At 40.9% G+C, this 278,279-nt stretch overlaps 3 protein-coding genes across 3 annotated transcripts in view; 2 read left to right on the top strand and 1 right to left on the bottom strand.

Moving 5' to 3' along the window:
• The first annotated feature begins 80,171 nt into the window (after positions 1-80,171).
• otud4 (OTU deubiquitinase 4) lies at positions 80,172-183,873 on the top strand. The gene is made up of 20 exons (XM_039750205.1): positions 80,172-80,676; positions 80,899-80,982; positions 90,074-90,124; positions 101,349-101,395; positions 112,371-112,443; positions 126,351-126,432; positions 141,611-141,764; positions 144,132-144,198; positions 148,741-148,858; positions 148,950-149,014; positions 151,382-151,482; positions 152,364-152,491; positions 156,978-157,128; positions 161,639-161,795; positions 162,122-162,248; positions 163,183-163,256; positions 166,758-166,914; positions 174,101-174,364; positions 175,855-175,895; positions 181,481-183,873. Exons 1-20 carry the CDS (start codon positions 80,533-80,535, stop codon positions 182,810-182,812), a joined length of 3,417 nt encoding a protein of 1,138 aa, XP_039606139.1. The 5' UTR covers positions 80,172-80,532; the 3' UTR covers positions 182,813-183,873.
• Positions 183,874-196,897: 13,024 nt separating this feature from the next.
• smarca5 (SWI/SNF related, matrix associated, actin dependent regulator of chromatin, subfamily a, member 5) lies at positions 196,898-256,642 on the top strand. Its single transcript, XM_039750204.1, has 24 exons — positions 196,898-197,242; positions 213,304-213,402; positions 213,902-214,068; positions 215,235-215,335; positions 217,698-217,798; positions 220,663-220,842; positions 221,098-221,253; positions 223,564-223,695; positions 223,825-223,893; positions 223,990-224,099; positions 225,884-226,110; positions 232,544-232,665; positions 233,232-233,384; positions 235,198-235,330; positions 236,638-236,786; positions 236,920-237,039; positions 237,179-237,289; positions 237,368-237,481; positions 243,063-243,185; positions 243,307-243,439; positions 248,787-248,905; positions 251,117-251,329; positions 256,026-256,133; positions 256,342-256,642. Exons 1-24 carry the CDS (start codon positions 197,171-197,173, stop codon positions 256,405-256,407), a joined length of 3,078 nt encoding a protein of 1,025 aa, XP_039606138.1. The 5' UTR covers positions 196,898-197,170; the 3' UTR covers positions 256,408-256,642.
• A 16,311-nt stretch (positions 256,643-272,953) lies between these two features.
• Positions 272,954-278,279, bottom strand: part of frem3 (Fras1 related extracellular matrix 3) — a 205,632-nt gene continuing 200,306 nt past the window's right edge. Inside the window, exons 23-24 of the mRNA XM_039750203.1 lie at positions 274,605-274,751; positions 272,954-273,565 (exon numbers count right to left, since the gene is read on the bottom strand). Of these exons, the coding sequence (XP_039606137.1) occupies positions 273,023-273,565; positions 274,605-274,751 (690 nt within the window). The 3' untranslated portion in view covers positions 272,954-273,022. The remainder of the gene's footprint in view (positions 273,566-274,604; positions 274,752-278,279) is intronic.

Raw genomic sequence — 278,279 nt, 5'->3', positions numbered from 1 at the left:
ATCGTGAGTGCTGCAACATAGAGTTCATAAATGTATACATGCCGAAATATCGGGGTCATGTCGTTAAGAATTAAACAGGCGTAATATTTCACCTGGGGAGGCTGTGTTAACTAGGGCAGAGAGAGAGAGAGGGGGCCCGGCTTTCGTGATAGACCACCTCAGAGGTAAAGTGACAGTAGCGGCATATATAGATAGACTCCCTGAGTACATTTGTAGGACCACTATAGTAATACGATATTGTTAGGACCACATTTTGCTCTCCACACAGCCTCAGTTCTACGCGGCCTGGATCCCGCAAGATGTGGGGAAAAAGTCCTTTGAGATTCTAGTCCATGTTGACACGATTGCATCACACGATTTCTGCAGGTTTGTCGAGCACACATTCACGGCTGCGAATAACCCGTCCCACCACCAGGTGAGTTGCCTAGGGCGGCACAATTTGATATTTTTTAAAGCAATGCAAACAGAGATACCCCCCAGAGTGCAGTGTGATGGAAAAAATGGAAGATGTCAGGAGTATTGTGTGATGGAAGAATATAGGCGAAGGTTAAAGTTTAGATTTGTAAAACAAATGTCTGTGTGGATTTCCAAACCTAATTATGTCATATCATCTACTGTGAAACCGTACTTCTAAAAAAAATTTTTTATTATTATGCTGTCTTAAGGAATTGTTCTGTTCTGTGTATTGTATTGTATTGACCCCCTACTTTTGACACCCACTGCACGCCCAACCTACCTGGAAAGGGGTCTGTCTTTGAACTGCCTTTCCCGAGGTTTCTTCCATTTTTCCCTACAAGGTTTTTATTGGGAGTTTTTCCTTGTCTTCTCAGAGAGTCAAGGCTGGGGTGCTGTCAAAAGGCAGGGCCTGTTAAAGCCCATTGCGGCACTTCCTGTGTGATTTTGGGCTATACAAAAATAAACTGTATTGTAAACTGTAAACTGTATTTTCTCCGGGTGCTCCGGTTTCCTCCCACAGTCCAAAGGCATGCAGGTTAGGTGCTTTGGCGATCCTAAATTGTCCCTAGTGTGTGCTTGATGTGTGTGTGTGTGTGCGCCCTGCAGTGGGCTGGCACCTTGCCCAGGGTTTGTTCCTGCCTTGTGCCCTGTGTTGCTGGGATTGGCTCCAGCACACCCCCATGACCCTGTGTTAGGATATAGCAGGTTGGATAATGGATGGAGGGATGGATGGCTGGTAAGACCAGCAATGATGTGTGGAGCAGAGACATGGGCAGTAAAGAGAGCACAGGAGAAGATGATTGATGTGTAGAAATGAGAATGTTGAGATGGATGTGCGGAGTTACAAAACAGGACAGAATAAGAAATGAGACCATCAGAGGTACAACAAAGTGGGAGAGCTGATAGCGCGTTGCTGCACCCACCACACGACAAACCACCTGGATTGGGACTCGAGTGCAGCGGGTGACATCTCAGCACCACACTGGAACAGTGTGAGGTTTTTAAGTGGGAGAGACATCTAAGAGAGTACAGGAAAGTAGGATGAATTAGAACTATAAATACTGTATGTCATGTCAATTTTAAACCTGCTTAATCCAGACAAGGGTTGTGTGTGGGGGGCTTGATCCCGTCCCAGCTAGCATAGGGCACAAGACAGGAACAAACCCAGAACAGGCACCAGACTATCGCACGGTGAATACACAGATGCACACACTACGGCCAATTTAGTGTTGACAGTTCACTAACCTGCATGTCTTTGGACAGTGAGAGGAAACTGGAGCACCCGGAGGAAACCCACGCAAACACACATAGAACCAGCAGACTCCCCACACAGGAAAAACCCAGGATGTGAACGCTTGTCTCCTTACTGCAAGGAAGCAGCAATACCACTGTGCTGCACAGAATTATAAATATGTGATAAGTAATAATAACTAAATAAATTACTTAATGCTTGAGTGTTTAGAATAGGGCATCATGTAGTTCTAGACTCTTTCCTTATTCAACATTAGAACAGTTTAGATGAGAAAAGGCCATTCTTCCCAACAAATCTTGCCAGTCCTATCCACTTACAGTAATTCTTCCAAGATAACATCAAGTTAAGTGTTGAAGGTCCCTGAATTCTTATCGTGCTACCATGCTACTCAGTAGCAAGTTGATAATATGAGTGTGGACTGTGGGAAAAAGCTCCCACTCAGTCTCTCTGAATTGGACTTCAGGCAGTGGTCAGGTTTACCTGGTTGAAGAACTGAGAACAGGCCTTTGTTGTGATGGCTAATGTCACAGATAAAAACCTAGGAAATACGGCATAAACTCCAATAATCTAATTAAAATCACTATTTTAGAGGAACAATGTATTAAAACTATAAAAACAGATCACAGATTAAACAAAAAATATACACAGAGCGCTAATAATAATAATTTAGTTCCTATTCCAAATAACAATAACGCACATAGTACTCATCTCTGCACCTCCGAAACATTAAATATGGCACTATTAAATGTCAGAGCTTTAACTAACAAAACGTTTTTTATCAACGATCTTATTAGTGATAAAAATAGATCTTATTGCACTAAATGAAACGTGGCTGAATTCAGATGCCGCGTCAGTTTTAATCGAATCTGTGCCTCCGGATTACAGTTTTACTCATGCAAATTGCCAGGGAAAAAGGGGGGGCGGATTGGCTAACATTTACTCGAGCCGATTAAAATGTAAAGATGTCAGTTTTGGTAAGTTCAAGTCCTTTGAGTATCTCGCCGTTGTTATTCATGGAGATTCTCAAGTTCTAATACTATCCGTGTATAGACCTCCTAAATATAACGCGTCGTTTTTTGAGGAATTCTCTGACTTAATGTCAATTTTAATTACTAACTATGACACACTCCTAATAGTTGGCGACTTTAATTTTCATATAGATAATCAGTGTGATCTAAAAGTAAAAGAATTTATGAACCTCCTGGATTCTTTTGATTTGAGACAACTCATAAATCAGCCTACACATAAAGCAGGTCATACATTAGACTTAGTGATTACTAAAGGACTGAAAGTTGATATAAAACAGATCATTGATATTGGTCTATCAGACCATTTTCTTCTACTTTTAATATAGAAATAATGATAAAAACACTCATGAGAAGCATATTGTTAAAAACGCTTCTTTGATTCGCAGCAGCTTTAAAACTTACAAACATTTTAAGCAATCAGTCCGTTTATAGTGCCAGCTATAATAGCGAGGACAATGTAAATAGTAAGGTGGAAAGATTTAATTCTAAAGTGAGAGCTGCTGTTGACATAGTTGCACCTGAAAAGACAGTGAAAAAATCTTCTAGCATTGGTATACCATGGAAGACCCAAAGAGTGTCTGATTTAAAGAGAACATGCCGTAGAGCTGAGCGTCAATGGAGGAAGACTAAACTTACTATCCACCACGAAATATTAAAAGTCAAAATAACAGAATACAATAACACTGTCCGTCTTGAGAGACGCTGCTATTTCTCAAGATTATAAATAACAATGCTAGTAATCCTAGAGTCTTATTTTCAACAATTGATCGCCTACTAAACCCAGGTAGCTCAAAGGAATGCCTCCTAAGTGCTTCCAGTGAAACCTGTGAGGCTGTCGCTGTATTTTCAATCAAAAATTAATGATATTAGAAATAACATAGTATATCTCCCCAACACTAAGGATCCCCTAAACCCCAACATCCTGTTATAAACAAATTAAACTCTTTCACTAGGATAGATTTACCTGATTTACAAAAATAATATCTCAATTAAAACCCTCCACCTGCGTCCTTGACCCGATACCAACAAGGTTTTTCAAAGAAGTATCAGGCGTGCTAATTGATAATGTTCTTGACATAGTAAATTCGTCACTAGATACTGGGGTCTTCCCAGACTGTCTTAAGACTGCTGTAGTTAAACCCCTACTTAAGAAACATAATCTTGACCCTCGCTCTTGAAAATTTTAGACCCATCTCTAACCTGCCCTTCTTAAGTAAAGTTCTAGAGAAGGCAGTCATTATGCAGTTAAATGACCACCTAAATAAACATGCTATTCTTGATAAATTTCAGTCAGGTTTTAGAACAAATCACAGCACAGAAACTGCACTCGTTAAAGTAGTAAATGACTTGGGTAAATGCAGACAGAGGCCATTTATCTGTTCTCATCCTCTTAGATCTGAGTGCTGCATTTGACACCATTGATCACAACATTCTTAGAAATCGCCTTAGTCAATGGGTGGGCCTCTCTGGCAGTGTCTTAAATTGGTTTGAATCCTACCTGACAGGGAGAAAATATTTTGTTAGTTGTGGGAATTACAACTCAAGACACATGATATCCAATATGGTGTTCCACAAGGCTCTATCCTGGGTCCGCTGTTATTCTCAATCTACATGCTTCCGTTAGGTCAGATTATCTCAGGGCACAACGTGAGCTACCACAGCTATGCTGATGACACACAGCTGTACTTATCAATAGCACCTGATGACCCGATTCTATTGATTCACTAACACAATGTCTGACTAGTATCTCAGAATGGATGAATAGTAATTTTCTCAAGTTAAATAAAGAGAAAACTGAAATTTTAGTGATCAGCAATAATGGATACAATGAGGCTATTAGAAATAAACTGGATACATTAGGATTAAAAGTCAAGACGGAGGTAAAAAGCTTAGGGGTGATTGTTGACTGTAATCTGAATTTTAAATCACATATTAATCAGATCACTAGGACAGCATTTTATCACTTAAAAAACATAAGTAAAGTTACACCTCTTTTATCACTGAAAGATGCTGAGAAATTAGTTCACGTTTGTTTTCAGTCGACTAGATTACTGTAATGCACTCCTCTCAGGACTACCCAAAAAGATATAAATCGTTTGCAACTAGTGCAGAATGCAGCTGCTAGAATCCTAACTAGGAAAAGAAAATCAGAACACATTACTCCAGTTTTGATGTCACTACACTGGTTACCTGTGTCATTCAGGATTGACTTTAAAATTCTGCTTATGGTTTATAAAGCCTTAAATAATCTGCTCCATCTTATATATCGGAATGTCTGACACCTTATATTCCAAATCGTAACCTCAGATCCTCAAATGAGTGTCTCCTTAGAATTCCAAGAACAAAACTTAAAAGAAGTGGTGAGGCGGGCTGCCTTCTGCACCTCAAATCTGGAATAGCCTGCCAATAGGAATTCGCCATTCGATGTTAATGTTGATTTATTTTTTATAATTGTGTCTTTCATTTTTCTATTCTTTAATATGTAAAGCACTTTGAGCTACTGTTTGTATGAAAATGTACTATAGAAATAAATGTTGTTGTTGTTGTTTCTTTGCCCTGTTCTGACATCTCTTGATGTAGATGTCCTGGAAGTTAAGGAATGCACGCCCAGTGCTGCGCTCAGCTGACCATGCCACTGTTTCCAGAGCCTTGTGGTCCTAGCAGGGGTGTCGCACTCCAGGCCTGGAGGGCCGCAGTGGCTACAGGTTTTCATTCTAACCCTTATCCTAATCAGTGAGTAGTTTTCACTGCTAATTAACTCCTGTTCCCTTCTTTTCAATAGCCCTGCTTTTAAGGATTTGGTACTCTGAATGTATTCCTTTCTTCGTTAAATGACAGCCAAACAGAAATAAGATGTGAAATGAGCCAACAGGTGATCAGCTAAACTGGGATTTCACTCTAACCAATTTCTTAATGAGAAGCTGATTTTTGCTGTTAATTAAACTCATTATTTAATTCCACAGCTTGTTGCTGCTCTCGTTCTACCATAGCAGACATTTCCAAATCTGTTTTTTATAAGAATACCGTCAAAATGTTTTGGTGACCTGAGAGATCAACCTTACTGAGACCACCTAAATCTTTCTTTATTTTCAGATATTGTGTGATGGGCACAGGAGAGCTGGTTATATGGTGTCTTGTTTGATGCCTCATTATTGTTTGGCTACTAATTAAGGAAAAAGCAACAACTAACAACTAACTAATACAAGCGGCTGAAATTAGTTTTCTCTGCAGGGTGTCTGGGCTTTCCCTTAAAGATAGGGTGAGAAGCTCAGTCATCCAGGAGGGGTTCAGAGTAGAGCCGCTGCTCCTCCGCATTGAGAGGAGTCAGATGAGGTGGCTCGAGCATCTGATCAGGATGCCTCCTGGATGCCTCCCTGGTGAGGTGTTCCGGGCATGTCCAACTGAGAGGAGGCCCCGGGGAAGACCCAGGACACGCTGGAGGGACTATGTCTCCCGGCTGGCCTGAGAACGCCTTGGGATTCTCCCAGAAGAGCTGGAAGAATTGGCTGGGGAGAGGGAAGTCTGGGCCTCTCTGCTTAAGCTGCTGCCCCCGCGACCCGACCCCGCATAAGCGGAAGAGGATGGATGGATGGATGGATGGCAACAACTAAGGGGCCTGAGTCAAGTTAATTAAAATGAAGGCAAAAGAAGTTAATTAGCAGTAAAAATGGCTCCCTTATGAAGAAGATGGTTAGAATGAAAACATGCAGCCACTGCGGCCCTCAAGGACCGGAGTTCGACACCTGTGTCCTAATGTGTGCTGTTTCCAAAGCAAGCAGTTATACTTCCTGTCAGAATACTTTTGATAGTGGATGTATAGAAGCCGTTTAGTATCTTGGAGGGCACCCTGAAATCCTTCAGATGCCTGAGGTGATAAACACGTTGCCATGTCTTCTTCACCAAGGTGTCGGTGTGCTTGAACCAGACTAGATCCTCCTTGATGTAGGCACTGAGGTATTTGTTCTTTCCATTTGTTTAATATATACAATAAATGATTTGAACAGGAATATAGATGACAAGCTGGTTAAGTTTGCAGGTGATACCAAGTCAGGTGGTCTTGGAAATAATTTAGAATCCATTGAGTCATCCCTGATGGACAAAGGGCAGCAAACAGGCTTGGGCAGACACAATATAATACAATACAATTTATTTTTGAATAGATAGATAGATACTTTTAAGCATTCTTCACTGAGGGCAGGCGCAGAGTGCTGTTCTATCATCTATGGCAGATGGAATTTAAAGTAAGTAAATGTAAAGTATTATACATGAGAAGTAAAAATGTTAGATTTGAATACACAATCGGAGTTCTGAAAATTGAAAGAATATCTTTAGGAGTTGTAGTGGACTCGTGACTATTAACTGCTAGGTCCCAGAATTTGGTGATAAGCTTACAGGGGTTTGTTATGTTAAATGCAGAACTACAGTCGATATATAACATTCACACATAATTCCCTTTCTTGTTGTCCAGGTGGGCCAGCTCTGCATGAAGGATTAAGGTGATGGCGTCCTCTGTTGATCTACTGGAGTGATATGAAGACCGTAATGATTCCAGTTCTTTTGGCAGAGAAGAGCACATGTGATTTTTTTTATTAATTTTATTGTAATCATTCCATACAAATCAATCCATTTTTTACAAAAAGTAGGATTGAGAACAAATCGACTCACACCCCTGAGAGAAAGAGCATGGCCAACGGAGTAAAACTTACAGTAAGCCTTGTAAACGTACCTAAATTAATGAGTTTGATAAGCCAATAGAGGTGAATGGAGAAGAAAAAGAAGTGTAGAAATAATTGCTTCCTCGGTGCTTTAAGAGCTTATTCTAAAATATTACTGACTAGAAAAATACTCACGCTTCGCAGCGGCGAAGTACTGCCTTAAAATTTTTATTAAGAAGAACAGTAAACCTTTTCAAACTGAGGGAAAATGTACTAATAATTATTTGTTAAGGATCTGTTTGTATACCACATTGTGAGTTTGGCCCTCCAGTTGTAATATGACCAAGCTGTGCGCTGAGCTTACTCTTGAGCATGTAACGTACAGTTGGCCATGTGAACAGTAATCTTGTTTCAAATCTCACAGCTTGGATTGCTGCTGTCATAATCGGTTTGAGTTTCATGGTTTGTTTCAATTACGACAGTATTTGTAGGACTTGTTGTGTTGAAGTGACATTCGGCATCTGTCAAGCGTTGTAAGCACACAACTGGTTTCATCGATAACTTCACATCCAGCTTTTGAGAGTTTAAACATTCATAAACATCAAAGTGTCCACTACTCAAATCGTCACCTGTGAGTCTAAGATGTTTAAGAGGCATTGGCGGTTGTCGGAAGGTGTAAAATATTTGGCCATTTCAGTACACTTGAAAGCGACAACCGAACAATTCAGCGGCAGCCATCAACTCACATGCAGATCCATAGGTGAAGGGCTTAAGCATTTCACTCTTCTAGTGCTCCTGTGTAGTCTAATTGTCTCCTGTACCGTCATCAGTCCACACCTTGAACCTGTCCCAGTCATTCAATACATAAGACACAATGGATATCAAGAGTGAGCCTGATATGGCCGTGCAATATGTAACACAGAGAATGGAAAAGGCAGGTGCCATCTCCGGGCATGGAAACCACTTGGTAAGTGACAGTTCTTTGATCGATGGCGATCACCTCGATAGACATGGTAATGGGGGTACGGTTGGAACGATAAAGGAAATGGGTACCTGAACAATGTAAAGTAAGTCTAAAATAGCTACACAATAACTATAATCGTAATAAACGAACAATAAAACAGCGGAGAAGCCGTGGATTAAATAAAAAAAGCCGGCAGTTATCAGCAGGGAGACGTGAATCCTGTGACGAAGCAAGGAAGGGAATTAAGAGACTGGAGCGACGGACGGCCTTATATTGGCAGGCAGCCAACAACGTGGGAGGCGTTGGGATGGGGGACCCAACGCCGCCTCACACGGCAACCGAGCTATAGGCTATGGCCGTATATATGTACGTAAGTAGGATTCAGTTAGCGTTGGGAACCCGCGTACCAAATTTCTTGAAGATGGGCCCATAAGTAACAAAGACCGTTGGAAAGTTCAATATGGTGGCCGACAGTGGCGTCATACCACCGAAATAAGTACGTACATCGGTTTTGGTTAGCGCAGGGAAGCCGCCTACCGAATTTCGTGAAGATAGAGCCATAAATAAGAAAGTTTAACATGGCGGACTTTGTCGACCGTTCTGACTGTTACATGTAGAATTTCGAAATGAAACCTGCTTAACTTTTGTAAGTAAGCTGTAAGGAATGAGCCTGCCATATTTCAGCCTTCTACCTACACGGGAAGTTGGAGAATTAGTGATGAGTGAGTGAGTCAGTCAGTCAGTCAGTCAGTGAGGGCTTTGCCTTTTATTAGTATAGATTAGATCCTGCCATGTTTTGAAAAAAAATCTGTACTGATCCTCTAACTGAGTATTTGATTTTTTTCCAGTTTCAAATCGTATAACACATCTCTTTCCCACTGACTTAAAAGAGGAGAGTTAGGATTCTTCCAGTTTAGCAAAATAAGTCTGAGTGCCAAAAGTGTAGTGAATGCAATCACAGTTTGTTTGTCCTTCTTCACTGGAAGACACAGCTGTTAATGGGATTGTGAGTCCAAGGCTGTTTGAAAGGTAGTTAAAAATTTTGGTCCAGAATGATGTTATTTTGGTGCAAGCCCAGTGAGGCTGGGACTTGATTGCAGCATTCGCAGGGTGGATCCTGCCCTGGAAACATTTTGGAGAGTTTTAGTCGAGACAGATGTACTTGATATATAATTTTGAGTTGTATAATTGTATGCTTTGCGCATATGGAGCTCGAGTGAATTCTCCGCATTGCTACTTTCCACTCCTTTTCTGATATATTGATTAAGAGATCTTTTTCCCAGTGTCCAGCACATGTGATTTTTGACTAGCTTCACAAAACACTTCCTTGCTATAGGTATTACTGCAACAGGACGATTCTCATTCAGGCAGGTGTGATTTCTTACCATACCATTTTCTAAGTCCATTAAATCAGTGATGTCACTATGGCCATGCAGGGGGTGTGGACCACACCAGGTGACACCATCAGAGGAAGTGACATCAAGATGACTGCCCATGAAAGTTTTGTGCAGTGTTTCAACTGCCCATGCTGTTATTTTCATTGTAGGTGATCCACTACAACAAGTATTTGATGGGGGGGCACAACAATGACAGGTTGGACTGGTCTCACAACACAGAGGAACTATATAAGGATTCATTTGTTTTATAAAAAAAAAAATGATAATTTTGAATTGTGATTTTGACCAGGGCGGCACGGTGGCGCAGTGGTAGCGCTGCTGCCTCGCAGTTAGGAGACCCGGGTTCGCTTCCCGGGTCCTCCCTGCGTGGAGTTTGCATGTTCTCCCCGTGTCTCTGTGGGTTTCCTCCGGGTGCTCCGGTTTCCTCCCACAGTCCAAAGACATGCAGGTTAGGTGGATTGGCGATTCTAAATTGGCCCTAGTGTGTGCTTGGTGTGTGGGTGTGTTTGTGTGTGTCCTGCAGTGGGTTGGCACCCTGCCCAGGATTGGTCCCTGCCTTGTGCCCTGTGTTGGCTGGGATTGGCTCCAGCAGACCCCCATGACCCTGTATTCGGATTCAGCGGGTTGGAAAATGGATGGATGGATTTTGACCATTATATTGTCGTTATTCTGACAGCGCTATTGTTGAATCATATTGCTAGGATCATTACAGAATGGGTGTGTCCTCAGAGGTTGTGGCCTGTCAATCATGACGCGGCAGGATAAAATGTCATCCAGGGGTATACTTCCCCATCTGACTACATGGATTCCAAAACCTTTTTCCAAATATGTTCTTTGTTTTGTTCTTCCGGTTGTTGAACTCTCTGCACTCCTTCTGGCTTCAATTTTGTCTTGCAGTTCTTGGCTTAGGTTGTGTCACGCATGTGCATCTATGCATCTCTTCACAGGCTCTGTTAAAGTACGTAATGACCTACTGGACCAGGACGGGGGTGTTGCTTCTCTCCCTACAGTGCAGAGAAACCACCCACTGAGAGCACCTGATTCTGGCCTATGAGGACACTTGACCCCACCCCTCCTACACCTGGACAATAAAGCGGCCAGATTCCCGAAAGGAGGCAACATTTGACCGAACAAAGCTGCCGCTTAGTCAGAACTCTGATCCTGATTAACTTCACGTCATCTTGCTGAGAGCCCCAAAGCCAGGGCTAGTTTAACCCCCTCGCCAGGCATTGTTTTGTTTGCTTCTTTTTTGACATAATGGGACAACCTGGTTTGCGCCACAATGACAGACAACCTGTCATTCCTTCATGCAGTCACAGTTGCTTATAGTTGCCCTCCTTGTTCTGCCCCTCGCTACTTTTTTTTGACTACTTCTACCCTCTGAGGTCTTGTGCCTGCTGGGCATAACACTGTATGGCACCAACACCCATGCCACAGTCGAAATTGCATATTTTCCTCATCCTGATGTGTGATATGAACATTAACTGAAGCTTGTGTCTGCAGGAGTTTATGCATTGTGCTGCTGCCTTGTGATTGGCTGATTAGGTAATTGCATGAATACACAGGTGTACAGGTGTTCCTAATAATTTGCTCAGTGAGTGGAGATAGATAGATAGATAGATAGATAGATAGATAGATAGATAGATAGATAGATAGATAAGTAGCACTTTATTTTTTTCCCAGGGGGAAATGTGGCCTTTTAAAGAAGCTCAAAAAAAAATAAATATTGCATGAAGTGCCAAATAGATTTGTGCTTTTTACATTGCTCTTTTAGGTAGCGCGCTCTCCTTAAAAGGACCACTGGCTGTGACTGCACTAGTTGTAATTCTTAGGCAATTTGCCTTTTCTTTTAGGATCACCTGCAGCTGGTACTGAAGTTGTTTATTTGCAATGTCATCTTCATTCTGTTGGTAACGCCCTGTGGTGTGCTGGCGCCCTGCCCAGGGTTTGTTTCCTGCCTTGTGCCCTGTGTTGGCTGGGATTGGCTCCAGCAGACCACCGTGACCCTGTAATTAGTATATAGCAGGTTGGATAATTGATGGATGGATTCTGTTGGTGAATCATTTCCTGGCCGATCCAACTTTTTAGTGCCATTACATGGCCCTTCCTTTGACGTTGCTGTACCCTGCAACCATTTCCAACTACATGAGGTGGCACACAAGCTCTTAGAAATAGCGCAGTGGTCATCGTTTTTCTTGTGGTCATGTGGCTGGTGACAAAGGTACATCACCAGGGATCTAGAGCACTTCATTGTTAGGTGGTGCAGTAGGGATTTTGAGTACTGCGTTATCATGTGGTGCAGCAGAGGTGTCCAACACTACACTTCGGTGCGGTTACCTGGAGATTGTAAGTGAGCAGGCAGACCTTCTTGTTTGGAGCTGTAGATGTAGCAGTCTTGGTTGTATTCCTCCATTAAATGGCTGCTTCACACAGTGTTCCAGGTCCTGACTTCTGCTTTGAAATTCTCTCTCAATGCCTACTGTCTAAGGCATCTATGATCTGCCTCGTTCTTTTACCTGTGCAGTTTTACCACCAGCCCTACTTCACACTGCTCACTTGGGGTCAGTATCACCTATTTCCCCAGCTCTATGAGCGTGAAGCACTCAAACTAAAGGACTTTAACAAATGAAGAAGCAGTGGTCAAGCTGCAGAGGAACCCATCTCTTCCAACATCAAGACTTTCCAGTACCTCCTCAGAAGAGCTCAGCAAGTCCATCGGATGTCTCCAATGCACTTGGCACTTAGTTAAATCAGACCGCAGGTCTTATCTTATCCTCGTTCTACTCATGACACTGATGTAGCCACAGTGCAAAGTGCCAGATGGATTATTTGGGTAGCTCACTGTCCTTAAAAGACCTACTCATTGTGGTTACACCAGTTGGCATTCCTATGCATCTTCGTAGGCTTGCTGTTTGTCACCTGCTACCCGTTCCAATCCAGGTGGTTTGTCATGTGGTGGGCATGGCGACGTGCTATCAGTGCATGCTCCCAACCTCTCTCCCTATGAAGCTGCTCATTTCCATGATGGAATACCAGCTCATTCTGTTGACTCATTCCATGCTGATCCATCTTGGCAGTGCCATTTCAGTATTATTAGATTACTAGCAAAATACTCGTGCTTCACAGTGGCGAAGTACTGCCTTAAAATTTTTATTAAGAAGAAAAGTAAACCTTATTAAACTAAGGGAAAATATACCAATAATACCTGAGATGGGAGTAGATTCACACCTTGTGGCATGGATTGTGGACTATCTTACAGACAGACCTCAGTATGTGCGTCTCAGGAACTGCAGGTCTGACATTGTGTGCAGCAATACAGGGGCGCCGCAGGAGACTGTACTTTCTCCGGTCCTGTTCAATTTATATACATCAGACTTCCAATATGACTCGGAGTCCTGCCACGTACAAAAGTTCGCTGATGACACTGCTATCGTGGGCTGCATCAGGAGTGGGCAGGAGGAGGAGTACAGGAAGCTAATCAAAGACTTTGTTAAATGGTGCGACTCAAACCACTTACATCTTAACACCAGCAAAACCAAGGAGCTGGTGGTGGATTTTAGGAGGCCCAGGCCCCTCATGGACCCTGTGATCATCAGAGGTGACTGTGCAGAGGGTGCAGACCTAGAAATAACTGGGAGTACAGCTGGATGACAAATTGGACTGGACTGCCAATACTGATGCTCTATGTAAGAAAGGTCAGAGCCGACTATACTTTCTGAGAAGGTTGGCATCCTTCAAAATCTGCAGTAAGATGCTGCAGATGTTCTACCAGACAGTTGTGGCGAGTGCCCTCTTCTACGCGGTGGTGTGCTGGGGTGGCAGCATAAAGATGAAAGACGCCTCACGCCTGGACAAACTTGTTAAGAAGGCAGGCTCTATTGTAGGATTAAAGTTGGACAGTTTAACATCTGTGGCATAGCGACGGGCACTAAGCAAACTCCTGTCAATCATGAAGAATCCACTGCATCCACTTAACAGGATCATCTCCAGGCAGAGGAGTAGCTTCAGTGACAGACTTTTGTCACCGTCCTGCTCCACTGACAGACTGAGGAGATCGTTCCTCCCCCACACTATGCGACTCTTCAATTCCACCGGAGTAAATCACGAACATTAATTTTATTTTAATTCTTTTCATTTTTATTACTATTTAATTTAATATTGTTTCTTTGTATCAGTATACTGCTGCTGGATTATGTGAATTTCCCCTTGGGATTAATAAAGTATCTATCTATCTATCTATCTATCTATCTATCTATCTATCTATCTATCTATCTAATTATCTGTTAAGGATCTCTTTGTATACCACATTGTGAGTTCGGCCCTCCAGTTGTAATCTGACCAAGCTGTGCGCTGAGCTTACTCTTGAGCATGTAACGTACAGTCGGCCATGTGAACAGTAATCTTGTCTCAAATCTCACAGCTTGGATTGCTGCTGTCATAATCGGTTTGAGTTTCATGGTTTGTTTCAATTACGACAGTATTTGTAGGACTTGTGTTGAAGAGACATTCGGCATCTGTCAAGCGTTGTAAGTATACGACCAGTTTCATCGATAAAATCACATCCAGCTTTTGAGAGTTTAAATATTCATAAACATCAAAGTGTCCACTACTGAAATCGTCACCTGTCAATCTAAGATGTTTAAGAGGCATTGGTGGTTGTCGAAAGGTGTAAAATATTTGGCCATTTCGGTACAATTGAAAGCAACAACCGAACAATTTACCGGCAGCCATCAACTCACATGCAGATCCACAGGTGAAGGGCTTAAGCATTTCACTCTTCTAGTGCTCCTGTGTAGTCTAATTATCTCCTGTACCGTCATCAGTCCACACCTTGAACCTGTCCCAGTCATTCAATACATAAGACACAATGTTCCTCCAGATATCAAGAGTGAGCCTGATATGGCCGTGCAATATGTAACACAGAGAATGGAAAAGATACTTAACCACTCGGTAAGTGACAGTTCTTTGATCGATGGTGATCACCTTGATAGACATGTTAATGGGGGTATGTTTGGAACGATAAAGGAAATGGGTACCTGAACAATGTAAAGTAAGTCTAAAATAGCTACACAATAACTATAATCGTAATAAACGAACAATAAAACAGCGGAGAAGCCGTGGATTAAATAAAAAGGCTGCAGTTATCAGCAGGGAGACGTGATTCCCATGGCAAAGCAAGCATGGAAGAGAATGTAGAGACCGGAGCGACGGACGGCCTTATATTGGCAGGCAGCCAACAACGTGGGAGGCGTTGGGATGGGGAACCCAACGCCGCCTCACACGGTGACTGAGCTGCAGGCAATGGACGTAAATATGTACATAAGTAGGATTCAGTTAGCGTTGGGAACCTGCGTACCAAATTTCTTGAAGATGTGCCCATAAGTAACAAAGACTGTTGAAAAGTTCAATATGGCGGCCGACAGTGGCATCATACTACCGAAATAAGTATCAAATTTCAGCCTTCTACCTACACGGGAATTTGGAGAATTAGTGACGTTGAAAAATTCAATATGGCGGCTAACAGTGGCATCATACCACCGAAATAAGTACGTACATTGGTTTCGGTTAGCGCAGGGAAGCTGCCTACCACATTTCGTGAAGATGGGGCCATAAATAAGAAAGTTCAACATGGCGGACATTCTTGTCTGTTTTGACCGTTACTCGTAGAATTTAGAAATGAAACCTGCTTAACTTTTGCAAGAAAGCTGTAAGGAATGAGCCTGCCAAATTTCAGCCTTCTACCTACACGGGAAGTTGGAGAATTAGTGACGTTTAGAAAATTCTACATTGCGGCCGACAGTGGCGTCATACCTTCGAAATAAGTACGTACATCTGTTTTGATTAGCGCAGGGAAGCCGCCTACCAAATTTTGTGAAGATGGGGTCAGCCTTCTACCTACACTGGAAGTTTGAAAATTAGTGACGTTGGAAAGTTCAATATGGCGGCCGACAGTGACGTCATACCATCGAAATAAGTATGTACATTGGTTTCAGTTGGCTCAGGGAAGCCGCCTACCAAATTTCGTGAAGATGGGGCCATAAATAAGAAAGGTCAACATGGCGGACGTTGTTGACTGTTATCGACCTTTATGACCATTACGTGTAGAATTTCGAAATGAAACCTGCTTAACTTTTGTAAGTAAGCTGTAAGGAATGAGCCTGCCAAATTTCAGCCTTCTACCTACACGGGAAGTTGGAGAATTAGTGACGAGTGAGTGAGTGAGTGAGTGAGTCAGTGAGGGCTTTGCCTTTTATTAGTATAGATTAGCTGTGTAAGCCTGTGCTGTAAAAAGCCCGGGCTCCTAGAAACTATTAAAATGCAGAGTCAGCGGTTTGGTTTAGCGGAAGTGCTTACCCCCCTTGTCTATTGGCGTGTAAGCAAGCTTGTCTCCGATTCGCTATCTTGGGGCTGTCTTGCCGGTTCATTGAGCTTCATGCTGTAGCCTTCTTCTTCCAACTCATTAACTTGGGGCCGCCTTGCTGGTTCTTTGAGTTTCATTGCTGTAGCCTCGCACTTCTGGGCTAGACAGACAGACACACACATTTCCATAAGTAGACATTTATATATACAGTAAGATACTGTATTGTTTTGCGCCGTCCCACACCATAACCTATTATCTATGTGGGAGGAGCGAAAGCTTTAGATTCATAAAAAATTTCAATCTCCGGTTTTTGACAGATTTCGATACCTTAGGGTCCTCTGATACCGAAAACATCGATATCTCAATAATGGGTGTGTGTCTGTCTGTGTATCACAATTTATTGAGGACGGTTCAGAATTAAAATGGCTCGATGAAGAAATACCAAACTCGAAACATAAGCCTGTTGTGAGATGGTGCTAAGTAGTTTTTGAGCCAAATCGTGCAAGAGAAAGAGGCGCTCTAGAGAAACCCTCAAATATCGTAATTCTGCAATTAATTACAAATTCTTCTCATTAATTGCCATCGTAATGACCTGTTTTATGATTGGAAAGATCAGCATCAGAGCAGTAAATAGTTACTGAAATGTTATAGAATAGTTTGGATAACTTGGTTCTTAGGGCACAAAGCCTACTGATGCTCACGTTCCAAATTTTTATGCCCAAGAGGAAATTAAAATTTTACAGAAGCTCCAAAAATAAAATATGATAAAAACAAACAACAGCCCCCTCCAAACATGCATAAAACTTCTGGCTTAGATTAGATAACAAAGAACTGCTACTGTCAATACAGGCTTATAGCACCTTGAAGTCAAAGCTACTCGAATTTTAGCACAGGTCTTATATTTAAAGGCATTACATTTTGAATAGTACAGTGTCCAGGAAAGGAACACGACTAATCAGCCTTGACTCTATCTTTGAAGTCACCACCTTTAAGAATGATTCATCATAAAGACATTGGCACAGATGGGAATCATTACTGTTGCTGGCAGTGAAATGGACAAATTCAGTCCGCAATTCAATGTCCGGATGACACGTTTAGTTTTAATTATACTGTGCTCCCTTTTTCATCACTGCACATTCACAAAAATCTCCAGTCCTTCTCTTGCTTTTTCTGCTCAGTCTGATGAAATCTGTCCAGCATTAAAACAGCGTCTGAAATAAGAGGTGTAAGTCTGTTGTTATATTATATAATATACTAGCTGTGCTCCATGGCCCCGCACGCGTATTAGTGAAAAATGACAGTGAGGAGGGCCCTGCCCAGCTCCCCACTCCTGACATCACACTTACCCCTCGGCCTGTCTTGGATTAGCGCGAACACATCGCTCCTGCAAACGAACTATGATACTTAGTGCGATGAGAGAAGTCGCAAAATCAACTGGAATGTTCAAGCAGACTATAGAAAAAATCCCGATCATAATCCATTAAGTAGTTTTCTTGTTTGCTAGCTAAGCGGAGGTAAGGTACATGCCCCGAGGCTTGGCACGTGAGTGAGGAGGGCCATGCCCCATTCGCCTCATCTCGCTGCATGTCTCTCAGATTCACGTAAATAAATCGAAACCACAAGCGAACTATGATACATAGTGTGATGAGAGAAGTCACAAAATTAACCGGAATGTTCAAGCAAATTATGGAAAAAAACCCGATCTAAATCCATTAAGTAGTTCTCTCGTGAAAAGCGGACAGACAGAGGCGTTGGATTTTATATATTGGGACAGATGGGGGCGCTGTCGTCCCCTTGAACCCTCAGACAATACGTCAGACACCAGATAAAAGTCTAAATATTGACTTTAGTTAATCAAATAAGTGCACAAAGCACCCTCCTCTCCACAATACTCAGAAATAAACAATAATCCACAATAATACAATTCCTCCACTCTCCCAGACGTGTTGCCACCCTGCCACCCAGCTCAGCTCAACGTCTGGAATCTCCCATAGTCCTTTAATAGTCCGTGACCCAGAAGTGCTTCTGAACCTGCAGTCCATGTGACTTCCTAGCACTTCCGGGTCAGATTAAAACTCCTCTTCTTCAATCCCTTTGTCCATGTGACTAGGACGCACTTCCGGGTTGTAGGCAAAATACTCGCTGCTCCTCCCTGCAGCGCCTTCTAGTGGCTCCTGTGGTATCTAGCAGGGCTGTGGATAAAAACTCCATTGTCTATAATTCCCTGCTGGCATTTGGGGCACCTCCATGCTGCAGGGCGGGCACCACCTGGCGGCCTGGGGTTACTGGCCGGGATGACTGGCCAGCCATATTACACAATACAGTGGTGTGAAAAACTATTTGCCCCCTTCCTGATTTCTTATTCTTTTGCATGTTTGTCACACAAAATGTTTCTGATCATCAAACACATTTAACCATTAGTCAAATATAACACAAGTAAACACAAAATGCAGTTTTTAAATGATGGTTTTTATTATTTAGGGAGAAAAAATCCAAACCTACATGGCCCTGTGTGAAAAGTAATTGCCCCTGAGCCTAATAACTGGTTGGGCCACCCTTAGCAGCAATAACTGCAATCAAGCGTTTGCGATAACTTGCAATGAGTCTTTTACGGCGCTCTGGAGGAATTTTGGCCCACTCATCTTTGCAGAATTGTTGTAATTCAGCTTTATTTGAGGGTTTTCTAGCATGAACCGCCTTTTTAAGGTTATGCCAAAGCATCTCAATTGGATTCAGGTCAGGACTTTGACTAGGCCACTCCAAAGTCTACATTTTGTTTTTCTTCAGCCATTCAGAGGTGGATTTGCTGGTGTGTTTTGGGTCATTGTCCTGTTGCAGCACCCAAGATCGCTTCAGCTTGAGTTGTGAACAGATGGCGGACATTCTCCTTCAGGATTTTTGGTAGACAGTAGAATTCATGGTTCCATCTATCACAGCAAGCCTTCCAGGTCCTGAAGCAGCAAACCAACCCCAGACCATCACACTACCACCACCATATTTTACTGTTGGTATGATGTTCTTTTCTGAAATGCTGTGTGCCTTTTACGCCAGATGTAACGGGACATTTGCCTTCCAAAAAGTTCAACTTTGGTCTCATCAGTCCACAAGGTATTTTCTCAAAATTCTTGGCAATCATTGAGATGTTTCTTAGCAAAATTGAGACGAGCCCTAATGTTCTTTTTGCTTAACAGTGGTTTGCGTCTTGGAAATCTGCCATGCAGGCCATTTTTGCCCAGTCTCTTTCTTATGGTGGAGTCGTGAACACTGACCTTAATTGAGGCAAGTGAGGCCTGCAGTTCTTTAGACGTTGTCCTGGGGTCTTTTGTGACCTCTCGGATGAGTCGTCTCTGCACTCTTGGGGTAATTTTGGTCGGCCGGCCACTCCTGGGAAGGTTCACCACTGTTCCATGTTTTTGTCATTTGTGGATAATGGCTCTCACTGTGGTTCACTGGAGTCCCAAAGCTTTAGAAATGGCTTTATAACCTTTACCAGACTGATAGATCTCAATGACTTCTGTTCTCATTTGTTCCTGAATTTCTTTGGATCTTGGCATGATGTCTAGCTTTTGAGGTGCTTTTGGTCTACTTCTCTGTGTCAGGCAGCTCCTATTGAAGTGATTTCTTGATTGAAACAGGTATGGCAGTAATCAGGCCTGGGGGTGGCTACGGAAATTGAACTCAGGTGTGATACACCACAGTTAGGTGATTTTTTAACAAGGGGCAATTACTTTTTCACACAGGGCCATGTAGGTTTGGATTTTTTTTTCTCCCTAAATAATAAAAACCATCGTTTAAAAACTGCATTTTGTGTTTACTTGTGTTATATTTGACTAATGGTTAAATGTGTTTGATGATCAGAAACATTTTGTGTGACAAACATGCAAAAGAATAAGAAATCAGGAAGGGGGCAAATAGTTTTTCACACCACTGTATATAGAGATATGACTGCTGACAGAAGTAGCAGGATGAATTCTGAAGTGTACAGGGTGCTATACTGTCTGCTCAGATTCAGACGCTTCACAGTACAAATGGACAATGAGCCACAGCATACTGGGACAGTGCTTTACAAGGCAGAGTAGTCGAATATTCTTCAATCGCCAAGTCATTCAACTGACCTCAACTCAACTAGACATGCTGTTCACTTGCTGAATACAAAACTGAAGCAGAAAGTCCAATGAACAAAGACAGCGGGCAGTAAAGGCCTGGCAAAGCATCAGCAGGGTTGGAACCCCAATACTGGAGATGGCCGTGGGTTCAGACTTCAAGCAGTCATTAACTGAAAAGGACTTACAACCAAATATTAACAATGATCGTTATATTTATGATTATTTTAGTTTGCCCAAGGGGCGGCACGGTGGTGCAGTGGGTAGCGCTGCTGCCTCGCAGTTAGGAGACTGGGTTCGTTTCCCGGGTCCTCCATGTGTGGAGTTTGCATGTTCTCCCCGTGTCTGCGTCGGTTTCCTCCAGGTACTCCAGTTTCCTCCCACAGTCCAAAAACATGCAGGTTAGGTGCATTGGCGATTGTCCCTAATGTGTGCTTGGTGTGTGTGTGTGTGCCCTGCGGTGTGCTGGTGCCCTGCCCGGGGCTTGTTTCCTGCCTTGCATACTGTGTTGGCTGGGATTGGCTCCAGCCGACCCCCGTGACCCTGTAGTTGGGATATAGCGGGTTGGATAATGGATGGATGGATGGATGGATAGTTTGTCCAAATACTTTTGAGCCACTGTAAATGGTGGTGGGGGGCGCATGTATAAAAATGTCTGTCATTTCTAAGCAGCTTGTATAATATTTTTGTTAAACCCCTTGAATGAAAACCGAATGTCTACACTTGAAAAACATCTTGATTGCTTTGTTTCAGATCCATTGTGGTGGCACACAGAGCCACAATTATGAAACTTGTGCCACTGCTCAAATACGTCCTGACCCGACTGTACAGCCTGCCTTCCAAAAGTCCTCAGACGCCTTCACATTTTGTTGTGTTGCAGGTGTCTGCTAAAATCATTTAAAGTCATCCCCACATCAAGCAACACTTTATACCCCAGAATGACGAAGTGAAAACAGGTGTAAGAACAAAGCAAAGACAGTGAGAAGGTTTTTGGCAACCATGCATTGGCAAAACCCGTATGACTGGAGTCTCAAGAACAGAGAAATAAAATGCGGGTACGGCATTAAGTGGAGTCTTTTAGGACAGGAGTCTCGATGCAACTATTAAAGATGGCGGATCTTCCGGTTAATACTGTTTCCAACAGGAAAAGGTGGGTTCACGTGGATGGATACTGGAAGTGACATCATGGTGGGAAAGAAAGAGAAAGCGCTGCCGTACGGTAGCAACACTTGGAGTGGTGGGAAATGACCCTGCACTCTGACCCCCAAAGATATGCAAAAAGACAATTTCCCCTCTGGGATTTACAAAGTATATCAAAATGAAAAAAAAAATCAAATTACACTCACCAGAGAGCTTAATCTGTCACCTGTGCACACACGTATGACACAGGATTTTAGAAACTGTTGCAAATTCCTAAAACATTAAAAATATCCCACTGATGCAAAGTATTCAGTCGCTTTCCTCAGTACTCTGTTGAAGTCGTTTTGACAGCCTGGAGTCTTCTTGGATTTAACACAACAAGCTTTACACACCTGCACTTGGGGATTTGCTGCCATTCTTCTCTGCAGATCCCCTCAGGCTCTATGAGAATGAATGGAGACCATCAGTGGACAGAGAATGTTTCATGGCTCTCCAGTGATGTTTGATTAAATTTAACTCTGGGCTCTGGCTGGAGTCTAGGAGTCCAGAAGATGTCTTACCCAGACGGGAGGCCCCAAATAAATGGACCAGACATGAACTTTATACCTTCACTGGCCACAACAGAAGAAACCAGAGGAGGACTGTCCCTGGGGGATGTTTATTCCCCCCAAGATGGTAGCATGTCACGATACACTGCATTAAATCAGTACACACTAGTAGTTCATAGCCGGATGGCACTCATGGTGCCCCGAAACATAAATAAATCACAAAAGTATTTTGAAATCAAAGTCACCAATATTTATTGCAAGAAAAATTCTATTTCAGTATTTGTTGGTGAGATAAAGAAAAAAAAATGCAAGAAAAAAAGATCTCATGAAGAAGTGAACAATCCATAAAAATAATACGCAACAATCAAGCAAAACAAAAATAGTCGTATCTAACAAACCTGAGAAATTTGAGAAATTATTGACAACATTCATGCAAGTTGCTACAGGCAAGAGCTCATAAAATGTACACAGTCCAAAGGTGTCAAAAAATAAATAGTAAAAAGAAAAAGGTTGAATAATTGATCCAAGGGCAGCCAAAATCTCTCACCCCTGTGCTGAAGCTCTCCCAAAATCTAGGAGACACCCTGGCTTAAAAAGACTGAGAAAATACCTGCTGCAGATGTTCTATCAGACAGTTGTGACGAGTGCCGTCTTTTATGTGATGGTGTGCTAGGGAGGCAGCATAAAGAAGAGGGACACCTCACGCCTGGACAAACTGGTGAGGAAGGCAGGCTCTATTGTAGGCACTGAGCTGGACAGTTTGACTTCCTATATCATACACATACTTTTCAAATCTATCTATCTATCTATCTATCTATCTATCTATCTATCTATCTATCTATCTATCTATCTATCTATCTATCATATAGTGCCTTTTATTTATCTATCTATCTATCTATCTATCTATCTATCTATCTATCTATCTATCTATCTATCTATCTATCTATCATATAGTGCCTTTTATCTATCTATCTATCTATCTATCTATCTATCTATCTATCTATCTATCTATCTATCTATCTATCATATAGTGCCTTTTATTTATCTATCTGTCTATCTATCTATCTATCTATCTATCTATCTATCTATCTATCTATCATATAGTGCCTTTTATCTATCTATCTATCTATCTATCTATCTATCTATCTATCTATCTATCTATCTATCTATCTATCTATCTATCATATAGTGCCTTTTATTTATCTATCTATCTATCTATCTATCTATCTATCTATCTATCTATCTATCTATCATATAGTGCCTTTTATCTATCTATCTATCTATCTATCTATCTATCTATCTATCTATCTATCTATCTATCATATAGTGCCTTTTATCTATCTATCTATCTATCTATCTATCTATCTATCTATCTATCTATCATATAGTGCCTTTTATCTATCTATCTATCTATCTATCTATCTATCTATCTATCTATCTATCTATCATATAGTGCCTTTTATCTATCTATCTATCTATCTATCTATCTATCTATCTATCTATCTATCTATCTATCTATCTATCTTTAAGACAGCCAACGGCATGGTGGTGGGGGGGAGAAACTTTGCAATACGCACAATAGCGACACCTATCCTCCTCACTGACCCTCTTGAGCTAATAGCATGGAGGCCTTTGAAACATTTCATACCTACTCACCTTAGGATAATGGGCTCATACCATTCTGATAGAGAAGGGGGGTCCACCCTCTTATCCTCACCTTGTTACTACATAGAAATTATCTTCCCTACATTTCACACATCCCCAGGGATTATTTTTAAACTGTTATGCAACAGGCCTTTAATGACCTCTTCGGCACGGCCATCAGCAGTGTGTCTGTTTGCAGAGAGAGCATCGACCTCATCGAGAGGTTTACTTACATTGGTAGTGACAGTCATGTCTCTGGTGACTCTTCCTATGAAGTCAGTAGACGGATTGGGAGAGCATGGGGGTCATGAGGTCACGGGAAAGGGGTGTGTGGCGCTCCCAATATCTCTGCAAAAGGACGAAGGTCCAAGTCTTTAGAGTCCTGGTGCTTCCTGTCTTGCTATATGGTTGCGAGACATGGACGCTGTCCAGTAACCTGAGATGAAGACTGCACTCCTTTAGTACTGTGTCTCTCCAGAAAATCCTTGGGTACTGCTGGTTTTGAATTTGTGTTGGTCATGGAGTCCCGAATGAGGCACATTACCTGCATTGTGAGGGAGTGTCAGTTACAGCACTACAGCCATGTGGTGCATTTCCCCGAGGGTCGTCCAGCTCGTGAGATTCTCATTGTTGGGGACCTGAGTGGCTGGACCAGGCCAAGGGGATGCCCATGTAACACCTGGCTGCGGCAGATAGAGGGTCATTTCTGGAAGGTGGGACTGGACCACGTGTCTGCCTGGGAGGTTGCCAACCGGGATCCTGAGTTGTTTCCTTGTGTAATGGGTGCGGTGATGCACTGTACCAGTGCATGCTCCCCAACTTGACTTGACTTGACTTACACAACAAAACATAAACTTAACAAACAAGTACGGTAAAACTACTACCAGCCTCGCACTGTGACTGCTTTCCCATTTCGTTATTCATGACTGTGGCGAAATCAGCTGCCTGCTGGCTTTTAGCAGCATAAAGGGAGTACGTAGGCACACGTGCGCAGAATGAAAACGTCAACTGATTGTTAAGGAGTAACGTTTGACGTTTTTGAGGGAGAGATCAGAGCTACGTGTGTTTTAGAGGGTAGCTGAGATATCACGGCCACCTGCTCTTCTCCCCACGCGGGGGACGCCCTCTCGTCAGAGCTGAACACAATGGTGATGTTTGACGTGCACTGACCTTCCGCTTGGCCAGAAATACCTCACCAACTTTTTCCATTTTTTGGCAAAGAGATCACAGCTACATTCTCACCCCTGATAGCAAAACCAAAAATATCGAATATCAAGAGTCCCGCGGATATGAAAGCTATCAATATCAGTTCTTCTCAATACAAATTCTTACATTGATTTTTAAAGTTTGCCCTGTTTCAGGACAACGGGTTTCAGATACGCGGGTATCTAACTAGTCATCAATAAACACCAGAGACTGACTTCAATTAGCAGCCATGCAAGATCAGGCCATAACCAGCCTCCACCATGTTCCACAGATGATGTGGTATTCATCGGATCATGAGCCGTTTCTTCTCTTCTCTATCCATCATTCTGTATTTATTGATCTTAATTTCATTTGCCCAAAGAAAATTGATCCAGAACTGGACAGGCTTTTAAAAAATATTTTTTGGCAAAGTCTTCCTATGCTTGGGGTGTACCAGTGGTTTGCACTTTGTGGTGAACCATCTGTCTTTACTTTCGTGTAGTCTTCTCCTGACTGTAGACTTGTCGACCTACTAGAGAAGAATGTCATGAAGGGGGTCTTCTGCGATCGTCCAGCACAGTTGTCTTCTGTGGTTGTCCAGGCCTTCTGGTGTTGCTGAACTCACCAGTGTGTTCCTTCTCTTTAAGAACCTACCAAATGGTTGACTTGACCACTCCTGGTGTTTCTGTTATCTTTCTGATGGTTTTTTCAGTTTTCTCTGCCTGTTTTCACTCGCATGGACAGCTCTTTGGACCTCATATTGAAAGTTCACAGTGACAGCGTCCACATGCAAATTCCACACTTGGAATCAACTGCAGACCATCTTCCAGCTTAATGGCATAATGATGGACTTGTGCACACCTGGTTATGGAACACCTTGACGGTCAAATGTCCAAATAATCCTGAGCCCCTGAAAATGGAAAGACCATGTTTAAAAATGGCTGTCATTCCTAAGCGGCTCATGCAATGTTTTTGGAAAACCCCTAAAATTAAAGCAGAAAGTCTAAATTTCAATTACATCTTGATGGCTTTGTTTCAAATACAGTGGGATGCAAAAGTTTGGGCTACCTTGTTAATAGTCATTATTTTCCTGTATAAATTGTTGGTTGTTATGATAAAAAATGTCAGTTAAATATATCATACAGGAGACACATACAGTGAGATTTGAGAAGTGAAATGAAGTTTATTGGATTTACAGAAAGTGTGCAATAATTGTTCAAACAAAATCAGGCAGGTGCATAAATTTGGGCACCACAAAAAAGAAATGAAATCAATATTTAGTAGATCCGCCTTTTGCAGAAATTCCAGCCTCTAAACGCTTCCTGTAGGTTCCAATGAGAGTCTGGATTGTGGTTGAAGGTATTTTGGACCATTCCTCTTTACAAAACATCTCGAGTTCATTCAGGTTTGATGGCTTCCGAGCATGGACAGCTCTCTTTAACTCACACCACAGATTTTCAATTCTATTCAGGTCTGGGGACTGAGATGGCCATTCCAGAACGTTGTACTTGTTCCTCTGCATGAATGCCTTAGTGGATTTTGAGCAGTGTTTGGTCGTTGTCTTGTTGAAAGATCCAGCCCCGGCGCAGCTTCAGCTTTGTCACTGATTCCTGGACATTGGTCTCCAGAATCTGCTGATACTGAGTGGAATCCATGCGTCCCTCAACTTTGACAAGATTCCCAGTCCCTGCACTGGCCACACAGCCCCACAGCATGATGGAACCACCACCATATTTGACTGTAGGTAGCAGGTGTTTTTCTTGGAATGCTGTGTTCTTTTTCCTCCATGCATAACGCCCCTTGTTATGCCCAAATAACTCCATTTTAGTTTCATCAGTCCACAGCACCTTATTCCAAAATGAAGCTGGCTTGTCCAAATGTGCTTGAGCAGACCTCAAGCGGCTCTGTTTGTGCTTCCTCTTCATCACTCTCGCATACAGCATCTCCTTGTGTAAAGTGCGCCGAATGGTTGAACGATGCACAGTGACTCCATCTGCTGCAAGATGATGTTGTAGGTCTTTGGTGCTGGTCTGTGGGTTGACTCTGACTGTTCTCACCATTCGTCGCTTCTGTCTGTCCGAAATCTTTCTTGGTCTGCCACTTCGAGCCTTAACTTGAACTGAGCCTGTGGTCTTCCATTTCCTCAATATGTTCCTAACTGTGGAAACAGACAGCTTCAATCTCTGGGACAGCTTTCTGTATCCTTCCCCTAAACCATGATGGTGAACAGTCTTTGTCTTCAGGTCATTTGAGAGTTGTTTTGTGACCCCCATGTTGCTACTCTTCAGAGAAAATGAAAGGAGGAGGGAAACTTACAATGGACCCCCTTAAATACTCGGATTCACCTGTGTATGTAGGTCAGGGGTCACTGAGCTTACCAAGCCAATTGGAGTTCCAATAATTAGTTCTAAAAGTTTGGGAATCAATAAAATGACAACGGTGCCCAAATTTATGCACCTGCCTGATTTTGTTTGAACAATTATTGCACACTTTCTGTAAATCCAATAAACTTCATTTCACTTCTCAAATATCACTGTGTGTGTCTCCTATATGATATATTTAACTGACATTTTTTATCGTAACAACCAAACGATTTATACAGGAAAATAATGACTATTAACAAGGTTGCCCAAACTTTTGCATCCCACTGTATATTGTGCTGGCGTACAGAGCCAAAATTATGACAATTGTGTGACTGTCCAAATACTTATGGACCCAAGTGTATATCTGTGAGGGTACAGTCTGCCAGTCTGCCTTACAACTCCACAGTCATGGATTTGAATCCCAGCCTGTGTTGAGGTTTCATGCTCTCTCTTTTAGCCTGGCAAATGTCATTCCATTATATAAAAAGGGTGACCGGGCAGATCCAAGCAACTATAGACAAGTAAGCTTAACATGCATCACAGGGAAATTAATGGAAGGAATTATTAAGAATAAGAATGAGCAACACATGGCAAGGACAGGAGTTATTAGGAGCAGTCAGTGTGGGGTCAGATAAGGGAGGTCGTGTTTTACTAACAGGCTGAAATTCTATGAGGAGGCAACAAAAGGATACGATCAGAGTGGAGCAGATGATGTTATTTATCAGGACTTTCAGAAAGCATCTGATGAGGTGCCGCATGAGAGGGTGGGCATCAAACTAAAAGAAGTGGGAGTTCAGGGTGTGGTGTGTTGATGGGTGGAGAACTGGCTTAGACACAGGAAGTAGAGGGTGATGGTGTGAGGAACCTAATCAGAATGGGTTGACTTTAAGAGTGGTGGCCAGCAGGGGCAGTGCTGGGGCTGCTGCTATTTTTAATATATAGAAATGATTTAGATGGGACTGCGGTGGGCTGGTGCCCTGCCCGGGTTTGTTTCCTGCCTTGCGCCCCATGTTGGCTGGGATTGGCTCCAGCAGACCCCCGTGACCCTGTAATTAGGATATAGCGGGTTGGTTAATGGATGGATGGATTTAGATAGGAATATAAAGAACAAGCTGGTTAAGTTTGCAGATGATACCAAGTTAGGTGGATTGGCAGATAATTTGGAATCCGTTATATCATCACAGAGGGACTTGGACAGCAGACAGGCTTGGACAGATTTGTGTCAGATGAAATTCATTGTCAGTAAATGTAAAGAATTACACATAGGAGGTAAAAATGTGAGGTTTGAATACACAATGGGTTGTCGGAAAATCGAGAGTCCACCTCATGAGAAGGATTTAGGATTCATAGTGGACTCTAAGCTATTGACTTCCAGACAGAGTTCAGAAGTCATTGAGAAGACTAACAGAATGTCAGGTTATATAGCGCCTTAATATGTGAAGTACAAGTCACAGGAGGTTCTTCTGAAGCTTTATAACACACTGGTGAGGCCTCATCTGGAGTCATGGGTGCAGTTTAGGTCTACAAAAAGGACATAACAGCACAAGAGAAGGTCCAGAGAAGAGCATCTCGGCTGATTCAGGGCTACAGGGGATGAGTTATGAGGAAAGATTAAAAGAGCTGAGCCTTTACAGTTTAAGAAAATGGAGATTAAGAGGAAACATGACTGAAGTGTTTAAAATTATGAAGGGAATTAGTCCAGTGGATCGAGACGGTGACTTTAAAATGAGATCATCAAGAACACGGGGACACAGTTGAAAACTTGTGAAGGGGAAATTTCACACAAACATTAGGAAGTTTTTCTTTACACAAAGAACGATAGACACTTGGAATAAGCGACCAAGTAGTGTGGTGGACAGTAAGACTTTATGGACTTTCAAAAATTGTTTTTTTGGAAGAAATATGGTTAGGTCCATAAATATTTAGACAGAGACAACTTTTTTTTTAATTTTGGTTCTGTACATCACCACAATGAATTTTAAATGAAACAACTCAGATGACGTTGAAGTGCAGACTTTCAGCTTTAATTCAGTGGGTTGAACAAAACGATTGCATGAAAATGTGAGGCAACTAAAGCATTTTATTAACACAATCCCTTCATTTCAGGGGCTAAAAAGTAATTGGACAAATTAAATAACTGGTAATCAAATGTTCATTTCTAATACTTGGTTGAAAACCCTTTGCTGGCAATGCCAGCCTGAAGTCTTGAACTCCTGGGCATCACCAGATGCTGGGTCTCCTCCTTTTTGATGCTCTGCCAGGCCTTTACTTTCAGTTGCTGTTTGTTTGTGGGCCTTTCTGTCCGAAGTTTAGTCTTCAACAAGTGAACTGCCTGCTCAGTTGGGTGAAGATCAGGTGACTGACTTGGCCATTCCAGAATTTTCCACTTCTTTGCTTTAATAAACTCCTGGGTTGCTTTGGCTGTATGTTTTGGGTCATTGTCCATCTGTATCATGAATCAATTTGACGTCATTTAGCTGATTTGAGCAGACAGTATGTCTCTGAACACCTCAGAATTCATTCGGCTGCTTCTGTCCTGTGTCACCTCATCAATAAACACGAGTGTCCCAGTGCCACTGCCAGCCATCACACTGCCTGACTCCACCGTGTTTTACAGACTTTAGATAATGAGCTGCTCCACGCCTTCTCCATACTTTTCTCTTGCCATCATTCTGGTGGAGGTTGATCTTGGTTTCATCTGCCCAAAGAATGTTTTTCCAGAACTCTGCTGGCTTTTTTAGATGTTCTTTAGCAAAGTCCAATCTAGCCTTTCTATTCTTGAGGCTTATGAGTGACTGGCACCTTGCAGTGCACCCTCTGGATTTCCTTTCATGCCGTCTTCTCTTTATGGTAGACTTGGATATCGATACGCCGACCAAGCCCTGGAGAGTGTTGTTCACTTGGTGGGCTGTTGTGAAGGGGTTTCTCTTCACCATGGAAATGATTCTGTGATCATCCACCGCTGTTGTCTTCCGTGGACGTCCAGGTCTTTTTGCGTTGCTGAGTTCACCAGTGCTGGCTTTCTTTCTCACGATGTACCAAACTGTAGATTTTGCCACTCGTAATATTGTAGCAATTTCTTGGATGGGTTTTTCTGTTTTCGCAGCTTAATGGATGGCTTCTGTCACCTGCATGGAGAGCTCCTTTGACCGCATGTTGTCCGTTCACAGCAAAATCTTCCACATGCGAGCACCACACCTCAGATCAACTCCAGGCCTTTTATCTGCTGAATTGATAAGACGTGACGACGGACTTGAACACACCTGCCATGAAATAGCCTTGGAGTCAATCGTCTAATTACTTTTGAGCCCCTGAAATGAAGGGATTGCGTTCAAAAAATGCTTTAGTTGCCTCACATTTTTATGTCATCGTTTTGTTCAACCCACTGAATTAAAGCTGAAAGTCTGCACTTCAACGTCATCTGAGTTGTTTCATTTCAAATTCATTGTGCTGATGTACAGAACCAAAATGAGAAAACAGTGATCTCTGTCCAAATATTTATGGACCTCACTGTAAGGGGACAGGACTGGCGAGCTTTGTTAGACTGAATGGCCTGTTCTCGTCCAGAATGTTCTCATTTTCTGAAAGCACTGGAGTTCAAGGCGGAATGCCATCCTGGACAGTGGAGCGCTTAACAAATTTCAAATGTTATCTGCTGTTGCAGTTTTCACCGCATGTCTCCTAACATGCGTCCCCCCTAACTTGCCATACGACTCTTGAGGTTTTCTGCGTTACCACTGTAAGGTAGCAGCAGTTGCTAACCACCACACTACTATGCCACCCAGCAAATCGTTTTTGATTAGAGAGATTTTTCCAAAAGCTGAAAGCGTACAAACATCTTGGACCAGGCCACATTAGTGGAAATCATTTTCATTGCAAAAAGCACAACTTCTTTATTTTTTTTTAATCTCTTTTCAAGTCTTCCCTCGAACAGCAGAAGACTCCAAAGCTGTTATAACTGGGAAGTGTAATTCCTTTCGCCAAAAATAAACAGCCGAAGACGTTGTATGACATCAGACTGGAGGCGTTCAGATGATTGTAAATGAAATAATTAGAAAAACCTGTAAAGAAGAGGCTTATAAAGAGGCAGAGTGCTTATTATATCCATTTACCAGTCGGGGCTCTCGAGGGTATTGTGACTTGGATTCAGTTTTAGGCCGCTGTCTTGGTGGGCGTTCACCTCACATTCACTTTCTGTTTGTAGACGTCTTCTCTGCTCTTCTGGATGGCACAGCGGTGCTGCCAACGCACGCGTCTATCAGACGTGGCTACTGTTGCTGTGGAGTTTGCTTGTTCTCCCCACATCAATGTGAGGTTTTCTTTCCAAGTTATGAAGTTTAACATTAAAGGAGTATCCCACCAAAAATCCACCTTAATAAAAGGGTAGGTGTCTGTGTATCGCGGCACGGTGGCGCAGTGGTAGCGCTGCTGCCTCGCAGTTAGGAGACCCGGGTTCGCTTCCCGGGTCCTCCCTGCGTGGAGTTTGCATGTTCTCCCCGTGTCTGCGTGGGTTTCCTCCCACAGTCCAAAGACATGCAGGTTAGGTGGATTGCCGATTCTAAATTGGCCCGTGTGTGTGCTTGGTGTGTTTGTGTGTGTCCTGCGGTGGGTTGGCACCCTGCCCAGGATTGGTTCCTGCCTTGTGCCCTGTGCTGGCTGGGATTGGCTCCAGCAGACCCCCGTGACCCTGTGTTCGGATTCAGCGGGTTAGAAAATGGATGGATGGATGTCTGTGTATCTGTGCGTCCTTCCAGTTGCTATTTCTCTGTCACTATATAAATAAAATGTATTATTATTATTATTAACAGACGGGGCATCAAAGACGTTTGTAGTAATAAAATGCATTGCACTTGTCATTCCTCCAGATGGCGCATTAAAACTGCTCTTACGAATCCCATACCAAATGGCATTAAAAGAAGGGTATGCATAAAAAGGTAAGTGTCTGTGTGTCTCTGTATCTGTGTGTCCCCCTGGTTGCTATGTCTCTGTCATTCCAACAGATGGCACATCACAAACATTTGTAGTAATAAAATGCATTGCATTTATCATTCTAACAGATGGTGCAACACAACAACAACAACAACTTTTATTTATATAGCACATTTTCATACAAACAGTAGCTCAAAGTGCTTTACATATTAAAGAATAGAAAAATGAAAGACACAATTATAAAATAAAATAAATCAACATTAATTAACATCGAATAAGAGTAAGGTTCAATGGCCAGGGGGGACAGAAAAAACAAAAAAACTCCAGACGGCTGGAGAAAAAATACAACCATGTGTAGCAATGCTTTACGAATCCCATACCAAATGGCATATAACAGTGACATATGCATGGCATTTGTCATTCCAACAGACGGCACATCACAAACATTAAAACTGCTCTTACAAATCCCATACCAAATGGCATATAACAGTGACATACAGTACAGGCCAAAAGTTCGGACACACCTCCTCATTCAATGTGTTTTCTTTATTTTCATGACCATTTACAGCACTCCATCACTCTCCTTCTTGGTCAAATAGCCCTTACACAGCCTGGAGGTGTCCTGTTGAAAAATAAATGATCGTCCAACTAACCTGACTTCTGCACAACACAACTGCTGGTCCCAACCCCATTGATAAAGAAGGAAATTCCACTAAATAACCCTGATAAGGCACACCTGTGACGTGAAAACCATTTCAGGTGACTACCTGTTGAAGCTCATCGAGAGAATGCCAAGAGTGTGCACAGCAGTAATCAGAGCAAAGGGTGGCTATTTTGAAGAAACTAGAATATAAAACATGTTTTCAGTTATTTCACCTTTTTTGTTAAGTACATAACTCCACATGTGTTCATTCATAGTTTTGATGCCTTCAGTGAGAATCTACCAATGTAAATGGTCATGAAAATAAAGAAAACACATTGAATGAGGAGGTGTGTCCAAACTTTAGGCCTGTACTGTATGCATTGCATTTGTCATTCCAACAGATGGCGCAACACAAGCATTTACAGCAATGCTTTGAGAATCCCATACCAAATGGCATCTAAAAGAGACTTGCATGGCATTTGTCATTCCAACGGATGGCACATCACAAACATTAAAACTGCTCTTACAAATCCCATACCAAATGGCATATAACAGTGACATATGCATTGCATTTGTCATTCCAACAGATAGTACATGACAAACATTTGTAATAATAAAATGCATTGCATTTGTCACTCTAACAGATGGTACAACACAAGCATTTACAGCAATGCTTTGAGAATCCCAAACTAAAATGGCAGTGACCCAGAGCGGACTGGGAGGTCTCATCGTCTGGAATCCCTACAGATTTTATTTTTTTCTCCAGCTGTCTGGAGTTTTTTTTTTTTGTTTTTTCTGTCCCCCCCTGGCCATTGGACCTTACTTTTATTCTATGTTAATTAATGTTGACTTATTTTTTTTTCTTACTGTGTCTTTTATTTTTCTATTCTTCATTATGTAAAGCACTTTGAGCTACTGTTTGTATGAAAATGTGCTCTAGAAATAAATGTTGTTGTTGTTGTTGTTATCTAACAGAGACATGCATGGCATTTGTCATTCCAACAGATGGCGCAACACAAGCATTTGCAGCAATGCATTTTATTACTACAAATGTTTGTGATTGAGACAATGAACTGAATATTACCATTCCCTGTCCTTCCATGATACTGGCGTCCCAGCCAGGTAGGGATGCCAAATCAACCCCAGCTGGGACACTGGTCCCAGTGTGTCGTCCTTCACAGTGCCTGTCTGGTTGCTGTGTGTCTGTCACTCCAACAGATGGTGCATCAAAAACATTTGCAGTAATAAAATGCATTGCATTAGTCATTCCACTGGATGGCGCATCGTAGACATTAACACTGGTTTTACAAATCCCATGCCAAATGGCATATAACAGGGATATATGCATGACAGGATAAGTGCCTGTGTTTCCATGCATCTGTGTGTCCAATCAATTGCTATGTCTCTGTCATTCCAACAGATGATGCATGAAAAACATTTCTATTGTTAAAATGGATTGCATTTGTCATTCCAACAGATGGTCAGACTCAGAGCAAGGAGATCAGAATTCCAAAGGCACAAGTACAGCACAAAACACAATTAAACTCACCAATGCCAGACACATTCAAAATGAACCCTTGGAGTTACAGGGCAGTTCCTGGCAGTAATCGGCATGTAGCCCCGACTCTTGGGGAAACCACCCACAAAACAGTAATAGCACATTTTATTCACATATAAATATATATATATATATATATATATATATATATATATATATATATATATATATATATATATATATATATATATATCCATCTTTCCATCCATTATCCAACCCGCTATATCCTAACACAGGGTCACGGGGGTCTGCTGGAGCCAATCCCAGCCAACACAGGGCGCAAGGCAGAAACAAATCTCCAGGCAAGGCACCACCCCACCGCAGGACACACACACACACGCCAAGCACACACTAGGGACAATTTTAGGATCGCTGATCCACCTAACCTGCATGTCTTTGGACTTTGGGAGGAAACCCACGCAGACACGGGGAGAACATGCAAACTCCATGCATGGAGGACCTGGGAAGCGAACCCGGGTCTCCTAACTGCCACTGCACCACAATGCCACCCCTTGCATAAGGTATCCTGGTTAAATGATCATCACTTTATTTGAAACTCTTGACTGTGGGTCTGCACTTGGCCCTGGAGTCTGGGGCTCTGGACATCCCCTAGTGATCACAGCTTCAATTTGTGGTTCACAAATGAGAAATTTGACTTCTTCATCTTCAAATGTGATAGGGGGGTACAAACAATTTTTAGGGAGGTAGAAAATGATCTGTTATTCTGTGCAATGTGCTGCACCATCAGCAGATGTCGCTGTTGCTCTTTTCCTGTCTCACACACTGTAGCTACTTTGGCACATGCTGTAAGAAGAACCTGAAGACCAATAAGATGGCAGAGCTAGCCTGCACCTCCAATTAAGATTGGGGACCACTGCTTTACATGGCCACATAACTGGGTTACTTGTGGAGAAATCTGCGTGCGTTAATCTGGTTTCTCAAAGACCGATATTCTGCTTTCTGTAACGGCACTCTTGAACGGGGCTTCAGTAAATAAAGTGCACATAAACGCACTCATTGTGTTAAAAAAGTGTTTTGAAGACCCTCCTGTTTGACAAATTTCTGTCTAACTGATATTCTCTGTCAGGCTTTGTAACCCTGGCATTTGTAACTCGCTCATATTTTGTTCCAAGCTCTTCACTTGTGGTGATCTATTTTCATCACCTTGTCCTGTCACACTTGTTTCCCCCAGACAGATGTTTGTTCCCATTATGGTGACCTCTCTTGTTGAGTTGCTTTGGAAAAACAGCATCTGCTAAGCAAATCAATGGGAATGTAAAATGTTGGTCGACTGCTTAAGTGCAGTGAGGAGGTGAGGAGGACAAGAACTTCATGGGAAGGAGGAAGTCCAGAAGATACCTGAAGGTTTGATCCTGGAGAGCTCGCCTGCTTTATGTCCCTTCATTCTAGTCGATTGAGCGCATTACATTGACACTTGATGAGAAGATTTTCTTTTGGACTGGAGCAATCTGTAGGAGGCGCTCTTGTACAAATGTTAGCCAAAATGACAAAAAAGATGCGCTAGGTGACGGCAGCTTTCACCATCCTGACTGCGTTCAGATAAAATGCATTGGACTTTAGTTCCCATCCTGCCTTTATAAGGTGAAAAAGGGGGCGGTCTCTTAATAGTGATGGACGGATGGCCCTGCCTCTTGGGGATCCGCCCATAAAATACAAGAAACATAAGAGAACTGTAAGACGCGCGCATAGATACTACTGCTTCTTCGTCTTTGTCCTCTTCTTCTTCCTCCTCTTCTTTAGCTATTGCCATTTTTGTATGGGGTCGCTGTTTCTGACTAGACATCTCAAGTACTGATCAAGTACATAACAGTAACAGATAATGTATATTTAAAATAATAAATGAACTGAACAAGTAAGGAGTGATAACAAAAAAAGAAGCACTTTAAACATGAGCCAAGGAAGGCACCATGACTGAGACTTGACAATTCCAGTGTAGAAAAGGTTGACAACTACAAAAACATTCAGAGAAAAAAAAAAAATTGCAAAATCAACTCCACGGGATCACATTCAAATAAACTGCACTGGACTTCAGTTTCCAGCCTGCCTCTATAGCAGGGGGTCTCCAACACGTCGCTCTTGTGACACCGGTAGCTCACCACCCCTTTCCAAGTAGCTCGCCAGGGGGTTGATGAATCCTACATAAATTTGAGAACTTGATTAGTCAAAATAGGGGCGGACGATCTTTCCAAAAAAAATCATATCACGATCCTTTTAACACAAAATCACGACCCACAATCTGAATTGCAATCTCTCTTTGCAATGTGGCAGACACTTAAGAGAATATCCGAACTCAGATTCATGAAGACCTAAGTACAGTAATCCTTCGCCATATCGCGCTTAGACTTTCGCGGCTTCACTCTATCACGGATTTTAAATGTAAGCACATCTAAATATATATCACGGATTTTTCGCTGGTTCGCGGATTTCTGCGGACAATGTGTCTTTTAATTTATGCTACACGCTTCCTCAGTTTGTTTGCCCAGTTGATTTCATACAAGGGATGCTATTGGCAGATGGCTGAGAAGCTACCCAATCAGAGCACGTATTACGTATTAACTAAAACTCCTCAATGCTATAAGATATGCTTCCTGCGCGGTGCTCGATTGTTTGTTTGTCTCTGCCTCTCTCTCACCCTCTCTGACATTCTCTGCGCCTGACGGAGGGGCTGTGAGCAGAGGTGCTGTTTGCCTAGTGGATACGGAGGCGCCTCTAAGAAATGCCGGCCGCTTTATCGCTGTTCTTCCAAAAGCACACTTATTGATTTTTTGATTGTTTGCTTTAATCTCTCTCTCTCTCTCTCTCTCTCTCTCTCTCTCTCTCTCTCTCTGACGTTCTCTGCGCCTGACGGAGGAGATGTGAGCAGAGGGGCTGTTTGCTTAAAAGACACTGACGCTCCTCTGAAAAATGCCGCTTTATTGCGGTGCATTGGAATACTTAAAAGCACACGTATTGATTTTTTGATTGTTTGCTTTTATTTGCGAGCGCTCTCTCAATCTCTCTGAAATTCTCTGCTCCTGAAGAGAAGAAGATATATTTGCATTCTTTTAATTGTGAGAAAGAACTGTCATCTCTGTCTTGTCATGGAGCACAGTTTAAACTTTTGACTAAAGGGTGTTATTTCATGTCTAGAGGGCTCTAATAATGTTAACAGTGTGGGAGAGTTTATAAGGGCTTAAAATATATAAAAATAACCATACAAACATATGGTTTCTACTTCACGGATTTTCACCTATCGCGGGAGGGTCTGGAACGCAACCCCCGCGATCGAGGAGGGATTACTGTAACACTTTATTTTAAATATCAAACAAAGTTGAATTCAATTGTTCTCTCATTCGCTAGCTAAGCGGAGTTAAGGCAGACGCCCCGAAGCTGGTGAGTGAGTGAGGAAGGCCCCGCCCCCCTCGGCCCGCTGCGTGTTTCTCAAATAAATTGGTACAGCAAGCGAACTCTGATACATAATGAAATGGATAGATAGATAGATAGATAGATAGATAGATACTTTATTAATCCCAAGGGGAAATTCACATAATCCAGCAGCAGTATACTGATACAAAGAAACAATATTAAATTAAATAGTAATAAAAATGAAAAGAATTAAAATAAAATTAATGTTCGCATTTACTCCCCCGGGTGGAATTGAAGAGTCGCATAGTGTGGGGGAGGAACGATCTCCTCAGTCTGTCAGTGGAGCAGGACGGTGACAAAAGTCTGTCACTGAAGCTACTACCCTAAGTCGCAAAGTCAATCAGTATATTCAATCAAATTCTAGAAAAAAACCCGATCTAAATCTGTTAAGTAGTTCTCTCGTGAAAAGCGGACAGACATACAGACAGATCGGCATTGGTATTTATATATTATACTAGGCTGACCCGCCTTTTAAGCCGACCAACTTTTAAGTTGACCACTTCTTAAGGCAATTCAATATGTAGATCAATTTGATATTTTATACAAACTCATTCATTTGGTTATATTGCATTTGAGCGGCATTACTTTAATACTCGTAGTTTCTGTTATTTTTGTGATGAAATTGAAACTTTTTTCTATATTGAGGTCGCCCTTTTGAACCCCCCTGATATTTACTACGCGGTGATGCATTTGTACTCCATCAACATTAATTATTTCCAGAGACATCATTTTGTCTATTTTTCCAGCGTATCGCGCACAAAAGCAAGGGAACGATGGGAGCACCAGAACTCTGCTCACATCATGTCGCTTTGTACCGCAAGCTGCAAGTAGTAAGTCTGTGATAAGCGGAATACCGCTACGCTTTCCATGCACGGGACGGAAGGACAATCCCGACCGCTTTTATGTAGTAAGAAAGAAGAAGAAGATATCGCACAGTCGGGAGTAGAAAATCATCTTTTACCTGTAAAAAAAACGAAACTACAAATCCCAGCGTGCATTGCAAAATGTTGGGGCGTGTGTGAAACTCCACACCTGCGTAGCACTCACGGGACGGAAGGACAATCCCGACCGCTTTTATATAGTAAGATATTAGCAAGCCTTCAAAATAATGTGCAGTTAAAGTCTCAACAGCATTTCTGGAGCTCAGTAGAGCCAGATAACTAGAAGAATCTTCACCAAGCAGCTCTGAAAATGTCTGCTTTGTTTGGGTCTCCATACCTCTGTGAGTCTGACGTGAATGTCATGAAATCAAAGTTCAGAACAAGACTGACAGACGAACATTGAAATGACTCCAGAAGAGAGAACCTGAGTGGCTCCACTCCACCATACACCTCAGTGCCAGTCATCTGACTAACTAAAAAACACATCACACATGTGACTGGACCTGTGAATAAAATGACACAGTGATATGTGACAAAATGACAAATGAAGAAGGAATATCTGTTATGCCCAGCTGGGACGCCTGCCCACTATATTCAGGGGAAGCAGCCCTGGACACTGCGATACCTCCCCCTGGACACTAGATGGCCGGCCTTCTGGGTTGGAGTGGTGCCTCGGTTTCTCACAGGGCTCCATGGGAATTGAAGTTGGGTACAGCCCTGTTGGGTCCTGCCAGGGGGCGCTGTGTTTGGAACTCCTGAGCCCGTGTGGGCAGCAGGCTCATCATACCCAGAACTGCAGCCGGATCTCGGTGATCAAGCACCTGGAGCACTTCTGGGTGAAATATAAGAGGAGCCGGCGACCACCACACAGTGGCCAGAGTCGGGTGGAAGGAGGACAAGGTTGCCTGGGAGGAGTGGTGGTGCCAGAGAGGAAGGAGAAGTGCTTTAGTGTTTCATTGTGTGCTGTTATCTGGGACTGTGTATTGTCTGTGGGACACGGGGAAGACGTGCGGCCACAGGTGAAGAAAATGAAGAGTTTATTATTTCACACGTGCCTCCAATGTCCAGTCTGTGTCCAGTCGGGTGATAGATAGCGCCTATCTTACACCGTGTACTTGGAATTGCATTGTTTTATTTTGACAGCATTCACGTTTTAATTCAATAGTCTGAGATACACTAGAAAATGCATACAGACGTACAAAATGCACTTGCAGGTGAACTCAATATTTGTGATGTTTTAATGCAAAATGTGAGTTGTGGACACCAACATTTTGTAAATGTTCAGGCAAAACAAGCGTATTCAGTTGAAATAAGCTATGAGAATAAATGTTATGAAACATGAGGAGCTCTCGGCCATTTTCATTTTGTAAAAGGAGCTCTCAGGGGAAAAAAAGGTTGGAGACCCCCTGTTCTGTAGGGTTCACAGGGGGAGGTCCCTTAACAGTGATGGACAGGTGACCCCGCCTCTCAGGGATCCACCCACAAAAGACAAGGAACACAAGAGAATTGCCAGACTCACAGAGATATTACATAATAACTAAATAGAGTGAAATGAACAAAGAATACATACTGAAAAAAACGAAATGAACAAAAGAATTTTATAAAAAATAATAAATGATAATGAAAAAGAAGAAGATAAAAAGAAGCACTTGATCTGGGGAGGGTTGACCATAAGTTGCATTTATTAAATCCTAATTACTTCCACAGCAAGGTCACAGGACTCGGGGGCCAAAACCAGCAGCAGGGGACGCAGGTCCGCACCTTGGGGTCCAGTCTGGCTCAGTAGACACCCCTGTGCTCTGTGTGTGACACTGTACTGTGTATGTGTGACAGTAATGTCCCTACAGTATATAAACCTGTTAATGTATTTTTTTCCTTTAAGGATGACTTTTTTTTCCATTTCATAATGAATGCACGAACGATAACATACTCGACACTGGCATAATAAAAGTAATAATAATACATTTTCTTTATGTAGCGCCTTTCCCTGGCATCCCCAAGCTGCTTCCACATGAGATGAGCTAAGGCACCGTGAATGGCGTCCCCTTCCTCTTCAGCTCTCTCATGTTGTCATCCCACTTGATTTCGCTTCTCGTGGCTGCTGATGAAGTGCTTCAATCTCGTATTACGTTCCGGTGCACTCGAGATCTTGAGTTTCTAGATGTCCCCCTCTGGCATTTGCCCTTCAGAGCTGCAGCGTTGTATGAACAAGGTCTCATTGTTATTGACTTGGCAGAAACGCGTTACTGAATCCCTCACACGTCAGTAAATTGTTCCGGGCGTCTCTTTTGGGAAGAAAAGTGAGAAGGGTTATATTATGATGACATACTGTAACCACACGCCACAAATCAAGCTAAAAATAGCAGACGTCATCTTAGGGTCATCCTCGTCATAATAATACATTCGGCCCGAGTGCTTATGTTACGGAAAGAGCAACCCCAAACTTGGTGCTTTAGTGGGGGATTTGGGCCAAGGTTTGGGATGGAGTGTTAGGGTTCAGCCCGGGATATTGCTGATTATTATTCATTTGCTAGTCGTGTTGTTTTCAGTTGAGTGTTTCAGGTGATCGACGGGCTGATCGGAGTGGCGTCCGCACGTTGTACCGCTCAGTCGTGGTGAAGAAAGAGCAGAGCTGAAAGGCAAAGCTCTCAATTTCCAGGCCGATCGACGTCCCTGCCTTGGTGGTCACACAACATCCAAATCAAGCAACATCCTAATTCACAGAACACCGAGCGGCCCACACTTGTATGTGTTTACGGTAACATTACTTGTGTTTCGGATGACTGGATAACTGACGAGTATTATGTGGCACAAGTAATCGACTATGGCCACCAGCTTTGGGTAACGACTGAGAGAATGAAACCGCGGGTACAACCGCTGGGCTCAGCCTTTGAGACAGGGTGAGGAGCGCAGACATTGACCAGGAGCTCAGATTAGAACCACTGCTCCTCCACATGGAAAGGAGCCAGCTGAGATAGTGCAGGCAGCGTCTCATCAGGAATCCCCCTGCACTACCTTTACTGGTTTGTGTGGTTCCTCATGGAGCCATTGCTTGACAAAGAGCCATTTCATCCTGGGTTGGTTCTTTGGGTTTTGAAAAGGTCCCTAATGTACAGTGGGTTACCTTGCAGGATAACGAAGATCAAGAAACCTGAGAACAGTCTGGACGAGAAGAGGCCGTTGAGCCCAACAAAGCTCAACAGTCCTAATCCACTTCATTCCTTCAAAATAACATCAAGTCAGGTTTCGAAGGTCACTAAAGTCCTACAGTCCACCACATTACATGGTCACTTATTTCAGGCGCCTGCGGTTCTCTGTGGTGTAGCAATGCTACTAGAAGTTAGAACTGCATCTTCCAGCAGTCCTTGCATGGGCTGTTGGGGTCAAAGGTGGCCAGAGGGGTTTAAAAGGAGGGCAGGTGTCAGGAAGACAAAAAGAGTGTTTGTTGTTGTTGTACGTTGTGTGTTTCATTTATCTGTTGGACTGCCTGCCGTTAATTCAGCCATATTTAATCATTGCTTTCCTGGATTGTATTCGTCTGTTGGGCTCTGGATCGTCTGTCTACCTGTTGTAAGATATGGCCGGCCATGTACCCCGGCCAATACCCCCAAGCCACCAGGTGCAGCCCTCCTTGCAGCATGGAGGTCCCCAGAAGACCAGCAGGGCATCACGGACAATGGAGTTTTTATGCACCGCCCTGCTGGATGCCATGGGGGCCACGAGAGGGAGCTGCAGGGAGGACCGAAGAGTTCTTCGTGCCCTATGACCCGGAAGTTCGTCATAGGAAGAGCGACGGCTTCCGGGGTGAGAAAAGCATTGTTTACCCTGACCCGGAAGGAATAAGGACTTGTGGACTGTTGGATTGGGAACACTTCCGGGTCGGGGGATATAAAAGGACTGTGGGAGCTCCCAGACGGCGAGCTGAGTTGGGAGGCAGGGTGGCTAAGCATCTGGGAGTGGAGGATTGTGATTTATTGGTTTATTGTATTGTTTATTGAAGAATAGTGGAGTGGTGGTGCTTTGTGCACAATTATTATTATAATAAATAATTATTGGACTTTTTATCTGGTGTCTGACGTGTGGTCTGAGGGTACAAGGGTGCGAGGAAAACCCTAAACTGTCAAACTGTGTACTGAGGACTGTGTTTGGATTCATTGACTATCCAAGAAAAGGAGCGCTCCTGAACCATCCATTCGTCTTCATCCTTTCAGCAACGACCGGTAGGACTTCCCCTTCAACATACAGATCGCTGGACTCAAATCGCGTCACCTCTCATTTCATCCGGTTTGGTTTATTCATGGACTTTGCTGTGTGGTGTCTGTATTTACACGTTAAATGTAATATCGCCGAAAGGGTCAGGGGTGGTATTATTGGTTGCATTCAGTTCATTTAATTTCATTATATTCTTTATTGTTTAATGTTCACAGCGTGCTTTATTTGGTCTCTGTAGCGAGTGTGGGTGGGTCGATCCAAGGCTGGGGTTGTCCCTGGGATTTCCTCCACTAAAATAAAGAAATCGCCGTCACATTGACGGTGTGAGTCTTAGCGGCGCTTGACCGCTACAGTGGGAAGAAAAACATCCTAATGTTTGTGCAAAATTTCCCCTTCACAAGTTTCCAACTGTATCCCTGTGATCTCGATGAACTCATTTTCAAATCCACTGGACTAATTCCCTTCATCATGTTAAACACTTCACTCAGGTCTCCTCTTCATCTCCTGTAAAGGCTCAGCTCTTTTCATCTTTCCTCATAACTCATCCACTGTAACCCCTGGAATCAGCCGAGTTGCTCTTCTCTGAACCTTCTCCAGTGCTGTTATGTCCTTTTTTTGGAGACCTAAACTGCCCACCGTACTCCAGATGAGGCCTCACCAGTGTGTTATAAAGCTTGAGCAGAACCTCCTGTGACTTGAACTCCACACATCAAGGCGCTATATAACCTGACGTTCTGTTAGCCTTCTTAATGGCTTGTCTGGCAGTTGATAGTGTCAAGTCCACTACAACTCCTAACTTCTTCTCATAAGGTGGACTTTTGATTTTCAGACCTGCCATTGTGTGTTCAGACCTCACATTTTTACTTCCTATGTGTAATTCTTTACATTTAATTAAATTCCATTTTTTTCTGTTTACACTGTAAAGGCTCAGCTCTTTTAATCTTTCCTCATAACTCATCCCCTGTAGTCCTGAACTCAGCCTTATTGCTCTTCTCTGGACCTTCTCTTTTGCTGCTATGTCTTTATGGAGACCATAACTGCCCACCGTACTCCAGATGAGGCCTCACCAGTGTGTTATAAAGCTTGAGCAGAACCTCCTGTGACTTGAACTCCTCACATCAAGGCGCTATATAACCTGACAGTCTGCTAGTGTTCTTAATGGCTTCTAAACACTGTCTGGCAGTTATTAATGTTAAGTCCACTATGACTCCTAAGTCCTTCTCATAAGGTGGATTTTCGATTTTCAGACCCCACATTGTGTTTTCAAACCTAACATCTTTACTTCATTTATGTAATTCTGACATTAAATATCATCTGCCTCAGATCTTCCCAAGCCTTTCTGATGTCCAAGTCCCTTTGTGATGATTCAATGGATTCTCGATGATCTGCCAATCCACCCAGTGTGGTATCATCTGCAATCTTCACCAGCTTGTTACTTATTGTGGAATAAAGGACAAAATACTCATAAAGGTTTGGGGTGTTTAGCCCCGCATACTGCAACAAAAAAGGTCAGACAGTTGCCACAAATCATTAGACAAAAAAGGAATGGATGGACGGACATTTTAAAGAGCCAGACCGGAAATTAAGAACGTGGAATGCTGGGAAGGCGTGGTGGTCGATGGGTAGCAGACGTCATCAGTGGGGGACCAGAGGAGAGAAAGGGACCCGGAAGTGTCATTTTCTTGGATGTCCGGGTAGGATTATGCCGCCGGTGCTTCGTCTTTTCTACAGAGAGAGAGAGAGGTTAGTACCCTGCCATTGTCCCCTGGCACGACTTGTCGCCATGCGCTTCGGGTCCTTAAGCTGCTCCCCATGCACTCGTGCATGACATTATATTCCCATCTAAATCATTTCTATAGATCAGAAATAGCAACGTTCCCAGTACTGCCCCCTGCTGGTCACCACTCTTAATATCGGCCAATTCTGATGAGGTTCCTCACACCGCCACCCTCTGCTTCCACTTCTTTCAGTTTGATGCCAAACCTCTTACATGACACCTTATTAAATAGCCTTCTTGTCAGGCTAGTTATGAAATTCCCTGGAACAGGAAAGGGTGGGGCTTCTTGCAGAAGAGGAAGTGACATCATTGTTCATCGAGAACTTCGGTCTTTGAAATCAGAAGGCAAAATAAATCGTCAAAACTCAAATGGCAAGATTAATTAGCCTGGGTTAGGTTCCATGCGTTTGGTGGGTGGTCCACCTGCCAATTTCTGCCATGAACTGGCCCCCCAGCTCTATATAACTGGTGGGTCTCCCATAGTTTGTGGCAGGTCACTTTGACCCCGCTAGAGCGGCGATGAGCTGTTTTTGTGTTTTTGCTTTGTGATTTTTTTGGATTTTCTTTTGTACTTATTGCTCTGTCTTTTGACCTCTCTTTCGGTTCTCTATTGGGACTTTTTGTTTTTTGGATTTGCCTTTTGTGCTCTTTCGAGGTTCACAGTATTTTTCTTATGACGAATACATTGTGGTACATGGCCGGCCGTTCATCCCGACCAATACCCCCAGGCTGCCAGATGGAGCCCTCCTTGCAGCATAGAGGTGCCCCGAATGCCAGCAGGGAATTATGGACAATGGACTTTTAATGCACAGCCCTGCTGGATACCATGGGGGCCACCAGGAGTCGCTGCAGGGAAGCCCAGAGACTATTTGCCTTACGCCCAGGAGGTACGTCAGAGTCACGTGGACAAAGGGAACGATGTGCTTCCTGGGTGAAGAAAAAGAAGGATTTTTATCTGAGCCGGAAGTGTTCCAGGTCATATGGACAGAGAGGGTGAAACGCTTCGGGGTCAAGGAGTATAAAGGACTGTGGGAGATCCCAGACGGACGAGCTGAGTTGGGAGGCAGGGTGGCTAAGCGTCTGGGAGTTTGTGAGGATTGTTATTGTTTATTTGATTATTAGAGAATTGTGGAGAGGAGCGTGCTTTGTGCACATTATTATTATAATAAATAATTATTTGGACTTTTTATCTGGTGTCTGGGGCGGCACGGTGGCGCAGTGGTAGCGCTGCTGCCTCGCAGTTAGGAGACCCGGGTTCGCTTCCCCTGTCCTCCCTGCGTGGAGTTTGCATGTTCTCCCCGTGTCTGCATGGGTTTCCTCCGGGCGCTCCGGTTTCCTCCCACAGTCCAAAGACATGCAGGTTAGGTGGATTGGCGACTCTAAATTGGCCCTAGTGTGTGCTGGGTGTGTTTGTGTGTGTCCTGCGGTGGGTTGGCACCCTGCCCAGGATTGGTTCCTGCCTTGTGCCCTGTGTTGGCTGGGATTGGCTCCAGCAGACCCCCGTGACCCTGTATTCGGATTCAGCGGGTTAGAAAATGGATGGATGGATCTGGTGTCTGACGAGTGGTCTGAGGGTACAAGGGTGCGAACAAGCCCTAATCTGTCACAACATCTTTTAATATTTAAAGATTCTTTCTTTATTACCAGCCAGGTTTGAAAGTTTCCCCCTCTGGTTGACATTTTTGGGATTAAATGCTTTGAAAATCTTTAGTGCCTGGAACTCCTTGTTCAAGACAACCAGAAACCAAAATTAGCAAAAAAGGAGAAGCAACTTAAAATAGGAAACTATCCAAAATCATGGATAAATTTGGATGTACTTCCAAGAGTTACACTGATGACATCCTTGTTCCGATACATTCTGGGAGACAATGCCATCAAAATGGCTGACACAAGGTCCATAAAATGGTGACTATCATCGAAAAATAAAATGCTGCCAAAAAAGATGTGAAATAAAAGTAGACTTTTCCATGAAGATCCAAAACTAGAAAATTAAATTCCCTGGAAATGATACCAAGAACAACACCTCAGGGGAAGTTCAGGAAGAATTCATAAAAAAAGCTCAAATCCATCCATCCATCCATTATCCAACCCACTATATCCTAACTACAGGGTCACGGGGGTCTGCTAGAACCAATCCCAGCCAACACAGGGCACAAGGCAGGAAACAAACCCTGGCCAGGGTGCCAGCCCACTGCAGGGCACACATACACACACACACCAAGCACACACTAGGGACAATTTAGAATCACTAATGCACCTCAAATCGTAACCGCAAAAAGGTCGACATTGCAGGCCTTGCGTCGTCCAAGATTGTGGATCCTTCAAAGCCTTTCTGAGGATGTGTGTTACAATCAGAATTTTGGGTAATGACTTTTACTTTACATTTATGGGATTTAGAGTTTGGCTTGTATGACTACCAATCACTTTGTTCATCTACATACACTTCCTGGTCCTTTCCCATAATAATTCAACTCTATTTTTAAACGTCTGCACTTTCATGCTCTCTCAGAACACTTGGGGTCAGCGGTAACACCATCTGCCAACTCCATGAGCCGACCCGGGATCATGCCTGAGACTCGCCAGCATCGAGTTTTAGAGGTCAAGGAATTTAATAGTCTGGTGGTCTGTTTTTTTGATTTAGGACATTTCAGAAGATATTAATTTTCAGATACGTCTTCCTGTGGCATTGTTTTTCATTTCGGCAGAGCCGTAGTTTGGTGTTTTTAAAGACGAAATTAACCTGGGTGTTGCTAGGCAAGACACCTGGGAGTGTGCGATACATAATAATAATAATAATAATAAATTTTATTTATATTGCACTTCATATTTTAGAAATCTCAAAGTGCTACAGAGTAAAAACAAAATTGATAAAACAAGAAAATCTATGTATGCTTTAACAAAAAATCTTTCTAAAAAGATGAGTTTTTAGATTCCATTTAAAAACATCAGTCGACTGAGGGGCTCTCACACTGTAAAAAATACTGCGTTAAAATTACTTAAAAAAAATAAGGCAACAAATTACAAGCAATATTTTTGAGTAGATTTAATATACTGCACTATTGAGTAAACTTAATTTAATAATTAACTCAAATTTACCTAAAATAAATGAGTTGGATTAAATATAAGTAGTGGCAAAAATGGTTTCATTTTACTCTGATTTTCATTTGAATTAAAGTACTCAAAAAAAGTGAGTATGCAACGCTGGACAGTAAAGACTTAACATAAATCCATATATCTGTATTTATTTGAACATACAGAGAGTCACAACAACGGAGTTATATTTTCAAAGGAAAATTAAATCAAATGTCTGAGGATAATTTTTACTGAATTACTAACATTCAAATGTCAATGAAAATTGTCTTTTCTTTTTTTAAACTTTCTTCAAAAAGTATATCTCAATCAAATAATGTCCCAGGAATGAGTGGTAAACGGGAAGGAGACAGAGAGTGAGAGCGTGAAATCCTGCAGCAGACACCGCTCTTTAAACGCTTCCTACATTTACGCCAACAAGTCCTCTTAAATGAATGGCCGCCTTTTCACTACTTTTCAGTAAGCGATAGCGAAAATCCTAAAATAAAATAGGAAATAGGAAATCAAACATCACTAAATAAATCAGTGTTAAAAATTAACCAGAAAATACACGGCCTATGTAGAACACTAATTAAATAAGAGGTCAAATAATACCGTGACGGTTAGGCAAACGTCTTTACATGTTGTTTACAGGTCGTAGTTTAGGACAAACGCCATATCGTTCTCAAACTTATCTCAAATTGTCATTTTCTTTTTCTGTGTAAAATAAAAGTTTTAAACGATAAAAAAAAACATATGAACATACGTAACTATCCGAGAAATGCGCTTGCTTTTTAAAGCAAACCAACGAGGTAAGTTGTTAGAAAGACGCTACCTTGCCCGCCATGTTTCCCACATGAAGGGAAAGTTCTCGTGAAAACAACAAATGCTTACATCTGTAACTATATGAGATGAAATACTAGTTATTCATTACGGAATTAATATGCTTTATACTTACACATTCGTAGTAAAATATCTCTTATGGATAAGCGTTACAGCTGAATGTGTTGTTGTAAAGACCAAGAAATCAATGTAATGACACGGCACTTCCTCTAACATTTCAATGTGAGAGGAAGTGCCCTGTCATTAAATTTAACTTAACTTAAATGTGTTCAATTCACAGTATATTTTTTTTACATAGAATAAGTTATAAAAAATGTTTACATTTTAAGAAAAATAATAAGTTAACATTATTCTTAATTTTTTTATTGAATTAGAATTAAAATAATCAAGAAAAAGGGTAAAACCCATTTTTATTAATTAAGGTAATGATTATTTTGTGTATAGTTAGCTATTTTTTATTATTATTTTTCACACATGCAAGATTTATTTTTTACAGTGCAGGAAGTCAGGGAGGGCGTTCCACAGTCTCGGCGCCACAGATGACAAAGCCCCGTCACCCATACTGCGAAGCTTGGTTCTAGGGACTTGGAGAGTGTTAGTGTGTACAGAGCGGAGGGCGCGTGAGGAGGTATGAGGGGTAAGGAGTTCCTGTAAGTCAAGGGGGGCATGTCCATAGATGCACTGATGGGTGAGGTGAACGACCTTGAACTCATTTCTGAGTGGGACAGGGAGCCAGTGAAGGGTTTTCAGGATTGGGGTGATATGGTCATGCTTTCGCACCCTCATCAGGATCCTGGCAGCGCAATTCTGAATATACTGGAGTCTCTGAATACTCTTGCCGGGAATCCCGATGAGAAGCGCATTACAGTAATCCAACCTGGAGGAGACAAAGGCATGGACGAGCTTCTCTGCATCTTCCGGGGTGAGAGTTGGTCGGAGTTTAGCGATATTCTTGAGGTGGTAGAAGGAAGACTTACAGAGGTGTTTGATGTGGGCGTCAAAGGTGAGTCGAGGGTCCATTTTAACACCCAGATTGGTGGCAGATGTGGAAAGGGGAATGTTTTGGCCAGCGAAAGTGATACTGGTGATGGTAGAAGAGCGGAGATGGTGTGATGTGCCAACTAAGATGGCTTCTGTTTTGGATCTGTTAAGCTGAAGAAAATTGAGCCTCATCCACGCCTCTATCTCCTCCAGGCAGGTAGTCAATGTAGATATTGGAAGAGGAGCAGAAGAGGAGGTGGGGGTAGTCCTGAGGTAAAGCTGAGTGTCATCAGCATAGCAGTGAAAAGATAAACCATGTCTGCTAATGACATTTCCAAGGGGGAGCATGTAGATGGTAAAAAGGATGGGGCCTAGCACAGAACCCTGTGGGACACCACAGGTGACGTTGTGGGTATGAGATTTTGCGCTGCCCAGGGCGACGTGCTCAGTTCTACCGGTCATTGTGAACATTTCCAGAGAGTCCAATGGTGTATTTCAGGCGGTGAAGGAGAATGTTGTGGTCTATTGTGTCAAAAGCAGCTGTCAGGTCAAGGAGGATGAGTAAAGAAGAGGAACCCGTATCTGCTGTCATCAGAAGATCATTGGTGACCCTGACCAGGGCTGTTTCGGTGCTATGGCCAGGGCGGAAACCAGACTGAAATTTTTCAAACAGATTATTCAGTTTGAGGTGGTCATGAAGTTGAATTGCAACTATTTTTTCCAGAACTTTAGAGAGAAATGGAAGATTGGAGATGGGCCTATAATTGGAGAGAACTTCAGAATCCAGGGTGGGTTTTTTCAGTTGGGACTGATGACAGCAGTTTTTAGTGAAGAAGGAATATGGCCAGCCAAAAGGGATTGGTTTATGATCCTGGTGATAAGTGGAGAGACGGCAGAGACTTAATTATAACGGTGTGTAAGTGTCATGGAGGATAGATGACCATCCCAACTGGGATGGAGATTAAGTTCTTGCCTGGTCAGGATGCCATTATGAAAGGACTGCTCTATAATCTTTATCTCGGTTGGTATTGAACTGTAATAAATGGACTGGATACCGGGGAGCAATTCATACCTCCATACAGGTGGTGGCAGTGTTCCTCAAGGCTGCTCTCAATAAGGGCACCTGAAGTATTGCATGGGAATTGGAGTGCAGGAAAGTACAGCACTGTTGGGGTCCTTGGGTGCCACCAGAGGTTGCTGCTGGCAGGGGACAATACTGGTTTCCGTGTGACCCAGAAGTGCTCCAGACGTGCAGTATGGTGACACAGGAAGCAGTCCCAGGTCTTGCTTGAAAAGCAAAGGAAGGGGGAAAGAAATAAATCTCATTTGTAATTTTGGTATTGATATTTTAATAATAATAATAATAATAATAATAATAATAATAATAATAATTCTTTACACTTATATAGCTTCTTTTCTCATTACTCAAATTACTTTTCACAGGGAGTGGGGAGCAACTTCAACCCCCCTAATGTGTAGCACCCACCTGAATGATGTGATGGCCGCCATTTTTGCGCCACACATGAGCTGTTAGGTGGTGAAGTTGGTGAGTGACACAGATAGCCATTTAGGGACAGGGGATGATTAGGGGGTGTGGTGAGCAATTTAGCCTGTACATTGGGAAACACTCAACTGCCCAGGGATCTTTAATGACCACAGAATAGTCAGGACCTCGGTTTTATATCACATCCAAAGGACGGCGTCATTTTTACTGTACATTGTCCCTGTCACTACACAGGGACATTTGCATCCACACTCAGGCCACAGGATAAGTGACCCTGCTTGCCTCACCAACACCTCTTCCAAGGTGGTTTTTTGCCCGGTGATTATTGGAAAAGTGAGGTCGACAAACAAATATCTTTTATTTGAACCTCAAATTGTGTTGGATAATATTGTGTCTGAGCGTAGGTGCTCAGTGGTGCCCCCTTGTGGTTACAGGTGGTAATAAAGGGCAGTGCCATATATTCCTCTTCCTCGCCTGAGTTTATGAGTAATTCAAAACTTAAAACTCTAGCATCATCGTTGTTGAAGATCTCACTGGCTACGAATTGTTTTCGTTTCTTCAGCTTTGATGGACGTCTTAACATTTTGGTTTAGTCCAACATGAAATATTCTGGACTAGCCAACCCGCGGCGTACCATACGCCGCATAATCAGGCCGGTTTTTTAATGATTTTTAAGCACAGGGAGAAAATTAACATTTGAAAAATCGGTAATGTAATAAATCAGCAAGAAAAGCAACATTGTAACAACGCACGGAACGAACCAACACACAATCGTCCGTGACTGAAAACTGGCGGACCACCATCGCTCATGTGCGCACCTCCAACTCGTCACTTGAGTCGTTGTCGTCTTTACACAGTCCAGATGCACCTGTGACTCGCGTAGACTTTCCGTGTTCCTGCAGGAGCATCTAAGAAGACGCACGTTTGTCGCGGATGCGAATTGCTGTATGTAGCGTGTAAAACAGTTTGTTATGGTGCACGCGGTCGTGCGTCGTAACCGAAAACTCGGTTTTTAAAAAGACTGCTTACTTCTTGGAGTCGGTGGGCGTGATTCCTTCCTGCGTGCGCCGTAGGTGTCTTACTTGTCGGCGGCTTAGGGAATCCACGCCCCTTCCGGCATGTTTTCCATGGGTGTCTTGCCTTAGTGAATTATATACAGTATATAGATTTCGACCTTCTCACAGCCCCTCTCATTTTACGATTTTGCTCCTGTCTTGGCCTTTGCTGATTTGATTCTCATCTTCCCGTTTTCTGCTATTATGTTCCATCTCCTGATTCCATCCTACTTAAATCTTCTGCCATCCTGTTAAAGTCATTACAATGTCATTGGAGTATCGGAAGAAAAGGCTGGCACCATGCACTTCTTGGACATCCATGTTTGCAGATAAATCAGTGAAGTTCCTTGTGGTGTCATCATTACTGTTCAGGTGAACAATTTCAGTAAAAAGACTTCTAGTTTCTGGCTTTACATTCCAGGTAATGTTTTGGAGTTTGACAAAAGATCGGATAGACGTTCTGAGAATGACTTGTTTTGGTAAGGATTCTTGGCATTTCTTCTCCTGGTCACCCCAGTCCTTTTATTTGTAATCCATACCTTGCATTCAGCATAATAAACAGCTGTCTTGATTGTTCTTTTTATTCAAGATGATTCACCATGGAGGCTGCTCTAACACCCTTTTTTGTCCATGGCCTGCTCACTCCTACCCTTACCTTCCTTTCTAATCACACAGGCCAGTATTCCTCCTACCCAGGTGAGCCCTTAAGTTTACTCAACAGCAAAACTTCAATGTCTTCCATCCCTAAAGAACTTCCTGGTTAATGTGAGTATCGTGAACCAGGGGTCCCAAAGTACATAAGTCCAGACCACTACACCATTACGATCCACTGAAAGCTGTTCCGTTTCTCCTTCCTCACCGACTTTAATGCTTTTCAGTTTTCTCCACTTGTTTATGGACCACACAACAAAACGGGACCCTGGACTTGCTGTATGCCAGCGGTAAAGAGGTACCTAGCCCTGTTGCTTTGCCACTTTCAGGCCGATCGGACGATAACTTGGAGTGGAGTGGTGACTCTGAGGCTGAGGATCTGCACCTCTATCCGTTCAAATCCTCATTACTGCCAAAACAGATCCTACTCTGCTGGGCCGTTGCGCAAAGCTCCAGGGGCGCTGAGCAATGGCTGACCCTGCCCTCTGACCCCAAGGGGTATATGAAAACTAACAAATTCCTAATACAGTGGAACCTCGGGTCACAAACATCTCTGAACACGTACAAATCGGGTTACAACCAAAAAGTTTGCCAAACTTTTGCATTTGTTCACGACCACACACTCGGGTGACGAACAAGCCAGTTTCCCTTCCGGTTTGTACACGCCGATGGTTTCCGCACGTGTTCAGTCTCTCCTTCTACATGGTTCTCGGTCAGGTGTGCGTGCATTCGCTGTGAACTCTTTGTGCTCTACGGTATTTTGTGTGCTTTTGCATTAATTTTGTAATTAACCATGGCCTCTAAGCAAGTGAAGAGTGGTAGTGTTGGTGAGAAGAAAGGGTTCGAAGAAAACTGAAATCGAGTTAAAGAAAGAAATTATTGAAAAGTATGAGCGTGGCGTTCGTGTTACTGATCCTGCCACTGAGTACAAGAAGTCAAAATCTATGATATTAAAGCAGAAAGAGGCCATTGTGACAGATAGGGGGCGCTCTTGTCCCCTTGAACCCTCAGACCACACGTCAGACACCAGATAAAAATCCAAGAAATTAATTTAATAATTACACAAAGCACCTCCACTATACACAATAAACAATCAATAATACAATCAAATACAATAATCCTCCACTCCCAGACGCCTTGTCACCCTTCCTCCTAACTCAGCTCGCCTGCTGGGATCTCCCACAGTCCTTTTATAATTCATGACCCGGAAGTGCTTCTATCCCTCAGTCCATGTGATTTCCCAGCACTTCCGGGTCAGATGAAAACTCCTTTTCTTCAGCCCGGAAGTACGTCTCAGTCACAGGGATAGAGGAAATGACGTACTTCCGGGCTATACGGAAAATACAAGTCCTTGAGCCTCCCTGCAGCGTTCCCTGGCGGCCCCAACGGTATCCAGCAGGGCTGTGAATTAAAAACTCCAAGGTCCACGATGCCCTGCTGGAATTCGGGGCACCTCCATGTTTCAGGGAGGGCGCCATCTGGCGGCTTGGGGGTATTGGCCGGGATAAACTGCAGGCCATATACCAAGCTATTAAAGCAGCTGATGTTGCAAAAGGAGTTACAGTGTTAACCAAGCAGAGGCCTCAAGTGCTGGAAGAGGTGGAAAAACTGTTGCTAGTGTGGCGGAAGGTGAAGCAACTTGCAGGGGACAGCGTAAGTGAGCCGATCATATCGAGAAAGCCAGGAGAATTCAGGGCAATTTGCTGCAAAACTATCCTTCTACGAGTGGCTAGTTCGTCCTCCTCACTTCCGTCATGCCAGAACTTGACTCGTGCAAGGTTAGTTTTCTAGGTTGTTGAGGGTTAGTTTTTGTATAAATTAAGGATTTTTCAAATGTTTTTTTCCCATTAAAAAAAAGTGTTTACAGCGATCGGTTCGTAAGGCTGTTGCGTTAACTCTTGCAGTGTTATTTTTCTCTGTTCAAGGTTTGTCTCCGTGTTATTCAATGTTTTTACATTTAGTTTACTATTACACTGTGCATTCTATGGTATAATTAACTATTTTTGTGCTTAAAAATCTTTAAAAATATACTTATATACAGCTCATACGGTCTGGAACGGATTAATTGTATTTACATACGATCCTAAGGGGGGAATTAGTTGGTGTCACGACCAAATCGGGTTGCAACCAGAGTTTTGGAATGAATTACGGTCGTGACCCGAGGTCCCACTGTACAAGAATTTGTACAAGGCGAAAATAAAGAACAAAAGATTTGGTACGGCTCATACCTGCGTATAAACCCATTGACCAGAGGTCGACAGCCACCACCAGGACCGTGTGGGTCTGAAGAGGCTCTGTGGGATGCCTTTGAAAACACTGACTGGAACGTGCATTGTGAGTCACATGGCTCAGCCACTGTGTCACAGACTACATCAAGTTTTATGTGGATAACTCAGACCCTACAAAGACAGTGTGCTGTTTTCCCAACAACAAACCATAGATGACAAAAAGAACTGAAGGGCCTGCTGAATCTGAAGAAGAGAGCCCTCATGTCTGGAGATAAAGCGGGTGTAGTCAGAGCTGAAGAAGCAGCTCTGAGAGGGGAAATCCCACTACAGAGACAAACCTGAGCACATGTCACAAAAAAAAACCATGAAGGAAGTGTGGAATGGGATAAGGACAATCACTGGCTACAAACAGGCTGTTAAACGTGCAGAGGAAGGGAACAAGAGCAGAGCTCATGATCTGAAGATGTTTGAGGCTTGACTCATTCTTGTCAGTTCAGTCCTCGATCAACACTGTTAGCCACTGTAAGAAAACTGAGAAAGTCCCAGGATTCCAACTGCCAGCTGCACCCTGCACAACCTGCAAAGACATCACACCCTGTGGTCTCCAGTCCCCCTCGACTCCCTGGACTGTGTGTATCTGTTGATCAAGTGAGCAGAGAGCTTCGAAAACTCTGCATAGATAAGGCTTCAGGGCCAGATGGAATTAGCCCCAGGGTGCTGAAAACATGTGCTAGCAAGCTCTGTGGGGTCCTACAGCACCTGTTCTCCATTTCCATCAATCTGCAAGAAGGTGCCACATCCTGTGGGGTCCCAGTGCCAAAGAAAGGACATTCCTGTGATCCCAAGGACATTCGATCAGTTGCTCTCGCATCATGAAGACCTTTGAGAGGCTGGTCCTAAAACAGCCGTCATCCCCTGGTTTTAGAACATCTGGACAGTTTACCTATCAGGCCCATATTAAATATAATATAATCCATCCATCCATTATCCAACCCGCTATATCCCAACTACAGGGTCACGGGGGTCTGCTGGAGCCAATCCCAGCCCACCGCAGATATAATATAATATAAATTATTATTATTAATAATTATTATTGTTAATTAAAATAATTATGAATATTTAGATTAGCTTACACTACCTGACCTTAGGCTGTATTCTTATTGCTGTATTTTCAGTTCCATAGATACTGTATATGTATATGTGTAGTGTATGTGTACATACTTAGGTGTTTAGAAAGGCACCTTGAAATAAAATGTATTATTATTATTATATATGCGTAGAGGATGCTCTGATCTCCATGCTCAACAGAGCCTATTCCCGCTTGGACAAAGCCAAAATAAAATAAAATAAAATAAATTGGACTAGCGGGTTGGATAATAGAGGGATGGATGGATGAATGGATGGGATAAAATGTATTATTATTATTATATACATGTAGAGGATGCTCTGAGAGTCTACTGTATTATTATTATCCATCCATCCATCCATTATCCAACCTTATCCTAACTACAGGGTCACAGGGGTCTGCTGGAGCCAATCCCAGCCAACACAGGGCACAAGGCAGGAAACAAACTCCGGGCAGAGCACACACACACACCCACACACACGGGACAATTTAGAATCACCAATGCACCTAACCTGCATGTCTTTGGACGGAAACCCACGCAGACACGGGGAGAACATGCAAACTCCACGCAGGGAGGACCCGGGAAGCGAACCCAGGTCTCCTAACTGCGAGGCAGCAGCGATACCCACTGTGCCACCGGGCTACCTGTATTATTATTATTATTATTATTACTAGGAGGCTTCGCCCCCGATCACTTCACATGCCAATCCTAACCCCTCAGCCCTCTCCCCACCCCGGCCTACTCACTTTGCGTCTCTGCCGCTCGTGTTGTGAAGAAGGGGGCTGAATGCACCCCAGGGAGATACAGTGGCTCCTCCGAAATCCCCTCTTAAACGGCAATAACATGCAAAACAAATACATTTTTTTTTTACCTCCTCTTTGCTCGATCAGCTGCTGGCTTGTTGCTGCTGCCATGCCACGTGATCTGCATCTCTTGCGGTGCTTCGAACATTTAAAAGCCTGTGCAGCAGCTGTCCTTTTGTCTCACTGCCTTGTCTCTCTTCTCCACCAGACATCCTCTGCTCCTGTTGGGGGTCCTGCTCCCTTATGAAGAGGAAGATTTTCTATTCTTTTAATTGAGAGACGGAACTGTCCCCTCCTGGCAACGCGAATTAGACGATCAACATGTCTCCGACTTAAAGTTTCAATCTGAACAATATATTCGATCTCTTTTCACTGTTCCGTTATTGCACGGAGTAATAATTAGCGCTAATGCAATCTTTGCTATCATTCTTTTGTGACTTTCGTATTTTCGTACTTCCATTATCTCTAACCTGCTCTGCATGTGTATCGCGCCAACGTTTTTGAATTCTTTATGACGTTCTACTTTGTCATCTACTCTTTGTCTTTTATTTGTTGGCCTCGGTGTGGTTAAATCTCTTGGCACAAAGTCTTGTCTCGCGGGACGCGAAAGTGTCTTGTCTGAGAAAGTCACATCTCGTCTCTCTGACCAGGTCTCGTCTCGTCCCAAATTTTTTTTATATAATAGATTATTATTATTATCTTGCAAACCCACCCCACTGTGTTGCCTAGACAGGTTAAAGTAGGTCTTCTGTTCAGGGGTCACCCAGATCAGCATAATTTGGTGCTCTGATCACCGAGTATCACAGGTAAATGGACCCAAGAATGAGAATATCCAGTAGGGGGCGCCACTAAGCTGAGAACTGCATAGTAGTGCCATGGGGTAGCCAGAAGGGTCAGCGTCAGTGGGGCTCCCAGAAGAGTCGGTGATGGCTGGGTGTGGAAGGAGCCGTGACAGTACAGAGGGACTCACCGACAGAACAGAAGAGGAAAGCAGAACATGTTAGAGGAGTGAAAACAGAGAGTGAGAGAGGAGTGTAGAAACAGGTTGAGGGTGATAGCCCATGAAAGTCGCCTTCGTGGGCACCCACAGGGAACTGTGACCCCCTCATACACCTCCTCAGAGCAGGTTATTTCAGGCCAGCGGACTGTCACGATTACGTTTGGGTGCGGCGCAGAGCGTACGGTTCAGGAGGAGCGTTTTCTACTGATCAAGAACATATGGCGTAGCTTTTCTAATTTATGCAAACTCACATTTTTTTTTTCCTGGCTCCCATTTAGAAAGCGAATGAAAACAATTCAGCCTATTTGTGAGATCGACACAGACAGAGTGATTAATAACATATTTCACATTCCTGACAGAACAGCTGAAAGGAAAGAGCAGGACGTGTGTGATCCAACTAGGGGAGACTTCACTTCACTTCTGGTATTTTAGAAGGGGACTTTTTGGATTTCCAGGAAGCCATACTTGTTTGTTTTTTTTTTTTTTTTATCGCTGTTCATTCTGAAATGGTGAGTACAAAGTTCAGATCCCACCGTTGCCTCAAGTGATTAACTGTCGAGATGTCCAGCCAGCCTGACGTGGCCTGGTTTGGCCTGTCTTGGCACCTGAGCCTGAATTGGTGGTGATGAATTCAGCTTTAATTTAACCATTTTGACCCCCTGCCCTATTTTTTTAAGTCAAGTCAAGTTGGGGAGCATGCACTGGTACAGTGCATTGCCGTACCCACTACACGTCGAAACAGCTCGGGATCCTGGTTGGCAACCCCCGAGGCAGACACACGGTCCAGTCCTACCCCCTGGAAATGACCCTCTATCTGCCGCAACCAGGTGTTACGTGGGCGACCCCTTGGCCTGGTCCTGCCACTCGGGTCCCCAACAATGAGATAGATACAGTGGTGTGAAAAACTATTTGCCCCCTTCCTGATTTCTTATTCTTTTGCATGTTTGTCACACAAAATGTTTCTGATCATCAAACACATTTAACCATTAGTCAAATATAACACAAGTAAACACAAAATGCAGTTTTTAAATGATGGTTTTTATTATTTAGTTTGAAAAAAAAAATCCAAACCTACATGGCCCTGTGTGAAAAAGTAATTGCCCCCTGAGCCTAATAACTGGTTGGGCCATCCTTAGCAGCAATAACTGCAATCAAGCGTTTGCGATAACTTGCAATGAGTCTTTTACGGCGCTCTGGAGGAATTTTGGCCCACTCATCTTTGCAGAATTGTTGTAATTCAGCTTTATTTGAGGGTTTTCTAGCATGAACCGCCTTTTTAAGGTCATGCCATAGCATCTCAATTGGATTCAGGTCAGGACTTTGACTAGGCCACTCCAAAGTCTTCATTTTGTTTTTCTTCAGCCATTCAGAGGTGGATTTGCTGGTGTGTTTTGGGTCATTGTCCTGTTGCAGCACCCAAGATCGCTTCAGCTTGAGTTGACGAACAGATGGCCGGACATTCTCCTTCAGGATTTTTGGTAGACAGTAGAATTCATGGTTCCATCTATCACAGCAAGCCTTCCAGGTCCTGAAGCAGCAAAACAACCCCAGACCATCACACTACCACCACCATATTTTACTGTTGGTATGATGTTCTTTTTCTGAAATGCTGTGCTCCTTTTACGCCAGATGTAACGGGACATTTGCCTTCCAAAAAGTTCAACTTTTGTCTCATCAGTCCACAAGGTATTTTCCCAAAAGTCTTGGCAATCATTGAGATGTTTCTTAGCAAAATTGAGACGAGCCCTAATGTTCTTTTTGCTTAACAGTGGTTTGCGTCTTGGAAATCTGCCATGCAGGCCGTTTTTGCCCAGTCTCTTGCTTATGGTGGAGTCGTGAACACTGACCTTAATTGAGGCAAGCGAGGCCTGCAGTTCTTTAGACGTTGTCCTGGGGTCTTTGTGACCTCTCGGATGAGTTGTCTCTGCGCTCTTGGGGTAATTTTGGTCGGCCGGCCACTCCTGGGAAGGTTCACCACTGTTCCATGTTTTTGCCATTTGTGGATAATGGCTCTCACTGTGGTTTGCTGGAGTCCCAAAGCTTTAGAAATGGCTTTATAACCTTTACCAGACTGATAGATCTCAATGACTTCTGTTCTCATTTGTTCCTGAATTTCTTTGGATCTTGGCATGATGTCTAGCTTTTGAGGTGCTTTTGGTCTACTTCTCTGTGTCAGGCAGCTCCTATTGAAGTGATGTCTTGATTGAAACAGGTGTGGCAGTAATCAGGCCTGGGGGTGGCTACAGAAATTGAACTCAGGTGTGATACACCACAGTTAGGTGATTTTTGAACAAGGGGGCAATTACTTTTTCACACAGGGCCATGTAGGTTTGGATTTTTTTTCTCCCTAAATAATAAAAACCATCATTTAAAAACTGCATTTTGTGTTTACTTGTGTTATATTTGACTAATGGTTAAATGTGTTTGATGATCAGAAACATTTTGTGTGACAAACATGCAAAAGAATAAGAAATCAGGAAGGGGGCAAATAGTTTTTCACACCACTGTAGATGTGAAAGGCACTATATGATAGATAGATAGATAGATAGATAGATAGATAGATAGATAGATAGATAGATAGATAGATAGATAGATACTTTATTAATCCCAAGGGGAATGAGGATCTTACCAGCCGGATCACCCTCGGGGAAACGTGCCACATCGCTGTAGTGCCGTAACTGCCGCTCCCTCACAATGCAGGTCATGTGCCTCATTCGGGACTCCATGAGCAACACAAAGTCAAACCAACAGTACCCAAAGATTTTCTGGACAGTCACAGTACTAATGGAGTCCAGTCTTCTTCTCAGGTCACTGGATAGCGTCCATGTCTTGCAACCATATAGTAAGACAGGAAGCACCAGGACTCTAAAGACTTGGACCTTCGTCCTTTTGCAGAGATATTGGGAGCGCCACACACCCCTTTCCAGTGACCTCATGACCCCCCAATGCCCTCCCAATCCGTCTACTGACTTCATAGGAAGAGTCACCAGAGACGTTAATGTCACTAATGAGGTCAGTAAACCTCTCAATGAGGTCGACACTCTCTCCTCAAACAGACACACTGCTGATGGCCGTGTCCAAGAGGTCATTAAAGGCCTGGCTCTTGATTTTTATCAGGACACTCACAAGCCCAGACACTCAGACTCCTCACTCAGTCTCTTGAGCGCCCCGATCAGAGCCTCCATTGACTCCATGAAGATCACAGCATCGTCAGCAAAGTCAAGATCTGTGAATCTTTCTTCACCAACAGATGCCCCCTACAGCCGCTGGACCCCACGACCCTGCCCAACACCCAGTCCATACAAGTATTGAACAGAGTAGGAGCAGAACACACCCCATAATCAACTGGGAAAAACGCAGAGGTCCTGCCTCCACTCTGCACAGCACTCACAGTACCAGTGTACAGGCCGGCCATGATATCCAGCAACCTCGAGGGGATCCCACGAACCCTCAAAATGTCCCACAGGGCAGCTCGATCAACTGAGTCGAATGCTTTGTGAAAATCGACAAAGGCTGCAAAGAAACTCTGCCGATATTCGCATTTGCGCTCCATGAGAATTCTCAGTGTCAGGATGCGGTCGATGGTAGACTTCTTAGGCGTAAAACCAGACTGTTCCAGTCGCTGGTAGGTGAGCAAGTGCTCACAGATCCTGTTGAGGACAACCCTAACGAGGACCTTACCCAGCAGCGTTATCCCCCTGTAGTTGCTGCAATCCTGGTGATCACCTTTTTTTTTTATTTAATACAGAGTGTCCATAAAGTCAATATAAGTATATGTGATTGAATTTGAATTGAATTTGTAAAAAGGATTAAAAAGCTTGATGTATCTAGCTTTTTTTTTTTTGTCTTTAGAAGTTTTGTTTTTGCCGTATTTGGGGAACTGAAAATCCACAGGAGTCTGTTGAACATGAAAGAGAATCTCCGAAAGTTAATGTGTGGTGTGCTTTGAGTCGTAAGGCCATTCTTTTGTGAAGGGCGTGTTGTTAATGGTGATAGCTAGTCAGAAATGCTGCGATATGGCTTTATTCCTCAACTTGAAAGTCAAAGTGAACTTTATTGTCATCTCAACGATACACAAGTATACAGATAGACGAAATTGTAAAGCTCAGGCTCCACAGTGTAACAACATGGCGTGCAAATAATAAATTAAAAATAGAGCTAAAATTAATTTAAAATTAAAACACAAACAAGACAAGACATTGTGCAAAGACAAGACAAAGAAGTAGCAGCAATATTGACGTGTAGTCAGCAATATGAACATCGATGCAATGTATGGTATTTGCAATCTAGATACATAAATATAGTCAATAAATATGTAATATATCCATCCTTCCATTTTCTAACCCGCTGAATCTGAATACAGGGTCATGGGGGTCTGCTGAAGCCAATCCCAGCCAACACAGGGCAGGAACCAATCATGGGCAGGGTGCCAACCCACCACAGGACACACACAAACACACCAAGGCCAATTTAGAATCGCCAATCCACCTAACCTGCATGTCTTTGGATTGTGGGAGGAAACCCACGCAAACACGGGGAGAACATGCAAACTCCACGCAGGGAGGACCCGGGAAGCGAACCGAGGTCTCCTAACTGCGAGGCAGCAGCACTACCACTGCGCCACCGTGCCACCCTATGTAATATATATAAATAAATAATAGATATAGATGATACAGAAATGATCAGTGTATGATAATAGTTGACATGTGTAAACAATGACAGGTCAGAATGTTTCACAGCAGAAGGATATCAAGAATGTCAAAATCCGTAAAGGTCAGTATGAGATCTTCAGTTCTTCTCTCCATGCACACTCGTCTTTGCAGGACAGTGGCCTGCATGTATAAAAGTTCTGTTTTCAGAGGTGGCTGTGGCCGTCTGGAAGGTCCCAGGGGGCAGCCTGGTGTTAAGGAGTCTGACAGCTTGGGGGTAAAAACTCTCCTGCACCCTGGCAGATCTGGCACTGATGCTGCAGTGTCTTCTCTTGAAAAGTCCATGTGAGGGGTGTAAGGGAGTCCCGCTCAATGCTGCAGGCCTTGCGGACACTGTGTTTGTAAAATAAGTCCTGTAGTGAAGGGAGAGACACCTCAATAATATTCTCTGCTGTCTTCACTATCCTTTGCAGACGCTTATGGTGCAGATATGTTGCAGTTGCCATACCAGGCAGTGATGCAGCTGGTCAGGACGCTCTCCATGGTGCCTCTGTAGAACATGGTGAGGATGGAAGGGGGAAGACTTGCTCGCTTCAGCTGCCTCAGGAAGTGTAGTCTCTGCTGGGCTTTCTTGATTAGTGATGAGGTGTTATGCATCCACGTAATTTCCTCAGTTATGTGCACACAAGGAACTTGGTACTCCTAACAGTCTCCACATCTAAACCATTGATGCTGAGTGGGATGTGGGCAGGATGTGATTTTCTGAAGTCCACGATTATCTCTTTTGTCTTGTCGACATTGAGAGATAGATTGTTGTCTTCACACCATGCAGACAGCCGTTCCACCTCATCTCTGTATGCTGCTTCATCATCCCTACTTATCAGTCCCAGCACCGTTGTATCATCTGCAGACTTGATGATGTGGTTGGTGTTGTTCGTGGCTGTGCAGTCGTGAGTCGGCAGGGTGAAGAGCAGTGGACTAAGCACACAGCCCTGCGGCGCTCCAGTGCTCAGTGTGATGATGCTGGAAGTGTTGCAGCCCATCCGAACTGCCTGGGGCCTCTCTGTCAAGAAGTCCAGGATACAATTGAAGAGGGAGGTGTTCGGGCCCAACCTGCTCAGTCTTACAGCCAGCTTTTGAGGGATGGTTGTGTTGAAGGCAGCGCTAAAGTCTATGAATAGCATCCTGACATATGTGTCTTTTTTATCCAGATGTGTCAGGGAGAGGTGAAGGGCAGAGCATATGGCATCCTCAGTTGACCTGTTCGAGCGGAATGCAAACTGAACAGGGTCAAGGGAGGCAGAGAGATTAGTCTTTATGTGTGACATGACTAACCTTTCGAAACACTTCATGATGATTGGCGTGAGTGCAACTGGTCGGTAGTCATTCAGGCATGCCACTGATGACTTCTTTGGCACTGGTATGACGGTGGTCGACTTGAAGCATGCTGGGACTGACGACTGGCTCAGAGATGTGTTAGAGATGTCTGTGAGGACACCAGCCAGTTGACTGACACATTCTTTGAGCACATGGCCAGGTATGTTGTCAGGTCCTTCAGCCTTCCGTGGATTAACTCTGGATAGAGTCCTCGTCACGTCAGTTATGGAGAGACAGAGTACCTGGTCAGTGGAGGGAGGTGTTGCTTTTCTCGCAGGCTTTTTGTTCTGTGACTCAAACAGTGCGAAGAAGTTGTTCAGCTCATCTGGAAAGGAGGCAATTACGACTGATAGAGAATACAGCGTTTCAACAAGATGGTGTCTCCTTGTCACGTTGTTTTGCATGTTAGACAGTTTCTACATGATGTGAACGAATGAGACTCAACACACTGGAAAGGTTTGGGGCAGCCACCTGTATATCGTCCCTGGCTGCAAAAGGTTTCAAGATAACAAGGAGTTGTTGTTCGGTTGAGTTCCAGGATTGAAGTGAACTGGTTTGGAAAGATGAAAGTTTTATATGCTGTGAACTGGAAGTGATGTCATTTGACCGGAACAGGAACGGACATCAGTCTGGGCACCAGAACAGGAAGTGACATCAGTCTGGGTGCCAGAACAGGAAGTGACATCAGTCTGGGTGCCGTGACGTTAAATCAGGCAGGTTTTCTCGTATTTGGTCTGTAGAGATACCCCCTGGCCTGGCGGGTAATTACCTCCACTTGGTCCACTCGGCTTGCGCCTAGTCGCACGTGGGTGACAATGAGAAATTCCCTAACAGATGGATTGGAAGAGGTGGAACATTTTCTTGGCCTCCAGATTTGACTCAATTGGATTTCTTTTTATGGGGACATGATGGTTATTCAACCAAACCTCGATCTTTTGAAGACTTGCAAGCGAGGATAACTGATGTGATTGCTGGTTTTACTGAGGACTACAGAATCGTATTGCCCATTCCATTGTATTAGTAATGATGGTGGACATGTTGAAAATGAACAAGAACAATAATAAATGTAAGTGTTTCTTCTTTCTAATCCTTTTTACAGATTCTTTCTATCACATATACTTACAAAGTTACAACTATTTTTAATTGCCCACGCACTTTATGGACACCCTGTACATTTATATCCATTTCACATACAGTTGACCCTCAGTATCCATGGGGGAATTGGTTCCACTGCGGTGGGCTGGCACCCTGCCCAGGGTTTGTTTCCTGCCTTGCACCCAGTGTTGGCCGGGATTGGCTCCAGCAGACCCCTGTGACCCGGTAGTCAGGATATAGCAGGATAGATAATGGATTGTGGCAGCCGGCTGGCATCCATGCCCAGCCGGGATGCCCCTACACACTATATTCAGGGGGAGCAGCCCTGGACAGTGCAATACCTCCCCCTGGACGCTAGATGGCCTCCCCCCTGGGCTGGAGTATTGCCTCCGTTCCCCACAGGGCTCCCTGGGAATTGGAGTTGGGTGCAGCCCTGTTGGGTCCCGCAGGTGCCGCCAGGGGGTGCTGTTGCCCGTGTGGGCAACCGATTCGTCTCACCCGGAAGTGCCGCCGGAACTCGGTGATCAAACACCTGGAGCACTTCCAGGTGAACTATAAAAGGAGCCAGCAACCACCACTCAGCGGCCAGAGTCGGGTGGAGGAGGACAAGGTTTCTGGTAAGGAGTGGTGGTACCAAGGAGAAGAAAGTGCTTGTGCTTTACTGGTGTTAATAGTGCTTGGGACTGTGTATTGCCTGTGGGGTTCACGGGGAAGACGTGCCCCACAGGTTAAGAAAAATAAAAGTCTTTTTATATTACACGTGCCTCCCGTGTCCAATCTGTGTTGGGTCAGGCGCTATATAGCGGCCATCTTACAGATGGATGGATGGATGAATTGATTCCAGGACACCCCAGGTGGATACCAAAATCTAAAGATGCTCAAGTCTCTTGAATAAAATGACATGATGCAGTGTTTCCCAATCTTTGTGGTGTTTCAAAATGCCAGTTTATTTGTGACCCATTTTGTCTCCTCCATGAATTTAGCGCGATCGTCTGAACAGGGAGAGCATAGTGGTCCGCCCTTGGTGAATCAAGCACAATCGTCACTGCGTGATCACTTGAAACTCAGAGCATTAGATGAATCAAACATGACCGTCAAGGCTCTTCCTCCTGGGTGAATTGAGCATGAGTGGGGGGGATTAGAGAGGTCCCGCAGGTTCAGCTTCAATTGATAGATAGATAGATAGATAGATAGATAGATAGATAGATAGATAGATAGATAGAAAGGCACTCTATAATAGATAGATAGATAGATAGATAGATAGATAGATAGATAGATAGATAGATAGATAGATAGATGTGAAAGGCACTATATAATAGATAGATAGATAGATAGATAGATAGATAGATAGATAGATAGATAGATAGATAGATAGATGTGAAAGGCACTATATAATAGATAGATAGATAGATAGATAGATAGATAGATAGATAGATAGATAGATAGATATGAAAGGCACTCTATAATAGATAGATAGATAGATAGATAGATAGATAGATAGATAGATAGAAAGATAGATAGATGTGAAAGGCACTATATAATAGATAGATAGATAGATAGATAGATAGATAGATAGATAGATAGATAGATAGATGTGAAAGGCACTATATAATAGATATATAGATAGATAGATAGATAGATAGATAGATAGATAGATAGATAGATAGATAGATAGATATGAAAGGCACTATATAATAGATAGATAGATAGATAGATAGATAGATAGATAGATAGATGTGAAAGGCACTATATAATAGATAGATAGATAGATAGATAGATAGATAGATAGATAGATAGATAGATACTTTATTAATCGCAAGGGGAAATTCACAATCAATCGCCTGTATGAATTGAGCACAGTCATCAGAATGGTGAGGTGGGGGTGGGTTTTGTCCAGGATCAGCCGTAGCCCATTTATCTACTCTTCATTATACAGTGGCAAGAAAAAGTATGTGCACCCTTTGGAATGACCTCATTTTCTGTATTACATGGTTATAAATAATTAATAAAAAAAATCTATGTTTGTGTGTGTCCTGTGGTGGGTTGGCACCCTGCCTATGATTGGTTCCTGCCTTGTGCCCTGTGTTGGCTGGGATTGGCTCCAGCAGACCCCCGTGACCCTGTATTCGGATTCAGCGGGTTAGAAAATGGATGGATGGATATATTACATATTTATTGACTATATTTATGTATCTAGATTGCAAATACCATACATTGCATCGATGTTCATATTGCTGACTACACGTCAATATTGCTGCTACTTCTTTGTCTTGTCTTTGCACAATGTCTTGTCTTGTTTGTGTTTTAATTTTAAATTAATTTTAATTCTATTTTTAATTTATTATTTGCACGCCATGTTGTTACACTGTGGAGCCTGAGCTTTACAATTTCGTCTATCTGTATACTTGTATATCGTTGAGATGACAATAAAGTTCACTTTGACTTTCAAGTTGAGGAATAAAGCCATATCGCAGCATTTCTGACTAGCTATCACCATTAACAACACGCCCTTCACAAAAGAATGGCCTTACGACTCAAAGCACACCACACATTAACTTTCGGAGATTCTCTTTCATGTTCAACAGACTCCTGTGGATTTTCAGTTCCCCAAATACGGCAAAAACAAAACTTCTAAAGACAAAAAAAAAAAAGCTAGATACATCAAGCTTTTTAATCCTTTTTACAAATTCAATTCAAATTCAATCACATATACTTATATTGACTTTATGGACACTCTGTATTAAATAAAAAAAAAAGGTGATCACCAGGATTGCAGCAACTACAGGGGGATAACGCTGCTGGGTAAGGTCCTCGTTAGGGTTGTCCTCAACAGGATCTGTGAGCACTTGCTCACCTACCAGCGACTGGAACAGTCTGGTTTTACGCCTAAGAAGTCTACCATCGACCGCATCCTGACACTGAGAATTCTCATGGAGCGCAAATGCGAATATCGGCAGAGTTTCTTTGCAGCCTTTGTCGATTTTCACAAAGCATTCGACTCAGTTGATCGAGCTGCCCTGTGGGACATTTTGAGGGTTCGTGGGATCCCCTCGAGGTTGCTGGATATCATGGCCGGCCTGTACACTGGTACTGTGAGTGCTGTGCAGAGTGGAGGCAGGACCTCTGCGTTTTTCCCAGTTGATTATGGGGTGTGTTCTGCTCCTACTCTGTTCAATACTTGTATGGACTGGGTGTTGGGCAGGGTCGTGGGGTCCAGCGGCTGTAGGGGGCATCTGTTGGTGAAGAAAGATTCACAGATCTTGACTTTGCTGACGATGCTGTGATCTTCACGGAGTCAATGGAGGCTCTGATCGGGGCGCTCAAGAGACTGAGTGAGGAGTCTGAGTGTCTGGGCTTGTGAGTGTCCTGATAAAAATCAAGAGCCAGGCCTTTAATGACCTCTTGGACACGGCCATCAGCAGTGTGTCTGTTTGAGGGGAGAGTGTCGGCCTCATTGAGAGGTTTACTGACCTCATTAGTGACATTAACGTCTCTGGTGACTCTTCCTATGAAGTCAGTAGATGGATTGGGAGGGCATTGGGGGGTCATGAGGTCACTGGAAAGGGGTGTGTGGTGCTCCCAATATCTCTGCAAAAGGACAAAGGTCCAAGTCTTTAGAGTCCTGGTGCTTCCTGTCTTACTATATATATGGTTGCGAGACATGGACGCTATCCAGTGATCTGAGACGAAGACTGGACTCCATTGGTACTGTGACTGTCCAGAAAATTCTTGGGTACTGTTGGTTTGACTTTGTGTTGCTCATGGAGTCCCGAATGAGGCGCATTACTTACTTTGTGAGGGAGCGCCAGTTACGGCACTATGGCCATGTGGCACGTTTCCCCGAGGGTGATCCGGCTGGTAAGATCCTCATTCCCCTTGGGATTAATAAAGTATCTATCTATCTATCTATCTATCTATCTATCTATCTATCATATAGTGCCTTTCACATCTAACAATCTATCTATAAAATTGGTCGTTAAACATGATATAAGTCACACATACAGACAAACCCAACGCCCTTAACCTAATAACTGACAAACAGTTACAAACAGTCCACACACCCGGCGACACTTATCACATAGACCACAACAACACGTCTCACAAAGATCACCGATCTCGAACCGTGACCCCCAACAACAAGTAGCAGAATGCACAACAACTCCTTCTGTGTGGTCCCAGTGCCAAAGAAGGGACATTTGTGTGATCCCAAGGACATCAGATCAGTTGCTCTTGCATCATGAAGACCTTTGAGAGGCTGGTCCTAAAACAGCCTCCGAGCCCTGGTTTCAGAATATCTGGACAGTTTGCCTATCAGGCCCATATTTAATATATTATAAATTATTGTTAAATATAATTATTGCTATATATGTATTACTATTATTAATATTATAAAAAAAAACAATGAATGATAATGAAAGATGAACAAAGACGACAAAATGAAGCAATTCAAACTCAAGTCAGAGTACAACAGTTGTAATGCTAGGAGACCTAAAGATGTGTGTTGTCTGAGTCTGTCAAGCTGTTAGTGAGACGTTCCCAGTGTCGCCGGTTGCGCTTTGTACCCCAGGGCCCTCAGATCCAAGCAGCGAGTCCCACTTCCCCAAATAGCACTGCTGGATTTGAGCCAACACTGCCAGGCCCATGTGTGAATTTGTTGGAGATCGGGTGATCTGAGAGTCCTCACATGCTCACAGTGTCTATATAATCAACCGCAGGACGGGATGTGAAGCCAAATAATAATAATAGTACAACAAAACACATGGGTGCACATATGATATTGATTTGCGTGGATTCACACTGCAGCCGACGGGAGACGGCGTTTGATTCTGGAGCCGCATTAAATCTCTTCAGCATAAACAAGGAGCGTTCCATCAGATGAGGAGCGTGATGAAAGGGTCCCCAGCGTAATAAGTCACACATGCATATGTAATATTAACAGTTAGAATAATAAACAGCCCGTCTGTCTGTCTTTTGTACTGCAGATCCAAGATTTGGGAATGTGCAGGATTGAAGCTTTACTCTTAGAAGAGTGTCAGGGACCCCAAACATCAGCTGTGCCCTTGGCCTTTGGGTATCCTGAGGGGACACTAAATGCTTCTTCACAGAGTGCCACTCACTCTGGTGCCCTTGGCATGAGGATTAATGTTTTTCACCTATCCATTGGTATTTGGAACATTGTTTATGGAGGCCAAGGAATCCACTGGAGTGTTGTTTTTATTTCAATGTGTCCTTAAAGATTTAAATCGTGAAACGTGTGGCGGTGCCATCTCTGTCATTCTTTTGTTGTGCCATAGCCGCGTAAGGTCAACCAGAAGTGTGCTGCATGTAACATCACTGGTTAAATTTGGCACATCTGCATGAGTGTATATTATTTTTCTACGTTATATGTTTGTATTTGTTTATTTACTTAAAGAGCTTCTGTAAAAAGCCAAATCTATCTATCTATCTATTATATAGTGCCTTCCATATCTATCTATTGCCACAGGCGGCTGGGGGTGGAGCCTAGCCAGGACTCCCGAGGGGACCAGAGGAGGGCTGGTGCCTCCTCCCGACCACGAGGGGGCGACCATCCTGGTTTTGTTGGTGGCCTCAGGTAGAGAGATTGGAAGCCCAACCCTGTAGGGGCCAGGCAGCGCCCCGGTGTCTGAAGAACCCTGGAGCCCAGCACTTCCGCCACACCAGGAAGTGCTGGGGAAAGACAGGGGACACCCGGAGGGCTTCCGGGTGCGCAGCCGGCACTTCCGCCACACTGGGGCTTGTCCGCGGAGGAATGCCGGGAAGCAGCTGGAGCCCATCTGGAGTTTAATAAAAGGGGCCGCCTCCCTGCATTCCCTTTCACATCTATCTATCTATCTATTATATAGCGCCTTTCACATCTATCTATCTATCTATCTATCTATCTATCTATCTATCTATCATATAGAACCTTTAATATCTATCTATCTATCTATCTATCTATCTATCTATCTATCTATCTATCTATCTATCTATCTATCATATAGAACCTTTAATATCTATCTATCTATTATATAGCGCCTTTAATATCTATCTATCTATCTATCTATCTATCTATCTATCTATCTATCTATCTATCTATCTATCTATCTATCATATAGAACCTTTAATATCTATCTATCTATCTATTATATAGCGCCTTTAATATCTATCTATCTATCTATCATATAGTGCCTTTCACTCTATATCTATCTATCTATCTATCTATCATATAGTGCCTTTCACATCTATCTATCTATCTATCTATTATAGTGCCTTTCATGTCTATCTATCTATCTATATATCTATCTATCTATCTAGATATTACATAGCGCCTTTCACATTATGATGGTGTGGCAGAAGTGCCGCATGAGCACCCGGAAGCACTCTGGGTGTCCCTGGTAATACTTCACCAGGTGTGGCGGAATTGCTGACATCCAGGGCTTCACAGTCTCCTGGGCACACCCTGGCAGTGACCACGGGCCCATATAGGGTTGAGCTTCCATGCTCAGTTCCCGTGGCTCCCATACAAACCAGGGCGGCTGCCCTCTCGTGGTCCAGGGGAGGCACAGTCCCTCTCCCGATCCTTCTAGGCGTCCCGGCTGGGCACAGATCCCAGCCGCCCGCCACAGTAAAAATGTATCTATTTATATGTACAGTATATACACTCACCAGCCACTTAACTAGGTAGAGCTCTTCAACTGCTTGTTAACGCACATATCTAATCAGCCAGCCACACAGCAGCAACTCAGTGCATTTCGGCCTTTAGACGTTGTCAAGATGATCTGCTGAAGTTCAAACTGAACATCAGATTAGAGAAGAAAGGGGACTGAAGGGACTTTAAATGTCACATGGTTGTTGGTGACAGATGGGCTCCTCTGAGTATTTCAGAAACTGCTGATCTGCTGGGATTTTCACCCACAACCATCTCCAGGGTTTACAGAGAGTGGTCTGAAAAAGGGAAAATATCAGTGAGCGGCAGTTCAATGGGCCAGAGATCAGAGGAGAATGGCCAGACTGGTCTGAGCGGATAGAAAGGTGACAATAACTCAAATAAGCACTCGTTACAATCGAGGTGTGCAGAAGAGCAGCTCTGAACACACAACATGTCAAACCTTGAAGCAGGTGGGATACAGCACCAGGAGAGCACAGTGGGTGACACTCCTGTCAGCTAAGAACAGGCCACTAAGGTGACAAGTCACATAGGCTCACCAAAAGTGGACATTAAAAGATGGAAAAAACGTCACCTGGTCTGACAAGTCTTGATTTCTGCTATGACATTGTATCAATGGTTCAGGCTGGTGCTGGTGCTGTAATGGTGTGGGGGATATTTTCTTGCACACTTTGTGCCCCTTAGTACCAACTGCCACGGCCTATCTGAGTGTTGTTGCTGACCACGTCCATCCCTTTATGACCTCAGTGTCCCCATCTTCTGATGGCTCCTTCCAGCAGGATAACGTGCCATGTCACAAAGCTCAGGTCATCTCATACTGGTTTCTTGAACATCACATTGAGTTCACTGGACTCAAATGGCCTCCACAGTCGCCAGTCATCAATCCAGTAGAGCGCATCTGGGATGCGGTGGAACGGGAGATTCGCACCTTGTTGAATTATGAAGGATTATGGCAGTTCTGAAAGCAAAAAGGGGTCCATGTGTACCTAATAAAGTAACTGGTGAGTGTATCTGTGTGTGTATACATACAGTTTGTCAGTTTTCATATTTTCACATTTCATTTTAGTGTCTAATTGAGGTCATAAGTGGAAATCCACGTAATAAGAATTAACTGACCTGAAGTGCATTGAGCTTGATGTGCAATATTACAACGTGTAAGGTAGCACGGTGGCACAGTGGTTCGTGTTGCTGCCTCACAGCAGGTGCCGCCAGTGTGGAGTCTGCGTGTTCTCCTTATGTCCTGGCGGGTGGTCTCCTGGTCCTTGGGGCTTTTCCTCCCACTCCTCAGACTATCTGATGACTACTGTGGCGTAGTGGTTAAGGCTTTACACTTCAAACCCTGAGGCTGTGAATTTAAGTCCCACTATTGAGACTGTGTGATCCTGAGCAAGTCGCTTCACCTGCCTGGGCTCTAATTGGGAACACACAAACAATAGTATCTGACATGTTGTAAGTCACCATGAATAAAGGTGTCAGTCAAAAAATAAGTAATCATAATCAATAATAATGAGCTCACATTGGCCCAGTGTGTGGCTGTGCATGTGAGTGATGCCCTGCGGTCTCGTCCACAGCCGTTTCCTGCCTTGTGCCCAATGCTGCTGGGATCGGCTCCCAACCCTGCCACCTTGAGTTGGATGCAGCATGTCTGAGATGATGCCCACCTTCTATTCACCCTCCCAAGTCTTATCAAAACGAGTCCTTAGCGACAGACTGGCCTATCTCCAAATAGAAGCACACGTTTTTAGAAGCTTCTCATAATGAACGCCATCTCTCCGTGTGTGCAGATCGGTTAAGAGACTCGTGCATGTCAGTTATTAAATCAGTGCGCTATAAACGATGGAGGATGGGGTTGGGGGCTTACACTGAATACTAAGAAAATAAAGCAGGTTAGGTTTGAGTATCCGACCCTCTACCATAAAGCGAGCCCGCCGGCTTAGTGCTGTAAACACGGGGCCGCAGCTGCTCCCCGTCCATATCGCCTCGTTAATAATATATCAGGGTGAAGCATTTGTCATATAAATAGCTGCCTGCAAAGCTATTTATGTCTTTGGGTAAAGTGGCAATAAAAGAAATCAATAAACACTCAAGCAAGACGGAATTCTAAAGAACGGGAATGTAAATCGGAGAAAGCCTGGAGCGCCATCTCATGGCTATTTAACGTAATAGCACATTAGGGATTTGCATGGGCTGTGCTGGAAACTTTCAAAAATAGCGGCGACTGCTCAGGGCTTCAGGTCTCTTTGACTGTGGGGAGTTTGCATGTTCTCTCCATATTTACATAGTTTGGTTTTTTTCCCACGTCCTCAAAGACCTGCTTGTCTGTATGAGTGGAGGTTCAAACTTGGACTCTTGTGAGCGTGGGTGAGTCCGTGAGTGAGATAAATAAATACAAATACTGTAGACAAGACATGCACTATACAACAGAAAGGTAGACAGGCATAAAAGACACTACATTTCAAATAGACAGGCATGAGATGTACTATATAACAAATAGTTATGAAAGGTAATATGAAAGGCACTGTATAGCAAAAGCATAGATAGAGGTGCAAGACAGTATATAAAAATTAGGTAAGAAATGCACTATTTAAAAGAAAGGCACTATATAATAGAAATACATAAGTAGAGATGCAAGGTTGTATATATTAAATAGGTAAGGAATACATTTGGTAATACATGGGCATTAAAGGCACTATATAAGAAATGCATAGGTAGAGATTCAAGGCAGTATATAATAAATAGGTAAGAAATGCTCTAGGTAATAGATATGCATGAAAGGCGCTATATAACAAATGCATAGGTAGCAGTCCAAGGCATGTTTGGAGTATTGTACTGTTGTTGCCATTATGGATGCAATGACAAGTTTAGCAAAATGACTCCTTTTATTGGTTAACTAAACAGATTACAACATGCAAGCTTTCGAGGCAACTCGGGCACCTTATTCAGGTATGATATAATCATTATAATCAATATAAGAGATCAATGTGAAATAAATATCTAGATGTACTTATTCAGATAGATATGAATGGCACTATATAATAGATAGATAGATAGATAGATAGATAGATAGATAATGTGAAAGGCACTATACAATAGATAGATAGATAGATAGATAGATAGATAGATAGATAGATAGATAGATAGATAGATAATGTGAAAGGCACTATACAATAGATAGATAGATAGATAGATAGATAGATAGATAGATAGAAAGGCACTATACAATACATAGATAGATAGATAGATAGATAGATAGATAGATAGATAGATAGATAATGTGAAAGGCACTATACAATAGATAGATAGATAGATAGATAGATAGATAGATAGATAGATAGATAGAAAGGCACTATACGATAGATAGATAGATAGATAGATAGATAGATAGATAGATAGATAGATAATGTGAAAGGCACTATACAATAGGTAGATAGATAGATAGATAGATAGATAGATAGATAGATAGATAGATAGATAGATAGATAGATAGATAGATAGATATGAAAGGCACTATATAATAAATAGATAGCTGTACAGTATAAAGATAGATTTAAAATACAATCCATCTCAAAATGTAGAAAACTGTGAATGTAAAGGGAGAATGGAAATATAATAATAATAATAATTCTTTGCTATGTTTTTCTGTCTTAAAGGTAACGCGTGTGTCCTAACTAAACCCACCCCTTTATGAATATTTCCCAGAATGACGTGTGTCTCAGCCTGATTGGTGACAATGCTACCTCTGCCCCACACGTCCTGTGACACCACACTGGATTAAACAGGTTTGATAATATGCTGTATACAGAAGGCCAGGGACTTGGCACAGATTGATTATCTTGTGCTGTGTTTGCTTGGCAATGGTGGCACGAGAAAGAGGCTTCTGTTGTATCGGCCCAAGTTGGAAATGTGAAGACCTACAATTGAATCTATCTGAGTAGCTGAACATTCACATGTGATTTGACACTAAATGACCAAGGTTTGCGGACACCTGAGCATCACACCTATAGGGTCTTTCTAAAACCATGGCCATTAATATGTGGTTGCCCATCGCCACACTTTTGCAGGTATGACAATTTCCTGGCTTTCCACAAGATTTTGGTGTGGGACAGTGGGAAGTGGTACTCATTTGTGGGGTCAGATACTCAGAGAATTTAAACTGTTTAGTCTCAAACAGAGGAAGCCTGATGAGGACCTAATCCAAGTCTTCAAAATTCTCAGGATTGATTGATAAGGTGGATCCAGCAGAATTCTGTCAACTGAATGGTAAATCACGTACTCGAGGATGCCAGTGGAATTTAAGGGGAAATGCATTTAGGAGTGAAGCCAGGAAGCACTTCTGTATAAAAAGAGTTGTGGGAATCTGGAACAAACTACCAAGACATAGAGTTGAAGAAGAAATCTTGAGAACTTTTAAGAAGAATTAAGACGAGACATTGGGACAGTTTAGCTATCAGCTAAGCAAATGAATGACAAATGGACTGAATGGTCGCCTTTCGTTTGTCAAAGTTCTTATGTTCTGATGTTGTATGAGAAGCCACACCTTATTATTATTTACTTATTTATTTAGCAGACGCCTTTATCCAAGGCGACTTACAGAGCTAGTTACAAGGATGAAGGTGCAAGTATCAAAGCAACAGAAAACAAGATAAAGAAAGCGAGCCGAGGAGTCAAAAAATACCTACTCCAATGTTACACCTACAACTAGACTAAGACACATGTCAGGGTCCTAAACTCTGTCAGTACAAGAGCAGCCACCCTGTAGATTGATAAAATATATAAAGAAGGGGTGAGTTTTCAAAAGACCCCTAAACATGATTAAACTGGGCGCAGTACAAATACATCAGGCACTCGTAGATATTGAGGATGCTCTGATCTCCGTGCTCCACGTTGTCTACTCCTACTTGGACAAGGCACCCACCACAGTCAGGCTCATATTCTTTGATTATTCCAGTGCCTTTAACAACAACAACATTTATTTCTATAGCACAAAAAATGTAGCTCAAAGTGCTTTACGTAATAAAATGAATAGGAAAATAAAAGACACACTAAGAAAATAAGATAAGTCAACATTAATTAACATCGAAGAAGAGTGAGGTCCGATGGCCAGGGAGGACAGAAAAAACAAAAAAAAACTCCAGACGGCTGGAGAAAAAAAAAAAAATCTGCAGGGGCTCCAGGCCATGAGACCACCCAGTCCCCTCTGGGCATTCTACCTCACATAAATGAAACAGTCCTCTTTGGATTTAGGGTTCTCACGGAAGGACTTGATGATGGACTTTAATACCATTCTGTCTTATCGACTGGGAGAAAAGCTCAAGTATTTGAATCTTGATGCCCCCACAACCTCCTCTGATCATGGACCACCTGACCAACAGATAGCAATTAGTGAGGCTGAGGGAACGTGTGTCAGAAATGGTGGTGTGTAATACTGGAGCACCTCAGGGAACTGTCCTGTCTCCCTTCCTGTTCACCATCCATGCAACACCAGCGTTTGCTGTCTACAGATATTTTCAGATGACTTGTCCGTTGTAGGCTGCATTAATAATGGAGATGACTCGGGTTGGAGGAAAGGTTGTGGAGGTCTTGTGGTGCAGAGACAACAACAACTCCACATCAGCAAGACAAAGTAGCTGGTGGTGGACTTCTGACGTGCCAAGGAACCTTTGAGACCCTTCACCATCCAGGGGGAGGACATGTAAGTGGTGCAGAGCTACAAGTGCCAGCAAACTGGACTGGTCTGACAACACCAGAAGGGCAGAGAGCAGACTGGACTTGCTAAGGAGACTCGGGGCTTTTCATGTGTGCAGCAAGCTGTTGGAAATCTTCTATCAGTCCATAGTAGGCAGTGTGGTGGCTCTACGCTGCAGTCTGCTGGGGAAGCAACTCAAGCTCATAGGACGAACCCTGGACCCACTGGAAGAGAGAGAGAGAGAGGTTAGGAGAAGGCACTGATACAGCGCATTGGCACACCCACCACACGACAAACCAACTCAGGATCCAGATTAGGACCCGAGTGCAGCCATGCAACGGGTGATACCTCAGCACCACACTAGTCCACTGGAAGCTGTTGTAGAAAAGAGAATAGTGGCAAAAGTTGATGCTCCAGGAGGCGCTCTCTTGCTTCACTTTTAGCCACAGACTCATTCCATCCATCCATCCATTTTCCAACCCACTGAATCTGAACACAGGGTCATGGGGGTCTGCTGGAGCCAATCCCAGCCAACACAGGGCACAAGGCAGGAACCAATCCTGGGCAGGGTGCCAACCCACCACAGGACACACACTAGGGCCAATTTAGAATCACCAGTCCACCTAACCTGCATGTCTGTGGACTGTGGGAGTAAACCCACGCAGACACGGGGAGAACATGCACACTCCATGCAGGGAGGACCCGGGAAGTGAACCCGGGTCTCCTAACTGCGAGGCAGCAGCGCTACCACTGCGCCACCGTGCCACCCCAAACTCATTCCACCAGAAGCAATTCTGGGAGTCTTTTCTGCCCACTGCATTTCAATGCTTCCTCCCGGGACTCGTTAAATATATTTTGAAATGAAATATCAGAGAGGATGTATACAAAGATAAGACCAACTTCACCATCCCTATTACATCAGATTCTCCTACCACATTAAATGCAATGGGCAGTGACAAGTTCACTAATGGCCATCACTATGGGCCATCTGAAGACTGAGTAAGGAGACAACTGAGGAAGTGACACACAGGAAAAGCTATGGGCCCAGATAAAAGGCCTGTGCTGACCAACTTTGAGGTGTCACCTCTTCCGTGTGTCCCTAAGACTTCAGAAAGTGCTGCTGCTGTGGAGAACATCCTGTATTGTTCCTTTTCCAAAGAAGGCAGGCGCCTCTTCACCTAATCACTACAGATCAGTGGTACTTAACATCTCATACCATGTAGACCTTCTGAGAGGTTGATCTTGGACTACAGTATATGAGTCCTCTTGTGGTAGACCACCTGGACCCACTGCAGTTTGCCTAACAGACAAAAACTAGAGTGGAAAATGCAATTATCTGTCTGCTCCACAAGGCTGGACAAAGCTGGCCACACTGTGAGGATTCTGGTTTTTGATTTCTCCAGCACCTTCAATACCATCCAGCCATTCCTGTTAAGGGGTCAACTCAGAAATATGCAGGTGGATAAACCTGTGGGGTCCTGGATGATGGTCTATCTGTCAGGCAGACTGTAGTTTGTGAGCCTCAAGAACTGTGTGAGCAACACTGGAGGACCACCATGAACAGTCTTGGCTGCTTTTCTCTTCATTCTGTAGACCTCTGACTATAAATATATGTAACATCAGGTCAGGTCACTTGCAGAAGATCTCTGATGATTCTGCACTTATGGGGTGTATTGATAAGAGGGATGAGGTAGAGGAGAGGAGTCAGGAGGAGAACTTTGTTTCTTGGTGGAAAGAAAATTGTCGGCAACTTCACATCAGCACAACCAAGAAACTGCTTATTAACTATCAATGCACCAAAGAGCCTCAATGTCCAGTCACCACCCATGTTGTGAATGTACAGATGGTGCACTGCTACAAGTAGTTAGGGGTCCACATCAATGACAGGTTGGACTGGTCTCACAACACAGAGGAACCATAAGAAAGGACAGAACAGGCTCTTCTTGCTTAGGAGACCTCATTCCTTTAATGTGGAAAGTGACATCCTTCACATCTTCAGCAACTCAATGGTGACCAATGTGATTGTCTATGCTGTGGTGTGCTGGGCTGGTAACATGAGAGGTCCACTGAATTAACAAGCTAATTAAAAGGGAAGGCTCCGTTTCAGGACCCCCAGATGTTGTAACAAAGGAGAGAATTACAACAAAACTGAGTGCCATTATGAACAATGCTGCACATCCTCTCTCTGACACAACTGCACTGAGGACTTTCAAAAAACGAATTATTTAGCTGAAGTGTGTCAAGTAACGCTACGGGGGCTCCTTTATACCAACAGCAATACGTCCATACAGCACCTCACTGGGACTGCCAAGTCAAACGTTTTTCTTTCTCTTTAGCTTTTTCCTTTTTAGCTATGCTGGTATTCAGACCACAGTGTTTGTGTCTGTATCTAGTTATTTATCGGTTTATTTAAAGAGCTTCTGTAAAAAGCCAACTTTCTCCCAGGGGACAAAAGTTTAATGCACCTATCTGGTATTTTTATTATTCTTTTAAAAAATGTTTTACTCTTCATCTACAACGTTTTGCCTATTTTTTTAAAATTTTATCCTAAACCTAAAAGAACGGACGGCCACGCGTCACTTGTTCTTTTATTGTGGTGGATGTGCGCTTATTTGTCAAGGTGATCACGTACCATTTTTTACAGAAAATAATTTTATAATGGAGACTTGACCTTTCCTATCCATTAAATTAATAATATTTTAAACGAAACCCAACCGCTTAAAAAATGGGATCCGTTTTGCCCAGTGTTATTATTCTAAACCGTTTGTCACCTTTTCGAACACACCCAGCCAAATGATCTTTCACCGCGCAACTGATTGTTCTGAGCGGACGTAAATTTCCTTCGCTCATGGGAAGTGTAGTTTTTTTCACCCAAGATAACTTTCCTGTTTCCGTGCCGCGCAAAGCACGTGGTTCGGAAGCCTACATCGCCCGGCATGCACCGCGGCAGTAATGCTCCGCGAGTGAAAGTGTTGTCAAAACTGTAAACGAAAATAAAGTCCCAAATCGGAGAAAAGCGGACCACTTGGTGCGCCGGGGTTCAGAGTCTTACACAGGATGTACGCTGTCGAGTAAGCGACTTTCCACAAGCCTTCAGGACGCAAACTTTTTAGTTGTAATCTATTTTATTTACTAATGTTACGTCGAAAATGAAACTCTCCGTCGTCATGATTTCCTGGAACGCTTGTGCCGCTTTGCTTCAAGCTTAGTACGGACGAGAAGCATTGAATTCGCTGCTTAAGAAGCGAAGGGCGCAAAGTAGAAGGCGACGCAAAATGGACGGACGACTGGAAGCGGGAGTCGGTGGAGAGGGCGCAAAATCCGAAAAGTTGATGGATGAATACTTGAAGAGCCAGGGCTTATATCGCAAGGAGACGGCCAAGGATGGATCCTGTCTATTCAGAGCGGTGGCCGAGCAGGTAAGCGGAGGGGATTCTCCCCAAAATGGAGAGAGGAGGAGGAAAAGAAGTCATTCTGTGGTGGGTGGAATGTAAGCGTTTAGTCTGCGTGAATCGCTCACAAATGGCGCTGGGGGGGTGGGGGTGCCTTAGTGGTGGTTATAGCAGACTTTTTTCATACATCAATCCTGCAAGTCCTCGGGGTTTACATTAATTAAGTTTAATCTGCATTTCTCTTCTTAGGTTCTTTATTGTCAGTCTCGCCATCTCTTTGTCAGACGTACCTGTGCAGGTTACCTGCTGAGCAACAAAGACAAGTATGAGGCGGTAAGTCGGACGACTTTCACAAATTGTTAGTGTTCTCCATGGATTAAAGCTCCTTTTTAAAAATGGTAAAGATATCAACGGGGGCTGCAGGGGGAGCAAAAGCTGGGCCATAGAAAGCTAATTAAAACTGTAAAGACCTGAGCTTTTTGAAATTGTTGTAATGTTCTTTATAATTTGATATATTAAGTGTTTGATCACGCTTGTATAAAGGCAGCTGAAATGATCTACTGCTTTCATAAGTATGTATTTTCATTTTTATAGATCTCATAAATATTTAAGTGGATATAGAATGCCCCTTCAAGTTTTATAGAGAGGACTTGAGAAATCTGTTGATGATGATAAAAGGAAGAGTTAGGTATATTTCAAGTCGATCATTGTATATAGGGATTTACCTCAAACATCTGTTCCAAAGTGAGCAATATTTTTAAATTAAAAAATTTCTCATCTGTTCTTGATGCTCGCAATGGATCTGATGGGTACACGCAACCATAGGTAAATGAAAAAGCCCTAAAACCTACCAAATAAAGGTTCAGCATCCCTTACCCGAACTGCCTGGGGCCAGATGATTTTCCAGATATTTTTGGATTTTGGAATATTGTCGAGAGGTTTACTTACCTCAGCAGTGACATTCATGTCTCTGGTGACTCTTCCTATGAAGTCAGTAGATGGATTGGGAGAGCTTGGGGTGGGTTGGGGGGGTTTATGAGGTCGCTGGAAAGGAGTGTGTGGCGCTCCCCATATCTCTGCAAAAGGACGAAAGTACAAGTCTTTAGACTCCTGGTGCTTCCCCTCTTGCTATATGGTTGTGAGACATGGATGCTATCCAGTGACCTGAAATGAAGACTGGACTCCTTCATGTTTGTCTCTCTTCAGAGAATCCTTAGGTATTAGGTATGTGTTGCTCATGGAGTCCCGGATGAGGCACATTACCTGCATTGTGCGGGAGTGTCAGTTTCGCCACTGTGGCCATGTGTCACGATTCCCAGAGGGTGATCCGGCTCGCAGGATCCTCTTTGTCGAGGACCAGAGTGGCTGGACCAGGCCAAGGGGACACTCGCGTAACACCTGGCAGCGGCAGGTATAGGGTCATTTCTGGATGGTGGGACTGGGCTGCATGCCTGCCTGTTGCCAACCAGGATCCCAAGCTGTTTTGTCGTGTGGTGGGTGCGGCAACGCTCTGTACCAGTACCTGCTCCTCAAACTGACCTGACCTGGAATATCTGCATTTACTTAATGAAATATCTTGGGATGGGGCCCAAGTCTAAACACGTATAGGGTTGTGCAGCATACTGGTACTAGAAAATTACCAAAAAACGCACAGTTTAAAACGGTGTGGTACCATCATTTCTGGATTTTCGTTACACACCATCTTTCTTCTCCAACCATATGTGTTTGTCCACCACCCCTCCTTTCCTTCGGCTCTCACTATTTCTCCATTCTGTAGAGTTCACAGAATGAAACTACTTACTTTGACATGCTTGGGACTTCATAGGGTGGGGCCCCCCAAAATCCAAATTTCTTCGATGTGATTTGGATTGCACAGGCTGATGGTGCAGCTCACTAGGGAGGTGAGCAAGTGTGTGCTGTACCAGGGAGGCCGGAGTAAGAAGGATGAGCTGCTGGGGTTTGGAGTTATCCACTCTTGGCTTCAGAACCGTTCTAGTACTCGTATTGAGATCCTAATGCTGGTATTGACACTAAGGTGAAGCGTTTAGTAACAATCCAACACTAGTTCCATATATACCTTATGCACATAGCTTTACTATCTTTGTGTCCAGTAGTGTCTGCAGAATACCTGTATCATCTATTAAACAACGGCAGGCTTTCAGTCTTCCACCTGCGATGCTGTGTTTTGATTAAAAACTGTTACTGCACACACAAAATAAGTAAAAAGCACAGTGAGCAATGCGCGTATGTTTGGTAGCGATGATGGTTGATAACACACTTGCACTAACAGAACGTCTGAGCCTATGCTCTGTGTGCGACACAGCACTTTTGAACTGCTGCACAGGTGTTATCACACAGCAGTTTGGAAGTGTTGTGCAGCTGCTATCTCGCCTTCCAGTCTTTGGTAATGCAACCCCCGGCTCCTAAAACCCCACTGGGTTCCTCCACCTCCTTCTTGTCGTTCGTGTTGTGGTGCCATCATGCCACTTAAAATTCAAAATGGGACGGAAGAAATCGGTTGTAAAATGGTAAGTACCAGCTTAGGTCAGGTGTGGAATTTTCCACTTATGGTGTCATGTCTGCGCTCAAAAACCTTTTGATTTTGGAGCATTTCGGAGTAGGGAAGCTCACCCATCATCATTAAAGCCAAAAATGTTATTGACTATTAAGAAATGTCTTCAGATTACACACTGTAAACAAGGCGCTATATAGCGCCCGACCCGGCACAGAATACGCAGAGGCACGTGTTCACACTCACAGGTATTTATTTTGTTGCTCTTCAGCTGTGGGCACACGTCTTCCCCGTCCCAAGCACCAAACCAACACAAACCCACACTTTCCTGCTCCACCACTCCTCCCAGGCAACCTCGTCCTCTTCCTCCCGATTCTGGCCTCGATTGCTGGGAGGCAGGCCCTTTTAAACCCCACCGGAAGTGATCCAGGTGCCTGACCAGCTGGTCTTAATTGCACCTCCGGGTGGGGCTGATAAACCGTCCAGTGTGGTGGCTGGCTCTCTGCAGCACCCCCTAGCGGCCACCCCATCTCCCAACCGGGCTGCTGTGGTGGACTCCATGTCCCATGGAGCCACGGGGGAGATTGAGGAGGAATCCACTGCCAGGGAGAGTGCCCCCAAGCACCCTGGGGGAGGTATTGCAAAGCCCATGATGGCTCCCCCTGGACGTATGCATCAGAGGCGTCCCGGCTGGGCATGGGACCCGGCTGTCCGTCACAACACTTATTGCAAAGTCGCATATGTATGTTGTTTTAAGATGGACTAAAAAGCAAAACATGTTGTTGGTTTGAGTCATTTTCAAAAGAAGACTGTGCACTTTAATCCGCTGCTTGTCTTGTTCCACGGCATCGTTAAGGTTTAGGATGTGGATTCACCTTGGAAAGTCCTCGCCAAGTGTGGTTATTATTAACACTGAATGTTGATGCCTAGATGAGAATTACTCTCTGTGTTCTGTAGACAACTAGGGACCATAACTGAAAAAGTCACACTCTTTACAATCTCTTATTCTTTCATTATTTCGGCAACCGCTTCTACCATGCAGCAACATGCATTCCTCTCTCACTCTGCCCACGTGAGGTCAGAGGCAAACCATATGCCACTCTTTTTCCTGGTGGCTACTAATCAGACGCACAATCTCGGTTGACATTTTTATAGTAAACCTGCAAGCTGTTCTGGTAATTTGTCATGTAAGGTACAGCTAAAAGAGCCCCCAAACAAGGTGATTATTTACTGGCTCGGCAAGTGCTGTGTCTTTGGTCTTCATACTCTCCCATCGCCATTGCCACTGCTCACGGAGCTCAGTTTGTCCTGGCTTTTCCAGGCAGTGCAGAGTTACCATTCTTGCCACATACAGCCAGGGTTGGCATGAATTTCACATGTTCTCCCTGTGTATTTACGGGTTGATTGCTATTGGTGAGTATCAGTGAGTTTATTCAATCGATAACCTGTCATCAGTCCTGTTCTTTTCATATCCTCAGTAAGAGTGACTCATTGTGCATTAAAAAAGTCAGTAACGGGATTGTGGCTTGATATACTGTAGATATCAATGGAGATATAGATAGAGGGAGAGATTAAAAAAAAAATAAGAAGAGATTAAGAAGGGGTGGGGAAACCTACATTTATCAATGCTTTATTATTATTTATACTACAATAGAGAGAAAGTAGTTTAACTTAGCAAAGGTAACATACAAAACTAACATGCACCAATGGTAACAATTGTTTTATTAATGTATTTACACTTACAAGGCCAACTCATTTGCTTTAGTATAAGCATTGTTTCATTTTGATGATATAATTAACTGCTTTTCTGTGATTTGGCTAGACATGGCTACTGATACCTATAGAATTAGCATTGTTTGTGGTTCCATTTAAAGTTGAAGCAGTTTGTTTGCAGGTGGTGTCTGGGTAACCATTTAAGTAAAGATGTGCAGTACGTATTTCTCTCTTTATATGTTAATTTGTCATAATTTCGGTCATTTTTTCAAATCATGGTTCATATAGTATATGTCACTGGCTTCTCTTCAGTCAGTTGGCACTATCTTTAGAGTCCCCCATGACATGAATTTATGCCAGAGCCCCACACTTAGTGTTGAAAGCACACCAGTTTTAGCTAGTCAGTCTGAAGGAGAATTTCAAGTGACGATTTAAGTGATTAATTTGGCTTCTTACTGCAAGAATGTTTCTTCTTCACTTCATCTGTTTGAGCCACGCTACACAAACAGTAGAGAGCAAAAAATAAATAAATTTAAAACAAGATACTTTAAATACATAAGGCATTACAGGAAAAAATAGTGCAATACTCTAAAGAGTCAGTGTATAATCTTATATTATAAGCTATACAAGTAACGGCGTACTACACGATAACGTGCAGTGATTACACTAGACTTGACCATTTATACTCTTTCACTGTACGTTTACCATTCGTTTGCTCAGAGGTTGATGCGCTTGCTGTTTCCTGAGCAGCTCTTCTTTTCTCCACCCAAGCGGCCCGCTGCTTCTGATTAAGTTAATTGTTGTGTTGCAATTAAGTCTTCAATTCAATCTGCCTCAAGAATGATTAAAGATATGAAGAGGTAGGGGAAGTGACCGCGAAGGTGGTAGGGAATGAGAGCGGCGCCCATACACATGTGCTGCACGGCCGCCCTGCTACACGCTGCAGAGAGTTGATTCTACAATAAAATAAAATAAAAATAAAAAGAGTAATAAAAATCATCACCCCAAAAGCAGATGGTAGACGTCACGTAGTATATGTGTACTAAATTTCAAGTCAGTAGCTACAGGTGATTTTTAAAATCCTGGACAGAGAAACGAACAGCCACGGTAGCGTATTATATAAGAAGATAGTTTGCAAGTAAATGTCTGTCTGTTATGTTTTGCAAGAATTTTTCCTACAGTTCCCCTAAATTTTAAAATTTGTATTCATGAGTTAGCTGTCTGTTCTTTAATTCCATAATTACAAGGGTTAAACATAGAAATTGATCTTGGACATATAATATTGGTTAACTGTTAATACTAAAAATTAATTGTATAGTCTAACACAAAATCCAGGTGGACTCAGACAGTGGGAAGTGCTCTTGTCAGCCAGGAAACTATACCTTTACTAGCGAAAATGGCAGCGTGGTGAGAAAGTAAATCAAGTCCTGTTTGCTACCTGTGATGACTGTTTAAGAATCGAATCATGCTGTCACGATACATGAACTTTTTTATTCAGTACCAATACCAGTGAAATTTTACAATACTCGGCACCTGTTTGATATGGCAAAAACAGAAATTCATTCAGTGACTTTTTTTTATTAAAGGTACCTCTATTATTTAAATAAATAATATTGTGTATTTTTCTGTAATCGTCATAATATAATACGCTACCATGGCTGTCTGTTTGTGTGTCCAGGATTTTAAAACGCAAACCGTTTGACCCATTGACCTGAAATGTGGTACACATATGCTATGTGACGTCTACTATCCGCTTTCAGGGTGATGATTGACTTCCAAGGTTATTCCTCTTTTTATTTTTATTTTATTTTATTGTAGAATCAACTTTCGGCATCGGCCAGCAGGCACATGCATACGGGCGCCGTTCTCATCCCTACCACCTTCGTCGTCACTTCCCCTACCTCTTCATATTTTAAATCATTCTTGAGGCAGATTGAAGACTTAAGTGTCAGCTTAAGTGAAAAATTAAAGAAAACGTACTAAGGAACAAACACTAACTTAATCAGTTTTAATGAAAAAGATGGCGACGGAAGAAGAGAAGAAGCGGCTGCTAAGGTGGAGAAAAAGAGCTGCTCAGGAAGCAGCAAGCGCATCAACCTCTGAGCAAACGAATGTTAAACATACAGAGAAAGAGGATGAAATCTATGAATGCTCAAGTCAAGGGTATTCAGTGCATGTTATCATGCAGTGCGCCATTACGGGTCCAATATAAAAAATGTGTAGAAATGTTAACAGTAACAACAGTTTTAAAAATATTGGCATATCTGTTAAGTAGTTACCCAACTCTCATTTATGTGAACTACTACTGGCATTCATTAACATTAGAATCCAATGCAGGGCCTGAATTTTAATGCGTGATAGATATGGGAATTCCCCCAATATAACAAGAAGTTGGGGTATTTCAGATTAGGTTTTATAAAGAATGATATCTTTGCCAGGTACTAGATTATCTTTCCATGTGCACATTCTAAATTTATTCTCTGAAGTTTTCTTCCCAAAAATACTGCTTAAAATCAGTACTAACAGTGAAATGTAAAACATTTTTATATCTGTTCTGTTGATTCAGGGAATTCCAAGATTCCAAGACATTTTCACTAAAGGAAATTCTTCAAAGCCGTTTTTCTAATGGCATGCTTTTAAAAATCTGGTTTATCAGAGAGTCACTCTTAGTTTTACAATATTTGCTGTTAAGAAATGTTTGCAACATTAGCTGGTTTAAAAAAAAAAAACCTTACTAAAGAGTAATTTTTAATGGATGAGTCAAATGAATTCAAATTTCAAATGTCTCAAACTTTTGATGCTTTACTGTCCAGGCCTGTCCCTCCTTTTATATATATATATATATATATATATATATATATATATATATATATAAAATTTGCCGAAACTTTGGCTTCCTGTGCTAAATCAGTCTGACCTTTTTTACATGAATGTGTTATTTCAGTATTTCAGGGCTGCTTTTCTTGTTCCGTTATATAAACGATTGGACTTTGTTATTATTTAGCTTGTGTACTGATCCTCACATTTTAGGGTTCATAGATGGAACTTTTTTGTCCACAGGAGGCTATTTTGTCTTTTTGCAGAAGCTCTTTAACACTAGAATTACCTGAGCCTACAAAAAAACTCGTAAATCCGTTCCACCTTAAATCGCTTCTTAAAACCGTTCTCACCTCTCTGCCAGCGTCTTTGTTAATCTAAATATGCTGATAAAAGAAAAGCTGCAAGTAGCCGGCTATTCCATCCCCCCGCTGACTTAGAACGTGCACAAACTTCTCCCAGCTCATGCCTTGATTGATTTTCTAGGAGTGAAGTGGAGTTTTACAGTGGAAATAATAGATCGTTTTTTGGAACACACGCATTTCATGTGTGTTCCGTTTCTACAGTAATCTGTGTACACACATTGCTAAAACAGAAACTTTTTTATATTCTAGTAGTAGATGACAAAATGTAGGCATAAACTATATAATGTATGAAGCCTGAAGTATCAAAGAAATACTTTCACAGAAGGTACAAATCTAACACAATTGCGCTTTTTTTCAAAAATATAACTGCAGAAACAAAAAGCCCTTAACATGCGACATTGACACCTGTTTATTATGACTGCCTCCGTGGCGCAATAGAATCAGCTGCTGACTGGTAATCAAAAGCTCATGAGTTCGATCCTGCACCACTCCGTTTTGAGAAGTAAACTGCTCTTAGTCTTACTATTTTAGAATAAAAACATACATTTGATTTCAGTCTGTAACAGCCAGTGTAATTTATGATACTTGTAAAGGTTAGCATTGATTTTTTTTTTTTTTAGTCAGTTTTATTATCTCGGCCGCGTTCACAAGCCTAAACACAACCCACCCCCGCATCTGACACTGCTGTTTTCACATAGACGCGCTGTAACAGAGGTAAACTCGGCTCCCTTCTACATCTAGAATGCACATACCATTGCTTGCATACTAAAGTGTCAGCAGGGACTTTTCGTGGCATTACACACATTTTTGAGCATGCCCTCTGCACACTACTTGTGACTTTAGGCTTTAGGAAGTAATTAAATAAATAAAGGTAAATCGTGTCATAAAATAATTTCTTCAAAACGTCACATATTTGTCTCTTTCTTTTTTTAAATGTGCGTTGATCACCGTCAGCATGTTGTAGCACACAGCATCTGGCCACCTGCATGTTCTTTCGTGCACTGAATAAGAGACAAATATACAGTCTGACTGAGAGAATCAGACTGAAAAAAAGCAAACATTTAGAAATGCCATACTTTTACAGCTGATTGGATGCTGTTCGTTTTCAAATAATATTGCATTTGTGCGATGATGTTTTCACATATATTGTCTCTTTCTTTCAGGTGTGTAATAGAAACCACAGCATAGAGAGAAATGCATATATATCTGACTTTGTAAGATTATGTAAAAGAAAGCTACAACTAAAATTCTCTGGAAAAGTCCTCAATTGTGACATGGCCTTTATTAGCACTGTGAACCTTTACATAATAAATTTTGTTGAATTGTGGCGCAGTGGTAGCACTGCTGCCTCGCAGTTAGGTGACCAGGTTCACTTCCTGGGTCCTCCCTAAGTAGAGTTTGCATGTTTTCCCCGTGTCTGCGTGGTTTCTGTCCAAAGACATGTGGGTTAGGTGCATTGACGATTCTAAATTGTCCCTAGTGTGTGCTTGGTGTGTGTGTGTTCCCAGCGGTGGGCTGGCACCCTGCCCAGGGTTTGTTTCCTGCTTTGCGCCCTGTGTTGGCTGGGGATTATGTCCAGCAGACCCTCGTGACCCTGTAGTTAGGATATAGTGGGTTGGATAATGGATGGATGGATGAAGTTTAGTCAGTTTCATTTTTACTAGGACTTAATGTCACATTAATGAAGATGTTCATTATTCTGAACTTTTATAAACCGCTTTAGATTCAATTTACATTTCTTTGTCCCATTTGCTTATGGGTAGTTTTCCAGGGAGTTAGCAGCGGCCATATTGTTTGCCAATTCAGTGTCTCTGTAGTCATCATGGGAAATGTTGGAAATTGAGTATGGGATTGACAACTTTATGAAGGGCCTCTTGGAATTTTTGTAAAGAAGGGTGCACACAGGGCTCTTTTGTGTGTTTTATGGCTTTTGTTTTTACATCTTATCTCTGTAATAAACAATACCCCTGTTTTGGATTGTCTCCTTCAATTTCCACTCTTTTGTGTTTTTATATAGTTCATTGAAGGTGCATATGATGACTATCTGAAACGAGTGGAGAATCCTCAGGTATGTAATACTTAATTGTCACGTTTACCTATTTCTTAATTCTTTAACAAATCTAGCAGTCGAGGACATTACAACTACATGCAACATTGATTTTTTTTCTGTATATTTTAGAACCCTGAACTAGACTATTATTTGGCTGATATCATAAATGTAATTCAAATGTGCTTTTTAAAATTACAGTAATTACAATTTTATATGCAGTGTCACTTCTCCAGAAAATAAATGCATGTTTTTATGGTACAAATGTGAAGGAAATCTCTTCTTCTTTACAAAACCATTTTCTAAAGTCTCTAAAGAGGGGGGTTTGGAGTTCCCTTAATCCCCTACTTCCATTCTGAACTTATAAAATGTGGCATATGTTTTTTAATGGACAGGCTTACATGTTTCCATCAAGTGGATTGGATTATGATGTTACAGTCAGGTGTTGATCATGGGGTTCTACCTTCAGCAAGAGATCATCACAGACAGACCTTACTCATCATTAGGAATTTCTTTCCACTTAGTTGTTCTGTTCAATTTTTAGTAAGAGGGGGTCTAAGATTACATTAATTATGAGTGCGAGTTTAATGCTGTTAGCTTTTGCACTGGGCCCACCCAGATAGGCTGGGTATTGAACGTTTGATCATTTTGTGTGCAGATTGATATTTACGGCTGGAACTAAAACAGATCAGTCTGTAGCTATTCTCCGAGAGCTGCATTCTCTTTTGGGTTTCATAACAGTCAATTCATTTAGCTAGAGATGCTTTGAAGCATTTAATTGTTTCCATTATTGGCCTGCTAGTTTCTCTGGTTTTACTTGTATTTGTGTCCTAATTTATTCTCATACATGACATTAGAGCTGTGCGATATGACCAAAATCTTATATCCCGATATTTCATTTCATATCCCGATATCACGATATAGTACATTTTCTTTGTATTCAGTGAATAGTTTATATAATCACCACTCCTTTTTTTTCATTTAAATTAAAAAAATCAAAAATGAGAAGTACTCAACTTGTAATTATTTCTGTTCTTTTATTTAGAACATTTGAGCAAATGTTTGACTTAGAATGTAAACATAAAATGTTAATGTATCAAATATAACACACTTTTCAAAAACAAATTACTAAAGGCCCAATATAAAATACTGCTATATAAAATGCCTGACATAATCAAAATGTGAACTGTAGCAGCAATAACTCTCACAACATATATTAAATATAAAAGGATCAAAGCACTAACAACTAAACTATATAAGGCCAATAAACCCTTTAAACAAAATAAATACAAGTCTAACATTAACTGTCAAAACCAAATGTAAACATTGTACTTCAAACTGTAGCAGCAATAAGGCTTACGACAAAAATATATTAAATATAATATTTTTTAGGCTACATTCTAGTAAAATGTTAATTTGCACATCGTAGTGTGGCAAATCTCCATTAACGAGTTACAGCTGATCGTCCCGTGCGTGGGACTGGACGGCGCTAACGTGTTGATGCCGTCCAGCCCCAAGCACGGGGCGATCCGCGGTAACTCGGTAACGGAGATTTGCCGTGGTGATGCAGTTGTGGCGTAAACGTAATGTAGCATTCTGTTCTTTATTGTAGAGTTCTGTTCTGCAGTTTGTGTTCTGTGATTTACATCCCTCTCAGTTATTTATTCTGTTGTCCCTGTTATTTCTGATGGACTGTAATAGTGTGGAAGGTAAAGGAGGTTCCGGAGGGATGGGGGGGGGAAGTGCTGTGAAAAAGGAGGAGTGGACGACGATCTTGTCGCCCCTAGCTAAGAGAGTTTGTTTTTGGATTGCTGTCTGTTCGGCGTGGTTGTGGCCAACAGCAACCATTTTTTTTGTTTGTGTTTAATAAAGAGGGAACTAACCAAGTGACCGTCTCGGATCGTCATTACGTCTGGAAGACGCTACAGTAATTTTAACAAGATTAACGCTGACAGCAAACGCTGCAGGCAAAATTATGCCTTAAGCAAATTGTTTTGGTAGCAATTAATCTTCCAAGCTTTTAACATGCTCGTTTAAATAGTACCTTTACAACTGTAATATCCTACGTGACCTGCCTCTCAGTTGTAAACTCTCTGCATGCTCGCTCACGTGCTTTTGCGGAGGTGGTAGAAGAGGTTTGTCGTGTTGGAGTCTGTGGTAGCGATCGGTTTGCAGCATAATTTGCACAGTACCGTTTTCTGGTCCGTGTCAGACTCTTCAAATCCAAACCATCTCCATACTACAGAGGTAGCCCCTCGTTTAGGAACAAGGTCCTTCTGTGTGGAGCTACCTGGTGTTGCCTCGTCTTCATCAGCCATGCTAGTGTGTCTGCATCCACGTGGTGGCCATCAAAACAATGAAAAAAATATTGCCGTAAACAGTTTATTTTGCGACACCACGAAACAAACGATAGCGTAATGTGCAGCGATAGACGTTTTCATATTGTCATCCGATATATATCGTTATATCGAACAGCCCTACATGACATTGTATTTGGTATCCCCTGACCACACAATTAAATATGCTATCTCTTTGGTAAAATAACAGAAAGACATATCAGCCACTAATAATTGCAATTAAAAATTTGGTGTGCTTCTGTCTATATTATTAATGTAAATAGTTTGTGGATTATAATCATTGTGGTAGATCTAAGTAGATACTGAATACATCAGATTTTTTTTTTTAAACACCTTGCACCCATTTATTCATTAAAAACAGATGAGTTTAAAGACTGTTTTGTTCATATATATTCAACAAATGTTTTTAAGTCTTATGATTTCTTTATTAGGATTGCAGTTATAATATTAATGTTTACGTCAATATGGCATTACTGACACAAGTGTCATGTGGACTGTGATTGCATTTCCAAATAGAAATTTCTTGGGTGGATATGTAACAAAAACGTATTTTTCCATTAGATATGTTTGCAATTTTTTTTTTTATTTTAATTTTTGATTAAAAAAAATAAACAAAAAGGGATATAAAGTAGATTGCATACACGCCTGGTATATCCTTCACATCCATACATCAACTGCTGTTGGCAAAACTAAGTGCACAATGTGGACTAAGTTTGAAATGGTTTTATTTACCCTTAAGTTTCTCTGGGCGCTTACATAAATTGCAAGCACAATCATATGGAAAATTAATCGTATTCTTTCATACAGCCCTCTATTAATGCCCGTATAGCAGCAGCTCTCAAAGCCATGTTAAATTTTAAAATGCTGAGAAGGACCACACAACCCTGAATGAATTGATGACTGCCGAAAAGCAGCTCTCTTCTATGTAATGCTAGACAACATGTGTGTTGCATATCCCTCTTCTTCATTTTGAAAATTGTGAGGAAGCTTAAACTTATTTTTTTAGACACGAACCACAGTGTAATTCTCGGTGTTTTCTCTGACTCTTGGCCTTGAGTCACTATCCAGCTAAACCCTGGACTCTTTATGAAGAAAGATAGCTAGTCAACCCCAGTAATTTGGGCAATATGTTAGAATATAGAAACAAAATGTCCAATGTGTATTACTAAATAAAATTTATATTATACTTAACATTTTTAATTACATCATCGTAGCGTGTTGAACATTTAGAATTAAAAACTAGCTGTGCCACCCCTGTAAGATAGGTAGATAGAAATCTTAAGTACTGTAGTCAACATAGCCCTTAGTGTCATCACTCAGTGTATATTTCTCAGTTTATATGCCATTTAGGAAGAGCAGTGTTAATATTTGTGATGAACCATCTATTGGAGAACTGCAGTGTGTGTTATTACTTGAAATGTTTGCAATGTGCCATCTTTTTGAATGGTAGAGACAAATCAACCGGTCAGACACTAGTCTCGCTGAAGCCAGATGTATAATGTACGTCTGGAGACGACCATTAGTAAGTTTTGCTTAAACTGTGTGGGAACAATTCGATAACCCACTGAGTTTTAAATTTCTTAACCAGTCCAATGCCTCGTGAAGGCGGTGCTCGGTATAGGGTCAGCGATGTTGAAGTTCAAAGAGCAATGGTGCTCTCGTTAACCTGGTGTAACAGACAACCAGCTTCTGTTTACTATGAACTGTCCACAGTCGAAAAAAAAAAGCGTGTTTTTTGTGGGCAGACAGCACATTGCACGTTGTAAAAATAAACCTACTGTGATGCAAGGGAAAAACCTTTCTGTAGCATCAAATTATAATTGGCTGTTTGATTGCATCCATGGACAACGGCCAACGTGAACAATACGTTGGCGCAGGTGCTGTGTATGCTTTTTGTTGTTCAGCGTTGTAACGATAATGTAGCAGTCGATGTAAACCTGAAGGAAATGGCAGCTGTATTCATATATATATATATATATATATATATATATATATATATATATATATATATATATATATATATATATATATATATATGAAAGCCCTCACTGTCTCATCACTACTTCGCCCACTTTCCATATAGGTGGGAAGCTGAAATTTATATTTATTATACTTACAAAAGTTAGGTATGTTTCATGTCCTATTGCAACACCCAAGGGGGGAAACTGGTGTACCCTCTTAAGCTGTATATACAGATAGGGGAAACCCGTCCTCACTATTTCTGCGACTTCCAATATACGTAGGAAGCCCAAATTTCCCATTCTTTCTTTACACTGTACTTACAAACGTTAAGTATGTTTCATTTCGTGCTGTGTCCTCTTAACGAACTTTCCAGAATAACATCTTCTTTTTGGTGGTTCTCACCATTATGCTTTAAGGAATTTTCGGAACTGACCTCTCCTTTTGATGGTTTCATTCCTTATTTCCGTTAACAGACTATTTGTTTCAGGGCAGAGGTGCACAAGGGTCTCCCCCTCCCCCCCCCTCCTTTTTCCCCACAGCCGCCTTCCATGCACCTACCACGTGGTTGGCTCCCTGCAGATCTACATTAACGACATCCCGCACTCATGTGCCTCCTCACTCGCTTCCTTACTTTCCTCAGCTGTTTGTCGTGCTCACTGCTCCACCCGCTCTTTACTCCACCACTTCAAGCCTGTTATTGCTTCACATCTTCCTGCTGGTGACTCCTGCCTTTTTGTTTACCCTACCGCTTCAAGGCTGTGATTGTTGGGCTTCCTTACTTGCTCACGTACGTCTTCCTGGTGCTGACTTCTGCTTTTCATTCCCTGCTTCACCGCTTGTTGCCTTCCTTTGTACTTTCTTTTTCAACGGGTGCAAGTTTACCCCGAATAACACGTCTATTTTGGTGATTACCGTTGATCACAATTTCACCGACCCGTACCCGGTGGTTTCTATGCCCCGAGATTGCACCTGCCTCTTACTATTTACAAAGAGATCCTTACATCCTATAAATGTGCATTTCTCATACACAACATTTACAAACATAAATTAAACTCTTTACAATCATCAATTCACTGTCAATACTAAAATGACCCTACGACAATTACATTGACAATCATGTTACGTTGTTTTTAAAATGTTTCCTTTTCTTTTTCATAACTTCTTTAACACACTACTTTTCTGCTGCGAAGCGCAGGTATTTTGCTAGTGTAATTGCAAACTGCAAAATATGCATTTGAAGTAAACGGTGTGTTACACTCCATCAGAGGGTTGCTGTTACGAGAGTTGGTAACGAAATCCACAGGAGATGTGGATTTCAATACTTGAAGCGCCCGATAATGACACCAGAGGCTACACAACATCCACCTTCTGACTGCCTGTCTAAATGAATAACTAAAGACATTTGACATTAGTCTAATTGGAAATGCAAATATACCCTGACTAAATAACTGCAGAGTTTTAACATATTGTATATCCATAGATCACAATGCTTTTATAAACTCAATTTACTGCTGTTATGCCATATAGTGATTAAAATGACAGAAAGATATCCTAGCAGATAGAGGCACTTCTACACAGTCCAGTAGCTGCAGTGGTCTATAAATGTCTGTCTGTCTGTCTGTCTTCTCAGTTGTAGAGCTCACTGCATCATGCAAATTAATTACTAAGCTTCAGTTTCCTTGTGCTACTGAGCTCCTGAATGGATAACCGCAATTTTATCCTTTCCTCTTGGCATCAAGTCTTTTGTTCAGTATCTCCTGCTCTTTCCCTGAAACCCTGTCGGCAGTTTAAAAACACACAGACTGGAGAAAATGGGGGCTGGTGTTTTAGCAAGAAGCCTCTACAGGTGTAGGCTTTGCAGTGTAGAATTTCTCTGCTGACTACACAGGCACTTATCCTTTTTTACTAAATTAAACAATTCACTCTTGGAAATGTTTGTTGAGGCAGAATAATATTTTCAGCCTTTTACTTTCTTGATGTCAGCATCAGCTTTGAAAGTGATAAGCTAGACTTTACAGGTAGTTATTAGGCTTGTTGCTGTGCACGTTTATGGCATAGTGGTACTATTTTTATGAAGCAGAGCAATTGGTAAGGAGTAAAACCATTTCAAACAAACTGAAAAGCTAGCACTTTTGCACACATTTTGCATTTTTTAAACCCCCATATTAATCAAAATAATTTGCCCGCTAATCAGTTAGCAAAATAGTGGTAGTTGCAACTAAATTCATCAAAGCAGATGGGAAGCCTGATTGGTAACTTTAGAACATGTTTGCTGCTATTGGAAGTGCCATAGCATGTTGAATTGTATCCACTTTCTGTTTTTTTGCAACAGTTCCTTAAAGTACACTGCTTTTGTGAATATAAGCCCTTTCTTTTAAACATATAACTAGCTTTAATGAGTTGTTGATTTCATAGTAAAAATGTGAAACTTGAAGAAATATAATACCGTAGATCCCGGAATATAAGCCGCCTCGGTATATTAGCCAACCCCCTTCTCTACCTACTAAATTACATGTATTTGCCGATGACTGGTATTTAAGCCGACCCCCTTCTCCAAGCAAAATTTTCTAAATTTCCTTAAAAGTGTCTCTTCAGGTATATTTATCATGTTTATCGGCGAGAATTTGAGTCTGCCGGCATTTTTGATGGAAACCAGGAAGTGATTGCGGAGAAGTTTTGGTAAAATTAAACCTTTGTGTTGAAACTACAGCATATACGCAAATATGGTACATCGGCGGGTGGATTTCCGGAGACTCGTTATAAATTTGATTAACCTAAATACGCAATACAGTGGACCCTTGACTTACGAACTTAATTCGTTTGCGAAGGCTAACCCATAATGCGTTCCAAACCTCCCACTGCAACACTTACTTAACCTTTTCATAATAAAAAAGGGTTGTATAATGTGCATAATTTACCAAAACGGCAATAATTTTTCTAATGTGCTAACCAAAAAGTTATAAAAAGTGCCTAGCCTACCAGAAGTAGGCTAGATTAAGCTAGGAGCATGGCGGCGCATGGTCGCAGCTCAGGGCTCTCCTTTTCAGTGCAGTTTTTTGTTGTTTTTGTACTTTTTTTTTTTCCCTCATTTGTGCACGATCGGTCTGGCGAACATCCGCTACACCCGTCAGAACCTTATAGACATTGGTGTCCAGAGCCAGACATCTGTTTCGAGTGTTTTTCATCACACGCACAACATCCCAGACAACATAGCGAGACCAGCGGGCTCTCCGTGGATTGTTGTCGGGTCTAGGAGATGACACAGACGGAGGAGGGAAAGAAAGCAGAAGCGGGGCCGCAGATCCGGCATTACGTTAAGGCTAAAAAAACAATCATGCAAGCCCTATACAGAACTTTTTTTCTGCACTGAAGGAGCTGCTTTTAATCTCATTGTAGATGTGTATAGTGACAATAAAAGGCATTCTATTCTAGAAACAACAATTTCATACTGTACTCGCCATTTAATTTGACATCTTTGGGCTGCAGGAAGGGAGGAGAATGAAACGGAAGGTGGTTATTGTTTAGAAGGAGCCTCCTTATGCAAATCCTTTTCTTTGTAAAATTGTCGAGATGGTGGATTTCGACATGCTGTACATATTAGCGAGATAGGTCACACGAACAGCACTCTCATATTTCCACACAATTTCTGTATGTGTGTGTGTATATATATATATGTGTATATATATATATATATGTGTATATATATATATGTGTGTGTGTGTGTGTGTGTATATATATATATATATATATATATATATATATATATATATATAAATCACTGCAATGACCGAAATTACATCAACAAACACGTGTATCTGGGCTCCGACTGACGCTAATAACCCTCTCGGTTGTTTGTTTACAATCGCGCAAGCAGATACACGTGACCACATCCGGGTCGTAACGCAAGATGTTGGTCGTAAATCAAAACAAAAATTTTTATTTTAAACTTCCCGATAATTTATTATAAATTTTATTAATAAAATTAACAACTAAAACACTTTTTTGAAAAAATTCTTTATTTAATTTAAAGTACCGGCATGCAAAGTTACTTCTTCATCTGAAAGATGGCTCTGTGGTTTCGTCATTATTTACTTTCGTATTCATCGGCAAAACTGGCATTGTGCTGGAAATCTTGAATCTGAAACGATACTCGTTGTATAAACCGACCCCCAAACTCCAACCCAAAAATCTAGGACGAAATTCTCGGCTTATATAACGGGATCTACTGTAGATTTTTTTTACAAACATTCAAGCAATAGTACTGTGATTTACAGAAATGCACTATAGGAAAAAAAGGTATTGGTAAAGACATCAAAACCTAAACATCCATGCTGTTAACTTGGCTCAGCAGAACATGACCATTTTTGTGGAGGTACAGTATGCTTTGGTATTCTTGTACTTCTCATCCTGTCACTGTTCACAGGTAGCCACTTGCCTAGGTTGTCCTCCCAGTTTGTCAGCTGGTGAGACTTGGGACCAAATCTTGGTGAAGTGAAATTATGTTCCCATACTGGTTGCATTTTTCCCATTAAAGTTGTCTCATTCTGGAAATTCTAACACATGATCACAGAAGTACAGTAATCCCTCCTTGATTGCGTTCCAGAACACCCCGCGATAGATGAAAATCCGTGAAGTAGAAACCATATGTTTTTATGGTTATTTTTATATATTTTAAGCTCTTATAAACTCTCCCACACTGTTAACATTATTAGAGCCCTCTAGACATGAAATAACACCCTTTAGTCAAAAGTTTAATCTGTGCTCCATGACAAGACAGAGATGGCAGTTCTTTCTCACAATTAAAAGAATGCAAATATATCTTCTCTTAAAAGGAATGCGTGTCAGGAGCAAAGAATGTCAGAGAGTGCTTTTGGGCTTTTAAGTATGCCGAAGCACTGCGACAAAGCAGCATTTTTTAGAGCGTCCATATCCTCTAGGCAAACAGCCTCTCTGCTCACACCCCCTCCGTCGGGCGCAGAGAGTGTCAGAGAGACAGAGAAAAGCATACAATCAAGCACCTCGCGGGAAGCATATCGTATATCATTGAGGTGTTTTAGTTAATACATAATACATGCTCTGATTGGGTAGCTTCTAAACCGTCCGCCAATAGCGTCCCTTGTATGAAATCAATTGGGCAAACAAACTGAGGAAGCTTGTACCATAAATTAAAAGACACATTGTCTGCAAAAATCCGTGAACCAGCGAGAAATCCGTGATATATATTTAGATATGCTTACATTTAAAATCCGCGATGGAGTGAAGCTGTGAAAATCGAAGCGCGATATAGCGAGGGATCACTGTATTTCCTAAAAAAAGGTCAGAGGTTGTACATAAGGTGAAATTCTCCGTTTGACTGCTGAACATTGCACAGGATCTTCATGGATTTTTACAATTAAACCTTCATATAAGCAAAAATAAAAGTCTTTGAAGGCACCATTCTATTTTTACAAAGTACCGTATATAAATTTGAATGATACATCAGCAGAGCTACAACATGTAGCATTGAATACACATGCATTTGATTTATGGTATTTTTTTTTTTTTTAAATTAAAGTGAACCTGTCATGAACACTGTGGACAGCATTAACTTTTTTTAATAATAATAATAATAATAATTTATATAGTGCCTTTCCTATCAACAAGCTTATTATCTTTATAACTCCTTTCTTTTAGTGGACTTGCAGCTCCTTTGGATATGTGTATGTGTTTTATCACACCTAGAAATAAAGAACAAAGCCACTATGTTGCTCATATTTTAGTTTCTACTAGTTGCTTTTTAAAGTCAGTGTTGAATTTTTTTTTGGTTAGTTTGCCTGCATTTGTCTGCTCTATTTTTATGAATTGAAAGGAATACCAGTTTGGACTCTTCTTGAGGATCTCCTTTAAATAAATGTTCCAAAGTCTCCCTGCAAAATACAAATGATTTCATATACAGTATATAAGAAAAACTTTCTTAACTCAGTAGATTTATTGGAGAGCTGCACATGAATTCTTTGTTTGTCTTGGGGACACTCGACTAGACAAAGACATTCCTGAGTTTATAAAGGCATAGATAATATAATGAAGAGTTAATCATGCAAGACACTCTGGAAAAGTAAGAAACTTGAAAGAAAACAATTTAACAAATTATCAGACCTTCACCCTGTTTTAGATGATAAAGGCAGTGGTCCTTTGTTTTATAATAACTACATGTGTAAAAATCAATATTTATAGTGTGTGTGTGTGTGTGTGTGTGTGTACAAGGGCTGATTGAAAAGTAATAAGGCTGATTTTTTTTTTGATTTTTTATTCAGAATCAGATGACTATACAGGCTTGGAACATTTTTCTTTTTCAAAGTAGCATCCTTCACATTGAATTCATTTAAAAAAAATAAAAATGTTTCAAAGACAATTAACAAACTGTTTTTGCAACATCACTTTTAGTAATACGGCTGTGGAGTTTTTCACTTCATCATCTGAGGAGAACTTCTTTTCATGCAGTTGTTTTTCCAGTATTTTTTTTCATTACCGCTCTTCCGAAGCTTAACACAAAATTGTCTCACAGGAATGGTTTCTTCATCCGCTGTGATGACATATATGAGGTGCTTTCAAAATGCTGAAGAATGCGGTGGTCCCACTGCAGCGTCACACATGTCAGCAGTTCCATGCCTACCTCCATAAAAGAGAAGCGGGAACAGTCTCATTACGTTTCAGTCAGCCATTTTATATTTGTATATAAATATGTATGTGTGCGTATGTATTTATATGTGTATATGTATATGTGTGTGTTGATAGAGATATATATATAGATGTAGATATATATATAAAATAGGATGCTTAAAATTTCTTTTCATAACTCTATAGTAGTCTGATGTCATTTTTTCTGTATTTAATTGATCAATTGATTTTGTGTTTAATGTTTTAACTGTTTTTCTTATTTCACTCAGTATTGGGGTGGAGAAGTGGAAATAAGTGCACTATCCCAGATCTACAAGTAAGAATTTTTACCATTAATAGACATATTATGTTTCTTGGGAGTTGTGTCATCTTTTTTTTTTATTTCCTTTTGCATATGGTGAGAGTCTTATCATTTAGTCTTTCAATCTTGTGTTGCAGACCATGATTGTTTTAGGATTTGAACCCAAGACTTTTTTTGTCTGTTAGTTGACTGTTCAGTTTTATATTAAGTTTGGTTTATGTGCAGTACTTTTAGTGCCAGTGAAATGTTTTAAAATATTGTACAAGGTTATGAATGCAGCTACAAAATATTTCTTAGAATAACATTGAAAAGAAACACTGTTAGAATTTGGCCCAGCATATTAATATGAGAGAGAGAAGTCAATTGAGGTGGTACTACTATCACTGTTAAGACAGTTGCACCCACAACCAGGTTTAAATTAAACGGATGACAATGAATAAATGAGCTTATAACTAGAATGCTGACATTGATATTTCAAGTTGAAGTCCTTTAAAGCAATAATGTGTGCTAAACGTAATTTTTTAGAGATTAATTCTTAACAGGGGCTTATCCATCTATGACCTTGTTGAACTCTTTTCTGTGTTCCTGTATGTTAATTTATGTAGCTTTTGCAGAAACAGTACAAACTTCAGTTATAACATCACAAAGCAGGAGCTCTACTTGGTCATTATTCTAAATGAACAAACGAAGATCCCTAGGCTAATATATCATTTATTTGTGGCTTTAAAGCTACTTTAGAGTTTTAAGATGAAGCCATATAATATATTTATATATATATATATATATATATATATATATATATATATATATATATATATATATATATATATATATATATATATATATATATATATATATATATATATATAGGAACAGTCTATATTAAATGGCAAGGGACCTTGTATGTGGCTGTAATATGTGTCACTGTATTGTGTGCCTTTAATTTTCTCTCTCAGTAATATTGTAAAATGCCTGTCATTTTGTCTGACAAGTAATACAGTGGAGCCTCGGTTCATGACCATAATTCGTTCCAAAACTCTGGTTGTAACCCGATTTGGTCGTGAACTGAAGTAATTTCCCTCATAGGATTCTATGTAAATACAATTAATTCGTTCCAGACCGTATCAGCTGTATGTAAATCTATATATTTTCTTTAAAGTTTTTAAGCACAAATATAATTAATTATACCATTGACTGTACAGCGTAATAGTAAACTAAATGTAAAAACATTGAATAACACTGAGAAAACCTTGAACAACAGAGAAAACTAACACTGCAAGAGTTCGCACTACAGTAATCCCTCGCTATATCGCGCTTCGACTTTCGCAGCTTCACTCTATCACGGATTTTAAATGTAAGCATATCTAAATATATATCACAGATTTTTCGCTGGTTCGTGGATTTCTGCGGACAATGGGTCTTTCAATTTATGGTACATGCTTCCTCAGTTTGTTTGCCCAGTTGATTGCATACAAGGGACGCTATTGGCGGATGGCTTAGAAGCTACCCAATCAGAGCATGTATTACATATTAACTAAAAATCCTCAATGCTATAAGATATGCATCCCGCGGAGCTCGATTGTTTGCTTGTCTCTGCCTCTCTCTCACCCTCTCTGACATTCTCTGCGCCTGACGTAGGGGCTGTGAGCAGAGGTGCTGTTTGCACAGAAGCTGTTTGCCTAGTAGATACGGACGCACCTCTAAGAAATGCCGCTTTATCGAGGTTCTTCCAAAAGCACACTTATTGATTTTTTGATTGTTTGCTTTAATCTCGAGCTCTCTATCTCTCTGACGTTCTCTGCGCCAGTAGATGTGAGCAGAGGGGCTGTTTGCACAGAGGATGTTTGCTTAGAAGATACTGACGCTCCTCTAAAAAATGCCGCTTTATTGCGGTGCTTCGGTAAACTTAAAAGCACACGTATTGATTTTTTGATTGTTTGCTTTTCTTTGCGAGCCGCTCTGTCTCTCTCTCTCTCTGAAATTCTCTGCTCCTGAAGAGAAGATATGTTTGCATTATTTTAATTGTGAGAAAGAACTGTCATCTCTGTTTTGTCATGGAGCACAGTTTAAACTTTTGACTAAAGGGTTTTATTTCATGTCTAGAGGGCTCTAATAATGTTAACAGTGTGGGAGAGTTTATAAGGGCTTAAAATACAGTATATAAAAATAATTATACAAACATATGGTTTCTACTTCGCGGATTTTCATCTATCGCGGGGGGTTCTGGAACGCAACCCCCGCGATCGAGGAGGGATTACTGTATAGCCTTACTACCCGCTCGCTAAAAACACTTTTTTTTTTATGAGTTTTAAGCACAGGGATAAAAAATGAACAACTGAAAAATCCATAATTTAATAACAACCAAGAAAAGTAAAGTAACATTGCAACAATGCACGCTTGCGCCTGTGTCTGTCTCGCGCATGCCTGTGTGTCTGTGTCTGTCTCGTGTTTGCCTGTGTGTGTGTGTGTTTGTGTCTGTCTCACGATGGGAATGTTGGTGCTTCATGATTATGAACTTTAAGTGAATTAAGTGATACCACAATTCATTGAAGTGTCCTGGCAGTCAGTCAGGATAAGCAGTAGTGAAAGTAAAAGATGTAGAAAATAAATATGGTAAGTAAGGGCATAAAAAACAACACTAGAAAGAAGCATCCCTTTTTAGAGAAAGATAGTCATTAGAGGAAATTAAAATGCCTTTTGAATGTTAATTTATAAATGTATTTCTGGGGAACTGTTACATGTTAGCTCTCCTGACTCGCAAGCAAATATGCCATTTTTCCAACCAGCTCCACAGAATGTCAATTTCTTTGGGCTAGGGTTGTGTACATCCTGTCTAGGAGGGCCTGGTGGCTGCTGGCATTTTTGAAGCCAATTTGAGGCTTAAAAGTTACTTTAAGCCTGTGGTGGAACCTCTTGCCTAGTTTTAGTACTTGTTTATTTGACCCTGTTGTTAAAGGAACTTGCCATAAGGCATTTTTAGCTCTCTGTTCTTTTTGAGATAATAAGGCTGTTCATTGTTTTTATATTTAATGGATCACTAATTTGCTAAAAGTTGGGTGACTTTGGGTGAGCGGTGCTAATGCTGTCTCTTGCATCATTGTGGAGTAGCCCGAAAGGGGCTACTTTTATAGACACCTTTCAGAAAAAGTTACTTAACAGACTAAATACAGAAGTGATGTCACCAGCATGACAGATTTGTTTTGAGTGTTACAAGACCCATAGAGCAAACACATTAATGTAGGATTTAGGGTAAGCTAGCAGTTTATTTATTTACCCAAGTTTGGCTTCCGATTATCTTACTGACAGCCAGTGCAAGTGCTTCATGGCACAGTTTGCTCATTTTGGATTTAAACTAAAAAAAAATCACATTTTCCATGCTAGGACAGTTGTATGATCTTGTTTGTGGGCAGTTATGTCACCACTAACATCTCATATTAATGCATCTTGTGGTTTCTTTGATTTATTTGCTTATTTCATTTGGGAGAAAACAAGTAAACTTTGTTTAAATAGAGACAGCATTTTTCATCTATGTCAAAATCCCTATGTTTATAGACCTGTGGATGCTTTAGAATGTCAGCTTTTCACAACTTCTGTCTTTGATGTTCTGGTGGAAATGTAGACTTGCACCTCTACAGTGTGTACAGTATATTCATTTAAGCATGTGATTAAGTCACTAAGTAGCCTGGACATAGGCCTGTGCCACTAGAAAGCTTGTCAGCTTACTGTAGTAACATTCCCATTATCCATGGAAAAATCTGTCTTACCAGCAGTTTTTGTTTTAGAGGAATGAATCAAATCACTCTTTATTAGTAAAATATAAGCCAACTGTTATATCAATCCATTCATTTTCAGTAGCGATTCAAATGTTAATTTTTAAAAATGAGCCATAGTATAACGAATACACGTCATGATCATTCCAACGCTAAACCTAATGCCTCCAATAGTTGAGTGATAGCTTTAGCATTAAAGAAAGTGTAATCGGAGTAAGAAACTTTAAAATATACAAATGAGCTCTAAGGCTCAATTCATCAGATGCTTCAGTTTTAAAGCCCCATATTGGGCTTGTTGTTTGTAAATTCTAACCATTCTTATGTTATAGATGAATGATTCATTTTGCAAATGATATTAGAAACACTTTCGGGTAAAAATGAAACATTTGTCACTTATCACAAGAATAAATAAGCCCTTTGTTACAACACATAAATATGAATGTCAAACTTACCATTTTTATTATTAAAATTCATGCCCTTGTGTATCACTGATTTTGAAAAATACCATTTGCATTATTAATTGTAATTTTAATTTTTGATTAATTCTTAAATACAATTTTTGCATTGACAGTGTAATAAATTAATGTGTGAATATCTGAAAGGTCAGAAATGGATATTAATAAAAAAAATGAAATTATCTTAGAATTGTGATGTGTATCTGTCTGTAATAACTATTGATGATTTCATAAATTCTGAATAATTGAGCAGCAGAGTTTGTTTTACATTTTTATTACTAAACTAGGGGGTTTATGCCCTGCTTGCTTCGCTTGCAAATCCCCCCCAGCCTGTGCTACACACTAGCCAATTCACATCTCTGCCGCTCGCGTTGTGAAGAGGGGGGCTGAATGCACCCCAAGGAGATGTGGTTGCTCTTCCGAAACCCCCTCTTAAACGGTGATACAATGGGAAACACATGCAATTGGCCCCCACCCAACCACCACCACCACCATCTCCCTCTTTGCATTTTGCTTGGCACTTTGAACATTTAAAAGGCTGTACAGCAGCTGTCCTACTCTTTGTCTTTTATTTCCGGCCCAGGACGTGGTTAAATCTCTTGGCACAAATTCTTGTCTCGCAGAACCTGAGTTCTTGATAGTTTTTAGTTTATAATTTAAAAACTGAATAAGAATCTGAAAATATAACATCATCACATTCTTCTTCTTCTTTTGGCAGCTACTGTTATGGGGTTGCCACAGCGGATCAGCTTCTTCCATATCTTTCTGTCCTCTGCATCTTGTTCTGTTGCACCCATCGCCTGCATGTCCTCTCTCACCACATCCATAAACCTTCGCTTAGGCCTTCCTCTTTTTCTCTTCCCTGGCAGCTCTATCCTAAGCACCCTTCTCCCAATATACCTAGCATCTCTCCTCTGCACATGTCCAAACCAACGCGATTTTGTCTCCCAACCGTCCAACTTGAGCTGACCCTCTGATGTCCTCATTTCTAATCCTGTCCATCCTCGTCACACCTAATGCAAATCTTAGCATCTTTAACTCTGCCACCTCCAGCTCTGTCTCCTGCTTTCTGGTCAGTGCCACCGTCTCAAACCCATATAACATAGCTGCTCTCACTACCGTCCTGTAGACCTTCCCGTTTACTCTCGCTGATACTTGTCTGTCACAAATTACTCCTGACACTCTTCTCCACCCACTCCACCCTGCCTGCACTCTCTTTTTCACTTCTCTTCCACATTCCCCTTTACTCTGTACTGTTGATCCCAAGAATTTAAACTCATCCACCTTCGCCAACTCTACTCCCTGTATCCTCGCCATTCCAATGACCTCCCTCTCATTCACACACATGCATTCTGTCTTGGTGATCTTACTGACCTTCATTCCTCTCCTCTCTTCCTCATATCTCCACCTCTCCAGGGTCGTCTTCAACCTGCTCCCTACTCTCCCTACAGATCACAATGTCATCAGCAAATATCACAGTCCACGGGGACTCCTGTCTAATCTCGTCTGTCAACCTGTCCATCACCATTTCAAATAAGAAAGGGCTTAGAGCCGATCCCTGATGTAAGCCCACCTCTGTCACTCGTACCTCAGACCTCACCATGGTCACCATTTCCCTCGTACATATACTGTATAACTCTTACGTACTTCTCTGTCACTTCCGACTTCCTCATATAATACCACAGCTCCTCTCAGTCACCCTGTCATTTGCTTTCTCCAGGTCCACAAAGATGCAATGCAACTCCTTCTGGCCTTCTCTAAACTTCTCCATGAACATCCTCAGAGCAAACATTGCATCTGTGGTGCTCTTTCTTGGCATGAAACCATATTGTTGCTCACTAATCATCACCTCTTAACCAAGCTTCCACTACTCTTTCCCATAACTTCATGCTGTGGCTCATCAATTTTATCCCCCTGTTGTTACTGCAGTCCTGCACATCCCCCTTATTCTTAAATATCGGCACCAGTACACTTCTTCTCCACTCCTCAGGCATCCTCTCACTTTCCAAGATTCCATTCAGCAATCTGGTTAAAAACTCCACTGCAATGTCTCCTAAACGCCTCCATGCTTCCAAAGGTATGTCGTCTGGACAAACGGCCTTTCCATTCTTCATCCTCTCGATAGCTGTCCTTACTTCCTCCTTGCTAATCCATTGCACTTTCTGATTCATTATCTCCACATCATCCAACCTATTCTCTCTCTCGTTCTCTTCATTCATCGGCCTCTCAGAGTACTCTTTCCATCTGCTCAACACACTCTCCTTGCTTGTGAATATGTTTCCATCTTTATCCTTTACCACCCTAACCTGCTGCACATCTTTCCCAGCTCGGTCCCTCTGTAGCCCACCAGTCCTTTTTTCCCTCCTTAGTGTCCAACGTCTCATACAACTCCTCATATGCCTTTTCTTTAGCCTTTGCCACCTCTCTCTTCACCTTGTGCCTTATCTCCTTGTACTCTTGTATGCTTTCTGCATCTCTCTGACTATCCCACTTCTTCTTTGCCATCCTCTTCCTCTGTATACTCTCCTGTATTTCCTCTTTCCACCACCAGGTTTTCTTTTCCTCCTTCCTCTGTCCAGATGTCACGCCAAGCACCCTTCTTGCTGTAACCCTTACTACATCTTCTGTAGTTTCCCAGCTGTCTGGTAACTTTTCACTGCCACCCAGTGCCTGTCTCACCTCCCTAATCTCAGTCTTACTTTTTCAACTTCCACCATTTGATCCTTGGCTCTGCCCTCACTCTCTTCCTCTTCTTGATCTCCAACGTCATCCTACAGACCACCATCCTTTGCTACTTAACTGCACTTTTCCCTGCCACCACTTTGCAGTCTTCAGTCTCCTTCAGATTGACTCTTATGCATAGGATGTAATCTACCTGTGTGCGTCTTCAGGGCACACACCCACAGCCACACACCAAGCACATACTTGGGACAATTTAGAATCGGCAAAGCACCTAACCTGCATGCCTTTGGACCATGGGAGGAAACCGGAGTACCCGGAGGAAACCCACGCAGACATGGGGAGAAAATGCAAACTCCACACAGGGAGGACCCAGGTCTCCTTACTGCGAGGCAGCAGCCATACCCACTGCACCACTGTGCCATCGCTCAACTGATCCGGCATGGAAATTTGTATTGTTGTTCGCATATTGATTTGGCAAATTTTACACTGGATGCCCTTCCTGACGTAACCCTCCCCATTTATCCAGGCTTGTGACTGGCACGTATAAACACACTGGTTTGTGCATCCCCTGTGGCTGGGTTATAACAACATCACATTAAAGTTTGAAAAGAATGATACCGAACATATATGTAGGTTTTAAAATAAGCCTTATTTGAAGCTTGACAAAAAATGTGACATAAGTCACATAAAATCGTTGCACTGTTAGGCTTAGGATTTTATATATACAGTAGAGTCTTGCGTATCCGACATTCTGTATTATCTGACATCCCACCGCAACAAGAACTGCAAGTTGCGAGCGTAGTCTATTTTTTTGTTCCTCCTGACTCTACCGCAGCTAATTACAGTGGAACCTTCGTTTGTAAGCATAATTCATTCTAGAAATGTACTTGCAGTCCAAAGCACTGGTACTGTATATCAAAGTGAATTTCCCCATAAAAAATAAAGGAAACTTGGATGATTCATTCCACAACCCAAAACTATTCATATAAAAATGATTAATACAAAATATAAAGTAAAAATACATAAAACAAATGAATCTGCACTTTACCTTTTAAAAGAATCATGGCTGGTGTGAGTGAGTTTCTAAACTCTTGTGGGATTCCACCCAACAGGACGACACCCGGAAGAGTGTCCCAAAGCTATCGCAGTCTCCCAGCGCTGTAGTAGTTCGCCGTAAAAGCGAATCCGAAAAGATCGCAGACATGCTATAAGCATCTGCCATTGATGGGTGATACAAGGAACATTATAAATGCACAGGGCACAGGATTACTTGCCTGACTGCTGTGTCTGTATAGGAGAATGGCAGATCCCGCTACAATAAATAACAGCGCTGTTGCTGTTTCAAGCTGAATAAAGCTGGTGTTACTAAAGTACTGAGACTCAGCTTCGTTTTTTCAGGTGCAAAACGGGGACTCGCACGTCACAGCACAAACACACACACACACGCAGTCACAATGCTGTAGTAAACAGTATACGCTCGTACGGATGTTGACTATATGAGTGACGGAGTTAAGGCTCTAGAAACAGCAATTAAATACATTGAGCAACAAGAAGAAGCTACAGGAATCGACATAATGATGCTGCAAAGATGGCGAGACTTGGCAGCGATGATGCGACACTCGTCGGGAAAGCAGACTACGATCAAAAATGTCTTTAAATCATCACAGGACTGAACTTTTTAAGTACAGTACATACTGTATTTAACTTCAGACAATTCTGTAACTAAGTTAATTTTTTCAGTTAATTTTTTCTGTTTTGTTGTAAAACATGATTACTGTATTAGGTTCGTAATGTGTAAAATTATAACACAGTTTGACATTTTATAGGCTTTTTCTTAACACCTCCCTTTAATCCGACATTTTCACTAATCCGATGTTCTGCTGGCCCGTTTATGTCAGATTAGCAAGACTCTACTGTATAATTATAAATTTTATTATTGTAACAATTCTCTATATAAACACCGGACTCGACACAGATGGGCACGGGAGGCATGTGTAACATAAACAGACTTTTATTGTTCTTCACCTGTGGGGTACGTCTTCCCCTTAATCCCCTCAGGCACAACATAGTCCCAAGCACAAATATACCAAATAACACATCACACTCCTCTCTTTCGGCACCATCACTCCTCCTGTAAGCTTTGTCCTCCTTCTTCTGATTCTGGCCAATGAGTGGTGGTGGCTGGCTCCTTTTATTAGGCGTCCAGGTGTGGCAAAACTAGTGCCCAAAAGGGGCTAGCAGCTCCTGCTGCAGTACCCCCTGGATGGGTCTGCGGAACCCAACAGGGCTGCACCAAACTCCAACTCCCATGAAGCTTTGCGGGAGTCGGAGGCACCACTGCAACCCAGGGAGGCTGCCATATAGTGTCCAGGAGAGATATTGGATTTCCCATGCTTGCTCCCCTGGACCATATGCTGCATATGCCCCAGCCATCCATCACATTGTGTGTGTGTTTGTGTACTTAAGAACGGGGCCGCAACTGTGACTCATGTGCCTCAGTAACTGCCGCTCCGTCCTGTTCGGCCTAGTGATGCTACAAATGGTAGCTGGGGGGGTTTGATTTCGCTGCTTGCACACTGTAGTGTCCCTCGTGCGGCTCCCAGGGGGATGCAGTGACTCGTGGTCCATTGTCACCAGGGCCACATCTATCGCTCGTGTGCAGGACAGAGGCTTGATGGACTGGTTCGCTGCCCGCCCACTACGCCGCCGCAGCTACTACTTCTGGCTGGAAACAGGTTGGATGGAGCGGAGGGGGGCGTTTCACTGCCCGCCCACCACACACGGCTGCCCCGTTCGTTCCTTTTTTGTCCTGTGCCAGCCATTTAGTTGGTTTTCAGAGGTGCTGGATATGCATTGCAAGTCTGCAAGGATCCTTTTAGCGTTCAGAAGAAAGGGGCTTAATTTTTCCCGAATTGATTGTGCCAAATCTTAGAAACACTGTTTGATGCTGTGCGCAAGTAGCAAAAGAGAACGCAAGATCATTTACTAAAAACTGCTTTCTGATTGTTTTGTTTGTTTTACACGTTATTGACGCATTTTATTTGAGCGACATGCAAGTTCCTAAGGTTGTTTCCTTGCATTTTTCTATTTAGAAAGTTGCTAACCTTTAGTTTAATAGTTCCTGTCGTTGTCAGATAGCGGGCACCAGCAGGTCTTCATTTGTCATTTGTTTATTACTGGTATGCCCATCAGCAAGGTTCATTTCTTCGGAGCTGCGAGACGCATGGAAAATATGGCAAAATTCATCCATCCAGTCAGCCAGTTTGTAAACCTGCTTATCCTGATGAGCATTGCAGGGATTGAAGCCGTAGCTTACCCCATCAATTGCAGATGATTTCATAATAAGATATCAATGGCTTAGGGCTAGGGTTGTGCTTTAATCAACATAACTTTACATTGTACTGAAAAATGCTTACATGATTAATGTACTGAACAGTTTTAGTATGTGCTTTACAATAAACCAATTCAGTAGAGCACATTCAGTAAAGAGAGAAAATAGGTAAAAGAATATATAAGTAAATGTGTTCAATAACTGTTGTTAAAAGTGAGGCTAAAGAGTTAGCCCAACTGTTTATTTTGTTGACTTCCAAATTTTATTAAAATGCATTCATTGCAGATAATTAAACTTTATATTTTAATTCACTCGAACGGCACTTTATATGATATGTAACATATAATTGTTCAAATGCATTTGATGTCATCTTTGACACTGTTATACAATGGAATTATTTGAATCAAGGCCTAGTGCAGGGTTTACAAAGAAATTGGGAAGTGCTTGCCCTGGGAGTTGTAAGGAATGTTGCTGCATGTGTGTGTGTATTAAGCTTAAGAATGTTTTTTGTTTCCTGTTTTACACTTTCTTATTTTCTACAGTAAAAAAAAATTATGTAAATCTTTAAGGCATTGTTGACATCCCTACTCTGTTTGCCAGCAATATCCAACATATCTGAGGGCATATACAAGTAGTGCAAATATTTGTAATTTCAGTGTGTAGATATAGTAACTCAGAACATAATTGTGAGAACAACGTCAGACTCTTGTATGTTTGTGATTTTTTTTTTTTTCTTTCTTTTGTCATTACAGGCATGACTTTATTATTTTCCAAGAGCCAGGAAAGCCACCAGTAAATGTGACTGAAAATGACTTCCCCAATAAGGTAATTATTCTCATAATATAGAACACAGGAAGATTTACATTAGTTCATAAACTTAAGTGTTTGCTTTGCTTCTGCATTCATTTGGCAGAAAGTGTGAGATTTATTAATTTGTTGGTCAATTATGTTAATCTGTAGGATAATCTGTAATTTAATTTAGTTTCTATCAAACTCTATAAAATTTGATACGTCACTCAAATGATTTCCGGGGACCTCATGCATTTTGTGTGTGTGTGTGTGTGTACAGTCATGTAAAAAAGTACACCTTCTTATAGTTCTGTGGTTTTACATATTGGGACATAATAAAAAAACATCTGGACCTTACCAGGTACTAAAATTGTTTAAATCTAACCTCAGGTGCAAAACATACACCAGATTCCACTGTGTCATTATTTATTTAACAAAAACGAAGCCAAAATGGAGAGGCTCTGTGAGAAAAGCTTAAGTACACGGCATGATTCAATAACTTGTAGAACTACTTTTAGCAGCAATAACTTGAAGTAATTGTTTTTTGTCTGGCTTTATCAGTCTCTCACATCATGGTAGAGGAATTCTGGCCCACTTTTCTTTACAACACTGATTCGATTCATTGAGGTTTGAGTGCATTCATTTATGCACAGCTCACTTAAGGTCCCACTGCAGCATTTCAATTGGGTTGAGGTCTGGACTTTGACTGAGTCATTGTGTCACCTTGATTCTTTTCTTTATCAGCCATTCTGTTATAGTTTTGCTGGTGTGCTTGGGATCATTGTCCTGTTTCATGACACAGATTCGGTCAATTGCAAAAACAACATTTATTTATATAGCACATTTTCATACAAGAAAATGTAGCTCAAAGTGCTTTACAAAATGAAGAATAGAAAAATAGAAGACACAGTAAAAAATAGAAATAAGTCAACATTAATTAACATAGAATAAGTAAGGTCCAATGGCCAGGGTGGACAGAAAAAACAAAACAAAAAAAAAACTCCAGACGGCCGGAGAAAAAAATAAAATCTGCAGGGATTCCAGACCAAGAGACCGCCCAGTCCCCTCTGGGCAATCTACCTAACATAAATCAAACAGTCCTCTTTGGATTTAGGGTTCTCATGGAAGGACTTGATGATGATGATGGTCACGTAGACTTCTGGCTTTCAGTCCATCAATGCTGGAGCATCGTGATGCTTTGAGTAGGTGGTGGTGGTGCAGGCCGCCACCACAAAGAAACCAGAAAAAGAAACAGAAGAGAGAGTAGGGGTCAGTACGGATTTTAGAGCCACTATGAGTAGTTATTATGATGAATTGAACATACAGAGTATCAGGATTAAGTTAAAGTGAAGTTAGGAGAGAGCCATGTTAAAGTAATGACACAGTTTCGGTCAGGCTTTAGCTGTCGAACAGATGGCCTCCTCTTTGACTCTAGAATACTTCGGTATATAGAGGAGTTCATGGTTGACTCAATAACTGCATGATGCCCAGGTTCTGTGGTTGCAAAACAAGCCTAAATCATCAGGCCTCCACCACCATGCTTGACAGTTGTCATGAGGTGTTTTTGCTGATACCCTGTGTTTGGTTTTTGCCAATCTTGGTACTGTGGCCAAACATCTGCACTTTGGTCTCATGTGCCCAAAGAACATTAGTCTTATTGGTTGTTCAGATGCAATTTTGCAAGCCTAAGATGTGCTGCCTTGTTCTTTTTAGGGCGAAGAGTCTTTCTCTTGGCATCCTTTCCAAACAAGCCACACTTGTTCAATCTTTTTCTAATTATACTTGTCATGAACTTTAACATACTAACTGAGGCCTGTAGTGTCTGAGATGTGGCTCTTGTAATTTCTCTGAGCATTGCACACAGTCTTGGGGTGAATTTGCTAGGATGGCCACTCCTCGGAAAGTTGGTAGTTGTCTTGAATGTTTTCCACTTGTGAGTAATCTTTGTCACTGTAGAATAATGGGCTTCATATTGTTTGGAAATGGCCTTATAACCCTTCCCAGATTGATGGGCAGCAATAATTGTTTCTCTAAGATCATTGCTGATGTCTTTCCTCTTGGCATTGTGTTTACACACACCTGAATGCTCCAGACCAGCAAACTGCCAAACCTGATGATCAATTAATGAAATGCGTTTCATTAGCAGCACCTGGCTGCTACTTACTCTCTTAATTCCTATGGAAGCAGTAAGGGTGTACTTAATTTTTTAGTTTTTGTTAAATAATCACGCAGTGTAATATGTCATGTGGTGCTGCTCATCTGAGGTTGAATTTACCTAATTTTAAGATCTGCTAAGGACAAAATTATTTTGTATTCTGTCCTGACTTGTAAAACATTAGAATTAAAAGAAGGTATATTTCTATATTTTTATGTATTTATTTATTTAAAGAGGTTGTATAAAAAGCCAAATTTCCCCTGGGAACAAATAACATTATATCTTAACTAGTTAGCTAAATAGTTATGAATAAAGAATCGCAAAAACTTTTTAATGACTTTGATAGGAATGTTCTGATTGATCAACTGCCTTTTAGAATTGGATGATTTTCACTAAAAAAAAAAAGTAATCTGTGAAAAGACTGATCACCAAAACTGATATTTTCAGCACCTGCTTTTCTACGCTTTATGGTAATTAAGTTGCAGTCCAAAGTAATATAGTAGTTGAGGCAGTGCACCTCTTTTTTTATTTTTTCACCCCAGCAAACTTCCTGCAGTGTAAACAAACAGCAGCACGTGAAGACTTGTTTTATCAGTGAACATTACTTTGTTACAGAAAGTGGAGTAATAATAAAATAAAAAAAACATTAATCGAAGATATAGTTCTAGGCAAACTGACAAACGGCAAGAAAAACTCCTTTAAGGAATTCAGACCTTTATTTTATCTTTTAAATTAAAACGGACAATGCTTAAGTTTTGATAGCGAGCTTGTTTAAAATGCAGAAGCTTACACTTTTAATTGTAAAAAGAAAAGATAAAAACAAATGCGAAACTGAGGCTTAGTAAACAAATCAGCTTTTTTTTTTTTTATAAAGATCTGTACTGTGTTTATTATCTGTTGCTGTTTGTCATGCAACATAAGTTTTGGTAAGAAACAAGTACTACATAATTAAAATGGCAATTCATATTTTATAATTACAGCTCAAGAATTGTGAAGTGAGTAGCTGATACGCTGAAGGATAAAACATCTCTAAATATAGTTAATGTATATTTTAACAGCAAAATGCTGTAGTACAATTAATTAGTGCTTGCATATTTACATTTAACCAGTGTTTAATTACCAATATCAAATATATATGTGATAAGTAATAAGGCGCTATATTGGCGCCTGACCAAACACAAACTGGACACGGAGGCACTCGTAAAATAAACAAACTATTTATTTTCTTTCCCTGTGGGCACACGTCTTCCCTAAGTCCCACAGGCAGTACACAGTCCCAAGCACAGCACACAAAGTGTAACAAAGCAAAACACTCTTTTTCTTCCGCCACCACTACTCCCAGGCAACCTTGTCCTTCTCCTCCCAATTCTGGCTCTTAGAGTGGTGGTAGCTGGGCCCTTTTATAATCCACCCATCGTCAAGTTCTGGCCACACTTCCGGGTGTGGCAAATATGCTGCCCATATGGGCTTGGGTGTCCCAGCTGCAGCACCCCCTGGCCGTGCCTGTGGGACGCAACAGGGCTGTACTACCCAACTCCAATTCCAGTGGATCCCTGCGGGAAAACAAGGCGCCTCTCCAACCCAGGGGCGTGGCCATCTAGCGTCCAGGGGGAGGCATTGGACAGTCCATGGGTCATAGACCCCAGCCATACGCCTGCATGTGTGTGTATATGTATGTATGTATATGTGTGTTTATATGTGTTTATGTATATATATGTATATATGTATATATATGTATATATGTATATATGTATATATATATGTGTATATATGTATATATATATATATATGTATATATATATATATATATATATATATACAGTATATATATATATATATATATATATATATATATATATATATATATGTAACTATAGGTTAACACAGAAAAACAGATCACCAATTCAAGCTTTATGAATAATCGATTCGCCATCAATAATTGTTTTGGTAAAGCCATCCTCCTTCCATTTTATAATTTTTCCTCCACTAGCCATGACTAAATGAACGGTAAAAAAGTAAGAGCAAAGCGAGGGTGACTTATTTAGGCAGGCATATATATGACAGCAACACTCATGACAATGTCAATCATGTTACGTTATTATTAAAATGTTTCCTTTTCTTTTTCATTACTTCTTTAACACACTACTTCTCCGCTGCGAGGGGCGGGTATTTTGCTATATATATATAATATATGAATGACCTCCAAAGAGCGCTGAGACTTTTGATATCATGAACGTGTCTGCAAAAACTGTGGTCTCCTCCCCTGCAAAAGTCGAGCAGCCAGCGTGCGTGCATAGCTGTGCCAGCCTTTGAGACGCTGACTGCGCTTCTGCCTTAAGTCAAAGTGAGCACTTTAATTTTTTCATCCTCCCCGCGCTATAGCCCAGACAAGTGCAAACACGGGACCCCTTTTCTACACCACGGCAAAATAATATTAAGGCGATTCACACTTTCTTTTGCATGTATACGATTATGAGGTTCTCACCCCGGATTATGAAGACACGCACACGAGTAGAGGACTGACAGTGCCATCACAGCCGATTAATGGCGAGGACGTCTCACCAGTCTACACAAGACCCACCGCGACTGTTCTCAAAAGGCGATCATAACGTCAGCGAACACATCTCTATACTATATAAAAGAAAAGGCAACTTTCCTTTCTTTACACCTTTTTTCCTTTTATCCCAAACCAAAGCCTTTCTCTCTTAACACTGCAGAGGACACAAAACTAATTTTCTTTAAATGCCGGTAAGGCACATTACCAGAGGCACAAATTTGAACGTTCACATAGAAAATGTAATTTCTATACCACAGCCGTCGTGTAGCGCCTTTCAAAAGTAATCTACTACCGAGAGATGATCCATATATATTTTAGCTGCTGTTAGTTACTTACCTGTTGTGTTACACAGTCTTTAAAATGTAGTTTACCCGCAACCACTCCAGTAGTGCTCAATGTACCTGTACTTCTTAAAACGTTAATGTTTTACTGTTTAATAACTTATAGACTATATTTTATTATTTCTCCCTTGCACTCAGTGACCAAAGCTATACACACACATATAAAAGCTATACACACAAGTATATATATGTATGTATATGTGTATGTATATGTGTGTGTGTGTGTGTGTGTGTGTGTGTGTGTGTGTGTGTGTGTATATATATATATATATATATATATATATGACAGAAGCAATCCAAGCTGTGAGAAAACAGTAAAAAGGAGGCGTGTCAGACGTCGTGGTACATTTTCTGATGCAGCTAGACGAAAAAAACTTCGTGATGCTGCCGCCAAATACACAAAACAATTACTTTGACAATCATGTTATATTATTTTTAAAATGTTTCCTTTTCTTTTTCGTACCTTCTTTAACACACTACTTCTCTGCTGCGAAGCGCGGGTATTCTGCTAGTATATATATATATATATATATGTGTATGTATGTATATGTATATGTATGTATGTATATGTATGTATATATATATATGTATGTATATATATATATATGTATGTATATATATTATATATATATATGTATATATGTATATATATGTATATGTATATGTATGTATATATATGTATATGTATATAAATATGTATATAAATATGTATATATATATATATATATAAATATGTATATATATATATAATATATATATATATATACATACAGTATATATAATATACACACACACTAATAAAAGGCAAAGCCCTCACCTATCACTAATTCTCCAACTTCCCGTGTGGGTGGAAGGCTGAAATTTGGCAGGCTCATTCCTTACAGCCTACTTACAAAAGTTAAGCACGTTTCATTTCGAAATTCTACACATAATGGTCGACAACGTCCGCCATGTTGAACTTTCTTATTTATGGCCCTATCTTCACGAAATTTGGTAGGCAGCTTCCCTGCGCTAACTGAAACCGATGTACGTACTTTTTTCGGTGGTATGACGCCACTGTCGGCCGCCATATTGAATTTTACAAACGTCACTAATTCTTCAGCTTCCCGTGTAGGTAGAAGGCTGAAATTTCGCAGGCTCATTTCTTAGGCTTACTTACAAAAGTTAAGCAGGTTTCATTTTGAAATTCTACGCATAACGGTCATAATGGTCAACAACGTCCGCCATGTTGAACTTTCTTATTCATGGCCCCATCTTCACGAAATATATATATATATATATATATATATATATATATATATATATATATATATATATATATATATATATATATATATATATATATATATATATATATATATATACACACACTCACATTATATCTATAGCAAAATACCCACGCTTCGCAGCGGCAAAGTACTGCCTTAAAAGTTTTATTAAGAAGAAAATTAAACCTTTTTAAACCGAGGGAAAATATACCAATAATTATTTGTTAAGGATCTCTTTGTATACCACATTGTGAGTTCGGCCCTCCGGTTGTAACATGACCAAGCTGTGTGCTGAGCTTACTCTTGAGCATGTAACGTACAGTTGGCCATGTGAACAGTAATCTTGTTTCAAATCTCACAGCTTGGATTGCTGCTGTCATAATCGGTTTGAGTTTCATGGTTTGTTTCAAATACGGCAGTATTTGTAGGACTTGTGCTGAAGTGACATTCGGCATCTGTCAAGCGTTGTAAGTGTACAACCGGTTTCATCGATAACTTCACATCCAGCTTTGGAGAGTTTAAACATTCATAAACATCAAAGTGTCCACTACTGAAATCGTCACCTGTCAATCTAAGATGTTTAAGAGTCATTGGCGGTTGTCCAAAGGTGTAAAATATTTGGCCATTTCGGTACACTTGAAAGCGACAACCGAACAATTCAGCGGCAGCCATCAACTCACATGCAGATCCATAGGTGAAGGGCTTAAGCATTTCACTCTTCTAGTGCTCCTGTGTAGTCTAATTATCTCCTGTATCGTCATCAGTCCACAACTTGAACCTGTCTCAGTCATTCAATACATAAGACACAATGTGAACCTGATATGGCCGTCCAATATGTAACGCAGAGAATGGAAAAGGTAAATGTCATCTCCGGGCATGGAAACCACTCAGTAAGTGACAGTTCTTTGATCGATGGTGATCACCTCGATAGACATGTTAATGGGGTTACGGTTGGAACTGTAAAGGAAATGGGTACCTGAACAATGTAAAGCAAGTCTAAAGTACTTACACAATAACTCTAATCGTAATAAACGAACAATAAAACAGCGGAGAAGCCGTGGATTAAATAAAAAGGCTGTAGTTATCAGCAGGGAGACGTGAATCCCGTGGCAAAGCAAGCAAGGAAGGGAATGAAGAAACTGGAGCGACGGACGGCCTTATATAGGCAGGCAGCCAACAACATGGGAGGCGTTGGGATGGGGAACCCAACGCCGCCTCACACGGTGACTGAGCTGCAGGCTATGGACATATATATGTATTAAGTAGGATTCAGTTAGCGTTGGGAACCCGTGTACCAAATTTCTTGAAGATGAGCCCATAAGTAACAAAGACTGTTGAAAAGTTCAATATGGCGGCTGACAATGGCATCATACCACCGAAATAAGTACGTACATTGGTTTTGGTTAGCGCAGGGAAGCCGCCTACCAAATTTCGTGAAGATGGGATCAGCCTTCTACCTACACGGGAAGTTGGAAAATTAGTGACGTTGGAAAGTTCAATATGGCGGCTGACAGTGGCGTCATACCATCGAAATAAGAACGTACATCGGTTTCAGTTCGTGCAGGGAAGCCGCCTACCAAATTTTGTGAAGATGGGGCCATAAATAAGAAAGTTCAACATGGCGGACGTTGTCGACCGTTATGACCGTTGTGTAGAATTTCGAAATGAAACGTGCTTAACTTTTGTAAGTAAGCTGTAAGGAATGAGCCTGCCAAATTTCAGCCTTCCACCCACACGGGAAGTTGGAGAATTAGTGATGAGTGAGGGCTTTGCCTTTTATTAATATAGATATGTGTGTGTGTGTGTGTATATATATATATATATATATATATATATATATATATATATATATATATATATATATATATATATATATATATATATATATATATATATATATATATATATATATATATATATATATATATATATATATATATATATATATATATATATATATTAATACACACACACACACACAGGAAAAAATTAGACAATATGACAGATGTAATTATGAGAATTATGGATACCTGTTAACATTTTATTAGTTAAAGTGTGTATTTTAAGGAAATTTCGTTTAATATGATTATTTTATGGTCATTGAACAAAAGCCTACAGAATTTCATTTTGTTAATAAAAAAAAATGAGCAGTTAACATCTGTGGTCTATAGTTTGATTATAAAAATACACGCAGGAGCATAGTGTAAGAAGTTTTTTAAAGGGATAAAGAAAAAAAATCAATATCGGAATTGGCCAATTAAGTAACATGAAAATTGATAATCAGTATCGGCTTTAAAACCCAGAGAGAACTCAGAAAAAAAGAGCCCTTGCTGCACTGCAACATGCACTGAAAATGCAGAAGTTCACAGAGATGATGTGCCACAGTTCAGGAGCCCCTTGAATACTTCCTGGATAATGACTAAGGATCTACAGACTTCTCTTGCACTTGTTAGTACCAGTGCAGTGTTTCCCCTTGAGAAAATTTTATTAGTCATTGGTTGGTTGCTTAGATTGATGTTAGGGTCAATAGTAGCAATACATATTCAGATAATGTGAAGTATATCTTTTTACATCAAAAGGGTATGCATACAAATTTTAAATATTATATTATCCATAAATGTAATGGACACATTTTTTTAATTGACTCTATTCTAGCTTGTTGTAATAAGTAAGAGGTCAGAGCAGCTCTCTTTAAATTATCACTCTGTTGATGGATGATGTATTGTTATTGCCTAAGGACAGTGTTAGATTTATGTCTTGAAAGTGCTAAAAAAAATCTTACCATTCTTTTCTAGCCGAAGCTGTCATTTTAGGTGAATCACAGTGTGAAACTTTAAGATTATTTCTTGAGTTTTCAAACTGATTCCATGTCTTGTATTGCACCACACGTTGTACAAAGTGAGCATCATTTTGTGGCCTTTTTATGTAAGGGATACTGGAATAAGCACAGAGCAAAAGCGCACACACACACTCAAACCCACCTTTACACAAGCTGGTTATGTTGAACCTCTTTTGAAAGTTTGTATTGATATAATAAATTAATTCGGTTCACTTCATGTTCTCATGATGTAATGTCTTTACCCACTCCTTGGAGTCTTGCTGCCTATTAATTACTGAATGTCTCATTGAAATTATTGGGAAAACGTACCTACTAATTCAGTAGTACTGGAAACACTGTAAGGTTCATGGATCAAACCTAAAAAAAACTGTGAAAATGAGTGGCATGATACCAAGGATGTAACTGCTGCTCCCCAAAAAAACATTCTTTCAAGGCAACCACAGACTTCTGCACAATCCAAAATGTTTCTGCTAATGCCAGTAGACCAGTGTAACAGAGTTTACAGTATTTCCCACAGAATTCCAGCAAAACAATCCAGACGTTGATGCATCTGTGCCTCAGGCTTAAGTGTTTCTTGTGTTTGGCAGCTTAAAAGCCAATGTAGCTTGCAGGCATTGAGAAAGCAATGAATTCTGAGCTCAAGCTAAAAAAAAAATTAGTTACAGTAGTAAAATGTCACACTGACCTTTAGCCTTGGACATGAGTAACCATGGGGCTGAATACCCATTTGTTAAAGTGTGTAAATAGTAGTTGGCTTCTTGGCGCCGTCCTCATTTGGCTGGAGAGAGTCGGAGCTGTTCACACCTTTCTAACCTGCTGAGCCTGACTTTAAAACATTCTTGTAAAGGAGCCCTCAAACCGAATATCTATTTTGCTATTAAAAGCTCAAGAATCTCTAACCCCTCATGCAGAAATGGTATGTTAGTGGCATACAGGCACATGTCTATTGGAGCCGTGTCTGATCTCAAGAGGCATTATGTCCTATGGGGAACGCTTAGTGCCAGGAAATGCACTGTGGAAAGGTTACTCCATTTATAACACCACCGCAAAATTACAGAGGTGACACAATAACCATTCATAACATAAATAATTTTATAGTTAACTTCCATCCATCCATTTTCTAACCCGCTGAATCCGAATACAGGGTCACGGGGGTCTGCTGAAGCCAATCCCAGCCAACACAGGGCACAAGGCAGGAACCAATCCTGGGCAGGTTGCCAACCCACCACAGGACACACACAAACACACCCACACACCAAGCACACACTAGGGCCAATTTAGAATCACCAATCCACCTAACTGAATTAAGTAATTTTTCATTGTACAGCTCACAGCAGTCAAGTTACCATCACTGAATAACAGCAGAGTGAATATTGCTGTAGTGGTCGGCACATTCTCTCTTTTTGTTCACCATGTCGCTGTCAGTGTGTTGGTTGTTGTCTTGTCTCGGTGCTATTGAAGTTGCAAAGAATTCCCAGGCAGTTTGGCAGTTACAGTGATCCAATATGTTTGTGGTGCAGTTTTCAAATGTCAGGGTGGACTAACACTTCTTTAACTTTTAATATGATACAGTTTTGTTGCAATAATCTAATTGGTGTCTAACTACGGGGCATTGACTCCAACTAGAAATCTCTGGAAGCAAATTACTTTCTCAGCAGTTCATCTGGAGAAGCACAAGATGTACTGTTGCTTAGGACTGTGTGATATAGACTTGTATTGATATTGTGATTTATTTTGACCCAAAATGTGATATATAATATTTCACAATATATTCTTAAAACACCTTAAATGAAGATCAGCACCATAGAGACATGTGTATACATGTTTTCTGTACAAAGTCCAACATCTTTATTTTTCAAATAACAATTTTTGTGAATAGCTATACCTCAAAGAAACGGCTCAAATATCATGTTTTTTTCAACCATTTTTGTTTTATATTTCCTCTACTTACGTTTGAGTTTTCATTGTATGTATTGCATCTGTGTCTGACAGCCAATAAACATTGCTTTTTCTCTTTGACTGTTACATATAAGCAAAGACTAAGCTTTTGATTCATTACCGCACTAGTCACTGATGAGTAGAGCCCAGTGCAGTACTATCATCGGACAATCTGCTATGCCCTTCTGCTGCCATCATGAAAGCTGGCTACTTTCAGCTTGACTGCTAGTGACACCGCTATACCTACTGTGGTCAATTTCTGTAGAGAATTTTTGTTAACACTTTCAAGAAAGAAGAAAAAGGCAAAACAGACTGCATTCCTTTAATGTGGGAAGTGACATACTTCACTTCTATAACTGTCATGGCCAGTACGATTTTCTATACTGTGGTGTTCTGGGTAGTAACATCACTTCAGGAGAGTCCTATCGAATCAACAAGCTAATTTAAAGGGCAAGCTCAGTTATACAACACACTCTGAACACCCTGGTGATTGTAGCAGTGATGAGAATTACAACATAACTGATTGCCATTATGAACAATGCTGCACATCTTCTCTCTGAGATTCTAATATTGAGGAATTTCAGCCAACAAATTATTCAGGAAGTATGTCAGGAAATGCTACTCGGGCCCCTTTATACCAACAAACATTATGCCTGTGTAATGCCTCACTGGGACTGTGACAGCAAAGGCAGAGCTTTACTTTCCTATTATTTTCCTTCCTTTTATAATCATTCTAGTTGTGTATTTAGTCCGAAGTGTGTGTGTGTTTATTTATTTACTTATCTACCTATTTATTTATTTATGTAAAAAGCCAACTACTCCCTGAGGACAAATAAAGTTCTGTCAGTCTGTTCTGTCATATAGTGCCTTTCACTTCTATCTATCGTATGCCATGACAGAGTGAAAAGAATGTGGAAAGTGTCAAACAAAACAAACTTAAAAATGATCACTTGCATAGCATCTTAAAAAAAAATGCACCACTGATCTCTCATTATCCAGAAAACATTAGCAGACATTTTCTTACCATGTAAAAGTTGTAATTAATTGATTGTTTAAATGGATAATATAAAACCAGTTGGTAAGTACTCACCTCTAGTATTTGTTCAGTGATACATAAAAAAAATATGTACCCTGGAGGATATATGCCATATGTGATATTTAAAACATTTAGTTGAATTAAATGTTTAACAAAATGTAATATGTTAAATTTGAAATTTAATAAATACAGTTTTGAATTTAAAAGTTTGACTAAATGCATGCCATGCGGGAGGATTCTTGAACAGAGAAACTAATAAATTACACTTTTTAGAAATGCTCAAGTGATGGTCATGACCTCAGTCTGTGTGAAATTTGTTGATAGCTTGGAGGTTAGTAGCTGATGTTGGCCAAACTGATAGCTGGTTATGCTGAGTGGACCAAAATAATATCTCAATGCTCATACAGTACGTGGCGTTGAGCAACAGTGTTAGGATGACTAGAAGTTCACCTTTTTCCAACCACATGAAAGTGTTGCTTGTTCTATATTTTTTTAGTCTTTAATTATTTAATCTGATTCAGTCTGTTGTAATTGGGATAAATATCAAATCAGCAGTTAGGCCAGATGAATACAGGAATACAGCTCATTTTGACAGACACAGCAATAGTTTCACTTTGCTTTAGTTTAGTTTTAGCTTTACATAATTGCATAATGAGTGCAGTGGAGAAGCGCTAAATGTCCATGTGGTGAGCCCACCCAAACAATGGACCACATTCGCCATGAAGGATGCTAATGATGCCGCTCTTACCTGGATATGGCAGAGGCGTGATATAATGATGATTACATAATTCGCATCTATCCTGTAATCATTTGTCATTTACAAATTTAAAGTGACCATTTTTAAGTTTCATATATATAGGGCTTTGCTCGCCAACCCCCCCTGCCTGCGCTATGCGCCAGGAACTTCACGTCTCTGCCACTCGCATATGTGGATTTCACTTTCACCAAATAACAAAACTTTTAATTCTCACTGGTACGCCTCTTCATTGGGAAGAAACACTACTTTTCCCTGATGGCAACACGAATTAGACAATCTACAAGTCACTGAATTAAAGTTTAAATCAGAACAATATATTCAATCTCTTTTCGCTGTTCTGTTATTTCATCGAGTAATAATTTCCATTTGTTTGTGCTAATGCGATCTTTACTATATTTTTTTTGAGACTTTCGAATTTTCGTACTTCCGTTATCTTTAACCTGCGCTGCATGTGTACCGCGCCAACGTTTTTGAATTCTTTACGGCGTTCTACTTTGTCGTCTACTCTTTGTCTTTTATTTCCGGCCCCAGGCGTTGATTAAATTTCTTGGCACAAAGTCTCATCTCGCCGTCTCTCTTTGCAAGATTTTATATTTATTTATTTATTTATTTAAACCTTCCCGCCTACTGTTGACTCTGTCGTGACACAATATAAAGGTGCTATTAACAAAAATTCTCTATAGAAGTTTATTGCTACCGTGTTACTGACTGTCTAGTTGATAGCAGTCAACTATCATGACAACAGCAGTGGGGCATGGCCGATTGCCCGATGATAGTTCAGTCATCTCTGCTGGATAAGAGTTTTGCAACTCAAGGTGTGAAGTACATTAATTTAATAATTTACAGTTTCAAGAAGGTTTTGTGCACAATTTGGAATAATCTCCTTTTCAACTAAGTCAGAATAATAAACATAACACAAAATTTTATTTCTTCTTAATTATATATTCACAGTCATTCTGTTGTTGAACTTGATGTTCTGCTGATCTGCTATAAAGTCATCCCAATATGTGCAAAGCAGTCTTACTATAAATCTGACTTTCCTTCCATGCCAGGTTCAACTGTGCTTCCTTAATGGAAATCACTATGACAGCGTTTATCCAGAAAAGTACAATGAAGCCGCTGCTTTGTGCCAGTGTAAGTGCATTGTTTGTGACTTTGTTATATATAACTTGATGTTAAGTCTTGTTTAAATATAATGGTGCTCAGTACCTTACCATTGCAGAACTGTAATATAATTGTTTTCTTAGAATTTTAATCTGCGCATGGCTGTCGTCTGTGGGGACTTTGCATGCTCATCTCATACCTGTATTCGTATCTCTCTGTGTACTTCAGATTTTATCCCACACCCCTATTCCTGATTTAAGTTTATTGAGTATTTCCAAATTGCCCCTTTGTGAGTGAAGTTTGAGAGTGGGTGATGGACTGACACCTTGTTAATTGTGCATGAGGCTGGAGTCTGCACAGGTTCTAGCACCCTGCAACCCTGAAATGGTGTAAGCAAGTTTTAACATATCTGGTATATTATTCATACTTTTATGTTGCCATGTTTTCATGAGAATTAAACATAATGATTACTGTAGTTTTTCACCACTCCATAACTACCTTGGTGTCCTCATCACTCCCCTTGGTGTGTCTTTTATTAATATGTATGCAGTGCTCTGTGTGTGGGTTAGATTAGTATCCCTTCGGTTTTGAAAACTGCAGCACATGTCTTCTGTAAATTTGACCTGAGGTCCCCGGAGATTATATTTTTCATCTTTTAGAATAGTTTTTTTTTTTTTAGGAACTTTTAATATGCTAAGCAAACTGGAAATGGTTAAACCACTTGTTAAGCCTGATTTGAGGCTTACAAATTTGTAAATAATTAATCTTATCAATGCTGTGGTGGGCCGTTCCCTTTAGGAAAAGTAGGCATGATCTCCGCAGGGCTCCATATCTTTATGTATGTGTAGACAATGTAAGGTTTTTAATTGGATATAGAAAGCTCAGAAGAAACTGTTTTTCTTCTCGAGAGTAGAAATTCAAGACTAAGTTGTTTATGTAACTTTGGACACATTGAAGAATTGATGTCATGAAGGCATATAACTTTTGTAAGCCTACTACCAAATATGGAACATGAAGTAAAATTTCAGGAGCGTTGGCTTGGAAGCATTTACTCCTGACTTTGAAGAAAAATATGTGGTAGAAAAGGTGTTATTTTAGCTGCTGAAGGAAATCCGTTCCATTATGGCTGTGGCTAGAAGAGAAGTCTAACTGCATTCTAGAAGACTTATATGAAGACTTATTTTTTGTGATTAAAAATGTATTGGCTGTAATCATATATAAATGACCAAATAACATTTTTTAAAAACAATATATAGATGAGAGATTAACCTCGTCCATCCCTGCCCTGTGAAGAACGCTATTTACAAGATAAAGGGAGTGCATACATCTGTAAAGGAAAGAGGTCCCCATCCGAACAGTAAATTAAGATCCAGTTCCAGCTGTGCCCTTCACTAATTGGTGAACGTCTAGCAACTCGCATTCTTGGTGATAGGTATCTTTTTCCTGATGTTAAAGCAAGAGCTCCAGAGAAATCATTATAGAAAGATTTTCAAGAGTCAAGAGAAAGGAAAGTAGGTGCTCAGAAAAAATATCCTCTTCTGGACTGGATTAAGGAAGAAAAAGCAAGGAAATGTCAAGGACAAGGAAAATGTGGGGTGAAAGTGGAATTGATGTGAGAGTTTTGAAACAAAGGACCAATAGTTAGTATTGGGTGCAGTTCCATGGCGGAAAGTTCAGGAACATACAGTGGATACGAAAAGGATTCAGACCCCCTTCAATTTTTCACTCTTTGTTATATTGCAGCCATTTGCTAAAATTATTTAAATTATTTTTTTTCCTCATTAATGTACACACAGCACCCTATATTGACAGACAAAAAAAATAATTTTTGAAATTGTTGCAGATTTATTAAAAAAGAAAAACTGAAATCTCACCTGGTCCTAAGTATTCAGACCCTTTGCTCAGTATTTAGTAGAAGCCCCCTTTTGAGCTCATACAGCCAGGAGTCTTCTTAGGAAAGATGCAACAAGTTTTTCACACCTGGATTTGGGGATCCTCTGCCATTCCTCCTTGCAGATCCTCTCCAGTTCTGTCAGGTTGGATGGTAAACGTTGGTGGACAGCCATTTTTAGGTCTCTCCAGAGATGCTCAATTGGGTTTAAGTCAGGGCTCTGGCTGGGCCATTCAAGAACAGTCACAGAGTTGTTGTGAAGCCACTCCTTCGTTATTTTAGCTGTGTGCTTAGGGTCATTGTCTTGTTGGAAGGTAAACCTTCGGCCCAGTCTGAGGTCCTTAGCACTCTGGAGAAGGTTGTTGTCCAGGATATCCCTGTACTTGGCCGCATTCATTTTCCTCGATTGCAACCAGTCATCCTGTTCCTGCAGCTGAAAAACACCCCCACAGCATGATGCTGCCACCGCCATGCTTCACTGTGGGGACTGTATTGGACAAGTGATGAGCAGTGCCCGGTTGTCTCCTCACATACCACTTAGAATTAAGGCCAAAAAGTTCTATCTTGGTCTCATCAGACCAGAGAATCTTATTTCTCACCATCTCGGAGTCCTTCAGGTGTCTTTTAGCAAACTCCATGCGGGCTGTCATGTGTCTTGCACTGAGGAGAGGCTTCCGACAGGCCACTCTGCCATAAAGCCCTGACTGGTGGAGGGCTGCAGTGATGGTTGACTTTCCACAACTTTCTCCCATCTCCTGACTGCATCTCTGGAGCTCAGCCAAAGTGATCTTTGGGTTCTTCTTTACCTCTCTCACCAAGGCTCTTCTCCCCCGGTAGCTCAGCTTGGCCGGACGGCCAGCTCTAGGAAGGGTTCTGGTCATCCCAAACATCTTCCATTTAAGGATTATGGAGGCCACTGTGCTCTTGGGAACCTTAAGTGCAGCAGAATTTTTTTTGTAACCTTGGCCAGATCTGTGCCTTGCCACAATTCTGTCTCTGAGCTCTTCAGGCAGTTCCTTTGACCTCATGATTCTCATTTGCTCTGACATGCATTGTGAGCTGTAAGGTCTTATATAGACAGACAGGTGTGTGGCTTTCCTAATCAAGTCCAATCAGTAGAATCAAACACAGCTGGACTCAAATGAAGGTGATCTCAAGGATGATCAGAAGAAATGGAAAGCACCAGAGTTAAATATACGAGTGTCACAGCAAAGGGTCTGAATACTTAGGACCATGTGACATTTCAGTTTTTCTTTTTTAATAAATCTGCAACAATTTCAAAAATTCTTTTTTTGTCTGTCAATATGGGGTGCTGTGTGTACATTAATGAGGAAAAAATTAATTTAAATGATTTTAGCAAATGGCTGCAATATAACAAAGAGTGAAAAATTGAAGGGGGTCTGAATACTTTTCATACCCACTGTATAGGGAGCAGTAAATACACTGCAAAACAGTTAAGAGGGCTTAGATAAAAAAATTAAGATTACTAGTATGCTGTTGATTTAAGATTCTTGGAAGGCAAAGTGATATCCTGAAATTCCATTTTTAAGAATAAAGTGATGCAGGATGGGTCGTCATATTGCCACATTGAATGCAAAGGGTAAAGGCTTGCTCAGTCAGGGCTGGATAGTCTTCTGTCCTTGGGACCCCTGCAGATTTTTTTTCGCCAGTCTAACTGGAGTTTTTTTTTTTTTTTTTTTTTGTCCTCCTTACCATCTGACCTTAGGTTGTTTTGTTGTTACTTATTCTTCAATATTATTGCCTAATTTTAAATTGATTTTTTTGTCTTATAACTTTTTTGTTGTCATCCTGTAAAGCACTTTGAGCTACACTGTTGCATAAGAATGTGCTATATAAGTAAATGTTGTTTGTTGTACAAACAGTGGTAACTGGCAGGGGAAGTGGTGAAGATAATGACGCACCACATGCCCAGAGAACTGAGCACATTTGAAGATAAAAAGAATAAAAAGGGAAGAGGAAGATCTGAAGAAACTGGATCTTGGTGCCTTGGTCCCGAATTATTAAAAAATGATATTAATGCCTTGAACTAACACGCCAGATGGAGAGAGATTTTTCATTGATACACAGGGGTTTATTTTGAAAAATATAGATATGCAGGTGCCAACTTGGGGTGGAAGGAAAGTGCTGTTCGACTCAATTTCGTACCATTAAGTCAAAGAGCCAGATTTATAAAGAGAGTTAATGAGTGAAAGGATGAATATAGAGAAGATTGGCGAGTGAGGGTCCAGAGTTTGTGTTTTGGAGCAAGGATGGAATATTGGAAGGAGAGGGAAGTCAATTCCATATAGGCCCAATGATATAATAATAATGATAAGTTTGAAAGAGACACTCCCCTTTTTTTGAGCCTGTTGCAGAACAGGGTAAAAATATTTAATGTTGGGTATCTTCATTCCAAAGAAAATGTCAGAGAGGAGAGCATCAAGGAAAGTTTACGTTAGAAAACTGAAATGGGGAGCAATATTTATTTTAATAATGGCCAAACAAGAGCAGACAGATAGAGGGATATGCTAACAGGGTGGTGAAAAAGCCAATAATGTTTTATAAGATATGGCGGTAATTGGAGAAGACTATTCTGCAAAAAATTGACAATGTCTGGGATCGAGATATTTGGATACATTTGTCTTGTTGATGGAAGAAAGGGAGAGAGTATTACTGACAAAGCAGAAAGTTGATTTTAAAAGATTTGGGCCCATTTTGTAACCTGAAACCACTTCAGAGTCACAAACAAACTGCATAATCTGAATCTGAAGGTGTGTTACCAAGGAAAAGCACAATATGAAGAATTTTTATGCAGGACTCCATGAGTGTTTATAGAGGTTGTTAAGTCTGCATTGCAAAAGTAAAGACTCAAGAGAAAGATTGAAAAAGTGAGCAGATAGTAGACACCCTTGTCTAGCTCCTGTATGAATTTGAAAGGGTTGATATTTGAGTTAGTTTAAAAAAAAAAAATTGTCAGTGGAAATTCACAGAGGGGTTTAATCATATTGATAAACTCTGTACCAAGCTCCAAGAGACCTCTGACCTACCAGAGAAAAGTCCATGTGGTCACTTTCTAAAGAGCAAAGGGAGGCTGGTGAAGTTGAGGCTACATCAGTTGATGGGTGTCATCTGGTATATGACTTGAGGCAGAAGATACTGAATGCTGAAAAAAACTTAAAGGAATGTGCCATCCAAAAATTATTTTTATATGTTACTTTGCCCCATGTAACATGAATTGTGTAAGATTTTTTTTCCCCCACCATGGATGTTTTTCCACATCATTTGTTGTTCAGAGTTGGTCACTATTGAGTGCCATTCATTCACAATGTTTATAATGTACTTTCACCAAGAACACACGATTAATAATTTTTCTAGACCATCACCAAAAGCTACATGGGGTAAGTAACATTTTTAAAAAAAATATGTAATGTTTGGGTGGAGTATTCTTTTAAGTCTCACCACATGGTCACAGGGTTAGCAATATCTCATATTGTGTTTTTGTCAGTCATAGGCATTACAATTTGGATCAGGAGGAATGAGCAACTTGTATTGATTTGAGTCTTCCCAGTTAAAAACTGTTATTTGTGGAGCTTCAAACAAGAACTGCTTTTTAAACAATGTTCTATTCTGCTGAAGTATATTTTGTTTAAACAAAAAAAGCATATTATAATTTTAGTATACCCCTTTTTTTCAAAATCTTTTTTTAAGGGGTCTAGGTAGGAACCAATGTGATGAGAGTTTGTTGTAGGAGATTCAGTATACAAATAGGTGTGTTCTGGTTAAATTTCCAGGTTCATAGTTATGTGTAATAAATTGTGAGAAGAGACCCTGTTGAAATTGACACAGAAGAATTCTTTCAATTAAGCAGTGAATCATGGATTTAGACACTGGTGGAAACTAAGAGGGAATTATTTAGGCTGAAGTGAACAATGCAAGTCTGGTATTGCAACATCATTTAGTTGAAGTGAAAACCTCAACATCTTTTAAAAAGTATCTGGATGAGACATTATGTCAACTTGGCTATATGAACAAGTTTGGTGAACCTAGATCGATAGATAGATACTTTATTAATCCCCAAGGGGAAATTCATGTACTTCAGCAGCAGCATACTGATAAAAACAATATTAATTAAGTAGTGATAAAAATGCAGTGCAAGTTAAAAAGTGCAAGGCAGGTATAACAGTCAAACAGTCAATAACATTGTATAATGTTAACGTTTATCCCCTCGGGTGGAATTGAAGAGTCGCATAGTGTGTGGGGTCTCCTCAGTCTGTCTGTGGAGCAGGACGGTGACAGCAGTCTGTCGCTGAAGCTGCTCCTCTGTCTGGAGATGATCCTGTTCAGTGGATTCTCCATGATTGACAGGAGTCTGCTCAGCGCCCATCGCTCTGCCACGGATGTCAAACTGTCCAGCTTCGTGCCTACAATAGAGCCTGCCTTCCTCACCAGTTTGTCCAGGTGTGAGGCGTCCCTCTTCTTTATGCTGCCTCCCCAGCACACCACCGCATAGAAGAGGGCGCTCACCACAACCGCCTGATAGAACATCTGCAGCATCTTATTGCAGATGTTGAAGGACGCCAGGCTTCTAAGGAACCTGTGGTCATTTCTCATTTATCAATCATTTTCTACCCTTTTAAGAAGAATGTTCCCTTCCAGCTAAAAAGTGCATCTCACCTACTGGGGATCACTTGTCTATTAGGCGGCTTTTTGATGGTTTGTACAGCAGAAGAGCTTGCACCAACCTGGTTAATTGGTTTCCCTCTCTTCTTACTGGAGTACCAGGGAATGGGTAGCTGAAAGTGATCTTGGTTGGCTTTTTTAAAAGGTCTTTTAACAGCCTCAACTCCTTACTGACATTAGCTATTCACATGTGTTAATTGTTTTCTTAGATTAACCCACTGATGACTCTCCATTATATTTGTGCTGCCTAAACGTGTTGAAAAATGAGGTTATAGTATGAGGGGCCGTGTTTTGTCTAGGTTGGAATGAAATTGGGTTATGCTTACTGCTGGCCTAAATCCTGAAGGTAAGTGTGTCTCACTTTCTAAAGATACTACATTTTTTTCCCCCAACCTTCCTCTGTTTTTTCGTTTGCCTTATGTTAAACACTTTACACACGTGACAAATTTGAACTTGGTTGGATTCTGGTATCACACTCTCACTTTCATGTGATTTTAATGCAGTGCAAAAATATCTGTTTTCTCTAAAATTCTAATTCTGTCCACGTAGTTTATGGATTTTTGTTTTAATAAAAATAAAGTGGTCAAGAGTTGTGGAGACATTCCAGCTGTTCACCTACAGCTTGTCATTGTTTAACATCCACATTACCCTTTTCACAGGATTAGATGAGATAACGAAGCATGCATCACCTTGAATTTTATTCACTTCCTCCTCTTACCTAGACCCTGATTTATCTTTTATTTTTTCCAGTGCAGAAAATCAAACCTTTGGTAGTTTCATTTTATAGTCTCACTCTGGATAGGACTCAAAGTGGTCATTTGGATTGCGGGATAAATGTCATGCAGGAGTAAAAGTACCATGCAAACAATACATCAGCAGGAAGTGAAAACCAGGGCCCTTATTTATCAAGTGTCTCAGAACTACTCCTAGGAAATAGACTACTAGTCTGACTAGTAAAAAGAGGATCTAAAAAGCATTTATAAAGCTCCCTACACTTGCTCTCAGCAAGGATCTAAAGTTCGCATTTAAGAATTAATGATGTCGCAATTATATGGTAGCCCAAGCTGTAAAGTGGTTCTCATTATGACACTTTATTTTCTAGTACACAATGCCTTCACCACAAAGAATGTCCATAATAACAATAGATAAAGGAATAGAGTGTTATACCTTGTTAGCCATAGATTGATACAACAACAACATTTATTTATATAGCACATTTTCATACAAAAAAAAATGTAGCTCAAAGTGCTTTACAAAATGGAGAATAGAAAAAAATAATAAGTCAACATTAATTAACATAGAATAAGTAAGGTCCGATGGCCAGGGTGGACAAAAAAACTCCAGACGGCTGGAGAAAAAAAATAAAATCTGTAGGGGTTCCAGACCACGAGACCGCCCAGTCCCCTCTGGGCAATCTACCTAACATAAATGAAACAGTCCTCTTTGTATTTAGGGTTTTCATGGAAGGACTTGATGATGATGGTCATGTAGACCTCTGGCTTTTAATCCGTCAATGTTGGAGCATCATGATGCTTTGAGTAGGTGGTGGTGGCAGCGCAGGAAAAATAAACAGAAGAGAGACTTGGGGTCAGTACGGATTTTAGAGGCACTATGAGTAGTTATTATGATGAATTGAACATACAGAGTATCAAGATTAAATTAAAGTGAAGTTATAAAAAGGCCATGTTAAAGTAATGTGTTTTCAGCAGTTTTTTAAAGTGCTCCACTGTATTAGCCTGGCAAATTCCAATTGGCAGGCTATTCCAGATTTTAGGTGCATAGCAGCAGAAGGCCGCCCGCCTCACCACTTCTTTTAAGTTCTGTTCTTGGAATTCTAAGGAGACACTCATTTGAGGATCTAAAGTCATTTCACCCTACTCTCTCCTGTATCAATAGATAAAGGAGGAAAACACAGAGTAGAATATTAAGGATAAGTTAAATACACATTTTTTCAGTTTTACAGTGCAAAGAAACTGTCTACATGGTACATATTAGCAGGTGTGTGTTGATCACCCTATGGTCAGTTTTGCCAGACAGGTTAGTCTTTGGTCATTCATTGTCATTATTAATTGATGGACTATTTAAATTTTTTTATTCTCTGAATCTAGTTTAAATAATACCTACAGCAATATGATACTTCCCCAATGATAGTTAGGGTAATTGGATACCTCACATGTACTAATTGGATGATTTGTTTGTTAATGTTATTTCCTGTTCCTCTTGTGTCTAGGCCATAAAATATTGTTTGAATATTATATTGGGAGAGGGTTGCCTTGATAGGCATTTGGATCATCTAATCTGTATACTAGTGCAATTTTTTAGTGTTAAATTATTCTGGCTAATAAAGTCACCCCACTAATAAGAAAAAATTCTTTGTACATCATCTGGGCACATGCTGATGTCAGTCAGTGAATTTGTGATTGGGGGGAAAAAAACTATAATGGAGTTTTCTATCCACAGCACATTAAATTCAGATGACCACTCCAAAACTTGCAGTCACTAGTATTCCAGAACAAAGTCCACCATTATCTGCTATAGCACAGGCAATTGGCCCAAGTCTTCATTCTGAACCATTTTATAATTAGAAGCCAATTACTGGTGATATCCAATAAAAAGTAATTTGTTTAAGATGGTTTAATTGATTTTTTTTTCATTGCTATACACTTGTATTCTTTAATTTCTACTTTTTTCCTTAACCAGCTTGCCAGTACCGAGATATAAATAAATCCACAAATAGCTGGCCAACTTATTTTTCTCTGTATGTGAGCCTGTGACAATATTAATTTTTGAAAATGAATAGGCCATATAAATGACTAATTTGCCTTAGCTACACAAAACATTTTGATGATGCTGTCAGTAAAGTAGAAGCTGGAATGTTGGAGTTGGCTAACAGTTCGAGAAGAGAGCACTAGTAAACCACATATAACATATTTCATTAATGCCAAGAAATGGTCTGATGTTAAGAGAATATTTGGATTGAGTCAGAAGCCACGGTGGCCATCCAGAAGCTGGATTTTCTATCCATGCTTATTCATTTGGCATGGTGTAGAATTGTTTGCAAATGTTGTGCTTTGGAAATCATAATGCATTCCTTATCACAATGCATTGGAAACATGTACTGATGAATATAAGCTGTTCCTAAAATTCTGACAGCTTTAGAAAGTAAATATTTCCCTGCATTTGAGCTGCTAAAGAGCTCTCACTTTGGATCTGATATTTTAATATTCCATGAGCAAAAATTCAGGATGTACTCTGGTTAAGCTCCAATGATTAAGTTAAAACTTGCAGTTAACTTATGGTTGTCATTTTTTTGGGAACTCTCTACACCAGGGGTTCCTAGCTCCAGTCCTGGAGGGCCGTATTGGCTGCAGATTTTCATACTAACCCCTTTCTTAATGATTGACCTGTTTCTGCTCCTAATTAACTTCTTTTGAATTATTTTTATTTGATTTGCTCTTGAAGACTCAGACACCTTTGTTTCTTTTTCCTTAATTAGCAGCCAAACAATAATGAGCTACAAAATGAACCAAAACATGACTAGCAAACTATGTATATCATTCACTATCTGAAAATAAAGAAAAGTGAAGAGCTCAGGAATGTTGATCTGCTCAGGTTCCAAAACATTTAACAGTGCTCATAGAAAAGACAACATCATCAATATCAGAAATACAGTATATGCTACTGAACAATGAGCAGCAACAAGCCACAGTATTAAATAAAGGGTTTAATTAACAACAAGACTTGGCGCCTAATTAAGCAACTGGTTGGAGTTTGAGGCCATGACTTAGCTGGTCTCCTGTTGGCTCACTCACTTCACATTTGATTTCTGTTTGGGAGCCATTTAAAGTTAGAAATGAAGCAATTCAAGGGAACAAATCGTTAAAAAACAAGTCAATTAAAATTAATTCAAAAGAAGTTAATTAGCAGCAAAAACAATGCATTAATTAAGAAAAGGGTTAGAATGAAAACCTGCAACCACTGGGGCCCTCCAGGACCGGAGTTTGGGACCCCTGGTCTATACTATATGCTGGTATGGTGGTCACCACTTAGCAAAATCCATTCAATTAGTGGTGAACTACATTATTTAAAATGGAAACCATTATTTGAAATAGAAATCATAAATGAGAAATGTGAATGTAAACTTACAACCCATTATTTAAAGAATTTGCCAGTACTGATGAATGTAGTTTTATATCTTTTCTCCAGTTGAGAAACAGTTCTTTCTTTTCATTTTGGAGAATTTAATTTGGTATAAGAAAATGTTATATTCCCACCATGATCAATTTAAATTAGCAAAATTTAAGGATGGTCTATAAATGTATAACAAGAGAGACACCTGCTAGGTTGATGCTTGTTTTGGAATAGACCCACTTTGGAAAGAGGTTTCTCCTGAAATGAAAGCATTTTAATATGAAAGACAGCTAATACAGTGAATCAGGGCGTTAGTATTGTATGCTCTTGTTTCCCAAGATATTCATATAAAAAATAAGGTATAAAACCTTTTTTGGGTCAAGCCTTTTATACACCTAAACTTTGGAATTTACTTCCCATCAGCTTTAAGCAGCTGGAGTGTTTAGCTGTCTTCAAATCAAGACTTTTTGTTTTTACTTGTGAAAGTTTTTAACTCTGTTTAGGTATTTTGAATGTCATTTATTATATATTTGTATATCTTATTCTGTTTTATGTACTTTTTATTTTAGGTTTGATTTTTGCCTTTTAGTATATTCATGTGCTTTTATGATGTAAAGAGCCGTGGATGCTGGCTGTGTAAACGGGCATGGAATTCTTCAAATTATTCATATCAGTAGACATTAATCATTCATTCATTTTTATATGCATACTTTCTGTTAGTCTTTGTAACAAGGAGCAAAAGCAGCAAGGAAGAAAGTATCCCTGTCGTGGAGGAGCCGGAGTTGGGGACTGCAGTTCATCCAAAGGAAACTTCATTTATTCTCCAACAAATAAAAATATTACTATTGGCATGTCTTCTGCTCAATTGTGTACCAACTGTGCGCACATGTTTCTAAATAAGTGAATAACTGTTTTATTAATCCTTTGTCTTGTATGGTGATCCATAAAAAAGATGTTCTGAACATCAATCCGTTCATTTTCTGACTTATCTGATCCAAGGCCTGTGCTAGCAGTATTGGAACAAGTGGGCACCATTCAATCATAAAGCACATTCATTTATGCTGGGCCAGTTTGCTGCTGTTGTTTAGTGTGATATTCACACCTTTGCGATGTATGAGACTTGGGTGCTAAGCAGCATTTGAGGAAAAAAAAAATAGTTTTAGCTGTTTGAGATTTTATTCTTCTGAAAGATAGATACCCAAAGCAATCTTTTTCATCTTTCAACTGGTCCCATTAGGGGTCGGCGCAGCGGGTCACCTGTTTTCCATAATTTCCTGTCCGCTGCATCTTGCTGTGTCACATCCACCACCTGCATGTCCTCTCTCAGCCCTTCCATAAACCACCTGTTTGGCCTTCCTCTTTAGTAGCAGCTCTATCCTTCTCCCAATATACCCAGGACCTCTCCTTTGCACATGCCTAAACCAACGCAATCTCACCTCTCTGGGTTTCTCTCCAAACTGTCCAACCTGAGTTGATCTAATGTGCTAATTTCTAATCCTGTCCATCCTATGGTACATTTATACTTTTATTAGTGTATCCTCATGCGTTTCTTAAAATGCAAAGACTATTTTTAAATAAAGCATTTCTAGAAAAAGAATGAGCCCTAATCGCCCTCCCAAATTGTCTAGGTTAATATCCTCTTATTATATATAATAGTTTCTCTGCTATTGAAGTGAGATTAAATTTTTTTATGTGAATGTAAGAAACTATTAAATATACAACTTAAATATAAAACCTAATCAGTCCCATACTTGTATACCTGGCCAAAATCATCTTGAAAGAATGTTAAAGAGCAAATTTTTCATAAGTTTCCTTTTCGGCCCCTTCAGCATCCAGTAAGAGCTAATGTGGACTAAATCAGAGGCTCTCAAGTTCAGTCCTGGGCGATCCCCACTGGCTACAGATTTTTTTCCCATACAATTTCACATTGAAAAAGTCATTTTTACCTTTTAATGTACAGTACAGTATTTCATTTTTTATTAGCTGTCCTTTTATTTATTTTGCATCCAGGAAAGTCCATTAGTGCTTAATTTGTATTTATGTGAAATGAAATGTTTCTATTGTTTTGACATCCTTTAATGCTTTTAACTCTGCCATTTTCTTTTTAATACACTTTGTCTGTGGGGTTTGCACTGCTAATTATCTCTGAACGGCAGCAATTAACGACAAGCACAGCAGTCACCAGGGCAAGTGACGGTTACTGCTAAAGGGCGTTTATTATACTGTATTGTTATTCATTTCTGTGCCTATTAGTACATAATGTAACAAAACATGTAAAAAGAACAAAACACCAAAAATACAAAAACAGTTTGTTTGCTTTTAAAATTATGCTTCATATAGTAAGATAAATTACCGGTTTGTAATTTCTGAGTTGCTGCATAAAATATGCAGATTGGAAAGTGACATCTTGCTTAATGCACTGATTACAAGTGGAAGTTGGTTGGAATGAAAACCGGCAGCTATGGAGAGAGGGCAGTGGCTCCAGGACTGAATTTGAAAATCACTCAACCACTAGTCTAAACCTTTTTGCCGTTGTGGACCACCCAGGGGCATTGGTTAAATTGAGCATGATCGTCTGAGTGGTGTCCCACCACGACCTACTACTAGTATAATCAGTAGCAACTGCTGACAGCCCAAGACCCAAAAGTGGGTTGTGACCCCATTGGTTGAGAACCACTAATCTAAATAACACTCGAGATCAGTCACTAGGTTACTCCTTATGGCAGTAGTTCTCAAAGTTCAGTCCTGGTAGCCCCACATGTAGCTGCAGGTTTTTGTCCCAATTCATTTGTCTCTTAATTGGACTCCTAGCTTAATTGTGCAAGGCAGTATTCCCCAGTTTCTTTGTTTTTTTTGTAACCATCCAGAAATTGCAAACTGGTTCAGCTATAATTATACTGAATCAAGTAGAAATTTATATGTTAGAGGGTTATGCATTCGCTCTTTTTCCTTTGTTTTGTTTTTTTTTTTTTCCATTTAAAGTTTTGATTATTTACTGTGGACACAAGTGGGACACATTCAAGTAGCCGCTCATTTCAGAGTCATTTGCGCTGATGTATGCTCTGCTAAGCATTGCCTGTATTCTGAAACAAATAAGAAAGCAAATTCCACAGAAAAAGCGAATTAAAAGCAACAAAACTTGTGAAGGTGCAGAAAAAATAAAAATGTTTCTTAATGTCCTATAAGTGTACATCTGTCACCAATGCACTTTTCAAAATGCAAAATAAAAGGAAAAAAGGTTTGGCTAATTAAGTAATGAGATCAATTAAAGACTGGCTGGAACAAAAACCTGCAATCACAGGGTGATCCCCCTTGACTGAACTTGACAACTATTTATGGTATATGGGATTGAAGTCTTAAATTTGGTTAGAGTTAGCTGCTTATTTAATAGAAAGGAGAAGGCACCATCATTGGAGTCTTTCCTCCTTATGCTGACCAGTTTTCTGTGACCCTTAGTTTCATGTAACATTCTGTGTTCCTGAATGCTTGTTGCTTTGACCTGCTCAAAAAAGTTTATATAATGACTTTCATCACTGAACATCATCCCTGACAACAGTCAAGTTCAGAATGGCTATATAGTTGTTCACAGATTTTTATGAGTTGGATCATGGACGGGGAAAGTGAATGTTTCAAGATCATCTAGAAATCCAAAGATGGCAACTCAACAGGCATACCTAACACCTGAGCCACATTGCCTTCCAGGAACAGTCATGCAGTAACTAATTTGTCTTATGTAACAGAATTATGTAGCCTCTTTATGTCGAGCTATGCTTACTTACCCCTGGAAAAGCGAGCCAAAAATGTTGATTTTTTTTTTTTCACAAAGGTTGAAGTCAGCAGGCATATCACAGCAGTTCTGTCATACAGTGCCATACTGTATGTATCAATTTCGCTATCTGTGTCAACGTCAGATGACCTATTCATATTGTCATCACTATCACTTCATTCAACTAATGTTTCAGTTTCAGTTTGTTATAAAACTGGATTCACAGCTTTTCGTTTACATTATTTGTGTTTCGGTTGAAGGCTCTGCCCCACTCATGAATATTGATGATTTACCATAGAGTGGCATAGATTTTGAGGCATGATGTTATTTTATCCACTGGATGTCAGATGAATATTTCCCGGGTGCTATTCAGGGTTAATGATGTACATCAAAATATAACGGCTTATCTTGAGAAGGATGCTTGGGGTTAACAGCAAGGAGGTTAATTTCCTTTTAGGGTGCTTGTTGGGGGGAAGCCTCCCTAGTCACATGGTATTAAGTCATGTGTTTCCTAAAAGGTCATGTGATATTTCAAAATGGCCGATACAAGTTGGAACAGGCAGCATGGTTTGATACAACTGTGTTTGTGCCAAAAAAAAAAAAACAAACACAAAACAACTCCTAAAATTTTAATTGTGACAGCATTATAGAGGAAGCAAAGTTAGCATTTTATAGCAGCAAAGCTAAATGTTTGTCTTTTCCCAAAACGCACTAATGTCACTTCTTCCATTTGCTTTCAGCCCTTTTGTATGAATTGCTGTATGAAAAGGTGTTTGGAGTTGATGTCAGTTCAGCAGTGTGTGGAGATTATGACTGCAATGGAATGGGCCAGGAGTCACCCAAGGAGAGCATCAGCAGTGTTGATTCTGATAGTGGCTCAGAGAATGACAGCTCGTAAGTACTAAATCTCACTTTTAATAGATAATATGGGGTATATGCAAGTGATCATAGTAGCAGCTTTGGTTTGGATTTTTTTTTCCTTAAGTTTTTCTAGCATATACTATACATATATCAACACAAGCAGGACCCATATATTTGATACAGTTTAAATTACTTTTAGAAGTTCATGCCACTTTTGATCCTGTAGTGGTTGGTTACAAATGACAGGCCTACTTTTCTGGACAGCTGATTTGGTATTGTTGGTTTTGCACCTTTTTCTTTGCATTTTTTATTTTTAAATGGAAACCCCCTTGATCCTTTTGAGGTTAACTTTGGGTGGGTTTTCTCCTGCTAAATTAGTGATTCTCAGCTACCATGGCAACAAACCATGATCCAGGTGTTTCTGATGAAAGTAAGGTGTGGCCTTCAGCACCTTTTAAGAGTTAATAAAAAGCACCTGAAACCTGGTCAAGACCCTCTCTTTAATTTAGTAAACCTTTTCTTTTACTATACTTAAATTTTAATTTTCCCTTCTAATTTCAAATATTTTTGTATACTTTTATTTTTTTGTGACCAGTTTTCACCATTTGAGGTAAGCAAAAGGTTGTTTACTTTAAATGTTATCCAGTCCCATGTTGTATCTATTTAATACAATTTTTTTAAACTCATTTTGATTATTTGGTAAAGATCTTTTGATTAAAGGAAGTTCAGAAAATTCAAAACTTATTTAAACTTGTTTGTTGTTTTAAACAGGTGTCCCTTTAAAAGTATTGACTTTCTTTAAAATGTTTTGACTATTTATAACGGATCATAGTTTTACATTGTTTTTATATTGTAATACTCGCTCACATTTGGAATGTTCTAAACTGTTTCTTGGTGTGGGATGTTAGATTCTTGTGTGCTTTTAAAGGCCTAAATATATTTCATTCTGTCAGTTAAGAATGTAAGCTGTGTAAAATGTTGAAGAAATAATACATGCTTTGTGGTGTTGCCTGAACATTTAACAAATTTTGGGAATGGAAGTGCAGCTGTTTGTCTCGGATGGCTTAATATTTTACTGACTTTTATGTTTAATAGTATTTTGTGTTCCATCATTTTATTTATAATTTTTTGGTGTTTGTGTTTTATTGTCAAAGTATTCATGTTTACAGGCATTTCTGTAAGCACTTCTAAATAAGATTAATCATTAGTGATAGTAATAGATATGTTTGGAAATAAATGATCATGTGTGCACAGTTGTTACCATTGTATGGATCAGAAAATTATTTTTTTTTGACTCTGTGTGTTTTAAAATTCTCACCAAATAGTGGTACCACGTGTGTCCCCTTTCCAAAAACGTTTCAGGAAATTTAATGTTGTTCTCTACACACAGATCAGTGTGCTCAACAGGAAGAAAGCACACTATTATTTCTGTTTCATGTTATCTTAGAGGTATTTGGTGGTGTTTATTAATATGATGCACAGCACTGTGTCTTTAGAATGTTGAGAGGTAATTTCTGTAGCTCATAGTGCTTTATTTGGGCTGTACGTATTTCTTTTGATGCAGCATCATTATGTAAACTTAAAATAAAAACGAGTAGACGTTGCTTAGTTTTTCAGTTATTTACAGACATTATTGTCACGTGTATGGAGTACAATGAAGTTCCTTACTTGCCTGTGTTAACTGATAAGCATCACGTCACCACTGTCCAGTGACTAAGTGAATAGTGATGTAAGTGTTGGCCTAATTGAAGTATTCATAGTTATGAAGGGGTAATGTAGAAATAACACCTTTCAACATATGGAATAAGTTACCTATATAGCTATGTGGTTGAGTGTAGCACCCTGTAATGTGCTTACTATGCTGAGCTGAATGGCCCACTGTTCAAAAATGTCATAAGTTTCAAAGTGTTTCATTTGAGGGTTTTTTTTTTTTGTAAGCTTGTCCAGCAGACATATTTATTATGTGCATTGAAGTTATTTTGTTTTGCTTGTAGTGTTGAGTAGAGTCTACAGTGGGTAAAGACAGACACAAATTTATTGGAGCACAGGCTGTTGGTTCTTGAGTTTTTGCTCATCAGTCAGACATTTCTGTTTAAAGCAGACTTTGCTCAATATAACTGTATGCATATCTGGAGTATGTATTTCAAAGAGTTCTCTGTAATCGGTTAGCTTTTCACTTAGAATGATGTCTTCCTTAATGGTTGTTGCGCCTGGCTTTATTTCTTATGGCCCAATAATGGAATAAATGGATGCTGGGATTTTAAGTGTGTTTCAAACATATTGCATTTATTTACTAAATATGTGTTGTTCAGGTCGCTTAAATAGTAAACCGATTGTTCAGCGGCTAGCTTACCTATTCTAAAGTTCTAATAGTCTGACTTTTTAAAATTTTTGTTTCAGTGTTCAGACAGAAACTTCTGCGGACATGAATAAATTCAGATCCACTATTGGTAACCAAGTTTCAAAAGTAAGTGTGGCCTAAAATGAAACCTAATGTGAAGTTATTGTAATTTAGTGTGCTTTCTTTTGTCTCATGAAAACGTATTGGAAGCCGCTACATGTGTAAATCATTCATAGCATGAGTAACTGTGAGTGACATTCTGTTATGGCTAAAATCTACACTTGAAAAAAGTCCGTGTAGAGGCCACTAATTTTATGTTTTAGTTGGTATGATAGGTTCTCTTACTGTTGATGGTTTCCAACCATCTTAAAAATAATTTGTAATTCTGACTTTAAATGAAATGGATCATGTTTGAATGTGTCCTTAATTTATTAAGTGTAGCTCCTAATGATCTTGCTTTACTTTGGTTTAAGGCAAGTGTGTATATTCACTAATACCTGATCAAGAGCTTTTAGTGGTGTGTGTAGAATTGCTAACTCATAGCTCGAGGCGACTGGTTCTGTGCTCTGAACCAGTCATATTGTGTGTGTGTATATACATTATGGTCCGTTCCATAAGTATTTGGACACAGTTTTCATAATTTTGATCCTGTACACCACCACAATAGATTTGAGATAAAGCAATCATTATGTAATTGAAATGTAGAATTTCAGCTTTAAGGTATTTGCCAAAAGTATCGTATGAGCCTTTTTCCTGCTTAGCCCCCAATTTCCAAGGCCTCGCAAGTATTTGGACATTTGACTGTCAAGGTGTTCCATAGCCTGGTGGGTTCAGTTCCCTCATGATACTATTAAGCAGGTAAAAGGTCTGGAATTGATTCCTAGTGTGGAATTTGCATGTGGAAGCTGTCACTGTGAACTCTGAATATGAGGTCCAATGAGCTGTCCATGCAAGTGAAAACAGACCATCATTAGGTAGAGAAAACAAAACAAATTCTGTAGAGAGAGCAGAAACACTGAGTGGTCAAATCAACCATTTGGTACATTCTTAAAAAGAAGGAACACACTGGTGAACCCAGCAACACCAGAAGGTCTGGAATACCACGGAAAGCCTATCCTCTTCTGGAACAATTTTCTTTGGGCAAATAAAACTATGATCAATATGTACCAGAATGATGGATAGAGAAGAAACTGCCCATGATCTGGGGCCTCATGCATAATGCCGTGCGTAGAATTCGCACAATAACATGATGTAAGCATGAAAGCGGAAATGTGCTTACGCACAAAAAAAATCCAGATGCATAAATCTGTGCGAACGAAGACTTCCACATTCTTTCGTTACATAAATCCCAGTGAGTGTGAAAATTAACGCACGTGCACCCGCCTGTTGCCCTACCCCAACTCCTCCCAGAATTAAGCCTGTTTGAATATGCAAATCAATATAAATAGCCCTTAAGCTCAGCGTTCTGTGAAAAGACAAAGAGGCAAAAGCATGAGGGAAAATAGAATTTCAGCGAATACCAAGTGGAGGCAAAGAAAAACTTACTATTTGCTGTTTTAAACAGTGGTATAAACAACAAAAGAAAGTTGATCGAGTGACATAGCGTGTCTGAGAAACTCAAAAGCTCAAGTTCACAAAGTCGCACAGTGCCCAAAATAAAAAAGAAGTTGTCAGATATCAAAGTCGCTGTGAAAAGGCAAGTCGTAGCCCACCGTCTGAGTGTCACATGAAAGCTTATTAGGGTGCAGAGAAAAAAAATAGGCACACACGAAATGTCAAATTTAATCTCAAAATTTCCACTTTAATCACGTAGTTTTATTTTGTTATTAAAGTAGAACATCATAAACTTCGTCTTAAAATCATTAAATTTACTAGTTTCTCAAATCCCATTGTAACTAAAGTAGCACGTTAAATGCTTTGTTTTGTATTTGATCTTCTATGTGTTTGAATCACTATGTGCTTCCGGGCTTTCTCTTCCTCCGACAGGACACAGAATCCATTACATTCGTGATATTGCAGCTCTGAATAATTTAAAATACTGAGATGTATACGTGATATTTTCATGATGATAGTGGTTATAGCATGTTATTAAACATGGGAATACGGTGGCGCAGTGTTTGTTCATGTCTCAAGCAAGATGCTTGCTATGCCATGCGCAACCTTCAATGAAATGCTTTATTGTAGCAGCACTGTCTCTTTCAAACGTACTAACCTCCAATTCCTGTCCTTTTCTTTCTTCAAATACCCAATTGCCACATAATCCGCTCTGTAATAGACATTAAGCCATCTGTAAGCTTAGAGTGGCAATTCTTCAAAACTTTTAAGGAACATTGAAATATCTTTGTAGTACGTGTTTAATTATTCTATCCATCCATCCATCCAGTGTCGCGTCAGCACAAGCGCAAGGCAGGAACAATCCGTGAACGGAGCTCCAGCGGCCCGCTAGCACTGTGGCACCGTGTCCTCACATGTTTAATTATTAACAATATAGATTATTTAAAAGAAGTAAGTTTTATCTGTATAATAAACATATTTAGCTGCATTTCATCTTAAAAATATTGTCATCTTATGTAAATACGTGCTTTCTAAAGTGGCTCAGGTTGTGTAATATTATAACTGTATCCCAAGTTTGCAGTGAGGTGATTGTACTAACAAGTCCAAACAGTTCTACAAGGAGCACTTGATGGACTGATTGAGTGCGTTTAGAGTTCTTGGGATGAAACTGTTTCTGAACAGCGAGGAAAGGCTCTGAAGCGTTTGCTAGATCAGAGCAGTTCAATAGACAGCATGACTAAGGCAGCGTGTGCTTGATGCTGTTTACCGATAATTCTCTTTCTGATCAGCTGCTGTACAGCTGTGATTCCACATTCAGATACAGTGATATAAATACTCCGAGTGGTGCAGTGAGAGTAATACGGAAAAAGATGATCCGCTGTGGCAACCCGTAACAGGAGCAGCTGAAAGAAGGTGCAGCGCGAGTAACAACGCTAAAGCAGTTATGGTATTTAGAATAGTTTGGCCATTCCGTGGACCATTATATTGTTACAGGTTAATTACAATTGGATGCATTAAATTAATAAACAATATGCGGTTAATTTCAGTGTATTTATAAAGCTACGTCAGGGATGTGGATCCAAAAAAGGAAGGGTAACCACACAGGAACAGTAGCACTGCTTTGACGCTGGGTGCCACCAGTCTGCAAAACCGAGAGCAGAACTTGCGTATGACAGGGTATGAGCTACCGCGGAAATGTGTGTGGCTTTACGCCAAGTTTAGCTTTTATACATCGCTATTTAAACATGGAAATGTTCTTGTGCAACATTTTTGTGCGTATGCACCGTTTAAACATGAGGCCCCTGATGAATACATCATATGTGAAACGTCGTGGCGGCCGTGTTGTGGCTTGAGTCATGCATGGCTACCAATGGAAGTTAGTCACTGGTGTTGATTGATGATGCGACTGCTAGCAGAAGTAGCAGGATGCATTCAAAAGTGTAGTGGGCTATACTGTCTGCTCAGAGTCAGACAATTGCTACAGAACTGATGGGACAACGCTTCATGGTACAGAAGTACAATGAGCCGAAAACATACTGGAACAGCAAACCAAGAGCTTTACAAGGCAGAGAAGTGGAATATTCTTCAAAGGCTACGTCGGTCAACTGACCTCAACCCAATTGGACATGCATTTAATTTGGTGAAGACAAAACTGAAGGCAATGAACAAGCGGCATCCGAAGACCGCAACAGTAAAGGCCTGGCAAAGCATCAGTATGGTGGAAACGCAATACATGGAGATGGCCACGCATTCAGACTTCAGGCAGTCATTGACTGGAAATGATTTTCAACCAAGTACTGAAAATGATAATTTATATTAATGGTTGTTTTGTCCAAGTATTTTTGAGCCCCTGGAAATGGGGGGACCATGTATAAAAATGTCTCTCTTCTAAACCGCTCATAATATTTGTTACACCGCTTGAATTAAAGCTGAAAGTCTGCACTGCAGTTGCATCTTGATTGATTTGTTTCAGATTCACTGTGATGGTGTACAGAGTCAAACTTATGAAAATTGTCACTGTCCAAAAATTTATGGACCCAACTGACAGTTTTTATGTATAGGCATTCTTCTCTCATCCAGTGGCGTATACTACGGTAATCGGTAACTTCAAATTGCTCACTGACTGTTTCTGGCCCCCATTGTGGTGCACTTTCTGGAGTTGATGTACTTTTTATGCATTAGTGAAGTTGGCACCTTGAAATTTCAGACTGCATAGCGTTCTCAAAACCAATTTAATCCATTTATTGTTATCGTGGTTGGGCAGTGGCCTATCCCAGTACCACTGGGCACAATGCAGGAAAGAACCTTGGACCTAGGGCCAGTCCATCTTAGAGCCCGCATACATGTACACACTTGCATAGGGCTAATTTGGAGTCTACATTCAGCCTAACCTAGGTCTTTGGGGAGGTGGGAAGAGAACCCATAGAGCTCTCAGAAATAAATCATTGCAGAGACGGAGAATGTGCAGAATCCGGACCAAAAACCTGCATGTGGCACTTCAAATGCTAGGTTCATGAGGTGGCAGTACTATCCACTGTGTTACCATGTCACCCCTTAATGTGGATCCACAATGCTCAGACAATATGTGACTATTGTAAGGTGTTCTTTTTGCAGATTCAAACTCGCAAAGAGCATCCATCTGCTGTGTCCTTGTCCCGGAGTGTACTTGATTCACTTAACCCAGAGGTTTACAGAAATGTGGAGTTTGATGTGTGGTTGAAAACCCAGCGAGGTGAATTTCCTACTTAAATGCTTATTTTCCTAATGGCTCTTGTGAAATTTAGATTTCTTCGTTAAACTTTACTTTTTTTTTATTTTAACAGCTCAGCAAAACCTTGATTATTGTATTGCAGCTGGAATGCAGTATTCTGTTGGGGACAAGTGCAAGGTATTCTGGGATTTATTAAATTGCTGAGTTAATTATGAAGATTATCAAATTGGATTAAATTATGCATTTAGTTTAATATCCACTGCTGTTGCAACATTTTGAAATCTCTTTCCAGATGGCCTATCATTGTAAACTCAAATTCTGAACACTTCAGTTCTTGCATATTAGCAAATATTTTGTCTTTATCTTTTAATAGTACACTTGGTATAGGATTAAACATTAAGATGGTATAGAAACTTTTTTTTTTCTTTCCCAAAAGACAAACTTGACAATTTATAGAAGTAGTGATTTTGGTTGCATACATACAGTAATTACGCGTATAAGTTGGGTTTTGAAACATGAAAAATCTATCATAAAATCACACCCAAAAATACTATAATTACATTTTTTTTTTCCCATCTTCTTGCCTCCTCCAATCTCGCATCAGTTTCTCCGGCACATCGAATTTGGTTGCAGCAGCGCAGTCACCAATTTCTTTCGCTACTTCAGTGACATTTAATTCAAAACCAGCTTTATATTTTCTTCTGATCAAATGTTCCATTGTAGATAAGGCATGCTCTGACAATAAATGTGTATGAGGGTGTGAGATACAAAGAACACAAATCAGTTCCAACGTCGCTTCGGAATAGTATGGGTATTACCGTGTGATCATGTAGGCACAATACATGCTCCGTGGTCACTTTCACTTGGGGGGGTGGGGGGGTGTTAGCATGTCGTAATCTCTTGGACCAATAGTGTGAGTTTTCCGCATTCAACTTACACGAATGACATTATAAAATTAAAGAAATTATATGGAAAAAATCAAGCCCCGTCTTATCCGTGGGAGAACTTCTCAGCAAGTATATACAGTACTTTATCTCAAAGGATCTTGAATCATGTATGACATTTTTTTTGAATGGTCATCGTTTAGTTTAACCTGGGCATTGGAAGCCATTGTGACTTTGTGGCCAAGGCATTTCACTAAAAAAAAAAAAAAGTTCCCCTGTCAGTTTGTTTTTTGTTTGCTGCATTCCATGAAATGAGTCACTTAACCTGATTTTAAATTTTAACTAGATATTTAGGTTCACTATTAGTTTTGTAGAAGAGAGATGTCATTCAAAAAATAAAGATAATTATATAGTCCTCAAAAGGCCAGGTCAAAATGTAAGGGGAGTTCTGAATATTTGAATGCCAGGGTAGATATTGTACTGGTTTGATACTGGTGTTGACTTTGTTGGTTGAATACAACACAAAGTGAGGCTTGTTTTGTGCACAGAGATGAATGAGTAGAAGGTCCCTCAGGTTTGAAGCACACCACATATACTGCAGTTTTTCTCCATTTCTGTGTATGTTTGTATATAAAAATGTATTATAGCTCTTAGTGTTGTAATAAGTTCAAAGAAATGCCAATTACATAATGAGTGCACATGAAGACACATGTTTAAACAAGGTAGTTAAAAACTGAATAATGAAACCTAACTAAGTTATGGCCAGTTAACAATGGAGGAGAGAGAAACCTCGATATGCAGTGTCTCTGATTTTTATTATTAAAATGTTTGAGGGTCCATGGTCACTTACAACAGGCAAACTTTCCATACTGTGCTGCAAAGAATTTTGTCTGAGAGATAGAAAACCCTTTAGCTTTAAAGACAGGGGGTGCACAAAATAGAGCTACTTTTATATTTATATATATATATATAATAAAACTGTTCATTGTTAAACACCAAGACCTATTAAGGATAGAAAGAAGGCCATTTGTCAGAAATGTGATCGCTTTTAAATCTTTTATTCCCAAAATGTATATTGGAAACATCCCTTGCAGGAATTTTTTTTTTTTTGTTTCGTGGAATATTGCAAACAAACGGTTGATTAGCATTATGTCTTGATTTGTGTTGTTGAAATAGGTCTTTACTGGAAATTGATTAGCCATTAAAGCCTGAATGGCATTCATTCATCCATCCATCCATTATCTAACCCGCTATATCCTAACTACAGGGTCACAGTTGTCTGCTGGAGCCAGTCCCAGCCAACACAGGGTGCAAGGCAGGAAACAAACCCCGGGCAGGGAGCGCACACAAACCCACACACTAGGGACAATTTAGAATTGCCAATGCATGCACCTAACCTGCATGTCTTTGACTGTGGGAGGAAACCGAAGCACCCAGGGGAAACCCATGCAGACACAGGGAGGACCCGGGAAGCGAACCCAGGCCTCCTAACTGAGGGGCAGCAACGCTACCATCTGCGCCACCGTGCAACCTGCCTGAAAAGAAGCTTATCTTTAAGTCCTAATTTGCATGCTCTTATGTTTCTTTGGTATACATTTAATAGGTGTCATCTAGAAGTTTGCATGCTATTAATATAAGGATTTCTATAATCTTATTGTAGGTTCGCCTGGATCAAAGTGGAAAGTATTACAATGCTTATATTCAAGAAGTTGGTGCAGGCGATGGTCAGGTGGTAGTCTTTGTTAAAGAGCTTGCTACAAGGTAAATGGAGTTATGTTCTTGGGTTTAAACTCTAAATTACTCAAAGCTAAAACAGAAAAGTTATCTTTAGGTAGGGTTTCTGTCCCTAAATCAATATATTTCATTTTATTTTTCTTGCAAGTGTTTTTGGTGTTGGTTTAAAGTATGAATGTACCATGAGTTGCAATGAAACACGGTAAGCAGGAGGAAAAAAAGGTTTAAACCTCCCTTGGCAACATTAATAGAAGATTTCTATAACTGCGGTATTTGAAAACTAAATATTTTCATTTATAAATAAATTACTGAGAAAACTGCACTTTTAATAGTCTGTTGATGTACCTTTTAAGAACATGAATTTATTGCCCAGAATGTCAAATGCACAGTTGCATATGTTGAAATGAGATCTTTAAGTGATAAACAATGTAAAGCAGTGCTCCTCTTACGAAGAATCACCCAGAGCTAATGTTACACAACAAACTAATGTTTATGTGCTGTAACTGAGTATTCATAGTCATACTATGAACATTTTGATTTTTATCTTTAAAGTCTGTCAAATAAAAAAGCTTAATTATCGTATACTGCAGAATTGAATCGTAGTATTTCACTACACCAATACACACCTGCTAAAAAAATTGGCATCATGTACAGTTACTGAGGTGTTTTCTTAGATCCGTGTTATTCAATAGGAGAACCAGTGTGTAAACTTTTTAACATGGTTTTACGGATTATAGGATGCTTAATTTTTTTGGTGTCCTACAGTTGTACGGAAGAACCTTTTTATATTGCTAGAAACATTTCCTAAAGCCTTTACTAAGAAGTTATTGGATTTATATACTGTATATTGTAGATGAACTTGGATAAGCCATCCTCCTAACTTCTCTCATATCATTTTTCTCTTCAAGGCAGTCCATTCCTGTCAGGAACCTAGAGCCTCCACTGCAAGAGAATAGTGGCGGTACCTGGAGCACTGTCCCTGTAAAAACAAAGAGACCCCGTCCAGTAAATGGCCATACTGTCCGTGGCAGTGGTGGTAAGAGCTTATGTAATATAACTTTGTTCGATGAAGGGAAATTAGTTTTCATTTACATATGACATTTGTTTTGGTGAAATATCTCTTGCGTTCCCTTCTGTGTTTAATCTAATTAAATACATTAAATCTAATTTCTGCTCCTTTTGGGTTGGGTTTCAAAAATTATCTGATTGCTTTTTTACATTTTTTCTAAGTAAGGAGTAGGCTGAGTGTATTAATGTAGCATGAAGAAAATGCAAGATTTTTTTCATATTCTGGTATTTGGGGAATATTAATTATTGCCAATATGGAAATAATTTGCGATTAGGCACTGCAATTGTGAAAAAGATTAAATGACTGCAACAGCACAAATGTTGCATTTGTCTGCAGACAAGCTAGATATAAAATATGCAAGTCTTTTTTATTATTGGTTATTAGGATCTCATTACAAAAACTATAAATACTGAGACTTGAAGCATACCAACAATACTTCATTGTATAAAAAAAAAAAACTGCCCAAGCCTCATTGTTCCAGAGCAGGCAGTTTTAAATAACCAGTGATAATAAAATAGAGATGTAGATGTGCTAATAGATAGTTATGTGTTTTGACAGAATCAATCCTTCTAGATGCTTGACGTCCTTAAGTTTATGCTTCTCAACTATGCTTTAGAATTCTCACCACAGATTTTCAACAGGGGTTATGTCTACAGACTGACATGGCCATTAATTTTGTTGTTTGTGTTTTGTTGATTTTGATATGTCATTTATATCCTTTGTCCAAGTCTCCACTATCTGACACTTCAGATGAATAAAACTTGCATATGCACAAAGAGAGGCCCGAAATGTGCTTCCACAACTTTCCATGCATAAGTAGGGATTTATAAAGGAAAAGCTGTCCGGAAGAGTTGCATATATTTATGCCAACTCTGACCCATGTGTACCCAGCATTTCAGGAAAAGTGGGAAATGACAACACATTTGATCAAGTAGGGAAAAGCAGGAGCTGGTAAATGATGACTCATGCATATAATAATTCATGTCAAAGAGCCGTTATTATAATATGTGAAGTGGCAAACATTAAACCTCAGAAGTGATGAATATGATGTGTACACTGTATTTTAGTTGCCTTTTAAGAAGGCCAATGCTGCGATTTGCCCTGAAGAACTTGATTGTTTTTTATCAGTTTATATTGGCTACCTGTTGTCACTTCTCAGGATTAGAAACCAGTGCAATTCCCTGCTGTCGATAACTGCATGAAGTAAAAACACAGACGCAATTCACTCCTTGCATACACAATACTGAAAATATCATGCCCTCCACCCTGTTCATAATGGCCTGAGACAGTGTGACTGCTGGTGTTGCTTGAAGAATGCACAAATGGTCATATACAAAGGGAATTTTTGTGTACCGGCAGGATTATTTTTGCCCATGATGATGACTTGCTTATGAGCTAATTTAGGCTCCCATGAGCCATTCTCTTGGCACTGTTTTTGAAATTGGAACCTTGTGTTAGAAAGACAGACTGCATGAAATCATGCTCTAACTGTTCATATGCAAGTTTTAACAATAGTCTGCTTTCTGGCAACAGAGGGAACTGACTGATGTGTGAAGGATGTCTCATCCAAGCATTAGCTTCATCATGCCCTCTGTGCTGGAAGCTATAAACAGATTGATTGAGGTGCTGCATTCAGTTTCTGTATGTTGTGTGTGTGTGTACATGCCAGCATAAAAGGAGAATTTGCCCGATAAGTACAAAAGGCAAGAGTGAAGCTGCTTTTGTTAACTGTAAACGGTTTCATTCTATTAACGTAAATATCATTTGGGAGCCCAAGATGAGACTGACAAACGTGACTCGGTGGCCTGGGTCAACTTATGATTAATTTTGAGGCAAAGTACATTAGCAAATGACTTGCTGATTAATTGGTGGTGTACATAATGGCTGGATGTGTGTGGAGGTAGGCTGCTCCACCAGCCAATAAAGGTCTGCAGCACCATGATTGCATATCTGAGGTTGATTAGCATGGTCTGTATATTTTGGGTAAGGATTGGGGTGTTTGAGGCACTTTCACATACACACATTTACAAGATGATTGTGATTGATAGAGTAAATTGCATGCACGTGTGTGTGCAAGATTTTATAAATCAGATTTTTTGCATGAATACTTTCTTGCTCGAATACATAGTTGTATGGTATGTATGGTGTTTGGGTGTGTTTATGTATGTATGTATGTATGTATGTATGTCTCCCTCTGATGCCTAATATTCTAGTGACAAAATTGTCTAAAGTTATGTTCTTTTCTGAATGAGTTCTTCTATTTCAGTCAATATTCTGATATTGGCTGACAAACTTTTGCCTCTGATCTGTTTGTGAGGTCCAAAACACTGAAAATCCTTATTCATCATTGTAGCATTTTATGCATTGTACTGTACCTCTGGATGAGCATTCATTAGATATCCACTCCTCTTCACACAGAACTGCACCCACAGCTGATGACAAAATCTAATGTTTGATTTTTTGCCTGTTTGAGTCATGGACTAGTTGCACTGAGTAGTTGGGTATGTCAGAAATGGACGACTCTCTACACGTGAGTGCATTGCAGACTGCCTCCGAATTGCTAAGCTTATTTAAATGAAGACTATGACTGAAAATCGCTGGGAAAGATGCCCAAGGCCTTGTTTATACTTCACGTGGCACGTGTGCCTGTGGAGGCTACCAGATGACCAGTGCGAGATATCATCACGGTGAGAAAACAATCGGCTTTGCTGTGTTGTGAATTGTGTGAAACATCCATTAAATTCAGGACACCTTGCCACAATGTCTCTGATATAATGTTTAATGATTACATCCATCAGTCCCGGAGTACGCCCATTCTAGCAAGCATCAGCTGTGTGGCAGAAACAATCCCTGTACAGAGCATCAGCTCATCGCAAAGTTAATACAAGCTCACATATACACTAGTGTCATTTTTAGCATCACCAAATCCCCAAACCTCCATGTCCTTAGAAGAAAACCAGAGCACACTGTGGAAACCCACCAGGAAAACCTGCAAACTCCAGGCAGCAACGCTACCACTCCACTACTGTGCCACCTCCACGTGTAATTATTAACAGTATTCATTATTTAAATTAACAATTTATCTGTAAAATGTAATATACATACTTTAATGCATTTGATAATACAGGTGATATCAAGTATAAATCGAAGGATTCTAAATATGCAGAGACCCAGAATATTATACATGTGTTCTGTGTGGCAGTTGCTGCTGCTGTTAGTGCAGGAGGAAGCTCCAGAAGCACGTAGTGATTAACAGCTGAGTCAGTTTTTAGATGACGTTGACGACGTTCTACTTTAATGACAAAATAAGCTATGAAATTAAATTGGAAATTTCAAGATTAAAGCCGAAATTTACATGTTAATCATAAAATAGACCTTTTTGCTGTGTCCCTAATATTTTTTTTTCCACTGTGGCTCAAATATGCTTCTGTACATTCTGATGCTGTTGTGAACGTACAAAAAAAGTTTGTCATCAATTAAGTTTGATTTTCTTTTCCGCATTGAGCCATTCATCAAACATCAAAGCGCACATATTGATCCTGTAGGATCTCCAAAGCGTCGGGCTGTCACATGTTGATAGTAGACAAAGACACTGATATCATGTTCCAATTGAACACACTGCACCCCATGAATTTTTTTTATTTATTTATTATTTGCTGGTACCGCAACTTGCGCACACGTCAAGCTAAATTTGGAGGATGCGTCAAATGATGCGTGCACTTACGCATTCTAAACATGAAGTATAAACCTGCCTTAATGTGACATTGCCTTAACTGTCTTCCTGTCGCAAACTTATAAACAGCAATTTTGGAAAGAAGTGCCATCTGAAGCAACCGTGTGCTCTAATTAAAAAAAAAAAAGTTTTAAAATCTTTTCTAACAGGTCAAATCAGTTGAAGGTATGGTAAAAAGCTGAGAACGTTTTTGTCCTGCTCTCTCACATAAAATATTTTACAATACTTTTCTCAATTGAACACTATAAATTCAAAACGTGGCAGTTGGTTTATCTAATTCCTGCTCATTCCAACATTATTGGTATTATAGTACCTTAAGCAGTGCTTATTCCAGCAGTATAAAGTGTGAGCAATGGGAAAAATGTTCACGTAATTCATGTAAAAGCTGGTGCCACCAGTTAGGGAATCTAATGGACTGAATAAATACTTAAACTCCTGATCAAAAAGTCTTAACTTATTCTATTCACTTTATTAGTGTCAAAATCCAATCTTGTCTCCAAATGATGCAGGTATGAGGAGAAGTCTTTAGAGCGCCCCATTTTTTCTCTCCACTGTTCTTGTTGACAAAGCACCATGTTGTTTAAGAATAAATACTTGAGAATGCCTAAATGCTTGAGTTACCTTGACTTCAGTATAACAGCAGGGTTTTTTGGGAGGGCTAGCACATTAATAGTCATTTCTGTTGTTCAAAATCAGATTTTTTTCCCCATTTTCTTCTAGATTCAGACTCCAGAAAGCCTGCACCCAAATCTACTAAAACCATGTCAGCTGTACAGCCATCTAATCATCAGGCTGCACCAGTGAGATCTCAGTATCCGGTCATACAAGGGGAGCCAAAAACTGCAAGCAGCAAGCAACAGCAGCCCTTAAGGTTTGCCTTTTAGTTGTATAGATTCTTTTATATATATATATATATATATATATATATATAAAATTTACTGCGGTCTATTTTGTGTTAAAACTGTTAAAGTAGGTTTCAGGACATGTTTTCTGTCTTGGAGGTATTCACTATAAATAAGACAATCCTGAATAGGGTGCAGAACATGTATATACTTACGGTGGATTTAAATAGCACCCATTGCTTCTAAAACAACCTTTAAATAGAGCTAATTAACACAAATGCATAATACTGAATTGTTTAAATTCACTGAAGTGTAATCCTGAACAGACTTTTCTTCTTCACAGTTGTACATTTTAAATTGACCAATGTACTGTGTACCTTCAGTGCCTTTTTTTTTCTTTCTGTATTCACTTGTGTCTGAACATCGCTTTTCAGACTGTCATTGTTTTGAAGCTTTTTTTTTTTGTTTGTTTTTTTATTTTACTTTTCGTCTTTGAGGGCAACTCCTCCTTGTGTGTCCCACATTCAGACTTCCTCTTTCTTTGTGTCACCAGAACTAAACTGACCAATGGCATCAAAATGAAACTGACCAGTCCGATTACCCCGAGGGATTGGTCACAGAAACCTTAGTGTGATTTTTAACATGTATTAATGTTAATATTGGTGGTGTGGTGGTTAAGACTTTGGACTTCAAACACTGAGGATGTAGGTTTGAATCCCACTACTGACACTGTGTGACCATGAGCAAGTTACTTGACCTGCCTGTGCTCCAACTGGAAAACTAAAAAGAAATGTAACCAATCGTGTCGTATATTTTTGTAAGTCTCCTTGGATAAAGGTGTCTGCCAAATAAGTAAATGCAAATATTGTAGGAGAAATGTAGTTGTAAAGGCCATTATCTGGGCTTCCCCAGTTTAGCCATTCGATCCCCAGGGTTTCTTTCCCTGCTTTGCATTGGTTTTGGCATCTTAGAAGTGACTCTTGTTCTTATGTTATCTGGCATTTTCATGTCACTGTTATCTTCCTTTTAGTCTTGTCGTCCATAACTTTTGATATCTCACTTTTTCACCATTTTTGTTCTCCTCTTTTCTCTTGACCTGTCTAAACTACTTCACTGATGTTAGTCATTACAGCATAGTTTTGCATTACAACACAAACACATTCTTCCAAATATGCAGAACCGTATCTTGTTACTGGAAGGCATCATTTTTAATGAATCCCAAGATCAAATCTTTGATTTATACAAATAAAGATTGAATTATATAACACAAAGCAATTAAGAATTAATCAATACAGTTATATCGATGTTCCATATCAGTTTGAACCTGAACACCCATTTTCACCCAGTTCTCTTAGCTAAGTGACCAGAGAGTCCATATGAAGCATGCCCTTGTTTATGTTAAAAAGTCTAAAGTTATCAGACTAATCTTTTGATTTTTACAACGGCATTAATAGGTACTTGCCAAATTATGAAGGTTTTGCACCTTAACAGATAACTAGTTTTTTCTACGCACCCACCCTGATTTTAAGCAAAATATTTCATTTCCATCTGGTTTGATTTGTTAGGCAAAAATAAATACTTTAAAAGCACACCATGTTTTCTAGGTTTTGTGAAAATGTAATTCTTAAAGTTAAAAATGCCAAATACTTGTCCACGTGCCCGTTTCTATAGTGGACACACGTACCACCGGTTAGCTTACTCTTGTACATATAATCTAGAATTACATAATCTGAAGTGTATTTTCTTTTTCATGCTTGTTGACTTGCATATTCATTCTTTGAATGAATGATTGCATGTAGTTTATAGTAATTCCATGTAGATGTGGTGTTTGTGGCATGGTTTAATGCAACACTGGACTAGCTTTTATTTGTGTTGTAAATGCCACTATTACATTTGTCAACTTCTTGCTTTTAATTGAGGAAATTTGTTTTTATTCAGTTAGCCTCGGCTTATCATTCATTAATGTGTCCTCTCAAAAAATTTCAGTGCAGGATCTTGGTACATTTAGTTTCAATCCTCAAGAATGTGTAGAGTGCAGTTGTGAAAACACAGTCTGCTCATGTCCCTTTGCCTTGCTTTTTCATCTCTTAAACTTATCTTTCATTTTAATTGTACTTTATAAAATTTATCCTAGCTTTTAAACCTTGGGATCCTAAAATGCAAATTTTCATCCTTTTTTTTTTAATTGGATGCACTGCTATTCTAATATTTGGTTCTCTGTTTTTGTGCACAAGGATTGGTTAGACTTGCCTTGCTCCGGTAATGCACATTTTTGGGGCTATGTGTAAAAATAAATACAAACCTAGGTGAGTTAATGGTTTGTGATCCCATGCCCCCTCAAATAATATACATAAAAGGCGGGTAAAGTTATTAATATGTCCAGTTTGTAGATCAGAGATTGTGCACCCTATTTATCAGGTCACACAAAATGGAAGCCTTAGTTAATTTGCTGATCACTTGCCAACAATATTTTAATAAATGGCTTAGACATTCTGACCCATGAACCTTTTAATTTGATTCTCAATTTACCTTCGCCCTTAACAAAAGATCCCATGTTGGTGCAAAGTAGGCTTCAGCAAAGCTACATTGTGCTGAAACTTTCATTATATCCGGCAGTTCATTCCCAAGAGCACATATAATGCCTGATTGCTGGTGACAGGCAGTATTTAAACTGCCCTTATTGAGTAAGTAAATGTAAGAATCTGGTTAATCTCTCGAACGAAACATCCTTTAGTTTATCTGGCAGTCGTAGCTTTATAACTACCTTTTATTACATCACTTGTACTGTTCTGTTTATGGAATTACAACCTTGTGTAGATTGGAGTCCTTTCCTTTGTTTGGCTGAAACAATTATTTAGACTGACAAACTGACAGAACACACACCCACACGTCTCTTAAAGGAAAATATTGGAAAGGTAAATAACAGACCCATCAATACAGGAAATTTGATTTGATTTCATCACTCTTGTCCATTTTACCAACTTATCCAGGTATCCAGTTCCATTGCTTGCTTGCCTAGCAGAAAAAATGACATAGATGCTTAAACTGCAGTTAAGACCTAAAGCGCTTTTACTGTTCGTAGTTGAAGAGTTGCAACATGTTGTTACTTGTGTGTTGATTCATAAGCTTTTTATTAAAATAGCACTCAGGTGTGCTGTAATGTTATTAATTTGTCTTCAGCTATCTTTATACAGTTAGAAATCCAGCCAGTTTAGTTTTGTATTTTTATGTAAAAGGCAGGAGATCACAATCCTCTGATGTTTTAACTTTTAATGTTTTTGTCCACTGTCTAGATCTCCTGCCTATGTTCCTTTTTGGAGGAGCAAATGTATTTATTCCGGACCATCTCCAGGCTTTGGCTTCAAGGGACCAAAGCAATATTTCTTTAATGGTAGATTTAGGTATTCTGCACTTATGGGGTCGGGGTCTATGGTGAGACTATAATATGTCACATGTGGGTAAGGGAAGAGACTGGCTCACATTTGGGTTACTCTATACTAGTTGTCAATATATGTTTGTTTTTCTTTATTTGTTAATTTTCTTTTTTTGACTTCCCTTTTAACAGCTTTGGATTCCCAGAATTTTGGTATAAAATAGAAAATCCTACTAGTTACTTGTTGCTAGCTTGCTTTTAAATATGAATTACCATAGATACTTGCATATTTGTCACACAAACAGGGTGGAACCTAAATTTGCACTTTGTAATGGTGAGGGAAAGGAATAACTCTGTTATAGATTGTTATAAAAATGAAGATTATGATATACACAAGATTGTTCAACATTGTCTGATGTTTCAGCACACTAAGGCTTTTATCTCTGCTTGCATTCACCTATGGATATAAAAGCTATCCTATCTGTCTTTAATTCCATGACCACTGCACAACTAATAGTAAAGTTCAGTGAGCCTTCTGGCAGACTAAATATGGTGTGCAAAGCTGAACATTGTCAGAGTACATATTATAAAACCATTACAGTTTTGTGTAATTTCCCTTAAGTTTTAAATCTAAGGGAATACTCCGGTGTGTGTCTTACCCCATGTTCATTTAATCTTTTAATGCAGAATGGAGAGAAGGTGTGATAGAAACAAATAGTGAGCAATGCTGTACAGTGACAATGTGAAAAACATCCACTGGAAACAGAAAAGACTCTCATATTACATGTGTCACATAATTCATATGCCAATAATATGTTCATTATGTGTAATGAGATATATATATATATATATATACATACTTTACACATACAAAATGCTGGATGTTTGACGGTGAACTATTGATATTATTAGAGTGCCTTGCATTCAGCATAGTATAAATTATTCTGTATATGTTGCTTGGTAATGTATGTTTATTGGTTCCTGTCCTTACACCTGAAACCACTAGGTTAGGCCCCAAACTTTTTGCATCCTTGTATTAGATTAAACTGACTTGAAAATTGGCAGACAATATTCTGTAATCAATATGCAAGTATCTGTGATATTCATTTATTTTTGCATAATGTTATCTTCCGCTAACAGCAGCATTTGTGGCTTCTTATTTGTAGAAAATGTGACCCAGATGCTGGATTGTCATCCACTAAAGGTGAACACAAATCCTTTACCGTGCCATCAGATGATCACCGAGGTAAAGATGGTACAGTTGATGCAAGGGTGACATTTGAAGCTCCTCGCAGAGAAAGGCAAGCCTGCCCACCTTCTACTGTAAGCATTTCATAAATTAAATGGTTTGTTTTTGTGATATTGTAGTAGAAACAGTGCAGAAAGAAATTTGTAAATTGGTAGTTTTTTGTCCTTTTTTTGTTTTTTAGCAGCATTTGGAGCACAAGCACATTATTACCTACTAAGTTTTAGAAGTGGTTTGATTTTGTTCCTGTGATTTTAATGAATGTTATCAGCTACTTTATTCACAAATTATAGTTAATTTGTGAACTTAACTATGTATGACGTGTGATTTCTCTTACTGTCACAGTGCTTAATATACTAGCGTGTAACTACTTTTTGACGACAAAACCTGTTTTCCTTTTCAGAAACAAAATGTTTCTCAAGTTGCTACCCAAACCTCTGAAACTAATTCGTCAAAACAGTCATATCTGTCAATGAATGAAAAGCAAAGTACAAAACAAAGGGCAGAGTCACAAGAGCCTGGAGAGAGAGGTTAGTTGTCTCAAAACCGGTTACTGATTTCAGTGTTTATATAAAGTTAAAGAAGCACACCATACGTAGCTAAATTATATTTAAGAAAATACCTATTTATAATGCCTTCAAATTAACTGTCAGCATCTTAAAATTAACTGAATTACACCATTTATATAATGTTTATAAATCGGAGTGTGTTTTTTGCATGTCAGAGAAGATCTCATTCTGGATTCATGAACGTTGAATCCAAATTTGATCTCATCCGCCAGTGTTGTTTGAATCCGGATCCATTGTAAATGGCCAACACATTCTTACTCAATTAGTATAGCTCCCTGGCAGTTATTGTCTTGTTGAATAGGGATATAAAGTGCCTCAACCCACAGTGGAGAATTTTTCAGAGACTGAGATGGAGGTTATTTTGGCCAAGGTGGATGCGCCCCACATTTTGAATCGCCGCTTTAGAGAGAAGGAGCTAAAGGCTTGCATTACATTTTGAACTGTGATAATACATATTTAATTTTAAGCAGAATGAAGTTCTCATGCTTAAGATGAAAATCGGCAAGTGGGACAAAAGCATTTGAATGCTATGGTAGTATATCAGCTCTACTTTCAGAGTAGCAAGATCAGAAAAGAGTACTATTGAAGCTATTAAAGTAGAAATTCATCCATTGTCCACATTGAAGACAGAAGGAAAATTAATTTCTTCCTCATTTTCCATTCATCCTTTATTTTTACTTGACATCAAAGTATTTAATTTTATTTTAATTTTGCAACCTGGCTTTTGTTTGTTTTATTTATTTATTTATTTTTTTTGCAAATACTTCCTGCCCTGTACACTTGTTTCATTTATCTTCTATTTAACTGTTGTATGTCAACCTTGCTTTCAAGTTTGTAATGTATAAATGAAGCTCTTAAAGATAGAGTTAACTTAATTTCTGTTCTTCAATTAAAGGCCCACACGTGAACTTGCCTGAGCCAAATCTTTGCATGAAGACTGGGCAGAAATTTGAGCAACCAAAAGTTCAGGTATGATGATATTACAAAAGATTTCCTGTGTGAGGGTGGTCATTTAATTTTATTAGTGCATTTTCCATCGAGTCTCTTAAGAGTTCCACATCTAGTTAGTCTAGATACTGTATCTGTATACATAAATGTTTTGATACGTGTTTTTTTTTTTTTTTTAAATAAAGTTCTTTTATGGTTTTTGTCTTTTAAATGGTGTGTTCAGTGTATACTGAAGCCAGATAACACATTTTATAAACTTTGGCTTTTTTGAGTTGGTCTTGCTTTTTTTTTTTTTTTTGCTTTACATCCTCCCTCACTATAACCTCTGTTACAAGGGGACGAGTAAAAAGTTTAGATTTGTCAAAAATTTCAATCTCCGGTTTTCGACAGATCTCAACGTTTTAGGGTCTCCCTATACCGAACACATCTATCTCGATGGTCGGTGTATATGTGTCAGTTTCTTGACAGTCCAGAGCTAAAACATCTAGATGGAAAAAATGCCAGATGTGGCTGTTTTTATTTAGCTTGTTCATTTAAAGTCCTTTGTTAAGTTTATTGCTTATTATCGATGCTCCAGTCAATTTTTGTAGGCCAATTCTGGTACCAATTGAGATTTGTTTTTGATATTCTCCTAATTATTTATATATTTTTTTTCACTAAGCTTTTGCAAAACCTATCGTGTACAACCATGTAGAAAAGTACACCCCATAGAAAATGTTGACTTTTTCCTTATATTTGAAGAGAATAAAGAATAGATCTTCATGCAAAAGTAGCTAGAGATAAATGTGATATACTTAAATACACAAAAGTTACATGGTGCATTTATTCTTATCTAGATTTTTAAAAAATTCTGATTTGTCAAATGGAAAGTGTATACCCCATATCACTACTTCAAACCCATAAAATTAGAATCGGGTGTTTCAGATTATGTGCCAACAGTTAGAACCTCCTTAGGACGTATGCAGGTGGAATCTCTATTTAAAATGGAACTGGTGCTTTCTTTGCTGTTTGTGTGTGATGTCATCATGCCAATATCAAAAGAGCACTCTTAAGGTCCTCATAAAGAAGGTTATGTGTGCCTTTGAGTCTACCAAGGACTTTAAAAAAAATTGTCAAATAACTATTAATTGGTCCAGGGCTGGCTGGCCCAGCAAACTCTGCCCAAGGGATGTTCATTTGATATACTTGAAGTCTCTAAGAACCCCAAAATGTCATTGCAAGATCTACAGGTACCTCTTACAAAAGTTTGTGTCAAGCTGCATGCTTCTCCAATCAGAAAGAAATTTGAGAAATTTGCCCTGCATTCAAGGTGTGCCAGGTAAAATCCTTCGCTGTCTAAAAGCATATTAGAACAAGACTACAGCTTGCCATTTAAAATAAAGGTCAAAGTTCTGATTTGAGTCCCATTGAAATGTTGTAAGGGTATATGAAGTGGACCGTGTATGCAAGAAAACTCAAACTTTATCTTACAACTAATTGAAGGTTGCGTGGAGGAGTGGTCAAAGGTTTCACAGAGTCAATATCAGAGGCTTGTCGGCAGTAAAGGAAAATGGCCACAAGAAGCCATTTCTGTTAAGAGGGCAAATGCCTGCTTCTGAGGCCAAGGGTATACTTACTTTACCCTAGTACACCATTACATCTCTTGATATTTTTGTTGAATAAATGATTGATTTTTTAAATTAGTTAATCACCTTTATCTATTGGCACAATTGATTTGCATGAAGATCTGTTTTTCTTTTCAAATATGTGTAGTCAACAATTTCCATGGGGTGTACGTACTTTTTCACATGACTGTTGAAGCCTAATGTTCTGTATGTAAAGTGGTATTTTTACAATTAAACTGCAGACCTCGGGTGCTGCCTGTTCATTATCCTTCTATTAAGTAAATTGAAGTTCTGTGGGTCGTCTGTTCAGTGACCATAAATGAAATAAAATTCTCCTTAAAGCATCATTTTTAAACTAATGAAATGTGTACACACTATCTATAATTCATTTCCCATTAAAGAAAATAAATTTGTCATAATTACTATAATTCTAATGTTTATTTTTATCAAGAAATGCAAGCCTAATATGCTTAAGTTTACTTGTAAAGTTGACACATGCGGCTCTTAAGCTAACAACCTTATTGTTTGCTAAGCAGTCAGGGTAATTTGTCTTTTTTCTAATTATAAATGTGAGCTTCTATACTAAACACAAGTTTGCTCGACATCCACACTAAAGGCTATATCGCATTAGTTGACTTTTCTAGGGTTTTTCAGTTTTAGCCTTCAATTTATATAGTTTTAGCCAGTCGGAGGTAGTCATTGAGTATGTCTCATTAAGAGATTGTCTTCACATTAGCATACTGCTAACTAAGACCAACTTGCTAAGATATAATCAACTTGGTTAGTTGGTCTCTTTGGTTGGAGGGGCAGGGTAGCAACGAGGAATAAGAGTAACGCGTGTATTGAACCACACATAAAGAGAAGCTTGGCTGTTGTCTCGTATTTTACATACCATAATAAAATGGAAAAATGAATGGGTAAAGATTGCTTCTGAACTTACTGCAGCTATTACCCTTTTGTACATGGTTGGTTCCATCAGGCAGCATGCTATTGGCTCATGGAAAAAGAAGAGAGTATGGCTGAACTTGGAAGATTGGCACTTGATTGATAAACATGATATGGGCAGTAATTTGACATGGTGCAGTTATAGGATTGTCCTTTTTGGACAATGCAGTTCTCTGCAAATGTATTTTGGTCAAGATTGTAATTTTATTGTATCCCTTCCCTCACTGTCTCTCGGCTATATAATTTGAGTTGTCTTCAAAAATAAAAGAATCTATCAAATTATAGCTTGGATGTAACAGTGTTGAGATTTTTATTGCATTACGTAGTTTTGAAGCTAATCATAATTCAGATATGTACCATATAGAATTTTTCTTGTGGTTTGGATCCATGCTAATTGCTTATTTGTGGAGCTAGAATTTGAGATAAGTTTACACTTGTTTCCTCAGTTCTTTAGCAGTTATTCTGTATGCTATTTTCCAGTACTTGGTATGCAGTCTTACAAAAAGAATTGCACCACAAGTTAACAAAAATAAGTTTCCAGTCTTTTTTTTTTTTTTTAATTGTTGTAGCAGGGCGGATGTAATCAAGTACAGTGTTGGAATGACTTCTCACTGATGAAGCGTGGAATCGAGTGCCCTTAAAAGACAGCGTGATAAAAATCCACTTGAAGATTGCAGTTTTTAAAACTGTTCAGTTTACTTAGTAGAGTGGTGTTTTAGATCATGTTTTCATCTAAATGTGTAGTTCATAGTACACACAGGTAGGTAGAGTGGTATAGTGGTTAAGGCTTTGGACTTCGAGGTTTTGGGTTCAAATCCTGCCACTGACACTGCTTGACTATGAGCAAGTCACTTGTCCTGCCTGTGTTCCAATTGGAAAAACAAAAATATAACCACTTTTATCTCAAATGCTGTAAGACATCTTGGGTTAAGGCATTAGAGCCAAGTAATAATAAATACACTTTCCCTTTAAGGCTTCTGGCAAGTTTGCCTGTTCTCCAGGGCCGCCTGGTCCAGATCCTACTCCGCCTCCTCCACCTTTGGTGAACAGAGGCCAGCCTTCAACAACCACCCCGTCCCCTCTGCCAGTAGACCCTCCACCATATGAAGCTGCAACATGCTGCATGCCAGGTGATTAACCTATCTTTTTTTTCCTTTTATCTAAAATGTTTTACTAGGTATTCACATGGGCACGAGAGGCATCTGATTTACTTTTTTTAATGTTTCAAAATGTTGTGTGAAAACTGCATCTGATTCTAAAGCCTATATATTGATCATTTTTATGTGCCTTTTTACCTTCATGTAAAACCTATATGCAATTGATTGAGATCTCCACCAGTTAAAATAAACTTTAAGCCCATAAGTCTGGTGAATGGACTAGAATATGAACCAGTAATTCACTATATCGCAGTAAGGAGACCTGGGTTCGCATTCCGGGTTCTCCCCGTGTCTACATGGCTTTCCTCCCACGGTCCAAAGACATGCAGGTTAGGTGCATTGGCGATCCTACATTGTCCCTAGTGTGTGCTTTTGTTCCTGCCTTGCGCCCTGTGTTGGCTGGGATTGGCTCCAGCAGACCCCCCTGACCCTCTGTTAGGATATAGCAGGTTGGATGGATGGATTATCCTGAGGGTACTGTTCTTTTGCATATACTGTCAAGGGGAAATTAGTTCTGCCTTGGCTTATATTCCTGTTTGTGTGCTGCACAGGTCTGTTATGTTATTTTGGTTTAAATTTTAATTGAGCAAGCTTCCAAATATGCAGAATGTTTTTAATAGCACTTGCATACTTGAAACCACAATAGTATTTACTAAGTTAACTAATTTGTTTTTAATTAAATATAATGCTCAAAATTATTAAGGGAACACTTAATCATCAGAGTCTAAGGCTAGGTTTATACTTAACGCAACACGTGCGCCTGTGACACTGCCGCTACGCAAGCGCTGTACTGTTTATATTTGTGCACGTACTTTATGTAAATCTGGAAGATTCCACCAGGTGACAGTGCAAGATTACCACGGTGAGAACAGGTTTGGCTTTGCTGTGTTGTGAATTGCCTGAAACATCCATTAAGTATTGTGATAAACGCTATATAGCGCCCGACCCGGCACAGACTACGCAGAGGCACAAGTAAAAGTAACACAGGCATTTTATTTTTCTTTACCCGTGGGCGCACGTCTTCCCCGTGACCCACAGGCAATACACAGTCCCAAAAGCACTAAAACAATCTCGTCCTCTTCCTCCTGATTCTGGCCTTGAATAAAGGGAGGCTGGCCCATTTTATAGCCCACCCGGAAGTGTTCCAGGTGCTTGACCAGCTGGTCCTGATTGCACCTCTGGGTGGGGCTGATAACTCGTCCATCCGGGTTGTTGGCTCTCCGCAGCACCCCGTAGCGGCCACCCCATCTCCCAACCAGGCTGTGGAGGACTCCATGTCAAATGGAGCCACGCGGGAGACTGGAAAACGAACATCGGCCAGGGAGGCTGCCACCAAGCGTCCCGGGGAAGGTATTGAGCTTTCCATGGTGGCTCGCCCAGAACATATTCAGCAGGGGCGTCCCGGCCGGGCATGGGACCCGGCTGTCCATCACAGTATCTGAAAAGGATGGATGTTTAACGATCAAATCCATCCATCCAGGGATGCACCCATTCCAGCAAGCATCAGGCGTGAGGCAGAAACAATCCCTGGAAGGGTCATCAGCTCATCACAAGGTGAATACACGGGTGTCATTTTAGCATCACCAAATCCCCAAACCTGCATATCTTTGGAAGGAAACCAGAGCACACTCTAGAAACCCACCAGGAAAACATGCAAATGTGACTCCATGCGAAGCAGCAGCAGTGCCACCACCGTGCCATCCCCACATGTGTAATTATGAACAGTATTCGCTATTCAAATGAACTTAATGATTATCTGTAAAATGTAATATACTGTATATAGTTTAATGCATTATCGTAATGAACGTGATATCAAATATAGTAGACCTTTTTACTCTGTGGCTCAAATACGCTGCTGTACAGTGCATCTGGAAAGTATTCACAGCGCATCACTTTTTCCACATTTTGTTATGTTACAGCCTTATTCCAAAATTGATTAAATTCATTTTTTTCCTCCCGAATTCTACACACAACACCCCATAATGACAACGTGAAAAAAGTTTACTTGAGGTTTTTGCAAATTTATTAAAAATAAAAAACCGAGAAAGCACCTGTACATAAGTATTCGTAGCCTTTGCTATGAAGCTCAAAATTTGAGCTCAGGTGCATCCTGTTTTCCCTGGTAAATTCAGTTGATGTGACCTGATTTTGAAAGGCACACACCTGTCTATATGAGGTCCCACAGTTGACAGTTCATGTCAGAACATAAACCAAGCATGAAGTCAAAGGAATTGTCTGTAGACCTCAGACACAGGATTGTCTCGAGGCACAAATCTGGGGAAGGTTACAGAAAAATTTCTGCTGCTTTGAAGGTCCCAATGAGCACAGTGGCCTCCATCATCCGTAAGTGTAAGAAGTTCAAAACCACCAGGACTCTTCCTAGAGCCGACCGGCCATCAAACTGAGCGATCGGGGGAGAAGGGCCTCAGTCAGCGAGGTGACCAAGAACCCGATGGTCACTCTGTCAGAGCTCCAGAGGTCCTCTTTGGAGAGAGGAGAACCTTCCAGAAGGACAACCATCTCTGCAGCAATCCACCAATCAGGCCTGTATGGTAGAGTGGCCAGACGGAAGCCACTCCTTGGTAAAAGGCACATGGCAGCCCGCCTGGAGTTTGCCAAAAGGCACCTGAAGGACTCTCAGACCATGAGAAACAAAATTCTCTGGTCTGATGAGACAAAGATTGAACTCTTTGCTGTGAATGCCAGGCGTCCCGTTTGGAGGAAACCAGGCACCGCTCATCACCAGGCCAATACCATCCCTACAGTGAAGCATGATGGTGGCAGCATCATGCTGTAGGGATGTTTTTCAGCGGCAGGAACTGGTAGACTAGTCAGGATAAAGGGAAAGATGACTGCAGCAATGTACAGAGACATCCTGGATGAAAACCTGCTCCAGAGCGCTCTTGACCTCAGACTGGGGCGACGGTTCATCTTTCAGCAGGACAACGACCCTAAGCACACAGCCAAGATATCAAAGGAGTGGCTTCAGGACAACTCTGTGTATGTCCTTGAGTGGCCCAGCCAGAGCCCAGACTTGAATCCGATTGAACATCTCTGGAGAGATCTTAAAATGGCTGTGCACCGACGCTTCCCATCCAACCTGATGGAGCTTGATATTCAAAGAGACTTGAGGCTGGAATTACTGCCAAAGGTGCATCGACAAAGTATTGAGCAAAGACTGTGAATACTTATGTACATGGGATTTCTCAGTTTTTTATTTTTAATAAATTTGCAAAAACCTCAAGTAAACTTTTTTTCACATTGTCATTATGGGGTGTTGTCTGTAGAATTCTGAGGGAAAAAATGAATTTAATCCATTTTGGAATAAGGCTGTAACATAAAATGTGGAAAAAGTGATACGCTGTGAATACTTTCCGGATGTACTGTACATTCTGATGCTGTTGCGAACATGCAAAAAAAAATTTAAAAATAAGCCAACACAGAAGATGGTACGCGAGACCTTTAAAATGTATCCTGTAATTATGATGGGGAATTTGCGACACTTGAATATAAAAGGAAAAAATGCATTTGTGTGCCAGCATTTTGCTTTACCACATCGAACCATTCATCAAACATCAAAGCATGCATATCGATCCTATAAGATTCACAAAGCGGCTTTCTGTCACATGTAAATAGTAAACAGACATCACATTCCAACTTTATCATGTTGTGCCCCCAGAGATTTTGCTGGTACTGCAACTCACGCACGTGTCACTTTAATTTAAGAGGACACGTCAAATGAACACTGCAAGTATTCATTCTGAGCATGAAGTATAAACCGGCCCTAACACCAATTCTGTTAACCTTCAGGAATATCAATCTGTCCAGTTATAGTGGGTACAGAAAGTATTCAGACCCCCTTCAATTTTTCACTCTTTGTTATATTGCAGCCATTTGCTAAAATCATTTAAATTTATTTTTTTCCTCATTAATGTACACACAGCACCCCATATTGACAGACAAAAAAAAAAGAATTTTTGAAATTGTTGCAGATTTATTAAAAAAGAAAAACTGAAATCTCACCTGGTCCTAAGTATTCAGACTTTGCTGTGACACTCGTATATTTAACTCTGGTGCTTTCCGTTTCTTCTGATCATCCTTGAGATCACCTTCATTTGAGTCCAGCTGTGTTTGATTCTACTGATTGGACTTGATTAGGAAAGCCACACACCTGTCTGTCTACATAAGACCTTACAGCTCACAATGCATGTCAGAGCAAATGAGAATCATGAGGTCAAAGCAACTGCCTGAAGGGCTCAGAGACAGAATTGTGGCAAGGCACAGATCTGACCAAGATTACAAAAAAATTTCTGCTGCACTTAAGGCTCCCAAGAGCACAGTGGCCTCCATAATCCTAAAATGGAAGACGTTTGGGACGACCAGAACCCTTCCTAGAGCTGGCCGTCCTGCCAAGCTGAGCTACCGGGGGAGAAGAGCCTTGGTGAGAGAGGTAAAGAAGAACCCAAAGATCACTTTGGCTGAGCTCCAGAGATGCAGTCAGGAGATGGGAGAAAGTTGTAGAAAGTCAACCATCACTGCAGCCCTCCACCAGTCAGGGCTTTATGGCAGAGTGGCCTGTCGGAAGCCTCTCCTCAGTGCAAGACACATGACAGCCCGCATGGAGTTTGCTAAAAGGCACCTGAAAGACTCTGAGATGGTGAGAAATAAGATTCTCTGGTCTGATGAGACCAAGATAGAACTTTTTGGCCTTAATTCTAAGCAGTATGTGTGGAGACAACCAGGCACTGCTCATCACTTGTCCAATACAGTCCCCACAGCGAAGCATGGCGGTGGCAGCATCATGCTGTGGGGGTGTTTTTCAGCTGCAGGCACAGGACGACTGGTTGCAATCGAGGGAAAGATGAATGCGGCCAAGTACAGGGATATCCTGGACAAAAACCTTCTCCAGACTGGGCCGAAGGTTTACCTTCCAACAAGACAGTGACCCCTAAGCACACAGCTAAAATAATGGAGTGGCTTCACAACAACTCTGACTGTTCTTGAATGGCCCAGCCAGAGCCCTGACTTAAACCCAATTGAGCATCTCTGGAGAAACTTAAAAATGGCTGTCTACCAACGTTTACCATCCAACCTGACAGAACTGGAGAGGATCTGCAAGGAGGAATGGCAGAGGATCCCCAAATCCAGGCGTGAAAAACTTGTTGCATCTTTCCCAAGAAGACTCATGGCTGTATTAGCTCAAAAGGGTGCTTCTACTAAATACTGAGCAAAGAGTCTGAATACTTAGTGATATTTCAGTCTTTCTTTTTTAATAAATCTGCAACAATTTCAAAAATTCTTTTTTGTCTGTCAATATGGGGTGCTGTATGTACATTTAATGAGGGAAAAAATTAAATGATTTTAGCAAAAGGCTGCAATATAACAGAGTGAAAAATGAAGGGGTTCTGAATACTTTCCGTACCCACTGTAGGAATTATAAGCGATTGTGAATCAACGTCCTCTGCTTTGGTGCAAATAAAAATGACAATAGGTGTACTGGAGAGGCAACAGCAAGACACTCCCAATGAGGGAATGTTGGCCACAGACAGTTGCTCTCTCTTTATCCTTCCTGACTGATTCTTCTCTAGTTTTGTGTTTGGCTAGTGTCTTTGTCACTACTGGTAGCATGGGGTGTGGTATCTGCAGCTGATTCATGTTTTCCTGGTAGTCCAGCTTCTCCAAGATGGCACATCTGTATGTGCCGTTACCAAGAAGGTTTTGAGCATGGTGGAGTTACTAGGAGGTGGGCTGTTACACAAGGAGAACTTGGGGATGTGCGGCCAATAAATGGCATCAGTGCCTTCGTCACCAAGAACTGCATACCCATTCTGGCCACATGAGGCTTGGCCTGGTCCCACACCAGGATGAACCCAGGGCACAGTGCACCAGAATAAGGTCTGACAGTCGCAATGAGGATTTAATCCCAGTATCTAACAGCCTTTAGGGTACCGTTGCCTAGCACATGGAGGTCTGTGTGACTCTCCAAGGATATGCCCCCCTAGACTATCACTGACCCCCCACCAATCTGGTCATGCTGGATGATGTTGCAGACTGCATAATGTTTTCCACTTTGTCTCCAAACTGTTTCACTTCTCGGTGTGAACTTGCTCTGATCTATGAAGAGAATGGGGAACTCTCAAATGTGGAATTCTGTGGCGAATGCCGGTCAAGCTGCACGGTGATGGGCTGTGAGCACGTGTCCCACTAGAGACGTTGGGCCCTCATGAAGTCTGCTTTTAACATTTTTTGGTTAGAAACATGCACACCAGTAGCACATAGAAGCAGATGCCAGTCCTTGTACTGGGATGCCCCCCTTCTATGGCTGTGTCAAGATGCTGTTGTGTAACAGCCTGTTTCATGGTTTCTCCTTCATTCTCTTGAGACCTTCTTATGACTGCACTTACGGATGTGCTATCCTGGAGGAGCTGGACTACCTGTGTAACCGGAATTGGCTGCAAGAACCTCCTCATGCTTCCAGGAGTGACAAGGACACTAGGATAATGCAAATCTAGAGAAGAATCGGGAACAACAAGGAGAGAGCAATGGTTACCATTTGCTTTTTTTGAGGGTGTCTTGCTGTTGCCTCTCCAGTGCACCTGTTGTTGCTTTTATTCCAAAGAAGGCGACATAGATTCACAATTGCTTATACTTTCTAACTGGACAAATTAAGCTTCAGGCATATCAATTGAATTGCTGGTAGACTGTATTGATTAAGTGTTCCCTTAATTTTTTTGAGCAGTGTAGTTGCATAAAGTGTCCAGTGCTACTGGGACTAGTCTTGTTTGAGATTTGCTATTTTGTTACTTTCAAATGTTACTTTGACACACTGAATATATAATTATTTAGCCAGTTCATTCTGAAATTTCATAATCCTGTTATATTGTAATATAACTAAGGTATCTAGTCTAAACTTCCTTTTAAAAGGCATAGGTGGTTCTCAGTATCTGCTCATTCAGGACAGCTGTGTACTATTGGGATGTATGAATAAAGATGTGAACAGTGGTATTCTGTAAAAGAAAGGTTTTTATTCAAAAACAATTTTAACAGTCAACCTTGTGATCCAAAAAACTGACTGAAAAAAAACGAAAGACTGTCTTTGGTAATGTAATTAAAGTGAACAGATAATGGTAAGAAGTCTAAAATTTACAATTTGTTCTAGGCACCCTTACACCAATGGGCATTTCTCCAGCTCCTACTGCATCTGTGCCTGATCCAATGATGCCACAAGCGCCTATCACACCTACACCTGTAGCTCCATATGCTGTTCCCATGTCAGCAGTCAACCAGCCTTCGGTGCCTTTTGCCCAAATTCCATCTCCCTACCAAGATCCTCTGTACCCTGGCTTTCCATTGAATGAAAAGGGAGAACGTGTAGCCTCCCCGCCATTTTCCCTCTGCAGTGATGGTGGAGACCTTCCTAGAGGTAAGATGATGTAAATTAGTGCTCATAATGTGCCAATAAGGTGTTTTAATCAAAGTCCGTTGAGGTCATGCAAGGTTAATAAATCTGAAATATGCTTTCTCTTTATGGATTTGGGAGCATGGAGCACTGAGGGTAGCCTTTTAATACTCGTGTATCAAAAGGTAATTTGTGTGTGTGGCTTTATTTTAAACGAGTCCTCTATATCGGAGCGTTGGCTCTGATTGTCAATTGTAAGCTGATTTGGTGGCATTTCCACCTGAGTTCATTTCCATATTTCCGTGTAGTGTGTGCTGTTCTGGCCTGCATTTTGTATTAAGCAAAACTAATTATATTGAAATTCAATAATGTAAAACCTGAGAACCGGTTTGTATAGTAAAATTTGTCTGGAAATGTGAAGATGCAAAATGGAAGATAAAGCAGGGCTTTTGCCATTTGTTTAGAGCAGGGGTCCTCAATCACGGTCCTGGAGGTCCCAGTGGCTACAGGTTTTTGCTCCAACCCAATTGCTTAATAAGAAGCACCTATTGCTCAAGTAACACTTCTGTTTCACTTTAGTTGTCACACTCGTTAAAATTTTGAACCTTATTGCTTATTTTAATCTTAAACAGCTGTATTCTTGGTTTTTAATGGCTCCTAATTAGCAATAACAGGCAAATGACAAAAGAAACCAGCATTTCTCCATTTTAACTAGTTACTATTTACACCGGTATGTATTTATCATGTACTATTGGGTTTAATTAAATACTTGGAAGGAAAGTGAAAGACTGAGAATTACTCATCCATTTTATCCCCCAAATCATTTGGATGATATCTTTAGAAATGGGAAAAATGACCTGACATGGCAGAGTTAAAGCACTAGCAAGCCATGAAATCAAATTATTGGCAAGAATTGCCTTCTAATTAAGCAGCTTGGTTTGAACAAAAACCTGCAGCCACTGCGGCCCTCCAGGACTGTGATTGAGGACCCCTGGTTTAGAGGATCACATGTAGACATTAAGTTGTTGGGCCTGTGGTTGGTTTCTGTTTTTGTTCATTTAGGTTTTTCTCTTTGATTTTTGTTTATATGCCAAATTAAGTGATGGAATGGGTATTGCCTTCTAATAGTCATTTTCATGACTTTTAAAACTCAAAAGAGAAAAATGGCTGCGCTTTATTATGAAACAATTTATTTTTAAAATGTAGTTCCACTGCCATATTTGGCATGTATCCCATACCTAATGACTCTGGAGCATTGTGGAAGGTTATTTTTGCAGTAAACTCTGAGTTTGTGCCCAATGTTTGTTTAAAAAAAAAAAAAAAGTATAATGTCAGCACAAAGTAATAGCCGACTACCAATTTTGCTGTTTTGTTAATTGTTAGTTTGGTTATGCGCAAAATTGTAGGTGCCAGTTTTCAAATTTTGGTAAAGGAATTGTTTCCTTCAAACTTAAAAAATGAAATTATATTACATCCTGCTTAATCCAACAATTTTTTGTTTTGTTTTGTGGCAGATAAAGGAGTGCTGAGGTTCTTTTTCAACCTTGGACTAAAGGTAAGATTCAGTTCACTTTGTGTGTTAAAAACCCAGTAAAGTGAAATTTTCAATTTGGTTAACACCGAACATGACTCTGTTATTGCCTTTTTTTTTTTTTTGGCTGTATATTTGTAATTGAAATATTTAGATTTGACATTAGAAAAGATGAGGATAAATTCCAGTCAACGGGGTTCCAGGAAAAAAAATAACCTTGGTGGGGTGATTACTAGTGAGTTGGTTATTCTAGACTTTCACAGTTCTGATTACTTGGAGCAATTGGCCACTGAACCAATCCTGACATCGCACAATGGATATAAAACGTCTACACACTCATGTAAGAGTGGCAGATTTTAGCAATGTAAAAAAAGAAACCAAAATAGGTTATGTCCAAACTTTTCTCACCTTTATTGTAAAATCTCAAATTATTCAAAGAAGGCGATTGTCGTTGATCTGGAGGCTGCCCATATCTTTTTGTTTCACAACCTGGGCTAGACTAGTAGCTTGACAGTCGGTGGCACTAAGTGCCACAGCAGATGAAGTGCAACGGATTGTCCGGGCCCTTTCCAGCGTATGTACAGTGGTGCTTGCATTTTTCATACTCCTTCATAAATGAGACCTAGAACATCATCAGATTTCCACACTTGTCCGAAAGGTAGGTGAAGAGATCACAATTGAACAAATGAGAGAAAAATATCATACTTGGTCATTTATTTGAGGAAAACGATTCAATGTCAAATCTGTGAGTACCAGAAATATGTGAACTTTTAACATTTGGTGTGGCACCCTCTTGCAGCAATAACTGTAACTACATGTTTCTGGTAGGTCTTGATCAGTTCTGCACATTGACTTGGAGAAATTTTAGCCCGTTTCTCCATCGCATGCAGCCAGCCTCTCTCTATCCCCATGCAGAATTGTCTCAACTCAGGGATGGTGCTGGGTTTTCTCAAATAAACCTCACACTTCAGGTCCTTCAACATTTTTTTTGGGATGAAGTCCGGAGTTTAACTTGACCATTCCAAAACCTTTATTTTATTCTTCTTCAACCACTCTTTGGTAGAATGACTTTTGTGCTTGGGGTTGTCGTCTTGTTGCAATACCCAGTTTCTCTTGAGATTAGTCCACAGACAGATGTCTTGAGTTTTTCCTTTAGAATTTGCTAGTATAATTCTGTAGTACTAGGTTGTTGTACCGTGTTAGCCATTATGAATGTAGAGAAAAGCCAAGCAAAATGACACCTTTTATTGGCTAACTAAAAAGATTACAATATGCAAGCTTTCGAGGCAACTCAGGCCCCTTCTTCAGGCAAGATGTAATCGTTTACATCTTGCCTGAAGAAGGGGCCCGAGTTGCCTCGAAAGCTTGCATATTGTAATCTTTTTAGTTAGCCAATAAAAGGTGTCATTTTGCTTGGCTTTTCTCTAGTATAATTCAGAAATCATTTTCCCGTCCACAATGGCAAGCTATCCTGGCCCAGACTCGGCAAAACCGGCCCAAAGCATGATACTACTGCCACCACATTTAACAGATGGGATGATCTCATGCAGTTCTGTTTTGGTCTCCTCTGTCCATAAAACATTACTGCAGTAGTTTTCAGGCTTGCCCATATGCTCTTCAGCAAACTGTAGATGGGAAGCAATGTGCTTTTCTCATTGCAACCCTACTATGTACATGACTATTGTTCAGTGTTTTCATGATGATAGACTCATGAACATTAACCAATGTGAGACAGGCTTTTAGATGCTTCGAATTTAACCTCTTTTGTGACATCGCAAACAATCACATGCCTTGTCCTTGGAGTATTGGTTAACCACTTCTGGGGAGAATAAAAATAGTCTTACACTTTGGTACAATCCAGTCTCTATAGAGATGGTTGTGCCCTTTCCAAGCACAATGAGCATCAACAATCCTTTTACTGCGGTCTTCTGAAATGTCCTATGTCCATGGCATGACAGACTCATACTACAGAAACGCGTCTGAAGGTGAAGCCCTTGACAGAATCCTGTGGTGTGGTTGTGTGTTTTGTTTTTTCTCCCCTTAATAGAGGGTGCCCATTCACACTTGATTGTCATCACATTGATTGACAACACCTGACTCTAATCTCCCATGCTAGCTTGTGTACATACATTTGCCACTCACAGATGTGTAATACTAAGTGATAGTCCATGCTGCTGCTGGAGTATGTGAATTTCCCCTTGGGATTAATAAAGTATCTATCTTTTGATCACCAAGTATATTTTTTGTCTCATTTGTTCTCCATATCTACTGTTAGGACTTGTGTCAAAATCTGATATTTTAACTCCTATTTAATCAGGAGTATGGAAAATTTCTAAATGGTTCACGAACTTTCAAGCATCATGCTACAGATAGTCCTCAGGTTACGGATATCCGACTTAACGAACGAGGACACAGCTGCGACGCATGCGCCTCAGTAACTGCCGCTCGGTCATCTTCAGTCTGGGGATGCTGCAAGCGGTGACCCATGGCCCATAGTCACCGGGGCCACAGCTACCACTCATGTGCAGGACGATGGTTCGCTGCCCACCCACTAAGCCACCGCAGCTACTGCTCCTGACTGGATGCAGGCTGGATAGAGCGGAGGGGGGCTTTTCACTGCCCGCCTAGCACACACGGCTGGTGATGCTGCAAGCGGTGACCCGGTTGTGGCTGAACGGAGGCCATTGAGGGTGAACGGGGCAGCGGGGGTAGCATTGTAGTGTGCCTCGGATGGCTACCTGTTGAATTGGGGTTGGGCGATTCACTAGCCTCATTTGGCCCGCACCGTGTTCGTTCTTGGTGGACGGGCGCTGCAGGCACTGTAGTGGAGGTGACTGTGTGGTGGGCGAGTGATGAACGCCCCCTCGCCGTCCCCAGTCATTCTCAATAGCAAGCCTGCTTGTACTGTTACGCACATAGCAGGAAGTTGTCTCTTGTCAGTACATCAGACGTGTTGATGACGGGTGCCTTCCTGCTGTGATGGCGTGTACAGTCATGTGAAAACATTAGGACACCCTTTGAAAGCATGTGGTTTTTTGTAACATTTTTAATAAATGGTTATTTCATCTCCGTTTCAACAATACAGAGAGATTAAAGTAATCCAACTAAACAAAGAAAACTGAAGAAAAGTCTTTTCAAGATCTTCTGTAAATGTCATTCTACAAAAATGCCTATTCTAACTGAGGAAAAAGATAGGACACCCTCACATGTATTCCCTCTTAAATTGGCTCAGATCTCACACAGGTATATCACACCAGGTGCACATAATTAGTAGATCGTTACTCTGCATGTTGAATGAGGCTTGCCCTATTTAAACCTCAGACATTTAGTTTGGTGTGCTCCTGACTGTTGAAGTGAGAGTGAGCACCATGGTGAGAACAAAAGAGCTGTCAGAGGACTTCAGAAAAAAGATTGTAGCAGCCTATGAGTCTGGGAAGGGATTTAAAAAGATCTCAAAAGATTTTGAAATCAGCCATTCCACTGTCCGGAAGATAGTCTACAAGTGGAGGGCTTTCAAAACAACTGCCAACATGCCCAGGACTGGTCGCCCCAGCAAGTTCACCCCAAGAGCAGACCGCAAGATGCTAAAAGAGGTCTCCAAAAACCCTAAAGTGTCATCTCGAGAACTACAGCAGGCTCTGGCTACTGTTGATGTAGAAGTACATGCCTCTACAATCAGAAAGAGACTGTACAAGTTTAACTTGCATGGGAGGTGTGCAAGGAGGAAACCTTTGCTTTCCAAGAGAAACATCGAGGCCAGACTGACATTTGCCAGAGATAAAGTTGACAAAGACCAGGACTTCTGGAATAATGTTCTTTGGACAGATGAGTCCAAAATTGAATTATTTGGACACAACAGCAGAGGACATGTTTGGCGTAAACCAAACACAGCATTCCAAGAAAAGAACCTCATACCAACTGTGAAGCATGGAGGTGGAAGTGTCATGGTTTGGGGCTGCTTTGCTGCAGCAGGACCTGGTCAGCTCACCATCATAGAATCCACGATGAATTCTACTGTGTATCAGAAGGTGCTTGAAGAACATGTGAGACCATCAGTTAGAAAATTAAAGCTGAAGCGGAACTGGACCATGCAACATGACAATGACCCAAAACATACTAGTAAATCAACCAAAGATTGGCTGAAAAAGAAGAAATGGAGAGTCCTGGAATGGCCAAGTCAAAGTCCAGATTTCAATCCCATTGAGATGCTGTGGGGTGACTTGAAAAGGGCTGTACGTGCAAGAAACCCCTCAAACATCTCACAGCTGAAAAAGTTCTGCATTGAGGAGTGGGGTAAAATTTCCTCAGACCGATGTCGAAGACTGGTAGATGGCTACAAGAACCGTCTCACTGCAGTTATTTCAGCCAAAGGAGGTAACACTCGCTATTAGGGGCAAGGGTGTCCTATCTTTTTCCTCAGTTAGAATAGGCATTTTTGTAGAATGACATTTACAGAAGATCTTGAAAAGACTTTTCTTCAGTTTTCTTTGTTTAGTTGGATTACTTTAATCTCTCTGTATTGTTGAAATGGAGATGAAATAACCATTTATTAAAAATGTTACAAAAAACCACATGCTTTCAAAGGGTGTCCTAATGTTTTCACATGACTGTACAGTGCTGTGCAGAAGAGCTCAACTTAACCTTTTGTCTTCACCCTTCAAGAATGTCTCTGAAACGCAAGTGCTGGTGATACAGTAAAGAGAAAAATCATCATCATTTAAAACTAAAGTACAAATAATAAAAAGGTCAGAGAGAGATGAAACTCCATCGTTCATTGGCAGAGCACTTGGTTACAGTCGGTCAACCATAGCATTTATTAAAATAATGGACCTGTTTCGACTTGCATACAAATTCATCTTAAGTACAAACCTACAGTCCCTATCTCGTACGTAACCCAGGGACTGCCTGTATAGTCTATAATATTTGTTTAAATGTTTTTATTTATAGTGATTTACAAATCACATTTATAATAATACATTTGTTTCAATTTTTCTGAAGTTGTAGTACTTGCAGGTATTGATGACGTCCAGTTTTTCTACTTCAACAGCAGTCTTCAAATTATAATGGTGTTACCTTTTTAATTTCCATTCAAACCTTAATTTGATATGAGTCCAGGAATGCTACCTGCTCCCTCTTCTGTGGGTTTACTGTGAAGCAACACTTTCCTCTTGGAGGGTTGCAGTGCCTTCTGGTTTTTTGTTGATCAGAAACAAATTATCTCTGCCATTTGAAGTACTATTCTTAAAAGGACTTGTTTTTTTTTTCTGACTAGCCAACAGTAACTAAATAAATCTTTGTGTGCTGTTGAGCGCTTTGTATTAAGATTATTATTGTTTCATGTCCATTTATAGCTGTTGTTTCAGCTACTTGTCTAAATGAGAATGCAGCTGCACATAACATCCTTAAGTATTGGCCTTAACACAGGGGTTACTCTGAGCTCACAATAACTTGCCCTTCCTTCCTTAATACAGTTTTCTTTTTTATCCTCTTGATATTTTTTGTTGAATTTTAAAGTAAATCTCTGATGTATGCACTTTGTTACTTTTATGTGTATACTTAAACAGTGCTAAGTGCTATAATGACCTTTTATGATTCTGTTCTGTTTTTAGGCTTACAGTTGCCCGCTATGGCCTCCCCATTCTTACATCTTCCCCCTTCACCAGGCCTATGTGAATGCCTGCGCCATGCAGACCAAGTCACCTGGCACCACCACCACCTATGCAGCTTCCTGGATACCAGATTGTGTCAGCCATGCAGCACCGTCCCCAGGTGTCCATTCCACAACTGCAACTCCTGCCATGCCTGTGCAGCAGAACTGGGAGCATCAACCAGCTGGAAGAGTTCATGGTCAGTGCAGTCCAGCTGATAGAGCCACACAGTGTCCACCACTGCCCATTCCAGTAATTGCTCCGGACAGGGCACCCTGTCCAAGTCTTGGTCCTGAGCGGGTACTATGCGGTAGCTTTAATGCACCTCCTCCTGTACCTGTTCCAGTGGTTCACATGGGAGGCTTGCCCTGGCCTGCATATGGCCAGAGTCCCTTTGTTGGGAGCTATTCAGCCAGCCCTCCTGTTTACTCGCCCTTCTGCGTACGCTATCCAGTGCAGAGATTCCCTAGTGGAAATGCGTCTGTTGGGGGCAGCATAGAGTTCAGTCAGTCTGAAGTGTGCGAATACACAGCTGCTAGTCCAAATTCAGAAATGCTGCCTCCAAAGTTTAGCCCCTCAGAAGTGGTTAACTTACCAGACAGAGGAGGAGAGTGTGACCTTGAATCTCACCCTGAACTGGGGTCAAGCATTTCGGCTGAAGTGGATCTCGTCCCTTTTTCTAAAGAGCTACCGCTTGCAAATACTAATCAAGCCTTGCCTGTGCCTCCGCAATCTTCTGCTGCTGTTGTAGTTTTTGACTCTGTAAGCTCAAGTAAAGAAGCTGTCAGTAGTTCCACACAGCCTCCCACCATTAGTGTCACTGTGCTTAATGGAAATGAATCAGAGCAGGTCAGAAAATGTTACATTAATGATGCTGAAAAGGTCACTCCTAGTAGCTCAGGAGGGCTTGCAAAACCGGAGCTCCTGGTTACTAGGCCCGAGTTAGTGGACTCTTTGGAGGAAGAAGTAAATGACAGCCAGTCTTACCACAATGAAACCCGCAAGACTGGGAGAGGGTTTGAGGACCGGGGTAACTACAGAGCTAGGAGGTATAGCAGGAACAGGGGGGGTTATCGGGACAGGGGAATGGATGCTGCCAATGCCACATGGTCAGATTACAGGGGAGGGAGATGGACTGATGGGCGGAACACCCGCCACCCCAACTATCATAGAAGCCAATGGAGAGGCAGAAACTACCGCGGTGGAAGAGGAGAGTACCATCAGGGTAATGAAGATTTCTCAATCAGAGATGGCAACCGGAAGCATGTAGCCGATGCAGATCACCGGTCTTGACGCATACGGCGCTGGCAAAGGTGTAAGGCTCGAGCATTCACGCATATGGTGGCAGTGCCGTAGAGTCTCACGCTTGAAAAAGCGCACAAGCAAACAAGCATGGACTGCCTTCTTGAAGGCAGATGCGTTGACGACGTAATGCAACACTAATGTCACGTACCAGGCTCCAGGTTGGCGGATTGAGAATTCTGCTGCTATTCCCGATTTCGGCTAGAGGGATGTTCTTTTGTTAATACGTGTACATAGAAATCCGATACTGGGCAATTGCAGAGCCGTGCCTTCCTATTTTGAAGGAATTGTTCCTAAATGTTACGGTTAAATTTTTTTTTTCCCCAAAAAATTTGACCGAAAATTTTCTATTTCCATAAAAAAGGGCTTGACAAGTTAGATTTTTATTCTTTGATTCAAGAGCAAACTGAATGCATCTTTTGCTGTAAAAAGTTTTTTTTCTTCAACTCCAGTTCCCATTTTACTTGTTGGATGTCGTGAGTTTACCATTTGTTCTGCGAAAATGTACCATTCTGAATATTGCCTTGGCTTCCAGATCTTTGCCATTTTAAATTCTTTTGGAACCTGCTTTTGTTTTGTTTTTGGTAAACCTTTTAAAGACACAAGTTGAATTTTTTTTTTATTGGAAAAGCATTTAAATCCTTACAAAAGCTGCTCTGAAGATGTTGGTTCGTTTTCAATTTTTAACCAGTTGTGAATTTGCATCCTCTGCTGTAGCAGTTTTTAAGTTGTGTTTAAGTTGTAGCAGATGGGCATCCAGCTGAGGTAATCTCTTGGGATGGGGTGTTTGTTTTGGGACAGTCCAGTATCCTTTAAATGAGTTCAAAATGACACCATTCTAAGCCACCACATCCCCTGCCATCTCTTCATCCTGTGTTGTCATAAGCCACATATTTGGCCCAAAGAGAATGCGTATTGGGACTGGGCACCCCTTCCAACAATGACATGAAAAGGGTGTGGCCTAATGCAAATTATGGAAGATGACCACCCCCTTTAAATTGCTTTAGAGGGTTTTGCAGTATTTCTCTCTCCCTACCCCCTTAAAAAAAAAACCCTTGCTTTCTTTCCACATTCAACATGAGTTTGTCAAGCCCTAAACGTGTGCTGTGGGAGTGTTTTAAATTATTTCTAATTTCAAAGCATTTTTTTAGACCCTTGAGATTCTAATCCTTTTTATTTCCTTTTTACATTCAAGCATGAAAAGCACGCTGAAATTTTACCATAGACAATTTTTAAAAAGACAGGGTTCTTTTTAAGAGGTCTTGCATTGTAGAATTGCACTTTTGTATTATTAAAAATCCATGCCGAGAATATTACATGACTCAAAATGCCACTCTGTATACTTTACCAGGTCATCCAGGATTTTATGGGTTTGGGGAGGCTGTTAGGGGTTTGTGAAATTGGGTGTCTTCACTGGTTTTATTGGTACCACAGCCACTCGTGGAAGGAAAAGTGCTTTTAAACGTTGGTCTTGCTAGTATTTTGGCCATCTTTAGGACCATGGAATGCAGTGCTTTCAAAACATCCTGCATCAGAAATGCTGACTCCCAATTTTATTTTCCCAGCTGTGACTAGTGTACCAGGTAGAGAAAGTTGTCTTTTAGGATAGCTGTAGCGCTTTTAGAAGTCCAAGATCCTCTATGCAAAGAGGATAATACGTGTTTTGAAATTTTGATGCCATATGAGTAGATAACAATATTGGAAGTGGGTGCAATAAATGACAAACAGGGTTTGGGGGATTTCTGATATAGTTGAAGCTAACCACCAACCCAACTAACCCGCTGCTTTTTATGTTGCCCATAGGTCGCTGCTTCTTGGGGGAAACCCCTTTCCCTGCTCTCGCCTCTGTCCCCTGCTTGCAGCCCCCATTGCAGACCTGTGCTTCGTTTAGCTCTCCTCCTGCTCCCACTTGCCAACATGCCATCCTGTGGCATTACGTTGTCCCAAAATCTAACTGGATCTGCCAGGCTTGGTGCCCAGCTGCTCACCAGCCAGGGCACTGCTGTGTGCCTAGCATGACCTAAGTGGGCATATAACCCTCCAGCAATGACAGCAGTCGGGTATTCAAATAGTAGCTTAAATAATAACTAAAACAACTTATGAGGATGCACTGGCACCGTGGACTGGTAGAGTTTATTGCAGCTAAATGCCATTCACTGCTTTTGATAATTCTTTTTATTTTGTGCAGCTTCTCTTATGTGGCAGTTGCACTGCAGGGTTGTTATCCCCCCCCAACACCCCCTTATTTTTTTTTCCTCTTAAGGATAGAATTGTATCAAGAGAAAATACCTCTTTTTTCATTTCTTCTGTTTTTTTTTGGTAATGTAAATTTAAAATGAAAGTCAAGGTAACCTATCTATGCGAAAGTGTGTGCAATAAAGTACTATTGGAATAGCGACAGTAGACACCAAAGATTTTTTTTTTTTTTTCCATATGTTAGTGGAATTTTGTTTGCATTGTTTTCCTTTTTTATTACATTTTTAGTCTTCAAGTGACCTGAAAACTGTTCATTTTTTTTTTTGAGGTAATGACACTGTAGTTTGTTTGTACATGTTTTGTGCCTGATACTGCTGTGGCCTTAATGGATAAAAGAATGTGGTGAATGTTTTATATAATGTTGCCTTGGGGTACATAATAAAGTTTTTTTTTTTTTTTTTGTGTTCTTCTAACTCTTGTGTGTGTTTATTTTTTTTTTGCATTTTATTTTGGAGTCTGACTCTAATAGGGCTGCACAATTAATTGTGTGTTAATCTCGATTACAGCTGCTGCAATATACTAATTGCAAAAAATTGTGGTTACTGCTTTACAATTAGCATTCCCGCTCAGCCCAAGATCGAGCTTTACCAGTAAGAAACTACTATGAATAAAAAAATTGAGTTGTAACTGATCACAGATCCACTTCCTAAGCCTGAGCACGTTGGCAAAATCAAACATTCACTTTTTATATAACTCATTACAGGCTATTGTGCCAGAAAAATTTAGAAATTCACAATTCTTATTATTTTCACGTATACGAAGTATCGGGAAAGTATTGGGGGAGTCCAAAAATTTGATTTTGATCTTTAGACCTTCCCGAGTCCAAAAATACCATATTTGGAATTCTGTCTGTCTGTGGGTGTATGTCAGTGGTTCCCAAACTCGGTCCTGGGGACTCACTTGTGGCTGCAGGTTTTTGTTCCAACCAGATTCACAATTGGTGATAATAGATAACAACAGATCTCATTTATTTAGATGTTCTTTTTTTACTCTTCTCTTAATTATGCATTCAGAAAAACACAACAGTATAGTTTTTACATTTATAAGACATTTAGAAATATTTTTTTTCTAAAGCTATAAATGCTTAACTCTGTTCTGTTTCCTATTTTCCCCCTTTTCCTGTGTAGTTTGCTCCCTTCATTTAACCCTAACAGTGGCAACAACCAGCATAGAAGTCTCCCAGGACGATGAAGGCTGCAATGACTTTGGTGTCAGACCCACTAATTAGTAAAGAATCAGTTAAATAACCAGGACCCCTGGAAAAGCAGAATGAAAATTAGGTTGAAAATACTGTTTACGACCTACACTTTTTTTTTTTTTTATTTCCCATATGACTACTTACTATATTTTAATAAAATTCTACCTAACTTAATTTGTAATTTCTACATTGACTCCAAAGCACAGAAACTGGGAAATAATGACTCACTTAATTAGGTTAAGAGTCCAATGAAAAAAAGGGGTTGGTTGGAACAAAAACCAGCAGCCATAGTGGGTCTCCAGGACTGAGTTTGGGAATCACAGGTGTACGTAAACACAATAACTTGAGTACATTTTAGTTTGGTCAACCAAATTTTGCCTAGAAGGATTAGGTACAAAACGTAGATTTTTATCAACTTATTTCAAAGCTATTTCCACTAACCAGAAGTCGTGCTTTTTTTATTCATGCAGCTTCACAGTCCGATTTTATTCAACTTTTATAATTATTCAGTATTATTAATTTGAATTGTTGTTGATGGTTCTTTAATGAGCAGGTGACCCTCAGAAACTTCGTCTTCTGATTCTGAAACTTCCTTTTATGTTTGGTTTTGCTAACCCAAAACTTGAAATTTAAACCTCTGGCAGTTTATTGCTTACCTCTTCACCTTTCTAGGTCACCTAATGCATTTGTGGTGATTTAAATTTGAAGAAAACTGGAAAAACTGAAGTGCTGAACTTTTGACCGGTAGTGTAATTTAAAACTCAACACAATGGATAAAATGAAATAAACAAGCTGCATAGTTAGGACATTTGTACAACCGCGTCCTCTGTGCACATCGACCTTTACAGGTTAACTGGGTGCTCATTTCATCATCCGGCATATGCACTGGTAGGGCAAACAAGCTGTCGGCCCTCCTCACTTGTAGGTTTCTTTTGAGTGTGTGTGTATCGGGGGGTCTCTGATTGGTGTGGTTTTTAAGGGTCGATACTGATCAGCTGATTCCCACCCTTTTCCAGAACCCCTGGGTGCACTACGCGCCAGCCACTTCGTGCTTCTGCCGCTCGCATTGTGAAAGGGGCAGGCTGAACGCACGCTAGGGAGATGTGGTCGGATCAGCTGCTGGCTTTGTGCTTCTGTCACGCTGTACGTCAATCATTTAAAAGCCTGTACAGCAGCTGTCCTTTTGACTCGCTGCCTTGTCTCGTGGGACGTTAAAGTGTCTCTGAGAAAATCACATATCGTCTCCTTCCAAGATTTTTTTTTTTTTTAATAGAGAAATCTTTTAAAAACACTTAACACCAAGCTCCTACATAAATAAACGCAGAGAAGCATTATGTTCTACATTAAGGCGTTAACTTTATTTTTATAATGAAACTATATCTCACAGGTGTTACCTATTCATTTTTTTTTTTTTTATTAACAAATCGGTACCATAAGCAAACTATGATGCTTGGCGTGATGAGACAAGTCGCAAAATGAACCGGAATGTTTAACCAAATTATAGAAAAAAAACCCAATCTAAGTCCGTTAAGTAGTTCTCTTGTGAAAAGCAGACAGACAGATGTTGGATTTTATATATATATATATATATATATATATATACTCCGCAAAAAAAGAAATGTCCCTTTTCCAGGACTGTGTATTTCAACAATAATGTTTTAAAAATCCAAATAACTTTACAGATCTTCACTCTAAAGGGTTTCAACAATGTTTTCCATGCATGTTCAATTAACCCTAATCAATTAATTAACATGCACCTGTGGAATGGTCGTTAAGACCTTAACAGCTTACAGAAAGTAGGCATTTAAGGTCACAGTTCTAAAACGCAGGACACTAAAGAGACTTGTCTACCGACTGTGAAAGATGCCCAGGGTCCCTGCTCATCTGCGTGAACGTGCATTAGGCATGCTGCAGGGAGGCATGAGGACTGCTGAATAAATTGCCATGTCCGCACTGTGAGACGCCTAAGACAGCACTACAGGGAGACAGGAAGGACAGCTGATCATCCTCGCAGTGGAAGACCACGTGTAACAACACCTGCACAGGATCGGTACATCCGAATATCACACCTGCGTGACAGGTACAGGATGGCCACAACAACTGCCCGAGTCACACCAGGAACACACAATCCCTCCATCAGCGCTCAGACTGTCCGCAATAGGCTGAGAGAGGCTGGACTGAGGGCTTGTAGGCCTGTTGTAAGGCAGGTCCTTACCAGACATCACCAGCAACAACGCCGCCTATGGGCACAAACCCACCTTCACTGGACCAGACAGGAGTGGCAAAAAGTGCTCTTCACTGATGAGTCACGGTTTTGTCTCACCAGGGGTGATGGACGGATTCGTGTTTATCGTCGAAGGAATTGAGCACGTCTGGGACCTGTTGGATCGCAGGGTGAGGGCTAGGGCCATTCCCCCCAGAAATGTCCAGGAACTTGCAGGTGCCTTGGTGGAAGAGTGGGGTGACATCTCACAGCAAGAACTGACAAATCTGGTCCAGTCCATGAGGAGGAGATGCACTGCAGTACTTCAAGCAGCTGGTGGCCACACCAGAGACTGACTGGTACTTTTGATTTTGAGCCTCCCTTCATTCAGGGACACATTGTGAAACATTTTTAGTTTATGTCTTATGGTGTTGACTCTTTTAGTGTTCATACAGATATTTACACATCAAGTTTACTGAAAGTAAAAACAGTTGAAAGTCAGAGGACGTTTCTTTTTTTGCTGAGTATATAAATAAAAAATTCAACCAAGACCAGCATAAAGTTGTGCTTGACAGTTTGTGAACCCTTTAGAATTTTCTATATTTCTGCATAAATGACCTAAAACATCCTCAGATTTTCACTCAAGTCCTAAAAGTAGAGAAAGAGAAACCAGTTACACAAATGAGACACAAATATTATACTTGGTCATTTATTTATTGAGGAAAATGATTCTTTTTCAAGACCTCTGCAATTCGCCCTGGCAGGCTGTCAATCAACTTCTGGGCCCAATCCTGACTGATGGCAGCCCATTCTTACAGAATCAATGCTTGGAATTTCAGGATTGGTGGGTTTTTGTTTGTCCACCCGCCTCTTGAGGATTGACCACAAGTTCTCAATGGGATTAAGTTCTGGTAAGTTTTTTGGCCATGGAACCCAAATTTCGACGTTTTCTTCCCTGAGCCACTTAGTTCTCACTTTTGCCGTATGGCCTGGTGCTCCATCATGTTGGTCACCAAACTGTTCTTGGATGGTTGGGAGACGTTGCTCTCGGACCCTGGAAGATGCGAGAGCAGCCATTTTTGCGCCAGTGCACTCGTCACACGTGAGCTGTTAGGTGGTGAAGTGGGGAGAGAGACCGCCAGTTAGAGACGGGATGATGAGGGGACCAGAAAGGTGGGTAATTTAGCCAGGACCTCGTGATACACCCGGCTGTTTATGAAGGATACCCAATGATCTTTTATGACCACAGAGAGTCAGGACCTCAGTTTTCGTCTCGTCTGAAGGACGTCGCCATTTTTACAACACGGGGTCCCAATTCAGTACATGTGATAGGTGGTCCATGGCTTCAGGCAGACGTTAAGTAAATTGGAGGACGGGCGTGTGAGATTGGGCTGTGCTCCACGGACGATCGAGGCACCTGGCTGATTGATTACGCATGGGCGAGTGCGATCATCAGTCAGGTGCCTCGTTATTGCCGTGGAAATTGCGTTAAGGGGAGCCTGCACTGGACAGATGAAAACAGGAGAGAAGGAAAGAACGGAGATGGAGGTTAAAATACTGCAAGTGAGAGAGAGAGAGAGGCAGGGATTAGGGGGCCGGAAGGAGACCCCCTTGGGGAACGTGAGGCCAACGCTTGGGTCTGCTAAAGCGGATCACTCCATCTGAGCAGCTCGGGGGCTGGAGTAATGCGGTGCTCGTTGGAGTGACTTGCCGTTTAAGTCCGGGGGAAATGCAGCGGGAGGCTCAGTGTGCCGCCCCTGCGCAGGGTACCCATGGACAACAGGGACTCCAAGCCTGTCAGCGGGAGTCGTGGGGGTCACAGATGGCTGCAGGGACCCCAACCTGCCAGAGAAGGGAGGGTATGACTGTCTCTTGGGCGTCTCCCCTGTTTCAGCATCCTAGTTGGGGTTCGCAGAGGAGACGTACGTTTCAAAGGGGTGCACAGCTGATGAGATTTTAACCTTGCTTTTAATGGAAGATTTATTGGATGAAATTTAAACCTCGCACTGTTTTTATGCATTATTTGTTTATTAAGTAGAAGAATGCACTGCACTAGTTATTCGGACACTTTAATTTGTTGTTGGATTTTTTTTTTCAAAAAAAAAACCTTAAGTCACTTTTTTGCACTAACCCCTTGTTAACTTGTCCTCATTTCCCCGGCTCATTCTCAGTTACATTATCGATGGTGGTGGGTTCAAGTGGCTTCCAAAGGCAAACAGCAGCATGGAGTCAACCTGCACTGGAGCACTGGGATCCACACTCAGACCACAAGGTTGACGCCCCCTGCTGGCCCCACCAACACCACAAGCTTTTCCTAGACGGTCTCCCATCTGAGCCTGAACATGCTTAGCTTCAGGTGGAGGAATATTTCGGACAAAATGAAATAAATAAATAAATGCGTAAATAAATAAAAGTACTGTGAAATGTGAGCATAAATAAATAAATGTGTCACGAAATATGTTTTTCGTTGCTTATTTATTTATTTCATTTTGTCCGTAACATTCCTGCAAACCGTCATGAAATACGGCTTGAAATAAAACTGTCACTTTCACTCATCAAAGTTGAGAGGGTGGGCTCTAACACGCCCTCTAGTTACTGATTGGTGAATCGATAGCACAAGAATGAATTAGAAAAATGCTTACTACTGCCGATGAAATGGATTCTGCCGAAGATATTACGTATTTCAGAGAGAGAATTGAAGATTTATCGGAAGAAATTACAATGTTGGCGGCCCTTTTAGAACTGAGTATTTGACCCTTGTTTTACGAGTAGAAAGTCAGGTGCATATTCGCAGCTACTTTTTCAAACAACTGTACAGCTCTGATCAGTGGCAAAGTTGTTCAGTTCAAAATATTAGGTGGAGCTGCTTTGGGCATTCCATGTCAAAGTACTTAAACTAATATAGCCGTTGCAGCTCACCGTATATCAAACTGGCTCATTCGTCTTGTGATCGTCTTCTCCGATACATCATACAGATCTGCAATCTGTTGTACTTTTAAACCGCATAACAGAAGGTGTTCTATTGACTCAGCTGGAATGTCAAAGGATGGACGTCCAGATCAGGGTACTGCATCACCTGAACTGCAGTGTAGTAGAGTCTGTTCCACCTGTTCTTCGATAATTTCAAAAACAGTTTCATCTATATCGGAGTCTAAAAGGGCCGCCAACATTGTAATTTCTTCCGATAAATCTTCAATTCTCTCTCTGAAATACGTAATATCTTCGGCAGAATCCATTTCATCGGCAGTAGTAAGCATTTTTCTAATTCATTCTTGTGCTATCGATTCACCAATCAGTAACTAGAGGGCGTGTTAGAGCCCACCCTCTCAACTTTGACGAGTGAAAGTGACAGTTTTATTTCAAGCCGTATTTCATGACACATTTATTTATTTATGCTCTCATTTCATGACATATTTATTTATTAAGGCTGTCATTTCATGACACATTTATTTATTTATGCTCACATTTCACAGTACTTTTATTTATTTACGCATTTATTTATTTATTTCATTTTGTCCGAAATATTCCTCCATAAGCTTCAGGTGGATGACCTCTTCTGGAGTGGATGTGCTATAGAACAAGAAAAGGCGAAGATTCTCAATGGAGGTCAATGCTTTTCATGGGCACTGCACATCTAAATCTCTTGTAAAATTAAAAAATAAAAAACCACAGAAATAAAAACAGACACTAATTTGTAATACATCTGTCCCATGAAGTACAACCCACAAGCTCTCTGCATGTCCCTGCTGGTGCTGGTCTCTGTGGTCTTTACCCCTTCTGTTTTTTTCGACAGGACGTGAGCTTACTCAACAGTAGTTCCCGTTTATGAGAATGTCTTCATACTTTACTGATAGATGTAGAGAGAGCAGGCTGAGTTCCCTATGTAAGTGTAATTAAGCAGGTGAGTATGTGGCCTTAAAGTATCCATCTTGTTTGGTGGATGTTATGATCTTGAGAGTTCTCAAGCATGTACAGTTGTGCTTGAAAGTTTGTGAACCCTTTAGAATTTTCTGTATTTCTGCATAAATATGACCTAAAACATCATCAGATTTTCACTCAAGTCCTAAAAGTAGATAAAGAGAAACCAGTTAAACAAATGAGACAAAAATATTATACTTGGTCATTTATTTTTTGAGGAAAATGATAAAATATTACATATTTGTGAGTGGCAAAAGTATGTGAGCCTTTGCTTTCAGTATCTGCTGTGACCCCCCAATAACAGCAACTAAACATTTCCGGTAACTTCTGATCATTCCTGCACACCGGCGTGGAGGTTTTTGAGCCCATTCCTCCGTACAGAACAGCTTCAACTCTGGGATGTTGGTGGGTTTCCTCACATGAACTGCTCGCTTCAGGTCCTTCCACAACATTTCGATTGGATTAAGGTCAGGACTTTGACTTGGCCATTCCAGAACATTCACTTTATTCTTCTTCAACCATTCTTTGGTAGAACGACTTGTGTGCTTAGGGTCGTTGTCTTGCTGCATGAGATTCAGTTCATGGACAGATGTCCTGACATTTTACTTTAGAATTCTCTGATATAATTCAGAATTCATTGTTCCATCAATGAAGGCAAGCCGTCCTGGCCCAGATGAAGCAAAACAGGCCCAAACCATGATACTACCACCAGCATGTTTCACAGATGAGATAAGGTTCTTATGCTGGAATGCAGTGTGTTCCTTTCTCCAAACATCACGCTTTTCATTTAAACCACAAAGTTCTATTTTGGTCTCATCAGACCAGAGAATCTTATTTCTTAATTCTAATTTCTTAATTCTAAGCGGTATGTGTGGAGACCACCGGGCACTGCTCATCACTTGTCCAATACAGTCCCCACAGTGAAGCATGGCGGTGGCAGCATCATGCTGTTGGGGGTGTTTTTCAGCTGCAGGGACAGGACGACTGGTTGCAATCGAGGGAAAGATGAATGCGGCCAAGTACAGGGATATCCATGACAAACAACCTTCTCCAGAGTGCTAAGGACCTCAGACTGGGCCGAAGGTTTACCTTCCAACAAGACAATGACCCTAAGGACACAGCTAAAATAACGAAGGAGTGGCTTCACAACAACTCTGTGACTGTTCTTGAATGGCCCAGCCAGAGCCCTGACTTAAACCCAATGGAGCATCTCTGGAGAGACCTAAAAATGGCTGTCCACCAACGTTTACCATCCAACCTGACAGAACAGGAGAGGATCTGCAAGGAGGAATGGCAGAGGATCCCCAAATCCGGGTGTGAAAAACTTGTTGCATCTTTCCCAAGAAGACTCCTGGCTGTATTAGCTCAAAAGGGGGCTTCTACTAAATACTGAGCAAAGGGTCTGAATACTTAGGACCAGGTGAGATTTCAGTTTTTCTTTTTTAATAAATCTGCAACAATTTCAAAAATTCTTTTTTTTGTCTGTCAATATGGGGTGCTGTGTGTACATTAATGAGGGAAAAAATTAATTTGAATGATTTTAGCAAATGGCTGCAATATAACAAAGAGTGAAAAATTGAAGGGGGTCTGAATACTTTCCGTACCGACTGTATAACCAGTGAATTTCCCAAATGAAAGAAACAGAACATAGAAATAGAAGAAACAGTTTTCTGATTGACATTTTATTGTAAGTTTCTCCACTCTGGATTATGTCTGCTGTGGCGTTTCAGACGCCCTTGAAATAAACTTTGTTGTGGCATCTGAAGTGGACCTTCCAATTCTGCGTCTTTTTTTCGGTGGCATGGGTATATTAGTGAAAAGCAGGACAATTATAATGTGTTACATGGTATTACGTACAGAATACGCACCACAATGAGATGAATTTACCTTATTTATGATACATCGGAAAGTGAACAAATAGCACCAGTCAGTCAGAAAGAGTAACACTGAAATCATATTGTGAGTCGGAAAGCAAGCAAGTAGCACACAAATACAGAAAGGCAGTGAAAAAGAGTAGCACTGAAAACATACTGGGAAAAATGGCGAGGAGAAATGCTCTGTTTGTAAGGAGCGTCTGTGTTGAACCGTGATGCCATCTAACGGATGTTGGCGATGGTAACTACAGAGAGAAGTGACATACAACCGGTGCTGCGTGTGGGGAAAATGGCGGGGGAAGGATGCTGTCTTTTTAAGGCGCGTCTCTCTTCAAACGTGCTTGCATATAACGGACGTTGGCGAAAGAAATACAGCACTATCAGTGCGTGTGGGAGTGCGACGTGCGGAAACGCGGGTGTGTCAGCCGGTCACGTGCACTGGGTCGTTCACCTTTTATATCCATAAGGCAGTTCCCCTTCACCCAATCAAAGCAGTCGGCTTTCCCATACTTGGACACTTCTGCCATCTCTTGGCAATTTAAAGAAACATGGGTAAAGAGTGATGCACAGAGACCAAAGCTGCCACTAGATGGCACCGCGGTGAACGTCTGTTGCATTGTGCGGCCATCTTGTCGATGATAAGTATGGGGACGTGTGCCGAACGTTGTGTTGGTGAAAAGGTGCCCTGTAGGTCACCACGAACATTTTTCCCAAGCAAACATACCCCCTGACCTTCTCCTAGTCACAAAGGAGTCCCATCCCCAGTTGGGTGCCGATCGGATACCCGGTGCAGATTTGTATGGCGGACAAACAAACACACATATGTACATCGACTCTGCTTTATATATTAGATTTACTTTATTAAAATGCTCAGTAATAACCAAAGCTCCTAAAGAGCAGAGAACACAAAAGGAGCTGCCTGTAAGATTTTCCAAAGCACAAATCCAAATAGTCAAAAATCCAGTTAATCACAAAAACGCAGAAAAACCCACAGTGGAAACTCATCCCATCGAGTGCTTTCAGTATGAATTGAAAGGCACTGTAGGTTGTCCCAACCATTATAGGGCTGAGGGCGGCCCTTTGACAGTGATGGGCAGGAGGCCCCGCCTCTTGGGGTACCACCCACAAAACATATGGAACATAAAGATACTCAGACAGGACCGCCTCTGGGCGTAGGCTGTCCAGGCAAAGCCCTCTAGTGGTTAGGGTGCATTACTACAGCCCTCTGTAGAGATTCCTGTCTTTGTTTAGAAAAACGAGGGGGCTTTGCCCCCTGCTCGTTTTGCTCACCAACCCCCAGGCCGGCACTACGTGTTAGTCACTTTGTGGTTCTGCCGCTCGAGTATGGGGATGCAGATGTACAATTTAAACAGATTGCTATTTTCATGGGAATTGTTACATATGCATAATAGAACTATTTTATATTACAGCGAGTAATTAACCATATTAAAAAATAGTAAAACGTAAAAATTGGAAAGTAAATTATGTTTCATTTTACGTTAGAGGTATTCGTTGCATTATACGATTTCGTTCTGTTTGGATTTGAAATTAGCACGCCAATACTTTTAAAACTTACAATTTTACTGTAAAACTTAAGTAAAAACAATTTTTTAAATTCCATTTTCGTCAATATCACATTGAATTGTTATTCTGTATTTGGACTTACATTGTGACAACGCCACGTAACTGCCCGTGAGTGAATTTCGTTTCTTTCTCTCTAATAAATAAACCGACCTTTTCGAATGTTTGTCCCTGTGATTTGTTAATTGTCGTAGCAAAAGCTATTCTAACGGGAAACTGCAAACGTTTTAATACGAATGGCATATCAAAATCTCCTTTGTTGTCTGTTATCCCCTGAAGATGTACTACATTATCTTGGATATATCCTTCTTTCTACAGTAATTCATCAGGTGGAAGACCAGACAGTGTTAACGGTTGAAGATATTCTTCGTGATATTGTAAGTTGATGTTTTCATCCTCTGCACCATCACCACCAACTGTTTCAGCAGAGTCTATTAATACGTATTTAACTAATTTGCCGTGTAACCGATCGACAATTTTCGTCGTGTCGTGCTGGGATTGCCCGTGTACTCATTTCTTCAATACAATAAGAGCGCCTTTGGGATGTGTGGTTTGCATCATGGATGTGCAGCCAACAAACCTGCAGAAACTGTGTGATGCTATCATATCAATATGGACCATAATCCCTGAGGAATGTTTGCAGCATCTTGTTGAATCAACGCCACGAAGAATTACAAAAGTTCTGAACGCAAAATGGGGTCCAACCGGGGTACTAGCTAGGTGTACCTAATAAAGTGGCCGGTGAGCGGGTGTGAATTGTTACAAATCAGACCACGAAGCACAGCTTCAGGAGGACTCCGCTAAAGTTATGAAAATAAACGCATTTATTAAATCTTGTACCTGTTATCACAATTGCACAAAAACATTTCAGTCAAAGTTAATTTTCTCACAAACCTGATGGATCCTTTCAGATAAGCGCGCACCCTTCTCTTCGAGTTACACAATATACGGTGTCTCGCGTGACGTATGACGCTCCTCCCACCGCACACACAAACGCGCGCGCGCGCGCGCTCGCCGGCGGCGGTTGAGATGAAGTCTCGCGATACAACGCGCGTTAGTGTGGTTGGTTGAAAGGTGCTGAAAAGCCGGGTCGGTTTGGTGAGTGTCGGCGTGCCGGTACGGCTCAGTTTAAGGATTAATTACATTCGCTTCACCGAGTACTTTCGATTACTTCCCGTCCAGAAACGCACCGAAATCACCAACGGAGCATTTGCTCGTCTGGGGTTGGCCACGGGGCAAACGGCACAGCACTAACACTCAACTCTTTTCCGACTGCTGGGAGAACAAAAAGCACCCTAAGGAAGGAAGAGCCACAAACGATGTCTGAGTCGGAGAACAACAAAAACGTGGAACAGGAGCAGCAGATGGAGGCAGACGTCCTGGAAGGAGAGGTGAGGGGGAGACTGCAGGGTAAAGATCGTATTCACTGGGGACGACATTGTGTGTGGGAGGATGAAAGTATGCCACAAAGTTTTTAAATAACCGTGGTTCATTTTATAAGTGCTAGGTGGATGATACCAGACTTTTTTCTGATTCTTTCATTCGAGTCTTGCGGAACTTAATGAGACTCTTGCGTTGAATCATCCGATACATAAAGAAACAAAAACACTTTTCAGTTTGTAACCATCAATGACTTCGGGGGGCGTTTAATACCAAAATGAAAACAATGGACCCGAGAGTGGTACACGTCGGCTCATGTCTCCGAAGTAAATCATTCTCCTATAGGTCAGTGCAGGTTTCTGATTCTCCTATCGGGTATAAGTAATTGGTGGGTAATTCCCCGTTTCGATTAAAGGTGCCATCGGAGAAGGTGAATTCATTTTGGGCTGTATTCTGCTGCACAAGAGCCGATGACACGGATTGTTAGAACTTTGAAATGACTAAGATTGCTGCTTGGGGGGGGGGCTCTTCTAACTCCAAGTGAATCTATAAAGGATGAGAATAGTCGGTGGTTTTTATCAGTGTTAGAATTGCTATTCTTTTTCAGGTCCACTAAATGTATTTAACTATTCGATTTTAATTGTGACCCTGTGGTTAGGATATAGCGGGTTGGATAATGGATGGATGGATTTTAATTGTAATATTTGCCGGTTGGAAAATATTTTGTAGTTTGGATTTTAAAGGGATGCTATTTATCAGTGCATATGCCGTTATAATGTAACAGTAACCATTGACCTCAATCAACTAATAGGACCTGTCAACTTACTGCCCCATGATACGTGACTAGATTAATCATTTTGTAGGACTCGTGTGTGTATATATATATTTTTTTATTTTATTTCATTACTGGGCTTGTTTTTGTGAAAATGTGACGGTAATGGCGTTGGGATTGAACTGCCTATCGCTATTATACGGCGTCCTAGTGCCCATTACCGAACACGTAAAAATGCCAACTAAAATGCCCTCGAATGGTCACACACACACGAGGTGCTGTGTTTTCGCTTACAACGGCTCAGTGAATCGTGTGGGGGAAAACTTTTTCTCGCCAGAACATCGCCAACCGCGTTTCGCATCGCGGCCGTTTTAGAGGAAGGCCTACAAAGCGAGGCGCCCTTCCCTCGGAGAAGAGACGGAATGAATGAATGGTGCCCGTCGCTGCTTCCTTTGCGGCGGCGAGGGGGACTTTCCACTACTTTTATTTTGGCGTAGACAAGGACAAGTGGCGCTGGCCCCACACAGCGACGTGGCGAAATCTTTCTTTCCATTTTTTTTCCGTAGTTATTGTTGTCTAACCCACCGCCGCTTCCCTCGTGGTCGCGGGAAATTATAAAATCGCGTGACGAAGACGCCTGCGTCATCTGAAAGCGCGCGGGATGGACCTCTCCGTGAGTCTGGCTGCTGTAGGCTCGGAACCTGAGGAGCCGATCGGTGCTTCAAGCTTTATTTTCCTAATTCTTAAGTCATAAAACCAAAATAAGATGGAATGCAAAATATTTTCCCGTCTTGCAGTTCTGACAGTATAATGGCGTTCATCTATATGAGGCCGAAGTTCGCTGCTGCTTCACAAATACTTATTCACACCCCCTTCAAACTAAGTTAACAAGGAACAGCACACTACAAAATATACACTAGCATTCAAAACTTGAGAAACTTACTGAAATGTTCATGTTTTGGATAGAAACCGCTACTTTAATTTTTTTTTAAATCTCGATTGCATTAAATTATTTTAAAATACAACCAAGACCAAGGTTATTATAGTTTTGCCTTTTTAGATTAGTTTATTTCTATATTTTTTTCTGACCTTACTTGGAAATTCAGTTTTTCTTTCATCGTGTACTTTTAGATTAGTTTTTATTTTACAATGACATTTCTATTTTACTTTTATATATATTGGTTTCAGTTTTAGTAATTGTAGTATGGTTAAAGAGCTACAGTAGATACTTCATTAATCCCAAGGAGAAATCCACATACTCCAGCAGCAGCAAGCTGATAAAGAACAATATTAAATTAAAGAGTGATAACAATGCAGGTATAACAGACAATAACTTTGTATAATGTTTACGTTTACCCCCTGAGTCGCATAGTTTGGGGTCTCCTCAGTCTGTCAGTGGAGCAGGATGGTGACAGCAGTCTGTCTCTGAAGCTGCTCCTCTGTCTGGAGATGATCCTGTTCAGTGGATTCTCCATGATTGACAGGAGTCTGCTCAGCGCCCGTCGCTCTGCCACGGATGTCAAACTGTCCAGCTCCGTGCCTACAATAGAGCCTGCCTTACTCACCAGTTTGTCCAGGTGTGAGGCGTCCATCTTCTTTATGCTGCCTCCCCAGCACACCACCGCGTAGAAGAGGACGCTCGCCACAACCGTCTGGTAGAACATCTGCAGCATCTTATTGAAGATGTTGAAGGACGCCAGCCTTCTAATGAAGTATAGTCGGCTCTGTCCTCTCTTGCACAGAACATCAGTATTGGCAGTCCAGTCCAGTTTATCATCCAGCTGCACTCCCAGGTATTTATAGGTCTGCACCCTCTGCACAGCTAAACTGTGGAGTTCAGTTTTTGTGTCCTAAAAAGATAGAACTGTACACTTAACGGGTTTGGATAAGAGTTTAATTTTAGTGGAAGCTTACTACGCAAAACATGACACAGTTTACTATTTGGTTTGGTTTTTGTCTGATAAAAAGCATAATCAAAATCAGGTACTGAATATAAGCGAATTTTACACAATTTTATTATTTTAAAATGTTTTCTGTCATTTTGTGCTGAACAAATCTGTGCTGACTGTTGGCACTTTTTTATTCTCCTTTTATTGACCAGTATGGGTCAATTTGTAATGAACTTTAGGAGTGTTTTTTACTATAAATGTCTACAGCACACAACATATCCTGCTCCAATGACAATATCCTTGTGATGAATGCCTTCAATATTTCATTCAAAAAATTATATTAGAACATAAATTAATAGGTTCATGGTTTACAAATTACATGAGACAATAAAATAAGCAATATGAAAATATATACTGTATATGGAAAACATAAAAATAATATAGGATCATGGGATATATCCGGTCCTCCTAAGCGTAAAATAAACGCGCAGAAAACGAACTAGAAGCGGTTTCCTTGCGTTCGTTGGGTTTTGAACAGCAAGAAAAAGCTGCATGCAACGTTTTTTTGATGCCGTATAAATGCGCTGCCGGACAAACGCACGTCACCAAAGCCCGTGTGAACACTCTCATTGACTCCTACGTGTAGAAAACACTCGGCACTTGATTCGCGCTCACTGGACGCTACGAACGCAAAAAACGCCCGCGTGAACAAGGCTTTAGAGTTTAATTTTAGTGGAAGCTTACTATGCAACATGACACAGTTTACTATTTGGTTTGGTTTTTGTCTGATAAAAAGCATAATCAAAATCAGGTACTGAATATAAGCGAATTTTACACAATTTTATTATTTTTAAAATGTTTTCTGTCATTTTTGTGCTGAACAAATCTGTGCTGACTGTTGGCACTTTTTTATTCTCCTTTTATTGACCAGTATGGGTCAATTTGTAATGAACTTTAGGAGCGTTTTTTACTATAAATGTCTACAGCACACAACATATCCTGCTCCAATGACAATATCCTTGTGATGAATGCCTTCAATATTTCATTCAAAAATCTCAGACACTGGGCTTTATTTTCTACCAGCCATATTGGTCTCTGATTCCATCTCGGGCCCACACAATTTATAGACAGAATTTTGTACCTGCAGGCCTGGAAAGAGATATTATAAAAAAAAAAAAAAGAAAAGAGATACTACTGTGTTGTGACAGGCGTGACCACGGGGGTTAAGGAAGAACATGGCTCTTGGGCTTGAATGAGTGTGCAGACCCCACCTTGCTGTGTTGAGGGAAACAAAGAAAAACAAGCATGTAATGTAAAGGTTAAGGGCAGTGAGACTTGAATAGCCCATGCATAAGATCAGTAAACCCATAATTAGCAGAGCAAGAGTAGGTGTGGGTGGCACAGTGGGTAGTGCTGCTGCCTCGCAGTTCGCTTCCCGGGTCCTCCCTGCCTGGAGTTTACATGTTCTCTGTGTGGGTTTCCTCCGGGTACTCTGGTTTCCTCCCACAGTCCAAAGACATGTAGGTTAGGCGCATTGGCGATTCCGTGTGTGTGTGTGTATGTGCCCCCTGCGGTGGGCTGACACCCTGCCCAGGGTTTGTTTCCTGCCTTGCTCCCTGTCTTGTCTGGGATTGGCTCCAGCAAACCCCCGTGACCCTGTAGTTAGGGTATAGCGGAGTATAGTTGAAGAGTAGGTGATGGGTGTATGGAGGGGCACAGAATGACAGAGGCAGCATCTGAGATTAAGAACAATAATCTACATTATCTAAACCTGTGTCTCCAGAGCAGGATCACAGGAACCTGGATTTAGATGCAAGGCAGGAAAAATCCCTGGTATGCAATACAGTCATGGCCGAAATTATCGGCACCCCTGGAATTTTCCAAGAAAATGCACCATTTCCCCCAGAAGACTGTTGCAATTGCATATGTTTTGGCATACACATGTTTATTTCCTTTTATGTGCAAAAAAATGGAGAAAAAAAGCCAAATCTGACATCATGTCACACAGAACTGAAAAACCAGGCTGGACAAAATTATTGGCACCTTTTCCAAATTGTGGGTAAATCGTTTTATTTCAAGCATATGTGGCTCGTTTGAACTCACTTGTGGCAAGAAACGGGTGCTGGCAATATAGCAATCGCACCTGAAGCTGGTTAAAATGGAGACGAGTCTTTCTGTTGTGCATCTGAGTGTGCCACGCTAAACATGGAGAACAGAAAGAAGAGCAGAGAGTTGTCTGAGGACTTGAGAACACAAAATTGTGGAAAAATATCAACAATCTCAAGGCTACAAGTCCACCTCCAGAGATCTTCATGTTCCTTTGTCCACCATGCACAACATAATCAAGAAGTTCACAACACATGGCACTGTAACTAATCTCCCTGGACGTGGACAGAAGAGAAAAATTGCTAAAAGACTGCAACGAAGGATAGTCCGAATGGTGGATAAACGGCTCCAATCAACTTCAAAACATATTCATGCTGTTGTGCAGACTCAGGGTGCAACAGTGTCAGCTCGAACTGTCCGTCGACATCTGAGCGAAATGAAACGCTATGGCAGGAGAGTCAGGAGGACCCCACTGCTGACACAGAAACATAAAGCCAGACTGGAGTTTGCCAAAATGTACTTGAGGAAGCCAAAATCCTTCTTGGCGAACATCTTGTGGACCTTTAGTAGACGATAAAGTTGAACATGATGACACAGAAGAACTTTTGCCTAAAAAAGGAGCCATGTCTGTTGTCTGGAGAGATTGTTTTTAAAAGGTTGGATGTGAACCATTATGCTCAAATGTGTGAATACTGTTTCTATACTACTGGGTAATACTGCAAGCCAAGTTGTACTTGTTTTATTTTTTCAATACTGTGTAATGTACCTGGGTACTGTGTAATAGTGTGACGACATGTTGACTTTATTCTCATAATTTGTCATTAAAGTAGAGCATCGTAAACTAAACTTTATCATTAAAATGAATATTTAATTTACTAGATTTTTCTCAAACCCCGTCCTAAGTTATGTAGCACATTAAATGCTTTGTATTAAGTGTTCCCGTAGCCATGTTAATCGCTACGTGCTTCTTACACTGACTTCCTCTTTGCACTAAGAGGAGGCACAGGCAGCACACAGAATACATTCATTTCATGATATTTCTGCTCCCTGAACATTTAGAATGCTAAGATAAATACTTGATATGATTTTTATGATGAAATGCATTAAAGCATGTATTAATCAAGTGGGGGCACGGCGGCGTGGAGGTTGCACTGCTGCCTTGCAGTAAGGGGGTCTTGGGTGTTCCCTGCCTTGAATTTTAATGCTTTTCTGGTCCGTTTACTCGGCGTGCTTCAGTTTCCTTTCAAAGTCATGTAGGGTGTGGGGTTTTGTTATGCTAGATTGACCCTGCAAGTGTATGTGTAGCTTATATTCACCCTGCGATGTGCTGGCACCCCGTTCAGGATTTGCTCCTGCCTCGCACACAATGCTTGCTGGGATAGGCGCAACCCTGAATGGATGGCATAATGAAACATGTATAATGAAGATTTTTTATAGAGTTCTCCGCGGTCTAAGTTTATAACTAGTTTTAATTTCACAAAGACTTTTATCGTGTGGTGATTGGTTAGATGGAGAAAGAAAACCAAAGAGCCGAGGGTTTGATATGTCAGACAGGGACATCCGCTCAGAAGAACATCAGTTGAATTCTGTGTTTGTGTCTCCGACCACCAGATCACAAACACATTTACACGATATTTAAGTTAAACCTGTGCGATAACCATTCGTATATCCAGTTTTTTGGAGCCTCGTCACACCTGCCATAAAAGTTTTCTACACTGAACGTGCACCTGGGGACTCCTTACTGCGAGGGAGCAGCACTACCACCTCACTACCGTGTATGTTTAACACCTGCTTTAATGCATTTCATCCTGAAAATGATATCAAGTATTTTATTTATCTTTGCATTCTAAATCTTCACAGAGCAAGGAATATCATGAAGTGAATGGATTCTGTGTGGTGGTCGCTAACTGCGAAGAAGTCAGTTTAAGAAGCACATAGCGATTAGCAACTGGGTCGGGGAACACTTAACACAAAGCATTTAATGTGCTACATTAACTTATGACGGGGTTTGAGAAAATCTAGCAAATTTAAACACTGATTTTTAGGATGAAGTTTAGTTTACGACATTCTACTTTAGTTATAAGATAAACTACGAGAATAAAGTGGAAATGTCGACTTTAATCTCGACCCAAGCGTTGAGATTAAAGTGGAAATGTTGAGAATAAAGTCAACATGTTGACTTTATTCTCGATATAGGGCCACGGTGAGGGAGGAAAAAAAACCCAACTAATACGCTTCCATAGGGCTATACCACAAATTACCACAATGCAAATTGCTGTTTTATTATTTATGTATATAGCTTAGCTTGAAGCAAAGCCCATATTAATGCAATTTGCCTAAATGATGGTTCAGTTAGTAAAGATGTCATCACCAAGTTGCACTTGTTTTGTTTTATTTTTATTTTGTGAATACAGTGCTGTGTAATGCACCTGGGCTTGACGTAATACAGTCGTATTATTACAGGAAGTTGCACTATTTTGTTATTATTTATTGGTTTAAATATTATGCAGTTTAATGTTGGGAAAGTTGTTTAAAAAGTCACTAACGTGTCAGTAGACCGAAATTAACATTAACAGAAAGTGTAGTTGGTTTACAAAAAATATTTACTACTAGCCCACCTGTGGCGTACCAAACGTCGCATAATCAGGCCGGTTTTTTAATGATTTTTCAGCACAGGGAGAAAATTTAACATTTGAAAAATCGGTAATGTAATAAATCAGCAAGAAAAGCAACTTTGTAACAATGCACGGAACGAACCAACACACAATCGTCCGTGACTGAAAACTGGCGGACCGCCCATCGCGCCTTCTCCTGCCAGACAGAGGGATGGGGGTACACGGCGCGGAGTGTGGAACGGGAGGAGAGGAGAAGGACGTCCATTCCGCTCCCTCCGTCATGCTAGTCTGCTGATTTCTCGTTCAGTATGCACTGCCCGCTCATGTGCCCACCTCCAACTCGTCACTTGGGTCGTCGTCGTCTTTGCACAGTCCAGATGGACCTGTGACTGACGTAGATGTTTCATTGCTCTGTGCGGTTTTCGCTGCTTTTCTATATATAATCCACCAAGACACCCGACCACAGTAGTAGAGAGGTGGTAGTGGGGTGTGTACAAAGGGTAGGGACAAAACCAGTGGGAGCGTATGAGTCGCACTTAGTGGGAATTCCAATGGGGTTCAACGGCTTACCCACGCCCCTCTGCGCCGGGTAGACACACGCTCAATCTCATGCATAATTATTTATTGAATGCTAAACACTTCTGGAAAGACACGGTTGTCTAAAACGGGTTGGTGTGAGAATACAACAGTAAGTGAATGAAAAGATGGAACTCTGGAGAGAGCAAAATACAACACAATAGTGAACCCGCGGCATAACAAACGCTGCATAATTATTTATTGATGGTTGAACACTTCTGGAAAGACACAGTTGTCTAAAAAGGGAGGGTTTGAGGATACAACAAAGTGAATGAAAAGATGGAACTCTGGAGAGAGCAACATATAATTGTCCGTGAGTGAAGAAGACGCAGGTTTGTCGCGGATGCGAATCAATGTATGTAGCGTGTAAAACAGTTTGCTATGGTGCACGCGGTCGTGCGTCGTAACCGAAAACTCGTTTTTAAAGACTGCTCACTTCATTGTGTTTTAACCTCAGTTGTAAAGGATTGTTTTAAGGATCCCATGGGATACCCCTCGCAAACAGTTTTACACGCTGCATATGGTGACTCACCTCCGCGAGAAACATGCCTCTATGAGCAGTCAAGGTGGCTCGGAGGTACATGAGGCCTCTACGACAGCCGAATATAAATGACGCCGTTCTGTCTGTGTCGTCACGTCTGGGTTGGTGGGCGTGGCTCTGCCAGTTGTCGTCATATCCAGTGGCCTTGGATTTGGTGGTTGTGGCTCCTCCCTGCTTGCACCATTGGTATCTTGTCGGCGGCTTAGCAAATCCACGCCCCTTCTGGTGTGCTTTCCATGGGTGTCTTGCCTTAGTGAATTTATATATGTAGATTTATTCCTTTTCTAAGACATGTTTAATGCAATACAACTTTTGACAGGCACCTCTGGATATTTTACGAAGTCTAAATGCCTCTTTGGATAGTTGAAAATATGTTGTCCAAATTTTGCAAACAACTTTAAACTATATTTTTTTCAATAAAAAGGCGCTATATATATATATATATATATATATATATTTTGACTGCAACTGTCATGCAATGTGATTCCTTCTCTTCATTAGTGCCTCCCCCTTGAAAACTATCACTTTATGGGGCCATGCAAACCTGTATTGATGTTAATGGTTTTTTTGCACAATGCTCATGACAGTGGAATAGGTTGTTCTTAGCTACTGCAGTCATCCATCCATTTTCCAACCCGCTGAATCCAAACACAGGGTCACTCTGCTGGAGCCAATCCCAGCCAACACAGGGCACGAGGCAGGAACCAATCCTGGGCAGGGTGCCACCCCACTGCAGGACACACACAAACGTACCCACACACCAAGCACACACTAGGGCCAATTTAGAATCGCCAATGCACCTAACTGGCATGTCTTTGGACTGCGGGCGGAAACCCACGCAGACACGGGGAGAACATGCAAACTCCTTACTGCAGTAGAAAATGTGGTTAACATCCACTTATGCATGAGGAGAAAAATACCGTTGAATACAGTGAAACCTGTATAATTTTGAAAAATACTGTGATTATCAAATTTTGGTCATACCGCCCAGCACTGGCTCGGACTCCTTAATTTGTAATTAGTCTAATATTTTTTTGTGGTGTTTGGAAGCATAAAGCATTCAAGGTACAGGGTACTTCATTACTGCCAATATGTTGGCTTGTAAACACTGAATATCATTAAACATAAGAACTAAACCTTACAATGTTAAAGCTGCTTTTTTTTTTTATCAAAAGTCTAGAGGAGAGTTTAAACAGTTTAATCAAATCCATATGTGAATTTGGAAATTTTAACAAATTGTATTACAATTTCAATTTACTTGGAGTCTGTAAACTTTTACCAACTCCAGTAACCCATTAACTGCTTCTGACCTCGCAGCCCTGGGGTGGAGTTGCACATTGGTTGGACTGAATTGTTGGGTATGTTGGACTATAAAAATGGTCGTCACAGCAGCATACCTCTGACTAAGATTATCAATCAATTCAGTGACTGAAAAATCACTGGAGAGGAAGTGCATCGCACACGGCCTTTACTTGCATGCCATAATCGTTGTAATTACAGTACTACTTGAGCTCAAAAGCTCTGCTTTCCTTATCTTGAAAAGCGGGGTGTTTTCATATCTGATATGACTTCTGAATGTGAGCCAACTTTTAGATAAACTCTCTCTGCACCATCATACCCTTCACTCTTCCATATATCTACAAGATCAGATTTTGATTTTTGTACTGTGTATACGAATGTTTGTTTCTTGCAGCTAAATCATGTTTTGGTTTTTAGTTGTAGTTAACTGGATTGGTACCAACAACACAGTTTAGGTTTCTAGTCATCCAATTTTTATTCCAATGAAAACTGCTAAATCCTCATCCTGTAAACCAAAACATTTGTTAAGGTGAGCTTAGTCTTTATTGAAGTTCTGTAACATAAAATGCGTGAAATTTAAGCACCCACCTGAACTTGCTGATTATGACCTCTCTTAGCAACATTGCCAGCCCCCCTAAGCACAGTGGAGAAATAAAGAAACTTATTTACGTGCACCTTTGACTCCTCTACATATAATTCATCAGTCTAGCACTCTGGAGGTGTATTTAGGCGAGCTTCAGTTGAACATTTATGCTCTTGATCGGCTACTCTGTCAGGGTCCTCTAAACCAATCCCCCCCCAAACTTGGTAAGCTTTTGAAGAAGTTTTTCTTAATCCGATGTGGCACAATTTAATTTTGAGGGCCAAAAATAACACTTTTTATACCTAGAAGTGGGGAAAAAATGTCCCCAGGCTACTGCCACATGTGTACATATAAGACACATATGCGCCTCTCTGTACATTACTGCCCTGTATTCTTCCTCCAGACAAAGGTAAACATTTTGTACAAACCGGATTCCAAAAAAGTTGGGACACTATACAAATCGTGACTAAAAACTGAATGCAATGATGTGGAGGTGCCAACTTCTAATATTTTATTCAGAATAGAACATAAATCACGGAACAAAAGTTTAAACTGAGAAAATGTATCATTTTAAGGGAAAAATATGTTGATTCAGAATTTCATGGTGTCAACAAATCCCAAAAAAGTTGGGACAAGGCCATTTTCCCCACTGTGTGGCATCTCCCCTTCTTCTTACAACACTCAACAGACGTCTGGGGACCGAGGAGACCAGTTTCTCAAGTTTAGAAATAGGAATGCTCTCCCATTCTTGTCTAATACAGGCCTCTAACTGTTCAATCGTCTTGGGCCTTCTTTGTCGCACCTTCCTCTTTATGATGCGCCAAATGTTCTCTATAGGTGAAAGATCTGGACTGCAGACTGGCCATTTCAGTACCCGGATCCTTCTCCTACGCAGCCATGATGTTGTGATTGATGCAGAATGTGGTCTGGCATTATCTTGTTGAAAAATGCAGGGTCTTCCCTGAAAGAGATGACGTCTGGATGGGAGCATATGTTGTTCTAGAACCTGAATATATTTTGATGGTGCCTTTCCAGACATGCAAGCTGCCCATGCCACACGCACTCATGCAACCCCATACCATCAGAGATGCAGGCTTCTGAACTGAGCGTTGATAACAACTTGGGTTGTCCTTGTCCTCTTTGGTCCGGATGACATGGCGTCCCAGATTTCCAAAAGAACTTGAATCGTGACTCGTCTGACCACAGAACAGTCTTCCATTTTGCCACACTCCATTTTAAATGATCCCTGGCCCAGTGACAACGCCTGAGCTTGTGGATCTTGCTTAGAAATGGCTTCTTCTTTGCACTGTAGAGTTTCAGCTGGCAACGGCGGATGGCACGGTGGATTGTGTTCACTGACAATGGTTTCTGGAAGTATTCCTGAGCCCATTCTGTGATTTCCTTTACAGTAGCATTCCTGTTTGTGGTGCAGTGTCGTTTAAGGGCCGGAGATCACGGGCATCCAGTATGGTTTTCTGGCCTTGACCCTTACGCACAGAGATTGTTCCAGATTCTCTGAATCTTTGGATGATGTTATGCACAGTTGATGATGATAGATGCAAAGTCTTTGCAATTTTTCGCTGGGTAACACCTTTCTGATATTGCTCCACTATCTTTCTGCGCAACATTGTGGGAATTGGTGATCCTCTACCCATCTTGGCTTCTGAGAGACACTGCCACTCTGAGAAGCTCTTTTTATACCCAATCATGTTGCCAATTGACCTAATTAGTGTTTATTGGTCTTCCAGCTCTTCGTTATGCTCAAATTGACTTTTTCCAGCCTCTTATTGCTACTTGTCCCAACTTTTTTGGGATTTGTTGACACCGTGAAATTTTGAATCAACATATTATTCCTTTTAAAATGATACATTTACTTGGATTAAACATTTGATCGGTTATCTACGTTCTATTACAAATACAATATTGACATTTGCCATCTCATTGCATTCAGTTTTTATTCACAATTTGTTTAGTGTCCCAACTTTTTTGGAATCCGGTTTGTAGTAAAAGCAGAGAGAATGTCTTCACTTGCATTAATGCGCACCCTGATCAGAAGGCACTTGACTGACTTGCTTGTGATGGACCACATGCACTCCATTTGGAGCTAATCAGAAATGGATGGCTTTAACATCTAACATGAGCAGAAATGCCAAAAGGCTTTTTATCTACATGTGGATGTAGTGAGAAGTCATGCAAGATGACACCTTTTTATTGGCTAACTAAAAAGATTACAATCGCGTTGGGAGACAACAGAAGTACCATCACCACCTCCGCATTAACAGCACTCGGATATAGGCAGTCCCCGGGTTACGTACGAGATAGGGACTGTAGGTTTGTTAAGTTGAATTTGTATGTAAGTCAGAACAGGTACATTATTTTAAAAATGCTATTGTTGACCGACTGTAACCAACTGCTCTTCCAATGAATGATGGAGTTTCACCTCTCTCTGACCTTTATTTCTACTTTATTTTCCATGGTGATGGTTTTTCTCTTCTTATTGTATCACCAGCACTTGCATCAGATTTGTGTTTCAGAGACATTCTTGAAGGGTGAAGACAAAAGATTAAGATGAGCTCTTCTGCACAGCACTGTACATGCTGTCACAGCAGGATGGCACCCGTCGTCAACACGTCTGATGAACTGACAAGAGACAACTTCCTGCTACGTGCGTAACAGTACAAGCAGGCTTGCTATTGAAAATGAATGGGGGTAGCAAGGGGTGGTTCACCATCCGCCCACCACTTAGTCCCCTCCACTACAGTATACTGCCTGCAGTGTCCACCCACCGAGAACAAACGGGGTGCGGCCAAAGGTGGGTAGTGAATCGCCCACCACTGTCCCCATTCAACAAGCTGCCACCTGAGGCACACTACAATGTTACCCCCTGCCGCCCTGTTCACCCTCAGTGACTTCCGTTCAGCCACAACCAGGTCACCGCTTGCATCCTTACCTCACCAGAACACATGGCTGCCCTGTTCATTCTTGGTGGACAGGCAATAAACGCCCCATCCAGCCTCCTTCCAGTTAGAAGCAGTAGCTGTGCCGGTGTGGTGAGTGGGCAGCGAACCACCCCATCAAGCCTTCATCCAGCACACGAGCGGTAGCTGGGGCCCCAGTGACTATGGACCCCGGGTCACTAGTTGCTGCCCACTGAGAATGAATGGGGTGCGCCTGAGGGACACTACACTGCGTGATCGGCAAAATCGCCCAAACCCCCCCAGGCCTCCATTCAGCCACCGCTTGCAGCATCCCGAGGCCGAAGATGACAGAGGGGCAGTTACTGAGGCGCATGCGTCGTGTCTCCCAGGCAGAAGCAGCAGCTGCCCTTAACCTGGGGACTAACGGTAAAGTGGAAGAGCAGGCTTAGAAACCTTGGTGCTCGCATCACAGAGGATCTGACCTTGAACATCCTGTTGAAGACGCGGCAACGTCTGTACTGCTTTATGGATTTTAGGTTTCCCTCGTAGACAACTGAACTTTTTAAAAAAAAAAAAAAAGAAAAAGATATTCGGTCAGAATTATTGATAACATTTTATAATTTTACCACAATTTGGCTCAAGTTTTATTTAACTCCTGTTTTTAAAAACCAAGTAATGTGCAAGCAGCACTGACTTTCAACTGCATAATCCTTTTCCCAGTAAAATATTTACGAAATGTGTCAATTCCATGCAACACAGGGCACAAGGCAAGTAACAAACCCTGGGTAGGGCGCCAGCCCACCGCATGGGCACACACACACACACCCGCACACTAGGGACTATGTAATATTGCCAATGCACCTAACCTGCATGTTTTTGGACTGTGGGAGGAAACCGGAGCACCCGGAGGAAACCCACACAGACACGGGGAGAACATGCAAACTCCATGCAAGGGAGGACATGGGAAGCGAACCTTGGTCTCCTAACTGCGAGGCAGCAGCGCTATCCCTGCACCACTGTAGCTAGCAGTCATTGTAGGCCATATGTAACCTCTTTTTAATATTGATGACGTAGGCTGCTTTTTTTAAATGTTTCCCATGGGCCTTGAGTTTGATACCCCTGTGTACATGTTCTCAATTTGGAGAGCTATGGCTCTTGTTGTTAGATAGTATTCTGGAAATGCAAGGGAAACTTTGTTTCTCAAAGAGTTATTAAAAAGTTGTCATTTGTGTGATGGTGGTGTTTTTCCTCCGTGCTCTTATGGACATTTTATTTGTTTTCCTCCTGCCAAACCAGTCTTTTTTTTTTTTTTTGGAGGAAGGAACCATAACCAAGCATACAACAATTTACCTAAACCTCCAAAAAGCATTTGATACAGTCGTCCCACACCAAAGATTAATCCTGAAACACGAAACTTTAGACATCAGAGGTAACCTACAAAACTGGATCTCTAGTTGGTTAACCAGCAGGAAACAGAGTATGGATAAGAGACGCAAGAGCGTCAACGGTGTCCTTCAGGGGCCTGTCCTTGGACCCTCATTACTTTTTCAGATTAATATTAATAACATTCATAAACCTTTCATTCACAGCTGACACTGAAATTGGAGGGATGGCAGACACTGAGGAGGCAGCAAAAATAATTCAAAAAGACCCGGACAGCCTTCAGAACTGGGTAAACGCCTGGAAAATGCAGTTCAATGTAGAAAAGTGCTACACTTGTTGGCAGTTATAACATGGAAGACGGAAGCAGTCTCTGAGAAGGATTTAGGGGTTTGTGTTGATGCAGCATTTTCATCGACTAAGCAGTGCACAGAAGCAATTAAAAGGCAAATAAGATGTTGGGTTATATCAGAAATACTGTTGAGTTTAGGTCCAGACGTTTATGTTCAAACTATTTAATGCGCTAGTGAGACCACATCTGGAGTGTTTTGTCTTCAGTTCTAGTCACTTTGGTAGAAGAAAGACAGTGTAGCACTTGAAACTATGTAGAGGAGAGCAGTCAAGTACATCTCGGGACTTAAAGACCTGTCCTGCTGTAACAAACGAAGAACTTAAACCTGTTTAGTCGCCAGCAGAGAAGACTGCGTGGGGACCTCATCCAGGGATTTAAAATCCTCAAAGGCATTGAAAAAGTTAAACCAGCAACATTCTTTCTGCTTAAGGGTGAATCACAGACTTGAGAATGTCCATGGAAACGAAGGGGAATTGCATTTAGGACTGAAGCGACGGAGCACTTAAAGAGTTGTGGGACTTTGAAAGAAACTACAGAGACCTCGAGTTGAAGCAGAAACCTTGACAACCTGAAGAAGAATATGGATGAGATGTTGGGACAGCTTGGCTTTTAACCAAACAAACGGGCTTGATGTACTGAATGGTGGTCTCTTGTTTTGTCAGATTTCTTTAATGTTCGTCAAATCGCACTGGTTGTCACAGAGTTGTAGCAGATGTGAAGGATATTCCTTCCTAAATTTGAGGAACAGTCTCCCAAGTCCTAGTCTTGTCTTGTCCATTTTACAGATGTGTTTTTTTTTTTTATATTGGATCACATGGCTCACAGAATGAATGTAACAAGTGTATTTGCACGGCGGGAATTTTAACTCTTGTGCTTAATCAGCACATCGTACTCTTGTGCTGGGGGAATCTCTGAAGAGTATTGGCCTTCACATAGTGAGGAACCCAAGGTTACTTTATTAGGAATATTGAATTGCATACCATCTTTTATGCTGTCTCCTATTTTTATGGCTGTTAAAGTTTTTTACTTTTCCTTGTTAAGGAGGAAGACGGATCTGAAAATGGTGATTTTGTTGAAGATGCAGCTGCTCCACAGCCTATAGAGATCCCTGAATTGGCACCAGGCTATGAAGAAAAAATGGTATGTATGTGAGAGCCGTTTCAGCTGCCCTTTATGGTTACTTTTATCCAAACGGATTATTTTTTTTTTTCTGTGCATTAAATTTTTCTTTCTTTCTGAATTGCATAGTACATTTGTTCCGAAATGTTTTTTGTAGCCTTCCTATCAACTTCTCAATGTTTAAACACTCGCTATGTGAATGCTTGTTGTCTTTTTTGTTTAATAATGCAAATGTTTTTCGCTCGAGTTTTAATGTTGCAGTTTTTTTTTTTTGGGAACTTTGAATGACATTACAAATGTGGAGTACAGTAATAAATCTTTTAATGTTTTGATTCTCGGAGAGGATTGCTTCCCCCATCCCCTTATTTTTATATCTTGTTTCCTTTTGCAAAGCTGGATGTGGGTGTATGCTTGCGATCTGTTTATTTCTGTGCTGTGTGTCCTCCAACCTAAAGAAATTCAGACCAGTAGTTAGCCATGTGGTTTTTGGTCCTTGACGGTGGTTTTTATTTTCCAACAGAAAGCTGATCGAAGCAACCGGTTTGACTACCTTCTGAAACAGACTGAAGTCTTTGCCCATTTCATTCAACCTGCTGCTCAGAAGACGCCAACTTCCCCCCTTAAAATGAAACCTGGCCGCCCCCGTATTAAGAAAGATGAAAAACAGAATCTTCTGTCTGCTGGAGAGTGAGTTTTTATTGGCTGTGTTGTTTTTTTTGCCAGAGTTTTTGGTATTTATGGATGCTTTGTTCAGGGTGTATTTTTTTAATCAGTGTTAATTCCACAGTGGCCTTGCTTTTCCAGTAAGAACAGTGCTAATATAGCACATTTTCATACGTGAAAATAGCTCAAAGTGCTTTGCAGTGTTGGCAGCTACACGTAGTTACAAAAAGAAGGCAAAGAATAAAGTGCAGTTATTTATAACGGGTCTTATTATCCAGCTTAATTGCAAAGTGCATTCAGGTAGCTAGGGAGGACAGGAAAATAAATGGGAAGGTTGCCGGTTCGAATCCCGTAAATGCTAATAGGGTCTGTTGGGCCCTTAACCGGCAATTGCTGAGCGCTTCGAGTAGTGAGAAAAGCACTATATGAATGCAAAGCATTATTATTACTCTCAAATGACACGGAGTGTCTAAATCTTTTGCAACTTCTTAGTCAAAAAAATAACTTGATTTGATAAAAATTTTGGTTCCCTGTACTCATTTGTTTTGAAGCCCCAAAGCATTGCCAAATTGCTGTGGCTGATCTATTCTTCACAACACAACCGCTTTTTCTGTGTTAAGCAAAATATTTTCATGCCTTGTTAGAGTACATGACTAACAATGAAAACGCACTGTGGTCCCCTGCTGTCACTACCCTGTGACATCTCAACTGGTGATGTTTCAGGGGGCAGTTGTTCAACCTGGGAATATTACATATCACCCAACACTGATGGAAGTTTTTGCTGACAAAAGGAAGGATCGTATTTGAGGTATCACTCTGAAGTGGATTAGTGGTCCGAATTCTGAAAAGTACATACAGTATAGAGTTGTAGTGTAAATAGCACACAAAAAATAAGTTTTATAAAGATTGCTCCAGTGTGCAGACTTTAAATGGGGTGTCAGATTCAACCTGGGTTTCAAATTTGATGCTACTGTTTTTAAAATATGCTCATTTCAAACTTAGATTTGTTAGGAGAAAATGATTGAAAATACTTTGAGAAGTCTCTTTAAAGTCTTAACAGTAATTCACACTTGCAACAGGATGCTGCAGGCATGCTTAAGTTTTTATTAATGTTGCTAAATTCCTTATCTATTTTCATGAAAGCGGTGGCAAATGATGATGCACTAACAATGTGTTTCTTTCGCCTGCAGTAATCGACACAGACGTACAGAGCAAGAAGAGGACGAGGAGTTGCTCTCTGAGAACAGTAGAGTTACCAATGTTTGCACCCGTTTTGATGAGTCCCCCTCATGTAAGTTTCAAAGAGAACTTTTTAATAATTTAAGGTATAGCTGAGAAACACATGCATTCTCTATTCCCCCCCCCCTTTTTCCACAGTTTGTTAAAAGGTTTATAAACATTTTTAAAGATGAAATATAATTTTTGGAAAGACTTGATTTGTACCCTGCCATGTCTGCAGCATTTCTGTAAAATTGCTCCCATACCTAATCTTGTTGTTTTTGTGATTCCAACATGTGTAGCTGTCTGTCTGCCTTTCTCATGTGCCATACTATCTGATAGTAATTTAAACCTAATGAACCTGCAATTAAATGTCCGTTTTCTGTTTTATAATTGTTTGTTCTGATATTTAATTCTGGACAAGCAGAATATGAAGCAAAAAGTTAAATCTTTGGTCCCTTCATAGTCAAACATATGTAGCACAGGACCTTTTGGGTAATAGCAGACCTATTTCCTGCTTTTTCATCATCATCATCATCGGTCAGCTGCTCATGCGAGTATCACTACGTGATGGCGCTTGTGCAGGCGAGAATGATCTTCCGCCTCGCAACCCGGTCCTGGGCCGCCTTTTCGATCTCTGTCACAGTCATTCTCTCGTTGCAGATAGAATTGGAGATGTACTGGGCATATGTGAGCGCAGGCCTTCCACGTCTGGCCTTGCCTAGTTGTACCGGCAAGACGTACAATGCGTATTTCCTGATTAGTTCATCTGGTGGACGACGAAGCATGTGGCTTCGCTGTGTTGACGCTGTACGACTGTAGTTGATAGTGGTGGTTGTTCGACACGGGCGTAGATTTCCGAGACAGGTATGTGATCGATTCGCTTGATGTTGAGGATTACTCGATAGCAGTTGGTTGCAAAACTATCGAGTGTTTTTGAGCTGGTTTGTTATGATCCAAGTTTTGCTGCCGTATAGGAGTATGCTTAGACAGGAGGCTTTAAACGGGTGCACTTTGAGGCGTATGGAGAGGATGTTGGCTTGCCAGATGGTTTTTAATCTCCAAAAGGCGCATCTTGACGTCATTCGATGTAGTGGCTACCATCGAACCGAGATATTTGAAATTGCTCACTATTTCGATGTACTCGTTATTAAGAACAAGTGGAAGTTGAGGGCCGAAATCAGCATTTACTGTCATCCTGCTTTTTACATCTGTACAAGTCCACTCAATCAATCAATCAACATTTATTTATATAGCACATTTTCATACAAAAAAATGTAGCTCAAAGTGTTTTACAAAATGAAAAATAGAAGACACAATAAAAAATAAACATAAGTTCATTTAATGTAAAACTGCATTTTAAAAATTTTTGTTGGAATTAAGAGCTTTATGAACTTTTAGCCAGTTCCCCATTTTGAGTCTAGCTTAGGCCAAAGCCTCAGCTAGCGGTTGTGAACTGGTATCTGTGAAGGTCTTGGCCTGCTTTTTGTGGCCCTTTTGGAGGCCTGACGCCTATTTTGTCATGTTTTATCTCTCCTGTTTCCAGTACTTGTCAGCATTCACACCAATGAATCTCCCCCAAAATTTACACAAATGAAAAGCTACAAAAACCTATTTGTGGTCAAACTTTCCTTTTTCCACATACTGTACTACAGGGTGAGGCAGAAAGGATGGACGTTTTTTTTTTACAAAATCACAAAATTGTTAATTTTTTTCTTACAAAGAAATTTATTGAAAGATTTGAGTTCATGTTGAAATAGCATTTGACAATTTGTAGGGATGGAAATGCAAGTCGAAATGCAAAATATGCCTTACCAAACGATTTACTGAGGCCAAGTTCAGAAGAATGCTTTCGAGCAGATCGACATAGACTGCACAGCAGGGCTAGTCGTACGCTTTCCATGTTTTCAGGGGTATGTGCTGTTCGTGTAGCCCCCGGCGGTATTTTGTTCATTGGTGTACCTCGTGTACAAAGTGCTTTAACTCAATGTAGGATAGTGTTACGAGCGGGAACAGCTTTATTTCTGTGGATATTGAAATGGCAACGAAACTCAGGCTGAACTGCGGTAATAAATTAGTTGTTCTTGACACAACAGTTGTGTGCGAAAACGTGGCGTTCTATCATCCACGGCTCCATGGCTTCAACTAAAAAGAAAATAAAAAAAATGCTAAGACTTCGCAAACCTTACGCCACCTACCGCACATCTGTCACTCCACCTAGTGATGAATTCTAGCCATTTCAAAGACGTCTGTCCTTTGCCTCACCGTGTATATTGCTAAGGAAAAAGTGTCAGAAAATAACTTGTGTGTTTTGATTTTTTTTTTTTTTTGGGTCAATATAAGGTCCTATTTGTTCTGTAAATTTTTGTGCATGGCATACCTTCATAAATGAATGATACTTTGACTAAATTGTATATTGTACTTTTTTACTACAGATGTGAAGTCTGGAAAACTAAGGGATTACCAGATCCGTGGGTTAAACTGGCTGATTTCACTGTATGAGAATGGAATTAATGGCATTCTTGCCGATGAAATGGTAAATCTCATGTAACTGAAGGTGGTTATCGATATTTTTATCTTGTGTCAGAGTTGTCTTACAGCCGAAATCCTGATTACAGTATTGTGCATTTCATTAGTAACTGGTTATGGTAGTGAAACATTGTGGTTTTATAATCTCTCCTAGTCTGGTGCAAGGTTCTTGCTTTATTTAAAGCCTTAATACTTGTACTAAGCCATAGTGCAAAAAATTATTGGACTAATAACGATTATATTGTGTAGGATCTTTGTCATTTCAAATACATAGCTATTTTTACCAAAGGTTAAATAATATGTAATCTTATTTAGGATCTCATTACATTTCAGTTGAGAGCAGTCTTTGTTTCACATCCCATCAGATCAACAATAAAGCTGTTCAGGTTTCAAAGTTTGAGAGGACATTGTACAAGATTGACTCACTTGGAAACCTTACTGAGTCTCTTTACAATGAACAACAAGTTTTAAAGAAACATTGTGATGGTGCTTGGGCTGAATTCTGTTTTCTTCAGCTTGTGTATTTAAAAATGAAAGCTCTACAGATTTGTCCTTTGGTCTTCCTGTTCCCTGTGAAATATGTCCTGTTACTTTGTCTCCCCCACCATAACCTATTGTCTGTGGGGGAGGAGTGAAATCTTTAAATTCATCAAAACATTCAGTCTCCGGTTTTCAATGGATCTCCGCATTTTTAGGTTCCTCTGATAATGAAAACATTGATCATCTTGATGATGGGTGTATGTCTGTCTGTTAGTTTCTTGATTAATGTCTGGAGCTAAAGTGGCTGGATGGAAAAATACCAAACCCGAAACTTAAGCCTGTTACGAGATGGCTTTGCGGATTAATTTTGAAGCCAAATCGCCCAAGAGAAAGAGGCACACAGGCCTATTCAAATGGCGGTCAGTGGGCTACATGCGGCCCAGAAGCAACCTTCGAGTAGCCCAGCCCGTGGTCCTGCCAGGGCTCCAGACTGCAGCTAAAATCGGAAACGATGAATAAACATGATTTGCCCCAACCCCAATACATTAATTTGTGTTGATTTAAAATTTGTTACCTGCTGCTTACCGGCCACTGAAAATGTTTGGCCTGGCTAAATTTCTTGATTTGAAAATCTGGCCCACCTAAATTTTGTAGTTGGAATAGCATGGGCTCCCAAACATTTGGACGTCAAGTACCACCTGAGATTAAGTGAAGAAGTTGAAGTTGACTTCCACGAAACGGAATTATAGCGTTAAATGAAATAAAAACTGATTCAAATAGGTTTGTTTTATTCAGATGACGAAATTTCACACCACACTAAATTTGCGAGTCCACGTGTTGTTGTATTTAAACAGTTTCATTGGTTTTTGCTCACAACAGGCTTGTCAAAGGGTTTTGCACAGATAAATTAAATTTCAGGGACCGCGATGCGTACCACAGTTTAGGAACCGTTACTCTAGAGGAACCTCATATATAATAATTCTGCAATTTGAATATGAATTCTTCTCATACTTTGCTATCGTTATGACCTGTGTTTATGATCAGAAAGATCAACCTCAGAGTGATAAATTACTGAAATGTTATATTTCAGGTAACTTGGTTCCTGTGGTGCAAAGCCCACTGATGCTCGTGTCCAAATTTTATTTTTTTTAATTTAAATGTGTAAGTGTTTATTGTAGTGGCAGCCTGAGAATGAACACCTCATACTAGGACTAGTAACCTCTTATAAAGCAACAGTGTTAAAATTGTTTGCATTTTTGTTTTTGTATGTGTGCAATGATACTTGGAGAAAATGGTCATTGCAGGTTTTCAGTCCTGTTCTGATGATGCAGCATGCAGGGATGGAAGTAGACATTCACAACTGTTTAGTTTCATTAAATGCTTCTTAAATGTATATCTACTGGAAGTGGTTTGAGTCTATCCAGATCCGAAACCTTTACACATTTATTTTATCCTTCCCCTGGATCTGGGTGGAGTGGTGGCTCTGAGGCTAGGAATTTGTACCGGCGAAGGTTGCCGGTTCGAATCCCATAAATGCCAAAAGTGACTCTACTTCGTTGGGCTGTTTAGCAAGGCCCTTAACCTGCAATTGCTCCGGTCTGGGTGTGATGTTAATCTGCATCCAGCCCTGCATGTAAGCCCTCAAACCTGCAACGAAAAACCTAGGGGTTGGTGGCAGAATTGGCATTCCAGCCACCACAACCAACCTTGCACTGTTCCATTCGATCTGAACTAGTGTGGTTCTGAGGTGTCGCCTGTTGCATGGCTGCACTTGGGTCCTAATCTGGAATCCTGAGTAGGGTTGTCATGTGGTGGGTGAGACAATGTGTTCTCGTTCTCACTCTCGCTCTGTAGGCGCCACGGATCGTAAAGCACAGGACTATTTATTATATCCTCCCCTTTGTTTGTTTGTTTCTCTTTCTTGAATATTTTAAATGTAAGGTAGCCCTCGGATCCTACACACTCACCCAGTTACTTCTCCAACTCGCTGCTCGTTTGAAAGGCAATTGAAAGAACCCAATGTTCAATTATGCAATCATAGCAGTTTGTCCTTAATCTCAAAATGTATAGTTATAAGATCGATCATATTTAAACTTGGTTTTAAAAAAATATATATATATAGTTTCAAAAACTTGAGGAAAAGAGTGAGCCTCTGTAAAGGGTAGTCGTCTGTGCAGTGGCCCGAAGCAGATAGATGCTTACTTTATTAATCCCCAAGTGGAATTTCACAAGCAGATGATATAATTTGTCATTTGTACAGTGAAACATCAGAGTCTATCATTTTGAACTTGGAAAACATGTCCACATTTACCAGTGAATCTAGTGAAAACCTGCAAGATTTAATCCAAAGAAGAAGCCAAATGTTAACCTAAACGTGTCTTTTGTTTGCAGGGTTTGGGGAAAACTTTGCAGACCATTTCTTTGCTTGGCTACATGAAGCACTACAGGAACATTCCTGGCCCCCATATGGTTTTGGTCCCAAAGTCCACATTATGCAACTGGATGAACGAATTCAAACGTTGGGTTCCATCTCTGCGGGCTGTTTGTCTTACTGGTGACAAAGATCAAAGAGTATGTATAACTAGGTGATAACTGTTCTGACTATAATGAACGAGGAGAACTGTATTCAAGTATTAAGACATGTCAGTGTAATAACAGATCCTTTTTTTTTTTTTTGCTCCCACAACCCCCTGATCATTTTAGCAGTTACAAAATGTTTTATTCCTTTTATATTAAGTTTGATTGAGGACCAAAAACAAGTTAAATTTGTGAAGATCAGATTCCTAATTATCCATTCCTTTATTTATGTATTTATTTTATATTTAGGCAGCTTTCATTCGAGATGTTTTACTGCCAGGTGAATGGGATACTTGTGTCACCTCTTATGAAATGCTAATCAAAGAAAAATCAGTGTTCAAGAAGTTTAACTGGCGATACCTTGTAATTGATGAGGCACACAGAATCAAAAACGAAAAGTCAAAGGTACGTTTTTTGCATCCACATATTGTTGCTAATTAAATGGTTTATCCCAATATTTTTTTTTTTTTTCCTTAAGGAATATTTAAGTGAAGTGACTTTTTGTGATGTATATATGTTTAGGCACAACCTGCTTTAATTTAGTGCATTCATTAGCTATTGGAGTATTCAGAGCTCTAAGTTGTGATAGTTCTCCTCTCCACTTCAGTGCATTCACCTCAACTTCTGGTTGGACTGTTCAGAGAAATACACGGTTTTCTGTTTTGTTGTTTTATTAAAGAAGGTTTTTTTTTTTTTTTTGAGGAAAAAAACTTAAATGAATCTAAACATATTAATTGTGTATCATATAACCTATCTATGATGGAGGAGCCTAAGCTTTAGATTCATCAAAAATATTCATCTCCATTTTTCGACGGATCTCCACGTTTTAGGGTCCCCTAATACCAAAACATCAATATCTCGATGATGGGTGTGTGTAAGTTTCTTGAATGTTCTACAGCTAAAACAGCTAGATGGAAAAATAGCAAACAAGAGACTTAAGCCTGTAATTAGATGACGATTTGGTTATTAGTTTTTGAGCCAAATCATTCAGCAGGAGGAGGCAATCTAGAGGAACTCTCAAATACTGTAATTCTGCAATTTACGAATTCTCCTCATCGATTGCTATCGTAATTACCTATTTTATGACTGGATAGATTACCACCAGAGTGGTAAATAGTTACTGAAATGTTATAGAATAGTTTGGTTTAACTGGTTCCTAGGGCGCAAAGCCTACTGACGCTCGCGTCCAAATTTTTAATCAATCAATCAACATTTTATATAGCACATATTCATACAAATAAATGTAACTCAAAGTGCTTTACAAAATGAATCGAAAAATAGAAGACACAATAAAAAATAAACACAGGTCAACATTAATTAACATAGAATAAGTAAGGTCCGATGGCCAGGGTGGACAGAAAAAACAAAAAAAAAAAAAACTCCAAAGGCTGGAGAAAAAAAATAAAATCTGTAGGGGTTCAAGACCACCCAGTCCCCTCTGGGCAATCTACCTAACATAAGTCAAACAGACCTCTTTGTATTTAGCGTTTTCATGGAAGGACCTGATGATGATGGTCACGTAGACTTTTGGCTTTCAGTCCATCAATGTTGGTGCATCATGATGCTTTGAGTAGGTGGTGGTGGCGCAGGCCGCCACCACAAAGAAACTGGAAAAAGAAACAGAAGAGTGAGTAGGGGTCAGTATGGATTTTAGAGCCACTGTGAATAATTATTATGAAGAATTGAACATACAGAGTATCAGTATTAAGTTAAAGTGAAGTTAGGAGAAAGCCATGTTAAAGTAATGTGTTTTCAGCAGTGTTTTAAAGTGCTCCACCATATCGGCCAGGTGAATTCCTATTGGCAGGCTATTCCAGATTTTAGGTGCATAGCAGCAGAAGGCCGCCTCACCACTTCTTTTAAGTTTAGCTTTTGGAATGGTAAGGAGACACTCATTTGAAGATCTGAGGTTACGATTTGGAATATAACGCGTCAGGCATTCCGATTATATAAGATGGAGCGAGATTATTTAAGGCTTTATAAACCATAAGCAGTATTTTAAAGGCAATCCTGAATGACAAAGGCAACCAGTGTAGTGACCTCAAAACTGGAGAAATGTGTTCGGATTTTCTTTTCCCATTTAGGATTCTAGCAGCTGCATTCTGCACGCATTGCAAGTGATTGATGTCTTTTTTGGGTAGTCCTGAGAGGAGTGCGTTACAGTAATCTAGTCTACTGAAAACAAAAGCGTGAATTAATTTCTCCGCATCTTTCAATGATATAAGAGGTCTAACTTTAGCTATGTTTCTTAAGTGGAAAAAATGCTGTCCTAGTGGTCTGATGAATATGTGATTTTAAAATTCAGATTACAGTCAACGGTTACCCCTAAATTTTTTACTTCCGTCTTACCTTTTAATCCTAGTGCATCAAGTTTATTTCTGATAACCTCCTTGAATCCATTATTGCCAATTACTTAAATTTCAGTTTTCTCTTTATTTAGTTTGAGAAAATTACTATTTTATACATACAGTTGACTAAAGTGAAAGGTCATTGTTGTATTACAACTCTGAATTCGGGTGGCTTCTTTTCTCAAAGTTGTCCAACATGTAGCTCTTGAGTTTGTAGGGTATTCAAATGGGATTTTCAACTCGGAGATTTGTGTTTTAACTTCAGTCCGATAGCACATGAACGCAGCATAATTAAAATCATTCGTCCATAATCTGCAGATTAATACAGTAGTTGCAAAAATTATTTTTTTTATGATTTTTATTTCAGCTTTCAGAAATCGTAAGAGAATTCAAGACAACCAACAGATTGCTGCTAACTGGTACTCCTCTACAGAATAATTTGCATGAGCTATGGGCTCTCCTAAACTTCCTGTTACCAGATGTGTTCAATTCATCAGAGGTAATGTTCCATCATATCACAATTGGTGATTAAGAGACCATACAGTAAATTCACTTGGAATAAGCTTCCTTGGAAATGTGAAAAATCATTTAATTTTTTTTTTTTCTCCACCACTTTTTAAACATTCAGGATTTTGATTCTTGGTTTGATACCAACAACTGCCTTGGTGACCAGAAACTTGTTGAGCGACTACATATTGTGAGTAACACAGTTTCTTTGTATTTTATATATTTTTGTTAATGTTTTAGTAGTGAAAAGGATCCTAATGTATGCCAACTCTTTTCTACTTCAAAGGTTTTGAGACCTTTTCTCTTGAGGAGAATCAAAGCTGATGTGGAGAAGAGTTTACTTCCCAAGAAAGAAGTAAAGATATATGTTGGCCTTAGCAAAATGCAACGAGAATGGTAAGTGACAGTTACAATAGCATAACTTTAGTTTCACAAATCCTGTTAAAGAGTCTTATTTCATTGTCCCAGTAAGTTTGCCTCTTAGTGGATGTGTATTTGTATCCCCTTATACACCCCTCAAGTAATGGCTTGTGCTTCTTTGGGAGGATTTTACCTTCATGTGTAACAGGAAGGTGTTGTCTGGCCATGGTTAATTTAACTAACTTTCAAAATTAATTTGCTAGGAATGAGGCTAAAGTAAAAATATTTTAAAGTGGAAGCTATTTTAAAACCTCCTTTTTCCAGCTAAAAATGTTTATTAAATCTCGTATTTGTAGCAGTGGTGTCTCCTTTTCAGATGCTGGCTGATTACAACATGGCTAAAACAGTTTGCTTGCTTTTTTTACAAGCTACACACCTACTGTAATACTAAAATTTACAAGCATTTACAAAGTCAATGCTGGTATTAAAACCGTTGTCTTTATTCTTAAAACATAAGAATTTTCACATTGTGACTTTTACAAGTTTTTTTTACATGTGGCATTGCTGTGGCCCCTTCAATGATATTTATTTGTAAATTGTGCTTCATTTACTGGAGTTAATTACAATTTACTACTAGACTTCTCGCTAGATATTGGTCTTACATCTACAAAAAAAAAATAGAGTACCAGGAGGTAACTTGCATTGCAATTCCAGTTGTAGTTCGTGTTTGGACATTTTTAAATTTTTTTTTATACATTTTAAAGAAATACTCCCTCTCCCCATTTTTTTTTTTTTTTTGTTTATTTACCCCAAGCACTTTGTGTTAATGGTGGCCAAGAAGATATTTAATCCCATGTTCCCATGCAGAATGTAGAGGAAAAAAAGTTGAGCATAACTGAAGACAATAAAGACCAATGTTGTAAAACAGCAAATGATGTGAATTGTATGACCCGATTCATACAAGGGTTGGTTTTTTTTTTTTTTTTTATAATTCCTTCTTGCCGCTAACATTTTCCACATGTCTTTTTATCCAGTCAAATGCTCAGGACATCCAAAACACATGCCTATTTTCCTAAAATATTGTTAGACACTTCTGGAAAAACTGACACACATGATAAATGGGGGAACCTAAAAGCCATGCGAGATTGTCCTGATGATGAGAGTCTTGACCAATGGATGAGGAGCATAGGCACATCTTCAATTCAAAAAGTCAGTCCCATGGGGCTTTACTTTCCTATTTATAACATGTGCGGATTCCCACCCAATGTCCCACCCTCATGTCTCTATTTAACAGTACATTACCTAAGAAGAATGTATTGTGCTTGTTATGACTGAACAATTGACATGTGGATTATGTGACATGATCGACACACAGATTCTGCTCCCTAACCTCACTTCATGTTTTTCCTGTTGTCATTTTGTACAGCTTTGATTACTCTTGGGTTGTATTATGTCAAACTTTTTTTTCTGTCCATTCTGCAAGGAATTTTTTTTTTTAACCTTGGCTATCACTACAGACTGTGAAGTAAGTAACATGTTTAAAAGCATAATCAAGCCAAAACATTATTTTTCTTCAACAACTGAAGTATAGTTAAAATACCATGTCACACTTTAAAATGTAATGCATTTATAGTTTGAGAATCAGTGTTCTTCCCTTAAATTTTATCTTTGAGACGGTATTTATGCATTTACATTTATTCACTTAGCAGATGATTCAATCCAAAGTAACTTACAAAAGAGGTCAACACAATTGAGCAAGCATCTTGGACTGTTTTGGTACAAGGGTGCAAAATCAATTTGTTTTTTTTTTAACCACACAGGTATACCAAGATTTTAATGAAGGATATTGATATTTTAAATTCTGCTGGGAAAATGGAAAAAATCAGATTATTGAATATATTGATGCAGCTGCGAAAGTGTTGTAATCACTCCTATCTGTTTGACGGTGCTGAGCCGGGGCCTCCTTACACCACTGACACTCATCTTGTAGTGAACAGCGGGAAGATGGTGGTTTTGGACAAGCTGTTGCCCAAGCTGAAGGAACAAGGTCAGGACAATGGTTGTGTGTGGTGTTTGGGAGAATGCATTCTTATGATGAGATCCCTCATAAGTTTTATATACTGTAAAGTGTATAATGGGGGGGGAAAAAGGGGTCCTTTCATCGAATTGGCTGGCCGAGCAACGTTTCAGCCGTGGAATGGCCAAATGGGGAGGCAGCTTGATGGATGAAGTCTCCAGGACTCTAAAAATATCCAAATCTTATTCTGTGATATCATCTACAGTTAAATTCTGCTCCGTGCTTCTAAAATTTTTATTATGCTGTATTAAGGATTTGTTCTGGTCTGTGTATTGTATTGTATTGACCCCCTTCTTTTGACACCCACTGCATGCCCAACCTACCTGGAAAGGGGTCTCTCTTTGAACTCCCTTTCCCAAGATTTCTTCCATTTTTCCCTACAAGGTTTTTTTGGGAGTTTTTCCTTGTCTTCTCAAAGAGTCAAGGCTGGGGGGCTGTCAAGAGGCAGGGCCTGTTAAAGCCCATTGCGGCACTTCTGATGTGATTTTGGGTTATACAAAAATAAACTGTATTGTATTGTGTAAAGTAAAGAGCATAGTTAATTGTCCTGCTTTTTAAAGTGTTGTGTTCAATTTTATGTGAATAAACCCACACCTTTCCTTTACAGTTAAATCTATTTTCTATGCCACTCAATCCCAGTATGCTCTACTGCAGCGGTCCTGGAGGGCCACGGTAGCTGCAGGTTTTTGCTCCAACCCAATTGCTTAATAAGAAGCGCTTATTCCTCAAGTAACACTTCTGCTTCATTTTAGTTGTCTTGCTTCTTAAGATTTTGAACCTTTTATTGCTTATTTTAGTCGTAAACGGCTGTATTCTTTTTTTTAATTGCTCCCAATTTGCAATAACATGCAAATGACAAGAGACCAGCATTTCTCCATTTTGCTTGTTACCGTTTACACCTCTGTGTGTATTATGCACTGTTGGGTTTACTTAAATACTTGGAATGAAAGTGAAGAGAGAAAAAAGTGAAGGACTGAGAATTATTCATCAATTTTAGCCTTCAAATCATTTGGATGGTATCCTTTTGAAAGGGGAAGAAAATCTAGGATATGAGAATGACCAGACATAGCAGAGTTAAAGCAACTACCAAGTCATGAAATTCTAGAAAGTTGATTCAGTTCATCTGGACACTGTTCTTTTCCAGGGAGATACGTTACATCACTCATCGAAGTGACTTCCTCAGTCTCGGTCGACTGCAGGTTTCTCCAACTTTATAAACAGTACCTTTGCATAATGACCAAAACTAGCACCATTAACTAACAATGGGCCATGTGATCAATGGTATGCAAATTGTCCATTGATCAATGGCCAGGAGTACCATTCACAGGGAGTTAGGGAATGGCTGCAATCGCCACATTGTAAGATGGTGAAAGATGTACCCTTAGGCCCCCTCCTTGGTTCAGAGTTGGTCGTTCCGTTTTTCATGTAAATGGCCTCCTTGACTCCTTGCTCAAACCAGCGTTCATCCCTGTCCAGGATGTGCACACCTTCATCACTGAAAGAGTGGCCACTGTCCTGTAGGTGTAAATAGACTGCGGAGTCCTGGCCTTACGAGGTAGCTCTTCTGTGTTGTGCCATCCGCTTCGCCAGTGGTTGTTTGGCTTCCCCAATGTATGATGCACGGCAATCCTCTTGGCACTTAACTGCGTAAACTATATTACTCTGTCTGTGCTGGGGCACCCGGTCCTTGGGGTGGACCAATTTTTGCCGTAGTCTGTTTTATGGTTTAAAAGACACAGAGACCCGGTGTTTTGGGAAAAAAAAAAAATGTGTGTCAGCTGTTCTGATACTCCTCGCCTATAAAGGATCACCAAAGGTTTTCGCTTAGGCAGTGGTTGTCCTTCCTTTCTCCTGGATTGCTTAGAGCATTCTTTAGGTGTCTCCCCTGCTTTGCCAAAAGTCCAGTAGGGATAACCACATTTTCACCTAATTCTCTGTGAATGGTACTCATGGCCATTGATCAATGGACAATTTGCATGTCATTGATCACACGGCCCATTGTTAGTCCAATGGTGCTGTTTAAGGCTGGAGAAACCTGCAGACAACTGAGACTGAGGAAGTCACTTGGATGAGTGATGAAACGTATCTCCCTGGAAAAGAATTATGTCCAGATGAACTGAATCAACTTTCTAGATTTCCTTTACCTGGATTATTGAGCATGCATCGACACAAGCCATGAAATTAAATTTTATTTGCAAGAATTGCTTTCTAATTAAGCAAACTGGTTAGAGCAAAGACCTGCAGCCACTGCGGTCCTCCAGAACTATGAATGAGGACCCCTGCTCTACTGGAATAACCCAGTTGTTACAGATCACTCAAAGCGAGTACTGGCTAATGACATTGAAATAGGCTAAACATGTAGTCGGTGGCAGAAATGGAATCGTCAGCTTAAAAACCAATTTCAACTTAATTCAATTTAATTTACTTTTTTCTCAATTACTTTAATTCCAGTTAATTTAAACCCAAATGGTTTTTTCACCAAAGCCCAAATGTTTCTATAGCATTTTTTTTATACCGAATGTAGCTTACTTAGCTCTACAAGATTGTCAGTTTTAAGGAAACAAAAAAATGCACACTTGAATAAGCTATATAATTAGTAGAGAAGTAGAGTCTTTGTATATACAGGGTAGAATCACCCTTTGTCTCAAAGTAGGAGTTCAATGATGATGTCAGATTGCTGGAGAGAACAGAAATTTAAAAAAGGCAAAATACGCTCCATATACACAACAGAAAACAATTTGCAGTAGTTCATGGTCAGAATAGCTCTCTGCCACCACTGGTTCATATCTGATTGCTAGAAGTCAACTCCACAGCATGTACTCAAATTCTTCAGCAATGTGGTAAAAGAGAATTATATTTGCCAACAGTGCACTGTGTAAAGCTTCTGTTTAGGCAAGGTTTACTCTTGTTTTGATGGCTAAAATTTATTTTTTTCATTCCTCTGCTGTATGTTGTGCTGGCACATAGTGTTGCATTGATATCTTCTGCCACAGAGCTGGGCAATAGAAATACAGTTTTGACAGAATGTTTTATGTGGGTTATGCTGGTTTGTTGGAGGGTGTTTTTTTTTTTTTGATTGAAAGGACATGTGGTGTTGGTGTGCTGCCAGCCGTGTGTGTGTATACATAGATGTACAGTACAGGCCAAAAGTTTGGACACGCCTCCTCATTCAATGTGTTTTCTTTATTTTCATGACCATTTACATTGGTAGATTCTCACTGAAGGCATCAAAACTATGAATGAACACATGTGGAGTTATGTACTTAACAAAAAAAGGTGAAATAACTGAAAACATGTTTTATCTTCTAGTTTCTTCAAAGTAGCCACCCTTTGCTCCGATTACTGCTCTGCACACTCTTGGCATTCTCTCGATGAGCTTCAACAGGTAGTCACCTGAAATGGTTTTCACGTCACAGGTGTGCCTTATCAGGGTTATTTAGTGGAATTTCTGGCTTTATCAATGGGGTTGGGACCAGCAGAAGTCGGGTTAGTTGGACGATCATTTATTTTTCAACAGGACAATGACCCCAAACACACCTCCAGGCTGTGTGAGGGCTATTTGACCAAGAAGGAGAGTGATGGAGTGCTGTAAATGGCAGAGATGGGGACAAGTCGCATATGATCAAGTCCAAGCAAGTTTCAAGTGTTAACTGTGACTTGAGACTTGATGGTTAAGACAAATCAAGCAAGTCAAGTCAAGGGTTCACCCTAAGCAAGTCAAGTGGAGTCCTGATAAGTTTCAAGTCAAGTTGCAGTACTAAAACAAACAGAGGTTAAATTTTCGATACGTTTATTTTTGCACAGAAACATTTTTACAGAAAAGATGAACTTATATACATATATTATGTATCTTTTTTGCATTGCTATATTTAAATTATATGCATATCTGTACTACATTAATATCTGAAAATAAAATTGTGTTGCTTACACAAAATGTTTAAAACTAAGAAATCCAGTCTAAAATGTATAATGCAATTCAATCTGAAAGGATTAGTTTACTTTGACAACAACAATGTACAGATAATGTACTCACCCCCTTGTCATCCAATATGTTCATGTCTTTCTTTCCTCAGTCATAAAGAAATTGTTTTTGTTTTGAGGAAAACATTTCAGGATTTCTGTCTATATATAATGGATATGTATGGCGCCCCAAAGTTTGAAACTTCCAAAATGCAGTTTAAATACAGCTTCAGAAAGCCCGAAATGATTGGTTATTTTCCAAACAAATTAATTTATATACTTTTTAGCCTCAAATGCTGGTCTTGTCTCCTCTCTGTGCAGTCTGTGTGATTCGGGTAAATACAGTTAATAGGTGTCAAAAAAACCACAATCTCTTATCTTTAATGTCAAAAACATTCTGCAATGCTGTTTTTACCTTTTTTTGTAAAGGGCATTTGAGCTTCTATACATGTTAACTGTGTAAACACTGTGTCTGCACTTTTGCTGCAGTCTAAGACTGTATTTACCCGAATCACACAGACTGCACAGAGACAACACAAGACCAGCATTTGAGGTTAAAAAGTAAATAAATTGTCCATTTGTTTAGAAAATAACCAATTGTTTCGCTAGATAAGACTCCTCCTCCTCGGCTGGAATCGTTTAGAGTCTTCTGAAGCTGCATTTAAACTGCATTTTGGAAATTCAAACTTCGGGGTGCCATACATATCCATTATATAGAGAGAAATCCTGAAATGTTTTCCTCAAAAAAACAATTTCTTAATGATATGTACTGACAGAATGTAAGACTTAAGTATTTGTACAGGCTATGAACCTTATAAATTAAAGTATTGTGACTGAAGATTTATCTAGTATGTTTTATATATGATGCTTTAATACTTATGCTGTCCATTATAAGGCTCAGTAGGGGATTTATCCACTCTTTTTTTTTTTACTCTAACGTTAGTGATGAATCTCGTTAATTAAAATGAACGGATCTTTGTACATTATATTTATATTCTGCTGAAATTAAAAAGTATGTTAATATAGCCCAGTTATGAAGCTTAATCGTCATCTCTACGGTGGATGTGCAATATACACGTTTCATACATAATATATAATCTGATATATTTGTTTTCTATTTGAACTGGTTTCATTGTTATACAGCACACAACATTTTGTTGTTATTGTGAGTGTACACAAAATTATAGACCCTTAATGTAACCGATTCGAACGATGAAATTATTCTTGTCTGTATGACCAAAAAGTTTTGAACGAGTTATTGAAGGAGAAGTGATTGCACCGACGCTTTCATCTTAGATTTTCATGCAGTATAATGTTACACGAGCTGCCATTCAACTAACCACACGCAGTCAGTCCATACAAACGCTTGAAAATGCGCACATTTAATATAGACATTATAGTTTACATGTAATATCGAGAAGCCCTTTCATTTCAAGTTGCACTCAACATTAAAATGTGGCTACGCCACTGGTAACATTATAGCGTTTTATTTATGAGATGATCGTCACATTTCTGATAAAAAAAACATGCAACCAAGGCTAAATTATGACAAACAGAAAAGATTAATTTAATTAGTAATCGTTTTTATTAAATTGACTATAAAGAATCCGACTTTCTTACCTTTCCTTGTGGTTTTTGAAGTGCCGGATGAAATTTGATGTTGTGGTTGTCGTGTCTGATACTCTCACGTTGCATTCTTTGCATCTGGCAAATCTTTTTTTGTTAGTACGGTCTAGTTCAAAGTCCTTATAGCCAAACGTGACTATGAGGAGCTCGACTATTGTCTGCCATGTTTGGCGCGGTTTGAGTTGTGCAGCCTTCTTCTTCTTCTTGGTAATGTTAAGAGTTGTGCAGCATTAAGGGCGCAGGCGCCAATTATGGTGCTGCTGAGTCATAATTTTATAAAATTTTATTTTATTAAACGAATTATATTTAAAAGTTCAAGTCATTGTCGAGTCTTCCACTTTAAGTCAAGTCTCAAGTCACTTACTCTCAAGTCAAGTCATTTTCTTACTTCAATCAAGCAAGTCTCAAGTCCTGAAAATTGTGACTCGAGTCTGACTCAAGTCATGTGACTCGAGTCCCCCATCTCTGGTAAATGGTCATGAAAATAAAGAAAACACATTGAATGAGGAGGTGTGTCCAAACTTTTGGCCTGTACTGTGTGTGCGTGTATATGTATGTATGTATGTATGTATGTATGTGTATATCCATCCATCCATTTTCCAGCCCGCTGAATCTGTATAATATTTGTGTGTGTGTTTCACCTAGAAATCCTAAGATCCTGCTTGTAAATTCTCTCAAAAGGGAACTAGCTAAAGCCTAAGCTTTAAATTTGGGTTCCTTTATGTGTGTGTTTGATTGATTGGTTTGGTATTTTTCGTTTATAAGTGGTGTGTGTTTTTAAATCTGTAATACTAATTGACTATACTGTCAATTCCAGGTTCCAGGGTGCTCATCTTTAGCCAGATGACCAGGATGTTGGATATCCTGGAGGATTATTGCATGTGGAGAAACTATGGGTATTGCAGACTTGATGGACAGACCCCTCATGAGGAGAGACAGGTTAGTGCATATGCTGAGCACTGTCTGATGAAAGAAATGAGTTTCATGGAAATTGTGAAACTCAATTAAGTAACAATGTGTGTTATGCATGGTGTGCACAGGAGTAGGACACAGTGGAACAAAAGCAAGTACATTTTTTTTTTTTAATTGCAGTAAAAATGTAACCCTTTCGGCACTGCAAAAATTAATCTCTTACTCCTTTACTGTTCCAAAGGCTTCTTTTGGTCTTAATGTTGCATACAAAGCTTCAGTAAAGTGGATATTTGTCTCTGCAATGTGGCCTCCAAACATTACTTCATTTTGTACTGGCCAGCGGTGACTTCTCTATTGATATTGCATATTTATTTCAGTGTCCGAGCTGTGGATCCTTCACATTTCACAAGTAATTTCACTAGCGTATTAAAGGCTGTTTTTATGCCACAGAGCACCGAGATGAAAACCACGCTACTGATGCTCTCTAAGTGTTGCCAATATTTAAACAAACCTAGTTCTGTGGTACTTCACTAAAGTGCATTTTATGATTAGTTGTCAATGCTTTGTTTTGTTTTTCTGTTTCCTCCTTTAAGAATTCAATCAATGTGTTTAATGCTCCAAATAGTCCTAAATTTCTCTTCATGTTGAGCACGAGGGCAGGTGGTCTTGGTATTAACCTTGCCACAGCAGATGTTGTCATTATCTACGATTCTGACTGGAATCCCCAAGTTGATCTGCAAGCTATGGTAAGCAACCTTTTATATTATACTAAATATAATAGGAAATTTAATGTGGCAATTAGTTGCAGTGAAGATATTTAAACTTGGCTTGCTTTCTGGTTTGAAACCAAAAAGGAAAATGAAGGTTTTGTTCAAAAAGTGCATTTTACTTGGGTAAAACTTTGGCCGTGCTGTTTGATTCACAAGCACATCAATTTCTGGAAAATGTCTGGGCATTGCTCTGTAAGGAAACTTGTGGTTTTGCTTGCTGTTGGTTCAATAAAAATGTTTCTAGTGTTTACATTGAAGATATTCGAATTGAATTAGATATGTACAACTGCAGTAACGTCCAGTTAAAATTCACCATATGTACTGTAATTCTATATTTTAGTTGAAATTACATATACCTGCTATTTTCAAATATTAGAATTCTTTCATATTGACAGCTGTGTAGGAATCGCTGAGATGTAGCTCTGTTGCATACATCGTCAAGTAGATTATACAGTGAAATTGTATTAAGGCTTTTGAAGATTTAAATCGTATGTATTTTGTCTATTCCTACAGGGGTATCTCAAATTTTATTTCTACCCAGTCCAAATTGTTTGATTTGTGAAGTGAAAGTTTGAATTATCCTAATATAATTGTGAGCAGTCAAACTGCATGCATTTTAACACAGCAGTTAGGGGGTTACAGCTGGCTAGAGGAGCAGTGCTTATGCTAAAAAAAAAAAAGCTGCTGCAGTTTTAATTTAGTTTATTCTTTTTTTTTTTTTTTATAAAAAACCCACTTGATTGGGGTGTTATGTAACAAACATGTAAATACCAAACAGTCAACATAATTACAGTAGAAAAGGTATGTTGAATGTCCACTGTTGTACTGATGCAGATTCAGTACACCTCCTTCATATGATATATGTTTTGAAAAAGTCACCATCCGTCACCCTGAAGTCGTGATTGAGATGGTAGAAGTGTATTTTCTTTTTTTCTGTTGCTTCTGCATGAGAGTATAGAATGTCAGTGCCTGATCCACACGATCAACGCCACCCATGGTGTTAGTGTAAGCACACGGCTTGGTGACTTCCACCTTTACCTTGACACAAACATTGACAGTTGCATTTGTGAACAGGGCTTGGGAGCCTAATGTTTGTTTTCCACTTGATCAGTCATTTTACCCTTTTGCAGAGTTAAGCTTCACGTGACCAAATTCAGCAGGGATATTGTGGTGGTTTGGTCATATAATGCCATATGATTTTCACTATTTTGGTGTCAATTTTTTTATGACCAATTTATGTGGTTAACACTAAATCTGACTTTACATTTTTTCATTTAAATGCTAATGGGTGTTTTTGCGTGAGGCCTCAGCCCCCTCATAAATATTGATAAGTTATGAAGAGTGGCAAAATGCATAGAAATATTCCTTTTCTTTATAGCGGAATGTTTTTGCCACTAGATGGCAGCAGAGTACTGTCCACAGTGCTCTTACAGCTTTAACGCTGCACATGCAAACAATGCAGTGTAACCTGAGAGACACTTGGGCTTAACTGTATTTGCATGGAACTCTGAGACCAAGACACTTGGGATTAATGCCAAGGAATGTATTCTGCTTTTAAATGACTTTCTTCCCATGTTACAACTTTGAATACAAGCTGAATATGTGCCCATCTAAAATAAATGTATCTGTAGTAAAGTAAAGGCTTACAGGAAAAACTTGCACAGATGAGATCTGTAACATTTTAGTAGCCAAACAGGACATTTTTGAGTAGTGCAAATTGAGAAGCAATGCATATTAGCTTGCCTACTTGTTTGTGTATGTTTATTTTGAAAAATTTTGTAATGTGCAGGACCGAGCCCACAGAATTGGGCAAAAAAAGCAAGTACGAGTCTTCAGATTTATTACAGACAATACTGTGGAAGAGAGAATAGTCGAAAGAGCAGAAATGAAACTCCGACTGGATTCCATTGTGATTCAGCAAGGTAAGGGTGTGGTTTCATTTTTTCCTTTAAAGAAAAAGACCACTCTCTAAAAACAATTGCAAGTAAACGTTCTTTTTATCCCATTACTGCCTCGTGTTCCATTATTGGAACAACAGTCAGGTAATTTTATACGTTATGTATAATGTAAGAAGTGAATTTGCCTAGTGTTCCAATTTTGGGATGCCACATAACTCGACAATGGAATGCAATCTTTTTTTTTTTCCCCTCTTCAAATTCTTGTTCCTTTATATTTTTCTACGCAACATACAGTACAGGCCAAAAGTTAGGACACACCACCTCATTCAATGTGTTTTGTTTATTTTCATGACCATTTCCAGCACTCCATCACTCTCCTTCTTGATCAAATAGCCCTCACACAGCCTGGTGTGTTTGGGGTCATTGTCCTGTTGAAAAATAAATGATCATCCAACTAACCTGACTTCTGCACAACACAACTGCTGGTCCCAACCCCATTGATAAAGCAAGAAATTCCACTAAATAACCCTGATAAGGCACACCTGTGAAGTGAAAACCATTTCAGGTGACTACCTGTTAAAGCTCATCGAGAGAATGCCAAGAGTGTGCAAAGCAGTAATCAGAGCAAAGGGTGGCGGTTTTGAAGAAACTAGAATATAAAACCGGGGCGGCACGGTGGCGCAGTGGTAGCGCTGCTGCCTCGCAGTTAGGAGACCCGGATTCGCTTCCCGGGTCCTCCCTGCGTGGAGTTTGCATGTTCTCCCGTGTCTGCGTGGGTTTCCTCCGGGCGCTCCGGTTTCCTCCCACAGTCCAAAGACATGCAGGTTAGGTGGATTGGCGATTCTAAATTGGCCCTAGTGTGTGCTTGGTGTGTGTGTGTGTGTGTCCTGTGGTGGGTTGGCACTCTGCCCAGAATTGGTTCCTGCCCTGTGTTGGCTGGAAGTGGCTCCAGCAGACCCCCGTGACCCTGTATTCGGATTCAGCGGGTTAGAAAATGGATGGATGGATAGAATATAAAACATGTTTTCAGTTATTTCACCTTTTTTAAGTACATAACTCCACATGTGTTCATTCATAGTTTTGATGCCTTCAGTGAGAATCTACCAATGTAAATGGTCATGAAAATAAAGAAAACACATTGAATGAGGAGGTGTGTCCATACTTTTGGCCTGTACTGTATGTGAATTTCATGCACAAACGCCTTAGGCATAAATGGGTTAAACTGCTTCCATTTAATGGGAGTACTGTATAACAGTTGATTTTTACTTTTGGAAATACTTAAATTTTTCATAATTGTTGCTCATCGCCATTTTTTTTTTTTCTTCCATTAGGAAGATTAGTTGACCAAAATTTGAACAAACTTGGGAAAGATGAAATGCTGTCCATCATTCGTCATGGTGCTACACATGTGTTTGCATCGAAGGAAAGTGAGATTACGGATGAAGACATTGATGCCATACTTGAAAGAGGAGAAAAGAAGGTAGTTTAGCATATAAAGAATATTGCAATATAGACGAGTGCCTCACTTTTACACTTATGAATTGGTCACTTTCTTCCAAAATATAATGCTGTATCATTTCTCTCTAATTTAAGCACCCTGCTTTGTCTTTCAGACTGCAGAATTAAAAGAAAAACTGGCTAAGATGGGTGAAAGCAATCTAAGAAATTTTACAATGGATACCGAAAACAGTGTGTATAACTTTGAAGGTGAAGACTACAGAGAGAAAAAGAAGGTAAGATGAAAACTTCTATTTGGCGTAGTGGGATTCCAGAGTAAATCTGTCAAATGCTGTCATTACAGGACTTCATATTAATAGGTATTAATTCCTCCATCTATTTGTTGTATTCTTTGTTTTTAATCTTCCCCCACAGATGGCACTTACAGAGTGGATTGAACCACCAAAGCGAGAGAGGAAAGCAAACTATGCAGTTGATGCTTATTTCAGGGAGGCATTACGTGTCAGTGAACCCAAAGTACCTAAGGTATGTGTCAAAAATGTAGCCATTGTATAGACCCTGAAGTCTGTGTAGATTACTAATCTTAATCCTTTTGTTCAACAGGCCCCACGACCCCCAAAGCAACCAAATGTTCAAGATTTCCAGTTCTTCCCTCCACGACTATTTGAGCTGCTGGAAAAAGAAATTCTTTATTACAGAAAAACCATTGGCTACAAGGTATGCTAGATGGAAAGTGTGTTAGGTTAATGTTCAGCACGCTGGAGTGGTGTTCAGGGTTTTATGTATTTTAAGCAAAGGCTTTTTTGAAAATGGTTTAAGTAGTCTTTTTAAGAAAGTCTTAAAACCTAACTGTCTTTTTAATTAAAAATAGACACAGTCCCTCCAGCGTGTCCTGGGTCTTCCCCAGGGCCACTTCCTGGAACACCTCACCAGGGAGGTGTCCAGGAGGCATCCTGATCAGATGCCCGAGCCACTTCCTCTTTCTCCTCTAGATGCGGAGGAGCAGCGGCTCTAATCTGAGCTCCTTCAGAATGACTGAGCTTCTTATCCTGTCTTTAAGGGAAAGACCAGACACCCTGCGGAGGAAACTCATTTCAGCCGCTTGTATTCGCTATTTCGTTCTTTCGGTTACTACCTACACCTCACGACCATAGGTGAGGGTAGGAACGTAGATCGACCGGTAAACTGATAGCTTTACCTTTCAGTTCAGCTCCTTTTTCACCAAGACAGATCGATGCAGAGCCCGCATCACTGTGGATGCCGCACCAATCCACCTGTCTATCTCCCGCTCTATTCTTCCCTCACTTGTGAACAAGACCCCAAGATGCTTGAACTCCTCCACTTGGGGCAGGATCTCTACCCCAACCTTGAAAGGGCTCTCCACCCTTTTCCTGCTGAGGACCATGGTCTCGGATTTGGAGGTGCTGATTCCCATCCCACCGTTTCACACTCGGCTGCGAACTGCTCCAGAGAGAGCTGAAGATCACAGCCTGATGAAGTAAACCGGCCAACATCATCTGCAGAAAAGCTGTGGCCCAATCCTGAGCCCACCAAATCAAAGTGGACACCCTCAACACCCTGGCTGTGCCTAGAAATTCTGTCCATAAAAGTACTGAACGGAATCGGTGACAAAGGGCAGCCCTGGCGGAGTCCAACTCTCGCCGGAAATGGGTTTGACTTGCTACCAGCAATGCAGACCAAGCTCTGACACCGGTTGTACAGGGACTGAACAGCTCTTATCAGGGGGTCCGGTACCCCATACTCCCAGAGCACCCCACACAGGATTCCCAGAGGGAATTTTAGATCACTAGCAGGCTAAATGACTTGCGCAGAGTGAAACTTGTAATCTTGGTATTTAAAATCTAATGCCATAATTACTGGACCACGCTGCCGGCAAATTAAGTGCAAGTCCGTACTGGTCTATTTGACAATATGAACATCCATCCACTTTTTGGACCCACTTTTCCAGGGACATGGGCCACATGGAGTCTATTCCAGCTATCTGGCCCAAGACTACACCTGGACATGGTGCCCGTACATCATAGCATGAACACACACACACACGTACGTACACAGAGGAGCTAGTTTAGCAGCACCAATTCACCTAAACTGCTGGTCTTTGGACTGTGGGAGAAAACATGCAAACTCCACATTAGGAACACCCTGGATTTTTTTATCATCAGATAGTAGAATTACTGCAATGCCATCATGCCACCCTGCAATACTCATGTAGAATTTTGCTGTTGTATGTATTTGAACTATAAATGATTGTAAATGTCTGTTTTTCAGTTTGCCAAATTTCTTGATCCGATTTTATGATTTTCTGAGATTTTTCATGGTTTAACATTTTTGCTCTTGTATACAGAAGTGCAGTATGTTACATTTGGACAGTTATTTGCCATTAGCATGAGCAGGGCGTTATTTTTACTTGAGATGTATGTAAAATGCTAATGTTTCTCCATCTGTCACACAATTCCTCACAAATTAATGGGGCCCAATTTTTGGTTTTACTGAAAAACTAATGGCCTGATATGTTCCGGAGATTCAAAGTGTCTTTCACTAGTATACTAAAAGTTCAGACATTTTCATGCAAGATACTTTTAGTTAGGACACTGATTATTCGAATAACTTTCAACATGAACCTGTATATGTGTATAGTAAAGCGTAGTTGGTAAAATTGCACTGAATGTTGCACTATGGGTAAAAATGCCTCTTTCTTATTCCACTTAGCTTAAAAATGTTCAAGAAAGTGACTTTTAGCCACAACATTGCATTGTACTCTGCCTGGTAATGTCTTATGACAGTTTATAAAAAAAAAAGTTAGATTAGTTGGTGGAATTTAAATGATTACTGGAAGTGCTTTATGATATTAGACACATGTTCTTAATTTATCATTTTGTTTTTACCTGCCTGAATGTGTTCTTGTAACGCTTTTGAAATTTATAAAACAGTATTTAAAGGTTTCGATTTGAATTTATTTTGGTGCCTCCGCTGATTTCCCCCGTGTGTGTGTGTGTGTCTCATGGTGCCGTATGGATTAGTTTCACTCCCTGTGTCAGTGTCTGATCGTGCTGGGCAGTATACTGGTTCATACCGAAAACAGTTTATCTTTGTTATGATATGGATTTTTCTTATACCGCAAAACCGGTTTAAATTGTCTAAACAACATTCAGAACATGACGCAGCGGGAAACTGTTTGAGGGACTTTTTTTTACTGTTACACCGCTAAACACACATGCAACGGAGTACGTGCGTTAGTGGAGGTGTTGCGCGGAGGCGCTCTTTCACTGCTGCACCGCTAAACGGGCATGCAATGGAGTACATGCGGTAGTGGAGGTAGTGCTTTGTGAAAATGGTCAGAACGTTGTGAAACTGAATCTGTAGCAGACAATAAAGTTGAACATGATGACACAGAAGAACTTTTGCCAAAAAAAGGAGTCCCGTCTGTTGTCTGGAGATACTTTGGTTTTAAAAAGTTGGATGTGGACCATTCTGTTCAAATGTGTGAATACTGTTGTACAAGTTGTACTTTTTTTCAATACTGTGTAATGTGCCTAGGTACTGTGTAATTGTGTGACAACATGTTGACTTTATTCTCGTAATTTGTCATTAAACTAGAACATCGTAAACTAAACTTCATCTTAAAATCAATATATTTAATTTACTAGATTTTCTCAAACCCCATCATAAGTTATGTAGTGCATTTAATGCTTTGTGTTAAGTGTTCCCGGAGCCATGTTAATCGCTACGTGCTTCTTAAACTGACTTCCTCTTTGCACTAAGAGGAGGCGCAGGCAGTACACAGAATACATTAATTTCATGATATTCCTGCTCCCTGAACATTTAGAATGCTAGAAGATAAATACTTGATATAATTTTCATGATGAAATACATTAAAGCATGTATTAATCATGTGAGGGGCACGGTGGCGTGGAGGTTTGACTGCATGCCATTTGTATGTTTTTCTGATGGGTTTACTTGGCGTGCTTCAGTTTCTTTTCAAAGTCATGTAGGATGTGGGGTTTTGTTATGCTCTATTAACCCTGCTAGTGTACATATTGCTTGTATTCACCCTGTGATGTGCTGGCACCCCGTCCAGGATTTGCTCCTGCCTCGATTGCTGGGATGGGCACAACCCTGAATGAATGGCATAATTGAACATGTATAACGAAGATTTACAAAACAAAAAAAAAGTTCTGAACACTCCATGGCCTAAGTTTTATAACTAGTTTTAATTTCACAAGACGTTTATCATGTGGTGATTGGTGGGGGTTTGATATGTCAGACAGAGATGGCATGCATGCATACAATAAAGAAACCCCACTCGGAAGAACATCCATTGAATTCTGTGTTTGTGTCTCCGACCACCAGATCACGAACCTAACATTTACACAATATTTAAGTTAAACCCGTGCGATACCCATTCATACATCCAGTTTTTTGGAGCCTCGTCACACCTGCCATAAAGTTCTCTACACTGAATGTACACCTGGGGACCTCTTTCTGCGTGGGAGCAACACGTGCATGTTTAAAACCTGCTTTAATGCATTTCATCCAGAAAATATCAAGTATTTATCTTGGCATTGTAAAGAGCAGGAATATCATGAAGTGAGTGCATTATGTGCGGTGATCGCTAACTGCGTCTCCTCTTAGAGTAGAGGAAGTTAGTTTAAGAAGCGCGTAGCGATTAACAACTGGGCCGGGGAACACTTGACACAAAGCATTTAATGTGCCACATTAACTTATGATGGGGTTTGACAAAATCTAGTAAATGAAACATTGATTTTAGGATGAAGTTTAGTTTACGACATTCTATTTTAACAAAATAAACTGAGAATAAAGTGGAACTGTCGACTTTATTCTTGTCATAGTAGTTTTTTTTTTTTTTTTTTTTTTCTTGTGTCCATTATTTTTTGATTTTTGTTTTTCTTCACTGTAATACACTTCCCTAGGGCTATAGCACAAATAGCATTATAAATGCAAGTTGTTATTATTATTATTTATGTATATATCTTAGCTTGAAGCAAAGTCCATATTAATGCAATTTGCCTAAATGATGGTTCAGTTGGTAAAGATGTTCTCACCAAGTTGCACTTGTTTCGTTTTTATTTTATTTTTAATTGGTGAATATTGCGTAATGCACCTGGGCTTGAAGTCTTGAAATAGTATTACTGGAAGTTACACTATTATTTATTTTATTGTTGTTAATTAGTTGAAATATTATGCAGTTTAATGATAAAGTCGCTTTAACATGTCAGTGGACAGAGATTGTTAACGTTAACACAGTGTAGTTGGTTTACAAAAAATATTTACTATTTATTCCTTTTCTAAGACATGTTCAGTGCAATACAATTTTTGACAAGCACCTCTGGATATTTTCCGAAGTCTAAATGCCTCTTTGGATAGTTGAAAATATGTTGTCAAAATTTTAATTTAAGTTGTTTGCAAAATTTGCTCAATAAAAAGGTTCTAACTGTCGTGCAATGTGATTCCTTCTCTTCATTAGTGCCACCCCCTTGAAAACTATCACTTTAAGGGGCCATGCAAACCTGTATTAATGTTTTCTTGTACAACGCTCATGACAGTGGAATAGGTTATTCTTAGCCAGTCTACTGCAGTAATTGCAGTAGAAAATGTGGTTAACATCCACTCATGCATGGAGAAAAAAATACCGTAGAATACCGTGAAACCGGTATAATTTACAAAAATACCGTGATATAGAATTTTGGTCATACCGCCCAGCACTAGTGTCTGATGACCAATTCACATTGTCGTCACTGTCGCTTCAGTTTCAATTTGTTCTACAGCTGCCTTTACTGCTTTTTGTTCACATGCTTTTCAGTTTATCGGTTGAAGGATTCACCCCACTCCTTAAATATTGATGAGTTTCCATGGATTGGCAAACCTTAGATATTCATTAGTTTTTGTGCAGAAAGTTGATGTTTTATCCAGTAGAGGAAGGGCAGGATACTGTCCTGAGTGTTGTACAGCGTTAAGCCAAATATCCGATCCATAACCACTTGTCTCTACAGAGACACTTGGGCTAACACCAAGGAAGTTAAGATTCTTGTTAAGAAAGCAGTTTTCTGTTTCTTTCAGCTCTGCACCCCAAATTTCCGATGTGTGTGGTGTTGGGTTTTTTTTTTTTTTTTTAATTCCAGACTTTGATTCCTCAAAAATAATCTGGCTTGTGTAAACACATACTTGCTTTCTGTTAATGTCTTGTTTTATCATTCATGTCTTATGAATTTATGAAAACCAAGATAACATGACTAGATCTTACTCTTCAACTGCACAGGTACCACGAAATCCTGACCTACCAAATGCTGCTCAGGTACAAAAAGAGGAACAGAGTAAGATAGATGAAGCAGAGCCTTTAACAGAAGAGGAGCTGGAAGAGAAGGAGAAACTCTTGACGCAGGTGAAAGATTTGTTGACTTTTTTTTTTTTGAATGTCCTAGGTATTTTTGAGTGTGGGTTGTTTTTTTTTTTTTTCTCTACCCCCCCCAACAATATTTATTTATTTTCATCTCCCCCAATAGGGTTTTACTATTTGGAACAAAAGAGATTTCAACCAATTCATCAAAGCCAATGAAAAATGGGGCAGAGATGATATTGAGAATATTGCACGAGAGGTGGAAGGCAAAACTCCAGAGGAAGTTATGGAGTACTCTGGTATGTAGATGACTAATTTGCATTTGAAAGGAATATAATGTTAGTATTTGTGTGTCATGACGGTATTGATGCTAGTTGTTAGGTCAATAAATGTTTGAGGACATCTAGAGGGAAACAAGGCCCTAAATTCCTTTTAAGATAAAGAGCTATATGTGACATCTGCACTGCTGCTTTTTTGGTTCTATTTTTCTAATTTATTTTATTTATTCATATATTTTTAAACTTGTTATGATGATTTTACTTTTTGGGGCAAGGAGAAAACAAAGAATAGTTGTTGTGGTGAATTTTCCTAGAAATTTGTGACTTTGGAGAGAATTTTATCACCAGTAGTGTTTTCTGTAGTTGGAAGATTTGGGGTGCGAAGCACCACTGGAGAATTGACAGCTGCTGCTACAATGGTTATGAATTCTCATTTATAGAACATTTCCCATGTAGTGCTTTACCAATTTTCAAAATTGATGATGTAAAAATTAATATCCATTAGTGATCCCTCGCTACATCGCGCTTCGACTTTCCAGGCTTCACTCCATCGCGGATTTTATATGTAAGCATATCTAAATATATTTCACGGATTTTTTGCTAGTTCGTAGATTTTTGCGGACAGTGGGTCTTTTTATTTATGGTACATGCTTCCTCAGTTGGTTTGCCCAGTTGATTTCCTACAAGGGACGCTATTGACGAATAGCTGAGAAGCTACCCAATCAGAGCACATATTACATATTAAATAAAACTCCTCAATGATATACGATATGCCTCCAACGTGGTGCTTTGCATACTTAAAAGACCGAATAGCGCGTATTGATTTTTGATTGTTTGCGCTTCTCTCTCACTCTCTCTGACATTCTCTGCTCCTGACGGAGAAGGAGTGAGCAGAGGGGCTGTTTCACACACTGGCCTAGAGGATACGGACGCTCCTTTAAAAAATGCTGAAAGACTACCATCACATTGCTCCCTTCCTTGCGGCTGCTTTGTCGGGCGTTGCTTCGCATAATTAAAAGCCCGAACGGCCCTGATGATTTTTGATTGTTTGCTTTTCTCTCTCTCTCTCTCTGACATTCTCTGCTCCTGGTGCTCACTCCTTTGAAGAGGAAGATATGTTTGCATTCTTTTAGTTGTGAGACGGAACTGTCATCTCTGTCTTGTCATGGAGCACAGTTTAAACTTGAAGAGAGAGAGAGAGAACACAAGCCAAATGAGGTTGGAGGGCCTAAATCAGGGGTACCCACGGTTTTTCGGCTTGCAAGCTACTTTTGAGATCATGTATGTGTGTATATACTGTATATACACAAAATGACTATACTTTATAGATAAAATATATGTTGTCGTACCTTGAATAACCTTTATGTCACAATAATTCATTTATGGTCACTACAGTATTTGGATTTAATAATCTTCATGTGGGAAAAGGCTGACTCACATAAATAAGAAGAGCCAAATAATGCAGTCAAGGAGGTAGCTCTTGGAAAGACTTCTTATGCTTAATAATCGAGTGACTCACCCGGAACGATGCCTCAATGTGTCTGTCTTTGCTTTTTAATTCAGCCAAGTGAAAAATGACGGCTGTCCGATTTAACTGTGATTTTTAGTTCCCTCTCCTTTCACTTTCTCAGATCGCTTTTCGGACGGAAGTCAGTCTCGTAGTTTTTATGAACAATTCGAAAGTGCCTTTCCACATTTTCCTCCTTTGGAATAGCAATGATAGATTGACGGATCAGACAAACGCACTTCGATTGTGACATTGTGAGATAAAAAAATCCTCTTCCAATTCCACATCCAGCCCATACCCTTCCTAAACAATTTTTTTTTTTTTTAAATCCCTTCTTTAGTCAGTATAAATTGGAAGGCTAACTAGATCACAGCCGGAGTTTTGCGGTAGCTCACGCGTTTAATCGTGCATGCGGGATGACTAGTGTGTTAGAAGAAAAGAGATCTCAGACTGGCCGCCCTGTATGTCAATCAAGTGGCAAATGCCATAGGGAGGATAGACGATAGATGATAATGTTTTAAACTTTTTTTTTTAATACAACTTGATCTATCTGCACTACCTTTGCAATCTACCGGCCAATCGCGATCAATGTCTTGGGCACCCGTGCCCTACACGCAGGGCTGGATGCAAATTGGGTCACTCCCAGGATGGAGCAATTGCAGGTTAAGGGTCTTGCTCAAGGGCCCAGCGGAGTAGAGTAACTTTTGCCGTTCACAGGATTTGAACTGGCAACCTTCTAATTATCAGTGCAGATTCCTAGCCTCCGGGCCACCCATCCTGGCTACAGTTTTTTTTTTTTTTTTTTTTTTAAATACTTTACCTTCATTCATACCCGATTTAAAATGAAGGTGCTAGTTCAATCCATACGCTTCGGCAATTTCAGATTTGGTTTCTAAGCTGAGAAACCTCAGCAACAAGATGTTTTGTCTCTGATAATTTGAAATTGCAAGTTAGCATTACCCAATAAATAGAAAAGTGTGTTAGTATGCTGTAATTTATGACATAATGGCTGCTGGTGCACCTCAAAGTAGGGATAAATTCAGGTACTCTATTTGGTAATTTGTAAGTCATATTTTTATTATTTGGTCTTATTTATTCGGAGAAGCCTAATTGAAAATTTCTTTGTGTTAACTTTTTTTATTATGTATAATATACATATGATAGTGTGTTTCATTTTCTAAGGCAAAAAATAAAATGTAAAATTTTTGCAGGCTTTGCTTACACCCCGAGTCTGTGATATAAAAGATATATATGCCAAATTTCAAGAAGATTGGATGATATTTAGAGGTTGCACACTTTGATCAGTTTTGTAAAAGTAGGCAAAAAATATGATTTTTCAATGTCAATTACTTTTATTGGGAAAACTAGAAATCACAAACTTGAAATAATAAAACTAGACACTAAGAGTAATAGGTAGGTTGCAAAACATGTGTGTTAGTAATCAACTTTGAACGATACAATCCCTTCTTTTGTTTGCTTGGTGACGACTTTTCTGTGATGCTTGACTACCCTTAAAAAGAATTGTTTTTGTTGTTCGTCCCTGACTTATTAGTTAAACTTCTTTATCAGAACAATTCCTCTTTCTGTGGTATCATTGACCAGCTTAAGAGCGTTCACATGGCTTCTTAGAGAATCACTGCAATATTCTGTCACGTTGTGGATCCCAAACAATTCGGAAAACGTCTTTGTTTTATTAGTAAAAAAAATGGCTCCGGTCTTTTCCTTCAAAAACTAGGTTTTTACTCTCTAATTTCATTTCCTTTTTCTTTGCAGGTTTGGGTTCTAAATTTTTAGTCATATTTTCCTTTTCAGCCTGAGTAATGCGTTCGTCCAAAAAAGCCAATCCTACGTTTGTTTCTGACAGATACCAAAGGTGTCTCTTAGCAACTGTGAGATCACTTTTTTTGACGTCTGCATCTGGGTAAGTGCTCAGAAGCTGTAGCATATCCAAATCATTCTTTGGAGCCCATCGACTTACAAATGCCTCGTGCCAAAAGCGAACATATGAGGCTGACAAAATGTGCAACCCATTTCATTCCTTTCAATTCTTGTTGAGGAATATTCAACTGTTTAGTGAAGAGGACAATTTTAAGTACGCATATTGCCTTTGCCATCCACCTTGCTTGATGCAGAGCCCCTGGGATCCTGAAACTGAAGTCGTTGTTAGACCAACCTCCTAGGTACACTGTAATAAAAGTGATCAATGTGTGCAACCCCTAAATATTATTCAATCTTCTTGAAATTTGGCATATATATCTTTTACATCACTGAGACTCTGGGCATAAGCAAAGTCATATGAAAATCACATCTTTGGAAAAATGAAACACCCTATAGTGTGTGTGTGTGTGTGTGTGTGTGTATAAAAGTTTTTTTTTAATGTTAGTCTGTCACGTGCTTGCTCATGAACCACGGAGGCCACAACTTTGATCTTGACCTTGATCAAAAGCTTATGAAGAGAGTGGTGGTTAAACATAATTTGGGGTAGCGGCAACCTCCACCAAGTCTATTGGGAAGTCTCTCTTATGGCAAGCCACTCAAGATGCTTATCTGAAAGAATGTTAAAAGACCAGAGACATCTACTGACTCTCAAGTGCATTGCTAAGGTTGCTCATAGAACATCTGTTCAACATCCACTATGGGAAACAGAATGCACGTGTGACAAAGACTGATACTCGTAAGTGCCTGCTGAAAACTGACCTGGACTCCTGTCCTCATAGGATCACTATGATGGCAAAATACAGTATTAGATTAGGTAAACTTTATTATTCCCAAGTGAAAATTTTAGATACATACTACACGCTGATTGCACAAAAGAACTCCAAAGGCGACCTTTCAGGAGTGTCAGGCCAAACAGGGGAGGTGTTCCTTTGATGAACAATGAGCGGTAAGCCTGTATGTTGAGCCACTGAGCGGCTGGCTAATCCTATGGCCCATTAACGTTCTACACATACTCCACAAAGCAGAATGTAACAGTTACAACAATTAGAAATGTATGCCAAGAAATGACGAGACCATCAAATACTTGCAACTTCTGGCCATATGTGAGCGTTGCTATTACCTCCCTACACCAAAGTTTGGCATTCTTAAAACAAGAATGTGTGGTCAAAAAAGGATATGCTCATCTTGCTCCAAATGAACCAACTTTGAGGACTGTTTCCTAGGTAATGTTAATAATAAATGATAAAGTTCAATTTTGTGTTGCCCAGTTTAGCACTATGCAACAAGGAGTGATTACCATAACCATTAAGGAACTAATTGAATACACTAATATGTGTATGAATAACCGTACATAAAGGCTATTGCCATCACAGAATTATAATGGAAAGAGTGGTGCCCCCTGCTGCTAGATCAGGTCTTTTTGGGGAAACAGTTTGTGTAACACATTTGTGTAAAGCCAATATTGCATAGTGATGAAATAGCTCGGACTTGGGCCGTAGGGTTTAGTCTCTGCCTGTGTGGTATTGGGTATATTTTTTAAATAAATGTGCCCTGCCAGCAGGTCTCTATGTTGTGAGAGATGCTGGCAGACCATGCTCGGTGAGTCATTTTAGGGATTGGATCTTCTTTCGGCTGCTCCCGTTAGGATCATCTACTTGCATACCTTTCTGTCCTCATCATCTCGTTCAGTTACGCCCATCACCTGCATGTCCTCTCTCACCACATCCATAAAACTTCTCTTAGGTCTTCCTCTTTTTCTCTTGCCTGGATAGATGGGTGAATATTTCTTTACAAAACTAAATTAAAGTTTGTTTGATATCAAACCTGAAGCGTGGAGTTTTGTGTGGTGGTTTTTTTTTTTTTGTCCCTCCCATCGGTGATTTTTATTCGTTCTGAACTTGTAAAACTGTGTTCCTTTTGTAGCGGTTTTCTGGGAAAGATGTAATGAACTCCAGGATATTGAGAAGATAATGGCACAGATTGAAAGAGGGGAAGCTCGAATCCAAAGGCGAATCAGCATTAAAAAGGCACTTGACACAAAGGTGACTACTTTTTATTTATTTATTTATTTTGTCTTTTTAACACTTGCCTCATTAAAAATCTCACTGATAGGTCAATAAGAGTCATGTTGCAAATTCTGCTAGTTTGAAAAGTAACTTAAAACCAGTAAGGGGGAACTGATTAGTAAGTCTTCATTTGAGACTCTCTATGGTCCGTATATTGACTATTAGGGTTTTTTTCCCCCATCTGGAGGCTGGAATACTTAACCGCCATAGTGTCCAAGTATTGCTTGTTGGGGGGGCATCAGAAAGGGGCATGAAAAAAACCAAAGGTGGGGAGTGATTTAATATGTTCAGTTGTGCGGAGATGAAGCAATACAAGTATGAACTTGAACATTTAAATCTGACTAGCCAACCTGCGGTGTACCATATGCCGCATAATCAGGTCGGTTTTTTAATGATTTTTAAGCACAGGGAGAAAATTTACATTTGAAAAATCGGTAATGTAATAAATCTGCAAGAAAAGCAACTTTGTAACAATGCACAGAACGAACCAACACACAATCGTCCGTGACTGAAAACTGGTGGACCGTCATCGCGCCTTCTCCTGCCAGATGGAAGGATGGGGGTGCACAGCGCTCAGTGTGGAACGGCAGGAGAGGAGGACGTCCATTCTGCTCCCTCCGTCATGCTAGTCTGCTGATTTCTCGTTCAGTATGCACTGCCCGCTCATGTGCCCACCTCCAACTCGTCACTTGAGGAGTCGTCGTCTTTGCACAGTCCAGATGCACCAGTGACTCACGTAGACTTCATTGTTCTGTGCGGTTTTCGCTGCTTTTCTATATATAATCCACCAAGACACCCGACCACGGTGGTAGCGAGTTGGGAGGGGGGTGTGCACAAAGGGTAGGGACGCAACCAGTGGCAGTGTATGAGTCGCACTTAATGGGAATTCCACGGTTTGCAGCCCGAATGGGGTTCAACGGCTTACCCATGCCTCTCTGCGGCGGGTAGACACACGCTCAATCTCATGCATAATTACTTATTGAGTGCTAAACACTTCTGGAAAGACGCGGTTGTCTAAAACGGGTTGGTGTGAGAATACAACAGTAAGCGAATGAAAAGATGGAACTCTGGAGAGATCAACATATAATTGTCCGTGAGTGGAGAAGACGCATTTTTGTCGCGGATGCGAATTGCTGTATGTAGCGTGTAAAACAGTTTGCTATGGTGCACGCAGTCGTGCGTCGTAACCGAAAACTCGGTTTTTAAAGACTGCTTACTTCATTGTGTTTTAACCTCAGTTGTAAAGGACTGTTTTAAGGATCCCATGGGATACCCCTCGCAAACCGTTTTACGCGCTGCATATGGCGACTCACCTCCGTGAGAAACATGCCTCTATGAACAGTCAGGGTGGCTCCACGACAGACGAATATAAATGACGCCGTTCCTTCTGTGCCGTCGCGTCCAAATTGGTGGGCGTGGCTCTTTGAGTTGTCGTCTTATCCAATGGTCTTGGAGTTGGTGGGCGTGGCTCCTCCCTGCATGCGCCATAGGTGTCTTACTTGTTGGCAGCTTAGTGAATCCACGCCCCTTCCGGCGTGCTTTCCATGGGTTGTCTTGCCTTAGAATTATTATTTATATATAGATAGATAGATATATTATAAATTTCACACATGTGATTCCTAATGGGCACAAGTGATAGAGGTTGTATAGATGATCCCAAAATGTGGCCTCAACCAAAAGGAGAACTTGTATTTAAATGGTGCTATTCCTGGATGCAGAATACTGGAATCCTACACCCAGTGTATACGTTCCATACTTTCCCCCTGTCTTGTGGTGTTGTGTGTGTGTTTTTTTTTTTTGGCTGCCAACTTTCCTCCTATGTAATGAAGAGATTAATCTGAAATGAGTCAGACCTGAAGTTGATTGGCATCCTGTGTAGAGTTGTCTTCTGCCTTTTGCCCTATGCTGCCAGGATAGGCTCACCGGGGGCCAGATTTTGAATTTGGTTAAGGGGGTCTTAGAATGTGATGCTATTTGTGAATAACTAAACCAAACTGAGTGGCCTTTACTCATCTTGTGAGGTCCGACTTGGTGTGTGATTACTGCATTGGATGTTGAGGACCGCCGTATTAAAGCATGAGATTGTGAGAGTCCTGATATTTTATTTGATGCTTAATACACCTCATTTATTATGTTTAGCATTCCAGTGATTTTTGTTGTTTTTTTTTTTTTTCCTTTTTCTTTTAGATTGGCCGATACAAGGCCCCATTCCACCAACTGAGAATATCCTATGGCACTAACAAAGGAAAAAATTACACAGAGGAAGAGGACAGATTCTTAATATGCATGCTTCACAAGCTGGGCTTTGATAAAGAGAGTGTTTATGATGAGTTGAGGCAGTGCATTCGTAATTCGCCACAATTCAGATTTGACTGGTTCCTCAAGTCCAGGACAGCAATGGTAAGTATGATATTCTTCATACTAAAGCCAAATAGCCGGCATCTATAGTTTGTGTTTGGGTAGTAGTATTCATTTACACTAGCGTTTTATCGCTTGATCAGATCACCTGTGATGTGCACCTAACATGAAAGGTACCAATAAAATCTCTTAGGTTCTTAATGGGGGACAGGAAGAAATATCAAAATCCGCTATATAACTGATCTCTTATCCGTCTTTCTTTGTATTGTACCCAGGGCACTTCAACTGGCAGGCTGCTAACTGATAGGATCTTATTTTCATTCCTTTTAATAACCCAGTTCAGCATCAGCCGAAAATCAGATAAGTTGCCCTTTGTGCCCCTTTGGGACTGCAGCTAGTAGGTCACGTCGCAGTTCACACTACAGTTTGGATGATACAGTTCAAACAAATGAGATTTTAAGCAATAAAAAATTCAACAGCCTAAAGCTAGCTTTCTTTTCATTGATTTTGAACAGATAGCAGTAAAAGTTGCTATCCACCAACCCCTGAGGTAGTTTAGCTGATAGCCTACAGTCTGCAGTATATTGAGCAGTAAATGCATAACACACTCATAGTTGGCAGCTTTGGTGACATCCTTATAAAGAATTAAAACTTTTTCATGTATTATTGCAGTTTTTCAAATCCCACTTGGCGCTGATAAAGTAGATGGTCACTCTGAGATGGCTTTTGGTTTGCATGAGAGGTCCATCCATCAGCTGTTAATATTTCAGCAGGTGCAATGGACAACTTGTGTTCAATCGCCTCTTCTGTACACTGGTAAAGTGCAGGGACTAGTGATTGGCACATGGGATGACATGTTTTAACAAGGCTCGAACACTTGATAAATACTTGAAGCCGGAGTCTTCTACCACTGCATATGACCGCATAGCTGATGAAATGTAAATGCCTGCAGTCGCATCTAGAGGCTGCTTAAAAATACTGGGGACTAGTTGTTGGACTCCTGTTAACAATCAACAAAACCCATCTCCAGTGATTGGGACATCTGGGCGATGACATCGAATATACGTTAGCACAGGGGTTTCCAAGCCAAAATGGCAGAGAGATCCTCATGTGTTTTTTAACGTTTATTCTCATAGCTTATTTCAACCCAACAACAACAACATTTATTTATATAGCACATTTTCATACAAACAGTAGCTCAAAGTGCTTTACATATTAAAGAATAGAAAAATGAAAGACATTATAAAAAAATAAATCAACATTAACATCGAATAAGAGTAAGGTTCAATGGCCAGGGGGGACAGAAAAAACAAAAAAACTCCAGACGGCTGGAGAAAAAATAAAACCCAAACAAACTGAATAAGCTGTTGGTGTCCACAACTCACATTTTGCATTAAAATGTCACAAAAAATATTGAGTTTGCATACAGACATACACTAGAAAATACCTGTAAGTGCATTTTGTATCTCACACTATTGCATTAAAACATGAATGCTGTCAAAATAAAACAATGCAATTTCAAATACACAGATATGACTTCTTCATTTGTCATTTTGTCACTTTATTCACATGTCCAGTTGCATGTGTGATGTGTTTTTTAGTTTGCCAGATGACTGGCACTGAGGTGTGAGTGGAGCCACTCAGGTTCACTCTTCTGGAGTCATTTAAATGTTCGTCTGTCATTCTTTGTTCTGAAATTTAATTTTGTGACATTCACGTCAGACTCGCAGAGGTATGGAGTCCCAAACAATGCAGTCATTTTCAGAGCTGCTTGGTGAAGATTCATATTGTTATTTGGCTCTACTAAGCTCCAGAAATGCTGTTGAGACTTTAACTGCACATTATTTTGAAGGTTTACTAATATATAAAATCCAATGTCTGTCTGTATGTCTGTCCACTTTTAACGAGAGAACTACTTAATGGATTTAGATCAAGTTTTTTTTTTTTTTTCAATAGTTTGCTTGAACATTCCGGTTGACTTTGCGACTTCTCTCATTTTGCTATGTATCAGAGTTCGCTTGTGGTAAGGATTTATTTCCGTGAATCCGAGAAACACTCAGCAGTCCTCACTCACTCACTCAACCCACCAGCTTCAGGGCGCGTTCCTTAACTCTGCTTACCTAACGAATGAGAGAATAATTGAATTCAACTTTGTTTGATATTTAAAATAGTGTTACTTAGGTCTTGATGAGTTTGACTCTAGATATTCTCTTGTGCCACATTGAAAAGATTGCAATTCAGATTGTGGATCGTGATATGATTTTTTGGAAAGATCGCCCGCCCCTAATTTGACTAATCAAGTTTTCAAATTTCTGTAGGATTCATTAACTCTTTGGCGAGCTACTTGGAAAGGGGTTGCAAGCTACTGGTAGCTCACGAACGACGTGTTTCCACACACATACTTTACAGCACTGACGCACCGTCCTCGTCTGACCTGCAACTCGGACCCCATATCGTAATTCACTGAGAACCCAAAATGTTCTCACATATCTGATTTAAAAGAAGAAGGCGGCTCTCCCAGCTGAGCTGTGGTGTTTTACACTCGCCATAGTGTGACCAATTTCATGAGATGCCAGCCAGCTTGTGGCTAAACTTTAATAAAGGCTTACATTTTAAGGTTTCCGTGTGGAACTTGCGCTTGTAAGTTTTGGTTCTGCATTATGTTAATCAGTCTTTGCACATTCACCTCATGTTCTCTGTACAAATTCATGGCTGTTCAGTACGAATACGTGTACTGTTACAGCCCTAGCAGCTAGACGAGGAATGGTCAATCAGCACTCTGTTATGCTAGTAATTAATAACTGGACAGACAGTTTAAACTCTGTTTGCATAATAACCAATAACAGCAAATATAAGCAATGCAAAGAATTATACAACCGGGGTTCATGGATCACTGAAATGTTCTTGTATTTAAATATCAAACATGGTAGCACAGTGCCCAGTCTTTTTGAGTTTAAAGCATTTCCTGTTGTATAACAAGACTACGAACATTTCAAGAACCGGCCATTCAGCCCAACAAAAACTTACCTGTCTCGTCCACTTAATCCCTCCAAAATGAATTCAAGTCGAGTTTTGAACGTCCCCAAAGTCCTACTGCCTACCACACTACTTGGTCACTTATTACAAGCGTCTGTGGTGCTTCCCAGTGTTTGGCTGAAATTTTACAACTAAGTTTCCTACTGTGTTGTTTTATGACATAAAGAAATGAAACCGCTACCCACCTAGTTTCATGGGGCACAAGTGATTCTTTAAAGCAGCACATGTGGTGAATAGATGTTTTATTTTGTCCTTTTTCCTGTTAAAGGACACTTTAATTGCCCCTCATTTGCACTTTTTGACGCTGCTTTCTATGACCTGGACTGTGTCACTCGAGGATTTTCAGGCCAGAGCCTTCATCGGGTTTCCTTGCCCAAGTGTACAGGCAGCGTCAATTCTGAATTGGCTTTTTATTTAACTCCAGTTTTTGATTAGTTTCCAAACCTTTTCTGCTCACATGTTTTCTCTTTGTTGTGGTGGGCTATGGGGTGTAGGCTGATGGCAATTTTTTTCCTCCATTTAAAGTTAAATTTACAACTCGGCGTGCAGAAGAAGGGGTCTGAAGAATTTTTCAACCCACTGTATTATTTTTTACCGACTTGACTGCTGTCATCGGTGACAAGTTTAAATCCAGTGGACCAAAATGTTGCTTCCAGCAGATTGAAGTTGACTATGCACAACTAAGAGGGAGACTGTTCAGAGGCCAACATGACTCTAGAAACGAGTGCAGTGAAATTCTTAATTGTTTAGATATGGCGCCTTAATATCTTTGCAAAAGTAGAAATAATATACAGTAACTAGCAAGGGGAACTCTCCAAACGCACACATGAGACCTTCTGGCCTAATAATAAATTAATCTTTACATTTAGATAGTGATTTTTCTCACTACTCAAACTGCTTAGTGAATGGAGAGCCACTTCAGCCACTACTAATGTGTAGCATCCACATGGATGATGTAATGGCAGCCATTTTTGCACTGATATGCTCACAGCACATGAGCTATTAGGCGGTAAAGTGGTGACAGATAGTTAGCCAGTTAGAGAAAGGGGATGATTAGGTGGCCAAAATAATTAGGCCATGGAGGGCAATTTAACCAGGACATCAGGATACACCCTGCTCTTTACGACGGATGTCTAGGGATCTTTAATGACCAGAGAGTCGGAACCCCGGTTTTTACATCTCATCAGATGGACAGCCCCATTTTTACAGTATCACTGCACTGGGACATTAGGATCCACACACAGACCACAGGGTAAGTGCCCTCTTGCTGGCATTGCCAACACCTCTTCCAGCAGCAACCCAAGCTTTTTGTGGCTGGTCTCCCATCCAAATACTGGCCAGGCCCAGACATGCTTAGCTTCAGGTGGGTGACTTCTGAAGTGCGGGTGGTATGGCAGTCATAATACAGCTGCTGCTGTCTTAATAATGGGCTCTTGTGGATCCAGCGAGTGGTCCAATCAACCCAGTGGTGCAACAGCTTTACATTTACATGATTTGAATGTCCTGCTCAATGTGCAATATGTCGCCACTCTTTGTAACCTGCATAAACTCCTAGTGAAATGGGTCTTGGACTTTACAGTTCCTAAAACCACCCAAAGCCAAAGAGCCATTTTGATGCCTTCACACTGCCCCATGAACCAAACCATAATGAATGTGCTTTTGTGTCCTGCACTTTTTGATCCTATTTCTCAATACAATTTAGGAACTGCAGAGACGCTGCAACACCTTAATCACCCTTATTGAGCGGGAGAACATGGAGCTGGAGGAGAAGGAGAAAGCAGAGAAGAAGAAACGAGGACCAAGACCTTCTGTGAGTTTTTCTCTAACTGTTTTGCTTTCTTTGTTCACTTTATAAACTAGTCTGCCAAGTAGGGGGGAGGTCTTTGCAGATGTAACTCTGTGCGTCATTGGACAAGCCTGTTTTTGGGCCCTTTGTGACAGTTTATATTAAGATGCTTCAATTCTTTTCTTTTTGGTCTGTTATTGATCTCTTTCACTTTCTGTCTTTCTCTGAAAAGATTCAGAAACGCAAATCAGATGCAAACCCAGATGGCCGCGGAAGGAAGAAAAAGTTGAAGCTGTGAGGCTGACCGTTTCTACTTCCCCTAGACGTTCCACAGTAGTTTGTCTTGTCTTCTCTTACGGGTTGTAATGTACTGTATAAACTAAACTAGCAGTTTCAACTCATAATTTGCATCTGTGTACTGTACTAGGAGAGTAGGCTTTTAATTCAGGTAAAACTTCTTCTTAGTGATTTACAAAATACTACAGCTGTGCTGAACCTTTTTTGTTTTGTTTTGTTTTTTTTTTTTTAATCATTTAACACTTCAGGTAATAAATTTTATTTATGTCTTGTTACTCAAGAGTTTACTTTTTATAAATAAATCCTGCCTGAACCAGAAACTGCTGGGTCCTTTTTGCTAAATGTGCTCAGGGCCGTATCCAGCAGGGGGGCGCACACTCCCTGGGAGTGGGTTCATTAGTGATTGTGGCGTGTTACTTAACCAGAATCTGTATAGATATAAAGAAAGGGCGATACAGCGGTTGTATTATGTTATGCCAAAGAAAAATACACTTCTGTTTAATGTCGGCTTACACTGCAGATACAAACTCAAAGGACACTCTTGACAAAGCCGGATACTGGAGTGGGGTCCCAAGAAGTAGGGTTCGTCAACTTCAGCAGTGCGGAAGGCATTTTGAGTACTTTGAGTCCATCCATCCATAGATGAGTTTCATATTCAGGGCAATTATCAGAGCTTTTATACTTTATCTACAGTTGAAGGTTCCCCAAAGTACGAGAGTGCAGGCCCCAGTCATGGGTACAATCTTCTGCTGGCATAGCATGAATAGAAATCGTGCTGAGCGTTCAACCACTCGGCACACTTGCTCTTCTTTACTAGCCTGCTGGAGTCATTCCCACTCGTCTTTGTCACGTTACGTGCATAGTTTGGGTTTTGAATAAAATCAGAGAAACTTCACAGATCACAGTGACATACTTTTGACGTGCAGTGGTGTGAAAAACTATTTGCCCCCTTCCTGATTTCTTATTCTTTTGCATGTTTGTCACACAAAATGTTTCTGATCATCAAACACATTTAACCATAAGTCAAATATAATACAAGTAAACACAAAATGCAGTTTTTAAATGATGGTTTTTATTATTTAGGGAGAAAAAAAATCCAAACCTACATGGCCCTGTGTGAAAAAGTAATTGCCCCTGAACCTAATAACTGGTTGTGCCACCCTTAGCAGCAATAACTGCAATCAAGCGTTTGCGATAACTTGCAATGAGTCTTTTACAGTGGATTTTGGCCCACTCATCTTTGCAGAATTGTTGTAATTCAGCTTTATTTGAGGGTTTTCTAGCATGAACCGCCTTTTTAAGGTCATGCCATAGCATCTCAATTGGATTGAGGTCAGGACTTTGACTAGGCCACTCCAAAGTCTTCATTTTGTTTTTCTTCAGCCATTCAGAGGAGGATTTGCTGGTGTGTTTTGGGTCATTGTCCTGTTGCAGCACCCAAGATCGCTTCAGCTTGAGTTGATGAATAGAAGGCCGGACATTCTCCTTCAGGATTTTTTGGTAGACAGTAGAATTCATGGTTCCATCTATCACAGCAAGCCTTCCAGGTCCTGAAGCAGCAAAACAACCCCAGACCATCACACTACCACCACCATATTTTACTGTTGGTATGATGATCTTTTTCTGAAATGCTGTGTTCCTTTTACGCCAGATGTAACGGGACATTTGCCTTCCAAAAAGTTCAACTTTTGTCTCATCAGTCCATAAGGTATTTTCCCAAAAGTCTTGGCAATCATTGAGATGTTTCTTAGCAAAATTGAGACGAGCCCTAATGTTCTTTTTGCTTAACAGTGGTTTGCGTCTTGGAAATCTGCCATGCAGGCCGTTTTTGCTCAGTCTCTTTCTTATGGTGGAGTCGTGAACACTGACCTTAAATTGAGGCAAGTGAGGCCTGCAGTTCTTTGGACATTGTCCTGGGGTCTTTTGTGACCTCTCAGATGAGCCGTCTCTGCGCTCTTGGGGTAATTTTGGTCGGCCGGCCACTCCTGGGAAGGTTCGCCACTGTTCCATGTTTTTGCCATTTGTGGATAATGGCTCTCACTGTGGTTCGCTGGAGTCCCAAAGCTTTAGAAATGGCTTTATAACCTTTACCAGACTGATAGATCTCAATTACTTCTGTTCTCATTTGTTCCTGAATTTCTTTGGATCTTGGCATGATGTCTAGCTTTTGAGGTGCTTTTGGTCTACTTCTCTGTGTCAGGCAGCTCCTATTTAAGTGATTTCTTGATTGAAACAGGTGTGGCAGTAATCAGGCCTGGGGGTGGCTACGGAAATTGAACTCAGGTGTGATACACCACAGTTAGGTGATTTTTGAACAAGGGGGCAATTACTTTTTCACACAGGGCCATGTAGGTTTGGATTTTTTTTCTCCCTAAATAATAAAAACCATCATTTTAAAAACTGCATTTTGTTTACTTGTGTTATATTTGACTAATAGTTAAATGTGTTTGATGATCAGAAACATTTTGTGTGACAAACATGCAAAAGAATAAGAAATCCGGAAGGGGGCAAATAGTTTTTCACACCACTGTACCTTTGGCTATAGATGGGGTTGTGTTTTGAGGTTTGTACTTTGCTCTTGGTGATCTTTGCACACACAACCTGAGGGTCTCTTGAGCATCAAGTAAGCCCATTTGTACTGTGGAGTGTAATCTTGTTGAAAACGCAGCTCATTTTTTTTTTTTTTTTCTTCCTGTGGCCCTATAAGACGGTGTATCAATAAAAACTGGAAAAGCCTGGGCTGGGGTACTGTAATGGAGACTCCATCTGATAGTTGAATCTTGTATCCATAAGAAGCTGGGTTTATTAGCTCCATGGAAGGAGCTGAGAGAAGGTCATTCAGTGTACACTGCCACCTCTGAACCGCACTAGGAATGAAATATGGGGGTCTGAAAAGCACTTCCAGAAATGCCTGCTAGAGGGGGAAATCCCATAGAAATTCCCGGCTAGACCTTCCTAGACTCTTTAGAAAAAGATTTACTCTTCACAAAAATTGCTTTAGAACACTGTAAAGCTCCAGTCCAAGTTCACATTCAAAGTTCATCATGTGCACAGTAAGGAAATGGGTTTCCCTGCACAATGAAATTCTTTCTTTACTGTCCACACCAAATGACAAAACCAACATATAAAGATAAACATAAATATTAAGTAGCTGATAAGTAACAGAGGCAGCATAAAGTATAAAAACAGATGTATAAAGTGTAATGTGCAGGTACGTGTGTGATGGACAAGTCAAATACAGTTGTGTGAGGTAAATAGAATGAGGTGAGCTACGTTTATAAACTCCAGTCAGTTATTTAGGAGTATAATGGCTTTGGGAAAGAGAGACTTCTTTAGCCTGGAAGTCCTGCCTTTCATACTTTGCCTGAGGGTAGAAGTGTGAACAGTTCGTGTTGTAGGTGGATGGGGTCCCTGAGGATCGAGGCAGTTCTCCGGCGGACTCTGCAGTTGTAGATGCTCTGCAGAGAGGGCAGTAGGGTCCTGGTGATCTTCTCGCCAGTCTTTACCACTCTCTGCAGGCGTTTGTGGTCCACAGCAGTAGTGTTGCCGTACCACACGGTGATGCAGCTGGTCAGGATGATCTCAACAATGCAGCTGTAAAAGCCAAAAAATGCCTCTTAAGGGCAATTTGAGAAGAAAACAAAGTCCCAGGACAGAATCCAAAGAGGGTTCAAAAGAACAAAGCAGAAGGCCCAAAAAATAAAAAGCACAGCCAAACTCGGCCTTGCCAACTTCAAGGCACGTTCACAATGAAGCCACCTGGAACTGTGGGAGACCCTTCAGGCAGAGGGTAGTGATTGGCAGGTATCCAATTGATCATGATTGTTAGGAGGGGGTGCCCACAAAATACATGGAACATAATGCAGGCAGATGGTTAACAAAAGTAAAATTATCAAATAACAAAAAGGGCATAAAACAAGAGTTTGAACTCTGACTGAGCTACAACAACCACCAATAAAATCCCGACACAGTTTCCTACTTGGCTTGTATTTCAGAGGGGTTCTCTATATAATGTGCCTCTGCCCGGTGATCCCCCTCTGGTGAAAGTTGATTGGGATGAACTCAGCAGTTGGCTCAGGTGATTTCTTGTCCTGCCCTTCATTAACTTGTGATGCTGGTGAAGCATGCAGATGTTTAAAGGGTGGAAGCTCCAGGATGGGGGCAATTCAAACCGCTCCGCAGCTATGGGGGCTCAATTATGTCCAGAATCGGGTGTTTTGGGGGGGCATTTCAAAATGCTGGGGTGTTAACACTTTTTTGTAACTTTTAAGATGATGTTGGTCTACTGTTTGAGTACAATCTGTCTAACTAGTGTTTCTCCACTCCCTTTTCCAGAATTTATTTATTTATTTATATCTATCTATCTATAATAAATAAAATGTCTAGGTTTCTCCTGGTTGGTAGAGCCCAAGAAATGTTTGCTCCTGGGTTTATAAAGCACACAATTGGGGGCGAATGTGAGGTATGCATAACAGAAGGTGAACACTGAACCAGTGAGGGTGAAGTGGCAATGAAAATGCAAAAACCTGCAGGTCACATGACATTCTCGGCCTCTGAAGAGACTTTGTTCAGCATCTTGCATTCTAATCTTTGCCTCGGCCTGGACAAACGGGCCATTGTTGGAGATCTTCTCTACTTGTAGATGAGGTTCTGCAGGTAGGGAGGTTAATTTCCAGTTGTTTGGAGATCTTAGTAAATCCCTTCCCAGAGCCCCATGGAGTCTAGAACCTTCTTCAGTCTCAGCCTCTTGGTAACCCGCACCTCAAACCAAACTCCATATACCTGAAGTTTAAAGAAGTGGACAGCTACAGATGAGATCCACTGTGGACGGAGGCGGGTGTTGACATAAGTCGACTCATATGGGTGAAGGCAGATTTTGATATCCAGGGTAGAGGGTGGTAATTAGTTGTTTACATCGGCGAAAACTTGCCGTTATGTTTCAGTTCGACTCTCTTTGCTAGAAGTGAGGTTAGCTTTGTACGAGTAGTGAAGAACAAACCGCTAAAATGGCATCAACATCTGGTGAGAAAGAATGAAGTGTATAAGCAAGACTCTGTGGACAGCGTTTACTGCTGAATCGGACTCTCTGACTTGTCGCACTCTGATTTGTTTGATGTGAGTGATCTGGAGATTGAAATTGAAAGTGAGGTACCGGCATCAGCTGATCGCGCTCGTGTAGCAGTAATGTTCACCCTGGTGGGTCTACCCTGACATCGATCCATGGGAGGGCCACTGGACTTTAGAAAGTGATGTGGCTTGCTAGTGGACACTGTGGATTACCAGCCACTCAAAACACTTCAAGTTCTTTCCAGAAGGTTCCTTCGGTACTTGTGTACTAAACGGACGGCAGTTCCTACCCATTCTCGTGTTGGGCTCTGTGGGGGAGGCGCCCTGGTTGCTTAATTCTTGGAGTTAAAATGACCTTAAAGTTAGAGGGGGTGGAGCATAGTTACCCTATAGGTCCCTACTGCTAATGTCCTTTTGGGTCCTAATGTTAAAAACGGAATTCCGATTTGCGTGACGATAATAGAAAAAGGTTACTAGCATTCAGTTTAGTACACCACTACCGTTCCTTTCATCATAAGAGTGCCGAGACAAACGGGTACACTAAACAATTTTTTGATTCCTTGGCTGCGCTCGCACCGCGTTCTCGTTTCTCGAAGTGGAAGCCCACAACCAAAGTCTAAAGGAAGGGCTTATGTGGCATTGCAGATTGAGATGTACATAAATTATGGGGGCAGCGGTCCCCCTGGTGGTTTTGGATAAGTTATGCCAGGTGACAGTATGAGCTACAGCAAAGTTTCATTCATTTCTGTGACCGTGAGAAGCGAATTGGAGTCTACTGTGCAAACTATTTCGACAGCCTGGCCATGATTGGTCTGTGAACGAGTCCGTGATCGGTACGAGGGGCGCCTGTTTTTTCTCTCTGGCCAAACTACGGAATAAAGGAGTTTGTGTTGGTGGAAATTGTGACATACACGGCAAAACACCCCTCTTTACTCGAATGGACCGTCCCTTGATGAGTCGGGTTGTTCTGGCTTTACTTGATGGGCACAAACATGTAGGTCACGTAGTGTTCACGGAGAACTTATTTATTGAGTAGCAGAACCAGACGATTGGAGTGTGTGGCACCGTTTGGGCAAACGCGAGAAAAAGTCAAATGTGGTGATGATCCAGTGGTAGTGACACGATGTGGGATGAATTCCTTGTGTGACACCAGTGAGGGGAAAAAAAAGACAGTCGTGAAAGATGGAAGGGCAGGGAGCTGGTCATGGAAGTTGTGATAGAACGTCAGGAGTTGATCGACTGGATCAGATGCTGGGGTTGTATGCCTACAGCCTCGCATCTACAGAATGGTAACTTGTGCCCAGGTAGGCAGTTCCACTGACCAGTGGCTTCATATGGCAGGCAAACGGTGATAGTCAATGACATTGCCTTATTTGGCTGAACTAAGGCAACATACAACATTTATGATCCAATTGGTTCTTTTCTTTTGGTTTTGCCATTGGAGTACAGGTGCCTTCCTCTGGGTCACACTGGTGTCAGTAGTGGGATTTGAGTCCACAACCTCGTGGGTTTGAAAATCCAAAGCCTTAACCACAACACACCACACTGCGTGTCAACTGTGGGTCCTTCTATAGACAGGTGTGTGCCTTTCCAAATCATGTCCAGTCAACTGAATTGACCACAGGTGGACTCCAGTGAAGCTGCAGAAACATCTCAAGGATGATCAGGGGAAACAGGATGCACCTGAGCTCAATTTGGAGCTTCATGGCAAAGGCTGTGAATACTTATGGACATGTGCATTCTCGGTTTTTTTATTTTTAATAAATTTGTAAAAACCTCAAGTAAATTTTTTCACGTTGTCATTATGGGGTGTTGTGTGTAGAATTCTGAGGAAAAAAATGAATTTAATCCATTTTGGAATAAGGCTGCAACATTAAAAAAATGTGGAAAAAGTGATGCGCTGTGAATACTTTCCTGATGCACTGCAGGTGTCGCTCCTCGGGTCTTTTTTTTTTTTTTCTCCCCGCTGCCCTTTCTTTGCTGAGAGCGCGGGCTCTGTGTTTTGCCACGTGACTTTACATGACTGAATGTTTTGCTGGCTGTTCGTGCTCTTATTTGATACTAAGGGTGCGTCTTGCAAGAATCTTAAGTTCCACGTCCCCGCGACACTGCCCTGGGACAATCGCTTGGCACCAAGTCTCATGTTTACGCTCCATGACCAGTCTTTTTTTGTCTCGCGGGTCTTTAAAATGTCTTCCGAGAAGATCACGTATCGTCGCCTTGCTTTTATATATATATATATATATATATATACACACACTCACCTAAAGGATTATTAGGAACAACTGTTCAATTTCTCATTATTGCAATTATCTAATCAACCAATCACATGGCAGTTGCTTCACTGCATTTAGGGGTGTGGTCCTGGTCAAGACAATCTCCTGAACTCCAAACTGAATGTCAGAATGGCAAAGAAAGGTGATTTAAGCAATTTTGAGCGTGGCATGGTTGTTAGTGCCAGACGGGCCGGTCTGAGTATTTCTGCTCAGTTACTGGGATTTTCACGCACAACCATTTCTAGGGTTTACCAAGAATGGTGTGAAAAGGGAAAAACTTCCAGTATGCGGCAGTCCTGTGGGAGAAAATGCCTTGTTGATGCTAGAGGTCAGAGGAGAATGAATGGGCCGACTGATTCAAGCTGATAGAAGAGCAACTTTGACTGAAATAACCACTCGTTACAATCGAGGTATGCAGCAAAGCATTTGTGAAGCCACAACACGCACAACCTTGAGGCGGATGGGCTACAACAGCAGAAGACCCCACCGGTACCACTCATCTCCACTACAAATAGGAAAAAGAGGCTACAATTTGCACGAGCTCACCAAAATTGGACAGTTGAAGACTGGAAAAATGTCGCCTTGTCTGATGAGTCTCGATTTCTGTTGAGACATTCAAATGGTAGAGTCAGAATTTGGCGTAAACAGAATGAGAACATGGATCCATCATGCCTTGTTACCACTGTGCAGGCTGGTGGTGGTGGTGTAATGGTGTGGGGGATGTTTTCTTGGCACACTTTAGGCCCCTTAGTGCCAATTGGGCATCGTTTAAATGCCACAGGCTACCTGAGCATTGTTTCTGACCATGTCCATCCCTTCATGACCACCATGAACCCATCCTCTGATGACTACTTCCAGCAGGATAATGCACCATGTCACAAAGCTCGAATCATTTCAAATTGGTTTCTTGAACATGCCAATGAGTTCACTGTACTAAAATGGCCCCCACAGTCACCAGATCTCAACCCAATAGAGCATCTTTGGGATGTGGTGGAGCACGGAACTTCGTGCCCTGGATGTGCATCCCACAAATCTCCATCAACTGCAAGATGCTATCCTATCAATATGGGCCAACATTTCTAAAGAATGCTTTCAGCACCTTGTTGAGTCAATGCCACGTAGAATTAAGGCAGTTCTGAAGGTCAAACACCGTATTAGTATGGCGTTCCTAATAATCCTTTAGGTGAGTGTATATATATATATATATATATATATACTAGCCACGTGTAGTCATCGGGACAAAATACAACCCGAAGACTCCCCAGCAGTCAGTTTGAATGTATTGGTGAACTTAAGATAGGCGTCCGCTAAACTCTTATGAATGACCAGTGCAGAGGATGTGGACCCTCATGTGCTTGCTGCCCCGCTGGCTTTTGTAAGAAGACACTGACTATGATGTCATATCTTAGCCACACTACTGGCATAGGAGGCCTATTAATGTTCGTCTTGAAAAAATCCCGCCAGACTAAAAAGGTTTTTTAGTGAAAAGTTCAAATCTTATCCTCCATTACTGACGTGTTTCACTTGCACGTCGTCGAGCCGCGATGTTTGCTGCACACCCGTCTGTCAGAGTGAGGGGAATGGAAGTGCACTCGGGCGCCATCTAGTGGCTGTGGCGGAGCGTGCGCAGATCCGACAGCTCCATACGTATACGGGCAGGTCGTTTATTTTTGTATGTCAAATGTTTTCAGATGTCAACGTAACTTTTTGTGTGCGTGTGGGGAAAAAATGAACCAATTCTCTGGGTAAAGCAACACATCACGGTGAACGTGCCTATCGAATCCAGATTAAAAAAAACGTGCCTGCGGTGATTTGGCACCCTGCCCGGGATTGGTTCCTGCCTTGTGCCCTGTGTTGGCTGGGATTGGCTCCAGCAGACCCCCGTGACCCGGTGTTCGGATTCAGCGGGTTGGAAAATGGATGGATGGGTGTTTGTAGTGCTCGGGTCAGTCGGAGGCCTAAAACTGTCCTAACTGCGGCTGGACGCTTCTCCAAACTTGAAGAACCGGGTGCCGGTGTTTGGTACCTCGTCTGCCGTGCTCTCTTTGGAATCTCCTACATTTAGGTTGAAGTGTGTGTGTGTGTGTGTGTTATCACCAACAGCTCGCTGAGGCCTTCACAAAGCAAAGTTTAGACGCTTTGGAGTCAGCGAAACGCTCTCCAACCAACTGGCAATCAATCACTCCAGTGTCCAGAAGACAACCTCCAAGCACTGCCGGCTTATCCTGGTCAGGCCAACCCAGCTGGATCAGCCTGAGAGCAGAAAAACAAGACCACGAAAGGGGACTCTCACTCTTTTTTCTCTCACTCACTCTCTCTCTCTCCCTCTGCGCTCCTCTCCACACGATTCCCGGAAAGAAGCGCACCGTCCTATAAGCGCACGGCGGCGACATATAACTATTACAAATACAAAATATACTCCACCTATACTGCTAGACATTTTTTTATTATAAGAAAACAATGACCCGGATTTGTTTCTGTTCAATGTCTCCGTTCTTCGTTTTCATTAAGGAATGGCGCTTTGTTAATCGATTCTCACGGCACCTCCAAGTATCTTTTCCATTTGTTGTGCGAAAGCGCAGATATTCAAATCCCTTGTAACCGAGAATTTGCTTGCCTTTCTGACTGGTCGAAAACTCCATCTCGCTTATTCAAAAAAAAAAAAAGAAAAAGAAATATAGACTTGCCTTGCTATAAAGTTAGGGAAGATTAAACAAAACTCTTAACTGTGTGGCGTATTTATAGGACGACCTTTACTTACTTGCCGTAATCAAAACTACAAAACCCTAATTTTCCTACCTGTGGAATAAGAAGTTATAATATACATTCTGAAAACTATTGTAAAGAATAATTTCCCAGAAATGGTAATTTAGGCACAACACTGACAGTAATAAAAGGATTAATGACTATTTTATTTTATGGACCATCCAACAGCTCACTACCCCAATTAGCACAAATTAAAATATACGAGCTTATAAATACGTTTAGTGAACAATTATACAATTTCGTTTATTGTATGTATGTATAATATAAACATTTTTTCTTCTTTGCATATACTAAGGTGACCAGAAATTTTTGGGCCAATCCGGGGACATGGGGGGGTCGGGGGTCGCTAGTGGAGCGTAGCAGAGTACAACGTGAAAGCTTATCACGTGATTTCTCCCCAAAGTTGCAGGATGCGGTAAAGCATAACCTCCGTCAAAACACCGCGCACGCGCGCCGAGTTCAAATTATCGTGGTGATGAGATAAATTCAAAAAAGTGAACCAGCTGAAACCCGGGACGAAATCTTAAACCGGGGACATGCTTCTGAGTGGGGACAGTTGTCCAAAAACGGGGACGGATGGTCACCTTACATATACGCCTTTACCGTATGCGCATTTTTCCATGTGCGCATTTATCCACGTGCGGTTATTTCCCGTGCGCTTATATAACTGTGCGCATCTTTCCAGTCATCTCTCCGCACGATTTTTTTAAACAAAGATTTTTGTATGCGCTTTGTATGGATGCCATCGAAATTACAGACCAATTTTATCGCGATCTCGGAAAAAACGAAATGTAACCATTGTTCCCGGCATCAGCCTTGCTTAGATTGCGACGCCTATACAGCTGAAGCCTTGCTAACCGTCTTCTTAAATGACGGACACTAACGTTATTCTTTTTTAAACTAAGCATAAACATAAACATATTTCAGCCTTGATTGAACACAAATGTGACGCGCTGATCAATACAGTTCTGCTCTTCTGCCATTTCAAACAGGACGTGGCTTCAATAAGCTAAACATTAAACGTTAGATACAATTATTTCATTAGTTCGAGAAAACAATATCTTTTGTTTTCTTGAGATCGCGATAAAATTAGTCTGTTATCTTGAGGAAACAATTAAAAAAATAACAATATAGCACGTCCTCTCTCGGCTTCCGTAGTTTTGGCCTTTGGTCCACACGCACGTAAAATACTTCGTAGGTCCTGGAAAGAAACGGAGCTTTTGAAAAATTCCTGCCGAGGTGAAGATGTATAGAAACTCCGTCTTCTCGGTTTACGTTTCGTCACAGAGCACAGAGTTCTTGGCTTGTGACGTCAGAGCGTCGCCTGTTCTTGACGTCAGAGTGTGCGCCGAGTCGTGTTGCTGATCCCCGTGTTAACGGAACTTTTTCCATTTAAACATCCGATTACTGAGCAGCAGAGGGCATCCGGATCCGCTAAGAGGGCACGGTGACATCAAACGCTCCGTAGAAATAAAGCGGCCATCCAAGAACTCCATGGGTTATTTGAACAGCAAGGGGAGGTTTTGTGTTTTCATTCTGTTTTTCATCCATGTGTTAATGGGAAGTGTTCATTTATTGACGTCTTCGCTGTAGTGAAATGGCCGCGGTGTTCGTAACCCCCATAGTTTCACAAATTCCATTTAAAAATGAAAAAAGGGGGGCGATGGCCATTCAAGTAGAGGGCACGCCATTTGCCAGTGTGGCACTCTTGACAGCGGAGTTCTGCGTTTGCATGCGAGTGGAGATTTAAAAAAACAAAAAAACGATTTGCGTGTGGATGGGATTTTTTTTTTAAACAAGGGGGGGAAACGTCCCGTTATTTTCTTTTTTTTAAAAGCCACCCCGGGTTCCAGTGGACGAATGTCTAAGAAGACGAGGATGTCATCCTGAGACCCCCAGGTAGCTGCTGCCATCGTTGATGTCCGAGGGTACGAGTCCAGCATTAGAGGAGGAAATGGAGAGGAACACCGCGGCGACAAAGCGCTTTGGGCGGGCGAGATGAAGATGGAGCAGAAGAAGACCCCCGAAGGCCGCTGCAAAGAATCCAGCAGAAGCTCCTCATTGAAGAGAAGACTGAAGGTGGACCGTGCATCATGACAATGCCCCTCCAGCAGGGGGGTCTCCAACTCTGGTCCTGCATGTCTAGTGTCAGCACAAGGCCTGGGCAGCAGGTGCTTTATGAAGTGGGCTGCCATGGCCCACCCTAAGCTCGCTGTGCGTCAGGCCAAGCGTCGACTGCAGTGGATGTGAAGCTCGATGGCGTTGGATGCTGCGCTGATGACTGGCGTCTCACGATTGACCAGTCTGATGGACCAGTCTGGGACTGGCTGATGGCAGGAGAGCACCAGCTGCCCAGTGCCTACTGTAGAGATAGGTGGAGGTGGGATAAGGGCAGGGTTTGGGCTCGGACCCCCCAGCTCTCCGTGAAGGGTCCTGTTTAACGGTACAACAGACAAGGACTTTGGAGTGTGGGCTTTCAGTTTTTTTGGAAAGCCCCTCTCTGTTGGACATGGAGGAACATGAGGGGTCTGCACAGAGCCCACCGAGCACCTTTGGGATGAATTGTGAAGTGGGTGATCTTGTCTGCCTGTGCAAATTCACACAGACGCACCCGCACATCTTGTGGAAAGAAGATGGGAAGCCGACTCCTGCTTGATGGCCTCGGAATTGGAAGGGGTGTGTGTGTGGGGGGTCTGTGGGTGTGTGTGTGGGGAGGGTCAATGGGTGGGTGTGTGTGGGGGGGTAACTGGGTGTGTGTGTGGGGGGGTGCAGGGGGTGTGTATGGGGGCCTGTGGGTGGGTGTGTATGGGGGTCTGTGGGGTGTGTGGGGGTTAGTGGGTGTGTGGGGGTCAGTGTGTGTGTGTGGGGGGTCTGTGGGTGGGTGTGTGTGGGGTCAGTGGGTGTGTGGGGGTCAGTGTGTGTGTGTGGGGGTCAGTGGGTGTGTGGGGGTCAGTGGGTGGTGTGTGTGGGGGTCAGTGGGTGTGTGTGGCTCACTCCTTTATCGGACCCACACAACTCTTGGTGCAGTATTGCCAGCAGAAGCTAGTGGACTGTTTGTTTGTTTGTTTGTTTGTTTGTTTGTTTGTCTTCTCTACCTTATCCTGTACAGATGTGCTGCACTCACTACCATCCCGCGCTGTTTCGGAGGACAGACGCGTTCTCATTACAGTTTGATACAGCAGGTCACTTAAACCTACTAACGTGAACCATCAAGATGGGCAAAAAAAGTTACGAGGCTGCTGCTGTGAACGTAGCCTTTGATTTAATTCAGGGGTCTCCAACTCCAGGCCTGGTGGGCCGCAGTGGCTGCAGGTTTTCATTCTAAGGCTTTTCTTAATTAGTGACCTGTTTGTGCTGCTAATGAACTTCTCATGAATTCATTTTATTTGATTTGCTTCTCTGAATTTCTTCTTCGTTCCTTTCCTTAAACAGAAGTGAAATGTGAAGTGAGGGAGCCAACAGAAGACCACCTGAGTCAGGGCCTCAAACTCCAACCAGTTCCTTAATGAGGCGCCAGGTCTTGTCGTTAATTAAACCCGTTCTTTAATTCCACGGCCTGTTGCTGCTCTCATTGTGTAACAGCAGACATTTCTGAAACTGTGGATTTCCTCTTTTCTATGAGTTAAGGTTAAGTGTTTGTGGAGCTGAGCAGGTCGACATTCCTGAGGCCTTCACCTTTCTTTATTTTCACAGATTGTATGACGGTCACCAGTTGTTTTGGCTCATTTTGTATCTCATTATTTGTTTGGCTGCTAATTAAGTGGCACGGTGGCGCAGTGGGTAGCGCTGCTGCCTCACAGTTAGGAGACCCATTTGGGTTCACTTCCGGGGTCTTCCCTGGGTGGTCTTTGCATGTTCTCCCCGTGTCTGCGTGGGTTTCCTCCTACAGACCAAAGACATGCTGGTTAGGTGGATTGGTGATCCTAAATTGTGCTTGGTGTGTGTGTGTGTGTGTGTGTGCCCTGCGGTGGGCTGGCACCCTGCCTGGGGTTCGTTTCCTGCCTTGCGCCCTGTGTTGACTGGGATTGTCTCCAGCAGACCCCCTGTGTTAGGTTATAGTGGGTTGGATAATGGATGGATGAAAGGATGGAAACAATGAAGGGGTCTGAGACTTCAAGAGCAGGTCAAGTAAAATGAACTCAAAAGAAGTGAATTAGCAGCAAAAACAGGCCATTAATTAAGGAAAGGGTTAGAATGAAAACCTGCAGCCACTGCGGCCCTCCAAGATCTGGAGTTGGGGACCCCTGATTTATAACCTAAGACCGACTGACCCCCCTGCCCTGTGGATCTCCCACCTTATGCGATTTCTAACACACAAGCTCCTGCTCATTCCCGGGCTGTGGGTGACCATCACACGCCACTCGTTGCGTTCATTCCTCGCGTCGGATTATGGAGGTGGATTTGGCGTGTGTTGGTTTTTAGGGTTTTCATGCGCTAATTCAGCGTGTCTGCTCTAAGATGGGCACCTGAGGTCAGAGATGACTTCCTACCTGGCTGGAGCACAAGAATGGAGGTGTGACCCGGCCGGGCGGCTCCTCGGTTTCTGTCCCGTTCAGGATGGACGAGGGCCGAATGGAAATTGTGAAGTGACCCCATCTGGATACCCGCAGGATTCCCTGGGAATTGTAATACAGTGGGGGGTCCTTGGGTGCCGCTGAGGGGCCAGTGTATAGAATGGACCTTGCGGTTTTCTAGGAGCGTCCGTACGACCCAGAAATGCTTCTGCCTTACAAGGCCATGCCACCCGAAGTAGAGCCGGGTACTCTGGGCGACGCTCAAAGAGGAGACCCAAAGGGGGGCGGTGGCGGTGGGTGTACGGATTCTGAACGTGTGTGCAGCTGACCTGCGTGGGTGCCCCCTTGTGGTCACACTGCCCATCATATTGTATTCAGGTTCTTGCGCCATGGTGTTCTGGTTGTGCCAAGGCCACTCTTGTCAATTTGTAGTGGAATATCAAGTCGTCTGGATTTGTGTTGGGTAAGGAAGGCGGCGTGGACACCGTGGGCCGTGTCAGCCACGTCCTGGAGTTGAGTCCCGTGCCCGTGGAATTCCACGTCTTTTTCTTTTCTGGCCATTCCATATTGGTGTGAGCGGGCCGTACTGGCCTGGCACTCAGGGTTTGTTTCCAGTGCTACTCCTCCCAAGACCAGGAGATAAGTTGTGCCGAAATGTGTGCCACGACCGACTGGTTCATGAAATCGTTTCAGTGCTTCACCTGGCCCAACGTGGAGCGAGTGACGGATGCAAAAGAAAGACAAAACAATTGAAGGACCCCCAGTCTCAGACAGACATTGTAAAGGTTTATTCTCGTTAAAGAGCCGACGGTCACAGGTTCAAGTTTCATCCACGTGCCACCTGATCCTTATTACACTCTCATTCAGCCACATTTCACCCTTCGCTTTACGGCGTCTTAACCACATTTCTACAAGTCACCGATAAAAATGTATAAAAAGGCTACAACAATAAAACACAAATGTCACTGTCCATTCCCAGACGGGTGTGACTGACGGCGTGGTGTCTGTGCAAGGGGGTTTGGGGTGGGACGGGAAGGCCAAGTCCCATTCTTCATCAGTATTGTCGGCCTCATCGGCATCACAGTTACTCACCCGGAGCTCAACTTCCACAATGAACCTTCACGAGGAGGCCCTCCGGCAGCAGAAACACGGAAGGAAGGAAGGACGGACGGTGGGTGTTGCTGACGAGAAGGGAATTCGAGCCCCCAAGTGTCCCCTTCCGGTGGCTCCAGGTAATCCAACGGCTTTAATTTGGGAAGCACCTGCCGTTGGCGACCCGAGTAGCTGAATAAATAGACTTGAGAAGCTCAACTTCAATCCAGGGGACGGGCGGGACGTTGATGGGGGGGTTTGTTCATCCTGTACCCGAGCCCCCCAAATCCCACCACCACACCCCACCCCACCGCACTGCACTGCACCCTGTCAAACTGCAGAGCCCACAAAAGGATTAAAAAAAAAAAAAAAAAAAGTGGTAATGGGCGAGAGATCCAAAACTACCACCCCGACATTCACAAAAGAGAAAATGGCGGCACAGGTTCTCCAAAATGGAACCCAAATTCCGGCCTCAAATCGAAGCAAACTCGTCAGCCTACGGAACGCAAGGAAATTTTCAAATTTGAAATGAAGGACAGGGAAGGGAGGAGGAAGAAGGAGAAGACCACCCCTCCGACTGAAGCACCTGGAAAGAAGACTTCACGGGCGTAAAACGGGCAAAAAAAAAAACCAACAAAACAAAACACCAACCTACGACTCGGCACTAAACTCGCTGCGAAACAACGCAGTCAGGTCTTCTGTACATGCAAACAAAAAAAATCATAATCATAATAATAATGGCGGTGCTTGGGGGCATTTTTTAATTTTTGAAAACATTTTTACCCAGAAAGGCACTCGTCTGATGGCGTCGTGGGTTACGTGTCTGCGTGCATTTTTTTCCCCGAATAAAAAAGTTCTGCACAAAAAACGTAATTCAAAGTGGCGAGCCGAAGCGTGGCAGCTACACCTCAGTGCTGTCCCTGCTGCCATGTCGTGTCGACACCGTGTCCCTGCTGCCGCCGTAAAAGCCCGATGACGTGGAGGTTGACGAAGGGCACTTGGCTGGGCGTTTGTCTCGGTGGCTCCTGCGCCGTAACAGGAGGATGACGATGAGGACGAGGCAGATGAGGAGCAGGAAACCGGCGATGCCGCCCACCATGGGCACGATACCCAGCTCGGAGGATTCCTTGCTTGAGCTCTCGAGGAAGGGGTGTTGGCGCGAGTCCTCGTGCGGACGGAACTCTCTCTGGCTCACGGCGATCTTGTTGCTACGGTCCAGCGCGATATGCTGAATGTTGGTGCCGCGACTGTTCTCTAAGCCAATGTCTTGGGCCTCACGGGGGGCATCGCTTCCGGCAGCTCTTCGGGTACGTGCGGCGCCCTGCCCGGCCGCTGTCAAGCTGTGGTGAAACTCGAGGCTTCGTTTGCCAATGCTGCGGTGGGCATTATCTTTGGAGCGAACGGTGTAGATGGTGTGGATGTACCATTCGCGGCCAGAAGTCACCTTTAAAAGAATGAAAGAAAAGAAGGTGGGTTACAAGGCAGCACGCTGTGGTACGACGGGCAGAGACAAAACAAAACAAGGAACTGAGATACCCATCCTTGGTGTCGGAAATGCCCTCGACAGTTTTAAGTCAAAATCTTAAACCAGATGAATGGTGCTTCGGGGTGTGTCACGGGCGAGGAACAGCTCAGGGCGATACTGGCACCCTCTCTCATGCGCTACTCCCTGAGATACCCACCTGGTTTGGGAACCCCGGATTTAGCTAGATGTGAATGTGCCAATCGCACTCTTGATGCGGACCAAAACAACCCAACCGGGACCCTTTGAAAAGGTTAGCGTCAGTGCCAACCCTGGAGTGATCCGACATGAGGCCAATGTAATTACAGGGCATTATGGGAAACGTTTCTGCCTTGATGGTAATTACGCCATCTCAGCATAAAAACGAATCCCCAACTGGCCTTCAAGTTTGCATAAAGCCATTGCACTGATTCAGCCTCAGACCCTCAGTTTCTCTTTCACGATTGGATCGGATAATTAAAAAGTCGATCAAATCCTATTTCCAGAGGGTCTGCCCTGGGGGTGGGGCTGCCCACCAAGGATCCCGAGCTGTTTTTTCGGCGAGTGGTAGGGTGGTCCCCATCCTGACCTGACCTGACCTGTAGCATGCAGAGTTGGTGAGGAACAAACACTCTTGATGGCCAACAATGGACCCCCTAATCTTACACTCCGCCAAAAGAGTGCCAAGTGAGGCAATGCAGTCACACTTCAGGCCCGCTGCGGACCCTGGCGACGCCGTCGTTTTGAACTGATCCTTAACTGCGTTTTGTGTCGAATGAGCAGCAAAGTAACAGCGAGTGGAGATGTCAAAAGTGGCGACTCTGAAGCAGCTGAATGGGGGGTACAGGGGTCTGTCCTCACTCCAACCAACAGTGGCAGAGTTTGGGTCAGATGGGGGGGAACCTTAAAACCTCAGTTGTGAATGCGAACCTCCATGACCACCCGAGTGGCTTGAGCGTCATGTGGCAGTGACGTGACTTACCTGGAATAAAGGATCAGATGAAAAGCTGAAGCCGTCAGAGCCAGGCTGCCTTATGAGTGGGAGAGCCTCGGCGCTGTCTATGGCTAGGCTGGCATCAAACTGGACACTGCCAAATATGCGCACCGTTGTCTCGGGCTGGGACTTATCCTGAAATCATAAAAAAGAAATTTAAATAAGAAAACCCGACTTTACGCTCATCATGCCTGGCTGCCTGTTTGAGCCATGCCAGCGCTTTGTTGTAGTTTTGTTGGTTTATTCATTCTGGTTGAGTAACTTTGGACCAGTTCAGCCAGCAACCAGCTGTGAGTACAGACCTGCAGTGCCCCCCCGCCCAGGTCAGGGCAGGCCTTAAACCGGACACCATGCATATCTACTGTACAGTACAGACATGAAATGATTGGCATTCAGCCTTACAAGTTGCTGATCAAACTGTGCCCATCCCTGTGGAAAAATGTTGAAGACTTACTTCGCCCAATTCCCAACTGGAACGTTTACTGAAACTGACTAAAACTGCATCCCGGTGTTTATTAGCGACTATTTTCAGGAATCGGGGACTTTTTAGACATTTTAGGAACTTTTGTGGCAAAGAAGGCCCAAGACGATTGAACAGTTAGAGGCCTGTATTAGACAAGAATGGGAGAGCATTCCTAGTTCTAAACTGGAGAAACTGGTCTCCTCGGTCCCCAGACGCCTGTTGAGTGTTGTAAGAAGAAGGGGAGATGCCACACAGTGGGGAAAATGGCCTTGTCCCAACTTTTTTGGGATTTGTTGACACCATGAAATTCTGAATCAACATATTTTTCCCTTAAAATGATACATTTTCTCAGTTTAAACTTTTGTTCCGTGATTTATGTTCTATTCTGAATAAAATATTAGAAGTTGGCACCTCCACATCATTGCATTCAGTTTTGAGTCACGATTTGTATAGTGTCCCAACTTTTTTGGAATCCGGTTTGTATTAAGAACTAGCAAAATACCTGCGATTCGCAGCGGCAAAGTACTGCCTTAAAATTTTTATTAAGGAGAAAAGTAAACCTTTTTAAACTGAGGGAAAATCTACCAATAATTATTTGTTAAGGATCTCTTTGTATACCACGTTGTCAGTTCGGCACTCCGGTTGTAATACGATCAAGCTGTGCGCTGAGCTTACTCTTGAGCATGTAACGTACAGTCGGCCATGTGAACAGTAATCTTGTCTCAAATCAATGGCACCCTTTTGTAGGGTCTGTCCCTGAGACTTCTTAATTGTCATCGCCAAGCAGAGCCTTACTGGAAATTGGAGGCATTTGAATTGAAATGGGAGATCAGAGGGTATAACGGGTATAACTGAGCAACTGCCAGTAAAAATAGTTGCCTCAATGAGGTTCTTTTGCAGACACGTGACCTGAAGTCTGGTGCCGTTACAAAGTTTCGGTGGCTGTAAGTTTTTCAGTAACATTATTGGTGCCCCGACCTTCAAAATTAGATTATGCTCAGGAGTGCCTGGAGGATTCAGAGTGTGGAGAAACTCCAGCGACAGCGTTTCTAGTAAGTTGTGGATTTTTCTGTATTTCGCGGCAGCGTCACGAAGTTGTTTCCGCAAGACCGCGTTAGCTGTGGAGCTCACCTCGGAGCAAAATGAAGTGAATGAAATGAGGTGAATGGGAGGGGAGATGATGACGTGACTCCCCCACCCGCCTTAACTCTCTATCCCTCCACAAACACAGTCTCTCGGATCTCAACTCTCCTTTATATAAATCCAAAGTTCAGATAAAGGACTGGGGAACGTGTGGGGATTGTGTGTGTCTGGGTGTCTAATTTATATGTGTATATACCAGTGCTTCCCAAACTCGGTCCTGGGGACCCGCTGTGGCTGCAGGTTTTTGTTCCAACCAGCTACTGATATTAATTGGATTCCTGAGCTAATTAAGTGTACTGTTATTTCCCAAGTTCTGAGTTTTGTGAACAATATAAAATTAGAAAACTAAGTTTGGTATATATACTCAGCAAAAAAAGAAACGTCCCTTTTTCAGGACTGTGTATTTCAACAATAATGTTTTAAAAATCCAAATAACTTTACAGATCTTCACTGTAAAAGGTTTCAACAATGTTTTCCATGCATGTTCAATTAACCCTAATCAATTAATTAACATGCACCTGTGGAATGGTCGTGAAGACCTTAACAGCTTACAGAAAGTAGGCATTTCAGGTCACAGTTCTAAAAACGCAGGACACTAAAGAGACTTGTCTACCGACTGTGAAAGATGCCCAGGGTCCCTGCTCATCTGCGTGAACGTGCATTAGGCCTGCTGCAGGGAGGCATGAGGACTGCTGAATAAATTGCCATGTCCGCACTGTGAGACGCCTAAGACAGCGCTACAGGGAGACAGGAAGGACAGCTGATCATCCTCGCAGTGGAAGACCACGTGTAACAACACCTGCACAGGATCGGTACATCCGAATATCACACCTGCGTGACAGGTACAGGATGGCCACAACAACTGCCCGAGTCGCACCAGGAACACACAATCCCTCCATCAGTGCTCAGACTGTCCGCAATAGGCTGAGAGAGGCTGGACTGAGGGCTTGTAGGCCTGTTGTAAGGCAGGTCCTTACCAGACATCACCAGCAACAACGCCGCCTATGGGCACAAACCCACCTTCGCTGGACCAGACAGGAGTGGCAAAAAGTGCTCTTCACTGATGAGTCACGGTTTTGTCTCACCAGGGGTGATGGACGGATTCGTGTTTATCGTCGAAGGAATTGAGCACGACTGGGACCTGTTGGATCGCAAGGTGAGGGTTAGGGCCATTCCCCCCAGAAATGTCCAGGAACTTGCAGGTGCCTTGGTGGAAGAGTGGGGTAACATCTCACAGCAAGAACTGACAAATCTGGTCCAGTCCATGAGGAGGAGATGCACTGCAGTACTTCAAGCAGCTGGTGGCCACACCACATACTGACTGGTACTTTGGATTTTGAGCCTCCCTTCATTCAGAGACACATTGTGAGACATTTTTAGTTTATGTCTTATGGTGTTGACTCTTTTAGTGTTCATACAAATATTTACATATTAAGTTTACTGAAAGTAAAGACAGTTGAAAGTCAGAGGACGTTTCTTTTTTTATATATATTAAAATACCAAGCGGCTATACAGGAATTTTTTTTAAACAATATTTTCATCCTCATGTTCAGTGTTCTAATTGTTTAATTAATCCATTATTTACTAATTAGTGGGTCTGATGCTAAAGTAGTTGCATCCTTTGATTATTTAGTGTTTGCCAGCATATCTGCTCTGCTAGTTTTTAATTGTCATTATTAAGATACAACGAAGGGGGAAAACTGCACAGAGAAAGGGTAAAATATAATGAATTAAACAAAAGAGAGTTAAATATTTAAATCGATAGGAAAAGCAGAACTACTTCTAAATGTCTTGTAAATGTAAAAAATAATGCTGCTGTGCTTTTCTGAATGTAAAAGAAGAGAAACCCTAACCCTAGCCCTAACCCTAAAAAAAATACCAGCTAATTAAATGAGATCAGCGTTATCAGGTTTTGTCGCTGATTATGAACCTGGCTGAAACAAAAACCTGCGGCCACAGTGGGTCACCAGGACCGAGTTTGGGAAGCACTGGTATATACAGTAGTTGTAATATAGGTTAAGGACATGTGAATATGTTTGCGCCGTTTATAAATAAGA

The sequence above is a fragment of the Polypterus senegalus genome, chromosome 4, assembly GCF_016835505.1.
Source record: "Polypterus senegalus isolate Bchr_013 chromosome 4, ASM1683550v1, whole genome shotgun sequence".
Lineage (NCBI taxonomy): Eukaryota > Metazoa > Chordata > Cladistia > Polypteriformes > Polypteridae > Polypterus > Polypterus senegalus.
Note: the sequence above shows the minus strand (reverse complement) of the source record. Positions and strands in the feature narration are given on the sequence as shown.

Bases quoted from the DNA above. Each gene is read 5' to 3' on its own strand.
- smarca5 (XM_039750204.1), top strand. From the start codon at position 197,171: ATGTCTGAGTCGGAGAACAACAAAAACGTGGAACAGGAGCAGCAGATG. The intron at 237,290-237,367 runs GTATGTGTCAAA...TTTGTTCAACAG, and splicing joins GTGAACCCAAAGTACCTAAG to GCCCCACGACCCCCAAAGCA. The intron at 243,440-248,786 runs GTATGTAGATGA...TTCCTTTTGTAG, and splicing joins GGAAGTTATGGAGTACTCTG to CGGTTTTCTGGGAAAGATGT.
- otud4 (XM_039750205.1), top strand. From the start codon at position 80,533: ATGGACGGACGACTGGAAGCGGGAGTCGGTGGAGAGGGCGCAAAATCC. The intron at 80,677-80,898 runs GTAAGCGGAGGG...TTCTCTTCTTAG, and splicing joins TCAGAGCGGTGGCCGAGCAG to GTTCTTTATTGTCAGTCTCG. The intron at 112,444-126,350 runs GTAATTATTCTC...CTTCCATGCCAG, and splicing joins AAAATGACTTCCCCAATAAG to GTTCAACTGTGCTTCCTTAA.